The sequence below is a fragment of the Lynx canadensis genome, chromosome C2 (assembly GCF_007474595.2).
Source record: "Lynx canadensis isolate LIC74 chromosome C2, mLynCan4.pri.v2, whole genome shotgun sequence".
NCBI classification, from domain to species: Eukaryota; Metazoa; Chordata; class Mammalia; order Carnivora; family Felidae; genus Lynx; species Lynx canadensis.
The window spans coordinates 145929918-146218275 of NC_044311.2; the positions used below are offsets into that span (position 1 = coordinate 145929918).

At 46.3% G+C, this 288358-nt stretch overlaps 1 protein-coding gene across 1 annotated transcript; it reads left to right on the forward strand.

Moving 5' to 3' along the window:
- Positions 1-120082: 120082 nt before the first annotated feature.
- HUNK (hormonally up-regulated Neu-associated kinase) lies at positions 120083-238455 on the forward strand. Its single transcript, XM_030330060.1, has 11 exons — positions 120083-120343; positions 166284-166576; positions 180168-180223; positions 186485-186620; positions 199597-199724; positions 206561-206696; positions 212120-212282; positions 216265-216348; positions 221449-221496; positions 232200-232380; positions 235176-238455. Exons 1-11 carry the CDS (start codon positions 120083-120085, stop codon positions 235832-235834), a joined length of 2145 nt encoding a protein of 714 aa, XP_030185920.1. The 3' UTR covers positions 235835-238455.
- The last annotated feature ends 49903 nt before the right edge of the window (positions 238456-288358 follow it).

Consider the following 288358-nt stretch of genomic DNA (forward strand, 5'->3'; position numbering starts at 1 on the left):
CTCTCCTCCACTCATGCTCTGTCTTGTTCTCTCAAAAATAAATAAATGTGAAAAAAATTTTAAAAAAGGAAATATAGGTAAGTGTGCAGCAAACTATAATATTTTGGATTAGTGAGCATATGAGTAATGTATTAATTAGTCAGGGTTCTCCAGAGAAACAGAACTACTAGAATACACACACGCACACACACATACATGTATTCTAATATATCTAATATAATTTTAACAATTTATAATTGTTTCATATATATAATTAAATATAATATAATTGTTATATACTTAATAATATATAACTATAGGGGTGCCTGGGTGGCTCAGTCAGTTAAGCAGTGGACTCTTGATTTCAGCATAGGTCATGATCTCGTGGTCGTGGGCACGGAGCCCACTTGGGATTCTCTTTCTCCTTCTCTCTCTGTCCCTCCCCTGCTCATGCTTTCTCACTCTTTCTCTTTCTCTCTCTCTCTCCAGAGATAAATAAACTTAAAAAAAAAAAGGAAATATAGATAAGTGTGCAGCAAACCTATAATGTTTTGGATTGATAATCTTACTATGATAGTAAGCGTATGAGTGAGCATATGCGTAATGTATTAATTAGTCAGGGTTTTTTCTCTCCAGAGAAACAGAATTATTAGAATACACACACACACACACACACAAACATACATGTATTCTAATATATCTAATATAATTTTAACATAATTTATAATTGTTATTATATAGTTAAATATAATATGTTATATGTTTAATAATATATAACTATAAGGGTGCCTGCGTGGCTCAGTCAGTTAAGCAACAGACTTGATTTCAGCGTAGGTCATGATCTCACAGTCATGGGCATGGAGCCCACTTGGGATTCTTTTCCTTTCTCTCTCTCTCTGGCCCTTCCTCTCTCTCAAAATAAATGAATAAGCATTAATATGTATATATATATAACTATAATGGTATATAATTACATATGATTTATAATAATATATTCTAATTCTCATATTTTAATATATATTCCCTCTCTGTCTACATATATATGTATATGTATATGTCTATCTATCTATCTATCTATACACCATTAGTGTGTGTGTGCGTGTATCTGTTTATAGGATCTGCCATCTGCAAGCTGGAGAATCAAGAAATCTAGCAGTCAGACCAAAGGCCCAAAAACCAGGAAAGCCAGTGGTATAAATTCCAGTCCAAGGGCAGGAGGAAATGAAAGATGTCCCAGTTCCAGCACTAAGGCAGGAAAAAAGGAGCAAATTCTTCCTTTTGTACCTTCTGCTCTATTCATGCCCTTAGCAGATTGGATGAAGCCTACCCCCATGGGAGAGGGCAATCCACCTGACTGATACCATCAATTCAAATGCTAATCTCATCCAGAAACACCTTCACAGGCACACCCACATATAATATTTAACTTGGGCATTCGTGGCCCAGTCAAGTTGACACAGAAAATTAACCATCATAAGAATCTGATAAAGCAAGACAGTTTCTTTGGGCAATTTCTTGTTTGACTTAAGATTGGGATTTAAGATACTTTTTCCAAAATTGAAAGTTATTAAATCCAGTCCTGACTGTAGTGAAATGTTACCTTCTAGGGCTGAACCACCCCAATCTGATATTTGCCCTTACATTCATTCATTCATTCAGTCACAAAATAAATATGACAGCCCCTTTGGATGGGTACTGTGGTAGCTGTTTAGGATGCTATGGTAAAAAACATAGAAGTTCCTTTCTCCTGGAACTACTCCTCCAGAGTCTAGCACCTGGCCCTGATGTTGAGCATTTTTTTTTTCATATGCACATTGGTCATTTGTTCATGATCATGTCTTGTGAAAATGAAGAGAGTTTATTTCTTTTCTTAACCACCTTGTATGTCTTTTATGTGTTTTTCTTGCCTGCACTGACTAGTTCTCCAGCACAATTTTGAATAAAAGTATAAAATTAGTGAGAGTACCTTGTGTCTGATCTCAGGGGCAAATATTCTCTCACCATTATGTAGATTGTTGTCTTTTGTTTTTCCATAGATGCCCTATAACAGGTAGAGGAAGCTCCCTTCTGTTAGTTTCTTGAGAGGTGTTTTTGTTTTGTTTTGTTTATAAATCATGGGTGGGTGTTGAATTTTGTCAGATGCTGTTTCCACGTCTACTGAGAAAGTCATATGTTTTTTCTATTTTATTGTTAATATGAATTCTATTGAACGGTTTTTTGAATGTTAAACCAACTTGGCATTCTTAAATAAACCCCACTGGTCATGGAGTATTACCCTTTTTATATTTTGCTGAATTCAATTTGTAAAGATTGAGTCAAGAATATTTCCTTCTGTTTATGAATGATACTGGTCTGTAGTTTTCTTTCTTGTACTGGTTTTGGTGTCTAAGCAGCCCGTTTTCATCAAATGAGTTGAGAGGAATGTCCTTCCCACTCTGTTTTCTGAAGGAATTTGTGTAGAATCAGTATTATTTCTTCATTAAGATTTTGTTAGAATTCACCAGTGAAGCCATCTGGGCCTAAAGCTTTCTTTATGAGAAGGCTTTATATTAAAGATTCAATTTTAAAAATTGATACAGGGCTCTTTAAATGTTCTATTTCGTGGGTGTATTTGGATAATTGGTATCTTTTGAGAAATTTGTGTATTTAAGTTTGACAACTTATCACCACACAAGTTTTCTATAACAGTCTCTTATTGCCCTTTTAATGCCTATAGTCATATCTCCTCTTTCATTCCTGGTGTTGGTAATTTGTATGTTCTTTTTAAAATTTTCTCATTCAGTGTAGTTAGAGGTTTGTGTATTTTGTTGGTATATTCAGAGAAACAGCTTTTGATATTATTAATTAATCCTATTGTCTGCATGCTCTCTGGTTCATCAATCTTCACTATTCCTTTTATTTATATTTTTCTTTCTGCTTGCTTTGTATTTAACTTGCTCTTCCTTTTCTAGTTTCTTAAAGTGGAAGCTGAGATCATTGATTTGAGGCATTTTTTCCTTTTGGAATGGAAGTATTTAAAGTTTTAAATTTGCCTCTCAAAATTTTGACATGTTGTACTTCCATTTCCATTCACTTCAGAATATCTTGTTATATCCCTTTATGTTTTCTTCTTTTATCCATGGTTTATTTAGAAATGTTTAAATTCCAAATATTTGGGAACTAAAAAAAATATGTTTCTGTTACTGGTCTATAATTTAATTTCATTGTGGTCAGAGATCAGACTTTGATTACAATGCTTTTGAATTTATTGAGGCTTGTTTTATGCCTCAGCCTGTGGTCTATCTGGATGATGGTTCCATGTGCCCTTGAAAATAATGCTTATTCTGTTATTGTTGGATGGAATGTTCTATTCATGTCATTTAGGTCAGGATGGTTGATAGTGTTAAGTATTTATGTCTTCGTTTTCTGTCTACTTATTCTCAGTTACTAAGAGGAGGAGATTGATATCTTTGGCTGTGCTTATGGATTTGTCTATTTCTCTTTCCAATTCTGTCCGTAGCTGCTTCATGTATTTTAGATCTTTGTTATCAGGTGTGTACAAATTTATGATTATTATTTTTCCTTGATCAATTGACCCTTTTTACATAAGGAAAAATTCCTTTTTTATCTGGCAATAGTCCTTACCCTGAAATCTATTTTGCCTGACATTGACATAACTACTCTGGCCTTATGATTTGTATTTGTATGACAAGCGTTTTCTTTTAACCTGTGTCCTCTCCAATCCTTGTGTTTATTGTTGTTGTGCATTTTACTTCTACATATGTTTTATAAGGCCACAATATATTAGTATTGCTATTGTTTTTGTTTTGTTCTCTGTGTGTTTTTTAGTTTTCTGGTTTTTTTTTTGTTGGTTTTATTAGAAATATGGAAACATAATTGTTTTATGTGGAAGGGTGATTCTGGACCTTGTTACTTCCTCATGATTAGAAGTAGAAGTTTCCAGGAAGTTTTCTTTTTAATTAATTATTTATTTTTTTGTTTAAGTAGACTCTACGCCCAATGTGGGGCTTGAACTCATGATCCCAAGATCAATAGTTTGAACATACTCTACCCACTGAGCCAGCCAGGCACTCAAACACTATTCGTGGCAGTATTCTTTTTTTTTTTTTTAATTAGCTTTTAATTATTATGGAGTAACATTTGTTAATTTTTTCTTTTATAGTTCTTTGTATTATGTTTAAAAATTCTTTGCCTGCCTTGAAATCCTGAAGATACCCTTCATGTTTCCTTTTGGAAGCTTTATAGTTTTAGTGCTCGTATTGGGTGTATGGTCCATCTCAAATTAATTTTTGTATAGATGTGAGATCGAGTTCAAGTTTCATTTTTTTTAAAAAAGTTGTTCTGTCCCCATTTATTGAAAAGCTTTCTTTGCCCTGTTGAATTGCATTAGCACCTTTGTCAAAAATGAAATGGCTGCGTATGTAGAGGTGTATTTCTGAAGTCATTATTCCCTTCTTTAATCACATTTGATTACTTGATTACTATAGCTTTATTGTTAGAGTTTTGAAATCCAGAAACGTAAATCCTCCAATTTTATTGTTCTTCAGGATTATCTTGGCTGTTTTAGTTCCTTTGCCTTTCCATATATATTTTAGCTTAAACTTGTCAATTTTGGAGAAAAAAATGAATCTATTGGTGTTTTGATTGAGACATCTGATTCTCAGTTAATATTCATGAATCTCAAGTGGGCCCGTTGTGAAATCCAGCAATCACATTACATTTCCTTATGTAAAGAAAGGAAACTATTCCAGAAACTTCTTGCACACAGTTCTCCTTACTTCTTATTGACCAGAACTGAGCCACATACTCATTCCTAAACAAACACAAAGAAGAATGGAATTTTCTGTTAAAAAACCAAACCAGGATTTGTTGGCTAAAATATGGGTGTCTTTCCTTCAGACCAAGAACTGTTTGCCTACATGCAAACAAGTAAATTCTGCTAGCCAGGTAGGAGGAAGGAGGAGGGAGCAAAAATATGACTGTTGAGTGGGCAAGATTGATAGCCATACAAAGACATCCTATGGGTGTGACCGTGTATTTATGATTGTATAAGCATGAAGAAAATACAAAAGGATATATACCCAGTTTGAGCACATGCTACATCACAGTGAGGAAAGGGACACTCTCATGTGGGTGAAAACAGGAGGGGAGTCAAGCAAAAATGAAAAAAAGTAACTTAAAAAGATATAGGGGCCTCTGGGTGGCCCAGTTGGTTAAGTGTCCAACTTCGGCTCAGGTCATGATCTCACCTTTCCCAAGTTCGAGCCTTGAGTCGGGCTGTGTGCTAACAGCTCAGAGCCTGGAGCCTGCTTCAGATTCTGTGTCTCCCTCTCTCTCTGCCCCTCCCCTGCTTGCACTCTGTCTCTCTCAAAGATAAACAAACATTAAAAAAAAAAAGAGATATAGATGAGGGGCACCTGGGTGGCTCAGTTGGTTAAGTTTCTGACTCTTGATTTTGGCTCAGGTCATGATCTCAGGGTTGTGAGGTCGAGCCTGGCATCAATCTCTGCACTGAGCATGGAGCCTGCTTGGGAGTCTCTCTCGCTCTGCCCCTCCCCCGCCTGTGCACGCACATACTCTCTCTCTCTCTCTCTCTTTCTCAAAAAATAAATAAATAAACCCCACATACATCACATGTCTATATTTATATAAAATTCTGTACATACGTGAATACATATATCAAGTAGAATATTAAAAAGGGGGTCCCATCCCTTTCCAAAACCAAGGTCATTTGGGGGGCAACATATTAGTAACATGGCTGAGTACCTGAATTCAAGCAAAAAAATAAATGAATCATGAGGGAATGAACAAATAAATAAGTCTGTAAAAAGCCATAATTGATGTTCCATCTAAACAAATATATGAAAACAAGTACGTAAAGATGCAAAATAGATGTCTCATTGTCCGTCTATTAAGATCATACATGCCACCCACTGAACACTCAGCACTCACTCCTGGAATGATTATCTAACAATTCTAACCCCTCAAGTCTTTGATTTTTAAGTACAAGCACATTAAAAGTAGCAAAATAGGGAAGGAGGCTGCTGGAGATAAGCAAACTGGCAGCAACAAGAAATGGCTGTTGACAGGGCTGACAGTGAGAGAGGGGACAGAAAAATCCAAAGACAGCAGACGCGAGAGCTCACAAAGGCAAAGCCGTCAGGTCCGCTGGGTTTAAGGGAAACTAGTTCTAGGAACCTCCATAGCCCTTGGTGGCACCTGTTTTATAGCAAGTCACAGCAAAGCTGCTTGTAATGTCAGATCCCAGTTAACAAAGAAATTGAGGGTATGCACCGCATTCTCTGTTTCCGAGAGTGAGGCAGCATATGATAGAATGCAGGGAGATGGCTCTGCCCTTTTCGAGAAAGGAACTACGCTCAGGTCATCCTTGTGACTTTTAAGGCATCGATTCCAGCTGTCTACTGGATGCCCCAGCGCCTGGGTCCACAGCTACCTCGAGCCCAACACGGTTGAAATTCTACCCGCCTCATTTTCAATTCAGGTGCCAGTTTGTTATCAGTTACAAAAGTGATTATGAGGGAAATCCATATACGAAGATTGTCGAGGGAGATGTCTGAAGAAGTGTTTCACGCCTCTTAAACACCCTCCCCCACTTTGAGACCATAAAGATGGTCAGAACACAGAGAGAGAAAAATTGGTATGAGGGTCTCAGGCTTCCAGCCCTCCCCTCTCTGGGAAGTGAAATGAGGCGGTGGAGGAACCCTACCTCTAACCCAGGGGTCGGCAAACTTTTGGACTGCAGGCCAAATCTGGTCACTGCCTATCTTCATAAAGTTTTATTGAGACACAGTCATGCTGAGTAGTTTATGTGTTGTCTATGGCTGCTTTCAAGCTCCAAAGCAGAGTTGAGTAGTTATGACAGAAACAGCCCACAAAGACTAAAATATTTACAACCTGGCTGTCTTCAGAGAAAGTTTTCCGACTCCTATTCTAACTCATGACTCATGAGGCAGACTTCAGGTGTCACTAGGAGGGTTTTGAAATGGGTTCTTTGTGGTGAGAGACAGAGAGAGGGCTGAAGACTAAAACCAGGTCTAAGACAGCTAAGGCTGGGGTCTGACTCTGAGGAAACCCAGAGGGGAGCAGTGGGCTGAATACCTACTTTCATGGCAGATGCTGGGACACTGGGATTCAGGATAAGTAGGAGAAGTGACTGAGGGTTTCCTGAGGTCCACTCAGGATTCAGTGGGAGACAAAGAGCAGGGATATGGTTCATTTTGGGTTTTATTGGATAGACCACCTGGAGAGCTCAGTAGGAAGAGGCTGGAGCTGCCCGGGGTTGCATGTCCAGGGATTAAAGAAAGAATTGCAAGAGACCACACAGAATCAGTGTGCCCTTTGTGGTCAAAGGGAGTGGGGGAGAAAAGGATCCAGAAAAAAAAAAAAACAAAAAACCCAAGAGCCCACCAAAGCGTCTGTGAGAGAGTGCCATCTGCCAGCCCCAGGACTCAGCATGAAGTCACTAGCCAAGTTAGAGCTGGCCTCGACCCTTCCATCTCCCTCTTCCCCACTCATGCTTCACCCTGGCGGGGTTGCACCAACAACTGGCAAGTGGAGGAGAATGTGAGCACGGGGAGAGAAGGGGCAGAGGGCCACCCCTCTCCCCTCCTGCAAGCTCCCAGCCAAGGAGTCAGGAAAGGAAGTTTAACACTGTCAAGTTCAGTGTTTTGAAACTCTAATGACCAAATCAAAGTTGTCTGTGACTTGATATGACTCATTTATTACCCAGGGATGAGTTCAAAAGCTATGGGACCTGCTAGAACTTCATCCAGGCTCACAAAAAGACTGCTACCTCTGCCGGAGAAAGTTTGAAGGGTTAGCAGAAAAACACTGAACTGAGGCTTGTTTGGGGCATGATTCCTGCTTGTTTGACACACTGGGTACAATAACTAATATTTATTGAGCACTCACATGTGCCGGACCCCACGCCAAGCACTTTTCGTGCATTAGCATGTTTCACCCTCCCATTAAGTCTCTAGTATTAAGCCAGTTTTACAGGTGGGGAGTCAAGATAAAGGAAAGATGAGCTATGATCCACAGCCTCACAGCCAGTAAGGAGCAGAGAAGAGATTCAAACTCGGGCAATTCAGAGCCAGCCAGGCTCTCAGTCGCCATGTCAGGTTGCTTAGCCCAGCAACCCAAGAACTGGTTCTCTAAAGCTTTGCCATTTGCTGAGGGGTCTTGACTTTCCCTGGAACCGTACGGTCTTCTATTTGGTTGCTCAGCACCTGCCACAGGCTGTATTACATCCCAGGGGGCCAGAGACACTCAGACCTTATTGGATGGGCTGAATCACAAATGTTAAATGGTAGAGTTGCTTGCCCTACAAGCCTGGACCAGCTCTGGACCTTCTTGTTCTCAAAGCCGAGCATGAGTTGAGTCCCCCATGGAGTGAGACGGCACACCCAGATGTATCATGCAGGTCTAAAGTCCCGGAGATGGGAATGCAAGCTGGTGCAGCCACTCTGGAAAACAGTGTGGAGGTTCCTCAAAAAACTAAAAATAGAACTACCCTACGACCCAGCAATTATACTACTAGGCATTTATCCAAGGGATACAGGTGTGCTGTTTTGAAGGGACACATGCACCCCCGTGTTTATAGCAGCAGTATCAACAATAGCCAAAGTGTGGAAAGTGCTCGAATGTCCATCGATGGATGAATGGATAAAGAAGAAATGGTATATATATATACAATGGAGTATTACTTGGCAATCAAAAAGGATGAAATCTTGCCATTTGCAACTACGTGGATGGAACTGGAGGGGATTATGCTAAGTGAAATTAGTCAGAGAAAGACAAAAATCATATGACTTCACTCATATGAGGACTTTAAGAGATAAAACAGATGAACATAAGGGGAGGGAAACAAAAAGAATATAAAAACAGGGAGGGGGACAAAACAGAAGAGACTCATAAATATGGAGAACAAACTGAGGGTTATGGAAGGGGTTGTGGGAGGGGGGATGGGCTAAATGGGTAAGGGGCACTAAGGAATCTACTCCTGATCATTGTTGCACTATATGCTAATTAATTTGGATGTAAATTTAAAAAAATAAAAAAATAAAACAAGTTAAAGTCCCATAGAGCTCCGCAAACTTTGCACCTGATTCCTAATGAGAGGACTTGCAAGGTATAGCAGCTTACTGTTAATTTTGGAGAAAGAGCGAGCCCTACATGCCCTGGGTTATTGGAAACCTTCCCCTATTTCTGCCCCAATTCCACTGCCTCAGATCTGCCGTAGCTTTGTGAGACTTCTTTTCCACCCTTTGATGGGGGTTCTCTTTTCCAGGCATCCTGGGTATCTGCTATTAAGGCTCCTTGGATTCTGTCAGCTCGATGTCCTGGGAGATGACTGAGGTTCCCACAGACCAAAATGTGGCACAGCACCAGACAGGTAACAATACTGAGGTAAGACAATAAAGGCATAGTATTGTCCTTGCCAAGTAAAACAAACAAACAGATAAACAAACAAACACTTGCTTTTGGTGTTTTCGTGGGGGGACAGAAAGAACATGCCTTTGGCAAATCCATGGATGCATACCAAGCGCCAAGGTCTTTGTATATTTGTGTTTGTGCCGTGAAGCCAGCTAGAACAGCAGATGTAACTGACTCAGTTTATGATAATCCATTGTCATTCTCCAAGGCTGATCTGGTTTTCCTCACTGGCTAAACTGGAGAGTTAAGTGGGAATGTGACAGCAGTCGTCACCTCCGGATCGTTCAGGTCTTTTAACGTTTGGAATTCTACTAGGGATGTGATATCAGCGTGATATGCTGTTTTACATAAAGAGAGCTCCATGCGTTTACATGTGGCCATTCCTATTATAATGACCCGTATTCCATGGGGTAGAGAGCCAACGTGGGGATTTGCTGTTGGTTCTGTGTATCGCTTCTACTTATACTTTCACGAACTGGGGAAATAAACACAGATTTGGGGGCTCTTTAAGCCCAGTGAAGACAAACTGAAGTCAAAACTCAATTTACTACCTTACTCCCCATAAATCTCCTCTCTGACTGGTGGACAAAAGTGACATTCTGTAAATCCTCCAAAGATCTAGGTATTTCCTTTTCCATAGCACACATTAATCCCGATTAATGATGGTATCTGTTTTGGTGGAAGATCAGGATGAAGATTTACAAGATGTATGTGTGATCTTACTGTAGTGCTCTTAAGCAAGAGTTTCTGGCCTTTCCTTCGTTCTAGAGGCTCTGGGTCTGTGAACTAATTCAAGCCTAGGATCTGAGAATCTCTATTGCAGTGCTCAGATTGCGCCTCTCTTTATCAGACCTGAGTGAGCTCCTTATGATTTTGGTCTGAGAGAGTCTATGGTCAGTTAGCCATGGTGAAAGATCCCTGTGAGGCAGACCATTCTGATTCTATTCTGGCCCTACTTCTTTCAGTTACTTGCTCCTTGCACCTGATTGTCTATCTAAGGGTGGCTTTGGGTCAGGGGATGCATTAAGTTGGCCAAGCCTGGGTCACTTGCCCACACCCCAGCTGCAAAAACAACTGGGGCATCGCAAATCTGTTTTTCAGGGTCAATTGTGGGAAGTAGAGTCTACTTTCCACCAGGATTTATAATCTGGGGAAATAAACCCAGATTTTTATCCCAAACATAAGAAGGAGGTTCAGAGGTTTGCTCAGCCAAAAACAACGACAAATGCATTCCCTAATTTATTTCCCCCCTCTATTGTTTAACAACAATGAGGCTTAGAGGATTAATCCCAGCTCCAAATGTAGCCCGTGCTTTACTCAAGCCAAGTTTAATAACGTAATCTTCCTTGCTGGTGACTTGTTCAGAAACTCAGACCTAAGCCAGATAGCACAGGGCATTCCTCTGACCTCAAAGTTTGGTTTATGTATAGGCATTTGACACATCTTGATCTAATTAGATAGAAACTGAACTGGGTCTACTAAACCGAACCAACCCTGGAGCCTGCGCTGCTCCTGATCTTGGGGTTATGAAAGCCAATACATGTCCTTTTTGTTTACGCCAGTTTGAGTTGGGTTTTCTGCTCTTGGTGATTGCAAATATCCAAACTGATTTAATATAGAGACTTCTGAGTTTATATCTCCTAATGGCATGCTCCAGAATTGGTGTTCTCTTATAATAATCACTACTGTCCTGCAAGATGGCATGGCTGGAATCTGGACTGAGAGGGCAATATAACAAATGTGAATATTGATAAGAGAGGAAGTAGATATTGATTGAAGAAAGGTTCAGATGTATAGTTTTTATAATGAAAGAGATAGGCTTTAGTTACCAAAAATTTGAAGCGTATTGACAATTCAATTCCAAGTAATATAAATAAATGAAGCATTATTAAGCAGCCAGAAAACACTAATGAAAGTCAAATAAGGGACCTACTTCAGCTTCGCCATACCTTTTCTCTCCCTCTAAGCTATTTTATTATTAAGAGTCGTTGTAAAGGGTCCAGGAAACTGGTTTGTAATATGACCTTAGGCAGGTGAATTTCATTCTTTGAATCTTAGATTTCTAGTCTGCAAAACAATGGTTGGTATCAAATTAATTTATATATGTGAAAATATAGAGCCCAGGGCGGTGAAAAGGTCAGTCTAGACCCTGGAGGGTTGATACGGTTGCACTGATCATTCATGAATATTTGTTCTAGAATACATGTTTCATTTCCTACTTTGGTTGCTGATTTTTGTATTTGAAAACGAAAGCAAATCTATTGGTGTGTGTCTTTATAGCCCAGTGCTTCAGAATTGATATTCTCTCTATATTTTTGTTAGATGACTGAGGGTGGATAATAACTAACATTTTCTGAGGGTAAACAGAAGGAATGAAGTACTTTCAAATGCATCATCATATTTGAGAGATGCAGTTAACTCTGTGCAGGTGGGAGGGAGGGCAGTATTATGATCAAAACTTTCTGAGGACAAAACTGGTACTTCAAGAAGTGTGCAGACCAGTTTGGCCAGTTATTGGTGAAAGGAGGATTTTAATCGTGTCTTCGGATGCTATTTCTATGATGATTAGCTTTGTGACCTTAGGCAAGTGACTTAGCCTCTTCATGCCTTAGTTTCCTTATCTGGAACAGGCCCACTGCAGGTTTTTATAAACAAAGTTTTATTGGAACACAACTAGGCCAATTCATTTGCATATCACCTATGGCAGCTTTTAAGCTACAGGGCCAGAGTTGTGTACTTACAGCAGAGACAGCATGGCTCAGAAAGCCTAAAATATTTATTATCTGACCCTTTCCCTAAAACATTTGCGGACCCCTGTTTCAGAAACGTATTTTTTAGAAACACACTTGAAACGTTCAAGTCTTGGAGAGAGGACATCTCACACATTTAAAAAAAAAATTTTAAATGTTTGTTTATTTTTGAGAGAGAGAGAGCAGGGAAGGGGCAGAGAGAGAGAGGGAGACACAGAATCCGAAGCAGGCTCCAGGCTCTGAGCTGTCAGCACAGAGCCCGACGCGGGGCTCAAACTCACGAACTGAGATCACGACCTGAGCTGAAGTCGGACACTTAACCGACTGAGCCACCCAGGCTCCCCATCTCACACATTTTAAATTCAGAAAAAGTAAATATTTCCTTTTTGTTCCTCTTGCACTACAAACATAAACAATTCCCACAAAACTTCACCCACCTTTCCTATATCACAGATAAGGGACAGTTATTTTTACCATCATCAATCTGTTATTATATCAAGTACAGACTGCCGTTGCCTAGCCCATGCCTGCCAAGAAGCTTCTGGGTTCAGCTCTTCTGTGTTGAGGAGGCTCATTTCCCTCCTTAGACATGTCTTATGATCAGAGGCTCTCCCTTGAGATCAAAGGAGTGATTCATCTCCCCCTGAGATCAGATCAAAGCCAGAGCGGGGGCCTAGGTCTTGTGCCCTCCCCACCCCTTACCTCACTGATACTTCCCGGAGCAAAGCAGTTCCCAAGTTTGATCCTACATTATACCAGGTAGCTTTCCACTCTCTCATGATTGCATTATCACCCCCTTCCTCTTGGGTATTGGTCTTCTAAATCTGTGCTTATGAGAGATTCAAGAAGAATTGGGATGGATCAGGCGAAATCCCTTCCTATTTTTTTCCCTGGGGAAAATAGTTTGGGGCACATGATACACGTCTCCTGCATAGACGACCCGCTTTTAAGTGTCTGGCATGCGGCTATATCATTGTGTATTTTTAATGTTCTAATGTTTCATGTTTTAAAATGATCGATCAGAAAAAAAATAAAAGATCTATTAGACAGAGGCTGCGGGAGTTGTCCCACACTAGTTCTTTTAGTTGAATTGCTTTTCACAGATCATTTTCAGCAATTTGTCTTTAAAGCTTCTTAAAATTATCTTGGTGTTCTGCTGAACCTACGACTCTGAGAATCTGTCTCCCCTAGACATAATTCCTATCGTTCTGTAGTGCATTGACATCACTTCATCCATCTTTAATGTATGTTACTATTCAGATTGACAGATTTTGTACTTATTATCTGTGACATTTTCATTGACTTCTTTTGCAAAGTGACGTTATTGCCATCCCAGCCTGGGTAAGATTTAATACCTGATCTTTCTGCCATCCATCTATCAGAATCATTCGTAACTCTCTCTTTTTCCCCCTCCCCCTATGCAAAGTATAAATTCAAAGATTTTTCTTCTTAACCCATTTCCTTGGATATTTTTCTCTAATCACTACTTTTTGGTAAAGAAATATTATTACCTCAAGGACAACAGCTGTCCCAATTCCTGTATTGCCTTGTGATTTATTGAGATAGTTTATGGGCTTTTAGACCAAACTCTTAAGGAAGTGTCCAAATATATTGCTAATGATAAAGGACCATTGTTTTATTTCCTTATAAACATTATTTATAGTGTCCCTATTAGAAGCATTATGAATTGTTTCCAAAGTGCCTCTATCTGAAGTTTAATATTTATGGGAACTTAAAACTTCAAAGCCTATTTATAAAAAAGACTATAATGTATTTTTAATATCTTGAAAGCATTGATCTTCAATTTCCATGACAAATTGTTAAACTTGAAATACTAATTTATTTCTTAATCCAAAGGCAATGGAGGTCCAGACCTGAAAAGAGAAGAGTCCCTACCCTCATGGAGTTTGCAATTTCACGTGAGAGTCTGACAAGTTAATTTAAAAAAAAATTTTTTAAATGTTTATTTATTTTTGAGAGAGACAGAGCATTAGTGGGGAGGGGCAAAGAAAGGGGGACAGAAGATCCGAAGCAGGCTCTGTGCTAACAGCAGCAGGCCCGATGAGGAGCTTGAACTCACGAACCTGTGAGATCATGACTTGAGCCAAAGACCAATGCTCAACCAACTGAGCCACCCAGGTGGCTTGAGAGTCTGACAAGTTTTAAAAAAAATTGCAAGATGGGAAGTGCTAAAGAAGCTACTATTCTGGGGTGCCTGCGTGGCTCAGTCGGTTAAGCATCCGACTCTTGGTTTCTGCTCAGGTCATGATCTTATGGTTTGTGAGTTTGAGCCCTTCCACACTGACAGTGTGGAACCTGCTTGGGATTCTCTGTCTCCCTCTCTCTCTGCCCCTCCTTCATTGGGCTTTCTCTGTCTCTCTCTAAATAAATAAATAGACCAAAAAAAAGCACACTACTCTTCCAAGTGAGTTCTATGGGTTTTACTGGAGCACGAGTGCTGACATCATCAGGGAGGGCTTGGAAGAGGTGAACTAGGTCCTAAAGGAAGAATAGGATGTTGCTGGGTTGGGACACATATTCCACGATGAAAAAACACGTTGTGCAAAGTATGTCTGTTTGAGTAATCTGAGTAACCAGTAGGTACACGGGGACATAGACTTTAGACTATCTAACTCTACACTCATGAATGGCTCTGCTTCAGGAAAAGCTGGCCCAAACCAAGTGTTAACAGACTTCCCTGGGAGTGCGTCTTAATGTCTAGAACAGGTTGCAGGGCCAAGAAGAACAAGGGTCTCTGAGTATAGCTGCAAATGAAAGAAGTTTAGGGCAATGAAAAAGAATTATGTCAGTGATTCTTTAGAATAACACTTCTTTCTGGTTCTTATCTAGGTTCTTAACTGGGCAATCATCATTTTTTTTTTTTTTCTGATTTTCTTTCATGGTTCTATTGAGTAGGACTCTTAGCATACAGGTCTACAGACTGAAGGAAATAAGCCAAGAAGAACATTCCTTCCTTTCTTTTTTGGGTTAAGTCTAATTTTAGGAAGCAGCCAAACAGATAATAAAAATGGATGTTTCTAAGCAGATTGTGTGTGTGTGTGTGTGTGTGTGTGTGTGTGTGTGTGTGCATGTCTCCTCCTGGTCTCATGCAACATCAAAACAATTGAATGAGCAAATTGAGGCTTTTTTCTTTTAGTGATACTGTTTTTATATCTAAAACACACCAGTGAAGTGTTGGTTTCTACTCTCACTCCCAGAACCAGGGAACTGGCTTCAAGACACTGTAAGGTAGTGATTCTAAGCAAAGACTCTGGAGCCATCCGGCCTGGATTCAAGTCCTGGCACTACCACTTATTAAATCTACAAACTGGGATGCATTACTCAGTTTTGTCATCTGTGAAATGAGGGTAATAGTAACAGTGCCAACCTCATGAGAGGCTTTATGAGGATTAAATGAGTTGATGTAGACAGATATTCAGAAGTGTCCCAGGAGCCTCATAGGGACAACCGGAGTGTCGGCCAGCCCCATCTGTCAAATGGCATCCAGGGACATATGCCCTGGCATCAAGAAGTTTGTCCTCAGTGCTCTGTCTCTTCCTTTTGTCTTACTCACTGTGCCAAGTCCCCCCATCCTTACCCCAGTTAGCTCCTGGGGCTCTAACTTAGCTTGCTCAGAGAGACAGTGACCCGGCCAGGGTCAGTCACAGGTAGCAATGAGATATAGAGTTGACCCTTGAACAACGTAGATGTTAGGGGGACTGACCCCCACACAGTCAAAAATCCACCTAAAACTTTTGACTCCCCCCAAAGTTAACTACTAATAGCCTACTGTTGATCGGAAGCCTTACCAATAACATAAACAGGGGAGTAACACATGTTTTGTATGTTATATCTATTATGTACTGCATCCTTACAATAAAGTAAGCTGGAGAAAATCCTAAGAAAAATACCTGTCAGGTACTGTACTATATTAACCGGAAAAAAAAAACCATCTGTGTATAAGTAGACCTGTGTGGTTTGAACCCATGTTGTTCTTTGAACCCATGTTGTTCAAGGGTCAACTATATTCTTTTTAAAGTTTGATTACTTATTCTTAATCAAGCTTGATTAAGAATAAGAAAACATGGGGTCTATTCCCCATCACTGCTTACCAGCTATGTGTCTTTAGAGAAATCTAAAAATTCTATGATGCTTGGGTTTCTCATTCTCAAAGTTGGGATGACAATACTTGACCTGATCTCATTGACTGACTCATTGACTGATCTCAATACTTGACCTTGACCCTGGTCACTGTGAGGGTCACAGGAGATAGGACTTGTGGAAGAATTTTGTAAACTGTAAAGTGAAAACAGTATTGTTTTCATTAATCCAAAGAAAAGAAAAAAGGTGAATAGTATTAGCTTTTCCTGCCCTTAATGTATTATCTAGTAACTGTAGCACAATGCTGAATAGGAATCTCATCTTATCTCCAACTTTTATGGGAGAGATTATTATAGTTGACACATAAAATGGTGCTTCCTTAGGTTACTAACATACTTTATCAGGTTTAAGATGTTTCTTTCCCTGGGCTGCTATCCTGGTTGAATTTCAGCAAATGCCTTTAAAATATCCATTAATACGGAGCACCTGGGTGGCTCAGTCCATTGAGTGTTGGACTCTTGATTTTGTCTCAGGTCATGATCTCACAGTTCATGGGATGGAGCCTCGCATAGGACTCTGAGCTGACAGTGTGGAGCCTGCTTGAGATATTCTCTCTCTCTCTCTCTCTCTCTCTCTCTCTCTCTGCTCCTCCCCTGCTCACACTGTCTCTGTCTCAAAATAAATAAATAAATAATAAATAAATAAATAGATAAATAAATAAATAAAACATCTGTTAATACAATCATACTGTTTTTCTACTTTCATCTCTTCAATAGAGTCTTACTACTGAAACATCTTTACATTCCTAGAATGACCTTTTGTGTTATTCCTTTAATACACTGCTGGATATAGAATTTTGCATCTTTGTTGTTATGCGGTATATACATATATGTGTTTGGATAGAGAGATAGAGATATATATCAGGTATCTGTATTATATCGAAACTATAAAGTTATTTAGGTGGGCTTCCTGTTTTTTCCTAAGCTCTGAGACAGTTTATACAGAATTAGTTCTTCCCAAAAAGTCTGGTAGATTCTACCTTCTGAAAGGCCCTCTGGACTTGATGCTTATTTCAGAGGTGGATCTTTGAGTATCTGTTCAATTTCTCCCATTCTATGCAAGTTTCCTCCTTTTCCTTGAATGAATCTTTATAACGAATATTTTCCTAGGAAATTAGTGACTTTATCTAGTGATTTTCAAAATGCTTGCCAATGCTTCCAAGTTTCATAATTTTTACAATTCTATATTTTACATTCTTACGATGTTTGACTTATGATTTTGTCCCTTTTCTTTCTTTTGACAGGCCTAACAAAGATTTGTCTTTCTATCAGTTCTTTCTTTTTAAAAATTTCTTTTGGGGTGCCTGGGTGGCTCAGTCGGTTAAGCGTCCAACTTCAGCTCAGGTCATGATCTCACAGCTTGTGAGTTCAAGCCCTGCATCGGGCTCTGTGCTGACAGCTCAGAGCCTGGAGCCTGCTTCAATTCTGTGTCTCCCTCTCTCTGCCCCTACCCTGCTTGTACTCTCTGTCTCTCATAATGAATAAATGTTTATTTATTTTTGAGAGAGAGGGACAGAATGCAAGTGGGGGAGGGCAGAGAGAGAGAGGGAGACACAGATCCAGAACCAAAGAACCAAAGAACCAGTTTAATTCGTCAAATTCTATTGTCTTTTTGTGTTCTATTTTTGTTAATTTCTACTTTTATCTTCCTTGATTTTTCTCTTCAACTTCCTTTAGGTTTATTTTCTTTCTCTCTCCCCCCCTATTTGTTCCAAGCTTCTTGAATTGAAAGCTTGGTTGATTCATTTATTTTCAAGCCTTCTGCTTTTCTCCCCTAAGCATTTAAGATTCTGTGTTTTTCTTCTGAATGCTGCCTTAGCATAGCCCATGGGCTTTGATACGTAGGCAGTGCTGTTACTGTGATTCTAAATAGCTTGCCATTTCCAGTTTTATTTTCTTTCAAGCCTATAGCTTATGAGTAATGTAAATACTCATGAGAATAGATTTTTGTTGGTTACCCTTCTGTTATTAATTTCTAATTTTAGTCCATTATAGTTCATGAGTATGAGCCAGAGTTTCCCTTCTGGGGATTTGTTGTGAGTGCCTTTGTGACCTAATACACCAGGAGAATGTCCTATGAGAGTTTGAAAAGAATGTATAATCTCTGTTGGGGAAAAAGTTATTTCTCTCTATATCTTTTAGGTCATATTGTTCATTTTATTAGCCAGGACTTCTCGAGCCTTATTCCTTTCTGTAATAGTTGATCAGCCAATTCCTGAGAGACATATTTAAAGTCAACACTTGGGGCGCCTGGGTGGCGCAGTCGGTTAAGCGTCCGACTTCAGCCAGATCACGATCTCGCGGTCCGTGAGTTCGAGCCCCGTGTCGGGCTCTGGGCTGATGGCTCAGAGCCTGGAGCCTGTTTCCGATTCTGTGTCTCCCTCTCTCTCTGACCCTTCCCCGTTCATGCTCTGTCTCTCTCTGTCCCAAAAATAAATAAACGTTGAAAAAAAAAATTAAAAAATAAAAAAAATAAAAAAAATAAAGTCAACACTTATCATGACTTATTTCACTTAGCATTATACTCTCTAGCTCCATCCATGTCATTGAAAATGGCAAGATTTCAGTGGAATAACATTCCATTGTATGTATATACCCATCTTTTTTATCCATTCATCTATCGATGGACACTTGGGCTGCTTCAACAGTTTGGCTATTATAAATAATGTTGCTGTAAACACAGGGGTGTATATATCCTTTCAAATTAGTGTTTTCATATTCTTTAGGTAAATACCCAGTAGTGTAGCTTTTTGAGGAATCTCCATACTGTGGGTTTTTTTTTAATTTTTAATTAAAAAATTTATTTATTTTTTGTAGTTTCAAGTTTTTATTTAAATTCCAGTTAGTTAACATCTAGTGTAATATTAGTTTCTCTCCATATTGTTTTCCACAGTGACTACGAAATAAGTCAGTCGGAGAAAGACAAATACCTTATGATTTCATTCATATGTGGAATTTAAGAAACAAAACAAATGAGCAAAGGTAAAAAAAAAGAGAGAGCAAGAGAAAGAGAGAGAGAGAGAGAGAGAGAGAGAGAGAGAGAGAGGCAAACCAAGAAACAGACTCTTAATTATAGAGAAAAAACTGATGGTTACCAGAGGGGAGGTGGGTGTGTGGATGGGTGAAATAGGTGATGGGATTTACGAGTGCACTTGTCATCGTGAGCACTGGGTGATATATGGAAGTGTTGATTCACTATATCTGTGCACCTGACACTCATATAACACTGGATGTTAACTACACTGGAATTAAAATAAAATCTTAATGGAAAAAATGAATTCACCTTTATGAGACCTTGTTGGTGTCTGCTTGCATTTCTATCAGGGTTTGTTTTATATATTTTGAGGCTAAGATGTTAGGTGCATAAAGGTTTGTGACATATTTGGTAGGTTGTACTTTTATACTTATGAAATATTTCTTTTAGTGCTTTTCATTTTGGATTTTACTTTGTGTGAAATGAATGTTGTTACTATGTATCTGGCATACCTTTTTCAATCTCTTTTCAAGTCTTTATATTTGACTTTCCTGTGTTATTTTCATTAGGTATTATGATTACTAGTACGTTCAGCCTTCTTTCTGGCTGCAGCAAAAGTGGCCAATTGACCACCAAAAATTCATGCTCCTCCCCTCTGGACAACATCCAAGGTATAGTCATGTGATTAGTTCTCTGCAATGGAATGTGAGCAGCAGAGATGGGAATCACCAAGGATTATTATTTTCTCTGCTTCAGTTGCATGCTTACTTAATGGGAGATGATTTTTTCCATAAGTGGAGGAAACAGAGGGCAGGAAGATGCCTCTGTTTGTTCACTAATTCTGAATCCTCAAAGAGCCAGGGGAGACCAGATGTATCTAAGTCATGGCTATAGTCTGAATGGTGTGTCCCCTAAAATTCATATGTTGAAGTCGGAATTCTCAAGGTGATGGTATTAGGAAATGGGGCTGCTGGGTGGAGATTAGATCATGGAATTACTGCCCTTATTAAAGAGGCCTCAGAGAGCTCCCTTGCCCTTTCCACTGTGTGAGGACACAGCAAGAAGACAGCTGTCTATGAACCAGGAAGCGGGTTTTCACCAGACACTGAATCAGCCAACACCTTGATCTTGGACCACCCAGCCTCTACAACTGTAAAAAACAAACTTCTATTGTTTATGAGACACTCAGTCTATTGTATTTTGTTATAGAAGCTTATACAGACTAAGACAGCCACATTGGTGAGGCAAATGACCTGCTTTGATATTTGTCATCTCTATAATTAACTTCCCTGTAGCCCAGGGCTACCCCCCACCTAGTTATACCAGGGTCTCCCTCAAGCTCAGTGTTGGTGAACACTTCTTTAACATGAATGGTGTATGAATGAATGGAGTTCTGGCCATCTTCTTCTGCACATTTGCTTTCCAGTGATCCCTTCGACCGATTCTTTTGATACATGAATCTCTGCTTCAACTAGGCCAACATCTTTCTCAATAAGCAACCAAGCCAATGAATGAAGGAGTGATACCACAGGAAAGGAGTTTCCCCTCTGTGTCTGTAATCCAGCTAGTAGCTGGAAGATCTACCAAATGAGATTATTAAAAAGAATAAAAATTAGAAGTTGTATATATTAACAACAGCAAGGACCTACATCATATCAGGCACTGAGCTGTATACTTCTGACACGTTCTCATTTAAACACAATAGCTGTCATGTAGGTGTTAGTCTCCCTATTTTACAGATGAGTCAACCGAGGCTTGGTGTGGTAAGTATGCAGCAAAGTCAGAATTCCAATCCTTGGTTTCCTAATTTCCACCCTCCCTCCCTCCCTCCCCCTCCATCCTTCCCTCCTATCTTCGTTCGTCCCTTTCTTCCTTCCTGCCTTCCTGCCTTCCTGCCTTCCTGCCTTCCTGCCTTCCTTCCTTCTACTATACCTCATAGAAAGAATTCAGCAGCCTGAGGTTCAAGGCTCTTTTGCTTGATTTTGGGAAGTGATTTAATTTTACTGAGCCTCAGCCTCCTCTTTTGTAGCATGGGGATAATGAAGATACTGATTTTCAGCTCCTCTCAGGGTGATTGTGAAGCAAATGAGAGGATGATGATGATGATGATGATGATGATGATGATAGCATTCTGTAAACTATTGAACTCTACAAATATTGGTGATTTTATGGTAAATCAGAGAAGTTTGCAGCAGACTTTGAACTTTCTCGTTTAGAGGATAACACTTCTCACAGGCACCCTGTCATTTATTCAGAGTCGAAATATGCTCTCAGTCACATGAGAGGCTAGTTTCTTCTTGTATTTCCTTCTATTTTAAGCATTCAACTTTTCTCTTCAGCATTGTTTGTAGGTGGGCAAATCTTAACTGAGTTTCTGTTCCTCAAATCGATGTCTTCATTTGCATTAGGGGGCAGGGTTGCACAAGCTTATTTTATTATCGTCCAGCCTTTCATAAATCTTTGCCGAGAGACAACGGGGTTGTTGAGAGAAGTCTTGGTTGGTTGTTCGGAGCCCGGGTTGGAGCTGAGCCCTGATGCTTGGCAGCCATGTGACCTTGGGTGAGTTTTTCATGTGACCTTGGGTGAGTTTTTCACCTCCCCGCTTCTCAAGGTGCCCATTGACAAAGCGATGGGTGGGGCTCTTAACCTAAGGCTCCCTTTGCTGTATGGCTTAAAGAGGATTGCAAAGGGTCTTAAGCAAAAGTAAATGCCTGCTGTAAATGTCTGCACCTCAGCAACATGGCTGGCGGTAGAATCTATATTTGGTCGTGGTTGGATAATTTCCCCTTCTCTTTTCGCTTGAGAGCTTCCTACTCCAATTATTTGTTTATTACATCTACCCCCCCTTTTTGCTCTATTGATGCGGGTGAGATGCAAATGCGCCTTTTGTGACTTTTGCTGTGTCTCCTGGGCCCAACATTGACAGACAGGAGACAGAGCAGTTGTAGAAGCTGGAGATGGCAGGGTTTGGGGGCAGGAAGTGTGTGTCAACACAGGAGAAAACCAGGGCAAACAGCTGGAAAGCAGGAGTAAAAAGCTGGAGTTTAGGAGGAGGACAATGAAATGGGTTACTTTCAGAGATTTCTGGCTTTGAGACTCAAGAGTAAAGAGAACTGACCTGAGTGTGGCAGGCTAGCAGTACATTTAAAAAGAAAAATCAGATCGTGTCACTCCCCTGCTTAAAACTGTTCAATGAGGGGGGCGCCTGGATGGCTCAGTCTGTTGGGCGTCCAACTTTGACTCAGGTCATGATCTCACCATTCGTGGGTTCAAGCCCTGCATCGTGCTCTGTGCTGACAGCTCAGAGCCTGGAGCCGGCTTCTGATTCCATCTCTCCCTCTCTCTCTGCCCCTCCCCCACTTGCAGTCTGCCTCTCTCTCTCTCTCTAAATTAAATAAACATTAAAAAAAAATAATGAACCCCCCCCCCCCCAAAAAACCCCTGTTCAATGGATTACCATCTTGCTTAAAAACAAAAGAATCTGAAAGTCCTTTCTTTGGCTGATAAAGGCTCTGTGGTCTAAGCTTTGCTCTTTCTTCTGTTTCTGCCACTCATTTCCTTACTCCCTGTGGACCATAACACTAGTTTCTTAGCCTCCATTAGCAGAGTCCTGCCTCAGAGTCTTTGCACTTGCTGTTTCCTCTGCCGGGAACACCCTCTCCCTTTATCCAAGCAGCCATATCACCTTCTCAGAGGCCTTTTCTAACCACCCAAACTGAAGGAGCCAGCCTCACTCCAGGCTTTCTTTGTCCCATAGTCCCCCCAGCGCATAGTTGTGGTTTTTTTTTTAAGTTTATTTATTTTGAGAGAGAGAGAACAAGCAGGGGAGGATCAGAGAGAGAGAGAGGGAGAGACAGAGAATCCCAAGCAGACTCCCAACCACCAGCGCAGAGCCTGATGCAGGGCTCAAAGTCATGAACCATGAGATCATGACAGGAGCCGAAATCGAGAGTCAGACACGTAACTGACTGAGCCACTTGGGTGCCCCCCCCCCCGCCCCTAGCACAGAGTTTGGCGCCTAACATAATTGTAGAAAAAGTGAATGCATGAGGGAATGAGTGAATGAATGGAGAGATGGATGCGTGACCATCCATCTGGGACCTGCTCCTAGTTCTTCAGACTTCCCTTCTGTCATCCTGGTCCTTGCCTCCCTGTTTCCACACATTGCTAAGTTCTACTCTCTTGTGTGTTTGGCTTACCCACAGTTTCAGTGACACATGTCCCCACTCTATCCTGATTCCATGGCCCCTGGCTGGTCAGGCAGAGGCCTTGAGGGTGTGTAGGAAGAGCAGTGTAGGAAGAGACAGAAGCTCAGGACCCAGGGGCAGAATTTCTTCCAGCAGAGAAGATGCTGTAGCAAAAGCAAGCCGCCTGCAGGAGAGCACCCAGTCACCAGCGGGTGCTGCAGGGGCCTAGGTGGCATGATTCTGCACATCAGAGGCTGTGCACTAACTGACAGACTCTTCAACAATCCAACCGCCCCAGGACTGGGTTGAGGCCACGCCCATAGCGGAACAGGCACCTGGGACCAGTGGAAAGGAGATGGTGCCAGAGCTAAGAGGCAGCAGGGTGGGTGCTGGCCCTCACCTTTTACTACAAAGCTTAAAAAGGTGTAACCCTCAGGGCACCTGGAAGGCTCAGTTGGCTAAGCATCTGACTTCAGCTCAGGTCATGACCTCGCGGTTTGTGTGTTCGAGCCCCGCATCAGGCTCTGCACTGACAGCTCAGAGCCTGGAGCCTGCTTTGGATTCTGTGTCTCCCTCTCTCTCTGCCCCTCCCCTCCCCTCTGTCTCTCTCTCAAAAATATATAAACATGAAGAAACATTAAAAAAAGGTGTCACCCTTATGGATCAGCTGCAATACACTGTTGTCTTCTGACAAGGCCATCGAAACAACCCCACCATAGTTTCAAGAGAACTCACATTTGTTTCCATCTATTTCTTGAACACCTGGAAATCCGTAATCACCTAACGGGAGCTCTTGAAATCCCGTTTTCCTCTCTCCCATTCTCTTTGAATCGTACACCACAGGCGCTGTTCTCAAAAGACCTCACCCAAAAGGCCTCCCCGCCCACCCCTGCCTCTCCCCTGCCCACCTCTCATTTTTCTTCTCCTCTCCCTACATTCTCCTAATTCTCTATCCCAAAAGATTGTCTTTGCAGGCAGGAGGAAGGAAAGAGATGGAAGTTTTTTTTTTAGTGATTACAGGCATGGGGTAGACTCAAAGCCCTGCTTCCCTTACCTGCCAAGTAGGAGTCTTAGCAAAGCCCACCTCCCAAAGTGTGGAAGCGTCAACCCAGCTAATGCACAGGGAGCGGGGGGTTCTATCAGAGCAGAGAAACCATTGGTTTTCTGTGCATTTTCCTTCTTCTCTGCTGAGGGTGTCTCCAGGTCACCTGGGAGCACAAACAGACTCATGGATATCACTGACCTTGATGAAAGAAAGATCTGGGTGCTTATTCCCAGAGATAGACTCTGCTCCATTGAAGAGATACAGCTGGGGACTGGGAAGGAGCACCGGGCAGGAAGAGGATGTGAGGGATAGGTGTGGAGGGAGCCGAGTCCTTAGAACAGAGGGGGGCTCCCTGGGATCTACCTGTGGGCTCCCCAAAGTCTAATAATGGTAGACAGCTGTGGACACTCGAGCTCCTTCTATGTGAAGAGGTGGGCGAAGCAGAAAGAAAACCATGCTCTTGAGCAAGGCCAAGCTGAACTGAGGGATTGGTCTCTGAGCTGGGATGACTAGACACAGCCACAGTGACCCTCACGTGTGATGCAAAGGCTGTGATTTACCCTTGGCCTGATGATCAATGCTTGTTGTTTTCTTTTCTGTTGGTAAACTTCAGCTTTATTGTTGTACATGTTTCCAGGAAGGGGCATGCATTGGCCTACAAGACCCTTCTGTCACTTTCCTGAGAGGTCACCCCTGGGCTGACATCACAGGTGTTTCTGACTCAAGGTTGTTGTCCATGGCCTCGAAGAGGGAGAGGGGAACAGCATGGCTTTCAGCCTGATGGGAGAATCCTTGTCAGCATCTGCAGAAATGGGGTGGGAGCTGCATTAAAGCATCCCACCTGGATACAGGGTGCAGGGAACAGATTCATCTCCCTTCACAGGGCAGGGGAGGATGAGAGGGACTCCTCCTGGATTAGTCCAGAGCCCTGCCAACCAAATAAAGGCAACTCTTATTCGGGTCTCTCCTTTTCCTGCCCTCTTCTCTTACCATCAGGATGGATAATGGCTAACCATAGTTTTTTGCGTCACCCCCCTTTTTTGATACAAGAAACAAAACATTGCAGATAGAAAGGAAGTCCCATAGTGCTACAAGCTCCAGGATGGATAAACAATTGCCTACACTTATAGTAATCTGAATATCGAAGATCAGTCTTTCCTTGAGGCAAATTAAATACGCTCATGGAGTTGTTCCTATGGAAACGGGATGACCAAAGGAAGATTTGAGGATTGAGGACCAAAAACTAGTTCAAATGCTTAATTATTCAAAGCAACACTATCACAAGATCCAAATAAATATGGAAGAGGGAGGAAAGCTATAATTAAATTAAGTGACCCGATACTTCAGGGACTTTTTGGATGTCTACAATGTATCTTTACTTCCCATGGTGTGACCTCCTCCCTAGGAGGCATTGCATTTGGCATATTAATGCTTATTGGTCTAATATTCTTTTTGTATGTCACTTGTAGAAGCCATTGCATATGCCAGAAAAATAAGAAAATTTTGCTAGCCCAGATGTTCCAAATACCCTTCCATTATTTTGGACCTCTGGATTGACCTCTGAACCTGCTCTCACAGCTGTACCACTGTCATCGCCCCCTTTCAGCAGGAAGCAGTTAAGATCGGTCGTCGTACCAATTCCTAATGACAGTTAGGAGTCATGTGTTCAAAGGGGTAAATATGATAGGAAAAGATGGGATTTAGTAGGCAGAGAGGGAAAGGTTAGGATCTGAAATCCCTGGGTGGGAAAAAAACTAAAACAAACAAACAAAACCCCCGAGAACACACACATATTTTGGAACAATGTTGGGAGCATCTGACCACAGCAAACCCCCTTGGGCATAAGATTCCTGTTAAGAAACAAATGTCTGTGCTTTGTGCCCAAAATAACTTATAAATGAAAATGGAATCAACTCAGAAAAGAAGAGGAGGGATTGTGAGAAGTGAGATGATTCATTTTTAGAAATACCAAAATAAAAGCAGTGCTGTCTAGTTAACAATAGGTTTACAACTTATTGAAAATATATATGAACCACCACCCATCCCCCCTCACACAGTGGAGTCCCAAACCCTTAGACACTTCACTTCCTGGTTCTTTTCCCCACTCCATTTCACGGGCTTATTTTCCGTGGCTTTGCAATGAGCATGTGCCAAAGATCTGAAGTCTGTGCGTCGTCTCAAGGAATGTACTTTTTTGCCTTATATGGGCATAGGTGTCCTCCAGGTAAGGCTGTAACCTCTGTAGTGCTCAGCCAATGAGGAACCAGGGGAGGGACTTGCATGCTAGGAGATAAATTGTCTGCTGTAACTGCCCCATCAGACACCAGCTTTTGCAAGAACACTGTTAAAGCCTTGCTTCACTGTGGAAAAAAAAGGAAAACAAAAAACAAAAAAAGGAAGTCCCATTTGTCCTTCTTCAGTCTCTATATCCTCTCCTTCTTTTAAGACAATCTCTGCTATAGATTGTTGAGTATTCTCTGGCCCATTAAAATATATATATTACACTCTTTAAGTGTATCTAACTTCATGTATATTTTCCACGAACAAAATATAACATTAGCTTATGTGTTTATAAAATAGATGATACTATACTAAAAATTCATTTAGAAATTTACTTTTTTCATTCATTTTATATTTTTGAGAGCTGACACCCCCCCCATCCCCAATCCAATTAATGTCCTTCTATTGCTGTAGGGAATTCTGTCCTATGGATAGATCACATTTTATTTATCTATTCCTCTACTGATGTTTTGATTGGTCCTGGGTGTTTTTGGATATACAGACACTGCTCCAGTGAACCTCTTGGTCTATCCCTCCTCATGCTTGTGGGCAAGAGGGTCCTGCAATCACACCCCTCTGTCTCATTTTTGCCCCACTGTTATTCACAAATGAGAGGCTCACTGCTGCTCCCAGAGCATCTATTAGGCTGTGTGAGAACACCTGCTTGCGTCATCCCAATGATGAAGATGAGGCCATGGCCTTTGAGTGGGTGAGCTGGCCAGGCTTGAACTGAGACGTGTGACCTCTCAGGAAACCTTCCTCCCTCTCCAGGACTGTCCTGTTTGATGGTGCAGGAGGCAAAGGAAATCAATGCTTTTGGAAAAGTCCTGTTGGTACAAAACTAACCAGTTGAAAATTTGGTGAGATTCAAGCTGTAGCTGGGATGTATCATTTGAGCCAATCATGTTCAACCTGCTTCCACCCAAATGTGTGCATAGCCTGTTCTTGCTTCAGAGCACTACTAAACATTTACATCTGGTTTTATAGGTGCCAAGGGCCCTTTACAATTAATTAATTATGTCACATAATAATTCCATTGTGCAGATAATGATGCCTGATTTATAATTGAGGAGGAGGAGGTTTGAAGATGCACAGGACTTTGCCTTGGGCCGGATTCTTTTATCAGAGCCAGGGACATATGTTGGAATTCCCAGTTTTTAACTCTGTATTTGATTTTCTGTAAGCCATGCAGATTTCTAGGTCCATTTTAAGCGTCATGAACTTATTGGTGAATACCAACCCATATGTAAAAGAGAAACTATGGGAGTTCTGCCCCCAAAGAAGCCTGTTCCTTGTTAGGTCCACAGGCATGTCTTTGCAGGGATGTGTCTGTTGATGTCCTCTGCTCTCTTATCTGACACGGGGTTTCTCTGTCACTGGCAAACAGATCTTCCTTAATATATAGCCTTTACCTGGTGAGTACTTTCCACTCAAAAGTTTCCAGGGTAAGTGATGTGAAGAAAGGAACTTGAATATGTAATTGGGGGGACAGTGAATTTCATCATTTCAGAAAACAGTTTGGGAGGACCTAGAAAAGCTGGAGGTATGCTGCCATCTAGAATCTCTTGCATGGGTGCGACAAAAAACATGCCTTTGGCAGCATTTTTGTTAGAGAAAAAAAAAATGGGAATCACTCCAAATGTTCACTAGCCAGAGAATGGATGGAAAAGTATGGGATGTGTTGAAGGGACTACGGCGTAGAGATCAGTGAAGATGAATGAACTAGAGCAGTGAATCACCATGGGGAATCTCTGGAACATGAAGTTCAACCAAAAAAGAAAGTCACGGAACAATGTGTGTCACATAAGCACAGTATGATTGCATTTATGTAATGTTCAGAAAGCAACAAACGGAATTGTATATGTTGGGGGAACATACAAATCCACAAATGAAGTTAAACTATGAAGATAAATGAGGGAAACAGAAGTGTCCAAATCAGACCCATAGTTCCCTCTGATGGGGAGGGAAGAAGAGAGCCTGGGAGGGGTCATTGAGGGTTTGTACTATATTGGTGATGTTCAATTTCTTAGGCTGGGTAATGAGTCCATTAGGTGGAATCTACTACTATGCACACATACACACACCTGTATATATACATATATTCTTTATTTTGTATGAAATATTTAGCAGTAGAAAACATACAGTCAACCCTTGAACAATGCTGGGGTTAGGGGTCCCTATCCCCCTGCACAGTTGAAATCCGGTATAACTTTGACTCCCTGAAACATAACTACTAATAGCCTGTGGTGATCAGAAGACTCATCAATAACATAAACAGTTGATTAATACATACTTGGTGTGTTATATGTATTATATACTGTTTTCCTCCAATAAAGCAGGACAGAGAGAAGAAATTGTCATTAAGAAAATCATAAGGAAAACACATTTACCGTTCTTCTTTGTGTTTATTGAAACAGAAAGTCTACGTGTAAGTGGACCCATGCGGTTCAAACCTGCGTTGTTCAAGGGTCAGCTGTACAAATAAAACACTTCTATGTGACTCTGCCTTTCATAAAGCACCTACATTGCTCTGTCCAACTTAAGTTGGAAGGGTCTTTAAAGACCCTTCACCATCTGGCCTCCAGCTCTGTAGTATTAGCTGACAATAACATCCCCTTCTGCCAGGGACTGCCCTAAGTGGTTTATACTGTATTACTATACCTGATCCTAACCACAACTTATCACATATATGTGTGAACAGACAGGTCCTGCTCAAGTTCATGGGCTAGTAGATGGCAGAGGCACTACTTGAACCTAAATGCTCTGATATTATTTATTCCCTGCCTCGCTTTCTCTTCCCCTCTGGCTGTGTCTTCATCTCTCAGTTTCATGCACGTTCCCACCTTTTATGCACTTGCCTTCCCTTGTCTGGTACTCTGATTACAATGGTCTTTCCCAAGTGTATGCCGTACAACCCCAGGACCATGAGATCTGCAGTTAAAAAACAAATGTGCCATGGTCAAGTAAACCAAGCAAATTTTTTAGAGTAAAGCCACGCTCAGAATTGCAATGATTATCAGATATTAGACAATCTAAGATGTCCTGGAGTAAAGAAACCCAATTAATTCTGCTCAGCCCAGCAAATCCCAAACTTATTTGATGGCAAAACCCTTCCTCCCCACCCCCCAGTAACAATATTTACTGTTTCAATGAACCAGTGCTGCAAGGAACCCACTTTGGGAGTTATCGATGATTTATCTATTCTTCCCCCCTTTTTTCCCATCTTCATTTATTCCTTTCTCTGGAACTCCATAGTCCTTCTAGTTTATATGGAACCACTTAGTTCTGATTTAAATGCTGATATACATAAGTCCAATCCGGTTTAAGGATTTCTTCTTGTGGGCTAGCCTTGTATTCCTCAGTGGAGTGTTAAAATTCCTTGCAGGCAGGGATGAAATCTTGGGTTCTTTCTCTGCCTGTCTTGGCCACAGCGGTGACTACAGTGCTGGGCACTTGGTACATTCTCAAAACATGGTGACAGGAGGCAGTGATCTGAGCATCTAGGCAAGAATACCAAAGGCTTTACTACAGGAAGTGGGCACTCGAAGGCCTGTGTTCAGGGGTCTCTGGATACATCCAGTCTTGTGGAGATGGCATAAAGAACACAGCCAGAAGCCTGTTTATCCAACTGGGACCTGGGGGCAGATTGCAGCGATGTCCCTCGATGATGGACCCTACCACATCACAGGTGGTTCAATTCTGCACTGTGTGGGACTTGCCTGAATATGCAGGAACTTAGTATCCCTGGTTCCTGCCCCTAAATGTCAGTACCCGCCCTCAGTCGTTGTACCAGTCCAAAAGGCTCTCATGCATTTTCAAATATCCCCCTGGAGTGTGGTAATGTTCTCAGTTGCTACTCAGATATCACCCTTCTAAGGTTATCCTGGAAGCTCATATCTTAAGCTCATATCCTGCTATGAGCCTGCAGCTATAAGCCAGTCAGTGCAGGGTTAAGAAGATGGAGTGTCGAGTACAAAATTTTTACTGTTTTGTTATTGACAAACATGGAATTTATTTTCGGGGCACCTGGGTGGCTCAGTTTGTTGGGCGGCTGACTTCGACTTAGGTCATGATCTCACAGCTCTAGAGTAGGAGCCCCACATGGGGCTCCGTGCTAACAGCTCAGAGCCTGGATTCTGTGTCTCCCTCTCTCTCTGCCCCTCCCCTGCTCACACTCTGTCTCTGAAAAATAAATAAACATTAAAAAAAATTTTTTTTAAGTGGAACTTATTTTCCAAGGCTTCTGTGTAATAGTTATACAGTGGCTCCTCCCTTCTCCCAGACATCTTTTTTTCCCTCCTTCACCTCAATTTTATTCTGTTTTCTCTTTTCCCTTACCACCACCCTAGGACCTGGTGACTTTCATGATGGTGTAAGATCTGCCTAGATGACCATCTCCGTCCTACCCCTTCCTTCCCCTGACCACCCTACACATACCTTCCAAAGCCTCCTTTAAATCTCAGACCTGCTCATGTAGGTCACTGGCCGGTCAATGAGCCTCCTGGGGTCCTCACTGAAGGCCAAAGTTGGCAGATCCTGAAGACTGTCGACCAACCCTACTGAGATATTCCTCCAGCATCATGTCCCAGTTCTAGAGTCTGGGATTCTCCTGGTTTCGGGGTATTTTCTGTCTGGCACACTCTTCACACTTGTTTCTGCACGTCTCATCATCGAGGACCAATTCATTCCCTTCCCTTTTATGAATCTACATCCCTTCGGGATCTGTTCAGATGCTAGTCTCCCCGCAAATGGGCATGGCACGCTGGTAAATATGACAGTTTCCCAACAATTTCTTGAAATATCCAGTTATTGAAGATTGGTCTCAAACAAGAAAGTACTTTGTCTCTCATCGAATGTTGCTTTCTCGAGCAATAAACTATCGGCTTCTCTAATAAGGAGCTATTGTCAGTTATGGCAAATTAAGCCATTCTAAAAATTGCTGATCATCATCAAGTGGGATTTCTATCCCAAGAGCATTTTACAAAAATTACAGAGAACTCTGATTCAGTACTTTTATACAGCTCAGCTGAAAAATTTCGGTTAATGGATAAACCCCAGTCTGAACAGCAGAGGGCTCTTATGTACATCACAAAAATTTTAACTGCTTTGAAAGAGTGTAATAAGCCCAGGTGTGCAAACCATGTCGTCAGCTGTGTGCCTCCGCAGGTATACGTTTCAACAGGTGTAATTACTGTGCTCGTGGCCACCATCCCCAGGACTTTCTGTCCCTAGTGTTGTTGAAAGGAGCAAAATGGGACAGAGACCACCTGTGCGGAATATTGTAGCAACTCTAAAGCGAGATACACATGCAAAATAATCTTATTAATCAGTCAAACAGGAGTAATAACTACCTCACCAGATTGCTGGGAGGTTGAGGAGTTAGGACACACAGAAGGTGTCCGGTGAGCTGTAAGATGCTACATTCCTTGCATGGGGCGCTTGGCACTTTCTCCACGCCTGGCCTCTGTCTAAAATTTCAGCAGGTCTGCAACTCCAACGTCCTTCTTGGAATTCATCCCCAACGTGGAACGGCCATTCATAATGAATGGGGCTGAAGCAGAATGCTTGATCTGCTCCCTACCCCCCTTCCAGCAAAACAAACGAAAACAAAAGTCAGTCACTCCGGCCCTGGTCTTCCTTACTTTCGTAAGTGGCACCAGTATTCACCCAGCTGCTCAGACCAGAAATCAAGCCCTTGATTCTGCTTTTTCCTAGTCCTCTGATACAGAGAAGGTCCTGCCTACTCTCCTTCTGCGACTCCAGCCTTCTCCCTCCGCCCTCTCTGCTTCGAGTCTAGTAGGAGCCACCAGGCTCGTTGGCTTGGGCTTCTTTCTTCCAGGAGCCTCCTTCATGGTCCCCCTGCTCCCTGTCTTGTCCTTTTCAATGGATTCCTCAAACACAGCCAGTGTTCTTTAAAACAAATCACATCGTGCCTCTCCCTTGCTTAATCCCCTACTTTCCCTGCAGGCTTCTCCACTAAACTTAACACAAAAGCCAAGACCCTTCCCTGGCTTTTTAAGCCCCACCTGGTCGCACCCTTCCTGTGGCTGCAGACTCCTCCTTCCCACACCCCATGCCTCTGCCTTCCTTCTGTGCTGTGGATACTGCACACGTGGGCTTCTTATCTTCTCAGGGCTGGCTCCTTCGATGCATCAGCTTAAATGCCGTCTTCTCCAGGAAGTCCTCCCTGATCCTCCAATCAAAAGTAGTGAGCCAATCCCTCTTTTTCGCCCACCCTACCTCAACTCTGTGAAATACTCACCACTAGCTTGATATTACCTACAAAACAGTACATCCTTAATAAAGCATTTCTATACAAATCCCACCTACTGACATCATTCTATTAACCGTATCAGAGCAAAAGCATATGTTGTTTTGTAATGGAGGTATCATCCACAGCCCCTTAGTATTTCCACCCTACTCAGAGATGCAGTGACTTCAGAATCTGGGGGGAAATCCGTGCAAAATATGACTACAAACGACTTACTTAGGGAACTAACAGTGATGTCACCAATGTTGAATAGACGTCCTTCTTTAGCAATAGCCCTGGGATTGTTCATGTATTCATCCCTTTAGTTATTTAGCAGCAAACACTTATTGAGCATCTAAGCTATGCCAAATGTCGAGGAAGTCATGATAGGTAAAGTTAGGGCCAGTCTCCCTGCATCGGCTCCTCTCTCCTCCCAACCCTGCCTCCTCTTCTTTTGTTAAAACTCAGGACGTGAAAACATAAATCCTCTAAGCCTGTTCCTAAACGCATGATTTGGTTTTTTGGGGAGGCTGCTGCAATTACTAGGCAACTGAAATGAACATGGAAATGATCCCCAGTGACAACTTTAACCAATACATGGTCATTGGGAAGTGCTATAACCAGCATGTAAGGAGTGAATCCAAGATAGTCTGAGAAAAATTAACCACAGCCATATATACCACTGACGGTGTCTTGGAAAATTCACAGGCAGATGAGCCTCAAGCCTGCAACCCCCTCACCTTCAGACATCCTATTCCTGACTCAAGCGTTTCTACCTTCTGGCTGCTGGAGACAAGCCTCCCCAACTACAGCACCCCTTTCCCCCAAACCTCTTCTCCAATGCCACCCCTCTCTTCCCAGCTTTGATGAAAACTCCCAAGTATTTTGAGTAATGTTTGACTCATATGTGTGAATGACCGATAGCCTCCACTTACCAGGTTATATTTTCCTCTGAGAGAGAACTTTAATGAAACTCTAAACAGAACTCTTAAAAAAAATTTTTTTTAATGTTTATTTATTTTTGAGAGAGACAGAGGCAGAGCATGAGGTGGGGAGGGGCAGAGAGAGAGGGAGACACAGAATCCGAAGCAGGCTCCAGGCTCCGAGCTGTCAGCACAGAGCCCGACGTGGGGCTCAAACTCTCGGACCGCAAGATCACGACCTGAGCTGAAGTCGGACAGCCAACTGACTGAGCCACCCAAGCGCCCCTAAATAGAACTCTTGTTCCTATTTGGGAAACTTTGTTTAATCAATACTTTTGAACAGGGTGTCAGCAGCCTCTCGATTTCTCTCTTGGCTGTGTTACTTTGGACAAGTGACACAACCTCTCTGTTCTTCAGTTTCCTCACATTTAAATGGGGATCATAAATGTACCTGCCCCTTGAATTATTCTGAGGATGAAATTAATAAATGCATAAAGCATTTTCAGTAGAGCCAGGTATAGAGAAATACTACATACGTATTAGATATTACTGCCACCACCACCACCACCACCATCATCATCAATATCAGCCACAGCATTGTTGTTTTTCCTCCATTGTCGGAAGATCTCAGGGCAGCAACCTGAAGCTTCTCTCATTTTCCCTCAGCAAATTCAATCTCAGATGAGGTTGCTGCTTTTAATGTCACCAGGGGGCAGACTATGGAAGGAAAATGTGGCCAAAGTTAATAAATGTAAGAATTGTATTTAATTCTTGAATTTGGGAGCTGCCTGTGTGTAAATTCCTCCAGACTGCTCCTTAAACCATGCGTTAAGTATCTCCTAAGTAGTTCTATTTTTTCCTATTTCTTTGTCACAGTGAGTTTCTCTTGTTCAGGGAAGTACATATGTCTTTGAATATTTGAACCCAATGTTTTCCTCTTTGCTCTAAAATCCAAAACGTTTTGTGAAATGTGGGAAAATAGAGCTTGGTATATCAGTTGCAGGTTTTTTTTTTTTTTTTACTGCTAAAATGCTATTTTGATTTTAGGCTTCAGTCCCAGGCGAAGGGCGTCTAGAATAAGGTTTACATTTCTAGGGCTGCACATGTGTTGCCCATGGACCGTCCTTCCGTTATCTTTCGCCTGTGGAAAGTGCCGCTGATGAATTGTCCTTCCTGCAGTCAATGGCACTTGAGACAAAACCAATGTGGCATCCCTGAGATGTTCTATTTCACACTTCTTCCATCACTCCCCATTCTAAGTACAGGGTTGGGGCTTTCTATTTTAAGAAACATATTTATGCAGTGACGCTTAATCGGGCAGTTCCACTGGAGTGTTTTGGAAATCTGTGAAGCACGTTTTCTTGGTGTTGTTTATTTTTTTCTGTTATCAACCTCTCCAGGTTTGTGTGTGTGTATGTGTGTGTGTTAAAATATACACAACATACAATGTACTACTTTCACCATTTTTAAGTGGATATTTCAGTGGCATTCTCATTGTTGAACTTTTCTCAGAACTGTTTCATCATTTCACACTGAACCTCTATGTCCATTAAACGCTAACTCCCCAGTCTACATTCACAGCCCTTGGTAATCACGTTCTGCTGTACGTTTCAACGAATTTGACTACTTTGGCTAGCTCATATAAATGGAATCATGCAGTCGACGCCATTTTGTGAATGGCTTATTTCCCTTAGCATGATCTCTTTAAAGCTCATCCATGCTGCGGCATGTAGCAGAATTTCCTTCTTTGTTAAGCCTGATTAATACTCCGTCGTATGGATGTGCCATATTTTGTTTTTCCCTTCATCTGTTGGTGGACACTTGGATGGTTTCTGCTTTTTCATTATTATTAATGATGCTGCTATAAACAAGGTTGTACAGGGGTCTGTTTGAGACTCTCCTTGCAATTCTTTTGGGTATATACTCAGAATTAGAGTTGCCGGAAATACGGGAATTCTGTGTTTACTTTTTTTAAGGAATCGCCTCACTGCTTTCCATAACGGCTGTACTGTTCTACATTCCCACCTGTAGTGCCCAAGCGTTCCAGTTTCTCTAAATCTTTGTGGGACAGTTTTCGTACTCACAATAAATGGGGACACTCCAAGTGTCCCAAGAAGGGTGGGGCCTGGATTGGTAGCCATCCTACAGTGTGTGGAGTTTACTTCCACAAGGAAGAATTGTCCCCCAGCCTGCATTAACTTTTTGAATGTCTTGTTAGGATTTCATGGAAGTGAAAAATTTGTCGATGGTGATGTAATAATCCTAGAGTTGAATTCTGCTCTATATTTTATTGTTTTCATGCATCTTCTAAAAATGTTTATTTATTTTGAGAGAGCTGGAGAGGGAGAGAGAGAGAGAGGCAGACAGAGAATCCCAAGCAGGCTTCATGCTGTCAATGCGGATCCCGAAGCAGACTTGAACTCAAGAACAATGTGATCATGAACTGAGCCAAAAACCAAGAGTCAGATGCGTAACCAACTAAGTCACCCGGGTGCCCCTGTTTTTATACAATGAACCCAGTTGGGTAATAACCATATGCATTGACATAACGTTGTATTCTGTTTTGTGAGAACGTTGCTAATGGCAACAGTCCTCATGGGATTTGAGTCGCTGGTGCAGCCCACCTGTTTCAGCCTGCAGTGGTAATGGTCCTGTTCTCAGAGTTTTACAGGGAAGGCAAGTGCCTGCATACCTACCGATGTCTTCTATTGTACTTGAGCATGAGTATTTACATAGATGTGGGGTGGCCCTGCTTTCGATGGATTTCATTTCAGAACAGTAAAATAGATGATTCAAGTATTTGCTATAAAGAGAGTCCACTGCTGTAGACAAAGGATTGCTTTTCTTACCTCTGTTGAAGAGGGACGCGGGGGGCTGCCATAGACTGAATGTTTGCATTCTCCCAAAATTCATACGCTGAGACCTGACTCCCACGTGGTCACATGAGGATGTGGGGCCTTTGGGAGGTGATGAGGTCACAAGCATGGAGCCCGGATGAGTGGGGTTCGTGCCCTTATAAAAGAGAGCTCTCTCCCTCTTTCAGCCATGGGAGGCTATAACAAAAAGACAGCTGTCTAGTAAGCAGACACCAAATTGGCTTGCGTTTTCATCTTGGACTTCCACCCTCCAGAACTGTGAGAAAGAAATTTCTGCTGTTTACAAGCCACCCTGTTTATGGTATTTTGTTACAGCAGTCTGAATGGGCTGAGACAGAAGCATGCCGTGGTCTGTGTGTAAAAAGTTGAGCTGAGGTACGGTGTGTAGGTGCGAGTGTATGTGTTTAGTGTTTAGTTTTTTATCTAACAGTGACAACTGACTCAGTCTGACCCACTTCCACTCTTTGCAAGTGCACACATTGCCCCAAGCACAGATTTTTGAGAACAACGTCACCTGGAAGAGGCATTGCTCTGGTTCAGGTGCCAGGTAGGTGACGCACGTGCACCCATCAGTGGGCCCTCATGTTTACCATTATCAGGCTAACCGAGATTTTAGGTCTTCAAATCACTTTTTTAAAAAGTTTATTTATTTATCTTGAGAGAGAGAGAGAGAGAGAGAGAGCACAGGGGAGGGGCAGAGAGAGAGGGAGAGAGAGAATCCAAGCAGGCTCCATGCTGTCAACGCGGAGCCTGATGCGGGGCTCAAACTCACGAACTGTGAAAGCTCGACCTGAGCTGAAATCAAGAGTCTGATGCTTAACCGACTGAGCTACCCAGACACCCCTCTTCAAATCATTTTTAATCTTACGGCATCTAAAAATAGAAATCACATGTCATGAGTACATCTATCTCATCTGGCAATATTGATTAATTCAACAAATATCAATTGGCCTGTATTTTGTGTTGTGCCTTGTTTGAGGTATGAGGGATGTGGTGGAGAACAAAATGAGTCCCTTAAAAAAGGTATTTAAACTCCATTTTTTTTTTTTTTTTTGAGAGAGGGAGAGAGAGAATCTTAAGCAGGCTCTAGCCCATTACAGGGCCACTGCGAGGCCAGATCTCACGACCTTGAGATCATGACCTGAGCCAAAATCAAGAGTCAGATGCTTGGGGTACCTTGGTGGCTCAGTCGTTTGAGCATCCGACTTCAGCTCAGGTCATGATCTCACAGTCTGTGAGTTCAAGCCCCGCGTTGGGCTCTGTGCTGACAGCTCAGAGCCTGGAGCCTGCTTCAGATTCTGTGTCTCCCTCTCCCTCTGCCCCTCCCCTGCTCAGGCTCTGTCTCTGTCTCTCTCTCTCAAAAATAAATAAACATTAAAAAAATAAATTAAAAGAAAAGAGTCGGATGCTTCACCCACTGAGCCACCCAAGTACCCCTTAAAGTGCATTCATTGTCAATACAGCAATCTCCTAGTTACTTACCATAAGGAAGTTACTGGGCAAATGGGCAAAGATGGATGAACAAGTGTGCCTTGTTTATCAGATGAAAGTAAAAACCAGAAAAAAGTCTAGCTGTTCAACAACAGAGGACCAATGAAGTAAGCTTTATACGTGTACATAATGGAGAACTAGTTAGCCATTCAAATTAAATTTGTATTGGGGCACCCGGGTGGCTCAGTAGGTTAAGCATCCGACTTCAGCTCAGGTCATGATCTCACATCTCGTGAGTTCAAGCCCCGCATCGGGCTCTGTGCTGACAGCTCGGAGCCTGGAGCCTGCTTCGGATTCTGTGTCTCCTTCTCTCTCTGCCCCTCCCCAACTTGTGCTCTGTTTCTCTATGTGTCTCAAAAAATAAATGAGTGTAAAACAATTTTTTTAATTAAATTTGTATTTATTAAAATGGAAGAACAAAACTGACATATATTTAGTAAAAAAGCTGATCATAGACTGTAAATGTATTATGTAATTCAAAACTTTAATCTATTTATATGCATATATTTTTGTTAGGAAAAAGTTTGGGAAGGATATGTATCAGCGGTGAAGGAAGGGGAAATTTTAATTTCATCAAGTTTTTTCCTTTCTGTTTTCAAAAAAATTTTTTACAACAATTGTGCATTAAGTATGTATCCGAAATAAATGTGCTTTCCACAGACATCTAGAATAGACCAAACGAGTCTATATACTTGCTGTGTGAGTTTGCAACAGCTGCCGTAAAAATGTAGCACGGACTGGACAGCTCAAGCAATAGACATTTATTTTCTCACAGTCCTAGAGGCTAGAAGTCCAAAGTCAAGGTATCAAGGAAATTACAGGGGCGCCTAAGTGGCTCGGTCGGTTAAACATACAGCTTCGGCTCAGGTTATGATCTTAAGGTTTGTGGGTTCGAGCCCCACGTCAGGATCTGTGCTGACGTGTGGCGCCTGCTTCGGATTCTCTCTCTCTCTGTCTCTCTCTCCCTCTCTCTGCTCCTCCCCAATGCATGTGTGCGTGCTTTCTCTCTCTCTCTCTCCCAAAATAAATAAACTTAAAAAACCTATAATTACAGCATGAAGATAAGATGATGCCAAGAATCATCTTATAGCATGCCAGAAGTTATTTTATAAATTTAGACCCAGATTCCCCAAAGGTCACTGGTGATAGGCAGAAGACCCGAACGCAGGCCTGTGTAGTAGTTTCCCTTCCCCAGTTGTTCACGACCTGAAGCGTTTTTTGAACTGAATCATGCTTTCTTCATTTGAGGCCAGCGAACCCACATTTACTGGATGCCCACAGGGCATGGCACATTTTACTAGGTGTGGAGGTGAATTAAAAATAAATAGAGGCTCAACTCATGCCTTGAAGGAGCTTTTCATTTCTGGGGGACACTGAACATTCCCTATGAATGAAAACACACCAATGGTGAGGAAGCATTTCATGTGGGGTTTCGAGGCCAGCAGCCTAACTTACTTTGTGGAGAGTGACATATTTTGTAATTAAGTGACCACAAAATAACAGGATAAGCCAAGACTTGCCCCTAAGCCTCTTGACTGCCTGCCCAGTACTTTTCCCATCAGATCAGCCACCACTGACCCGAACGAGTGCCACCACCTGGAGTACAAGACTGTACCCTCAGTGCTGAGAGGAGTTTTAGGCCAAGAAGACAAAGTCAGGTCTTGGTATCAGGAAGAGCATCCCTAATGTGTCTTGGGGAGGAGAGAGGCACTGACTCAAAGGAAACGAACATGGAGAGTGGTTTTACGGCTGGGTTATCCTCATGGTCTGAGTTCTCTATGTCCAGTGGGAGGGAGGTTGGCAAGGCCTGGGGAGGAGACATTCTCCCATCGGAGAGGCCAGGACCATGTGGTGTCACCCCAGGACTGCGGGCGGGGAGGCTGTGGGTGAGCTTGGCTGAAGTCGGGGTTGTCAGAACCCCCCTTCACATTCCATAGCTCGTTTTGTTGCGAATCGTTTCTTGGTACGGTTAGAAGCGGGTTAAAGTTTTCCCTGGGGAACACTGAAAAGTCCATAGATGTTATTCCTTAAAACCCAGGACGGTTGAGTGGATTAGTTCTTAAAGGCATGTGACTATGTGTGTAGGTCTGAGTGAGTGTGTGTATGTGAGAGAGCACGCGAGTGTGTATTTGGGGGATGAGTGTGCATGTGAGTATGTGAACACGTGAGACAGGGTGGGTTAGTGTATGTGAACGCGTGTGAGTGCACCGAGTGTGTGTTTGGGGGGAGTGTGCGTATCTGGGCAGTGAGTGTGCTTGTGTGTACGTGACTGTGTGACGACGCGTGTCAGTGTGCATCCACGAGTGTGCGTGGGAGAGAGCGCGGGTGAGTGGGAATACGTGTGGGAGTGTGGCCACATGAGGATGCGAGGATGTGTGTGAGAGAGTGTGTTTGCATGCGAGAGCAAGTGTACGTGTTCCACATTAGCCCCAGAGGTCACTGTATTTGTTTCCTGTTGCAGGTGTAGCAAAATTCCACACGTCTAGTGGCTTGAAACAATGCAAATTATCACATTTTTGGAGGTCAGAGGTTCAAAATGGGTCTCGTTGGGTTAAAATCATGGGGTCAACAGGGCTGTATTCCTTCTGGAGGCTCCAGGGGAGATTCCGTTCCTTGCCTTTTCCAGTTTCTCGAGGCTGCCCGTGGAGTCCTCACGTGAAATACTCTGACCTACTCTTCTGCTACCCCCTTCCGCTTTTTAAAAATTTTTTTAAGGTTTATTTCTTTTTGGGAGAGAGAGAGAGAGAGAAGGAGAGCGTGCAGGCAGGGGAGGGGCAAAGAGAGAGGGAGACACAGAATCGGAAGCAGGCTCCAGGCTCTGAGCTGTCAGCAACAGAGTCCAACACGGGGCCGGGCCGGAACTCACAAACCACGAGATCATGACCTGATTTGAGGTCGGCCGCTTAACCGACTGAGCCACCCAGGCCCCCGCTCCCCTTCCACTTTTAAGAATCCCTGTGGTTACATTGTATTATTCACCTGATAATCCAGTATCATTTATCTTAAGGTCAACTGATTAGCAATCTTAATTCTAAATACAACCTCAATTCCTCTTTTCCCTGTAACCTAACATATTCACGGGCTCCAGGGATTAGAAGGGGAACGTTTTTCTGCCTATCATAGTCACTAGAAGAGCTTTCATAAAGCAGAAAACGCCTCTTTCCCCTTGCTCCAAGTGTCCGCATACCCTGGAGGGTCAGCAGGTGGCCAGCTGGAGAAGCAGGTGTACATTGTGAAAGTGCAGCAGGTGATTCGGATCCAGCCCCACCCCCATGGAGAGCCACTGGGCGAGGCATTATCCTGAAGCAATATTGATCTTTCCATAAATAACAATGATGGAAAGGACTTTTGTGATGACCTGTCCATTTTTATCATGAGGAAATGGAGAGCCAGCTGGCTGGTGGAATGACTTCTCCAAAGTCATTGGATAAGATGCTTCCATGGTTTTGCTGCATTTGCTGCCTGGGGCACATAATGAGCCGAGGAGGTGAAAGCCTACATAAATGTGCCTGGCATTCAATCCGAGTGCCATGGTATGAAGAAGAGGCAGATAAATTGGCAGAGGTTCAGAAGAGATCAGCTAAAATGATGAAAAGGGGGAAGATTGCAGCAGCTAAGCGAGGAATGCTTCACTAAGTAGTCAGTCGGCTGGAAGAAAGCAGGCTCCAGGACTTCTGTGAATATTTTCAAGCTCTGACAAAGAGGGAACATAATTACCTTAGCATTTGGGCAAGTCTGAAAAGATGCCCCGTGTGTGGATACAAAGAAAGAAAACTACTTCGTGCCAACATTAAGGGCGTCAATTCATTTTGCCGTAACCTGTGGTCGACCTCAGCTTGTAGAACATTCTTTATTTCACTTTGGAGGACTGCTAGGGTGACCAGCAGTGGCCCTGGTTTTCCTGAGACTAAGATTTTCCTGGGATGCTGGGCTGTCAGTGCAAAATCCAGAACAGTCCCAGGTGCTTCCAACAGGACAAGCGGGCTCCCTACTGACCATACTGATGGTCTTACTGCATGGGAGAGGCATAATCTAGGCTCACCTGTCTGCCTTCCTGACACTGGGGTTCCAGAAGGTTACCAGAAATCCTGTTTGCATGAGGACCCCAAGGCTCCTTGGAGAGACGGGAAGGAGATCCCTGGGACTCATGGTTGAGCCTCAGAATACCTAATTGAGTGAATCAGAGAGGCTAAGCCTGACCACCTTGGCTGCAGTCAAGGGGCAGTTGGGTGTTTCAGGAAGGTAGGGAACATGGCCTGAGTGAGGTTGCCTAGCTGGTCCTGGGGTTCCTGTTCAGGTGCAGCGAGAGATGTGTTTGAGGTAGTACTAGCTGGTGTCCCTCAAATAAACTGTGGACTAGTCAGAAAGACTGAGGCTACCTTTTGGGGGCCTGGAAATGTAGAACCACCGAGGGAGGACAGTGCCAGTGTCAAGGGCCCTGCGGTAGCTGTAATGGAAAGTGTTTGGGTGCCAGCGTTGGTAGTAGGAGGGTGGCTAATCACCTTTCAGTGGCAAAAACTGTAGGCCGTTAGATAATGGGGGAAAAAAGAAAGAAAACAAGAACAAAAACATCAGATGCAAAAAAACACGAGGGTCCTCCCGAAAGGGGAGACATTTGGCGGAAACTTAGAAGCATGGTAGCAAGACTTTGTGAGGCTTTGTTCAAACCGAGTACAATCTCTATTTTTACCCAAGTTGTCAGAGTCTAAAAGTCCTGTTCTTCCAGGTGCCCTGGTGCCCTGGAGTTGGATGAGTCCCTAGAAGGATTAGGTACAGGTGGGTTTCAGAGGCAAGGGTCAGGATCGAGACAGGTTGCTGTGAAATGTGAAGACAGAAAGAAGGGAGAATGATTAATTCCAGGCCATCAGGTCATGGGAGTCGGGGCTGAGACGTGGGTCAGGTTATAGAATGAGTTTTTAATTACCAGTCTCACTCATGCTGAATCAGTCAGTATTCTTAGTCGCATGCAAGATAAAATGACTGGTTGATTTAAGCAGGAAAGGAATGTGCTGCAAGTATGGCAGTTGTCTATCTCATGGAAACTTCTGAAGGGCTGAGGAACCAGGCTTGGAGCCAGAGAGCAAGGGGGAAATGCCTGAAACGACACCACACAGGGAGGAATGTGATGCCACAGCCCGCCTGGATGCGTGGCCTCCATTGCTGACCCAAGACCTCAGGGCCTTCAGTCACCACTCTCCTGGCATTTCCACTGCTGCTGCTGTCCCCACCTCAATCTTCCTTCCCCCGGGCGACACACACATAGAGAATTTGCTGCCGTTCTGGCTTCATGGCAGCACTTATTCCTCATTTGAAGTCCAGGTGGATGTGTCTGATCAAAGATACCTAGGTCCGAGTAGGCTGGGGAGGAAGATGTCTGCCATTTCCGGCCTCTATCAGGGGTGGTTGTCTTTGCATCCCTGGGGACTCGGAGTGTGGGTGAAATGAGAGGCTGGACAGACAGGAAGATGGATAGTTGTCCTTTAGTGCACACCGCTGGCGGCCTAATATCAACAAATACTCTTATTCCTGTATTTACCCTTTGCATTTAACATAACAGCCATCGGGGCACCTGGGTGGCCCAGTCAGCTGAGCATCTGACTTCGGCTCAGGTCATGATCTTGCACTCTGTGAGTTTGAGTCCCGCCTTGGGCTCTGTGCTGACAGTTCAGAGCCTGGAGCCTGCTTCCGATTCTGTGTCTCCCTCTCTCCCTGCCCTTCCCCAACTCGTGCTCTGTATCTCTCTCTCTCTCTCTCTCTCTCTCTCTCTCCCTCTCTCTGTCAAAAATAAATAAACATTAAAAATTTTTTTTTTTAACATGACAACCATCATTCATACCATTGAATGAAAATATGTTTTTCCCTCCTTGAAGGCTTGGCGTTTCAGGATCTCTGGGTCTTGACCATTTCTCATCTATTTCATAATGATCTTGATATTTTGTAACCTCTGGGAAAATTTGTAGGGGTAACTGATGAGGGACCATAAGGCAAACTGAGGGCCAAGCACAAGCTAGCACAACCCCCCTCACCCCCAAGTGGGATATGTGTGATATTCCTCAGGCACTTCTGGCTGCCCAAGAACAAAGGAAAGGACAGAAAACAAACAGTTAAACTGATGGTCTCCATCAGTTTACAAATGTCTTATCAATAGCCTAATCTCAAGGAACTCACTACTATCTTTTAAAAATATTATTTTATTAAAATTTTTTAAAAATTTGTTTTAGGGAGAGAGACAGAGACAGAGTACTACTTGGGGAGGAACACACAGAGAGAGAGACACAGAATCTGAAGGTCCCAGGCTCTGAGCTGTCAGCACAGAGCCCGATGTGGGGCTCTAACTCGTGCATTGCGAGATCATGACCTGAGCCAAAGTCAGATGCTCGATGGACTGAGCCACCCAGGGCCCCAGGAACTCCCTACGATCTTAATGTAATGTTTTGCTAGAGGGAAAAACAACCTTAGCTTGACAATTGCTAGGCCTCCAGTAATCTGTAAATCCTCTTTAGTAAATGGAAATCCCTTTAAGAAACTTTCTCTTGACTTTACCTCCCCCAACTCCACAATAGATAAGCAGTCGCTGGGCACAAGCCCCGTGCAGCTCTTTCTGCCCATGGGTCCTGTCCCCGTGCTTTTATAAAATCACCTTTTTTGCACCAAAGACATCTTCAAGAATTCTTTCTTGGCTGTCATCACTGAACCCCCACCAAGACCCCAAAGCCGCATCAGTAACCACCACCACCCTATTTGAAATAGTGGGACAAAAGGAGAAGAAAATTAGTTAAAATACCAACATATATCCTTTAGTGGGAAGCAAATAGTGCTGCTCATTTCTGTATGTGGTCAAGTTGGTAGATCTGTCTTCCCTCCTCTAGCACCAGATTTCTTTTGAAGTCAGCTAGCACCTCACCTGGTCAGGGTTCTGCACCTGAGGACATGATACACACCTTCATTCTCAAGACTTCTGAGATCTTGGTGGTCATGCCTGAAGAGGGTTTCTTTAGCCCTTGATTGATTTTTACCATTAGACACAGCGGTTTCAGGAGATAGCCCAGGGATCCATGGGTTCATCTACCTTCAGGTTGCTTTCAGTTTGTAGCAGAAGCTCTATTTTCCCTTGAGAGTCAGGAGAAATCAATCCCAACCAACATCACTTTTTTTTTTTTTTTTTGGTTTGTGTGTTTGTGTGTTTGCAAATTTATTTCTGAGTGAAAATGTATAATGTAAGATCAGCGAAATACACATGCAGCAGCCCATTGTCTTATTTCTTTTCTGTAATGTGTGTTCCTTGGACAGAAGCAATACGTACGGTGGATGGCAATGCTGACCAAAGAATGGCAGGTAACAAGGCAAGTTCAAATCCAGAAAGAATGTTTATATCAGTGAGGACAAATGCTGATGCCCCATGATAGAAGGGGTCACATAAGTCAATCTGTCCTCAGGGGGCAGGCTGGTCCCTCCAGGAAAGACAGTATTAGGAGATAAAGGATGGCTCATACTTGTTTTAAGTTGGGTCTCAGCACTGGAAGCAGCCAGACTAGCCTTGTCTTTAAGTTCATCAATAGGCTCCCTTCCCACCTCCATGGCCACTTTGCTCATGAACTCATTGAACAGTCACTGACTGGGGTGGCTGGGGAGGAGGTTGACCGATAGCAACAGGGATGGGTATTTGTCCACTGGTTTATTCAGCACCTTTGCCACTGCAAGAGAGAGTCTTTTGGCGAGTATGCACTTAGGGCACTTTCCTAGAAGGCCATCCACATACCTCCTCGATTAGTAACCTCCTTCTTACTAATTATCCAAGCTTATTCCTTCCAAGTTCATGACTAGCCATCCAAACATTAGCCAAAGCCCACAGGCCAAGAATCATATAACACTTTACCTTATGCCATCCTACAAGAACATGTATTTCATGAGGTCGAGGATATCATCTGTTTTATTAGCCAATGGCTTCTCCTTAATACATGAATGCCTTTGATTGCCTTTAAATCTTAAATTAATATTGAAATCATTTACCATTATCAATACAATTTTTTAATGCAATCAGTTTTAATGGCAAGGTAAGTTTTCATTCAATGAATGTAATACCACATTTCTAGTGAGTGGGGGTCAGAGAGAGAGAGAGAGAGCCTATTGGACAATGAGACAGCCGCATGTCACTCCTTGACTCTACTGCAGCCTTTCCAAATCTATCGGAAACTCCACTATTCTCTACTTGCCTCTTGCCTTATATAAGTCTTGATTGTCTCCAGAAATCAATGTGGTCTGAAGAAGCAAAAGTTAATCACATGCAATGGATCAGGGCCCTGAACACTAATTCTTCTGTGGTAGGAACAGAACTTCAATCAACCAATTTTTTTCTGTTTGTTTGCTTATTTGTTTTTGACACTCACTAAGTCCTGGTAAAGAAGCACAGATAAAACATGATAACAACGTGTTGAGTTTTAAGTGCTTCACGTGTTACCTCACTGAGTTTCTACAATAACCCTATGGAGTCATCGCTAAGGCAGAGAGAAGGTAAAGAACTTGTCCAAAGTTTCACATTGCTGACATAACACCAGGATCTGCACAAGGCAGTCTGACTCTGTGACACCATTCTAGATGTGGTATCAAGTCATTTTATTCAAATGCCTTCATGGCAAAGAAGGGCATGAATAAAGAACATTAAGAAGCAGGTTGATAGTTTGCTTTTAAAATGGTGGTAAGATGTCTACTCCCAGTTGGGAACCACAGCAGCCCCTAGTTATTTAGAACAGGTTGAAAGATGTCGTATGATTTTTTTGGAGGGAGAAGAGTTTCTTGACAACCAAAAATGACTCCTTCCTTTGACTCTCTCAGCCCTCAGTTGACCGAGGCTTCTTATTTTACTTACCAGGAGAGCGAAGAGTCTCATTACAAATGTTCGCGTAATGGACTCCCCAGTTTAATGGTCACTCCCCATCACCTCCAAAACACACACTAATCAATGCCCATGGCATGTTGTATGCTCATAGTTAGTTGACCACTCTCTCACCCACCTGCTGATTTATCTGCTGTGCTTACTGAGTCCATTGTGTTAGCACCTAAACATTTTTATGCTGGTTGTACTATTACAGTAAATAATTAATTTAATTAAATATGATGGGAACCATCTTTTTAGAAACAAATCGAACACCTACAATGTGCCAGGCTCTGTTCTTCATGCTCGGAATCAGCTGGTGAACAAAGCAACAAAGATTTCTTTTTCTCATGTAATGTATGCTTTTTTTTTCTTTATTTTTTAATTTTTTTATTTTTTGAGAAAGAGAGAGTGTGAGCAGAGGAGGGGCAGAGAGAGAGGGACAATCTCAAATGGGCTCTGCACCGTCAGCGCAGAGCCCGATGTGGGGCTCGAACTCACGAAACTGTGAGATCATGACGAGAGCTGAAATAGAGTCAGACGCTTAACAGATTGAGCTGCCCAGGCGCCCCCCCCCCCCCAACTTATGTTCTACGCAAAAGGATATAACCTACCTTACAGAGTGTGTCTCTGAGTTGCCTGCTTCCACGAGACTCAACAAATGTGAGTTGCTCAAAAGTTTTGCTTAATTTGGTATGGTTGCAACAACTGTAAAAAGATTTGAAAAAACATTGCAAGGATCTGGAAGGAGGCCACACTCAGAACACTTCACAAGTATTTTTAAATTCTTGTTCTATTTTAAAGAAGTCAAAATTAGAAATATATGGATGCGACTTATAGAAGAAAAATAATGAAGCCATCCAATCAGCAAACCCATACCCAAGAAAGGCTTTGGGCATTTATCAGAAAATAGGTGAAGATTCCTTACTTTACATATTTTAAGTTAAACTGAAGTGGTTAAGGCAAGTATGCATCTTTTCTATTTTTAATATGGATTTGCACTGTAAGTGGTCTTTTTTTTCCTTAAGTTTTTAAAATTTATTTTAGAGAGAGAGACAGAGTGCATGCCCACGTGTGCAAGGGGCAGAGAGAGAGAATCCCAAGCAGGCTCCATGCTGTCAGCATTGAGCCTGATGCGGGCCTCGATCACACAACCAAGAGATCATGACCTGAGCCAAAGTCAAGAGTCAGTTGCTGTCAGCTGAGCCACCCGGGTGCCCCTGTACATGGCCTTTGTTGATTGGCAACCAACAGCTAGTCCCACCTGGGTTAAAGAGTTTCTGCTCTGTTTTTCAAGGACCGGTGGAATCAAAAACCACCAGGGGAACTGCAGTCCTGAATCCAAAGTTCTGGGAATGAGCCCTCGGAGCCTGTATTTAAATAAAACTTCTAGGAACTGGCTGAGAAAGGCTGGCCACGAGGGCTCTTCTGCTGATCAGGGCAAAACCCCTAGGTCCTTCTTGGTCTGGACCTTCAACCTTGAAGATCAGGACTCAAGACACCATTTCATGGGAAAGCTCCATCCTGTCTTTAGAGGACAAAACCTTTTAGAGGTCTCATTTTGAACTGTGTCAAAGCAGAGACCTGGTGTTAAAATAAATGGAAGTCAACTTGCAATTCTTAGGCACACCAAGGAGATTAATAAAAGCTCCTTGACTCCAGCAGTTTATGATCTTGGGACAAACTCCGCCTGTGTCAGTAGGTTATGTTGCTAGACAGTATACAGTCTAATTAATAGCAGAATCACATGCTACCGATCCTGCAGGGCTGCGAGAGACTCAGGATGACCAATGGTCCCCATCTGCCCAGGATTAGGAGGTGTCCTCAGATATGGGAGTTTCAGCGCCAAAATGGAGACAGTCTGGAGCCAACTGGGAGAGTTGGTCACTACAGAGAAGGATGGCTTTGCTGGCAAGCACGGTGGGGAAGGCATTGCAGAGGAGGAAGAGAAGCTGAGTGGTGTGGGAATCTAGAAGAATGTACAGCGACCCAGAGCTTGGCGGGGAGAGAGAGAATGCTAATACAAATACACGGGTGGCCTCCGGGATCCCCAGCCCCGGTAGTTTCAATCCGGGTATTTTAGACAGAGCGTGCGCTTATGGATTGCTTGGCACGTTGCTGCAAAAAGCGAGACAGAGTAAGTGGTTTTGCAGGCTCAACTGCTGACAGGGCCTGTGTGCACCTACCTCTGAGTTCAGGATAATTAGCTCGTGTCTGCAGCAGCTTCGAGCGTGTGCAGCCCGCCCCGAAACCCAGATGTTATTAGTCAATCAGCACCACCTTAAAAAAACCACAATTCAGCGGTCCCATCATCCCTTATTTCTTCCCCATTCCTTTGAGGTAGCCGGATGCCTGCAGGTTTCAGGGCAAGCTGGGCGTCTCGCGGGAACAGTAGAGGCTACGGTGTCTGACGCCACCCGTGGGAATGAGCTTCAAACCGGTTCCGGGCCCGGTGGTCAGCCTGGGGGGCCAGTTTCTGAAGTAGGCCATCGACCTCCTATTAGGGGCTTTGCATTCTTCGTCCCGCCTCCTCTCTGGTTGCTGGCGTGTTTACAGATCTCCTTCCTAGATGTATCATAACCTTGTATCAACCATCCCTGTGACATCACAGGCCAGATGCTATTTCAATAGACATCATAGCTTTTAAAAAATATTTATTTTGAGAGAGAGTGTGCAAGCAGGGGAAGGGGGAGGGAGGGGGAGAGCGAGAGAGAGAGCGCGAGCGAGAGAATTCCCTGTGCTATCAGCACAGAGCTGCATGTGGGGCTCGAACCACACAAACGTGAGATCATGACCTGAGCTGAAATCAAGAGTCAGGCGCTTAACTGAGCCACCCAGGCGCCCCCGAGGTCATATATCTTTTAATGAGAGAGCTGCTAATGTGGCAATGCAGCTGAAAGCACTGAAGGACAGCCCCCTCTCCACCCTGAGCTCAGGCCAACTGTCTGAGGGTCCGGGTCAAAGGGCTCTGATGAGGGCTGAGCTCTCAAAGCATGAGTGTACATATATGTACATACATATATGTATGTATGAGAGTGTGTATGTTGCATGTGGTACATGTGTAGGGCGAGTGGGTGTATATGTGTGTGTGTGTGTGTGTGTATGTGTGTGAGTGGGTGTACCTGTGTATGGGTGTATCTGTGCGCATGTGTGGGAATGGTGTATGTTGTATGTGTGAGTATGTGTGTGTGTAGGTTGTGTGTATATGTGGCGTGTGCGTGTGTATGTCCACGTGTGTGTATGCGCACATGGGTATGCACACAGCCTTCTTGAGGGATCCCGGAGAGTTGGTGGTTATGCTCTGGGCCCCAGCTGGTGAATAGGCTTGCCAGCCCCTGGATGTGGGTGCCGAGACATCCTCCCTGTTCCTCGTTCTGGTGAGAGGGTGAGTGACAGTGCCGGGGACGTGGGAGGGGGAAGTCAACCGATGTCAGAACCCAGGCTGGGCTCTCGTCCTGTCATCGTCCCTCGCCCGGTCGGAGTTCACGGCAGAGGGAATCACAGGAGGGTTTCACCACAAACCATAACCAGCCTCAGACACCGGGCCAATCTGCCCATCTACTGGGAGCAGTTTGCCAGGCCATCGTTGCTAAGCAGTAGATACGAATCCTTCATGTGAGCCCTCCAGCTTCCAGATTTATTTGGAGGATCCCACCCCTGGGCCAGCCCGCCTCACAGGGTGGACGGAGTGAGGAGTCAGCAAAGCTGACTCACTTCAGGACGTTTTGTAAAGCCCAGAAGTCGAGGCTATTCCCGCAGGATGGCTGTTAAGAGGTCTTGAAAAATCTACGTGGTAGATGGAATACACTGGCCACTTCCTACGTGACCGTGGAGGAAGAGGTGAACTCTTACTAAGCAGATCAACAGTTTAAAAACCCAGAGAGACAGACTGGGAAGCAGAGAAGCCAAGAACATGAGTGTCCATTCGCTGTCATGAGCCCCGAAATCCGAATGCCAAGGATTCCTTGGGATTAGACTCTTTGGCTTTCTTTTCTGACGGGCTTAGGCAAGTGCCGTCAGTTCCCTGGCACATGAGTGTGTTTTCCCCCCGGCAACGGCGCCCACGTTAAGTTATTGCACACTCAGTCATCCGACATGGCCTTAAGAAAAGGGAGTGCTGTGTGAATAGGGGTTAGGAGCTGCTTTTAAAGGTGACAGCATACTCCTCTTTCATATTAAGTCTTTTAAATTGCCACATTCAAATACCTGAATGACCCATGACCCTTGTCTGCATGATCACACAGAGACATTTGCAGCCACTTTTGTTGGAAAGGAAAGTGCGTGCCACCTCCTGACCAGACTTCAGACGAGCTGGCCTCTGGCCCCTGGTTTTCTTTTGCTCTAAAAACGATGGGTTCTCTTGATCTGCAGTGAGACGCCTTTGTACCGATAACCATCTGACTGCTCTTCCTTTCTTCTCTCTGCCTTTCATTCTTTTCTTTCACTTGTGTTGACAGAGAACCTATGAGTGATGAAAAAGAAATCATGTTTCTGGCAGTCACTGAAGTTCACTCCATATTTTCCCCACACTCATTTCAGCTGTCGGAACTTCACATTTTGGGATTTCATGTAAACGTTACTTACAGGGACACCTGGGTGACTCAGTCGGTTAAGCATCCGCCTCCTGACTGCAGCTCAGATCGTGATCTCACGGTTCACAGGTTTGAGCCCCGCATCGGGCTCAGCACTGACAGCGAGGAGCCTGCCTGGCATTCTCTCTCTCTCCTGTCTCTCTGCTCTTCCCCCATGCTTGTGTGCTCTCTCTCTCTCTCTCTCTCTCAAAATAAGTGAATAGACTTAAGAAAAAACCCTTTACTTATAATATACATCAGAGCTACCCAAAAGAACTTTCTGCAATGATGGAAATCGTCTATATCCACGCTGTCCAGTACAGTAGCCACTACAGGTGGCCCTTGAGCACCTCAAATGTGACTCACGTGACAAAGGAACCACATTTAAAACTTTTAAATTTAAATAGCTGCATGTGGCTGCAGGCTATCCTAGGGAACAGTGCTATTACAGAGCATATATGTGTCTCCAAGGCTTTCCTCCTCCCCTGCTCCCTCCAAATCCAAGTTCGCTTTTTTTTTTTTTTTAAACTATAAGTGACCCTGGCACGCTTCAGCATCCCTCTCTAGGCTCCTTAACATGAGAGGAAGTAAGCAAACACTCAGCTTGTTGCCCTACAATTTCTGCAGCTCTCCGACTCCTTCATGTGGAGGCTGGGAGGGGGGTGGGAGAGGCTTACTGAAATGTCAGTAACATGGTGAGAAAACATCCGTTCTCCACCAGGCATTTCCTTTGTTGACACGACAGGTTTTCTCTGTGTCCATGTGAGGAGAGCAATGGCTCACCCCAAAATGGAATGCCCGGCGTCTCAGGTGGGTGATGTTTCTATTTCAGTTTAATGTGTGTTTAAACTCATATAAGTTCCTTGAGTTATGTATGCTTGAAGGTACGACATTATAAATGTTTTAGGAGAAAGCCTGTGGAAATTGCATTGCGATTACATAACCAGAGAAGAATTTGACGAGTCCTGGGTTTGCACGAAGGAAAGCAGCTCAGGAGGGAGCTGAACCTCCAACCAAAGCCCCACTTCCCCAGGACAGAATCATCGGAGTGTGACCCGGGTGATACTGGCAAAGTGCCCGGCGAGGGGAGATGGTTGGAAAGGTGGATTTACTCAAACGGGCTCCTGGGGAAAAGAAAGGAGCAAGGAGTTTCCAGGGTGGAAAAAATAAATTTCCTACTTTTAGCGAAGGTTGAAGGCACTTATTGAGCCCTGAAAGGAGAAAGTGGGTGGAAAGAGAATATAGCACAGATAATGTGTACCTGGAAAAGGTCTGGGGCCTGAAGACAGCTCATGGGTGTCAGAAGAACAGGACAGATGGGGTCTGCCCGTGATTGGGTGTCACACAGACACCACGTTAAGGGGATGATGACCAGGTCTGGGGAAGAGTCCTTGTTTAAAATGGGAGAAAGTGTCTCCTTCACTTATTCAGCCATCCGGCTGTTTAGGTCTGCTCAGGCTGCTGTAACAAGATACTATAGACTAGGTGGCTTACACACCAGCAATTTATTTTTCTCACAGTTCTGGAGGCTGGGAGGCGGCTGATTTGGTTACTAGTGACAGATCTCTTCTGGCTTGTACCTTCTTGCTGTGTCCTCACATGGCAAGGTGGGGTAAGGGAAGGAGGGGGAGGGAGAGAGAGAGAGAGATGGAGTGGGAGAGGGGGAGGGGAGAAGGGAGGGGAAAAGGAGGGGAAGGAGGGAGGGAGGGAGGAAGAGAGCTGCCTGTCATCTCTTCCTATAAGGGCCCTAATCCCATCAGACCATAGTCCCACCCTCATGAGCACATCTAACCCTCATTGCCTCCCAAAGGCCCCATCTCCTAATACCATCACACTGGGAATTAGCACTTCAGTGTGTGAATTTGGAGGGGAAGACAAATTATAAGTATATAGCATCAGCCATTCAACAAATATTTATTGAGCACTAGTTACTAAGTGCTACAGTTATATTGAGTAAAACACCATCTCAGTCTCAAGGAACTCAATGCAAACAATCGCAGCCCAAAGACCTAAGTGCACTAATAGAGAAAGTGCTGGAAGGTGCACAGAGGATGAGGGACCGGCTCTGCTTGGGGGTTTTAGGATTAGGGTTTGATGGGCAATTGAGTGACACCATTCCCTTACAACATTCCCTGTTTCCATTCACTGTCACTTCCCGTTCCCTTCCCTTCTCCTTCCTTCTACCCTACCGTCATGCTGCCATCCCTCAGGCCTTTCCTTCCGTTACTACTCCGTCCTTCATCCTTCCTTACTTCACCTTCTTTCCATTACATCATTTCATTCAATACAAAAAGTTTATCAAGTGTCTACGTAAGTACAAAGTCCTATTCTAATGCCCAAGGTTTATGGCGCTCAATGAGTCAGACAAAAATACTTGACCTTTGGAGATTATATTCTAGAGGAATAAGATAATAAATAATAAGCGACTAGGTAAACTATTACACAGTATTCATATTATTATTTCTTTGCCTCAGGTTTATTTTTTAAATCTTTATTATTGAAGTATACTTAACACATGATGTTCAGGCGTACAACATAGTAATTCAATGATTGTATATATTACAAGCATCTCTCGAAGAACTAGGGAGGTACAGAGAGGGTGATTCCCAGACAGAGGTGACAGTATGTGCCAAGTCAGGAAGGTGGTCGAGGCACAGTGTGTTCTGACATTTGGCATGATCTGTTGTGTCATGGGATTATGAATGATGGCATGGGCTAGGATAGGTCAGCAGGAGATGACATTAGAGAGACAGGTTGGACTTGGAGGAAGATCCAGATATGCCATGCTAAGGACTTTGAACCTGCTCTCAAAGGAAATGGGGAGTCTGAGAACTAGAACAGAGTTTTAAACAGGAGAATGTGCAGACCTACGTGTAGGAAGCTAGTGGGCATTGCATTAATGTGCTGGGGCTGCCATCACAAAGTACTACGGACTGGATGGCTGAAACAACAGAAATTTATTTTCTTACAGTCCCGGAGACTGGAAGTGCAAGATCGAGGTGCTGGAAGGTTCAGTCTCTTCTGAAGCCTCTCTTCTTAATTTGTAGATGGCCGTCTTTTCCCTGTGTCTTCACATGGTCTTCCCTCTATGGTGTGTGCCTGTCTGTGTCCGAATTTCCTCTTTTTGTGAGGACACAAGTCCTATCGGATTAGGGCTTACCCTGATGACCTCGTTTTAGCTTGCAACCTCTTGAAAAGGCCCCATCTCTAAATATAGTTACATTCTGAGGTACTGGAGGTTAGGGCTTTAACACACGAGTATGGACGGGGGCTGGGGAGGTGAGGGCACAATTCAGCCCATCACAGGCATCCATACTGAAGGTAGGCTGGATAACAAAGGCTGGTAGGTGATGAACTACTTTAAAGCTCTTTGGTACAAATTCACTTGTTGAGTAATGGTGAAGACCTGATTGGGGGCTGTGGTGGGGACAGAGAGGAGCTGGTAGTTTGGGGCGGCATTGGGAGGCTAATGGCTGAAACTAAGTCAAGGAATTTACTAGAAGGGAGAAGTTTGTACCCCTTAACTCAGAATTCCTACCTAATGTCAACAAATATTTGACACACAAACGGGTGCAGATGAAAGCCCGTGAGTTCAGGATATAACAGATACCCTGACTGCAAGGTGATGAGATCCAGCCTCAGTGTCACACCCAGGATCACTGCTGAGGTAGAAGTGTGACACTTTTTATAATAATTTCTTATCCGAGAGCTCTTCATCCTGCTAATAAATTCTTTTTTTTAATATGAAATTTATTGTCAAATTGGTTTCCATACAACACCCAGTGCTCATCCCAACAGGTGCCCTCCTCAATACCCATCACCCACCCTCCCCTCCCTCCCACCCCCCATCAACCCTCAGTTTATTCTCAGTTTTTAAAATCTCTTGTGGTTTGGCTCCCTCCTTCTCTAACTTTTTTTTTTCCTTCCCCTCCCCCATGGTCTTCTGTTAAGTTTCTCAGGATCCACATAAGCGTGAAAACATATAGTATCTGTCTTTCTCTGTATGACTTATTTCACTCAGCATAATACTCTCCAGTTCCATCTACGTTGCTACAAAAGGCCATATTTCATTCTTTCTCATTGCCAAGTAGTATTCCATGGTGTATATAAACCACAATTTTTTTATCCATTCATCAGTTGATGGAAATTTAGGCTCTTTCCATAATTTAGCTATGGTTGAAAGCCTGCTAATAAATTCTGCTTCTCTATGTACACAAGAGCTTGAGCATACACCTTCATCAGGTCTAAACAAAGGGACTAGTATATTTCCTAATGTTCTGAAGAAGTGGTTGGTGACATATCTGATTTAGGGGAGCAGAGTTATCTAGAAAAATCATTGGAGGGACTCAGGTACAGTGAAAGTGATCCTTTGCTCCCTATTAAACCTCATCGTGCCTATGTTGTACGTTCTCAGCATTACCGAGACTATTGCTTTATCACATTACTTACGTCATATACTTGTTTTTGACTCAATGCCAGAAGCACCTGGACCAGAGAGGTCCCTGATTTCACTGAAAAACAGCTTCTAAGTTTCAGCAACTTTTAAAAATGGAATTTCTAAAGTCTTCCCTTTGACTAGAACAAGCAATCCTAAAATTTGTATGGAACCACAGAAGACCCCAAATAGCCAGAGTAAAATTGACAGAGAAAACCAAAGCAGGAGGCATCACAATCCCAGACTTTAGCCTCTACCACAAAGCTGTAATCATCAAGACAGTATGGTATTGGCACAAAAACAGACACATAGATCAATGGAATAGAACAGAGAACCCAGAATTGGACCCACAAATGTATGGCCAACTAACCTTTGACAAAGCAGAAAAGAGCATCCAATGGAAAAAAGACAGTCTCTTTAACAAATGGTACTGGGAGAACTGGACAGCAACATGCAGAAGAATGAAACTAGACCACTTTTAAACATTAAAAAAAAAAAAAGGGGGTGCCTGGGTGGCTCAGTCGGTTAAGCGGCTGACTTCGGCTCAGGTCACGATCTCGCGGTCTGTGAGTTCGAGCCCCGCGTCAGGCTCTGTGCTGACAGGTCAGAGCCTGGAGCCTGTTTCAGATTCTGTGTCTCCCTCTCTCTGACCCTCTCCTGTTCATGCTCTGTCTCTCCCTGTCTCAAAAATAAATAAAAAACGTTAAAAAAAAAAAAAGAAAGAAACTAGACCACTTTCTTACACCATACACAAAATAAACTCAAAATGAATGAAAGACCTAAATGTGAGACCAGAAACCATCAAAACCCTAGAGGAGAAACCAGGCAAGAACCTCTTTGACCTCAGCCTCAGCAATTTCTTGCTCGACACATCTCCGAAGGCAAGGGAATTAAAAGCAAAAATGAACTACTGGGACCTCACCAAGAGAAAAAGCTTCTGCACAGCAAAGGAAACAATTGACAAGACTGAAAGGCAACCGATGGAATGGTAAAAGACCTTTGCAAATTACATATCGAATAAAGGGTTAGTATCCAAAATCTATAAAGAATTTACCAAACTCAACACCCAAAAAACAAATAATCCAGTGACAAAATGGGCAGAAGACATGAATATACACTTTTCCAAAGAAGACATCCAGATGGCCAACAGACACGTGAAAAGATTCTCAATGTCACTCATCATCAGGGAAATACAAATTAAAACCACACTGAGATACCACCTCACACCGGTCAGAGTGGCTAAAATTAACAACTCAAGGAACAGATGCTGGCGAGGATGTGGAGAAATGGGAACCCTCTTGCACTGTTGGTGGGAATGCAAACTGGTGCAGAGGCTCTGGAAAACAGTGTGGAGGTTCCTCAAAAAATTAAAAAGAGAACTACCCTATGACCCAGCAATAGCATTACTGGGAATTTACCCAAGGGATACAGGAGTGCTGATTCATAGGGGCACATGTACCCCAGTGTTTATAGTAGCACTATCAACAATAGCCAAATTATGGAAAGAGGCCAAATGTCCATCAACTGATGGGTAAAGAAGATGTGGTATATATATATATATATATATATATATATATATATATACATACAATGGAATAGTACTTGGCAATGAAAAAGAATGAAATCTTGCCATTTGCAACAACGTGGATATAACTGGAGGGTATTATGCTAAGTGAAATAAGTCAGTGAGACAAAGACAGATATCATATGTTTTCACTCCTATGTGGAAGTTGAGAAACTTAACAGAAGACCATGGGAGAGGGAATGAAAAAAATATGTATTGTTACAAACAGAGGGAGGCAAACCATAAGAGACTTTTGAATACAGAGAACAAACTGAGGGTGGAAGGGAGTGGAGGGGTGTGTGTGTCGGGGGGGGGAATTGGTGATGGGCATTGAGGAGGGCACTAGTTGGGATGAGCACTGGGTGTTGTATGTAAGTGATGAACCATGGGAATCTACCTCCAAAACCAAGAGCTCACTGTATACACTCTATGTTAGCCAATTTGACAATAAATTATATTAAAAAAAAAAACAAACAAAGGTTAGATGTAATGCTATTAAAAGACATCAAAAAAAAAAAAAATAAAGTCTTCCTTTGAGTCATTGCCCCAGAACTGAACTCTCCTGCTTTTTCCTCTTCAGAACTCCTTCATGCTGCTGGGTCACTGCCACTTCTGTCTTCCTCCAAAATACCACGTACCTAGAGCACGGCACCACTAAGTACGGATAAGAGGGGAGAAGGCAGTGAAGGTGTGTATGGCACAGTTCCTGCTTCCAGGAGCACACAGTCTCCTGAAAGAAAAGAGAAGTGCAGGATGTTGAAATGGGACTCTTGTCTCTCTTTTTGGCTGAGGCACCAAGTCAATAGATACAACAGCAATGACATTGCAAAGCGAGGCATGTGGTTTCCCAGGCAGGACTGCAAAGGAGGTCACTGGGAAGCCAGCTTTGAGGCCCCAGCTGACCACCAGCTGCAGCCTATACAAAACACTGGAGAGGCCAAGAGAGAGGCTGGAGGTTAGACAGAGGACTCCTTTGAAGAGAAATGGGCAGTGTGCACTGAGTTTTATCCCTCCATGGAGGGGGAGGTGGTGCTGCTACCTTCTTTCCTCGGTCTGTGAGGGTGACTTCAAAAACACCTTTGGACAGCTTGTCAGGTATTCCAAGGAAAATGGGTAACTCAGGGGACCAGAGTCTGGGTATGTGGATTCTCACGAGTGAGAGGTTGGCTGAGGCCACAGAGAAAAGGTCTGTGTGCCCGCACTTGAACTGACCGCAGGCCAAAGATGCATGTTCACTGTGGACCAGAGGTGAGTGTGTGTGTGTGAGAGAGAGAGAGCCCTGGGGGATTATCATAGAGAAGGCCCAGAGCAGAAAGAAGCTAGAGGAATTGCTATGTAACCATGGGCCAAAGGAGGGCTTTTAAGTGACCAGCTAGATGGGACTCTTCTGCCTGAGTCACAGGCATGATAGGTGGGAAATAGCCCCAGTTTTGGGGGGCAGGAAGGAGGCTCAGAGAAAGAATTGGCTTCACACAGGAGTCATGTGACCAAAGGCTGCTTCCTCTGCCCCTTCCCTGATTCTAACCTTGGCAAGGACAGAGGTACAGCCAGCAAGGTGAGTGAAAGAGAGAAGAAACCAACCACATGGTTCCAAGGGCCCACCAGAAGGAGGCCCAAACCGATAGGGAGGGACTTTAACGTGAAATGGAAATTTGACCATTATGTGGGCTGGATATTGTGAACGTATTATCTGAGAGAAGCAAGAAGCCGCGAGGCCTGCCTGAGATTTCATATGGTGGCAGAGAAAGAGCCAGCCCCTCCAGTGGGTTGAACCCACTCTTTTAGGGTAAGGAAACACTGTGTTCTGATTGTACTTGGTGATTTTCCCTCTTTCCAGTACTGGTTCTATGCACACATAATGATGATCTCAGGCAGAATAACGTACCCGTCTCTTGTTGCCTCAGCGCACACCCATTGGACTCCTCCTCTGTGCCAGACCCAGCCGACTCTGGGGAACAACAGGGAACAAAACCAGGCAAGGCCTTGACCCTTCAGAGAACTGACAGTCCAGCTGGGGAGACTCTAGACCCTATGAAACAAACTCACGTGCAGCATGTTTTGAGAAATGTGATGAGGGAAGAATCACACAGGAGTGGAGTAGAAAAGAGGAAAGGCTTCCTGGAAGAGAGAGGACGGAGTTGGGTCCTGCAGAAGTGGCCAGCCCTGGGTGGGAAGCAATGGCCAAGAAGGCTCTCCAGACAGAGTGACCAGTGTTCAGGCACATCATGGGAGAGGAGTGGTCCAATGTCGTGTCAGCACAGAGTGTGCAAAAGGCCAAATGAGTATGAGTCTATTATAGGAAATAGAATACAGTAGGCAAATCTACAGAGATGGGAAGCATATTGGTGATTGCCTAGGGTTGAGGGGGTTGCTAATGAGCACAGGGGCTCTTGTTGGGAAAAGGAAGTTTCCGAAAATTTGATTGAGATGATGGTTACCTTAAATACATTAAATATACTGAAACCATTGAATTAGACACTTCAAATGAGTGAATTTCATGGTATATGAATTATATCTCAAAAAAGCTGCTAAAAAAAGAATCCAGTCACAGCACAATAAATATAGATGATACAATCCGTAGAGAATTCAGAATCTGGCAACACTAGACAACATGTCATTTAAGAATAGGTGGCAAAACTATAAAGAAATCAGGGGAATACAGTCAATAATATTGTAATAACTTTGTACAGTGACAGATGATAACTAGACTTACTGTGGGGATATTATAGGGTATTGTATGTCAGTTATACTTCAGTAATAATAATAAAAAAAAAGAAATAAAGGGAATGATCCTGCAAATGTCAGGGCAAAATTTGTTCTTGGAGGCAGGAGGGAAACAGGTAAATGGGGGAGTACAGAAGTCAGTGACCATCTAACAAAGCCGACATAGCTGAGTCTTACTGTGACTGGTGGTTTCACAGGCATGATCTTTATAAAAATAATTGTACATCCCTTAGGAACAATCTTTTGAATGTATGACATGTTTCAAAATAAATAAAGACAAAAGGGGAGGAGGCCAAATGAGAGACAGGACCAAAAGTCCCCTGGCACTCATGGGGAAGAGTCCAGAGCACGAGGTGAGACCTAACGAGGGAGACGATGGGGAGCCATTGAACGTACTTGAGGAGACAGTAAGGGGGTGAGAGAGGTAGTTTAGGAAGGTAACCAGGCTCTGTGAGCAAGATGGATGGGAGCAGGGAGTGGCCCTGGGTGGGGAGAAGTTCCGGGGGAGAGAGAACAGGGTCTGAGCATGTGCAGTGGGCCAGTCGGGGAGGGGGTGCCATGGGAATGGCGTGAGGACCACCGTGCAGAAATCAGTGATGTAAGAGTAAGGGATGAAGGATGCCTGGGAGAATGAATGACAGCATGGTGGGCAGAGATAGGAAGTCAGGGAGGAGGGGCTGGAGGGAAGCAGAGATGAATAGTTTAGCCTTGGCTACGTATGGAGTATAAGAAACTACTATATTATAAAGTGAGGGATCTCAGGAGCTTGCAACTATAACTCTTGGCAAATTGTAGGTTCCCACATAATTATGGGATCTTTCCAAGTTCTATTTGGGCCAGGTTCTTTGAGGAACCTGCCTGTCTTTTGTAGTCCCAACCCTCTCTGTATCTCAGCCTGATCTGCAGTCCCCGCCTCCCACCACTTTCCAAGATGTAGAACCAGATGAGTCCCGTTGGTTTAGCCCGGGGCCTTGGCAGTGCCGATTTGAGAAGAGGCTTTTTGGCTTCCCAGCTCTGAAAACTCTCCTTGAATAAATTGTTCTTGGCTACCCCAGGTTCCTGCTGCTCTGGGAACCTTATCTGGCATAGCTTGTGAGAGGAGCAGAAATGAAGGTCCCCAGGAGGTAAAGACTCCTAAGGCTAGGACCTGAAGGAAGAACAAGCTCATCCAGTTCCAGGTGGGAGGAGCAGGCGGGCAGGTGCCAGCGAGAGACAGTGTGAGTGGAGCTGACAGGGAGGGGCCCGAGAGCAAGCCAAGGGCCAAACTGTGCAAGCAGTTAGACTGGACTGACTATTTACCCTAAGGGTAACTGAAGCTATTGAAGGTTTTGAAGTAGGGAAATGATATGATCGGTTTCTACTTGTGGCTAACGAACATTTACTGTGTGCCAGGAATCCTTCAATCTTTTCATCTACACTATCTTATTTAATCCTTTTAGTGGCTCTATGGGACTGGATATGATCCATCCATCCATCCATCCATCCACCCATCCACCCACTCAACTATCCATCCTTCCATCCATCCATCCCTCCATCCCTCCATTCCCTCCATCAATCTAATCATCCCATCCATCCATCCATCCATCCATCCATTCATCCATCCACCCAACTAACAATTTTTTAAAAATTGAAGACAGCTTTGTGCCAGTCACTGTACTCATGTTCTTTGGACAGATGAGGAAATTGGAGGGTCCTCACTCCTAGAAGTTCAAATCAATTCTTTAAAAAAAATTTGTTTTTTAGTTTATTTATTTTTGAGAGAGAGAGAGAGAGAGACAGAGTGCGAGCAGGGAAGGGGAGGAGAGAGTGGGAAGCACAGAATCTGAAGCAGGCTCCAGGCTCTGAGCTGTCAGAACAGAACGGAGCCCGATGCGGGGCTCAAACTCACAATCTGCGAGATCATAGATCATGACCTAAGCCAAAGTCGGCACTTAACTGACTGAGCTGCCTGGCACTTAACTGACCTACAGCCTAAGTCAAATCAAGGCTGTAACTAGAAAGAGGCTTGGCCAGAATTCAAATCCAGGAAAGCAGACTCCAGCGCCTGGGTTTTCCACTGGATCAGAGGCATTGCTCAGGTCTCTTTTCAGGGTAGGACTGCAGGTCCTGGGTGAGTCCTAAAGGCAAGGTCACCTGGGATCCTGAAGTATGAATTGGTCTTCAGTAAAATGAGGGGGTTGCTGAGGCCACTATATATGAGATGAATAGAATAAAAAGCACATGTGTGAATGAGTTTGGCAGACCTGGTTACCTGCCATTTCTCTGCCTTCTTTCTTGCTAACAGAACTCTGATTTGGGGGGTGGGGCATGCTGGGAAAAGCAAAGTGTGGGGGAACCACAGTGTATCTAGTTTCTATAGAGACTTGTGATTGGTTTGAAACCAATCATGGCTAAGCTAATACTGTTTGTTAGGTACTCACCTTTTCTGCCCCCTTTGCAGCTAGTGGGGGGCCAGCCATGTGACCAAGTTTTGGCCAATGAAACAACGGGGAAGTCTGTTGAGGGCTTTTAAAAAAATGGTTTTGATTGCCCTGATGGAAAGCAAGAAAATCAGCCCTGTCTATCTGGCTGCCTTACTGCATCCTGACTTTGAATGCAGCCATGATTCCTGGAGCTGTGGTAGCCATCTTGTGACCATGAGGCAACAGACACAAAGACAAAAAGCCAGTAAACGAGGTGGCAGGATAGAAAGAGCTGGGTTCTTCATGTACTTGAGCAGCTAACAAATGGCAGCAAGGGCTTCCCTCCAGACTGCTAATATGTGAAAAAAGTAAATCCCTAGGAGTTAACATTTTTTCCATTACCTCTAGTTGACCATGTGCTAACTGATATAATAAGCATGGTGAGGAGAAGGCAGGAAGGAGAGAACTTATTTGGAGTTTAGGGTGATGTGAAGGCACCAATGGGAATGTGGCTTTGTTTTCTCATTACTTTATGTGTTGTAAATCTTGAAGACAGGGTCACTTTTTCTTTTCTGTTTTTATCTTTTCCCTTCTGTACTCGCCTAACTTCCCCCTTCCCTTTCACCCACATCAAGCCCCCATGCACCATGACTTGGTTTGGAATGAAGAAATTTCCCCTTTGTTGATTCTCACTCTACCTTTGTCAAGTTATCAAAAATTTTCCAGATAGGGCAGACACCTAAACTCTTTCACTGTACTCATGAAAACTTTTACAGATGCTTCGCTTATTATTTTCTTTAATGCCCAGAAGGGAAGCTGGTAATTTAGAAACTTACATGGTCCTTTGAGAAGAGGAAAGGCCTCAAGCCAAAAATGTCATAAAAGAATTTGGAGGGGAGGGAAGGGCAGTTGTAAAAATAAAATGACAGAGACAATGGAAGAAAAGGAAAGAAAAGATACAAGGGAGTCTTTTGAATCACTGGCATTTTCATGCTCTCACAAGTTATCGTCAGCAAAACCTACATGACCCCCTACCCCCACCCACCACACACTTTCTGCTTAAATCCCAGCAGTGGACTGATGTCTCTTCTATCAGTGGAGACATATTTCTGAGATATCTAATTCTAATAGCCTTGCACGACAGCACTGTTAGTTACTTTGCATACAGCTGTTACCCCAACTTCCCTTATTCCAAGTGAACAGCGTCCCATTTTTAATTACCCTCCAAAGTGTGTCAGTGCTATTCAGATTAGGATGGCCTTGCAGTGGCTTCAGACCTAGGGTAGGGAGTTGTTTTCCCTTCCCAGGGATTGGTTTATGAATGGCCCTGTGACACAGTTTTGGCCATTGAGACGAGAGGGGAAAGCTGGTAGGGATTTTACGGGGAAGTTTCCTTTGTTTTTAGAAGAGGTGGGCATGTTTGTTGTTGTTGTTTTTTCAGATTCTGGTGTGGATGTGTAAAGAGGTGATGCCTGGAACGATGACAGCCTTTTGTGGACCATTAGAGGAGCTCTCCAAAGGATAAGCCAGCATACTAAGAATGGTAAAAAGGAAAAGAGTCTGTGTTTTTGGTTTTGTTTCACCTCCATATTAACTGACTCTGGAAATAGTCCCCTTTCGAACTTAATGTTTTATTATTAGACTGATCAGAAAGAAGACTGGGTAAAGGTGAATCTTCAGATTCTTGCAGTGCCAGAGAATAAGGAAGTGCTAAACTGCCACCCCCAAGGGGCTATGTCAAAGGGACACAGCTGAAAGACCTTCCAATGGCCAAAACTGGGACCATTTGAGCCATAAAATAATTGAGAGGTGCTGGATTATAACCTGAAGTATAAAATAAATATCCACAAGTCCATACTAATATAAAAAAGTGAACAAGTACATGAAGAAGAATGGAGGAATCTCCTGGGCAGAAAAATTCCAAATAATTCATGTAGATATTATGTCCTCAAAGAAGTGGAGCCTGACTGCCCACTCCCTAAGTGTGGAATTCCTTTAGAAGGAACCGCTTCCTTCTAAAGAGTAAACTATAGGGGCGCCTGGGTGGCGCAGTCGGTTAAGCGTCCGACTTCAGCCAGGTCACGATCTCCCGGTCCGTGAGTTTGAGCCCCGCGTCGGGCTCTGGGCTGATGGCTCAGAGCCTGGAGCCTGTTTCCGATTCTGTGTCTCCTTCTCTCTCTCTGCTCCTCCCCCGTTCATGCTCTGTCTCTCTCTGTCCCAAATAAATAAATAAACGTTGAAAAAAAAAATTAAAAAAAAAAAAAAAAAGAGTAAACTATGGAAACTGGGGAGAAAAGGGTTACTTCCACAGCAGAGAATCTTGACACATATGACCTCAGCTGGTGATCAAGGTCAACATCAACAGGGGTTAAGTCATATTGATAGAATGTACCTCTGATATCATGTGGTAAGAATGGCACTTTATCTCTCTGGTTTTCCTTCCCCAGACCCATAATCCCTTTCTAATCATGCGACTAACATCAGACAAACCTAAATTTAGGTATGATCTAAAAAATTCTTACTTGGTACTCCGCAAAGCTATCGAAATCATCAAAAACAAAGACAATCTGAGGAACTGTCATAGCAAGAGAAGCTCAAGGAGACTTGGTGATTAACCAGAATGTGAGATCCTGAAAGGGATCCTGGATATGAGGTAAAAACAAAGGAAATTTGAGTAAAGTATGGAGTTTAGTTAATAATAATGTATCAACGTTGGTTTATAAATTTTTTTAAGTTTATTTATTTTGAGAGAGAGAGAGAGAGAGAGAGCACATGTGTGTGTGAGTGGGGGAGGGGGAGAGAGAGGGAGACGGAATGAATCACAGATCCCGATGTGGGGCTCAAACTCGCGAACCGTGAGATCATGGCCTGAGCCGAAGTCAGATGCTTAACCCACTGAGCCACCCAGGTGCCCTGGTTCACAAATTGTGACAAATTTACCATACTAACATGAGATGTTAATAATAGGGGAAAGCAGGTGGAGGTAGATAGGAGTTCTCAGCGCTATCTTCACAAAGTTTCTATAAACCCAAAACTATTTTAAAATTCAAAGTTGATTTTAAAAAAGAGAGCTACCTGGGGCGCCTGGGTGGCTCAGTCGGTTGAGCGGCCGACTTCAGCTCAGGTCATGATCTCGCGGCCCGTGAGTTCGAGCCCCGCGTCGGGCTTTGTGCTGACAGCTCAGAGCCTGGAGCCTGTTTCAGATTCTGTGTCTCCCTCTCTCTGACCCTCCCCCGTTCATGCTCTGTCTCTCTCTGTCCCAAAAATAAATAAACGTTGAAAAAAAAAATTTCTAAAAGAGAGCTACCAATATTAAGAATGAGAAAGATTCTAGTCACTACAGGATATTAAAAGGATAAAAGGATAATATTATGAACAACTTTATGCGAATTTATTTGGTAAGTTAGACGAAAAGGACACAATTGCTAAAGACCCAAGCTACTAAAGTCACCCAGGAAGAGACTTAATATAGTGTAGATAACTTAAATAGCCCATGGCTAAGGAAATTTAATATCTAGTTTAAAACTTTTCCACAGAGAAAACTTCCAGCTCCGTTAGTTTCACTGAGAAATTCTATCAAACATTTAAGGTAAAACCATGGCCAGTCTCACACTTCTAGCCTTCATTCCAGAAGGCTAGCGTTACCCTGATATCAAAACCAGCATAAGACATTATGAGAAAACTATACCCCACTATACTTCATGCAAAAATGCTGAGCAAAATTTTAGCAAACTGAATTCAACAATATGTAAAAGGGATAATACATCACGAGTAAATGAGGTTTATCCCAGGAAGGAAAGCTTGATTTAACATTTGAATGTCAATCAATGTAATCTGTATTAACAAAATAACAATAAACAGAAGAAAGTGAGCACTAATACACATTAACAGAACAAAAAAGGAAAAACCATATGATCATCTCAATGCAGAAAAAGCTTTTGACAAAATTCAACATCTATTCCTGATAAAACTCCAGCAACTAGAAACAAAAGGGAATTTTCTTCAACCTGATAAAGACATCTATGAAAACCCACAGCTAGTATAATATTTGCTGGGAAAGAGAATGCTTCACTCCTAAGATCAGGAGTGAGACAAAGATGCTTACCATGATAAGCAAGGTTGTACTGCAAGGTTGTGCCAAGGTTGTACTGCAGTTTCTATACACTGCAATAAAGCAAGAAAAAGAGATAAACATTTATATTTTGAGAAAGAAGTCAACCTGGCTTTATTTACAGATGACATGGTCATCTCTGTGTAAAGTTGTATGAAATCAGAACTAATAAGTGAGTTTAGCAAGATTGCAGAATCAATATACAAGATGAATATACAAAATCAATAGTATTTCTGTACATTAGCGATAAGAAAATCAGAAACTGAAAACTTTGAAATATGCCATTGACAAAATCATAACAGATATGAAATACTTGGAAGTCTAAAGATGTGAGGGGCGCCTGGGTGGCTCAGTCAATTAAGTGTCCGACGTTGGGTCAGGTCATGATCTCAGGGTTTGTGAGTTCAAGCCCCGTATTGGGCTCTGTGCTGACAGCTCGGAGCCTGGAGCCTGCTTCAGATTCTGTGTATCCCTCTCTCTCTGCCCCTCCTCCACTTGCTCACATTCTCTCTCTCTCAAAAAAAAAAAAAAAATAATAATAATAAAATAAAGTTAAAAAAAATTTTAAAAATTAAAAAAAAGAGAGATGTGAAAGACCTGTCACTGAAAACTCTGTAACATTGTTGCAATAAATGAAAGAAGACCTAAATAGATGGGAAATATACATGTTGATGAATTGGGAGACTCAGTATTGTTACAATGTTAATGATCTCCAATGTAATCTAAAAATTCAATGCAATACAATCAAAATCTCAGAAGCCTATTTGGGGAGTAGAGATTTATTAAACTATTTCTAAAAATCCACATGGAAATACAAAAAGCCCAAAATAACAGCTTTAAAAAATATACGCAAAGTTGGGGGGACTTAATACTACCTGCATTCAAACTAGTTATAAAGTGTCAGTAACCAAGATGCAGTGTGTTATTTGCTAAAAGATAGACAAATATAGACAGAGAATAGACTGGAAAGTTCATAAATAGGGCATTTATATATGCTCTCTCTAGACATAGACAACTTATTTGGGACAAACCTACAAAGGCAATTTAGTGAAGCTTTCTAGTCTCTGCAACAGGTGGTGCTGGGATAATTATACATCCAGATGCAAAAAAAAAAAAAAATTGGGGCGCCTGGGTGGCGCAGTCGGTTAAGCGTCCGACTTCAGCCAGGTCACGATCTCGCGGTCCGGGAGTTCGAGCCCCGCATCAGGCTCTGGGCTGATGGCTCAGAGCCTGGAGCCTGTTTCCGATTCTGTGTCTCCCTCTCTCTCTGCCCCTCCCCCGTTCATGCTCTGTCTCTGTCTGTCCCAAAAATAAATAAACGTTGAAAAAAAATTAAAAAAAAAAAAATTAACGTCAGTACCTCATACTATGTACAAAAACAACCCCAAGTAGGTCATAGACCCAAATGTGAAAGTAAAATTAGAAAACTTTTGGAATAAAATATAAAAAAAAAATCTTTGTGACCCTGAGTTAGACGACAATTTGTTAGATACACCACAAAAAGCATGACCCATAAAAGAAAAAATTGTTAAGTTGCACTTCATCAGAATTAAGCACTTTTTAGTGTCTTCAATGAATGGTATTGGGAAAACTGGATATCCAGGAGCAAATGTAAGAAACTGAACTCTTACATCACACACAAAAATCAACTCAAAAGGGGTTGAGGAATTAACAGTAAGATCCAAAACTGTAAAACTCACAGATGAAAACATAGGGGAGAATCTTCAGGACCTAGGTCTTGACATTGATTGTATGGATATGACACCAAAAGCACAGGCAATAAAAACAAAAATAAGGGAGACTACATCAAACTAAAGAGTTTCTGTACATTAAAATGAACAATCGACAGAATGAAAAGGCAAACTATGGAGTAGGAGCAAATATTTGTAAACCATGTATCTGATAAGTGGTCTCCCAAATGTTTACGGAGCTCCTAGAACTCAACAGTAAAACAACTAATAACTTGATTGAAAAAAATGGGCTGGGGACTTGAGTAGATGATTCTCCAAAACAACATACCAATGTCCAACAGGTGTATGAAAAAAATACTCAATGTCAAAAAAAAAAAGCAACAAAAACAAAACCCCAAACAACTCAATGTCATTAATCATTAGGGAAAAATAAATCAAAACTGCAGGGGCTATCACCTCATACCTGTTGGTGTATAACAGGGTGGCCATTATATTAAAAATAAACAGGGGCACCTGGGTGGCTCAGTCGGTTAAGTGTCTGACTTCAGCTCAGGTCATGATCTTGCAGCTCGTGGGTTTGAGCCCCGCATCAGGCTCTGTGCTGACAGCTCAGAGCCTGGAGCCTGCTTTGGATTCTGTGACTCCCTCTCTCTCTGCCCCACCCCCTGCTTACACTCTGTCTCCCTCTCTCAAAAATAAATAAAACGTTAAAAAAAAATAAACAAACAAAACCTGAAAGATAACAAGAGCTGTCAGGAAAGTGGAGAAATTAGAATCCTTGCACACTGCCAAGGCAATGCAAAATAGGGCAACGATTATTGAAAACAGTATGGAGGTTCCTCAAAAAATTAAAAATAGAAGTACTTTATAATCCAACAATCCCACTTCTGGGTTTTTTCCTAAAAGAATTGAGATAGGATCTTAAAGAGATATTAGCACTCTTTTGTCCTCTGCAGCACTATTCACAATAGTCAAGATGTGGGAACTACCGAAAAGTTCACCAACAGATGAATGAATGGAGAAAATGTGACGTATACATACAATGGGATATTACTCAGCCTTCACGGACATTCTGCAAGATGTGACAATCCCGGGTGAAACTTGAGGACATCATACTAAGTGAAAGAAGCCAGAAAAAACAGAAAGGTAAATAATGCGTGAGGTATCTAAAATAGTCAAACTCATAAAATCAAAGAGTAGAATGGTGGTTACCAGGGCCTGGGGGAAAGGGGAAATAGGGAGTTATTAATCAATGGGCAGAAAGTTTCAGCCGAGCAAGATGAGTAATTTCGAGAGATCTGCTGTATCACCTTGTACTTACGGTCAACAATAACGAATTATGCACTTAAAATTTTTTTGAGAGGGTAGGTCTCATGTTAGGTGTTCTTACCACATTAATTAAAAAATATATAAACCTTTGCTCTTATAAGCCCCTAGAAGAGAATGAAAAGACAAGCCACAGACAGGGATACAATATTTTCAAGTCTTATATCAAATAAAGGTCTTATATACAGACTATATACCAAATATCAAAATTCAATAATTATAACCTAATTGTTTGAATGGGTGAAAAATGTGAACAGATACTTTACCCCCAAAGATATAGGGATGGCAAATAAACACATTAAAAGATGCTCAATATCATTCGTCGTTAGGGAAATCCAAACTAAAACCACCCTGAGATACCACTACATATTCATCCCAATGCCAACACAGGTGAATCACTGAATGATAGGAGCCAGCCCCAAAAGTTCATACTATAGGATTCTAAGTTTTATAAAATCCTAGAAAAGCAAATTTATCTGTAGTGACAAGAAACTGTCTACTTGGTTGAGTAGGGTGGGGAGAAGTGACAGGGAGGAATATAAAGATTTGGAGGCGAGGGATATGTTCATTATCCATTGCTGCTCATGGTGGCGTATATGTTCGTATATGCATCATTCATGTATACATGTGTCAACACTAACCAAGTTGCACACTTTATACAAAGCTTACTATACCACAATTATAACTCAGTAAATTCTATCTTTAGGAAATAATCACAGATATTTAGGAAATCATCTTTAAAAAATAATCACCATAAAAATGTATTTATAAGGATATTCATTGCAGAAATATTTACAGTAGCATAGAAACTCAGAGGTAGATTCAAAGCCCAGTGATAGAAAGATGTAAATTGTTCTTTTACATTATAAAAATAAGTATTATACATTTATATAATGTGAGATTTGTGATGGAATTTTACTCACATGAGGAAAGGCATGCAGTATGTTACTGAAGAAAAGCAGGATACAAAATCTTGAAATATAATCACAATTTAACTACCGTCTCCCCCTCACACCCACTAGGAGATAACATTCCTGAAGGAGATGCACTAAAATTATCTGAGTGGTGGTATTATGGACTTTTTTTCCCTTTTATTTTTTAATTTTTTTACTTATTTTACTTAATAAGGTAAAAATTATTTTACCTCCATATTTTCCAAACTTTTTATAATAACCACAATCAACTTTTTTACCCAGAAAATAACATCTTTTAAAAAATGTAATTTATGGTCAAGTTAGCTAATATACAGAGTATACCGTGTGCTCTTGGCTTCAGATTTCCTTGATTCGTCACTTACACAAAACATCCAGTGCTCATCCTAACAAGGGCCCTCTTCAATGCCCATCACCCATTTTCCTTGCCCCCCACACCCCCCACTCCTTTCCACCCTCAGTTTGTTCTCTGTATTCAAAAGTCTCCTATGGTTTGCCTCCCTCTCTGTTTGTAACAATATATATATTTTTCATTCCCTCTCCCATGGTCTTCTGTTAAGTTTCTCAGGATCCACATATGAGTGAAAACATATGGTATCTGTCTTTCTCTGCCTGGCTTATTTCACTTAGCATAATACCCTTTAGTTCCATCCATGTTGTTGCAAATGGTGAGATTTCATTCTTTTTTGTTGCCGAGTACTATTCCAGTGTGTGTGTGTATCACATCTTCTTTATCCATCAGTTGATGGACATTGGGATATTTCCATAATTTGGCTATTGTTGATAGCGCTTCTATAAGCATTGGGGTACGTGTGCCCCTATGAATCCATACTCCCGTATTCTTTGGACAAATTCCTAGTAGTGCTATTGCTGGGTTGTAGGGTAATTCAATCTTTAATATTTTTAATATTTATTTATTTTTGTGAGAGAGACAGAGAGAGACAGAGCACGAGCAGGGGAGGGACAGAGAGAGAAGGAGACACAGAATCTGAAGCAGGCTCCAGGCTCTGAGCCGTCAGCACAGAGCCCGATGCGGGGCTTGAACTCACAAACCGTGAGATCATGACCTGAGCCGAGGTCGGGTGCTCAACTGACTAAGCCACCCAGGTGCCCCAAAACCACAATTTCCTTACCCATTCATCAGTTGATGGACATTTAGGCTCTTTCCATCATTTGGCTTTGTTGAAAATGCTGCTATGAACATTGGGGTACAAGTGCCCCTATGCATCAGCACTCCTGTATCCCTTGGGTAAATTCCTAGCAATGCTATTGCTGGGTCATAGGGTAGATCTAGTTTTAATTTGTTTGAGGAACCTCCACACTGTTTTCCAGAGCGGCTGCACCAGTTTGCATTCCCACCAACAGTGCAAGAGGGTTCCCGTTTCTCCACATCCTCTCCAGCATCTATAGTCTCCTGAGTTGTTCAGTTTAGCCACTCTGACCGGCATGAGGTGGTATCTCAGTGCGGTTTTGATTTGTATTTCCCTGATGAGGAGCAACGTTGAGCATCTTTTCATGTGCCTGTTGGCCATCTGGGTGTCTTCTTTAGAGAAGTGTCTATTCATGTTTTTTGCCCATTTCTTCACTGGATTATTTGTTTTTCGGGTGTGGAGTTTGGTGAACTCTTTATAGATTTTGGATACTAGCCCTTTGTCCAATATGTCATTTGCAAATATCTTTTCCCATTCCGTTGGTTGCCTTTTAGTTTTGTTGAGTGTTTCCTTTGTAGTGCAGAAGCTTTTTATCTTCACGAGGTCCCGATAGTTCATTTTTGCTTTTAATTCCCTTGCCTTTGGGGATGTGTCAAGTAAGAAATTGCTGCGGCTGAGATCTGAGAGGTTTTTTCCTGCTTTCTCCTCTAGGGTTTTGATGGTTTCCTGTCTCACATTCAGGTCCTTCATCCATTTTGAGTTTATTTTTGTGAATGGTGTAAGAAAGTGGTCTAGTTTCATTCTTCTGCATGTTGCTGCCCAGATCTCCCAGCACCATTTGCTAAAGAGACTGTCTTTTTTCCATGGGATATTCTTTCCTGCTTTGTCAAAGGTTAGTTGGCCATACGTTTGTGGGTCCAGTTCTGGAGTCTCTATTCTATTCCATTGGTCTATGCGTCTGTTTTCGTGCCAATACCATACTGTCTTGATGATTACAGCTTTGTGGTAGAGGCTAAAGTCTGGGATTGTGATGCCTCCTGCTCTGGTTTTCTTCTTCAATATTACTTTGGCTATTCAGGGTCTTTTGTGGTTCCATACAAATTTTAGGATTGCTTGTTCTAGCTTCTAGAAGAATGCTGGTGCAATTTTGATTGCATTGAATGTGTAGATAGCTTATGGTAGTATTGACATTTTAATAATATTTATTCTTGCAATCCATGAGCATGGAATGTTTTTCCATTTCTTTGTATCTTCTTCAATTTCCTTCGTAAGCTTTCTATAGTTTTCAGCATACAGATCTTTTACATCTTCGGTTAGGTTTATTCCGAGGTATTTTATGATTCTTGATGCAATTGTGAATGGGATCAGTTTCTTTATTTGTCTTTCTGTTGCTTCATTATTGGTGTATAAAAATGCAACTGACTTCTGTACATTAATTTTGTATCCTGCGACTTTGCTGAATTCATGTATCAGTTCTAGTAGACTTTTGGTGGAGTCTGTCGGGTTTTCCATGTAGAGTATCATGTCATCTGCAAAAAGTGAAAGCTTGACTTCATCTTTGCCAATTTTGATGCCTTTGATTTCCTTTTGTTGTCTGATTGCTGATGCTAGAACTTCCAACACTATGTTAAACAACAGCAGTGAGAGTGGACATCCCTGTCGTGTTCCTGATCTCAGGGAAAAAGCCCTCAGTTTTTCCCCATTGAGGATGATATTAGCTGTGGGCTTTTCATAAATGGCTTTTATGATGTTTAAGTATGTTCCTTCTATCCCGACTTTCTTGAGGGTTTTTATTAAGAAAGGATGCTTTATTTTGTCAAATGCTTTTTCTGCATCGATTGACAGGATCATATGGTTCGTTTCTTTTCCTTTATTAATGTGATGTATCACATGGATTGATTTGCGAATGTTGAACCAGCCCTGCAGTCCAGGAATGAATCTCACTTGATCATGGTGAATAATTCTTTTTTATATGCTGTTGAATTCGATTTGCTAGTATCTTGTTGAGAATTTTTGCATCCATATTCATCAGGGGTATTGGCCTGTAGTTCTCTTTTTTTTTCTGGGTCTCTGTCTGGTTTGGGAAGCAAAGTAATGCTGGCTTCATAGAATGAGTCTGGAAGTTTTCCTTCCCTTTCTATTTTTTGGAACAGCTTGAGAAGGATAGGTATTATCTGTGCTTTAAATGTCTGGTAGAATTCCCCAGGGAAGCCATCTGGTCCTGGACTCTTATTTGTTAGGAGATTTTTGATAACTGATTCAATTTCTTCACTGGTAATGGGTCTGTTCAAGTTTTCTATTTCTTCCTGTTTGAGTTTTGGAAGTGTGTGGGTGCTTAGGAATTTGTCCATTTCTTCCAGGTTGTCCAGTTTGTTGGCATATAATTTTTCATAACATTCCCTCATAATTGGTTGTATTTCTGAGGGATTGGTTGTAATAATTCCATTTTCTCTCATGATTTTATCTATTTAAGTCATTTCCCTTTTCTTTTTGAGAAGCCTGGCTAGAGTTTTATCAATTTTGTTTATTTTTTCAAAAAACCAACTCTTGGTTTCATTGATCTGCTCTACAGGTTTTTTTAGATTCTATATTGTTTATTTCTGCTCTGATCTTTATTATTTCTCTTCTTCTGCTGGGTTTGGGCTCTTTGCTGTTCTGATTTTAGTTCCTTTAGGTGTGCTGTTCGATTTTGTATTTGGGATTTTTCTTATTTCTTGAGATAGGCCTGGATGGCAATGTATTTTCCTCTCAGGACAGCCTTCGCTGCATCCCAAAGTGTTTGGATTGTTGTATTTTCATTTTCATTTGTTTCCATATATTTGAAAATTTCTTCTCTAATTGCCTGGTTGACCCATTCATTCGTTAGTAGGATGTTCTTTAATCTCCGTGCTTTTGGAGGTTTTCCAGACTTTTTCCTGTGGTTGATTTCAAGTTTCATAGTATTGTGATCTGAAAGTGTGCATGGTATGATCTCAATTCTTTTATACTTATAAAGGGCTGTTTTGTGACCCAGTAAGTGATCTATCTTGGAGAATGTTCCATGTGCACTTGAGAAGAAAGTATATTCCGTTGCTTTTGGATGCAGCGTTCTAAATATATCTGTTAAGTCTATCTGATCCCATGTATCATTCAGGGCCCTTGTTTCTTTATTTATTCTGTGTCTAGATGTTCTATCCATTGTTGTAAGTGGAATATTAAAGTCCCCTGCAATTACTACATTCTTATCAATAAGGTTGCTTATGTTTATGTGTTTATGATTAATTGTTTTATATATTTGGGTGTTTCCGAATTCGGTGTATAGACATTTTATAATTGTTAGCACTTCCTGATGGATAGACCCTGTAATTATTATATAATGCCCTTCTTCATCTCTTGTTACAGTCTTTAATTTAAAGTCTAGTTTGTCTGATATAAGTATGGCTACTCCAGCTTTCTTTTGACTTTCACTAGCATGATAGATAGTTCTCCATCCCCTCACTTTCAATCTGAAGGTGTCCTCAGGTCTAAAATGAGTCTTTTGTAGACAGCAAATAGATGGGTCTTGGTGTTTTTTTTTATCCATTTGGATACCTATGTCTTTCGGTTGGAGCATTTAGTCCATTTACATTCAGTGTTATTATTGAAAGATATGGGTTTAGAGTCATTGTGTTGTCTGTAGGTTTCATGCTTGTAGAGATGTCTCTGGTCCTTTGTGGTCCTTGCAACATTTCACTCACAGAGTCCCCCTTAGGATCTCTTGTAGGGCTGGTTTAGTAGTGATGAATTCCTTCAGTTTTTGTTTGTTTGGGAAAACCTTTATCTCTCCTTCTATCCTGAATGACAGACTTGCTGGGTAAAGGATTCTTGGCTGCATGTTTTTCTCTGTTCATCACATTGAAGATTTCCTGCCTTTCCTTTCTGGCCTGCCAAGTTTCAGTAGATAGGTCTGCTATTACCCTTATGTGTCTACCTTTGTATGTTAAGACCCATTTATTCCTAGCTGCTTTCAGAATTCTATCTTTATCCTTGTATTTTGCCAGTTTCACTATGATATGTTGTGCAGATCGATTCAAGTTACATCTGAAGGGAGTTCTCTGTGCCTCTTGGATTTCAATGCCTGTTTCCTCCTCCAGATCAGGGAAATTCTCAGCTATGATTTGTTCAAGTACACGTTCAACCCCTTTCTCTCTCTCTTCTTTTTCTTCTGGAATTCCTATGATATGCATATTGTTCCGTTTGATTGCATCACTTAGTTCTCTAATTCTCCTCTCATACTCCTGGATTTTTTTTATCTCTCTTTTTCTCAGCTTCCTCTTTTTCCATAATTTTATCTTCTAATTCACCTATTCTCCCCTCTGCCTCTTCAATCCATGCTGTGGCTGCCTCCATTTTATTTTGTACCTCATTGATAGCATTTTTAATTCACCATGACTATTTTTTAGTCCCTTGATCTCTGTAGCAATAAATTCTCGGCAGTCCTCTATGCTTTTTTCAAGCCCAGCAATTAATTTTATGACTATTACTCTAAATTCTTGTTCTGTTATATTGCTTAAATCGGTTTTGATCAATTTATTAGCTGTCGCCACTTCCTGGAATTTCTTTTGAGGAGAATTCTTCCATTTTGTCATTTTGGCTAGTTTTCTGTCCTTTACACATTTTAAAAGCTTGTTGTGTGCTCTGCACCTGTGAGCACTGCTATATTAAAGGAGGGTCATACACTGTCCTGGGCCTGGCCCTTCAGGAGGTGTTTTCTCGGGGATTGTTACTTGCTCTCTGTTGTTGTGACTTTGGTTATTTTATTACCCTACTCGTAGTGATATTTTGGACCCTCCACCAGATGTGCTTTGATTTGTTCCTTGGAGTATCCCTGTAAAGGAAAACAGATAAACAGGAGACAAAAACATGCAAACACACAAACAAATTACACAAACAAACAAATAAACAAAAACAAAAACCTAAAGACTAAAAACAAAAAACCCCCAAACACCGACTACAAGTAAAGAAGAGGGTGGAGGCGGTGCTGATGGAAGAGAACATACAAAGAGAGAAATGACAGGAGCGGGGGAGAAAAGAAAAAATAAACATTGACTAGGCAGAGAGACTAAAAGGCTTGATCCAGAGAGAGAAAGGAAAATAAAGAAGGAGGCGGGGAAAACGAAACGAAGATACAGTTACCCAGACAGAGAAACTCTACGGCTTGATTAGTCCAGAGAGAAAGGCGCGTAAAGAAGGAGGTGTAGAACATGTGTCAAGACGACGGATTAAATATGTCTGTTTGGACAGACCAATAACCTGAGTAACCAGCCTAGGGGAGGGAAGAGATAAGGAGGAGAAATGGGCGGGTGGGTGGGGGAGAATACAGCTGTATATCCAGAATTGACCTAGAGTTAATCCAGGCAATGCTGCGTGGCTGGTCTGGTAGGGAGGAGCTGTCCGCAGGGTCGGTGCCCCTGGGGTGGGTAAGCAGTTACCCAGTGCAAGGGGGTGTGGTTTGGTGTATTCTGAACCCACCTCTACTGTGGGCCTGGGAGTGATCCCTGAGGTCCTGCCTTGGTCGTGGTGGGGGGTGGGGGTGGGGGTGGGGAATGGAATGGTGATCCCCAGTCTCTTCTCCATGGAGCCCACCCGGTGGACTCCGTTTGAGTCGTCCTCACTGTGCGGCGGGCACAGACGGGGAGGTCCTTCTTGCTTGGCCAACTCCCCTGACCCCGCACTTGGCTAGGATTCAAAGTCCCGCTCCCTGCGCTCTGGCCCTGGGAAAGCGCCTCTCGGTGCGGCGATGTGTGGCCCCGGCTGGCTTTGTCTGTGCCGCCACACTTCTGGGAGGACCGACTTCTCCTACTGCGGACTCAGAGCCGCTGCCCCCACGAGCCCCCAGGGTGGCAGACGCAGGCAGTTCTGTGCTATCGTGCAGCCCTCCAGGGAGGGAACCGCTTTCTCCAGCTGTGGACCGAGCCCCTGACCTACCACCGCACCCAGGCCCAGCTCCCCTCCTCCCCAGGGGCGTGAACAGGGAGCCGGCCCCAGTCCGAAGAAAGCCCCCCCCCGTTAGAGATGGGATCCCTCTCAGCCTCAGTCCGAGGTCTCTCTCCTGGCCAGATAGGGTCCTGCACTTTCCCAGCCACTGTTTCTCTTCCCTTTGTCTCTCTGCAAAGGGGGTCCCTCCACTCCGTGCCCATGCAGCCTTTTTTATCTCCCCCAGTTCGCAGTTACCCACCTAAACTTTTTTCCAGCTTCCCCATTTTGTTCCTAGTAGATTCAGTCTCTTTTCCTCCCAGGCTCTGGTGTTCAGAGTCCTTTGGCTTCCGCTCTTTGTTTGAGAGATACAGGAAGTTTGGATCCCCCTACTTCTCTGCCATGTTGGTCCCTCCCTCTTTTCGCCAGCAATCTCAATTTTAAGGTTTTTAATGTTTATTTATTTTTTGAGAGAGAGAGAGAGCATGAGCAGGGGTGGAGCAGAGAGACAGGGAGACAGAATCCAAAGCAGCTCCAAGCTCTGAGCTGTCAGCACAGAGCCCCACGCGGGGCTTGAACCCACAAACTGTGAGATCATGACCTGAGCTGAAGTCAGACGCTTAAGCAACTGAGCCACCCAGGTGCCCCTAAAAATAACATCTTTTTAAAGACAAAGTATTACCCAGATTGCTGAAAAGATAGATGCATTAATCATCAGCTACTGGACGTCTGCTCCTGTGTGTTGCCCATCTCCTGCTTATGCCCACATATTTATTTGTTGTAGGTTTATTTTTGGTTACAACTATTTATTCCCTTCCTATAGGTGGAGTATATTGACAGACTCAGTCATGCCATTTGCTTTGGGCAATGGAATGTGAGTGAGCATAATTGAGGGCATGTCAGAGCAGGAGTTTAAATTTTTTTTAATGTTTATTTATTTATTTTTGAGAGAGAGAGAGAGAGAGAGAGAGAGAGAGAGAGAGAGAACACAAGCAGGAGAGGGACAGAGAGAGAAAGAGGGATACAGAGAATCCAAAGCAGGCTCTGCGCCCTCAGCAGAGAGCCTGACGTGGGCTTGAACTCATGAACAGTGAGATCGTGACCCGAGACAAAGTTGGATGCTTAACTGGCTGAGCTACCCAGGCATCCCCAGAGCAGAAGCTTTAAGTGCTACTCTGTGGTTTGCCTTGGCTACTTGTGCTCTTGCTTTCTGGCAGAGAACAGCATGATGCGTAGGGGCTGTTCCTTCATCCTGGGTTCCAGAGTGGAGGGTTCCAAGGGGAGCAGAACTGAAGTCATCCTGTCACCTGGAGCAAAGCCGCAGTTGACCTGCAGCCCATATATAACAGGAGAAAAAAAAAATTAAGCTTTGATGCTGGAAGCCTCTGAGCTTTGGGGATCGTTTGTTACCCAGCAAAAGCTGACCAGTACCTATTGTCTATTGTGGATATAAGTGCTCAGCTGGCAAGGACCAAAGAACAGCATAGCACAGTAATATGTGCACCACAAAGTCTAGAATCGAGGGCAATAACCTTTTATGCCCTAGATTCCACCTTGTCGGCTGGAGGTGTATGGAAGGGGGCAGAGACTTAGGCATGGTGTTGGGACATGCCTGATGATGCCTCTAAAGGGGGAGAAGGAAAAACAAAAGAGAGAAGTAAAAAGAGAACTTTGGAAATGGGGTGGTGGGATGGGAGAACAGAGCGAGATTACAGAGGCGGAAAGAAGTGAGTGAGAAAGACGGAGAGGAAGGCATACGTGTGATCAGGGAGTGGTGGAGATGATGTTGTAACAGCGCTGTTGGGGGGGGGGGGTGTTGTGGGCAGACGGTAGCCAGGCTTGTGGTGAACACCTAATGAATCACCACGTACACCTGAAACTAATGCAACCCTGGGTCAATTCTACTCCCCCCTCCCCCGCCAAAAAAAAAAAAAAAAGTGGTAGAGAAATGCATTTCATCTCAGTCGCCACAGGAAAACAGAGAGTCGCCTTTCTGTTCTTAAAAATGGTGCTGGCCCGATTTCTTCCTCAAATACACCTTTCACCTCATTTCCTTAGCCAGAAAGTGGAAACTGCCCCAATGTCCGTTCTGATAAGAGTGCCTGCCGTCCTAGGCGCTCAGGGTACCACCCGATCCATGTTCCTTTTCTACCCAAAGGAGGGCATCCTTTTAGGTTTTCTTGTGTACTTAACTTTTCCTGGGCACTTGCCTCTGAATTTTCCTTTTTTTCTTAACCGTCAGGTCTCCAACCAGCAGATCTATTCTTTCTCCTTCTGGGTACTTAATTTCTCCGAGGCAATGTACTAGCATCAGCTTTGGACTTTCTTCCTGCGTTGGAGAAGAGTAACATTTGATGCCTTTGGCCCAAGAAACTTCACTGAACATTGAGATGTAGGAGGAGAGCATTGAAATTCATATTTAATAACCAGCTTGCCTTTTTTATACTTAAAGGCTTTTTTTTTTTCAAAAGAAAAAATCTAATTATGCATAAGAGAAATTCACTTAGAATTAATTCACTAGGAATTAACTTGAAAAAAAGGTAAGGATGTTAACAATCTTTTTAAAAAAATAATTCAAATTAGAAACACTAATTATAGGAACTCCTTTATATAACATGAAACACAGTTCTCTGAGACATGGGGGAGAGGGCTGGCTTGTAAAGCCGACTTTCAGAGAACAGCGTCTGATTTATGGGGGAATTTGTGTGAGTGAGGCATAAAATTTCCCTTGAGAAAGGACTGCCCAGTTCTTCTGATAAACTGTGTGATCGTTTCTGGGGAGACCAAAGGACATAACATGACCAACATTTAATTTTGGGATCAGGACCTAAGGGTTTAACATCTTGGACTTATAAAGTCAGGAAGGAAAGGAGCCAGAATGCTTGACTGGCCCCTCTGATCTGGGCCTCCTCAGATCAGAAACACACAGTGAGTGAGTGATAAAGCTGGGATTTCTATCTGGGTGTGTCCTATATAGTGTTTTGCTCTCTTCGCTTCACCAGGAAGCCCTGAGGACAGGCAGGGATCTCAACAGGATCTCAATAGGAAAGCACAAAGGTGCTTTCTGATACCTTATCAAGGTTATCTTGGCCAATCACCAGATAGAAGGGTAAAGACAAGGTACTACACGTGGTTTGTCAAACCAGGGTGGTGTCCCGTTCTCAGACCGTGAAATCAAATTTTAGAGTATCTCAATATGAATTTTTTTTTTTCAATATGAATTTTTAAAACACAGAGCAATGTGGATGGAACTGGAGGGTATTATGCTAAGTGAAACAAGTCAGTCTGAGAAAGACAGATATCATATGATTTCACTCACATGCGGAAGTTGAGAAACTCAACAGATGAACATAGGGGCAGGGAAGGAAAAATAAGATAAAAACAGAGAGGGAGGCAAACCATAAGAGACTCTTAAATACACAGAACAAACAGGGTTGCTAGAGGGGAGGTGGGTGGGGGATGGGTTAAATGGGTGATGGGCATTAAGGAGGCCACTTGCTGGGATGAGCCCTGGGTGTCATATGTAAGAGATGAATCACTGGGTTCTCTTCCTGAAGCCAAGACTACACCATATGTTATCTAACTTGAATGTAAATAAACAACAACGACAACAACATAGAACAGAATAGAAAATACCAGACTGCACTGGATGCATGAAGGGAGTGTTATGAGCTGACTTATATGCCCCCCTCATATTTGGAGATCGGGTCTTGAAAGGTGTAATTAAGGTCATGTGTCGTCATTGGAGTGGGCTCTAGTCCAGGATGACTGATGTCCCTATAAGGAGGGATTAGGACACAGACATACACAGAAGGAAGACCGTGTGAGGACGCAGGAAAAGAGAGCTGTTCTACCCACCACGAAGTGAGGCTTCAGAAGAAACCAAACTTGCTTATACCTTGATCTGAACTTGTAGCCTCTAGAACTATGAGAAAATAGATTTCTGTTGTTTAAACTGCCCAGTCTGGGGAACTTTGTTATGGCACCTCTAGCAAATTAATACAAGGGGTAAGTATTATGCTGTGGACTTTTGGTTTCAATTACACACACACGCAGACACACACGTACACACATATTCTTACGCTAGATTTATAGCCTAAAATTATTGAAGAACTCTGGGTTAGAATGAGGCCCCAACATTTCCATATTCAGGAAGTGAGCCTGGGACACCATTTGGAGCCATCCAGGTGAGACAGTGGTGACAGGACATTAACCTTCTCAACCAGAGCAAGCAAAGGCTCCCTGTGGCTTCCTTAGTGGCAAGACAGAGAAGGGAAATCTCCTATTCTGTATGTGAAACCTAGTGTTTCTCTTTTATCGGGGCAAAAGAATGTGTCAGAACAAAGCAACATGCTCTAAGTGCAAATTATTTATGTTGGTTTTTATTTATTTATTTATTTTTAAGAGCAAACAACTTATTACCCAGTGAGCTCAGTCATTTGGAATTCACCCAGGAGCATAGAAGAAAGCCAGAAAGTTTACAAGTCAATAAGCCTCAATGTCATAAAACCCATGACCTGAAGTTTACCAGCTGTATTCACAGGAAAGCTTCTCTGGCCCTCATACAATTTCTTTATTCTCATTTTAGACCTTAATAGTTTAAAAAGAAGTATTACTTCAACTTTATTTTTTTATTTCTTTAAATGTTTATTTATTTTTGAGAGAGAGAGAGGGAGAGCAGGGGAGGGGCAGAGAGAGGGGGGTGGGACAGAGATCTGAAGCAGGCTCCACACTGACAGCAGAGAGCTCTATGTGGGGCTCGATCTCACTAATCACGAGATCACGACCTCAGCCAGAATGGGACACATAGTGACCGGGCCACCCAGGTGCCCCCGTATTACTTTAACTTTAAAGCATTTTACATGAGACCGTATTTGTTGGTCAAACTCAGGAGTGGATTCTCTCGTTTGGTCAACTCTAATTCTTGGTGATGAAGGAAATGTTTCAGGACATCTAGAAACCTAGAATTCTCAGAGTCATTTTGCCTTCTCCTTATTTTCTGTCCAAAAAATGTAATACCTTTTTTTAGATATAATCATGCAGATTTCTGTTCTGTTGGTGAGATGATTTACTTCTGCGTGTGTCTGAGCAGACCAAGCTGCCAATTTGTAAGGAGCCTGCAGTTAGGGTCTGCTCAGAAGGAGGACAAAGGTGCTTGACCTTTCCAGACCTGCATCTTGGGGGAAATTTGTCTGCCGGCAACAGGGTCCAGTCACATTCCCATTACCTGTTTGGGACAGGCTTAAGAGGCCCACTCCTTTCTGGTTTTGGAACAGAGTTCTCCTGAGGGCATTGCAAGCATGCATGTGTTAAATTTATTGCCATGCTGTGAAATTTACATTTCTGAAGAAAGTATACCTAGCTTTCATTTCTTGCGTACATCACTTACTGGTATTAATTTAATTAGTTTCCCACCCCCATCTCACCATCTACCCCAAGGAGAGAGAAAAATTAGAAATGGTGAGGACGGTTAAAGCCAGGTCTTTAAAGGGGAATTCAACCAAGGGTCTCCCAAGAATGATCAACCAGCACTCTAGCATCCTACTTAATACCTTTCTAATTAACCAAGCAGTCTGATTCCTAGTTCATAGCAAACCGGAGACAGTAAATTGGAAAGACAAGTGGGCTGACAAGAGCAAAGATGACAGCAAACAGAATAATAAGAATAACGACGGCCAAAACGTTAGAGCCAGATTTGGGAATTTGGGAAGCCAGCTCCTGGAGACATTTGGTGGAGAGGAACAACCCAATCAGCATACCTCAGTAACCCCTGAGGGCATGGCTGCTTCAGACCAGGGTGCCGCCATTGAGTAATCAAGAAGACAAACTCTGATACCATTGGTTAGTGACAAAGAATCTCTCTCTGACCAAACTTTATCCACGTTCCTCTGAACCTCCTTCTTGACAAGGCCTCCACATCAGCCCGTCCTTGCCAGGTCTGCATAATCTAGTTGGGGCAAGAATCCTGCTAGGTTGGTTTAGAGATATCTGGTCTCTTGATATCTGGTCATCCTCAATATCTGATCAGATTCCTTACCCCTCACCCTTAGTATGTGACCACTCTGGACTGCCCTCAGGGAGAATCCTCCTACCCTTGATATCTCCTCTTGATAATTTTCCACCCATTGGCCCTTCAGTCAGCTCCTTGGCTGTGAATTCCAACCTGTACTTGTATAGGAGTTGAGCCCAATCTCTCTCCCCTATTGGGATGGTCTTGATGCCTATTGCAATAGTCCTAAATAAAGTCTTCCTCACCATTTTAACAAGTGTCAGAATACTTTCTTCTTTAATTGAGAAGACAAACCTGTCTTAGAGGCTTGAATGTAGATACTTCAGCTGTTCTCCATGCTAATTCCAGGAAGTTTAGGTACTAGCTCCTAACCCACTTCTGGGTAGCACAAATCTGAGAGAGGGAGCTAAGGTGATTATTATTTTGAGTTGGTTTATACCAAAGGCAGGGATGTATAAGTTGTTTATTGGCAAGAGTTCCCAGTTGAACCCCAGCCCATGTCTACTTGGCAAGTGTCTCGCCATGGAGTGGGGCTGTGTTTCCAGAGTAAAGGATGCCTTTTTCTAATTTTTTTTTTTTACAGAAGCTCCATAAGTTCACTAAATTGTATACCTATGGGGCACATCCTCCTGAAGAGTCACATTTAAATACCTATCAAAGGTGCGGTTTGGAAAAGTCTGAACAAAGATGTGGGATGGAGAACAGGGCAAAAGGTAAATTTGACCAAACACATTCAGCAACAAATCAGCTGTAACAGAAAGAAAATAAATATCTGCATGTTGAGTCACCTCCTTGTAACACCAGTGGTTCTCAAACCTTGGTGTGCTCCAGAATCATTTGGGGGAGCAGATTCCCAGGCTACCCCCCACTAGCAGTTGGACTCATTAGTGCTGGGACCTGGGTATCTGTGTTTTAAATAAGTGCTTATCTGATTCAGGTGCTTGAGGATCTTCTTGGCCCACACACACTTTGGGAATCATCATTTAGGAAGCCTGCAGAATCTGCTTAAGGAAGGAACTGAGTTTTGGTTTATAGAAGCACCTTACTAGGCAGATTTTGGTTTCTCAAAGGCAAAGTGTTTGAATTGAGTCTAGAAGAAGAGATGTGAGCAAAGACAGTGCAGTGCTTATCATCATGCATAGTCAAGTAACAGGAATCTAGAAATTATTGGAAGCCTGTGAAGGAGGAGACGCTAGGAAGATGAAGCGAGGTGCCCAGCAACTTGGTAGGAGGTCAGGGCTTGGGTAGAAGATTGGTTGAACAAAGTTCCCAGGGGTGGGAATAAACAAGGAACTTTCTAGAACAGTAATGTTGACTATTTGCAGTTGCTTACTATTATGGGTTATAATCTCTTTTTGTTACCCTGGAACCCTCTGTAAGTCTGTCTCACAAACCCGTCTTGTGCCATTAGTCATTTGTGGAGAAAGGAGAGGCTCACCCTAGGAGCCAACATGGAAAGGGAACTGAGGGCTTCAGTAAGGAGGAAGGAACCAACAGAGAAGCTGGCCATAGTAAGCCCCAATTGAGAAGGGGTGAGCCATGAATCCTCCCTCTCCCTGAAGGTCCTAAAGCAGTGGTATCCTACCTTTTATGATTAAATAACTCTATCAGTAAAGAAAAATTTTTGGCACAGAGCCCTCCCCCCATATATATGCATATGCATTTATTTTTGTCTATTATATACCACTCTACTATTGACATTATAAAACACATGTAAAAATTGAGGTAAAAAAAAAGAGAGATGGGAAATCAGCATGAGAGTTCTAACAATTTATGCTTGTGTTTCAGGGGATTGGGTTGCGTCGCTACTGGAGCACATGGGTTCCATGTTGGAAAGCCTGACCAAAAGGAAGGTGACCCTTTAAGTAGGGAAGGACGACCTTGCTGCACTGTGGATAGGGCCTGTTTAGTTAGCAGACACTTGGATTACTCAGTAACCCAAATTATAGAAGAAGAGTATGGAAAGAAATAAGGTCTATGCTCAGGCCAAAGGATTGTGCTATATATGTTGCTCATACTTGGTTCCGTGAGAAGAAAACCCATGGGAAGAATACTTCAATTATAACCACTGGTGACCACTAATTAAAAGGGAGGAAGAGGGGCGCCTGGGTGGCTCATTCGGTTAAGCGGCCGACTTCGGCTCAGGTCATGATCTCGTGGTCCATGAGTTCTAGCCCCGCGTCGGGCTCTGTGCTGACAGCTCAGAGCCTGGAGCCTGCTTCAGATTCCGTGTCTCCCTCTCTCTGACCCTCCCCTGTTCATGCTCTGTCTCTCCCTGTCTCAAAAATAAATAAATGTTAAAAAAAAAAAGTTTAAAATAAAAGGGAGGAAGAAAACCCAACTTCCTCAACGCAGCACCCTTAAGACATTCAATTCTTGGTTGCTGAGCATGTGTTTTGGGGCTCTGGGTCAGAGATCTTTGGGCTCTCACATGGGCAACAGCAGGTTGGCTATAAGCCCCTTCACCAGGGCTCTGGGCCCCAGCTCTTGCTTTTTTTCATTTTAATTTTTTTTTACTGTGATAAAATACACATAACACAAAATGTGCCATTTTAACCACTTTAAAGTGGCATTAAGCACATTCACCACGTTGTGGGAACCATCGTTACTATCTGGCTCCAAAGCTTTCATCACCCCAAACAGAAACTTCATACCTATCAAGCAATAAGTCCTCATTCTCTCCTTCCTCCAGCCATTAGTAACCTCGAATCTACTTTCTGTTTTTATGAAGTTGCCTATTCCAGGTGCCTCATGCAAGTGGAATCATACAGTATTTGTCCTGCTGTGTCTGGCCTATTTCACTAAGAATGAGGTTGTCATGGTTCAAGTATGTTGTAGCATGTTTGAGAATTTCGCTCCTTTTCATGGCTCAGTAATATCCCATTGTGCAGATAGACCATATTTTGCCCATCCATTCATTCATCGATGAACACTTACTTGGGTTATTCCCACCTTTTGGCTATTTTGAATAATGCTGTAATGAATATGACTGTATGCATATCTGTTTGAATACCTGCTTTAAATTCTTTTACGTAAAAGAGTAGGATGGCTAGGTTATATGGCGATTCCATGTTTTGCTTTTTGAGGAACTACTGAACTGCTTTCCACAATGGCCACACCATTGTACATTCCCAACAGCAAAGTGTGAGGCTTGCAATTTCTCCACATCTTTGTCCACATGCTTGTTAATTTCCATTAAAAAATATTATAGCCATTCTATTTAGTGTAACGTGGAGTCTCATTGTGATTTTAATTTGCATTTCTCTAATGACTAATGACATTGAGCATTTTTTCATGGCTATTTGGCCATGTGTATATCTTCTTTAGAGAAATGTCTATTAAAGTCCTTTGCCCATTTTTTAATTGGGTTGTTGGTTGAGGATTTCTTTATATATTCAACCTTTATTAGATATACAATTTGCAAATATTTTCTCCCATTCTGTAGGTTGTCTTTTTGTCCTTTGATGGATAAAACTTTTTCATTTTAATCAAGCCCGGTTTTTCTATGTTTTCTTTAAGGACTCGTGCTTTGGTGTCATCACTAAGAATCCATTGCGAATCCAAGATCATGAAGATTTGGCCCTATGTTTCCTTCCAATAATTTTGTGGTTTTAGATCTCATGTTTAGGTCATTGATTCATTTTGAGTTATTTTTGTATATGGTGTGAGGTAAGGATCCAACTTTATTCTTTTGCATATGGAAATCCAGTAGTCCCAGCACCATCTGTTGAAGAGACTGTTCTTTTTCCATTGAATAGTCTTGGAGTCTTTGTTAAAAATCAATGGCTCACATTTTGTGGGTTTTTTCCTGGACTCTCAATTCTATTCCATTGGTGTCTATGTCTACCATTATGCCAATCCTACACTGTTGGATTTTTTTGCTTTGTAGTTGAAGTTTTAGAACTGGGAAGCATGAGTCCTCTGACTTTGTTGTTTTACAAGATTATTTGGCTACTCAGAGCCCCTGGTAATCCATATAAATTTGGGAATTGATTTTTCCACATTTAAAAAAAAATGTTGTTGGAATTTTGATGGGATTGTGTTGAATTTGTAGATCACTGTGGGTCTAGCTCTTGTTTTTTTCCTGGACTATTAGGATGATCAAGAAGCCTTCTCACCTCATTCCAGAGGGACTAACCTTTGAAACTTCTTAACCAGAAGGTTTAACAACTGCCCAGCACTCTGTGCATGAGGAATTTGAAAGAGTAAGCCAGTCAGAACGTTCAGTGCCTATCTTTTCTCCAAGTACTGGCTGAGTGCATCATTCAAAACACCAACACATCTCTCTTTTGCATTTGTTCCAGCCTGGAGATTACACTTTAGAACCCACTGTCTTAGTGGTGCTTGATGAATCAGCACCCAATTGAGGAACTGAAATTGAACCAGCTGGATATTTTAAGGCTAATTGGGAAGCATTGAACTAACTCTTAGCTTTCCAGTAACTATTCCCCTTTTGTGAATGTATTTTAATCCTTTTGTAGTTAAATATATTTTGCAATTCATATATGTATTGGCTAGGGATGCATTCAATTGCATGGAACAGAAGATGTATTTTTCTCATATAATAAGTCCAAAGGTAGGTGTTTCCTGGCATTAGTTCAGGCACTCAAAGATTTCAGGGCTAGCATCTTTACAGTTCTTTTTGCCTTTCACTCATTATCTCAAGATGGCTTCACGACTCCAAGTATCATGCCCACATTCATAACAGGAAAGGGCGGGAAGGGCACCCCAGAGCTTATATTAAAGAGATAGAAACTTTCCTAGAAGCTCACAGAAATCTCCCCATTATATTTTGTTAGTTAGATTTGTGTCCCATGGTTGGACAACCCTGTAGTTTCAAAAGAGCTGAGAATTTAGGGAACAGGATTGTCATGATTACCTTCAACCAATCCTAATCCATTGCTTGGAGCTAGGCACATTACTTTCCTAAACAAAATTGGGTTTCCTGAACAAAATTGGGATTCTGTGGGCAAGGAATAAGAAGAAATAGGGAATCAGTGTACTAGCAGATGTATATTATTTTATTATATGTTTCCTTAACACTTTCTACCTCTTGTGGGCTTGTTCTCATCCTTGATATTCTAAGAATACCAGAAGTCATCTTGATCATATTGTCTTTATTTCCTTATTGGGCCTACAGAGTGGTTTGGACACACAGTGAATACCCAATGAACATGGGGTGATCTCACCAATAGACAAACCAGAAAGTTGCCATCTTCAGGAGAATATGTGTAGGAGAGGGCTGGAAGGTGGTGTTCCTCTTCTGTTGATAAAAGCCTGGTTAGGTTAGTGTAGAGACAGTAGGGCATGGCCATCCTGTTGGGCTGTAAGCAAAGGGGGGAACAGTGTTGCAGGCTCCATGTCTTTAAAGTCTTAGCTCACAATACCCATGATACTTCCTAACTGTATCCTTTAAGTGTTAAAACATTCTCTTTTCTTGCCCTTTAGGAAAAAATGCCACGTTTGAAAATGCATCTCATCAGTGATTCAATCAAAGAAATATCTTAATGAGAACATGAATAGGAAAAAATTCCCCAACATTGTATCTGGGTAGACTTCAATAGCTAATTTATATTTCCAAATATGAATATAAATCAAAAGGCTAAATACTGGAAAGTCAAAAATATTCCATATTTGGCATTAAAGTCAGGGAATTGATCACATTTGCTGAGTGTAGCTTATAAAAAGTGCTAATTTATGGCTAAGTAATTAAACTGGGAGACAGATGGAGAATCAAATGAGTTTTCCCCACATCCAAATTTGCATACAGTTTCTGATGGTGCATTCTCTTGTTGCTCTATACGGTGGGCTCCAGTTTTGGAAGAACATGAAGAGCTATTTATGTCAGTTTTGCTCAAGCATCTCCAAAGAAAGAAAAGGGGGATGATACAGAATCACAAACTGAGATAAAATACAGAGCTCAGTTAGAAGTTCTGTCCTGCTCCTCATTCATTCATTCCTTTTGCTTCCATTCCATGATGGGAATAGCAGGCAACTGTGGAATTATGCAATTCTCTCCATTCTCCATTGTGTAATGGGAAGTGCACTGGTCCAGGAATCAGAAGGTAATTTAATTTCAGTTTTCTCTGTAACTAGCTATGCGACATTGGGCGACTCTCTTCTCTCTGGTCCTTAGTTGCCTCATTAGACATTGAGTTTAGCGTTGACTAGACTATCTCTAGGCAGTATTGTATGGTGGAAAAAGCAAGGGCCCTTTTGATCTTCGACCAACCACATACGAGCTGAGGAATATTTGACAAATTACTTTAACCACCACTTGTGCTCCAGTCTCTTATCTGAATAGATTATCTCTAGGCAGTATAAGTATGTTAGAGAAAGCAAGGGTTCTTTTGATCTTGGATTAACCACATACTACTTGAGGGATCTTCAACAAATTGCTTTAACCACCACTGTGTGCTGCAGTTTGTTATCAGCAAAATGGGGCTGTTGGGTGATTTCATGCAAAACTCTTAGACAGTGCTTGACATATAATAAGTACCTCTCAAATGTTGGGTGCTGAGTATCTCTAAGACTGTCTCCTGCCCTGAGACTTTGTGAGTCTATGTGTCTGTCTATTCTCTGAGTCTGTGAAGGAAGGTAACTTAATGATAGTCAATCTAGCCTACTCCCACCCTGCATCAGGCTTGCAATTTCTGGAAATCGTTAGCAGGGATTATTTAACTGTCTGGGCCTTATTTTCATTGCCCTTGACGGCACAGTGCCACCAGACATAAAGAGTTCAATACCTCCCAGGCCAGGCCAGTGCTTACACCCACCAGGGCACATGATTCATCAATTAGTATTGTCTCAGAGTTATGCTGAGTTGCCAGTGAAACTCGTAGAAGAAAGCCTTACTTCTCTTCTCCATCTTCCATGCCTTCAATCCCAACATTTGGGAGAGAGGATCTGGGTGTCTCTGCCCCTGGGATGACATGAAGCGCAGCTCTGTGATCTAGACTCGGGCTGTCAGACCCCTGTCCTCAATCCACACATACACCAACACAGTGGGTGCCAAGGAGGGAAGCAGCTTCTTCGTCATGGTTTGCAGAGACCACTTTGCAGACGGTCATGGTCAGGGCAACCGGGTGCCACTTGGTTTTACAATCCCTTTCATTTTCATTTTTGTGTTGTAGTCAGTTGTTAGGGATGACAAAAGTATGGAAGTGTTTAAAACAGTTTGAAAAGATGCCCATGGCGGGCATCACTGTGTGGCAACCAGTCTGCTTTCCTAAAATTATCTTCACTTACTTCTTGATGTCTTACTGTGATAGCCAATCAAGATGCTCTGCCCTTCCCTGCCCAGGAGGTAAGAAGTGGGTCCAATCCAGGCAACTTGGCTTCTCCTCTGACTTGAAATCTTAGGCAAAATGGCTAAGAACGGGTGCCGGGCATTCTCCATTCATCATCTCTTTGGTTCCACTCTCTGGCCACCCACCCTGGTCAGTGTCTTAGGAAGTTGATATTTACAGCCTACCTCAGCGGACTTCCTTGACCTCTAGATTCCATTTGTGTTTGGCCAGTGGAAAGCACTGGTGGGAGACCAGCGGATAGAAGAAGAGTGAACTTGGTTTTCTTTTTCACCTTCCTCCCTCCCTGCCAGGCAGTGTGGTTTGGCTCTTTCCCTCTACTAATGCCTCAGCTCTGGATAGGAGCTCCAAAGATGAGTAATTTCTTTCCAGTTTAGTACCATAACAGAAGGCCAGTCCTGATGATCACTCTTTAAAAATCAGTATCAATGTGAGTTGAAAACTGTCTGGAAGCTCTGAAAGGATTGTTGTTTTGTTTTTCAAATATCAGAATTAACTTATAACCTCTTTCTTTTTTGTGTGTTATAATCAAAGCATGATTGTATTTAGGGTTGTCTATTTCCCCATATATATACTTTAAAAGTCTTTTAAAATATTGGGATAATTTACCATCATAAAATTCACCCTTTTAAATTCTTTTTTAATGTTTATTTATTTTTGAGAGAGAGAGAGAGAGAGGCAGAGAGAGAGGGAGACACAGAATCTGAAGTAGGCCCCCAGGCTCTGAGCCTGATGCAGGCTCGAACTCACAAACCACAAGATCATGACCTGAGCCGAAGCTGGATAAAATTCACCCTTTTAAAGTACACAATTCGGTGGATTTCGGCATATTTCTAGAACTGTACAGTCACCTCCTCTATCTAATTTCAAAACATTTTGTCATCCCAACAAAGAAACCTTATACCCACTAAGCAGTCCCTCTCCATTCCTCCCTTCCCCTCAGCCACTGACAACCATGAATTATTTTCTGTCTCTATAATTTTTCCTCTTTTGGACATTTCATGTAAACTGAATCATACAATACATAGTGTTTTATGACTGGTTTCTTTCACGTAGCATAATATCTTCAGTGTTCATCTATGTTGTAGCATGTATAAGTATTTCTTTCCTTCTTACGGCCAAATAATATTCCATTGTAGGGATATACTACGGTTTGTTTATCCATTCATTGGTTGATGGACATTTTGTTTCTACTTTTGATTATTATGAATAAATGGTGCTATGGGTACTCATGCACTAATTTTTTTCTAAACATCTGTTTTCAGTTATTTTGGGTGTATACTTTGGAATGTATACTAGATCATATGTTAATTCTATGTTTGACTTTTTGAGGAATCATGAAACTGTTTTCCAGAATGTTATTGTCTATCTTTTGATTAGAGTCACCTTAGTAAGTGTATCTCATTATGGTTTTGATTTGCATTTTTCTTTTTTTAATGTTTATTTATCTTTGAGAGAGAGAGAGAGAGAGAGAGAGAGAGAGAGCAAGCTGGGGAAGGGCAGAGAGAGAGGGAGACACAGAATCCAAAGCAGGCTCCAGGATCTGAGCTGTCAGCATAGAGCCTGACACAGGGCAAGAAACCCATGAACCGTGAGATCATGTCCTGAGCTGAAGTCGGATGCCCAACTGACTGAGCCACCCAGGTATCCCTGATATGCATTTTTCTGATGACAAATGCTGTTGAACATCTTTTCATGTGCTTATCAGTCATTTTTATGTCTAAGTTTATGTTTTTATTTGGAGAAACAGCTAATCAAATCATTTGCTCATATTTTAACTGGGTTGTTTTTTATTGTTGAGTTCTAAGAGCTTTTTATATTGTAGGTGCAAGTCCTTTATCAGATACATGAATTGAAAACATTTTCTCCTATTCTGCAGGTTGTCTTTTCACTTTCTTTGTGGTGTTCTTTGAGCACAAAAGTTTTTAATTTTGATGAATTCCAATTTATCTATTTCTCTTGGGTTGCTTGTGTTTTTAGTGGCATGTTTAAGATACAAAGATCCTAGGAAATTCTTACCCACTTTGTATTCCAATATTTCCATGTCCCATGAAATTCTTACTATCTATGTTAGATATTCTGACGTTATCCTCCACATCCCTTAACCACCCTTCCACCTGTTTTTCTTTCTGTATTACATTCTGAATAATTCCTTCACATCTATCTTCTACTTTGCCAATTCCTTTTTCAACAGTGTCTAATCTGCCACTTTTCTATTGATTTAATGTCATTGGATATATTTTACACCTGTAGAATTTCTGTTTGGCTTCTTCTCAAACCTACTTGTTCTCTTCTACAGTTATTTAGTTGTTTATTTGCTTCTTAGGGTTTCTTAAATATCTCCTATTTAATCCTTTACTTGTTTTTAGCATATTTAATTTGTGTTATTTTCCAGATTGTTGATTTTTTTAATCTTAAAGTCTTAGGGTCTCTAATCCTTTTGTTTCTTTTGTCTTATGATACCTGTGGATTGTACGTGCGTATGCATGCATGTGTGCAAAGTATATATTTGTAAGTTCATCTTTAGTCAGGCTTCTTCTGTTTTGTGGAAATCTACAGCGGTTTCCTTGCAGAGAATCTGAGAGAGCATGTTGCATTTTCTTCTTCTGTGTTTTTTTTTTTCTGCCTAGAACTAATTTTTATATTAATTTCCAGTATTGATTTTTCCTGGCCTCTACAATTATTATAAATTAAAATCTCAGATGCATGAAGTGATGGCCTAAGGTTTTATTTAAAAAAATTTTTTTTTACCCAGGGCCAAAGAAGAAAACAGATGAGTTTTCTCTCTTAACTACTGGCTATACTGACAGATGAAGTTTTTCTGGTCCACCCTTCTGCTGAGATTACAGCTATTTGACAATCCAGCTCCAAACCGGGGTTTTGGCTCACCACTCTTCATCTTGCCCTGGGCCTCAACACCTATCCCCACATGAACACTGAAATCCAAGTCCCTTGGTCATTTGAACCAACAACTACCTCCCGTCAGTCACATCCTGCAGTGTTAGCTCACATGGCAGTTTTCAGTTCTGTCTTCTATGTGGCCCACTGGGATTTCTATTTTCTTGTGAGCTCAACTATGACTTTTTTTTTAAATGAGTTTTTAAGAACTATGTTTCAAAAAGGCAATGGATCTAGGATTTTATTGAGGGAGGTTTGTGTTATTTTAGCTTGCCATCTTGCCCCTCCCCATCATTGTTTTTAATAAAGTTCTGCCAACAGGTCACTGTTACGGGAACAATATGAGCTTTAGGCTCAGTATGTCTAGCAGCCTTCACTTACGGGAGATTTAGTAAGGAGGAAAATTCTCGTTACATTGAAGGTATACTTTTGAGCTTGTTCAGTAGGGCTTATTGTTTTTCACGTCGTCACTAACATACAGGCTGAAATGGGGTTGAATTATTGTGTTAGGACTAATTACTTGATGTGTGAATGATTAGTTATTTTGTCTTCATTCCTCTCTATTTGTTAGTGTCTCTACTGTTGGCTGGACCATGGAAAATGTGTCATAGGAAACACTTAACAAAACTGTTTAATAACAATCCTTAACATTTAAATTTTTTTTAAATTTTATTTTGACTCCAATGTAGTTGACATACAGCATTATATTAGTTTCAGGCCAATCATTAAGATCTTTGATGGGACTGTAATTGGAAAGATACAGGAATGGTGGGCTACAACAGGGTCTGAATCTTCGCCATCTCTGCTCTTGTCCTCTTATTCTACATAGATGTGAATCCGATCACTGAACCTGAACCCCGCTACTGGACTATACTGTTACTATGCAAATGTTCAACTCTGCTCTATAGAACTATACAGCTCTCCAGAGAGTCCTCTTTAAGGACTCTTTATATCCTGTAGGAAATAACCTATCTGTTTATTTATTCAACAGATATTCACTGAGTGCTGGCCAGATGTCTGGCACTGGGTTGAGTGTGGTCATTGGGGAGATAGAACAACCAAGTTTCTGGCCCTCACTCTTTCAACCAGAGCAGCCCTGTTGGTATCTGTTTTCTAGTTGGCATTCTGCGTAAGGGGGTTCTGCTGTGTAAAGAAAGTTTGAAATCCTCTCTCTGTGACCTAGTGCCCTTGTTTTAAAAGAAGTTTCTATTAAGCAAAGCTATTTGGGGACCATGGCTTAATAGCTGTATGTATAAATAAATTGTACACCCAGCACAATGATGAACACCTAGTGGGTATGTGTGTTATTCAGGGTGGCTATCGTTAGCTGCTATAAAAAAGTGGCCCCAAACATATAAGATTTATTTCATGTTCATATTATATGTCCATTGCACATCTGTGGCTGTGTTTCACATGTCATCCTACTTTGGGACGTACGCTGACAGAGCATCCTCTATCCTCTTTCCTGGCCCATGGCGGGGGTGAAAGAACTTGCCAGAACCTATATTGGCTCTTACAACTTCTGCCTGGAAATCACACATGCCACTGCTATGGACTTTTCACTGGCTAAAGCCAGTTATATGACTTTGCCGGATGTCATTGGCACAAGGAAATATACTCTTCCCATAGGGAGGGGCCGCAAATATTTGCAAATGATAATGCACAGTGCCGTAGCACTCAGCAAATATTTGTTGATTAAACAACTCTATCCAATACATAATCATGTATCAATGCATTCTCAAATCCCAGCCAGAGGAGTCAGTCTCTTTGAGTAGAAATGCACAGTTGTGTGCTTTTGTGAATTGTGAGAAGAGCTGAAATCAGGTTAAGATAATCTCAACATTTTTATTACCACAACACAGTAACAACTACTCTTCAACATCAGGTAAAGAAACCATAACATCCATCCCCCCAACCCCACATCCCTTCTGCCTTTTCAAAATGAGTTCTAAATATTAGAAGGAAAAAGGTCTGGGACTTCTAAGGATTAAGAAGAAATTTGCATCAGCAGAAAGTCAGGCTGTAAACCCCAGGGAGTTGAAGAGCTTAGTTCCAGAGCCAGATTGTATAAAACAGGGCTTAAAAAGTAATCTGGAGCCATCCTATGTAAAACAAATGGTCCGCCAACAGGAAGCCTCAAAGGGTTGCAAAGTATGAAGGAATGAAATGATTTCCAGACTACCAAGAGGATTTTCTTGATTGAACCAAGACCAACTTATGGAGTCATGTTCTCTGTGAATCTATGATTTTCCCCTTTTGTGCAAAAGCACGAAGGAAAGCATACAGAAATTTTTGCTGTAGCTGGACTACACAGAGGGAACATGTATCTCGGTGCAAAGAGAAAGCTATGACTGGACTCATAGCGCAAGTGATTGAAATTTGACTCAAGTCATCTTCAGCCAAAGGGACTAATACTGGTTCTCAAAGCTGAAAAGTCCAGGGGTGGATTTGGTCTCAGGTATGGCTGGGTGCAGGAGCTCACGCAATAATGTGTGGCCTTTGTCTCTGTCTCCCCGTCTCTCCTTATTTCTGTTTGGCTTTATTCTGCAGGCTGGGTTGTATCCATCTGGGTCTTGGATTTTGCATAACATACCTGCCTCAGCTGAGCATTCAAACATCTCTGCAGAATTAGGTCTTAGCCTGCTGCGGGCCTGTGTCCGTCCTTCCTTTGTAGCTGATAGGAGCCTCTCTGTGAATGCCCACCAAAGCCCTCTGGCTCCTGCCACCTGCCATTTGCTGCTGGTGACCAGCTATCCATTTCCTTCTGCGGGGCGCCAGCATGACTTAGAGTCACTTAGCCAACGCTGCTCTCTCTGTAGGTTTTGCCCCCCAGATTTTTAAAAATGCCCACATCATTGCACCTGTTACAGAAGCTTCTTCCACTGGGACATTTTTCCAGGCTACCACTGGTGAAATCTAGCAAGCGGGTTGCTACCTTGAGGCAGGACTGTCCTTCCCCCACCTACCAACCCAGAGGGCATCCTCTCCGCCCACCAGGTGGCAGGTGGGGGAGTCACAGATTCCCACTTTCTGTCTGTGCTGTCTGACCTCTTCTGGCCACCCGCGAAGCTAGCCTGGGTCCTCCAAGAAGCAGACATTGAAAGGGGCGTAAGCGTGCAAGGATTTTATTAGGGCAAATGACTGTGAGAAAATGGGGAGAGAGACCAGCCAAAATTTGGGAGAGCTTGCAGACCTTGAGAGAAGGGAGGAAAGGTTGGGTGGGAGTGTCCCAGACCGATTTGCAGCTTATGAAGGCTCTGCAAGGATGCCAAGTAGTCCTCAAGCCCATTTGGGGGGGGGGGGTCACCTGTCTGCCAGGCAGGACCAGCTACATGATTTGTGGGGCCCAGGCTGAAACGAATATGCAGGGGCCCTTGTTAAAAAGTGGTTAACCACCGATCACTAAACCAAGCACGGATCTTTCTGAGTGCGGGGTCCCATGAAGCCAGCCCTGCTCCCAGGAATTGGCTGCCTTAGTGTCCCCACTGTGCTCAGTCACTGCCCGAGAACAGGCCTCGGGAAGGGTGGCCTCAGCTCCATGTGTGATGGGTTGCAGAGCTTAGCAAGCAGGGCCCTGGGTCATTCATGCTTCCCCATAACTGGACGTCTGTGAGACACATTCTCACAAGCTCCACAGATGGGGTCACATTTATCTTTTTTTTTTTTTTTTTGGTGGTGATTTTTGCTTTTTGTCTCTTAAGAATGCTGAAGATGAACATATTATCCTCCATTTACAGCTAACACTTTAAAAATAGGGTTTTACTCCTGACGCAATTTATTTAAGTGGGGATTTAGTTTAGTTTTTTTTCCCCCCCTTCAAGTGATAACCATATGTCCTATCCCCATTTCTTAAATGGCCAGCCCTTTCCCTCCTGATTTAAACACCCACTGTGTCAAATGTTAAATTCCAGGGGCGCCTGGGGGGCTCAGTCGGTTAAGTGTCTGACTTCCGCTCATGTCATGATCTCACAGTTCGTGGGTTCGAACCCCATGTCGGGCTCTGTGCTGACAGCTCAAAGCCTGGACCCTGCTTTGGATTCTGTGTCTCCCCTTCTCTCTGCCCCTCCCCTGCTCATGCTCTGTTTCTGTCTCCATCTCTCAAAAAAAAATAAACGTTGAAAAAAAAAAAAAGAATTCCACCTATACATAGGTGACAGGAGGTGATAATGCAACAATTTTGTCTTATTTTAGCTGGCTTCTGAAGAGAGCAGTTTCCACATCTCAGGTACCGCGTGGGAATGCCACAAAGGGGTGGCAGAAGGGTGACTCAAGCTAGGTTTTGTGACCCCGAGCGTCTCAAAAATATCGGGTCTGTAAAGAAGTAAGATTGCAGCAGCAGGAGGATTTTCCTAGAGAAGGTCGGTGAATTTGGAATCTCTCCCCGCTTTAAGGGTGATGGGAGGCGCACTCCTCTAGGGGCTCCCGTGGGACCACTCAGCTTGCTCTGTATATCCCACAGATGGAGGGACCCGGCAGGCGGGTGTTTGACTTGAGCCAGGAAAACCTCAAGCTCAAGAGTGCCGTGGCGAGCTAGCTGCTCTCTGGGGCAAGTGGAGGTGGCTACCCTGTGTGGTTCCCTTCCCTTCCCCACCAGGGCTGCCCTCAGCATTCTCCACTCTCCTTGGGGCTTCTCGAAGGACACCGCCCGGCTCCTTGCCCTGTGGATTCCCATTGGGTTTGGGCATCAGGAGGCCCCAGGGGCCACGGAGAGAGAGGAGGGGAGACTTTGCCCCCCAGCTGCCTCCCTGGTGGGTGCTGTTGATGAAAGGGCTGCAGTTGTCCGCCTCAGGCCACGGCTTGATGACATCCGTCCGTGTTCTTGTTCCTCCAAGTCCCAGGCTGAGAACTGTCCCCTCTTTCCCCAGCCCCAGTGGGCTTCCCTTCCCTTCCTGGGACTTTCCCTCAGCTCTGCCCACCCTTTAATTGACGATCCTCCCTTCATGGATTTATCTTCCATTTTCCCTTCCCGGTGTGCCAACTGTTTCTAATGGCAAGGAACTTCAATGTGACGCACTTTTATATTTTAGACGATGATATTTATCCCCCCCCCCCCCCCCCCCCAGTTTACATCATCTTCCAGGTCTTCTCTTCTGAGCTCTGGGTTTGCATGTCCAAAAGCCTACTTACATCCCCCTGGTGTCTGATGGAGCTCCTGATCTCTGTGCCCGACTGTGCGTGCTACCCTCCACCAGACACCGTGCTCCTCACCAGGCTGGCCGGTGGTGGTCAGGCACCCCCCACCCCTGCCCGGCTGCCAGAGCCCCACACTCAGGGCCACTGCTGACTATTTTCCGTTTCTCCGCCTCTCCCCTCTCCCGTTGTCTTGCCCACACCGCATCTCTCATGAAGTCCCGTCAGCCCGATTCCCAAAGTAGATGTCAAATCTCTTCCCCTCCCGCCACTCTGTGTCCATGCCACTCCCCCCCAGGGGCCTTTGTCACTCACTCATCTGCACAGGAGCCTTTTTAGGGCCTTCCCGCTTCTGCCCATTTCCGAAAAGCCAGACTCGCATTGTCAAAGTGTGGGTCAAAACTCGTCACTCCCGTTGGTCCTAAGAACAAAGTCCAGGCTCCTTATGATGAGCTATGAGCAAAGCCATGGGGTACAGTTGGGCAGTGAGGGTCCTGCTTGGGATGCGTGGCCGACGTGGTCCGGGGGCTGACATCCCACCTGACCTGTTTTGTGTCCTGCCCGCTGGGTGAACCTCCACTCCCAGCGGAAGGTGCCTTTCTCGAACTTGTGCAAAGCTGCCTTGGCTGCAAGGCTCTAATGGCCGCCTTCTGCTCTCTCTCCGTCACCATCTCTCATTGCCCTTGTTCCCAGGGCTCCAGCCACAGGGAGCACCTTCCTTCTGTGAATGTGCTCGCTCCCACCTCTGTGCTGTGGCAGTCGTGGGTCTCTTTGTCTTCAAGGCTCTTCACGTGACTTACTCCTTCTCAGTCTTTGGGTCTTGGTCCAGATAAATTGCCTCCTCTGAGAGGTCTCCCCTCCGCACCCCAATAAAGTGGCTGCCCTAGTCGATTCACACGCTTACTTCGTGATTCCACAAATATCCAATAAGTGTCCACGATGTGCCAGGCATGTTCTATGTGTCGGAACAGTGGATCCAACAGATAAGAATAGCTGCCCACAGGGATGTTACTTTTCTAGGGGTGAGGGTCAAACAACAGATGTGATTGTTAATTTTTTTTTAATTATTATTTTAGAGAGAGAGAGAGAGAGAGAGCAGGCAGGGGTGAGGGGCAGAGGAAGAGAGAGAATCCTAAGCATGAGGGGCTTGATCCCACACCCCTGAGATCATGACCTGAGCTGAAATCAAGTGTCAGATGCTCAACCCAGTGAGACACTCACGCACCCCTGTGATGGTCAATTTTGTGTGCCAACTTGGTTAGGCCATGGTGCCCAGATTTTTGGATCCAACACCAGTCTAGATGTTGCCGTGAAAGTATTTTTCAGGTGTGATTAACAAGTAGATCCGTAGGCTTTGAGTAATGCAGATTATCCCCCACCGTGCCAGTGGGCCTCACCCAATCAGTTGAAGAGATTGAAGAGAAGAGACTGACCACGGCCACAGAAGAAAGAAGTCTACCTCCAGCCTGCTGCAGATGTTGGGGTTGCCAATGCTTCCATAATCATGTGAGCCAATTCCTTAAAATACACCTCTCTCTTTCTGTGCGCACACACACACAAACACCACACCCTATTTGTTCTGTTTCTCTGCAGAATTTTGATGAATAAATAGACCAGATAAATAGGCAAAATAAATTATACAGTACAGCAGATAGTGAGAAATGCAATGGAGAAAACCCATAGCCTTCTATTTTCTCCATCACTGTGATCATCTGTAACTGTCTCGCTTGGTTTGCACGCAGCTGAGACTTTGCCAGCAGCACCTAGGCATGGCCTCCCATGGGACCTGGGTGTCTCATAGGGTGTCTGACAGGATGGGTTCATAAAGGAAGTTTTCGAGGGCTGTTTTTGGACAGTGAGGCTTCAGAGAGAGCCAGGCAGGAGTGGCTTGGCCTGTTATGACCTAATTTCAAAAGCGTATCACCTCTGTCCTACTCCAGTGGCGGCAACCATCTTGGACTCAGATTCAAGAGGAGAGAGCACAGATCTCTCAATCAGAGAAGATTTTAAAAAATTGATGAAAAAAATATGTGGCACATACACTAGAATATTATTCAGCCATAAAAAAGAAGGAAATTCTGCCATTTGGGGACAACATGATGGGCTGCATGAGCACTATGCTAAGTGAAATAAGTCATACGGAGAAAGAAAATGCTGTATCTCACTTATTGTGGAATCAGAAAAAATCCCAAAGCGTTGAAACGTAGAGTACATCGGTGGTTCCAGGGGTTGAGGGTTGGGAGAAGTGGGTGGTGATGGTCAAAGCATGCAAACTTCCAGTTATAAGAGAACAAGTTCTGGGGACCTAATGCACAGCGTGGTGACTCTAATTAACAATATACTGTATTGTATACTTGAAATTTGCTAAAAGAATCCATCTTAAGTGTCCTTGCCCCACCTCCCCCCCCCACCCAGAGTAACTGTGTGAAATAATAGTTGCGTTAACTAGCCTTATTGTGTTAATTATTTCACTATTATATATATACCAAATCACCACGTTGTACTTTAAACTTGCACAAAGGTCTATTTCCAGTGTGTTTCAACAACACTGGAAAAAAAATTTCAGGTGATAATGTTCACACTATCTCACGTGCTCGGCACCTAACATGGTTCCTAGTGCATAGAAGATACTCAAGAAATGTTTGTTGATTGCATGCACAGAAAAGCCTAAGGCAAACAAAATAAATATTACTTATTCTACTCCCTAGAGATAATTGCTATTAAAATATTTTCTCGGGGCGCCTGGGTGGCGCAGTCGGTTAAGCGTCCGACTTCAGCCAGGTCACGATCCCGCGGTCCGTGAGTTTGAGCCCCGCGTCAGGCTCTGGGCTGATGGCTCGGAGCCTGGAGCCTGTTTCCGATTCTGTGTCTCCCTCTCTCTCTGCCCCTCCCCCGTTCATGCTCTGTCTCTCTCTGTCCCAAAAATAAATAAACGTTGAAAAAAAAATTAAAAAAATTTTTTTTTCTCAACACATGGACTGTCTATATTCTTTTTGCTCAACGATTACTTCTGTAAGTGCCATTAGCATTATAATATTTTCCACTTAACATTATGACTTTCCCACGTCCCCAGGTTTTCTTCCAGTCCAAAATAGGGCTCTGTAGTTGCACGTTTTTGGAAGCACCCTATTTTATTTATTTGATCTGCTGGTGTTAGGCAATTGGATTTTCCCCAGTACTTTGCGATAAAGTAAATACTGCAATAAACATATTTGTGTGCATGTCTTTGAACTCTTTTCTAGAAATTCTTTCAAAGACAAATTCCTAGAAGTAAAATTTCTGGGTCAAAAGGGATGTGTGTTTCCAAGATCTCGGAGATATATTCAAACACTATGATTTTCTCGCTTTTGAGGAATCAAAACTGAACATTCAACAAAAGTCTTATAGCGAGTTTTGACATGCATTTATTTTCTTTAAAACAATAAAGCATAAATGTATTTTCTTCTGTTTTTAAATGTTTATGTTTAGGGCTTTTTTTTTTATAGTTGATATTGCAATAAAATCAGAAGTGCTTCTGAAAAGAAACACCAGGAGGTTGTCTAAAACTATCACATCTTTGCAAAAATGTTCAGATTTAAAATGGAGTGTGTCCCCAGTAATTGAATCCCACTGCAAACCAATTCATCTCAGTTCTAAGGAGCAAAGAAAATTGCACGGTGAGAGGCGTGACTGTTACACATTACCCATGACTTGTAAACTTGTTTGAACAAGACCCCAGAGTCTAGATGTACACTAAGAGAAAATTCAAGTTTTTAGTTTCATGACAGTGGTCTTGACACTTTATTCCTTACAACACGAGAGTAGTCTGTGAGTTTTAATCTTGTTGGGGATCATCCAGTTTCTTTCATTTTTGCACACCCTTAGTTATATTAATGGTGGGTGTTATACTGATACATAATCTAGTTTTTATAGTCTCACTAAAGTTTCAGAGTAAAGAAGTATGTTGTCACGTATTGTATCATATCATCGTATCATATCATATCTCATATATCTTAGGTGGCTATAGCTGCAGTTACAATTTATGATCTATATGTAATCAAGCTCTCCCTAAAGTGGTTTTTTAAGTTCTACATGCTTAAAATTTGCACATTCTATGAATCGGTTGGTTTCATAGCTTAGCCAGTGTGATGTCTAACTTCTTTAACGTATCGGGAAGATGGCCTCTAAAACACACATCTATCTGTTTGCATGTCTCTCTATCTTCCTTAGAGCAAATGAGATTGGTGGCATAAAATACTAAAGGCTCCAAGTCTTTATATTAAATATAAAATGATTTATAGTAATTTTCTTTTTGCCCAGTTCTATTGAAATGTAATTGACATATAACATTGTCTCAGTTTAAGGTATACAATATAACGATTTGACATATGTAGGTATTGTGAAATGGTTACCACAACAAGTTTAGTTAATATCCACTACTTCATATACAGGTAGTGACTTTTTTTCTAGTAATGAGAATTTTTTTTTTAGTTTTTTAAATTCTTTTTAATTTAATTTTTTATTTTTAAAAATTTACATCCAAATTAGTTAGCATATAGGGCAACAATGATTTCAGGAGTAGATTCCTTAGTGCCCTTCCTCATTTAGCCCCTCCCCCCTCCCACAACCCCTCCAGTAACCCTCAGTTTGTTCTCCATATTTATGAGTCTCTTGTGTTTTGCCCCCTCCCTGTTTTTATATTCTTTTTGTTTCCCTTCCCTTATGTTCATCTGTTTTGTCTCTTAAAGTCCTCATATGAGTGAAGTCATAGGATTTTTGTCTTTCTCTGACTGACTAATTTCACTAAGCATAATCCCCTCCAGTTCCATCCACGTAGTTGCAAATGGCAAGATTTCATCCTTTTAGATTGCTGAGTAATACTCCATTGTATATATGTATATATATACCACATCTTCTTTATCCATTCATTCATCGATGGACATTCGGGCTCTTTCCATACTTTGGCTATTGTCAATAGTGCTGCTATAAACATGGGGGTGCACGTGTCCCTTCGAAACAGCACACCTGTATCCCTTGGATCAATGCCTAGTAGTGCAATTGCTGGGTCGTAGGGTAGTTCTATTTTTAGTTTTTTGAGGAACCTCCATACTGTTTCCCAGAGTGGCTGCACCAGCTTGCATTGCCACCAACAATGCAAAAGAGATCCTCTTTCTCCGCATCCTCGCAACATGTGTTGTTGCCCGAGTTGTTCATGTAAGCCATTCTGACAGGCATGAGGTGGTATCTCAGTGTGGTTTTGATTTGTATTTCCCTGATGATGAGTGATGTTGAGCATTTTTTCATGTGTCGGTTGGCCATCTGGATGTCTTCTTTGGAGAAGTGTCTATTCATGTCTTGTGCCCATTTCTTCACTGGATTATTTGCTTTTTGGGCGTTGAGTTTGGTAAATTCTTTATAGATTTTGGATACTAACCCTTTATCTGATATGTCATTTGCAAATATTTTCTCCCATTCTGTTGGTTGCCTTTTAGTTTTTCTGATTGTTATGAGAATTTTTTTTTAAGTTTATTTATATTGAGGGAGAAAGAGAGAGTGAGAGTGTGTGGGAGGGGCAAAGAGAGAAGGGGACAGAGACAGAATCTGAAGCTGAACACAGGGCTTGATCTAATGAACCGTGAGATCATGACCTGAGCTGAAATCAAGAGTCAGACACTTAACTGACTGAGACACCCAGGCCCCCATCATTGTATAAAATGATACATATAATATATAATCTCATTTTTATTCATTCATCTGTGGATGGACACTTAGGTTGTTTCTATGTCTTAGGTATTGTAAGTGATGCTGCAATGAACATGAGAGTACAGATATCTCTTAAGATAATTATTTCATTTCCTTCAGATATAACATCAGAGGTGGATTTGCTGGGTCATAAGGTAGTTCTAGTTTTAATTTTTTGAGGAGGCTCCATACTATTTTTCACAGTGGCTGTGCCAATTAACAGCTCCATCAACAGTGTACAAGGTCCTTTTTCTCCAAATCTTTGCCAACATTTGTTATCCCGTGACTTTTTGATGATAACCATTTCTTTTTTTTAAAGTTTGTTTATTTATTTTGAGAGAGAGAGAGAGAGAGAGAGAGAATGTGCATGAGTGGAGCGAGGAAGAGAGAGAGAGGAAGAGAGAGAATCCCCAGCAAGCTCTGCACTGTCAGAGCAGAGCGTCACGTGGGCTTGAACTCACGAACCATGAGATCATGACATGAGCTGAAACCAAGAGTCAGATGCCCAACTGACTGAACCACCCAAGATCCCTGATGATAACCATTTCTAACAGGTGTGAGTTGATATCTCATTGTAGTTTTGATTTGCGTTTCCTGATGATTAGTGATGTTGAGCATCTTTTTATGTACCTGCTGGCCATTTGTATATTTCTTTCAAAAAACATTCGTTCAGTTCCTCTGCTCATTTTAAAGTCAGCCGTGTTTTTTGTTTTGTTTTGTTATTCAGTTGCACATGTTTTTTATATACTTTGGATATTAGCCCCTTATCTATTATATTGTTGGCAAATATTTTTCCCATTCTTTAGGTTGTCTTTTTATTTTTATTGATGGTTTCCTTTGCTGTATAAAATCTTTTTTTAGTTTGATGTAGTCCTAATTATCTATTTTTGCTTTCATTGCTTTTGTTCTTAGTATCACATCCAAAAAATCGTTGTCAAGATGTTGTTATCCAGGACCTCACTGCCTATCTTTTCTTCCAGGACTTTTGTGGTTTCTTATCTTCAAGACTTAATTCCATTTTGAGTTGATTTTTGCGTATGGTGTAAGATTGTGGTCCAGTTGCATTCTTGGTGTGTAGACACAATCTGTGCAGATTTCCCAACACCATTTATTGAAGAGACTATCCTTTCCCCATTTTATATTCTTGCCACCTTTGTCATAAATTAATTGATCATAAATGTGTGGGTTTATGTCTGGGCCCTCAGTTTTGTTCCACTGACAGATGTGTCTGTTTTTATGCCAATACCATACTGTTTTGATTACCAGAGCTTTGTAATATACTTTGAATACAGAGAGCATGATTCTTTCAGCTCTACTTCTCTTTGTCAAGATTACTTGAGCTATTTATGGTCTTCTGTGGTTCCATACAAATTTTAGAATTTTTTTCTTTTTCTGTGAAAAATACCATTGGAATTTCAATAGGGCTTGTGTTGAATCTGTATATTGTGTGGGGAGTATGGGCATTTTAACAATATTAATTCTTCCAGTCCATGAGCATGAAATATCTTTTCATTTATTTATGTCTTCTTCAATTTCTTCCATCAATACCTTAAAGTTTCCAGTGTACAAATATTTCACCTCTGGTTAAGTTTATTCCTAGGGTTTTTTTTTGTTTTTTTGTTTTTTGATGCAATCGTAAATGGGATTGTTTTCTTAATTTCTCTTTCTGACAGTTTGCTGTTAGTGTATAAAAACAACTGATTTTTATACATTGATTTTGCATCCTATGACTATTGAATTTTTTATTAGTTCTAACAGTTTTCGGTGGAGACTTTAGGGTTTTCTATACATAGTATGCCATCTTTATATAGTCATCTGCAAATAGAGGCAGTTTTACTTCTTACTTTCTGGTTTGGATCTCTCTCTCTCTCTCCCTCCCCCTTCCTTCCTTCCTTCCTTCCTTCCTTCCTTCCTTCCTTCCTTCCTTTCTTTTTTCTTTCTTTCTTTCTTTCTTTCTTTCTTTCTTTCTTCTCTCTCTCTCTCTTTCTTTCTTCTTCTCTCTCTGTCTTTCTTTCTTTCTTCTCTCTCTCTCTTTCTTTCTTCTTCTCTCTCTGTCTTTCTTTCTTTCTTCCTCTCTTTCTTATTACTCTTTCTAGTAAGTACCATGCTGAAAGTGGAGACTTTCGTCCTGTTCCTGATCTTAAAGGAAAAGGCTTCAGTTTCTCTTTGTTGAGTATGATGTCAGCTGTGGGCTTATTATACATGGCATTTCTTATGGTGAGGTATGCTACCTCTAGACCCAGTTTATTGGAACCTTTTGTCATGAATTTTGTCAAATGCTTTTTTTTTTTTTTTTTTTTTTTTTTGCATCCATTGAGATGATCTGTATTCTTTCTCTTTGGCAGTATTATAAGAGCAGCAGATGACTACTCTGTAGCAGGGTTTCAAATTTTCAATGATCTTGTCACTATTCTCGATGCCAGCCTCTAATGAACAGTATTGAGATCTTTGTTCAGCTGGGGTTTCCTACTATGTCTTTCTAAATTCTTGCCCTTCTAGCGTGTCCTCTTTTGTGTTAGTTACGTGATTTTTGATATCATGAGGAATCCTTTGGTGTAGTTGGAATCTTGGTTCAGCCACAGTTTTCTATGAGTGAGTTTGTGACTATGAGCTCACATCTTGCTTTCTCATTTTCCTGACCGGTACCTTAGAGGAATTGGCACTTTCTCCCAGTTACTTCTCTGATTCTGGAAAGAAGGTGAAAATTTGTGCATTAAGGGGTATACATTGAGTTTAAAAAGGTAAAATAACTAATGATTGAAGATCTTTAAAAAAATTTTTTTTAATCTTTATTTATTATTGAGAAACAGAGAGACAGAGCACGAGCGGGGGAGGGGCAGAGAGAGAGGGAGACACAGAATCCAAAGCAGGCTCTAGGCTCTCAGCTGTCAGCACAGACCCCGACGTGGGGCTTGAACTCATAAACCGCGAGATCATGAACTAAGCTGAAGTCAGACGCTTAGCCGACTGAGCCACACAGGGGCCCCGAAGATCTTTTTTTTTAAATATTTTTTTTTCTCAAATTAGTTCAAATTAGTTCATGTAAATTCATTCAACTGATTGAGGCAATTTTTTTTTTTTTTTTTTTTTTTTTTAGTCAGACCAACCAAATTTCTGTTATACCGAAGCATTTGTGCTTTGTATCAGCTAGGACTTTGGGACTAGAATAATTTAAGGAGTATGCATTTGTAACAAGGTGTCCTAGCTGGGTGAGGTCAACAGGGATTCTGGGATGTTTGGGCTCTGAAGGATAACCATGGATACTTAGGAGTGTTTGTACTATTTCCTGTCATTTTTATAGGATCCAGAAGTCCCTTGGCAAAGAAGTTCACTCACCCTCATAATGATGATGGTTTATATCCATAACTCAGATGCCATGAAACATGGCAACTCAAGTGTCTCTCCTGCTGCCTGTGAGAAGTTCCACACGTTTCCATAGTCCCCACACCAAGTTTCAGGTCCACATGATAGTTGTCTGATCCTGTTTAGAGTTTGCAAAAATTATGAAAAATATTTCTAAAATATCTCCATTCTTTAAAAAAAATTTAAAAAAATATTTATTTATTTTAGAGAGAGAGCATGAGACAGAGTGCAAGCAGGGGAAGAAGTAAGAGAGAGGGAGACACAGAATCCGAAACAGGCTCCAGGCTCTAAGCTGTCAGCACAGAGCCTGACGCGGGGCTCAAACTCACTAACCGCGAGATCATGACCTGGGCCGAAGTCAGATGCTTAACTGACTGAGCCACTCAGGCACCCCTAAAATATCTTTATTCTTAATTAAAATTCCAGGAAGCCCAGGAACTCATGGACGGCATAAATCAATTGAAATAGAACTACTCCACTCTCTCAGCTCATGAATGACAGCTCCTTCTCACATTTCTTTTTCCTGAGGATTAAATGGGGCACCGGGCGGGGGGGGGGGGGGGGGGGGGCGGGGCGGGAAGGAACGCCCAGTATCTCCTCTCAGAGTATTTCCATTGAGTTTTTGTTTTTACCTTGGTGCCTGGATTTTTCTTCCTCAGTAGTCTTCAACATTCTCTTAAGGGCAGACGCAGACCATTGGCCAGTCACCATTATTTTCTTTTGTACTATGTAGTGTTATCACTGAAAAGCTATGCTTCAGGCTGTAAATAAGGTAGACCTCATTGAAATCTTTAATACATGTTTTGCTGCAAGTCTGGACTCTGAATTTGCTGTTGTGCATTTAGATTTGTTTGTGCAAGTGTCGATGCACCTATTTTTTATTGTTTCTCTTTTGAGATTAGTCGTTGCTTTGAATTTTATGCTTTTGATCTAAAGAGAGCACTTAGTGTTCGCATTTCTTGGGCACCAGAGAACTCATAGTCTCATCTCCCTGCCTAGGGCTAGGACAGCCCCCTTGCTGGAGGATGATGCAAAGCCTAATCCAATCTCCCTTCCTGGCCAAGAGGCCAGCCGCTAGGGTTAAGTCACAACCTAACACAGCCGGTGAAGGGCTGGTCTGAATAAGGGAGCAATGTGACCATATGTTGAAGAAGCTGTAGGACTCAGCCAACATGTGTTGGCTGAAGCCAAAAACAGAACGGAAGGAACTGGATTCGCAGGTTCTGGATCAGGGAGAGTGGAACATAAAGTTGGATAAGGAAGAGCTTATCAACTTGGGAGCACTCTCTTGGGATATTGGGCCTAACAAGCTGGGCAGTCATTATTATTATTTGGGGTGGGGGGATCTGACATCAAAGGCATAAGCAACCAAAGCAAAAATAGGCAAATGGGACCACACCAAACTAAAAAGCTTCTGCCCAGCAAAAGAAACAATCAACAAAATGAAAAGGCAATCTACGGAATGGGAGAAAATATGGTTTATGTACCTGAGAAGGGATGAGTCTTCAAAATGTACCAGAACTCATGCAACCCAATAGCAAAGGAACAGACAACCTGATTTACAAATGAGCAAAGGACCTGATTAGACATTTCTCAAAATAAATCACACAATGGCCAACAGGTACGTGAAAAGGTGCTCAGCCTCACTCATCATCAAGGAACTGCAACTTGAAGCCACAATAAGATACCACCTCCTACCTGGTAGAATGGCTAGTTTCAGAAAGACAAAAGATAACCAAAGTTGGAAAGGAGGCAGAGAAAAGGGAAACTCATCTCTGCACTTCTGTGTTCATTTCAACAGGACTCACAAGAGCCAAGATATGGAAACAACCTAAATGTCCACAGATGAATAAAAAAAAAAAAAAAAAAAGGAAGTGTATATATGCAATGGAATGTTATTCAGCCATTAAAAAAAGAAAGAAAGAAAGAAAAAAGAAATCCTGCCATTTGCAACCACATAGGTGGGCCTGGAAGACATTATGCGAAGTAAAATCAGGTCGATGCAGAAAGACAGATTTTCCATGCTGTCATTTACATGTGGAATCTAAAATTGCCAATCTTCGGGCACCCGGGTGGCTCAGTCAGTTAAGTATCCGACTTCAGCTCAGGTCATGAACTTGTGGTCTGTGAGTTTGACCCAGGTCGAGATCTGTGCTGACAGCTCAGAGCCTGGAGCCTGCTTCAGGTTCTGTGTCTCCCTCTCTCTCAGCCCCTCCCCCACGCATGCTCTGTCTCTCTGTCTGTCTCTCAAAAATAAATAAACATTAAAAATAAAATAAAATAAAATAGCCATTCTCAAAGAAACCGAGTAAAATGGTAGTTACCAGGGGTTGGGGGAAAGGGAATATGGGGAGAAGTTGGTCAAGGGCTATAAAGTTTCAGTTATTTAAGATAAGGAAGTTCTGGAGATCTAATGTACTACAATGTGACTATAGTTAACAATGTTGTATCATAGACTTGAAAGTTGCTACATGGGAAGATCATAAGCGTTCTCAACCACAGGCACAAAGAAGGCAAGTAGGTGTGGTGATGGATATGTTCATTGACTTGATTGTGGTGAATATGTCAGTGTTTAATATATAAAACCATCAAGTTGTATTCCTTAAATACATGTAATTTTAAACTGTCAACTAAAACAATAAAAGAGGGAAGATGATATTGAGGCTTCTACCTTGTCCTTTCTTTAAAAAGACATTTCTTTAAATGTTTATTTATTTCTGAGAGAAAGAGAGGCAGCACAAGCAGGGGAGGGGCAGAGAGAGAGGGAGACACAGAATCCGAAGCAGGCTCCAGGCTCTGAGCTGTCAGCATAGAGGCTCGAACTCACAAACCGTGAGATCATGACCTGAGCCAAAGTCAGACGCTTAATTGACTGAGCCACCCAGGAGCCCCTCCACCTTGCCCTTTCTTAAATATCATTGCATATGCGGGAAGCCAACTGCTTTGTCATGAGGATATTCAAACTACCCTTTGGAGAGGTCCTATGTGACAAGGACCTGAAACTACCTGCTACAGCTGGCATGAACTTCCCAGCCATGCATCCTGGAATAGGATCTTCCAGCCCCAGTCAAGCCTTCAGATGACTGTAGCCCCAGCCCATATCTTGACTGCAACCTAATGAGAAACCCTGAGCCAGAATCTCCCAGGTAAGTGACTCCCAAGTTCCTTATCCATGGAAACTCTGTAAGATAATGAATATTTATTGCTGTTTTAAGCCCCTACACTGTAGGAATCCAGTGGTCTGAGGCCGGCTGGAGTGTGCCCTCCATAATAAAGGACGCGTGATTGCACCTCACACCTCCCACGACAAAGAAGGAAGCACAATGCTTGTAGGTCCTATAATTCCTGGAGGTGGCATATTCCATACCCGGGAATATTCTTCTGACCCACAGACTGGGTTACACAGAAGGCTGCCAGCTGCTAGGCCCAGAGGGAGGGCTCTGGAGGAGATCCAGGCTGCAGTGCAAGTGTCCCTGCTTGCATAGACCATACGAGCCAGCAGACCCCCAAGTTACTAGAGACATCAGTGGTGAGAAAAGACCACTACGTGCAGTTGACAATAAGTCCCAATGGGAGAATCATAAAGCAGACGTCTCGGATTCTGGAGCGAGGCCATGCAGTTGCCGTGGGGGAATTTCACATTCTTCAAAAAGGGGCTCCTGGTGCATCATCACTACTGGACCCTGAGAGAGATAGAGCATCTGTATATGGGACACCAAGTGACCATACCTCCAGAACTGCTATTCATAGGCTGGATTCTATCAGAGTCATGAGGTTATAAGACCCCCTGGGCTCAGCAGCCTCCACTGCAAGATAGAAGTTCTGCCTCCAGAACTGAACGTGTGGGGGGGGGGGTCCAAGCAAGCTGTATAAGCAGGCAGCTTAGACCTCCATAACCTGTGCCATTGTTTGCACAACCCGCTGTCCACACCTACGGCTACATTGGGAAGGGAAATCCCCTATGACACATTGTTGGAGGAGGAAGAAGCAGGAGCTTGGCTCTTGGATGGTGTGTGTGGGTAGAAGCCAAAAAACAGACAGTGACTACACTGTGGCTGCCCGCAGCTTGGCCTTAAAGACAGCAGCGCAGTGAATTCCTTCTAGTGGGTGGAGTTTCTGTGGTACACTTGCTTATACCTGGTCTAGATGGGGAATATCTCTCACCCATCCACCTATCTTTCTATACACAGAGACCCATGGGCAGCAACAAATGGGTTGGCCAGTTGATCAGAAGCCTGGAAAGAGAAAAATTGGAAGATCGGGGTTAAGGAGGTCTGAGGTAGGGGCATGTGGTTGGACCTAAGACAGTGGGCACAAAGTATAAAAATAGTTATAGCCATGCCAGGGACCACCAGAAAACCTCCCCCTTGAAAGGAAGGGGTGCTAAACAGCCACGTCTTGTCAACTCTTCACTTTATTTATTTGTTTGTTTAGTTCGTTACTGATTTTCAAACTTATTGTTTTCTAATCTATGTCCCAGACACCTTTCCATTTTGACGTAAGACAACAATAACCAAGATAGTCTCTGTTTTTGTGGCGCATTCACCTGTGTTTGCCTTATTTTATCCCTGCAAGTGTCCTGGGGGCTAGGAAGGACAGACAGGAGCTATTAGATGGAGAAAAACTGACGATCACAGGTGGGAAGCGCCCTGCTCAGGGTCACAGAGCCAGCTGGTGAGGGAGGTTCCGGTTTCCACACTGGTGTTCTGTCCGTGGTTCCTTTGGGCTTCCTCTCGGTCCGTGGAGCGAAAGCAGAGCCGAGTCAACCGGCAGGGGGCGCCTGCCTCTCCTCAGCTGCGTCTGGCCACCTGACTGCCCAGAGCAGGCTTCTGCCATCAGTCTGCCCCAATGCCCCTCTTGTGACTGGTGACTATTCTCAGTTCCAGAGGGCTCTTCCTCTCACCCCTTCCCCACCCCCTGGATACATTTTAGAGTTGCCCCATTGCGTGTGCTCCTTCTCTGGGTCCCACTGGAGATGCTTAATGCTGCCTGGTTCTGCCTAGTCGCCAGCAAGAAATGGACAGGCAGCAGCACCCATAAATGGAGGCCATAAGTTTCAAGACTTTAGCGCTAATAATAGCCTTTCCCTTCCTGCCATAATACAAATGTGGAGCTTGGTATGGAGGTTTATCTTTGTGGCATGAATATTGATTTTTTTTAAATGTGTCTTTATGACGCATGCTTTCTCCAGCGGAACTCGGTTTTGTCGTGTTTCTTTTTTTCTACTTTCTCGTGTATTACAGTCTTCTCCTCTGCAGCGGGAGACCCTGTGAATTACAAATTCATTCAACCACAGCAAATCTGTACTGAGTACTTCCTAAGTGCATACAGCACTTAACAAAAATCCCAGCCCTCATGGAACCTCCATCCTAGGAAGGAAGACAGATCGTCAGCAAAATAAGCAAGGGAAAACACAGCTTTTGTCACATGGTGTTAAGGACTGTGAAGAAAAAAAAAAGCAGAGAAGGGAAAATAGGGAGTCGGGGGGGAATTTGCATGGTAAATGAAGAGGTCAGGCACAGGTTTGCAGAGTAGGGACGCTTGAGTGAAGATGCAAAGGTGGTAAGGGAGCCCGGTCTTCAGATATCTGCAGGAACAATATTCCAGGGGACTGATGACCATGTAAAGGGTCCACTGCGGTAACCCGTGGGGAGCAGCGTGCTGGCCAGTGTGGCCGGGCAGCTTGAACAGGGAAAGTGAGGTCAGAGAAGTGAAAAGACAAGGAGCTTGGGTCCCTCATAGGGCAGGACGCTTCATAGGTCACAGGAGTGATGCTGGTAGTGACTTTATAGAAGATAAGAAATTCAAGCAAGGAGAAACGGTCCAGGGGATTGCGTGTGAGGCCCTCTTCCTGTAGAATATTCTAACCTTCATTCCTTCTTAATAGCCTCTGTCTGGAATTTGGAAGATGCAGGCAAACCTCAAGCTGTAGAGTCCTAAAGCCTTGGGTCCCCTATGGCTGGGAGGTGGGAGACACCTTTTTCTTACTGAAATAGCCGTGACCTTTGGCTCTTCAGGACTGATGGAAACCAATCGTGGTGACAGGCTGGCTCTCTTAGGGGTGGCCATCAGCACTTGTTCAAAGAATGGGCCCTCCTTGTCCTGAACATCAGCTCAGTGCTGCTGAGAAGCAGCCATAGGAGGGCAGACTTGGAGCCATCCATGCTCCATCACGCTCCAGGCGCCATGCCACCCAAAGTCCAGGGGCTCTCTCCTCTCTCCCAGGGCGGATCAGGAGTTAGATGACATTACACATCATCGGGTGTTGAGCACCCGCAACATGCCAGGTGTGCACGCGGGTTGGGATTCAGAGAGGTCCTGGATTCGTGGACCTTAAGTTCCGCAGGGAGTGAGAGGCAGTAAACATATAAGCTCATGTGCGCTCTTCTGTAGCTCCTGATGAATGGCTCAAGGAAGCATTGCACAGGGTGTGGGGGAAGAGGACGGCTCTCAGATCAAGACAGCAGAGCCGTGAGTGAAGGGAGGGACAGACCACTCAAAGTTCTAGAAGAAACGTGTTGCTGGCAGAGGGAGCGGCAAGGACAAAGGATCTGAAGTGGAAAAGAGCTTGGTGGCTTGAAGGAAGAGGGAGAGGGATGTGCAGCTGGTCTTGGGAGGCCAGGCACTGAAGGGGGAGGCAGGGTCCTCCCCAGAATAAGCCCTTCAGGGGATCTTTTTGTGGTGGGGGCCCATTAAAGGATTTGGGCTGGGGAGCTGGTGTGAGCTGATTCCCATTTTTAAGAGATGGCTTTGGCTTTGGTGTGGGAGCACGGCATGGCAGTCAGGGGAGGAGAGAGAATGGCGGCTTGAAGGGGGTGCCAGAGGTGAGGGTAGTGCGAAGAGGTCAGGTGCGGGGGTATCATGAAGGCAGAGCCCGTAGGATTTGCTGAGGGTCGGGAAGGACAGGAAGCAAAGGCTGAACCTTAGATTCAGGGAGCAATTGGGGTGAAGCCCTAGGAAAGGAGCAGTGTGTGTGTGGGGGGGGTGGGGAGGTGAGCCCAGGTTCAGTCTGAGATCCCAGCAGCCTTGTGAGATGAAGAAGACTGGCTACACAAGTCTGGATTCAGGGAAGAAGTCCAACCTGGAGAAAATGCTTTGAGTTCCTCAGCAACAGAGACAACTGTGTTGGTGGAATTCTGGGGCATTCTCGCATGACTTCTCTCAGTGTTGAGATGTATTAATGTAGTATTAATTAATTATTAAGTAATTAATCACTAATCATTAATATTTTAAATATGTATTAATATTAATATTATATAAATATTATATATAATATATTATATTTATATAATATATCACATATAATAAAATATATAATATATTTATTAATATTTTAAAATAATTATTAATTAATTAATTAGTATTAATTAATTGTTAATGTACTATTAATAAAGGTATCAAAAGGAGTATTGACAATGGTCACTAGATGCTTATAAGTGCCAGGCACCAGGCTGAAGGCCTTGGGTGCACAATCTCACTCAATCCTCGTGCTTCCTTAATATCGCAGCTTTACAGATGAAGGAAACCGAGGCACAGAGAGGGGGTGAGTCACGATTCATTTCCAGAGAAGGGCTTCATTGTGGGGTGTGGCAGGCAGCTTGCTCTCCAGCACGACACTAGGCCGCTTCCACACACGCCTTTATTTCTGAGGAATCCTTCCTTCCTCAGCCCTGCACGGGGCGCATTCAGCAGCCGGATGTTGCGACAGAACAATGGCGGACATGAACTCTGGGGACATGGGTGCAAATCCTGCCTCTAGAATTTATTGGCAGCTTCGTTGGGGGAGGATTAACGAGTAGAGCTTACAAAGTGTCTTCCAGGCAGAGTTTATTCGTGCCTGCTGTCTTTGCTTCACTCTCGGTTCCTTCTCCAGTCACCAGCCAGCTTCTGCCAGCCTAACCCCCTCTAGCCAACTTTCATTTCCCGGCTGTGCCAGCCTGATTACTTCTAATTGTCTTTGACTGCTTCCAGCTGGGTCTCCTAGCTGGTGTTCTGTGGGAGCACACAGACAGTCGCCAGCCATATGGAGGGAGGGGATGGGAAGGAAGGAAGCGGCTGGTACGAGTCCATGGGACAAAGCTTTTTGTGGCTTTCCAGGCCACCGTAATCGGTCATGTTTCTTACAGGGGTCACTCACCCAAGTTACTCACTGGCTCATCTTTGGCAAGACAAATGGTTTCAGTCGACCCCTCAACGGCAACCAACAATCTAACTGCAAATGGTTTTAGAACTTACTAGAAATGTTCCTCCCCGGGACAGATGGAGTTTTGCTGTCGGGAGCCACGAAACTCTACTCACTGGAGAATTAGTGAATGGTTACTTTCATTCATTTATTCAACAAATATTTATTGAATAAGGACTGTGTCTTGGGCACTGTGTTAGGTTGCCCTGGGGCAAATAAAATATAAATTAAGGCACAGCTCCTGTTCTCAGTGAGCCTAAGAGGGGAGAAAGACACTCGTGGTAAGTAATGCAGTAAACACAAGTATGAAGTGAGTGATATACAGTAAAAGAGGTTGGAGCAGTGATGAGCCCCTGGTAGGGTATCATGGGACAGGGAACGTCTGTGCTGGGTAGAAATGGGTTGGCAGCAGACTGGTGCGGTGGGTTTGGCATAAGGAGAGGTGCAGAGGCGAGGAAGCCCTATTCTGGATGAAGATCACTGAAATGCAGTGCCCAGGGAGATCCCTCAGGAGGATGAGAAATCTAGTTGAGGATAATTCATAGAGAATCTTCAATGCTGCACGGTTGCTTTTCAACCGCGTGTTTTCTGCACATCTATGAGAGCAATAGATTGTTTGGGGTGCTAATTTGTTTTACATAAAGGAATTTCTGGGGTGTTTCCTTTTTAACCAAGACCACTTCAGAGAATAGGACCTATAGTTCAAATGCCAGTTCCTGAGCTCAGGCAGGGGTAGGATTTGGACTTCTCTTTGGCATTCATCCCAGCTGATGGAATTAGCAGTGAACTTGAATCAAACCCAGGCATCAGGCTTGAAAAAGATTTAATGGGCCTGGATTTTCTCTCTTCTTCTTCTTATTTCTTTTTACATTTATTTATTTTTGAGAGACAGAGAGAGACAGAGCATGAGCAGGGGAGGGGCAGAGAGAGAGGGAGACACAGAATCAGAAGCAGGCTCCAGGCTCTGAGCTGTCAGCACAGAGCCCGATGCAGGGCTCAAACTCACAAACCATGAGATCATGACCTGGGCTCGAACTCACGAACTGTGAGATCATAGCCTGAGTGGAAGTCGGATGCTTACCCAACTGAGTCGCCCAGGTGCTCCTGGATTTTCTCTCTTCTTCACCCCTTTTCTGACCTCTACCCTAAGAGCATAATTAAAAGGAAAGAAAATCTCTACTGTAAACATCTTCAACCATTTTTGTGCCTGAGGCTAACTTTTTTTTAAGGCCAAGAAGATAACTTTGTCTCTGAAATTTGCCTTATACCATAATAAAGGAACCTCCAAATTTTCATATACAATGTCCTAAAATTAAAAAAAAATCATACTTTATTAATAAACAACATTGGGGGAAACTCCAAAACGTGATTCAGAATGGTTATGACCCCAAAGGGAGCTCTATATTCTTCATTCACTAGACATTTGTTGGCCATTTTACTTTGCATGCACTAGCACGGGTCATACAGCGCCCCCCCCCCGCCCTCCTCCCCCCATGTAACTGTCCTCAAATTTGTTGAGTCAAGAGGCATTAAAGCGATTGGACTGGTTTTGCAGAAATTGTGGGGGGTAGGGTGGTGGCACAGCCTCGTAAGCATAGCAAGAAAAAACATTCGAAAAACATGTAATATTGGAAAACGGGGACAATGAGAAGCCGGACAGAAAACACAAGCTCGGTCATTAACGAGGCTGGTGACTCGTAACTTGTGAGTAGATGACTACAGCGTGTTCCACATTAGATCTATTTAAAATAGGCGTTTCTCTGCGTTGCCTTTCAGATGGGTCAGAGGACCCCCCCAAGTGAATCAATGACAGCTGTGCCCCACCCGCCCCAAATCAGAGCACTGACGGGGATCGTGCCACACTCATTCACCGAGGAGTCAATTAAGGAACTTGATTAGGACCGAATCCTCCTTTCAACTCTGATGCGATGCCAGGGGTTAAGTATGCATTAAACGCCGGCGCCTTTTATCTGGCTGCTCAACAGGTAGTATTTTGTAAACGCTTCCCTTCACGTACCTCCCCCTCCCCCAGGCTTCTCCCTCCCGAGATTCTTCATGTTTGGTTCGGGAAGGCGTTGGGGGTGCTGGAGAAAATGAGTCGTCTGGGCAGCTGCACTTGTTTATGAGAGATGAGCACAGTCACGGCGCGCACAGAACAAAAGCCTTCAGGAGCAGGGGGCGCGGATCCACCTCCTCCTGCAATCACCGGCTTCGTTTCGATGGAAAGCAAAGGTGTAAACGCACAAGCAGAGGCAGCAAACGCCCAGGTTCCTACGTTGCAGCCGCCACTATTATTGTTGCGGCTGCTCCTCCTCCAACCCAGCGATCGGGTCTGCGCGCGAGCCCGGACAGACCCATCTATCCAGGGTCCACAGGGCCCTACTGTGTGCCAGGCCCCGGACTGGACACCCAGCACCTAACCCCAGTCCACTGGCTTCGAGAGCCCTCCCTCGGCCCTCCCTTCCTCCTGCCCCGGGTGGGTGCGGCTGGGGGTGGGGGTTGGATTTCATCGCCGAAAGGTCCAGAAAGCCCAAGCCCAGAATCCGGGCGAGAGGCGCAGCCGGAGGAGCCCGACTCCGGCGGCCCGGGAGCGCGCGTCTGCGAGGCCGCGCGGGGTCCCCCTGTCTGGCGCTCAGGTGCCTCCGCCGCCCACTCCGCCGCTCCCCTCCCCGCGCCCTCCCCTCTCCAGCGAGGGTCGAGTTTGGCTGTTGCGCGCGGGGGAAGGAGGGGCTACGAGGGATTTGAAAGTGCACAGGCTGCGGAGCGGAGCTCGCATCTGTTCCCGCCGCCCGCGACCGGATTGAATTTCTGCAAATTCAAACTGAATGGGGCTTTCTTCTGCTGCCTTCCAGAGGGCGCCTGCAGCCCGCCGCGCGCTGCTCTCGGGCGGGAGCGCTCCCCCGGCGCGCAGCTAGGACGAGCGAGCCGGCCCCGAGCCCGCGCGGGCCAGCCGGCGGCGGCAGGGCGGAGGCTGCGGAGGCGCCCGGGCTCCGGGACCCGGTACCCGACCGCGCCCCCCGCCAGCCCGGCTCCTCGCGCGCGCGCGAGCGGGGCGACTGTCATCAGCCGCCGCACGGGACCCGGGCGGGGGCCCGGGCGACCCTCCGAAGAAGAACTTCTTGGGGGCGGGTCCCCGACACCCCGTCGCCGGCTATTGTCTGCGCGCGGCGCGCGGCGGCGGCCCGGGGCGCGGGAGACGCGGGCCGGGCGGGGCCGGGCCCAGGGCGGAGGCGGGAGGAGCCCGGGCGGCCGGAGGAGGCGGCGGCGCCGGCGGCGCCGGCGGCGGCGGCGGCGGCGGCGGCGGCGGCGGCGGCGGCGGCGGCGGCGGCGGAGGAGGAGCCGCGAGCGCGGGAGCCGAGCGGAGCCGGCGGGCCGCGGGCGAGCGCGATGCCGGCGGCGGCGGGGGACGGGCTGCTGGGCGAGCCTGCGGCGCCCGGGGGCGGCGGCGGTGCCGAGGACGCGGCCAGGCCGGCGGCGGCCTGCGAGGGAAGTTTCCTGCCCGCCTGGGTGAGCGGCGTGCCCCGCGAGCGGCTCCGCGACTTCCAGCACCACAAGCGCGTGGGCAACTACCTCATCGGCAGCAGGAAGCTGGGCGAGGGCTCCTTCGCCAAGGTGCGCGAGGGGCTGCACGTGCTGACCGGAGAGAAGGTGAGCCGCCCGGGGCGCGGGCCCCGGGGCGGGGTGGGGGGGGGTGGCGGCGGGGACCCTGCCGGGAGCACTGCGCGGGGAGTCCAGTCCCGTAGTCCCGGCGCCTCCCCTCATCCCGTTTTTTCCTCGCGGGTGGAAAGAGGGGACGAGCCAAACGCGCGCGCGGGCCCCCGCGGCCGGACTGCCGGCCTTTCCCGGGGCGGGGGGCGGTCTGGGGTCGGCTTCCCCGGTGGGGGCGGCTCGTTGACCCGCGAAGCCGCCTGCTGCCTTTTTGCTCCTCGAAGGGCGCCGCCTGGTGGGCACCAGCGCGTGGGGGGGTCGTGGAGGGGTTCTGCCCTTGGCGTCCGCAGGGGCCCCCGATCTGCGGAGCGACAGGAGCCAGGCCATTACGTTGCGCGCGCGGGCCACTATGTTGAGGGTGGGAGAGCCGCTTGGGGAGCTGCGAGTCCGATTTTCCCTCCTGGGCTTAGGAGCTGGGAGAAGGCTGAGACCCCAGGGGCCTTTTCCACCTGCGGGCTGGGGGCAGCTAGGGAAGTTTTTCGTGCTCAGACGAGGGTTTTCACATGGCCCCCCTTCACCCACCCGTTCCCTCCCACTCCTGCTTTCGGGTATCTCCCACCCCTCCACCCTCAGCCATTCCCATCTCCTTCCCTCTATCCCTCCCCCGTTCTCCTCAGCCCCTGGGTGGGAGCTTCAGTAAGGACCCCGCTCCTGCAGGGAGCACACTGATACCCCCAGATTTCAGGGCTTGGGAGTCGCCTTCATATCTTTGGAGAAGGGAAAGCAAAGGAGGAGACCCAGAGACCTAGAGGGGCACCCTCTCCGGACTTGTGAGAAGTTAGACGGTTGTGAACCCTTGCTAGGTGCTGCCGAGGTAGATCTCAGTTGTGACTTGGAACTGCGAGAACCCCGAGATACGATGACTTACTTTGGAGGTGAGAGGCACGGGGTCACCCCAAGCGGTGAGGCTGCCCCAGCCTGGGAGTTGCCCAAGTTTTGGGGCAAGCTCATGGTCGTCTCAGCCTCAAGACTCCCCTGCTCTCCTCTGAGGCTTGGAGTGGCTCATTGATCAGGGAAGCATCAGCCCTGTGGGGGGGGGGGGGGATCGGGAAGCTATAGACTTCCTACCTACCCTTCCGCCCACTGACCTGGGGTCGTCAGCCCAGCCTGGGTGTCCCTGGGAATGCCATACACTGGACCCCTGATGCCAGAGCCAGCTGGCCTGCCCGTCTGTCCCTAGCCTCACCAGCTTCGGTTTCCCTCCTCCTTTCTCCACTGTGCCCTGAAGCCCCTCGCATTTGAGTGCAGGTCTCTATCACCCTTGTCACTGGCCATCTATTCCTACCTGCTGCTCCAAGTGGGGTACCTTTGTTTTGGGTAGGTGGGGTTAGAGTGGGTAGTTTAAAAAGTGCCTCTTGCTTGAATTTCCATGTAAAACAGGAGTGTGCGGAATGAACTCACCAAATTGAGTAATTCTTCAAAGAAGAAGAAAAAACACTCCTAACCTCATTCTAGTCCGAAGGGAGCACCGCATACTTCACTCCTTTGGCTCCAGGAGGACTGGCCAACTTGTGCATCCGGCACAGGCCGGCCCCCCCCTCCCCCCCTGCTTGCTAACTACAGTATGCTCACTTCCCCCATCCCTGGGCAAATCCCTGCCAGCATGGGTGGTAGAACTTGATTTTCCTTTGAGACATTTCGGAATTCAGTCTGGTTGTGCATGTTCCCGCTTGAACCTTAGCAGAAAGGGACGAGACTTTATATCGACGGCATATGGGCAGCGTTACGAGCACATTCATCTCGCCTGCCCTACCGCTCAGCCTCTCCTGGCTTCTCTCCACTTTCCCATGCCGCGTCGTGCCTCCAGCTCCTCACCGGTGCATTTTTGCTCCGTAACATAAGGCTGTTAGCCTTGGCCGAACTGGGCGAGGGTGCACTCACGGCTCAGCCCCGGTCCGGAGCTTCTGGAGCTCTGTGCTGGGCCCCCAGGACAGCCTGGATGCAGGGAGCTCTTGCCCAAATGGGGTCCTGATGAGGAGCTTTCTTCACCCTTAGGTGTTCATGCCCTTTCTCTGCCGTCCCATCTTTCATAAATGAATTCCACCTCATCTCAGCAGGGGGTGTGTGGCACTAATTGGATATAAAATTGTCATTCTCAGGCTGTTGGATTGGCTCTAGTTACTGAGGGTGGTTCCTAGGGTGGGGGAGGATGTTGGGGAGATTATTCTGATGTGTTGTTCTCCAGCCAGGAGAATCCGTGCTTCAGGGGGTACAAGCATCGTGAGAAATCTGGATTTTAGTTCGCTTAATTGCCTGCTTTAAGGAAACAATGGGTGTCATTCATAGCTTTTATCTCCCAAATCCAACACCTTTGATGCTTAACTAATAGATTAGGGTTTGGCAGATCGTAGAGATTAAAATTGTGTGTGTGTGTGTGTGTGTGTGTGTGTGTGTGTGTGTGTGTATGCACGACTTTGGGAAGGATTGCTGAGTTTGTGAGTCCCCATCCACACGCGCTCTGGATATTGTCTTACGAAAGCCAAACGAAGGTGAAGTCAACCTCCTACTCTGTGCAGCCTTGCCCTCTTTTTACAAGGTGAGCTAGGAAGAGGCTTTTCAGGCTGGAGACGGGGTACTCATGGGAGCCTAGCAAGGGGAGACCTTGAAGTGACAGTACTCTGGGGGAAGGGAAATGAGGTGTCCCTCACAGTGTGATGTCAACGGCCCTGGAAAGCCTCTCATCCCAATACTGCCCCCCTTTATGGAGTGCATACTTTGGATAGAGCACGCCACTTTTGTCCTTTCCTTCCTGTTTTAAAGGACATAGATCACAGTGGGAGGGGAATGAAGTCACGAACACTGTAGTAAGAAATGGATGCACGCCCTGGTGCCATCCCCTCAGTGGCAGGATCCAAGACAGCTTGTGGGGAATCAGCCCTTGAAAAAGTTGAAAGCCGGGGTGGAGAAAGGGAAGTACACGGGGTACCCATGTTTGGCCTTGGACTTCACAGGTGCAGTCTCAAACTATGTGCTGTGTTTTGGGTGATTCATACCAAAATCCAGGGTACTGCTGGTTTGGGACACTTGGGGTGCGTGAGTGTGTGTGCGTGTGTGTGTTGCATTTCGACTTGGTGCACGTTTCCAAAACGATTTGGGCAGGAACCTCCCTGTGCCTTGCTGGATGTTACTGCCCAGTCCAGATGACCGAAAACCACCCTTACCTGACTTTCAATTCTGTCTCATCAAGAGGCTTCCTTTCCCGCCACTGTCTCCCGGACTGCAAGTTGCCAGCCTTTCCCCTGAAGTGGTTTGTTTGAGAGTCATTTGAATCTAGATGGCCTTGTTACTGCTTGAAAAGAAAGAATGGGTTTGGGTGACACCCACTTTTGCCTGCCTCCGGCTCTGAGTGGACGTCCTCTCTGTTAATACGGCTTTGAAAATAAATAATTCACTTGGGCATGTGAGGCTCTTAACTGGTCTGCTCTGAGGACAGTGTCTGTGACTAAAGGAGCCTGATGATAGGAGGAGGAGGAAAACTGACCACAAAATCAGATTTTGAAAAGTGTTTTGTGTGGCGTTGAGACCAAGAGCAAAGTTGTTGAACGGGGGTTGGGGGGGGGTGGTACTGAGTGATGACTTTGAAAGACCCAGAGAGGTTGGGCTTGCTGTCACTGAGATTGTTCCCTGATACCTATGAAATACATCATTTGGGCACATAATAGGTTATTGTTACATTTTTTAAAAACTTGGTAAAATAAAGGAAAGGCTTACAGAGAAAAAGCAAGGTAGATCTCAGGTAGAGAGCTGGTTTTATAGGCAGAACCGCACGAAGGGGAAAATGGTGGAGGCCACAGTTATCTCCTTTTGTGATTAAGTCTTTATTTTTTTTTTTTAATTTTTTTTGACATTTATTTATTTTTGAGACAGAGAGAGAGAGAGCATGAACAGGGGAGGGTCAGAGACAGAGGGAGACACAGAATCTGAAACAGGCTCCAGGCTCTGAGCCTGTCAGCACAGAGCCCGACACGGGGCTCGAACTCACAGACCGCGAGATCATGACCTGAGCCGAAGTCGGACGCTTATCTGACTGAGCCACCCAGGCGCCCCTGTGATTAAGTCTTTCTAAGGTACAAGGGTGGGCACAGAAATGATTGGCTAAGATGTCTCAATATCTTGTCCTACCCTTTGCTTAAAAAAAAGGAAAATAAGGCAGAGCTATTTTGGGGCTTAAAATAAGGGTTGCCTGCTTCGTAAGTTGCTGGTAATGATGCTTTGAGCACGACAGTGCCAGATACCTGGAGTGAAGGAGTTACTAAAAATAGAAATTACTATGTGTTGCAGAACAGGAAATAGGACTAATTTTAGAGATGGCCTTTTGGCAGATCTGTTTTTAGCAAGTATTTCTGAAACAAACAGGTGCTAAATCCTGTGGGTTTTTTTTTTTTTTTCTTTTTTGAAGTGCTAGAAATTTAGGGGTAATAGCTCTGAGGAACAAGAAATGCTTCGAGAACTGGAAATTCCTATTAATCCTCAGCAGGGATCTCTTGGCAAGAAGGAGGCGTTTGGCAAAAACACCTGCTCTGTGTGTCGCGTGTGACAAGGCAGCGCCTATAATTTCCGAGATTGCACGCTGCAGTGGCGGGCGCATTCTTTCTGAACTTCCTGCCCTGTCTCATCTTTTTCAAGTACGTGTGAGTGATGGAAATTGGCACGTAGGGCTCAGTTCTTCGTGCTCATTGATGCTCGGGTCCCGTGGACTTCAAAGGGAGCCTTGCGTTGGCACAGCAGTGCTGAGCGGTGCCCAGGAAGAGCCGTGCAACCCTGAATTTCGTCCGTGGGTGTGGAGTCACCGTACAGGCTGAGTTCGACGACAGCGTTCTGTTCTGGCTGTTCCAGGGCAGGATGGCCGCCTCCCCATCGGGGTGGTTGTCCCCCCTGAAGGCATGGGGAGCGGCAGCTGTGTCTGCCCCAGAGGGATGGGCAGGCTGGGTGTTCTCTGTGACCAGGTGATTTGGGCACGAAGTATCATTTACCTCCTCGGGATCTACACCCCCCTCTGGATTATTCATGGTAACCAAGTGACCTGCTCCCTTGGCTAATTGAAACCCATAGATAACCCCCCAAGCCTTATTTTTAGCAAACTGGTGAAACCTCTTCCTCTGCTCAGCCCCGGGGCCCTGGCCGCTTTGAGTGCTGACCTGAATTGAATTTCACGCTCTCTGATGGGGGGCTTGCTGGCTGGTAAGATGACCAGGAGGAAGGAGGTGAACCTGGGGGCCTCCAGCCCCGGAGGAGGCTGATAACCTCTACAGAGGTGGGCAGAGCCACTGCATCTCCTGTATCACGAGTGCCACCTCTCCGTGGTGTGGCGCGTTTTGGGGCTTATTTGGGGGTCTTCTGGGCATTTTCTCGCTATATACTTGCGGTGCCCCTGAGCAGACAGGAACCAACTTGCTGGTGTTCATACCTCTGTTGATGAAGCAGAGGAAAGCCCTGAGTAGGATTTCCCTCTGGCCTTCACATCTGTGCTCTTAGGGCTTTGGAACAAATAGCCATACACTAGGGGGCTTAATTTTATCCCATCACAGTTCTGAAGGCCAGAAGGCGGGGGGCCCGGTGTCCACTGCTTCCTGGGGAAGACAGGGCCAGGGCCCCGGGTGGGAGGGAGTCTGAATCTGAGACCTGGCTGTTTCCATAAAGAAAGTGGACAGCTTTCCCGCCCTACCTTGCTGACCGGTTGTGATCCCTCTCAACCTGAAACGAGGGAGCATCCACAGGGTCTCCACTCCAAACCCTCTCAGTGTCTTGGGAAATGTTCTGGCTGTAGGTTTCTCTTCGGTTGGAATTCTTGGGGGCTCTGTTGTGTGTGGGTGTGCGGGGGGGTGCTTTTAGGATACTTTTACGTGTTCTCTGTGTTTTCTCTGGAGAACGTTGTGTCAACGGAGTTTGGCTAACTTGTCGACCAGTGTGTCTAGTTCAGAGACAGTGGGAGAGACCCCCCCCCCCCGCCCCCAATCCATTCTGGGCTTTGGGAGAAGTTGTTGTGGGAAACTGTTGTCAGAGTTAATGATTTGGGACATTCGGGGGGACCAAAGACTACTTGGGTCAGAGCCATTTCTTAATGTCCACTTACCCCCTCACAATGCTGGCCCTTCCCTACTTAGCTAGGCACTTCCTCGTTAGTGCGTTCTTTTTGGCTTTTAGTCGTTTTTGTGTGTTATTGTAAATGTATAGAAAGGTATACTTTTTTACACCGTAAATGCTGTTCAGTGTCTTGCCTTTTTCGCTTAGTAATACGTGTTGAACATCCTTCCCCCAAACGACTATGGGATCGCCTCATTATAATTTTTTTGTTTATTTATTTATTTTGAGGGAGACAGCACAAGTGGGGGAGGGGCAGAGAGAGAGGGAGAGAGAGGATCCCAGGCAGGCTCCACATTGTCAGCACAGAGCCCGACGCGGGGCTTGAACCCATGAAACCGTGACATCATGACCTGAACCGAAACCAAGAGTCAGACACTTAAGTGACTGAGCCATCCAGGTGCCCCCTCATTATTTTTAATTGCTGCATTTTATTCATGGTACGGAGCTAACGTATTTACTGTATTATTCCCTGTTGGTGAAGTCCATGGACGTTACTTAAAGAATTAAAGGCAATTAAAGAATGGACATTTAGGTTGTATCCAATTTTTTGTTATTCTCAAACCCTGCTGCAGTAAACATCTGTGCTCATTATTTTGTAAACGTTTCAAGTATAGCTGAGGGATAAGTTCCCAGTCTTTGGTGAAAGGGTATGACTGTTTTTAACTATTAATAAATATTGTCAAATTGCCTTCCATAGGGTTTGGCCAGTTTCTGCACATGTCAGCCTAACATGGTGGGGTGGGGTGTGTGTGTGTGTGTGGAGGGTATCTTTCCATATCTTTGTCAATACAAGGCACTCTTTAAACTTTTTGATCTTTGCTAATCTAGTAGATTAAACAAGGTATCCAGTTTTCCTTACAGTTTTTCTCTCTTTTTTTAAAAAATTTTTAACGTTTATTTATTTATTTATTTATTTTTTTTTTTAATTTTTTTTTCAACGTTTTTTATTTATTTTTGGGACAGAGAGACACAGAGCATGAACGGGGGAGGGGCAGAGAGAGAGGGAGACACAGAATCGGAAACAGGCTCCAGGCTCCGAGCCATCAGCCCAGAGCCTGACGCGGGGCTCGAACTCACGGACCGCGAGATCGTGACCTGGCTGAAGTCGGACGCTTAACCGACTGCGCCACCCAGGCGCCCCAACGTTTATTTATTTTTGAGAGAGAGGGAGACAGAGTGTGAGCAGGCGAGGGGCAGAGAGAGAGGGAGACACAGAATCTGAAGCAGGCTCCAGGCTCTGAGCCATCAGCACAGAGCTCGATGCAGGGCTCGAACCCATGAACCATGAGATCATGACCTGAGCCGAAGTCAGATGCTCAACCGACTGAGCCACCCAGGTGCCCCTCTTTACAGTTTCTCTTATTTACAAGGACACTGAGCATATTTTCATGTTTAACAACAATTTGCATGTCATTGCTGTTCGTTGTTCCTGTCCACCATTTGCGTCTGGGTTTTTGGTCTTTTTCTTCTCGGTTTATAGACACCCTTTGTATGTTAAGGACAGTGACAGATTTTGCAGCTATCTTCTCCTGCTGCCTGCTTAATCTTTGTCCTTGTTTCCTGGTGATTCTTGCCATCACAGAGGTTATATCCCTGGCCCCCACAAACTAGAGAGGGAACGTAGGTGAGCTTTGCAGGTCTATGAACCCCTGTAAATTGTTTGTGGATAATTATATTTCCGGGGAGAGCGTCCATGACTTCCATTGGATTCTAAAAGGTGTTATTTACCCACAGAATATTAAGAGCCAATGCTTCGTTGCCCACCTCTGTCGACTCTGCTGACTGAATGGAGGTTTGTGCATTGTTGGAATGAAGATTTGAGTCACCTTGGTTTGCTAGCTCCTGTGCTGATTGGGCTGAAATTGCAGATAACACTCAGACCAGGCAGGCTGGTTCTACAACTATGACCTTGGACTAGGCATGTGATTCTGACCCCCTGCTCCCACTATGCCTGGGTCATGGGCATAGGGCATGATAGAGTGTAGACACATCTTTGGAAAACCTTGACTTTTGCTGGGACAACTCTGAATCCTGGTCCCATGATCTCTTCAGGAGAAAGTCAATAGAAAGAATTTTTTGGTGGGTGGTTGATAAGAAAGAAAAAGAGGAATATGGAGGGAAATGAAAACTTTTGCCACTTAACTTGGACATAAAGTGCGCTAAGTCAAGAGTAGGCACGGGTAAAAATATGCCTTGGGACCCTGTGGGATCTTTCGTCTACCCATAAGCCCTCTGGAGAGTGGTGCTCGTGGGCTGAACACGTGGGCCCTGGTGTTTGGAATCCTAGAGGTCAGCATGACCTTGTTCTGATGACGCTTGTCGCTTTCTGCCCCTTCTTTACCCTGCTTTGTCTTTCCTCAAAGTGCTTCTCATCCCCTCTATTAGTTTGCTGGGGGCTGCTGTGCCACACACTGGGTGGCTCAAACTTAAACTTATTGTCACACAGTTCTTTTTTTTTTTTAATTTTTTAATGTTTATTTTATTTCTGAGGGAGAGAGAGAAAGAGAGGGAGAACATGAGTGGGGGAGGGGCAGAGAGAGAGGGAAACACAGAATCCGAAGCAGGCTCCAGGCTCCAAGCCATCAGCACAGAGCCCCACATGGGGCTCGAACTCACAAACCATGAGATTGTGACCTGAGCTGAAGTCAGACGCTTAATCGACTGAGCCACGCAGGTACCCCCCCCCCCGCCCTTTTTCCTAAGTTTATTTTTTATTTTGAGAGGGAGAGAGAAAGCGCGCGCGAGAGAATGGGAGGGGCAGAGACAGAGGGAGAAAGAATACCAAGCAGGCTCTATACCATCAGCATGGAGCCTGACATGGGGCTCGAGCCCACGAACTGTGAGATCATGACCTGAGCCGAAACCAAGAGTTGGACACTGAACCGACTGAGCCACCCAGGTGCCACATTGCCACACAGCTCTGGAGACTAAAAGTCCAAAATCAAGGTGCCAGTAGGGCTGGTTCTTTCTGAGGGCTATAAAGGGGAATCTGTTCCAGGCCTCTCTCGTTGGCTTGCAGATGACTGTGTTTTCCCTGGGACTCTTCCGTCATCTTCCTTGTGCGTGTGTCTGTCTCTGTATCCTCATTTCCCCTTTTTAGAAGGACGCCAGCTATATTAAATTAGAGCCCATCCTAATGATCTTACTTTAACTTGATTACCTCTGTAAAGGCTGTATGTCCAGGGGGCACCTGGGGGGCTCAGTCGGTTGAGGATCTGACTCTTTGGCTGAGGTCATGATCCTAGGGTCATCGAATTGAGCCCTGAGTTGGGCTGAGTGTGGAGCCTGCTTAAGATTCTCCCTCTCTTTACCTCTGTCCCTCTCCCCCACTTGTGTTCTCTCTCTAAAATAAAAAAAAAAAAAATTAAGAAAGACTGTATGTCCAAATCAGGTCACAGTCTGAGGTACTGGGAGTTAGGACTTGCTATCGTCTGAATGGTTATGTCCCCCTAGAATTCATATGTTGGAGCTCAAGCTCCAGTGATGGTGGGATCTTTAGGAAGGCATGAGGGCAGAGCCTCCATGAATAAAACTGTAGAAGAGACCCCAGAAATCTCCCTTGACCCCCCGCAAGAATACAGCAAGATGACTGTCTGTGAACCAGAAAGAGAACTCGCACCAGACGCCCAATCTGTAAGCTCCTTGATCGTGACCTTGAAGCCTCCAAAACCATGAGAAATAAATTTCTGTTGTTTCTAAGCCACCCCATCTGTGGTATTTTGCTATAGCAGCTCGGACAGATTAAGACAAGACTTAAAGACAGGAATTTGGGGAGGACAAAATTCAACCCATGACGTCATCTGACCCCCTGGTAAATATTTATGTGTTGATGTGTTTGTTGTTTGTCTCCCCACTGGACCGTAGGCCCCGTGAGGAAGGGATCGCTGCTCTCTCCCTGGTGTCTGGAATAGTACCTGGAACAGACAAGGTGCATCGTGAATATTTTCTGGATGCATCAGAGAATGCTTTGATGTTCCCAGGACCCGAAGGTGGTCTGTGGATAACCTGAGCTGGCGGGGACTGGTTCCTCAGGTGCTGTCTCTCCAGTCCTTGCAGTGCGTGGGTACGCATGTGTGAGGGATGAGGTGATTGGACAGGTTGTCCAGCCGGCGTTCTTTGGGAGAAAACCCCAGCCCCGGAACAGCTGTGCCTTTTGCAGGGATTTGTTAAGGAAGGCGCCTAGGTAGCAGAGTGACAGGTGACCAGCCAGAAGCAGAAGCATATCTTGCCGTGTCATGGGGCTGTTGATGGACCCTCAGCTCTTCCCAGAGAGCTCTTCCCAGAGAAAATATGCCGACACGGCGACAGATGGGCAGAGTTGCTATTTGCAAACATGCATTTTTTTTGGATGTTGCCCATGGAGATATATGGAGGTTTGGATCTGTCTCTTGGACTATAATTTTTAAATAAGTGGATCGGTCTCCTAAACCAAATCGCTGCCAAAACATTTTGCCACCCTGCTTGCTTCTCCTGCCCGTTCTCTGAGCCATTCGATTGCTTTTCGTCTCCCTCTTTGCGTTACTTCTGCCATTTTCATCCCGTATTGAGTTCTTGTGCGGTTACATCCCATCCCGTGGCTTTCCGGGAAGGCATCTGGCTTTCGTTCTGCCTCTGTTGAGCCACTCTTGTTTCACGAAGGCGCTCTCTCGGTCGCTTCCTGCTGTTTGCCGAGCTCTGCGAATGGAACACGGGAGAGTGGACGGCAGTGATGGGCACCCACTGAGCACAGAGCGGGGTGCTGAGGGCAGAGGAAGCAAGGGCATGTCGTGCCCTCCAGGAGTCTTAACTATTTCTGGGTAGGGATGGTCGGATGCAGTCAGATCCCAGCGAATCCTTCGTGTGTGTGGAGCAACCCAGGGATTTCGTGACCTTCCGAATCACCGAAAACCTGCAGCAAAGCGATGAGTGCTTGCTCTTTGCTTTCAGCACGTGGATGTAATACTGATAACAATAATAATCATAAACACTTACGGATCTTGTACCATCTGCTGGGCTATGTCCTAGATGCTTCGCTGCATGATATAATTTTTTCCTTACAGTGGACTTTTATGGTAGGTACTGTTGTACTGATTTTGCAGAGTGACTGGCCATCCCGTGGGGCCCAGGACTCTCAAGTTTAGCAGGATTCGTGACTCTGGGTCCCACGTGGGGTGAGCACAAGCCCTGCTTCTCTCTCTCTCCCTCTCTCTCTCTCCCTCTCCTTTCATTCTCTCTGCCCCTCATGGGATTCTCTTTCTCTCTCTCTCTCACCACCCCTGCTCACTTGCACCCTCTCTCACTCAATAAAAACAAGTCTTTTAAAGCATTAAAAATTATTTTTATTTTTATTATTAATTTTTTTTTTTAAAAAGAGAGAGAGCATGAGCAGGGGAGAAGAGCAGAGGGAATCTTTTTTTTTTTTTTTAATTTTTTAATGTTTATTTTTGAGAGAGACAGACAGAGTGTGAGCAGAGGGGAGGGTCAGGGAGAGGGGGAGACACAGAATCCGAAGCAGGCTCCAGGTTCTGAGCTGTCAACGCAGAGCCCCACGCGGGGCTTGAATCCACAAGTTGTGAGATCCTGACCTGAGCCGAAGTCAGATGCCTAACCAACTGAGCCACCCAGGTGCCCCAGGAATCTTTTTCTTTAAATTTTTTTTTTTTTTTTCTGAAAGAGAGAGAGAGAGTGAGAGAGAGCATGCACAAGATTGGGGAGGGGGCAGAGAGAAGGGGATGAAGGAGCTGACGCACACTTTTTGCTGATAGCAGAGAGCCTAATGCAGGGCTCAAACCCATGAACTTCGAGATCACGACCTGAACCAAAGTCAGATGGTTAACTGACTAAACCACCCAGGTGTCCCGAGAGAGAGAGGGAGAGAGGGAAAGAGAGAGGGAGAGGGGGAGAGAGAGAAAATGAGAATGAGAATGAATCTTTTTTTTTTTTTAATTTTTTTTTCAACGTTTATTTATTTTTGGGACAGAGAGAGACAGAGCATGAACGGGGGAGGGGCAGAGAGAGAGGGAGACACAGAATCGGAAACAGGCTCCAGGCTCTGAGCCATCAGCCCAGAGCCCGACGCGGGGCTCGAACTCACGGACCGCGAGATCGTGACCTGGCTGAAGTCGGACGCTTAACCGACTGCGCCACCCAGGCGCCCCGAGAATGAGAATGAATCTTAAGAAGGCTCCACACTCAGCACAGATCAGCGCAGGGCTCGATCCCACGATCCTGGGATCATGACCCGAGCTGAAATCAAGAGTCAGATGCTTAACCAACTAAGCCACCCAGGCATTTCTCAAATAAAAGTTTCAATGAACAGCTAATTAGGTCATGAATCAGCAATGAATAAACCAAAGCCCAAAGTCCTAGACCTAACTGGGGTGCTTGTTGTAGATGACAGCCTCTGCGTGTGGTCCCGGGGGGTGAAGCGTGCTTTTCCTGTGGCTCTACTGTGCCAGCTTCACAGCGCACTGTGAGTCTCAAAGTGTGGGCAGTGGTTCTGGTCTGGTTTTACAGGTTCACTGTTAATTGAAAAGCTTGAGCCTCGCGTATGTGTTTATGTGTAAATCATACACACGTAAATGTATGTATGTGTATACATATACACAAACGTGTGTGTGTGTATACATATTAAATAGAAGTCATAGAATACTATGCTAAATAGAAATATAAATGCATAAGTCTGGCAGCAGATTTTCTTAATGAAGGAAATAGGGGCACTGGTAGCTGCGTTGAGTAGCTCTGGTTAGCCTTCAGTCTTAGCTTTTGTGCTGGAGGGGGAAAAATATGAGGGGAGAGAGGAGTTTGAATCGTGGTCAGCTGCAGGTGCCTGTCCTGTGTAGCCCACCAAACAGCCCCTAGGAGTCTTCTTGTTAAACCCCCCTCCTACAAGAACGAACGCAGATTACTTATGAAAGACAAAGCAAAACACGGTGCTTTCACTTTACATGCTATGCGGATGATCTGGACCTCGACCCGCTTTTCCAAGCTCCCTTTGGGTCGAGAAGGGGCATCGGAGGCAAATGGAATGAGGAAGTGCCCCGGTGAAAAAGAGGCCACAGGGAAAGTTGGCCGTGGAGTCTGGGGTCAGGCTCTTCTAGCATTTTATCTGAACTCTACTTGGGTGAAACCCAACGGATAAAGATAAGTGTTATCACTTCTGTAATCTGGTCTTTAGTTAGCATTACTGCTGCTCTGATGTAGAAGTCTAGCTTTCTAAGTGCATTCTTTCTTCCAGGGTAAAACTTTAATTAGAGATACTGGTCTATGACTCAGTTCTCAGTTGAACATTTATATTTAGTAATACTAATAAAAAAAAAAACAACCCAGATTTGTTTTGAAAACACTTCTCCAGGTTTGTGAAGTGTCATTCCCACGGGATGACATTGTATTCTATTAAACACTAGCATTGTGAGCAGTAGTTGTAATTTCAAGTCCAGTTTGACGTAATGAAATTTGAATTTCCCTCTGGAGGGATTGGCTATATGACTGTGGTGCTGTCGCCGAATTCATTACTCCGAGATGCTTTTTTCCTAGATCCAGAATGATTTTTTTTTTCCTTTTTATCTTAGAAGGCCGTTAAATTAAAGCACCTGAGAGTGTGTGAAATAACAAATGTTCCTGTCCAGTAATCAGACTTAGACTGTCTTCCAGATTGCAATGGGGCATATGTATTTAAAAATAAATACTAATCACCTAATATGAAACAGTTGTTTTTCATACAATCAACTATAAATATTTTTTAAATAATTTGTAAAAGGATTTTTGACCAAGTATTTTGTGTCTTAAAATTCTTTAAACTGGGCCGGTCACAGGTACCTTCTAGAGTATTTGAGGTTATTAATCAATCAGAATAAATCCTGGGCTAGTATTTATTCATCGCTATGTCTTTTTTCTTGCGTAGCTACCTACATACACCCTCTTTATTAATAATGCTGCCACACTTTACTAATCACATTTCATTTTCTACTCCCCTTTTGTTTGAAATACCTTAACAATTGTTCCCTTTTTTTTAAAAAAATAATTAAACGTTTTTGTCTCTGGTTACTTGTGGAAAATAAACAGAAGCACAAAGAAGAAAATAAAAATCACCTGTCATCATACAACCCAGCAATAATCACTGTGAATATTTTTAGGTGTTTGGGCTGGGCACGTGCGATACGGAGATATGTACACATATACATATATACATAGAGGTGATTTTTTTTCTGCCTTGAACCCGTATGTTACAAAATTGAGATTCCAATGTTCATGTTGCAATTGTACTTTTTTTCCCGTCTTAATATGTAGAGAACATTTTCTCATGTTATTAAATATTCTTTTAAAAATTTTTTTTTATTTTAGAGAGAGAGAGAACACGAGTGGGGGAGAGAAGGAGAGGGAGAGGGAGAGGGAGAGGGAGAGAGAGAGAGAGAGAGAGAGAGAGAGAGAGAATATCCCAAGGAGGCTCCACTCTCAGCACGGACCCTGACACAGGGCTCAGTCCCATGACCCTGGGATCATGACCTGAGCTGAAATCAAGAGTTGGCTGTTCAACCCACAGAGCCACCCAGGCCCCCCTAAATATTCTTTTAAGATTTGATTTTTGGTGATAAATAACATTGCATTATTTAGGGTTACTGTAATTGTACAAACTAGTTCCCAACTGCCGTGTATTGAGGTTATTTTTAACATTTTCCTACATAAATGATACTGCTATTACCATCGTTATATGTACATCAGTAAGCCATTCCTTAGGATAAATACTCAGAAGGCTTTTGACGTGTTGCAAATTGCACTTCAGAAAGATTATGCCAAATGACACAATGTATGGGAGTGACTTTTAAAAAGTGCATTTTGGTAACTATTAGGGGTAGTCATAATTTGTATACTTGATTGAAACTTTGTGTTTCTTCTATTAACTACCATTAATGATTTTCCCCATTTTTCTCCTGTTTCTCTTATTGATTTATGCAAACTTTTAACATATTAAGGATATTAGCTATTTATTTTTGGTATGTTGCAAGTATTTTCTCCCAATTGGTCATTTGCCTTTCATTTCATTTTATGTCTCCTTTTTGTTGTTGTTGTTTTGAAAGGGAGCATATACAGATTTTAATTTTGTTTAGTTAAACCAATTAGTCTTTTTCAATTTTTTTTAGTATTTTCTTATTTTTTATGCTTAAATAAACTAGAGGGTTTGTTATTAGTTTTGCTTAATGAATTTATTACTGCTGACTAAAGTATGAGTCTTGTCAATGTTTCATTGTTGTCTGCAGAAGATCCTTTGTGTTGTGGGATGGGGATTTTTGACTGTATTTTCTAACCTGTTGCAGTTGAACCTAATGGTATCAATAGCACAGGCTTTAGGGGCCAACAAACAGCCTTGGTTCCTACCGCCCCTCTGCTTTTTTTTTTTTTTTAAATGTTTATTTATTTTTTTTATTTTTAAAAAAAAATTTTTTTTTTCAATGTTTATTTATTTTTGGGACAGAGAGAGACAGAGCATGAACGGGGGAGGGGCAGAGAGAGAGGGAGACACAGAATCGGAAACAGGCTCCAGACTCCGAGCCATCAGCCCGGAGCCTGATGCGGGGCTCGAACCCACGGACCGCGAGATCGTGACCTGGCTGAAGTCGGACGCTTAACCGACTGCGCCACCCAGGCGCCCCTAAATGTTTATTTATTTTTGAGACAATGAGAGTGACAGAGTGCAAGCAGGGGAGGGGCAAACAGAGGGAGACACAGAATCTGAAGCAGGCTCCAGGCTCTGAGCTGTCAGCCCAGAGCCCAATGCGGGGCTTGAACTCACGAACCATGAGAGCTGAAGTTGGATGCTTAACCGACTGAGCCACTCAGGTGCCCCGCTTTCTTCTTTTTAGTAGCTGTGTGATCTTGGGGAAGGTATTCAAACCTTCCAAACTTTAGTTTCTGTGTTTGTAAAATGATAATACCTCATTGGCATTCAATGGGCATTTTATTTTATACACACACACACACACACACACACACACACACACATACAGATGCCTGTGCATAAAAATATACATATAAAGTACATACATATTCATGTATATAATATACATGTATATAATATATGTATAATATACGTACATACAATGTACATACACATAGTTTTTTTTATTCTTTTAATAATTTTTTAATGCTTGTTTATTTTTGAGATAGAGAGACACAGAATGTGAGAGGGAGAGGGGCAGAGAGAGAGGGAGACACAGAATCCAAAGCAGGCTCCAGGCTCTGAGCTGTCAGTACAGAATGACACGGGGCTCGAACCCACAAACCGTGAGATCATGACCTGAGCCAAAGTCAGCCGCCTGACTGACGGAGCCACCCAGGCGCCCCCACATAGATTTTTCTTTCTATGTATCTATGTAAAGCACATATTTATCGTGAAAATGTATTCAATGTTAGTGTGTTAGTGAATACACCACAGTTGGTTATTCTCTTCTCTTCGACTTTCGTGTTTATGGTTAACTCTTAAAGGCGTGTGAATGAGGGCTTTTCATAGTGAGAAATAGATCCTCGCTGAGTTTATCGTGGGTGATGAAGTTTTATTTCAGAGATAACGGGAGGTGAGGAAGAAAATGGGGCTGAGGCCCACAGTCAACACCTCCCTGAGGACCTGCCTGCCACTCAGGGCTCCAGGGGGCCTGGATACCTGCATTCCATAAATTCCACTTCCCTCCTATGCCTCTGCCTGGGGCTTCCAGCAATTTCCATGGCTGGAATATTATTTCCATGGCTTACAGAATATTCCTCTGTCTGCCCTCCCTTCTGCCTCACAGCTGCTTACTATCAGTGGTTTCTCTGCTGACTGGTTTGTACTTTCAGCTCTCTCTCTCTCTCTTTTTTTTAATTTTTAATCTTTATTTATTTTTGAGAGGTGGGGAAGGGAAGAGACAGAGAGAGAGAGAGGGAAACACGGAATCCAAAGCAGGCTCCAGGCTCTGAGCTGTCAGCACAGAGCCCCACGCGTGGCTCGAACTCACAAACCGCGAGACCATGACCTGAGCCAAAGTCACATGCTTAACCGACTGAGCCACCCTGGGACCCCATTTTCAGCTCTAAGTATTAATTTTTTTCTCTTACATTTCTTTGGTCGGTGACAGAGTGCTAGGAAGGTATGATCATTGATTCCTTACTGGCCTTACCTTCTTGTCACCGTCTCGGCACAAAGCGTCCTTCAACGGTATAAAGTTATTTTAACAGTGGAAAAAAGAGTAAACCTATAGATAGATAATTCTCCACAAGTTCCCAGATGGGCATGGTGTGGAAAAATTTATTGGACAACGTAATTCCCCGTGTTTGGGTTTGGTAGCCAAATCTTTATTCAGCACTCAACAAAATATTTTACTGTTACGATTTCTTCTGTGTTTGTGTTTGTGGTTTTGGAGATAATGATGCTACATTTGTTAACCGACCCTTTGCTAGAAGTCCCCAGTATTTCCATGGTGATCTAAGGCTAAATTCCAAGACTGAGTTGAGAATTTTGTCTTGGATTATTATTCCCAAAATTTCTGTGTTTCTAGTTCCTATGGTGTCCCCCAAAGCTCCCCCCACCCAAAGGCTACTTTGTTCATGTACCTTTTTCAGCTACATTTGGCTCCCAGTTTTGTCCCAGGATGGGAGAATAGACTTTTGATTGTTTCCTGCTGCCTCTGGGACAGGAATACTTCTTGAATTAGGGCTAATTTTGGAGTTTTAAGTGTTAAATGTCAAATATTGAAGAAAGCACGTCTATGATCTCTTTGTTGTGGAAGGGAAGGTCATCTAAGGCTTAGGGGAAGGGAAAGGAAGAAAGAAAAGGGAAAACAGAAAATAGCTGATGATTTCTTGCTTTGTCAGATCATTCCCTCTACACCCCTTGAAAACCCTTCCTGTTTTCAGAACCTCCTTTTTAAGATTGATTTCACATCCTTTTTAAGATTGATTTCCTAACCTAAAGTCATTTGCTAGGTGTACCATAAGGTCAGAATGGTCACTGCTGGAGAAATTTCCCACTTGTAACCAGTTTTTCAAAAAAGCGTTCTCTTTACTTGGCCATTGGAGATGATCGTGTGTTTTTGCATTCAAACACTATTGATTGCCTTCTTCATGCAGACCTGCTGCTAACCTGTATGGGCTTTTGTACAAATTAGAAAAAGATATGACTAGGCAGACCATTTAGAAAAAGGCATCCCCTCTGGGTAGACCAGTTAGAAAAAGGTGCTCTCTCTGAGTGGCTTCAGTGCCAAGGGGCATGGATTGGTGAGCAGACAGCATTTCAGGGGCACCTGGGTGGCTCGGTTACTCAGCCTCCGACCCTTCATTCCGGCTCAGGTCATGATCCTAGGGTCGTGGGATTGAGCCCTGCATCGGACTCTGTGCAGAGTGTGGAGCCTGTTTAAGATTCTCTCTCTCCCGCTCTGCCCCCCTCCTCTGCTCACTCACATTCTCTCTTGCTCTCTGAAATAAAAAATTAAGAGAAAAAAAAATTCTTAAAAAAAAAACAAACAAACATTTCCTCCAGGGTACACAGGGTGGCAAGCCAAGTGAGGCCTGGGTTTCTGTCCCAAACGGCCCCCTCCAAAGGATGTGTTTGTGTAAGGCACCAAATGTGAGTGGGCACTAGAGTCAGATCTTCCCTCCAAGAGTCCTGGGTCCCGGAGTCCGAATCGAGCCGTGAACCACAGACAGAACGTATCGTGGTAACGGTGACAGTTTTTCCCTAACAAGTGACAGATGGAGTATCCTAGGCTTTTAGGGCATCTCCAGTAAAACTCTGCAGGCTCAGCCCTGGTGCCTCTCTGGGAAAGTCCACTTTGTTGCTTTGCTGGAGAGAGAAAGATAAGCCTGATGAGAAATCAATTCAGGTCTGTTTGTGTCACTCACTGCCCAGGAGACACAAGACATATTCCGGCACACGTAACCAGGGAGATCTTGGGGGGAAGTGCCCTTCACTGGAGCCACGAGACCTGTGACCCCCTGTCTCCTGAGTCATCATTCAACCTGACGGAGGGGCCCCGGGCTGAGACTTCCTGTGTGTTAAGAGCTATCACAGCTGTTCAGCTGGGGTCTGAGAGACCCCTCTCTGTGAGCTCAGAGAGAAAACTCCCCCCAACATGCTGACTGCCCATCAGCCCCTGTGCACCATTCCTTCCTTGGATGGGCGGATAGTGTGACCGTTTAATAAGGGGTCAGTGCCCACCCCTTGCAAGTGGGGAGAAGGAAAGCGAGGGTCTTTGAACGTAGGTCCCCCACCCCCTACCCCACTCCTGGGGAAAGGAACGTGATGGTTTTGGGTTTCTCTGTGTGTAATCTGAGAGGCTCATCCGTCTCCGTGTGACAGAGGAGAATTTCAGCTTCAGGAAAGTCACTTCTGATCCAGCACAAACAGCTGGGTGGCCCGTGCCTCATTGGTGCACACCACACACAATCTCTTGAATATCGTGGCTCGGCGTGACTTCTGCCCCCGAGAGGGCTTGTGAGCTGCCGTCTGGTTCTAAGGTGGTTGTCAGGCCGCTGTCGCCTTGACCAACCTCATGTGGAGGCCCCCCTCTTGGATCTCTTGAGGTGTTTGTTTGGGCCGAATTGTGTGCCCCTCCCCCGCAAATTCCTATGTTGGCGTCCTAACCCCCCTGTCGCTCACGAGGTGACTGTATTTGGAGGTGGGGCCTTTAAAGAGGTAATTATGGCAAAATGAGGTCGTGGGGGCGGGCCTCGTCCCATCTGACGGTGTCTTTATAAGAAAGGGAGAATAGGACACAGACACACACAGAGGGAAGACCACGTGAGGACACAGGGAGCAGAGGGCCACCTGCAACCCAAGGAGAGAGGCCCTCCGAGGAAACCGGCCCTGCAGGCGTCTTGATCCTGGACTTCCAGCCTGCACAACTGTGAGAACGTGAATCCTGTCGCTGAAGCCTCCTGGTCTGTGGCCCGGCAACCACACACGGTGTTTATACATCCAGATTCGCAAGGTGTCCTGAGAGCTAAGACCAGCCTCAGGACCACGTGGGGCAACTTCACTGTAGTGAATTGCATTATATCCGGATAGTATAATACCTGGAAACAATGCCCTCCGCTCAGTAAGGAGACTGATCTTGCTGACTGAACTCCTGATTCGTTGTTGTTGTGTGGTGTTGCCTGCCGTCTTGTTCCACGTAGGAGTCGTGTCATCAACCCACCAGCCAGCTAACCGACCCTCTGAAAATACTCAGGGCCGACATTACTTCTGTTTGCCTGGTATATTTATTTCGACAGCCTTCAGAAGAATACAGTGTTTCACGTTTCTACTAGGATTTCCTAAGGGACACATTTAAGTATACGGAATTATGAAGACGGCCCATAGAGGTACTTAGATTTTGTTTGTTTATGAGATGTTGACAACGTGGCTTATAAATAATTCACGTATGATTTGTGTGAACCGACAAGGCTATTCTGTGTACCTCTTGCAACGTTTACGTTGAACATACTGTCGTTGCTCATAGTATTCTGTCACGTGTGTTAGTTTGCCAAGGCCGCCATAACAGAATACCACAGACTGGGTGGATCAGACAACAGAAATTTATCATCTGGAACCAAACCAAGCTTATTTGGTTCTGGAGGCTGGAAGTCTAAAATTGAGATGGAGCAGGGGTGGTTCCCTCTGAGGGCTGTGGGGGGGGGCAATCTGTTCCAGGTCTTTCTCCTAGCTTCTGGTAGCCTCGGGTATTCGTTGGCTTGTAGATGGCATTTTCCCTGCATCTTCCCTCTCTGTGCGTATGTGCCACCGTCTGCGTCCAAAGTTCCCCTTCTTATAAGGACACAGTCATGTTGGATTAGGGCCCACCCTAATGACCTCCTCTCCATCATCTGCAAAGACCCTATTTCCAAATAAGGTCGTGTCCACAGGTACTGGGGGGTGAGGACTTCAGCATCTTTTGGGGAGACACAACCCACTCCATAACATCATGCTAGGATTTTTTTTCCTTGTCCTGTCTCATTCACTCACTAGCCCAGAATGGCCTTTGGACCCTCAAAGCAAAGAGCAAGAGACAGGCAAGGTCAAGGGGACGGTGAAGAAGATGGAGTGGTCAGGACCAAAAGATACACTGCCTGGGCATTGGTGTTCCTTGGGCTCTGGGTGGAGAGCACTGCCTAGACCTTCCACGGTGTTTCATCACCTCTGACCCCTGTGTTCTAGCTTTCTGGGACACTGAACTTACTCTATCCCTTCTGGGATGCTGGCCACTGTTAAGGGTGCTTGGGGCTCACTGTGGAGTGACAGTTGACTTGGGGGAGAGAAAGCTGGGAGACCAGGTGGAATAGAGAGGTGCTGTAGAAATGCAGATGGTTATGCTGACGTTCCCGTCGAGGATGCACCAGACCCTGGACACAGGGCTCTGAGTCCCCTAGGTGGGCTGGCTTCCATAGAAAGGCAAGGAAGTGAGCAACACAGGGCAGTATTTTGCAACCTTATTGTTACCCATATGGCTATGGGGAATCTGTACCTGGCACGACTGTTTTACGTTTTGTGGTTATTATCAAGACAAGCTTTGTATTTTGTGGTTTTATTGGGGCAAAGGTAGGAGTGTTGAACATGCATTTTGTGAGCTCTCTTTTCTTCTACACGCTGGAGGCCCGTTCTTTGTCTCTTGGTCACCCTCGTGGAGAGGTCCAGCATTGAACTTTGCTGTGGGGTGGGACAGGGCGGGTGGGGGTAGGAGAGAGGCTTCCGGAAGCGTGAAGAGAGGCTGATTGTTAGACTAGCTTTGTGTGAAGCAATGAATTTGGGAAGTTTGAGAGAAAGGGCAGTGTCTGCCCATCCTGAAAAAGGCTGGTTTGAAAGCAGAGCCTTTAATCCCCACAAAGCGTCCGATCCGTGTGCCTTGAAGACATTGGCAGGGGTCTCTTGAGGAACACCCTTCGTGAACTTACTCTCTTTGACGGCTTAATGTTACACACATTTATAATGTATGTTGTAGTGGAGACAGTCTTAATGATTGCAAGTTGCTCTGAAGTTATCACCCCCTTCCACTGCTCTCTGTAGGCAGATGAGCGTAAGGAGAGAAGCTTTTGCTGCCCTTGATGCTGTGGCGGAAGTGATTTTGAAGCTGGCAGCAATTTCCTGCTGAAATGACCTCCCTTAGATCTGTTCTTACATTATTCTGTGTTACTTTCCTGGGCCTGCTGTGACAGAGCGCCGCAAACCAGGCAGCTTGGAACAACAGAAACGGTCTCGGAGCTCTGGAGACTAGAATGGTCCGTGTGTCCACCGAAACGTGGGGAAATCTTCCTTGCCCCTCGCCCAGCCTCTAGTGCTTTACCAGCAACCTTCACTCTTCCTTTGCTTGCAAATTCATGGCTCAGGCTCTGTGTATCTTCACAAGACCTGCTCCGTGTGTCCGTTCTCTTCTTCTAAGGACACTGGCCATATTGGCTGAGGGACCCTTCCTACTCCTGTCTGATCGCATCTCACTCTAATTACACCTGCAATGACCCTGTTTCCAAGTAAGGCCCCATTCAGAGGTACGGAGAGTTAGGACGTTAACCTATCTGTTTGGAGGGACATGGTTCAACCCCTAATTGTCTGCTGCCACTGACCACGGTGCCTCGTGAGTCCCCTCTCTGTCCTTCCCTGCTGCTTCCGTTTGGTCTTCGCATCTCCTGTGAGTTCTAGCTCTGTGTTGCTTTAAAAAAATTTTTTTTTTTTTAAATGTTTACTTATTTTGAGAGAGAGTGAGCAGGGGAGGGACAGAGAGGGGGACAGAGGCTCCAAAGTGGGCTCTGCACTGACAGCAGAAAGCCTGATGTGGGGCTTGAACTCATGCACCGTGAGATCGCAACCTGAGCCACAGTTAACCGACTGAGCCCCCCGGGCTCCCCTTTGCTCCGTGTTGCTTTTTGATTTCACTCCTGCCAACCGGTCCCTGTGCCCCATTCAGATTTAGTCCTTGTTAATCCTCTGTGTCTCCTTGTTCACGGCCATAACCCATCTTCACCACTTAGAAAGGAACTTTACTCATGCCATAGGCCTGCTAAAAGAAAAAAAGCCCTCGATTAGTTGGCTCCCTTCTTACCTACAGAGTGGATTCCACATTCCGTCCCCTGCATTCAGGGCTCTGTGTGCTCAGGGCTGTGTCCTCGCTTCTGTCCCAACACCGTTTGTGCGGGTCCAGGCAAGGTGGGTTCTCTGTCCTCTGAGTGTCCTTCGTGGGGGCCTGCTGGTGCACCTCTGCTCCCCGCTCGCCCCTCCTGCCCACCCTCCCTTCTAAGCCCCCCCGAAATGCCCCATTCTTCCACGGGGCCTGCCTGCCCCGCTTGGCCCCCAGCCTGAAGCCTTTTCTAACCTACCGCAATGTCACCTTTTACATTGCACATGGCATTTCGGACTTTGCTTCCTCACGAATTTGTAGGATTAATTAGGTAGAACCAGGTGTTGGGCACGAAAGAAGAAATTCTCATCTGTGCCTGGCCTGATGTTTCCCAAATGGTGGTACTTGGACCGCTCAGTAGAACGGAGGTCTTCCGTGGAGGCTCTGGCTGCATTTCGAAGGGTTTGTCACAGGCCAAAGGTTTCCTCTGGACAACATCCCTCCATCGAGCCCCGTGTGATACCTCAGTTCATCAGTACTCTGGAAACAAGCCTTTGTCCAAAATCAGCCACCGGTTTATTGTGGTTTATTTTTAACTTCCTGATGGATTTGGATGCAGAGTGGCTGGAAAGAATTTCCCAGGTTTTGGAACGGACGGGATCCTGGTAACCTCAGAGTGCTGTGTTCGTTTCCCGGGGCTGCCGTAACCAAGTACCGCAGCCAGGATTGCTTAGAACCACAGAAGTTTATTCTCTCGCAGTCCTGGAGGCCAGAAGCCTGAGATGAAGGTCTTGACAGGGGCTCGCTCTCTCCGTAGGCTCCAGGAAGGATCTGTTCCAGGCCTCTCTCCCAGCTTCCAGCAGTTCCTTGGCTGGTGGCCGCCTCACCGTGACCTTCGTCTTCATCTGTGACCCGTGTGTGTGTCTCCATGTCCGAATTTCCCCCTTTTTGTAAGGACACCAATCGGATTGGATTGGGACTCACCCTAGTGACCTCATCTTACCTAATTACATCTGTTTCCAAAGAAGGTCATATTCTGAGGTCCTGGGGGGCTAGGGCTCCAATGTGGAATTCTTTTTGGGGGGGAGACACAGTTCAAGCCATAACAAGTACTAAGCTCCAGCCCTCCCTGGAGGGGAGCGTCCGCTGGATCGACTTAGGTGAGGCACTGAAGCTCGCCAGATTAGGCGGGGGGCAGGGGGGGTGCCTTCAGAGAAGATGGAGGTGAGGAGAACGGGGTGACCATTCTGTCCTCACTGTTCCCCTCCGTCCCTGGGGAAAACCGGCCTGGCTCTGCTGTTGATGTGGTGACAGCCATTGTCCTGCATGGAGGCCTCAGGCTGCTGGCAAGAGTGACCAGCCTGGCCTGGGGGGACAGGCGGTGGTCGGCCCTGCCTGTGTGGTCGGCAGGGCTCGTTGGGCCCTTGGGATGTCAGAGGTGAGGACCTGACATCAGTCACCCTGGTGTTTAGCCCCCGTTTGAACTTGTAACTCGCTCTTTTCTGTTCACACTGAGCCACGGGTGCCGTTGCTTCCTCTGCTCCCCAAGTTCCGGTAACAGGTGTGATCGAACTACTTCCTCGAGGCTAAGCATGTCTCATGAGCCAGTGGGGTGATGTCGCGGTTTGGGAATTATGTTTTTATTTTTATGTATTTGCTTATTAAAGTTTATTTATTTATTTTGAGAGAGACAGAGACAGCGTGAGGGGGGAGAGGCAATCCCAAGCAGGCCGCGTGCTGCCAGGCAGAGCCCCATGCGGGGCTCGAACTCACAAACCGTGAGATCATGACTTGAGCAGAAACCACGAGTGGGATGCTCGATCGATTGACCCAGCCAGGTGCCCCCGGGGATTATACTTTTAAAGTGACCGCTGTGGGTAGTAAGATAAGTTTTTGTGTTTCTTGCTTACATTGACTTTCCTGATTTAGCTATTTACAATAATCGAATAACCCACTAGGTAACCGGCTTGGGCCCCCAACGCAGATCGCATAGCTCTTCTAAATGGCAAGAAGCAGCTTTGCTGTGGGTTGGGAGTCAAATTCAGGTTGCCCCATGTCCCGTCTGGGTGACCTATGTGCAGATTTCTTAATCTGTGTAAACCAAGAGTTTTCCCTCCTACAAAAAGGGAAAATAATAGGGTTTTCTTCATAGGGTTGTGGGAGTCTCAGGGGACAATGTGCAGTAATATGTCCTGTGGAGTCTGGTTTGTCAAGTGCTTGCTGAATGGGACTAGTCCCAAGTTGAGATTTATATGGCTTGGTGACTGTGGTCTACACGTGTGCCTTTTTATTTGTTTTCACACTCTGCAGTTGACAAATGGCAATTGTCCAAATAGCTCATTAATTTTATGCTTATAGATAACTAAACTATGTAAGTTAGATCACTAAATGGATCCCCAGTTGGCTCGATTATTTATAGAGCTTGAGTTATTCAGATAGTCGCCTACATTGATTGATTGATTGATCTGGACCATGGAGACCCATGCCTAATTACAGCATGCATTTTTAATACTATTTATGCGATTAGTTAATATTTTCTTTACGTAATGAGAAAAATGTGTTCAATCTAATGACATTATCACTATTGATCTACTTTAAATAGCTATGGTAATGATCAAAGTGTCTAGCTTTTTGTTTGTTTGTTTTGTTTTTTGATGGAGGGGGAGAGGTGAGGTTTGCAACCAGTATGTCTTGTCTCCTATAAAAGACACTATTAACATCTTTCCAGCCTGATTTTGACATTACAAAGCTCCATTAATTTTGATGGAAGAAATAGATAATTGGCACTTGACCCAAATTCACAGTAGGGACCCAGTAGCACAGGAAATCACAAACTAAGAACAATACCCCCAATCACAGGAACCCCTCTGTGAAAAATAAAAAAAGATAGCTCAGAATTTAAAACGTATTTTCAGAGTTAGTGATCACATACTTTTAAGTGGGAAACAAACTTTTGAAGTCTGTGATAGCTCTCTTGAAATGATTCTTTTATTGGACTTGACTATATAAATATTCATGTTGTTGTATGTGTATATCTTATATTGTTTCATTAGTTACTTTTTTTGCCATTGGAGTAGTAAAAAAAAAATGTTTGCTAGGTACTGAAAATAGTATTGAGGTGAAGATTATTTTAATTATTGGCCAGATTAACTTATTCTTGCCAAAAAAATAACCACCTTTACAAGGAGGCAGTTGACTGAATAATGGGTAAAAACGTCTACACTTTTTACAAGAGTTCTGAACATCGATGGCCTGGATAGAATCAGAATAATTGTGTTCCAGTCTGGGAATTGCCACATTGTGTCACCCTGGGCAAGTCCCCACACCTCTATTAAATACGGTTTACCCCTCTCACTAACAGAAACAAAACTGAACTCCCAATCCTTTCTTAAACAGTCACATTTTTCAGAGGGATCGGCTAAGAGAAATGCACTTTCACAAATGAGAGAGGATTTAGAGAAAATACGAGAAAGGTTTTAGGGAAACTCTAAAACACACTCAGATTGTATCTAATGGGATGAACACTATTCAGTCATGACACCATTTAAGAACACGAGACAATAGCAACAGAAAATACAGCCCCTTTGGGGATGGGTGTGACTTTCTCATCTAATAGTTGCAGTTACTGCCAGAGGTTTAAAGACCTCTTGAAGGAGCCAATTCTGTTTCTTCCTAAATGGTCTTGAGCACCCCCGCCCCGTGCCTGGAAGCTAAGCAATTAGTCTTAGTCTAGTGTTCAAGTCATGACTGTTCACTGCAAAGGGCTTGTTTTTTTTTTTTTTAATGTTCAAATATTGAAATTCAGATTTTTGACATGGATTTGCTTCAGGAGATCTTTTTGGTTCTACTTTTGCAGCCCCTTTCTGTCTCTGCTTTTTTTTTTTTTTTGCTAAACTTTAAATGGACCAGTGGTAAAGAGTGCGAAGTATATTTATCTGATGTTTCCTAAACTTTTTGCATTACTAAAAGCAGCCAGAAAAGAAAAGACAAGAAAAAGAAGAAAAGACCGCTGTGACAAATGCAGATGAAAAGATGGCGGCCTCCTTAAGAGCCTAAATGTCCATCAACTGATGAATGGATAAAGAAATTGTGGTTTATATACACAACGGAATACTACGTGGCAATGAGAAAGAATGAAATATGGCCCTTTGCGGCAACGTGGATGGAACTGGAGAGTGTGGTGCTAAGTGAAATAAGCCATACAGAGAAAGACAGATACCATATGGTTTCACTCTTATGTGGATCCTGAGAAACTTAACAGAAACCCATGGGGGAGGGGAAGAAAAAAAAAAAAAAGAGGTTAGTGGAAGAGAGCCAAAGCATAAGAGACTCAAAAACTGAGAACAAACTGAGGGTTGATGGGGGGTGGGAGGGAGGGGAGGGTGGGTGATGGGTATTGAGGAGGGCACCTGTTGGGATGAGCACTGGGTGTTGTATGGAAACCAATTTGACAATAAATTTCATATATTGAAAAAAAAAAGATGAAAAAAAAAGAAGATGGCGGCCTCCTTTTCCAAAGATAAGCAGGAAGTGGATATGCAAAGGCAAAGTTAAGATGTACAAGATATGCCTGTTTGTAGTAAAGTTAATGACTTAAGGTAATCAGTGTATTGAAACTCATTAGCGGGGAAAACAGGTGACAGAGATAGAAAGAAGCTGCAAGCACTGTGATTGTTGGACTCGAGTTTACTCAAATCGCATTGCCTCCACTTGGGAGTGGGGGTGTCTCCTTTAGATTCGTGACTGCCTTTCTTATTGCTAAAATTTGTGAGAAGTTTGGCTGGGAGTTGTCTCCCCCTAAAATTCATGTTGGAGTCTTAACCACCAGCAACTCAGAAAGTGACTATGTTTGGATATGGGATCTTTAAAAAAAAAGTTTATTTTTGAGAGGGAGAGGGGGAGAAAGGGAGAACGAGTGGAGGAGGGGCAGAGAGAGAGGGAGACACAGAATCTAAAGCAGGCTCCGGGCTCTGAGCTGTCAGCACAGAGCCTGACGCAGGGCTTGAACTCATGAACCTCGAGATCATGACCTGAGCTGAAGTCGGACGCTTAACTGACTGAGCCACCCAGGCGCCCCTGAACATGGGATCTTTAAAGAGGTAATTACTTTTAAATGAGGCCTTTAGGGTGGGCCCTAATGCGGTCAGACTGGTGTCCTTATAGGAGGAAATTGGGACGCACACAGGCACCGAGGGAAGACCAAGTGCGGACTCAGGTGTAGGGCAGCCATCTACAAGCCAAGGAACGAGGCCACAGAGGAAACCTGTTGATACTTTTCATCTCAGACTTCTGGCCTCTGGGACTGTGAGAAAATAAATTTCTGTTGTTTAAGCAGTTACGTTATGGCAGCCTTCGCAAACGAAGACACTGGGACGTGTTTATTAAAATGACGGAAAGCACAGTCTGTGTTTGAAGAAAGAAAAGAGAATCGAGCGCTTGAGCGTTCTGGTTTCACCCAGGCCCTCTCCCTGCAGCCCTCACCCCCCCTGTGCACACGTGCATGCTAACATGCACACGCCTCCCACCGAGTTCCCTCGTTATCTGCTTGTGAATTCCTCGCCCTTCCCGAGAGGCATGATCTGCCTGTCAGTGGACGCAGAGCATTCAGTATTCCCAGTGAGTAGAAGGGAGGCCAGGAGGATTTATGGTGTCATTGCAGGAACACAAATTCTGCTTTCATACAGACTGACACCGTAAATGCACATGTATAAATCAGAGCAGAGTGGGGAAGAAAAGCCCTAGCTTTCCCTTTCTGATGAACACAGGCACTGGGGCCAGCCCTGACATGCAGCGTGTGATTTCAGTGGCGGGGAAGGAAGCCTTGTGAGCACGTGGCGTGGGGAAACCATCTGCAGATGGTTATTGAAGACCTCGTACGAAAGGGCTCGCTCCGGTCCCAGGCGCAGGAGATGGGAGGGCCGATAAGGATTCCTGTGCTCAGTTCATGCATAGCTGTCATTTCGGCTCCCCTTTCCTGGAACCACCACATCTGTCCCTCCCCCGGACCTTTGCCCTCCCCCACTTTGTAGGGGGCGGGGTGCTGCTGAAAGTCTTTTCCATCTGGAGCAGCCCATCCCTCCAGGTTTCCGTGAGATAGCCCTCTGTCGCCGAGCGGTACTGGCTTTCTTTTCTTGCCCCGTTAGCACTCTCTGCAGAGAGCAGTGATATCCCGCCCCGCTGTGTAGTCCGCTGTGTTTGCTCAGTTTTAACTACAGCTCGTGAATGGTTACCGTGTACCGAGCACATGACTGTGACAGAAGTTGGTGGCCGTTATTACCCCCAGTTTACTGATGAACAGTCTGAGGTCTATTGACGTTAGGTTTGTTTTTTGTTTTGCTTTGTCCGGGATTTCTCAGTTCTGGGCTGCTGCCTTGGTTTTGTTCCGAGAGGCACAGTTTCATCCTCACTGCAAATTTGTGTGACTGGTAATCTCCTACACAGTTGGTAGAGGAGACGGTGGAGCATTTCTTCACACATTCATTCATTCACCAGATTTTTGTTGTTCTTGTTGCGTGCTGTGTCTCAGGCAGGCAGTGTGCTGCTTCTGGAGCTCAGGGGGTTAAATGACTTTGCCAGAGCCATGGGGTCAGGACAGCACTGGCCACTGGCCACATGTAGCTGCTGAACACTGGAAATGTACCTGATCTAAACTGAGATGTGCTCTACGTGTAAAACACACGTCAGATTTTGCAAAGACAGCGTAAATATCTCATTATTAACAATTACTTACAGTAGCCACGATCAGTTTGTTCTCTGCAGTTAAGAGTCTGTTTTCTGGTTTGTTGTTTTTTTTCTTTGTCTGTCTTGTTTCTTAAATTCCACATATGAGATCATGTGGTATTTGTCTCTGACTGACTTATTTCACTTAGCATTGTACCCTCTACATCTATCCATACTGGTGCAAATGGCAAGATTGCATTTTTTTATGGCTGAATAATATTCCATTGTCTGTATATACACCACATCTTTATCCATTCGTGTATCGATAGACACTTGGGTTGCCCCTATAATTGGGCTATTGTAAGTAATGCTGCTGAAAACCTAGGGGTGCATATATCTTTTTGAACTAGTGTTTTTGCATTCTTTGGGTAAATACCCAGTAGTAGAATTACTGGATCGTATGGTAGCTCTATTTTTAACTTTTTGGCGAACCTTCATACTGTTTTCCGTAGTGGCTATACCAGTTTTTCATTCCCACCAACAGAGCACAAGAGTTCCTTCTTCTCCACATCCTCACCAACACTTGTTGTTTCTTGTGTTTTTCATTTTAGCCATTCTGACAGATGTGAGGTAATATCTCGTTGTAGTTTTGATTTGTGTTTCCCTGATGATCAGTGATGTTGTGCATCTTTTGATGTGTCTGCTGGCCATCTGGATGTCTTCTTTGGAGAAACATCTGTTCGTGTCTTCTGCCGTCCATGTTTTCATTGGATTGTTTGTTTTTGCTGGTGTTGAGTTGTGTAAGTTTGTTATGTATTTTGGATACGAACCCTTTATCGGATATGTCACTTGCATAGTGTTGTTGATTGTTTCCTTCATTGTGCAGGATGTTGTCCTAATAGTTTATTTTTGCTTTTGTTCCCCTTGCCTTAGGAAGCACATCTAGAAAAATGTTGCGATAGCCGATGTCAGAGAAATTACTGCCTGCCCTCTCTTCTAAGGACTTTTATGGTTTCAGGTCTCGCATTTGGGTCCTCGATCCGTTTTGAGTTTATTTTCGCGTGTGGTGTAAGAAAGTGGTTCCATTTCATTTTTCTGCACGTAGCTGTTCGGTTTTCCCAGCACCACTTTTTGAAGAGACTGGCAGTTTCAGTTTCGCAAGATGAAAAGTGTTCTGGAGATGGATGATGGTGATGTCTGCACAACAAATATGAGCATACTTAATGCCACTGAACTACATACTTAATAATGGCTTATTCTCTGGTAGGCATCTTATCAAAATAAATAATAGAAGAGAACAACCAAGACCTTAAGGACTCACTGTGGTCTCACTGTGTCTCACTGTGACTATTATGTGAAAATATTGGACTGAAAGTGGCTGGGTCAGTGAAAGTTGGTAGGGTGGTTGGAATAAAATGTTCAAAAAAAAAAAAAGAGGAGAAAGTAAGGAGGGGCTGGTGCCAGATCAAGAAGGATTTTTCAATTTCTCGTTAAGGAATCAAGTTTATTTTAAAGGTCTCTGAACACAGCAGATGATCATAACCATTCTTAGAAAGAAAACTCTAATGCCTCAATGTAGAGAAGGGGGCAGCCCAGAAAGAGTGTGTGGAAGCCCTTAGAAGGCTGGCCAGACCAGTAGACATGGCAGGGAAGGAACCTTCTGGAAGACTTGGTGACTGGTTGCTGGGAGAGGAGGCAGGGGAAGAGTCAACTGCTCAGGCAACAAATGAGGATGATGATGGCCTCCGTGACAGGAGCACAGAGAACAGTGACAAGTGTGATTTTGGAGAGGCTGGTCGAGGGGGGCTGGGGGGCAGGCTGTCCACACAGGCAGTAGGAAGGACGCTCTTCTCGGCACATTGACAGTGATCGTTGGCCAGGGATAGTCATGCCAAACCAACCCCGTTATCTTTTGGATTCATGTATCTATTTGCTTTTAGATGATGTAATTTGAGGCTTTCTCTCCACTGTCACCAACTTATATTCTGGGTAATTAAAAACGGGGCCAAACTGGAAGAGAAATGCAGCAGAAAGGGGATGCTGGGGGATCAGAGTCGAAGGGTATTTGAGACAATTGGGTATTTTTAGTTTTTTAACCTAGGTATTTATCGATTCAATACATTTGGCCTTTCAGGAGCCAGGCATGCTGGGGAATGCCAAGATGAATTATATGCGGTGTCAAAAAACTTATAATCTGTTCCTGAGCTGGGCCTTTTGACCATTTTCCAAAACCAAGGAGAAATGATTTTAACACGACCTGTTTTTGTTTTTGTTTTAATGTTCATTTATTTTTGAGAGAGAGACAGAGTGTAAACGGGGGGAGGGGCAGAGAGAGAGAGGGAGACACAGAATCCAAAGCAGGCTCAAGGCTCTGAGCTGTCAGCACAGAGGCCAACGTGGGCCTCGAACCCATGAACCGCAAGATCATGAGCCAAAGTTGGACGCTTGACCGACTGAGCCACGCGGGTGCCCCCCAGCACTACCTGTTTTAATTCCTACTTCATCTCCCTTTAAGATTCCTGAGTTGTGGGGAACTCTGGCCATGGAATTCGGGGTCACTTATCCTGTGGATGATAAATCTGTTTTGATGACAAAGAAGCATGTGCATTCTGTCTACATAGATGGGCTTTTGATAAGAGTTCCAGTTGTGCAGCTCCTGCTCACATGGGTACGCAGCTTCCCAGTGCACCTTGCCGTCTGAAAATTCTCCAGTTTGCCGTTTTCCTTCCTTGCAGGAACCCAGTTTCTTGTTTTCCCACCAGGAGGATGTTTCTAGGGCGTCGGGACGTGATTTGCTTTCCGAACTGGAGCTGGAGCCTGGGCACAGAGAATCCCAGTGATAGTGGCTTCAGAGCCCCGCGGGGTAGGCGTGCCTGGCGAGCTGACTTTGTTTTTTGTCTTCAGCCAGAGTTCAGCTCTTTACCCGCACCCGGCGCCGGGTTCTGTTAGGGTTGCCAAATCAGTCCTAATGAGCTCTGTTGTTTAAATTGGGGACGGAAACTTTTTCCCCCTCATTTACAAGAAGACAGATTTTAGTGCACAGCAGCGGGAGGGTGGCGGGTGGGGAGCCAGGGGTCAGGAGCTGTCGCGCTCCACTGCATAAAGAGCAGCAATTAATGGGCCCCTATAAAAGACAGCGATGTGTGTTTGCTGTCTAGCACCGTCTCTCTGTGAATTGGAGCAACCCTGAAATTAATTATAAAGCCGGCAAAGGATATTTTCTGCTTTCTGTTAAATAAGTATCCTCCACACAGGCGCACGTTCCACTCGGATGCATTTACGCGTATCGTTTTCCTGGGAAGAAGGCGTGAAACCAGTTTATTTTCAGAATTTCCCACTGGGTCATGCTAATCACCACAGTTTTCAGCCTTTTTACATCCACTCAGGCTTGGGCTGGAGCCTGGAGCCTCAGAGCCCTCTGTCCCTTGTCATTTTTTTCATGGCTTTCGAGGCAGCCCCTCCAGCTGCCCGATTTGCTTCGTCCAGCAGCGCCACCCAGACTTGACTGTCCTAATGCGATTTACAAAGTAAGCCGCTCTGTTATTACTAATCACTTTCGTGAAGGTTCTGTATTACTCTGCTAGAGCCGCTGTAACAAAATGCCACAGGCAGGGGCCTTAAACAGCAGACACTTATTCCCTCCCAGTTCTGGAGGCTGGAAGTCCAAGATCAAGGTGCTGGCAGGTTTGGTTTCACCCTAGGCCTGTTTGGCTTGCAGACATCTGCCGTCTCTCTGTGCCCTCACCTGGCCTTTTTTCTCTGTGCTCGTGAACCCCTGGTGTCTCTCCTCCTCCTCCCCCCTCCCCCCCTCCCCCTCCCCCTCCTCCTCCTCTCCCCCTCCTCCTCCTCTCCTCCTCCTCCCCCCTCTTCCTCCTCCCCTCCTCCTCCTCCCCCTCCCCTCCTCCTCCTCCCCCTCCCCCTTCCTCCCCCTCCTCCCCCCTCCTCCCCCCTCCTCTTCCCCCTCCTCCTCCTCCCCCTCCTCCCTCTCCTCCCCCCTCCTCTTCCCCCTCCTCCTCCTCCCCCTCCTCCCTCCTCCTCCCCTCCTCCCTTCTCCTCCCCCTCCTCCCTCCTCCCTTCTCCCCCTCCTCCCTCCTCCTCCCTCCTCCCCCTCCTCCCTCCTCCTCCCTTCTCCTCCCCCTCCTCCCTCCTCCTCCCCCTCCTCCCTCCTCCTCCTCCTTTTTTTTTTGAGAGAGAGAGGGCACAAGTGAGTGAGGGGCAGAGAGAGAGAGAGAAGCAGGGCTTGTGTTCATCCAATGCAGGGCTCAAACACACGAACCGTGAGGTCATGACCAGAGCCAAAGTCAGATGCTTAATGACTGAGCCTCCCGGGCAGCCTCTTCCTCTTCTTATAAGGACACCAGTCCTGTTGGATTAGGGCTCCACTCCTATTTTCTCGTTCACTTATCATTACCTCTGTAAAGGCCCTGTCCCTTTAGAGTCACATGAGGGGTTAGGCCTTCAACAAATGAATTTGGCAGGGAGACACGATTCAGTCTGTAACAGATTCTGGTAGTTTTAATAGAATCTTTTTCTTCCAACTACACCTTGTCATCGTTCATTCATTCAATCATTCATTCAAGAAATGCTGGAGTGCCGTCTATGTGCCAGAGACTATTCTGGATGCTGAGAGCATGTCCGTGAAGGAGACAGAGGACGTGCCTTCCTTTCTGGAGCTTTCAAGGGCCAGGCAGATTCCACATGCTGTCAGTGAGCTGGGTAGGGTTTAAGGGGTGACCAGCGCTGAGGGGGGAGAATGGGCCGGAGGAAGGGGATTGTCAGTGGCAGCTGGCTGTGGCTGTAAACAGGTGAATCAGGGAAGCGTCTCTGGGAGGGGACATTTCAGCAAAGTCGTGGAGGCGAGGCGGTCAGCATCTGGCCCCAGCTGGGAATACACCTGTCGCATCTGAAGAGCTAGGAGGCGGTGGGTGAGCTGAGGGGAACAGGAGGGAGGCCGGGGGGAGGCGAGGTCAGAGAGCGAGCTGGCTGCCTGATGGGGACCCGCGGGCATCCTTGGCTCTTTGGCTCCTTCCTCTAGGAGAAGCGGGGGTCGGTCCTGGATTTGGGGGAGCTTTCCTGTTCCCCCAGACTAGTTGCTCTCGAGAAGGTGACAGATGGGAGACAAGTTTGGGGGGGGTAGAGAGGCTAGCAGGCAGGTGCACAGGCCAGAATTAGGTGTTGGGCTGACGTCGTAGGGTGGCACAGGGGGGTGGCTGGCGAAAGTGACGGCTCTTCTGGGCTGGAATGCCACGCTTTAACGCTGGTTGTGGCGCCTCTCCAGGGTTCTCCCTGGTGACTTCTCCATACTCAGCCAGACGCTGAGGAAGCCAGAAAGGGCTTTATGCAGTAGGGTGGTGGGACGGTTCCAGTCCACGCTGGAGCAGGGGATGTCAGTCCACTGCCTTTAGCTTGGCAGCCCGGGCTTTCATTTTCTCTCTCTGACTCACGCAGAAAGGGCCACTAGGGACACTCTGTTCAGCGTCCTCTGATCTGCTTTCGTTGCCATTTAATCTAAGTCATATGGCTTCTGTCCTGGCTGCAGTGGCATCCACAAGTCACACAGGTAATGGCGGCAGCCGTCTGTCCTCCTTCCCTCCCTCCCTCCCTCCTTCTTCCCTTAACCTGCACACTCATCGGCCGTGTCGTTACTCTGGTCCATGTTTATTGAGCTCCTGTGTTCCTGACGCTGTGGGCCTGCAAGGGCAAGCCACCGTTTGAGGTGACTGTGGGGCTGGGGCCAAGAAGGAGGTTCTAGAAGAGGGCTCCAAGAACAGGATGAGGCTTGGAAAAAGGTGCAAGGGGTCCAGCAGGGCCGATCCCAGAGTCTGGGAAGGGGGCCTGGAGGGGGGAGAATGTTGTGCTGCAAAGGAGCGACGGCCTGTGAAGAGACAGAGGAAGGGGACTGTGACTGCCCGGTGGGGGCAGAGTGCGGGGGCCCGGCCGGAATCAGGCAGGTCTGGGAAGCCTCTCAGAGAAGGTGACATTTCTCCAAGGTGGGGAGTCTGTGTCTCTGCATCAGTCACACAGAAGCTGAAACATGCCCATAGGTGGCATCACGTCTTATCATTTTAATGGTTGAAGGGAAGGATTTTGGTCTGCCCGTATCCTAGTTGAGGGCGGGGAGGACTGGCGAGGTTACACCTACCTAAGGCGGGAGTAGAGGTGACCAAGAGGTCACCATACTGACTACCTGTTGCAGACTGGTGGGACCTTCCTTCCTTCCTTCCTTCCCTCCTTTCCTTCCTTCCTTCCTTCCTTCCTTCCTTCCTTCCTTCCTTCCCTCCTTCCCTCCCTCCCTCCCTCCCTCCCTCCCTCCTTTCCTTCCTTCCTTCCTTCCTTCCTTCCTTCCTTCCTTCCTTCCTCCCTGCCTCCCTCCCTCCCTCCCTCCCTGCCTCCCTCCCTCCCTCCCTTCCTCCCTCCCTCCCTTCCTTCCTCCCTCCTTTCCTTCCTTCCTTCCTTCCCTCCCTTCCTTCCTTCCCTCCTTCCTTCCTTCCCTCCCTCCCTCCCTCCCTTCCTTCCTTCCCTCCTTACTTCCTTCCCTCCCTTCCTTCCTTCCTTCCTTCCTTCCTTCCTTCCTTCCTTCCCTCCTTCCTTCCTTCCTCCTTCCTTCCTCCCTTCCTTTCCTCCCTCCCCTCCTTCCTTCCTTCCGTCCTTCCTTCCTTCCTTCCTTCCTCCCTCCCTCCCTCCTCCCTTCCTTTCCTCCCTCCCCTCTTTCCTTCCTTCCTTCCTTCCTTCCTTCCTTCCTTCTTCCTTCCCTCCCTCCCTTCCTTCCTTCCTTCCTTCCTTCCTTCCTCCTTCCTTCCCTCCTTCCTTCCTTCCTCCTTCCCTCCTTCCCTCCCTCCCTCCCTCCCTCCTTTCCCTTCCCTCCTCCCTCCTCCCTCCCTTCCCTTCCTCCCTTCCTTCCTTCCTCCCTTCCTTCCTTCCTTCCTTCTTCCTTCCTTCCTTCCTTCCTTCCCTCCTTCCTTCCCTCCTTCCTTCCCTCCTTCCTTCCTTCCCTCCTTCCTCCCTTCCTTCCTTCCTTCCTTCCTTCCTTCCTTCCTTCCTTCCCTCCCTCCCTCCCTCCTTTCCTTCCTTCCTTCCTTCCTTCCTTCCTTCCTTCCTTCCTCCCTGCCTCCCTCCCTCCCTCCCTCCCTGCCTCCCTCCCTCCCTCCCTTCCTCCCTCCCTCCCTTCCTTCCTTCCCTCCTTTCCTTCCTTCCTTCCTTCCCTCCTTCCTTCCTTCCCTCCTTCCTTCCTTCCCTCCCTCCCTCCCTCCCTTCCTTCCTTCCCTCCTTACTTCCTTCCTTCCTTCCTTCCTTCCTTCCTTCCTTCTTCCTTCCGCCTTCTTCCCTCCTTCCTTCCTTCCCTCCTTCCCTTCCTTCCCTCCCCTTCCTTCCTTCCTTCCTTCCTCCCTCCCTTCCTTCCTTCCCTCCTTTCCTTCCTTCCTTCCTTCCCTCCCTCCCTCCCTTCCTTCCCTCCTTCCTTCCCTCCCTCCCTCCCTCCTTCCCCCTCCTTCCTTCCTTCCTGCCTATGCTCTTACTTCCTTCCTCCTTCCTCCTCTTCCCGTCCTTCCCATTCCTTCCTTCCTTCCCTCCTATCCCTCCCCTTCCTTCCTTCCTTCCCATTCCTTCCTTCCTTCCTTCCTTACTCCTCCTTCCCTTCTTCCTTCCTTCCGTTCCTTCTTCCTTCTTCCTTCCTTCCTTCCTTCCTTCCTTCCCTTCCCTCCCCTTCTTCCTTCCTCCTTCCTTCCTCTCTCCCTCCTTTCCTCCCCACCTTCCTTCTTTCCTTCCTTCTCTCCCTCCCTTTTTCTCCCTCAAGAGCTCCCCATGAGCCATGCGCTGACCTAGAAGCTGGGAACACAAAAGTGAGGAGACCAGATACAACTGCTGCCTTCTGGGAGATTCCAGTGAAGGTGTCCCAAACCGTTAAGTGTGTGTGATGAGCATGACAGCTGGGGAAGCACCCAGTGACCTGAGCCAGTCTGGGGTGGAGAAGGAGGGAGCGGGTCCTGGCCAGGGAAGAGTGCTGTGTGGGAGGGAATTCCAGGCAGGGGTGGGGGGAGGCGACCCAGAAGGGGCGGTGGAGGTGCCCATAGGCAGTCAGCGCTTGGGAAAGAGGCGAGCAGGGCATAGGTGTTGGGGGGTGTGAATACACAGCGTGTGGAAGTGGAGGGGCTGGAAGTAGAGGTGGGTGGATGGCATGTTGGGAGGGAGGGAGGAGGCTGGGGGCAGGAGGCTGGGAAGGAGTGAGGAGGGCGGGGGCGGGAGGCTGGGAAGGAGGGAGGAGGCGGGGGGTGGGGGGAGTCTGGGAAGGCTGAGCCATGGGGAGAAGCAGGAGGCACTGCTCTGACCTCCTGACTGGTGGTCTGAGGGCCCCAGACCTGTGGTGAGGACCAGGGAGCCGTGGGGCTGGGTGCCTCTGCGTCTTCTTCCTCCTCGTCTCGCACAAAAATGCAGCTCCTAACAGCGATCGCTTCCCGAGGGCTTTCCTGAGCGCGGCTGGTGCTCAACACCCTGGGTGGCCTCGCTCATTTCTCCAGCATCCCTGTGAGGTGTGCGTTAGTGGCCCTCCCTGCATCGTTTTAAAAAGTGAGGACGCTAAGGCTTCGAGAGGTTCAAGCTACCAAGTGGCAGAGACTGGCTTTGGAGTCCAGGCTCCCGGCCCCCGAGCCCGCAGGCCCGGCTGCCAGGCTGCGCCACCCTGTCACCCGCCGCGGTGTGGAAAGCCGCGGAGATCATGCCAGGAACTGTGAGGTCTGGCTCCAGCCCTCGGGGAAGGGACAGGAGCCCTTGGCTCTACCTTTTTATTCTCCTGCAGGATGAGGGAACCCCGTGGTAGTACGTGATGCTTGGATGGTCAGGTGGTCCTCTTGGCTGCCGTAACCAGACCCCACACACTGGGGGCTTAAACAACACACACTTATAGTCTCTCAGCCCCGGAGTCTGGACGTGCAGGATCACGTGCCAGTAGGGTTGGTTTCTGGTGAGACCTCCTCCTTTGTAGATGGCCGTCCTCCTGCTGTGTCCTCATGTGACCTTTCCCCTGTGCATGTGCAGAGAGAGAGATTTCTCTGGTATCTCTTCCTCCTTTTTTTTTTAATGCTAATTTATTTTTGAGACACACACACACACACAGAATCCGAAGCAGGCTCCAGGCTCTGAGCTGTCAGCACAGAGCCCAACACGGGGCTCAAACCCATGAACTGTGAGATCATGACCTGAGCTGAAGTCAGACGCTTAACCGACTGAGACACCCAGGGACCCCTCTCTTCCCCTCCTTTTCTCTCTTTTTAAAAAAAAGTTTATTTATTTATTTTGAGAGAGACTGTGCATACACAGCAGGGTAGAGAGAGGGAGAGAGAGAATCCCAGGCAGGCTCTGCACTAGCACCATAGAGCCTGATGCAGGGCTGAAATCCATGAACTGTGAGACTGTGACTTGAGCCGAAATCAAGAGTCGGACGCTTACCCGACTGAACCACTCAGGCGCCCCTCTTCATTTTCTTATATGGGTACCAGTCCTGTTGGATTAAGGCCTTACCCTTATCATCTCATTTAGCCTTAATTACCTCCCTTTTCCCAAATATAGTCACCTTGGGGGTTAGGGCCTCAACATACAAATTTTGCAGCGGGGGAGCACAATTCAGTCTGTAACAGACGGTGATCTTGAACCACTCCAAAGGATCTGAGTTATCCCCGTGAAAGAGCCCGAAGACCCGTGTCCCTTCCTTAGTGTGCACTTGGCACATGGAACAGTGTCAGATACATTTTAGGTGCTTGATAAATATTTGCTGAAGAAGGAAAGAGTCTTTTGAGTTTAATGTAAATTATTCATTAAGAGACCAAAGCAGGGCATCTGGGTGGCTCAGTCAGTTAAGCATCCGACTTTGGCTCAGGTCATCATCTTATGGTTTGTGAGTTAGGGCCCTGTGTCGGGCTCTGTGCGGACAGCTCAGAGACTGGAGCCTGCTTTGTATTCTGTGTCTCCCTCTCTCTCCCCTGCCCGACTCACACTCTCTCTCTCTCTCTCTCTCTCTCTCTCAAAAATAAAAACATTAAAAAAATTTTTTTTTTAAATTAAAACATAAAAAAAGGAAACGAAAGCATTCTGGAAGAAAGCTCCTTTTTTTTTTTTTTTGGCTAATTTCCATGTAATAAGAAAATTCAGTTGGTCATGGCCTCTTACTCCCTGTGCCTTCTGATTATCTAAAACATTATGGTATAATAGCACTGTGATTAAAGAAAGGCTGAACTTTCAAAAACACAGCACACACCGCAGAACGGATAAGACGTGGGGGACATACATGTGTGTTTTTGTGGTATTAAAGAGGGGGTCTGTGGTCAGCATTCTTTTTCTTACTCATATGGAAGATCCATTTTATATCTGTCTTTTCATTTTAGAGATTAGACACATGTATGATTCTTGATGTGTTTGAGAGTCATGAATTTTAAAGGCAGTGGAGGGTGATCAGGGATGAAGGGATGAATTTTAAATCCTGTTAACGCTGATCCTATGTAGACAGTCTCAACTAAGTCAATATTTAAAGAAGATGAGAGGAGTAGGCTGATATTAAACCACTGCCTCGGGATTTAAAAGCAGCTCTATTCCAGAGAGTTCGGGACACTGAAATGGGGTTCAGGCTTCTTTTTTAATCTGCCGGGGAGGGAAATGCACATTTTTTTTTTTTTTTTCTGAGCTGAACCAAACTGGAGTGCTTTTCCACCCTCTCTCTACAGGCTGCTTCCGTGAATGTAGAATGGTAACACCAGTAAGAGTGCCAATTTAAGGAGCACTTACTATGTGTCAGACATCGTACTGAGCGCTTTCTGCACATTATCTTAGGTCCCAGCGTGTGCCACGGCGGGGTCAGATGCCTTTGTGCGTCCCTCATTCTGAGTAAAATTCAGTGTTGGATTTTTTTTCTCCTACTACATGCCATTAAGCACGAACTCCTTTCTGTACCTGTCTTCCTCCTGATGGATTGGGATCCCAGTGCTTGTGCTCCTCCCCCTTTTCTGTGTTGGAGGGCAAGCAGGCTCTGTGCTATCAGCACAGAACCCCACTCAGGGCTTGAACTCACGAACGGTGAGATCGTGCTCTGATCTGAAATCAACAGTCTAACACTTAACCAACTGAGCCACCCGAGCGCCTCAGGAGCTTAGCCATTTAAATTTGCTGATCTTACCCATCACTGATAGGCATTTTTTTTTTTCTTTTTGGTGGGAGCAGGGTGGGGTGGGGAAGAGGGTGGGAGTTGCCATGTTGTGAGAAATGCGATTTCTTAATTAATGAGAGAAGTTGGTGAATAATCTGTTTTCAACTGTGGCTCACGGGAGCCGTGTTAGTCTCGCTCTGATGTTTGCACCACCGCGAGACTCGGCTGCGCGTCTTAGAAACATGGCGGCAATCTTTGAAAACGGAGGCCTTTGTAAATTTTGAGAAGCTTTGCATCTTGAGTCTGTTGACGATCTGGAGCTGTTTGATTTACCTTTCACAGCAGAATTGTTTCTCTTGATGTGCTCACGGTGACATCCAGGCTGCCACGCTCCCTTGACATCACTCCCTGCCCCCCCCCCCCCCAGCCCCCTTCCCCAAACACACCCTTCCAGTTGGGGTCCTTGGACTTGGTCCTGAGTGAGTCTGCACACATTTAATTTTTACTTTTTAAAACTCGCCTGACTAAAGCAGTTCATCCTTTCGGCTAGAGACCCATCACCATGCCAAGCTTCAACCTTGTAGAATCAGCATTAGATCTACTCTGCAAATGTCCGATTACCGTCAAATTAAATTAGATGCCTTCCTTTGCTGATCGTTGACTGCCTTTTCCTTAATTTCCCGTTCAGCGTTTCCCATGTTAGTTGTTACAGATGAAGCTGGTTAGACATTCCATTTTCAGTATTATCGAGGCGGGGTTGGTAAGTTTAGGGGGTGGATTAAAAAGCCCAGGGATGAGGTGGTGTGTGGAAATGGAGAGGGGCATTAATGAGGTGGCTTTCGGGCTCAGGGGTCTTCACCGAGGGGCTCTCAGAAGCCACAGAACATGGAAACCAAGATACCAAATGACAGTGGGACACATGTGGCGTGCTGGCTTCCTGGGGCCGCTGTCACAAAGCATCACAAACTCGGGGGCTTAAAACAACAGAAATTGATTCTCTCACAGTTCTGGAGCCTGGAAGTCCCAAATCTGTTTCACTGGACCAAAAAAGCAAGGTGTTGAGGGGGCCGTGCTCCGTCCGATGACTCTGGTGGCTGCGGCATTCTTTGGCTTGTGGGCCATCCTCCTCCTTCACGCAGACTTCTCCTCTGTGCGTTCGTGTGAACCCCCCTCCCACCCCTCCTATTTTATAAGGACACTTGTGCTGCCATGTAGGGCCCGCTCAGATGGTCCAGGTTAATCTCATCTCAAAATCCTTCACTTTTTCCAAATAAGGCCATATTCACATGTTCTGGGGATTAGGATTTAAAGTCTTTGGGTGGCCGTTACATAATCGACTACAGGCAATTAAAGAGCTAAGTAAATTATCCTAATAACCATTGTGTGCTCTGTTGAAAAAGGCAGATTGTATTACCGCCGGGCTTTCAGACTATTGTTCATTCATAGTACTTTTAAGAATTTCATTGCCAAAGGGTGTCATTTTTAAACCATTGCAAGCAAAGCCACAAGCAAAGACAGAGTCTAATTGTACTTTTCAGCATCGCTCTTTCTCTCCACCCCCACAAGACAGTGGCTATATTACATGTACGTATGCGCACACATACACGCGTGTATATGTGGTTGTGTATGTCTATGCATATGTACGTGTGTGCACATGCATGGATGTGCGTATATATGTGTATAGATACTTTTTTCTTTATCTTTTGGTCACGGGTGAGTACAGTTTTTACAGCTTTCAGTCTAGCATTTACTTGTGGGGGCCAAACTACAGCCTGAGTGTAACTTTAACTTCTGTGGGAGGATTGCATCCCTATTGGCTGATTGTCTTTCTTAGTTATATCTTTGGATTAAAGACCTGAAAACCCCCATCAAAATGGGTGAAGGCACAAACTTCCAGTTATAAGATAAATAAGGCTAGGGATGTCACATATGGCATGGTGGCTATCGTTAACGATACCGTATCGTATATCTGCATGTTGCTGGCACAGAGCATCTTAAAAGTTTATATCACAGGGGCGCCTGGGTGGCTCAGTTGGCTGAGCCTCCCGCTTTGGCTCAGATCATGAGCTCATGGTTCATGAGTTTGTGAGTTCGAGCCCCGCATCAGGCTCTCTGCTGTCAGCACGGAGCCTGCTTTGGATCCTCTGTCTCCCTCTTTTTCTGTCCCTCCCTCACTTGCTCTCATTCCCAAACATAAATGTTAAAAAAAGTTCGTATCGCACTCACACACACATACACAAGTTGTAACTGTGTGTAGTGATGGATGTTAACTAAATTTTTCGTGGTAATCATTTTGCGGTACATACGCCATATCAAATCAGTGTATGTTGTATACCTGAAACTACTGTGATGTTGCATGTCAATTTAAAAATTTTACTAAAATACAAATGACTGTCCAGAAGAGATAATAGATATAGAAATACTCTGCTGTCCAGAAGAGATAATAGATTAAGGTCTTGGCAGCTATTTTTGCTTCCGTGGTTAAAAACAAAAAAAGGTTCAGTGATTTGCTCCGGCTGGTCCCGCACTGTTTATGCAGTGTTATGCATGATGGGAGGAACGTGGTTCCTGCTTCAAGGGCCGCGTGCTTTGAATGGGGCCTCAGATGGTGGCTATGGTGGGCACAAGAGAAAGAGAGCTGAAGCACCCCCTGGGAGGGAGGTGGGATTTGAGTTAGTGGCTCAAGGACTGGGGCGTCCAATTGGGTGAGGGGGTGGCCTGGGCTCAAGCTCGGAGAGTAACCCAGTGTGTGTTCAGGAGAGTGAGGAGACTGGCCCCCAGGCCATCCCCTGATGCTATGTTATCTATCTATTTATTTATTTATTTACTTATTTAAATAATTTTTTAATGCCTATTTATTTTTGAGAGAGAGGGAGAGCGAGCGGGTGCATGAGTGGGGAAAGGGCAGAGAGAGAGAGGAAGACACAGAATCAGAATCCGAAGCAGGCTCCAGGCTCCGAGCTGTCAGCACAGAGCCCAGTGTGGGGCTCGAACTCACGAACCGTGAGATCATGACCTGAGCCGAAGTCAGACACTTAGACTCAGCCACCCAGGCGCCCCTGATGCCATTTTAGATAAGGTGTTTCTCCTGGTACAGGGAAGTAGCACTTTCTTAGGGTTCTTGTGAATAGCTAGGGAATAACCTTTGCTTGCAGTGTCTGACAAGACGGAGAAGCCTGAGTGCTGGGCCAGGGAGTGTGGACCTTGCCCTGCAGACAGCAGTGAGCCCCCAAGAGCTTTAAGCAAGAAATCAGAGTTCCAGACCCATGGATTTTGAGGCAGAGCATAGAGTGACTTTAGGGGGTCAGGAAAAGAGGTAGGACATTGATGTCATAGTCCAGGTGACTGGACTTTGTTTTAGTTTAGTTTTTTAGGTTTTTTTTTTTTTTTTTGATGTTTGTTTTGTTTTGTTTTGAGAGAGGAGAGGGAGACAGAGCGCGGATGAGCAGGGGAGGGGCAGAGAGGGCGAGAATCCCAAGCAGGCTCCATGCTGTCAGTGCAGATCCCCACATGGGTTTTGATCCCACGAACTGTGAGATCATGGCCTGAGCTGAAATCAAGAGTCGGACGCTTAATCAGCTGAGCTGCCCAGGCGCCCCTCATTTAGTTTTTAATCACAAACCTGAGTCAAGAAGTAACATTTGAGCAGCTCGCTATAAATATTATCTATCAATCATCTATCAGTCAAGCATTCATTTATTTATTATTTCTTTATTTTGAGAGAGAAAGCAAGCAAGCGCAGGGGAGGGGTGGAGAGAAGGAGAGAGAGAATCCCACGCAGGCCCCTCACTGTCAGGGCGGAGCTGGATACGACATCCCCCTCAACTGTGAAATCATGACCTGAGCCCAGATTGAGAGTCGGATGTTTATCCTACTGGGCCACCCAGGCGCCCCTCAATCATTTATGTTTTTTATCTGTGTCATAAGTTGGTACTAACATATGGGGTATATTATGAAAGTGACAAAGTACAATCACAAAAAAAGGAAATAAATAGAAGTGGAAAACCCACTCTTTTTTGTCCTGTGGGGCCCCTGGCTTGAGAGCCTTGCACGGGAATGTCCCTTGCTTTGGGAATGTCCCAGACAACTTTGAGTCACAGAGATGGTCCGTCTGGGGGATAGGAGGCACAGTCCTAAATGAGCCCGGCCGGTGGCATGGGAACAGAGGAAGGACAGGTGAGGAGGCATCAGCAGGAGGAAGCGACATGATGTCAGCGACTGGTCTCCTAGCGAGAGGAGTGAAGACGGGAGAGGGCAAAAACGGGGGTGTTTTAGGGCCCGGTGAGCTGGTGAGCAGAGAGGTGAAGCCCGCCAAAGGGAAGGGGTGCAGATTTGGCTGGGAAAGACCATCTCCACCCCCGTCCCTCTTTCCCTGCCTTTGCAGGAGGCTGGAGGGTCTGTGCCTGTGACACGTTGCTTGTGAGGGCAGTGACCCAGGAGCGGTGTCCTGTGGGCAGCTGAGACACAATTGCCGGCCACCAACTGGCTGCACCCTGACATAGGGGCCAAGAGCTAACGTGAGCCATGGCTCGCCAAGGGAAAGAAAAGGATGCTCTTTCGTGGCGGGAGGAAGGAGAGGGCATTGCGTCCTCCACCCGGAACAAAAGATGAGGGCAGATTTGACTCTGTCAGAAGTGGAGGCCTGGGGGAACCCAGCCCCCGGATGGATGACGGCTCAGCCTGAGAAGGAGCCAGGAGAGGCCCTTGGCTGGGCTGGAACTTGGCATTTCACGCCGGGGATAACCAAGTTTGACACTGACTCTTCACTGAGCCTTCCAGACCGTCCAAGTTGGCCTAAGTGAATTTCACTCTGTTCCTCAATAATCGGGTCTGGTTCCTGATGTTACATTTTTGGGTTTTTTTTTTTTCCCCTGGTACAGAGGAGTAGCTATGTATTTTCCTAGGGTTCTTGTGCCTAGTTAGGGAATAACCTTTGCAGCGTCTGACAACAGCCATGTTCTCGGTGTCTCCTCAGGTGGCCATAAAGGTCATTGACAAGAAGAGAGCCAAAAAGGACACTTACGTCACCAAAAACCTTCGGCGAGAGGGGCAGATTCAGCAGATGATCCGCCACCCCAACATCACCCAGCTCCTTGATATCTTGGAGACGGAAAATAGCTACTACCTGGTCATGGAGCTGTGCCCTGGAGGCAACCTGATGCACAAGATCTATGAGAAGAAGCGGCTAGAGGAGTCTGAAGCCCGCAGATACATCCGGCAGCTCATCTCTGCCGTGGAGCACCTGCACCGGGCTGGGGTGGTCCACAGGTAAGGGCCGTGCCACGCTCACGATCACTGACTCTGTGCTGAGCGGACGGCACAGCGGGTCAGTGCGCTCTCGGCAAGGCTGAATTGTTGCAGCACGCTGTGCACCGTCTCCGGATTTTTGTGTCGGGGGATTGTTTTGTGAGCTGGGTTGGTGCCATCGTGGGGTGGAAAGAGTGACCTCTGAAACCAGGGTGCCGGGGTTTGCATCCTGGCTCTACCCCTCCACAGTTGTGTGACCCTGGGCAAGTTACTTCACCACTCTGAACTTCAGTCTCTTCTTCTGTAAAATGGGAAGAGGAATGATGCCTTGTCTCATGGTTGTTGTAAGGGTCCGTGTAGAGAATGCAATGAGTTAATCTATGAAAAGTGCTGAGAACAGTGCTGGGTCCATACATGTAAGTGTTGGCTGCTCGAATCAATGTTAAGGTGGCATGGGATGGTTTTTCAGCTGGTGCTGCAGATGATGCTTTCGTTGTATTTGCTTTACATATGGTAGTAGCTGTTTTATTCAACAGAACTGAATCACCATTTTTTTTTTTTTTTTTTTTTTTTTTCATAGAGCATGAGCAAGGGAGGGGCAGGGAGGGAGAGGGAGCCACAGAATCTGAAGCAGGCTCCAGGCTCCCGAGCTGTCAGCATAGAGCCCGACGCGGGGCTCGAACTCACGAGCCCGTTAGGTCATGACCTGAGTTGAAGTCTGATGCTCAACCGACTGAGCCACCCAGGCGCCCCTTGAATCACCGTTTAAATTGTGAATTTGCTCTTGAAAGTAAGGGGTGTGTCTCATGAGCCAGACTAACCTTGCAAATGATTATGAAAGTCAAACTTTTTTTTTTTTTTTTTTTTAACAGTCTGTTCCCTCCTGAGGGGGAGCTCCACAAGGAAAAGTGAATGGAAATAGCATGCCTAGCAATGTTGCCGTGGGTGGTGGGGGCCTATTTTTAGTGCTGTATTAAAATACAATGAAAGCAAAAAAAAGAAAAATATTTAAAAAGTGCCCTTTTTTACCCCCAAGAAAATGTTGACTTTACCAATAAATTCATACTTCTTCCTTCTTGCAATTATAATCAGTAATTACTCTGGGCTGTTGAGAAAACTTAGGGTCACATTTAATTGATTATCATTTTATTTATTTATTTATTTATAAAAGTTTATTTATTTTGAGAGAGACAGAGACAGTGTGAGCACAGGAGGGGCAGAGAGAGCGGGAGAGATAGAGAGAGAGAGAGAGAGAGAGAGAGAGAGAGAGAGAGAGAGAATCCCAAGCAGGCTCCACGCTGCCCGGGCAGAAGATCGACTTGGGGTTCAGCCTCACAAAACTGTCAGATCATGACCTGAGCCGAAACCAAGAGTCAGACACTTAATCAGCTGAACCACCCAGGTGCCCCATGTTTAAAAATTGTTTTGTATCGAGGTACAATTCACATACCATGAAAGTCACTATTTTAACGCGTACGGTTCAGGCATTTTTAGCATCGTAACAGAATTGTGCAACTATTGCCACTAATTTTAGAATATTTTCATCACTCCAAAAAAGAAACCCTGTACCCATCAACAGCCACTCTCCATTCCCGCCTCCTGCCAGCCCCTGGCAACCACTAATCTACTTTCTGTCTGTGGATTTGCCTGCTCTGGACATTTCTTATAAAAGGAAACAAACAGCTGTGGGGTTGTTTGTACCTTTGTCTATTATGAACGATGCTGCTATGAACACTCATGTGCAAGTTACAGCATGAACATGTGTTTTCACTTCTTTTGAAGAATTCTGCTTTTAGCAGAGGAGCTGCTAGGTTATATGTTAACTCTGCATTTGACCTTTTGAGTAAACACATGTGTGTGTGTGTGTGTGTGTGTGTGTGTATTTGTTTTAAGTTTACTTATTTATTTTGAGAGAGAGAGAGTGTGTGAGCGTGTGCAAGCAGGAGAAGGGCAGAGATGGGGGGGAGAGAGAGAGAGCGAGCGAGCGAGAGAGAGAGAGAGAGAGAGAGAGAGAGAGAATCCCCAGCAGGCTCCACACTGTCAGCACAGAGCCCGGCAGGGGGTTCAGGCTTAGGAACCTCAAGATCATGTCCTGAGCTGAGAGAGATTAAGAGTCAGACGCTTAACCGACAGAGCCAGCCGGGGGGCCCCAGTAGACACATATTTTTAAAAATTCACCTTCTAACAGTGCGTTTTATGTGTTTGAAAGCCATTCATATCCTGATCAGTGAAGAAAGCAGCTCTAGGCCTTTAATTAACGGAGCTTGTAGGCTTTCAAGGTGAAGAGGGCCTTTCCTTACTAATGGGATTGGATGCTCTACCCCGTGGTGCTTAAGCCTGTGGACGCGGTGGGGGAGGTCCCCTGGCTCAGAGCGATTCCAGGGCCTTGGCCAGGCATCATTCAGGCAGATCGGTTCCTCACTGAGGTGACAGTCTCTCCGTGTACATGTTTTCTTGGTCACACATGTTGTCGTGAAATCACGCCTCATTGGAACTCTTTGAGTTCCGGTCAGCAGGGAAGGGAATGTTCGGAAATTTTAAGGGAATAACGCTATTTGTGGCTCTTTCCATCAATACCCTGGTGCGGCCTGCCGTGTCACAGCTCTGCCCTTGCAGGAGAACAATGGCCGTGAGTGTGCCTGGTTCTAGCTTTGTTTATTAAGGAGACAAAGGCAGGGGCGCCTGGGTGGCACAGTCGGTTAGGCGTCCGACTTCAGCCAGGTCACGATCTTGCGGTCCGTGAGTTCGAGCCCCGCGTCGGGCTCTGGGCTGATGGCTCAGAGCCTGGAGCCTGTTTCCGATTCTGTGTCTCCCTCTCTCTCTGCCCCTCCCCCGTTCATGCTCTGTCTCTCTCTGTCCCCAAAATAAATAAACGTTGAAAAAAAAAAAAAAAAAAAAAAAGGAGACAAAGGCAGAGACCTCACCAACGAATCAGCTTGGATTACTGACTCTGCTGGTCAGAGTGGCAAATAGAAGGGGGGTCCAAGCTTTCTGCAGGTCTCGGGGTGTCATTGCAAGGGTTTTGAGCTGTCAAAAACCAGCTGAGCGCCCAGCTTCACAGGATCCTGAGGACAACAAAGGGAAATCCAGTGCATGCTCACCGCTTCTCCCACAGGAAATTCTCAACAACGCTTTTAAAGTCATTTGAACAGATTCCCATCCCTCTCGGCACAATTACTGTCAGGACGTCAAAGGAATGAATTTAATCGTGTTTTGATAGCAAAGACGGTGTGCTTTTCTTCCTCTGATCTCTGACATTCTCCTTCTTTCTCTGTCCTTGGAAAGGTGTTCATAAGCCGGCGATGGTAGAGGCTCAGATCTTTCAAAGTTAGGGGAATTTGGAAACATAGGTGTCGTTGAGGGAGGAGTCCTTTGTTTTTCTCTCTGGCGATCATGTTAATGAGCGCCAGTGCGCACGGACGTGGGTGGTTAGGTGGTGGAGACATCACAGGAACATGATCGTGCAGGCGAGACTCGTGGGCGGACTCTAGCTGAATGTCTTGACTTTCCCAAATTCTTTACCACTAACAGCATACATGACCCAGTCACCGCTGGTATAGCCTTTACTGTAGCCCTTTCCCATGGTGGCAGTTTCTCTCCTGTAGGCTGCAAAGAAGAAATGGATTTCTTTTTCTTTCTTTCTTTCTTTTTTGTATTTACCAGATTTTTAAATTATTTTTTTAATGTAATGTATTGTCACGTTGGCTAATGCATAGCGTATATAGTGTGCTCTTGGTTGTGGGGGTAGATTCCCGTGATTCCCAGTGCTCATCCCAACAAGTGCTCTCCTCAATGCCCATCACCCATTTCCCGCCCCCCCATCAACCCTCAGTTTGTTGCCTCCCTCTCTGTTTGAAAGTGTTGTTTCATAAATTATTTTGAAGTTAGATTCTTCAAATGAATAAAAGAGTATGGTATTTCAGAGATGCCCTGGGAGTCCCTCGTGGGAAGATTTCTGAGCAAATAGACTGGATCATCCCAAAAGGATTTAGGGTGAGTTTTGGTGACTGTGCCTGTCCAGTGATTTAAAGGGCTTTTGGTTAGTGTGTTAGAGGATGCTCTAACAGCACAGTTCCTGATTAGGCTGATACTATATCCTTGTATTCTCATCAGCTTAATGCTTGGCAAAGCCCTTGTTTCCTGTGATATGAAATCTAAATATTTAATTGTCTACTTGGAACTACTGAAATATCCTTTACAGGAAGGAAATCTTTAAAAATCATGTAAATATTGTAAGCAGCAAAAGAGAAAAGGAAACTAAAGCTGTATATAGCAAGATTCCCTTAGCAGCTGGCAGAGAAATTCATTTTACACTGGGCTCCTTTGTCTTTTGCTATCGTATGGCTGTGGCCGACTTCTACAAAAGTAGAGTATGGTCTGATTTCTTCATTACTCCGTGTTAGGATGGCCTGAGAAAACTCCACGTTTAAAATATACCGATTTTTTTTTCTCTCTCTCAAACGTGCTCGCCCAGCGTGGTGCCCAAACCTGATGATCTGCCTGTTGTATATAGAGCGTTGACTCTTAACGTCAGTCAATGAAAAGTGTGATTCCGCGGACAGGCTAATTTGAGATTCATCAGTTCATTCAAAATAACAAAGTCCAATCAAACTGTACAGACAAAACGTAACAGTGTAACACAATACCACCATCCCTGAGCAGGAAGAGAGGAGCCGAGGGGGCCCGGGGGCCCGCAGGACCAGGGCTGAGAGACACATGATCAAAGGGAGTGCGAGCCTGTGTTTGGATGTACATCAACACTGCCACTCCCAGGGCCGTGACCTTCCTCATTCATCAATATCGGGAAAGGGCCCTCTCTGCTCAAGAGGAATGTGGTGGAAGAGAAGGGACACTCCTTTGTTCTCTTGGGCCTGACAAGAAGCAGGCACACCACGCAGTGGTGGGGCATTGAGTTCTTTTAACTTGCAGGTTTTCTTGGAGAGGGGAGGGCAGGAAAGGTGGACGAGGAGGGGGTGAATTCTGCTTACATTCAGCAACTGTTTGGGATCCCTGGGCCTTCTGCTGAGAGACCGCACATATCTGGAGACGCTGGTCACATTTAGCAAAGGTTTTGTGTTGAGCTGGGTTTAAAAAATCAGATCGGAAGTAGGAGATTTCACAAAGCTCTAACGCAGCAACTTTATGGAGCGGGTTGCAGGGTGATCAGTGGCGTTGATTCCGAAGCCAGACCGCCTGCACCCACGTGCTGGTTCTGCCACTTAAAAGCTGCCCTGGGCAAATCGCTCAGGCTTATGTGCCTTTCTACACAATAGGGATAATGGGTCATCCACTTCACGTGGTTGTCATGAGGATTCAATTAGTCCATTCACGTTAAGTGTCCAAACTGATGCAGTAAGTATGGAGTACCTCATCCTGCCCTGCTCATTCTTCAGGTCCTTGTTCTAAGATCACCTCCTCCAGGAGGCTCTCCAGGCTAGGTCCCTGGTCCTAGACCCACACTGCATTTCTACTTTGCTTTCCAAACTTTTCAAACGGTAGCTTTCTTGTTTGGTATCTGTTTTCTGCACAGGCCACAGGTAGCCCAGCATGCAGCAAGGAAGCATACAGCAAGACTTTGTGGAATGAATGAAGGCCAGTTGAATGACTACAGCTAGTGTCAGAGTTAGCACTGGGATGGAAGCTTTTTGGCAGCCAGTTCATTCTGGCATATTCCATATCGTCCCTAGAAAATCAAAGGAGTTTCCAGGCGCCTGGGTGGCTCAGTCGGTTAAATGTCCCAACTCTTGGGTGTCGGTTCAATGCAGAGCCTGCTGGGGACTCTCTCCCTCTCTCTTGGGCCCTCCCCTGCTTGTTCTCTCCCCCTCTCTCTCAAAAATAAATAAACTTAAAAAAAAAAAAAAGGCAAAAAAAAAAGGGGGGGGGGCGTTTCTTCATTGACTTAGTACCAGTTTGTTTATTTTTAGGTCCCAATTTGTAGAGTCTCGTCTTTTTAGTGAGTGAGTAGCTCTTTCACTTTATAAACAGTTCATATCTGGAGCATTGGAGGAATTCAATAAAGGTTTCATTTTGAATAAATAAATCAGGTACGTGCTTCACAAATTATTCTTGTGTTTTATCAGAATGCCCATATTGTAAGTAAATCAGTGATTAAGAAATCATTTGCTTTTAATACAGTGCTTTTGAAGATAAACCTAACCCCCCAAAAACTCGTTTCCTGCAAAATGCCTATGGCCTTGGGGAGTTAGGTGCTTTTCTTGGATGCTTTATTCTTTTTTTTTTTTTTTTTTTAATTTTTTTTTAACGTTTATTTTTGAGACAGTGAGAGACAGAGCATGAACGGGGGAAGGTCAGAGAGAGGGAGACACAGAATCTGAAACAGGCTCCAGGCTCTGAGCTGTCAGCACAGAGCCCGACGCGGGGCTCGAACTCACGGACCGCGAGATTGTGACCTGAGCCGAAGTCGGCCGCTCAACCGACCGAGCCACCCAGGCGCCCCTTGGATGCTTTCTTCTTAGCTTATTGCTAAAATCAATCTCCACAGGCACCAATGTCTCCTCCAGACCTGATCCTGTATGAGCTTGCTCTGGCCACCCCCTGGGCTCTTTTCTCTCTGACCTTTCCGTGGAGGGCTAATGGCCCCCAGTGCTGTTTGCTTATCACCCAATTAATCACCTTTTTAAGTCTTTTCTGGGCTCTCCTCCAGAGGAGGGCACTTGGTCTTAGCACCTTTATTATCCTCATCTCTGCCAATGGTATGTAGCCTGGGAGTGGCCACAAGACACTGGGGCTCAGTTTCCCTCCTGCTAAGGGCCCTGCCAGGTAGCCACTCTTGGGACGCCGTTTTTCAAAGCAGAATTAGATGCTCGGAGTTTAAACTACTTGCCCAGGGCCACGGGACAGTCAGTTAGAGAGCCTGTCGGTCCTTGTCTCCATCTGCCAGGTCTGGGGCAGAGACTGTGAGGCGCCTTGTGCTCATGTCTTCACTTCCATCTTATGTCACCACCCGAGTGGCACCTGGGGTCTCTGTGACTTGGCCTGAGGTTTGTTAGGGGCCTGACCTTTGACCGTACCGGCTGGAAAGGGCCTTGGGGAGGTCGGCGGAGAGCCCCTTCCTTCACTTCCTCCCCAGTGTTCTGGGTGTATGTGCGTGCACACAAGTGCGCTCACGTGTGCACGCGTGTACACGCTCACCTACGTACACATAAGCATGCACACACGAGCACGCACACATGCACATATGCATGCAACACCACACGCACGCCCTCACGCCCGCTCACGTGCACACACACATGCCTACACACACACACACACACACACACATGCATGCCCACATACACAATGATCATCCATGCACACACATACGCGCACGCAGACATGGCCACCCACAGGCACACCTGTGCAGGCACACACGCCCACTCTCCACCTCCCTAGTACTCTCCTGGCCGCCTTCCCTGAAGGGTCCCAGCGGCTGCTTCTCCTCTCCTCACACACTGAGCGCCAGGACCCCTTATGTTTGTTATGGCAACAGAGCCCTCCCCAAAGCACACCCCTCTGTCTGGGAGGGCTGTGGCTGGAGTTCTTGGCGGCTGGCCTCCAAACCTTGGAAGGTTTGGAGGTTACCATCGTTCAAGAAATGCAAGGAGAGTTTGGGTGAGTGGGTGGGTGCAGGGGGAAGGAAGGCGAGGGGCACACTTGGTAGCCTGTGGGTGGACCTTTAATTGCTAGTCACGGCCTGTTGGAGCTTGTGCTTTTGAAATAAACTAGAACAAAGGGCTGGTGATTAGGGCTCTCCCCTCTGGCCCTCTCAGTCTCTGGAGAAACACCCATCAACCCCTCTCAGTCTCCCCCTTCCCCAAGCTTAGTAGAGACTGAGACCCGGTGTCAGGTCTCCAGAGCTCTGTGATGATGAGGCCCTTGGGCATTGCTCCTGGAACAGCCTGGTGTCCAGAGAAGGCTCTGTGCCTGGGCCCCTGGTGGCCTTTTCTGGGCCAAGCTCCCTCCTTTGTTCCCAAGACACACAGTAATTGCTTTTGGTAAATTCTCAAGACTCAGGCGCCCGCCCCAACACTGTCCAGGTAACCTGATCCTCTGGTGCCCCCTTGTATTAGGCCACGCCCCATCCCCTCTCTGTCTCCTCTCTGAAGCCCCTTTGGCCAAGAAAAAGCTGTCTTCACCACCCCCTGCCCGCTCCCGCCGTCCAGGGACCACTTTCTTTCCTTCTCTTCTCTTTCCTTCTCTTCTCTTCCGAGGCTTAAGTTCACTCCGAACTTGCAGTTTGCCAGCCACAGGGAAGACCCGCTCACACTGCAAGACTGTGGGAGGAGCCTCCTACTTCTGTCTCCCCTCCATAAAGTGATGAATCTGATCGAGGGACACTGCTGTGAAATTGAGGATTGCCTCCCTCATCAAGTGCGAACCAGTCCGCTGTCAGAACGTTCCTTCCCAAATGGCAAATCTCACGCTTACCAGAACCAAATATCTTGTTCTCGGGGATGGGGCTAGTGTAAGTAGTATCTTTTCACAGGGAGGTTTTCTGGATAACAGAGGCCTGCCAGTATTTTTGTTTGTTTTTAAAAAGATGCAGTGAAATATGCTACCGCTAAAACCTCATGGATAGATTCATCCCTCTTATTATTCAAGAAGATGTCTCTCAATTTTGTGGTCTCCTGGGAATATTTGTGGTCTCTGGGGTCAGTTGTTGAAGAGCTGGGCAGAGGGTCTGAGTGGTCCACTGTGCCGAATGGGGCTCGTAATTAATTTCAGGTGGTAAGGGTTCCCCGAAGTGAACATCCTGAGTGAGGCACTTGCTTGTAGCGGTAACATTCCTAGTACTGATCTCCTAGGAGGGGAGAAAACTATCCAAAAGCTACTTTTAAAGAGTTAATAGATTTTATTTTTTTTTTAGAGCAGTTTTAGGGTTACAGAAAAATGGTGCTGAAACTGTAGAGTTCCCACATGCCTTCCCACCCCCCTTCTGCATGGTTTTCCCGGTTAATATCTTGTGATAGCGTAGTACATTTGTTAGAATTGATGGACCAATGTTGATGCATTATTATTAGCTAACGCCCATAGTTTGCATTAGGGTTCTCTCCGCCCTGTGCAGTTCTGTGGCTTTTGACAAATGCCCGATGTCAGCATCGTAATAACTTCGCCACCTATGAAAATTATGGGCCACCTCTTCTTCTCCTCCTCCTTCAGGCAACCACGGATCTTTTTACTGCCTCCATGTTTTTGCCTTTTCCAGGTCATATGGTTGGAATCACACAGTAGGTAGCCCTTTTCAGATTGGCATCTTTCACTCAATCATATGCATTTAGGTTCCTCCGTGTCTTCATGACTTGGTAGCTCATTTCTTCTTATTGCTGAATTAACTTTCCCTTGTCTGGGTGGACCACCCAGTTTGTTTACCCATTCATCTCCTTGTGGACAGCTTGGTTGCTTCCAGGGTTTGGTAATTATGAATAAAGCTCCTATGAACATTCCTGTCCACAAGTTTCGGAATCTTGGGGCACCTGGCTGGCACCGTCGGTTGAGCATCCCAACTCCCGACTTCAGCTCAAGTCATGATCCCAGGTTTGTGGGATCAAGTGCCACATAGGCCTCTGTATTGAGCGTGGAGCCTGCTTAAGATTCTCTCTTTCCCTCTCCTGTAAAATAAAATAAAATAAATAAGTTTTTGACTCTTTTGGGTAAATACCGATGCAAAAGCTACTTTTAAAAACATGATGTTAAAGCCTTTCTTCCTGAAGAGAAGGAAAATATTCTCCCCCTCCTTCTAGATGTATTTCAAGACAAGGCAGAAGGTAGCAATAGATAAAGCCAGAAGTTGTGGAATGTTCCTTTCATTTGGGTAGATGAGGTACACTCCTTTCCTGAACAGAGACTAATGTAGCTCACCTTTAGTGCTGGAAGGTTTAGGCAGTCCGAAACATTTAGAAACATTGGCAGAAGGGTAATAAATAGGTAAACAACTGAGTAACAGGTTTGTTCTGAGCGTTTGTCCTAAGGGTAGGTACTATCGGATGCGGTGGGTGGAAATGAAAACTGATTATATTTTTCTCACTTTGCCCAACAATTACATTTTATACTTACTCCCCTGGTTTTATGACATTTCCCCAACTTCAAAAGTGGGCATTTTTTTCCCTCTTTTGCATTTTTTCTTATTTTTAGCCTTCCATTTATATCATTCTTCTCATCATTGTGGTTGTTCACTAGGCTTTTGTGGGCCCAGAATTATCCAGCTTAGCTTTGTAATTCTTGGCAGTTGCTTTCTTATACCTCACCTCTCTCAATTGTTTTTCTCCATAGTGTATGTTCTGAACCAAATTTCTCCTTTAATGCCTTAGTGTGGCTTCCATTCTTTCCAGGGAAAGAGGTTTAATTTCGCTGGAAACAAACTGTGGCCTTCCTTTAGATTTAAATAGCACAGCTGCTTTATAATCAGTTTGCACAGGATCACAGTTTGGGCTATTGCTGGCCCAGTGTTTTGTGTGTACGTGCAGTTTTTTTTGGAATTACCGTAAATGCTTGAATAGAAGGTCAAATTAGATCATGTCCTACTTCTCTTCAGAAAAGAGGAAGTGTCTAATTTTCAACAACAAAGTACTAGCTGGAAAAGACCCATTAACCTTGACTCACTTAGGACTTTGGGAGCTTTAGAAGTCACCCGAGGAAACGAATAGAAAGGCAGGCCAGGACGTTTTACACGGCTTTAATAATAACTTTCAGGGTCATAACCTCACAGTTGTGAGGGTCTGCAACTGCTCTAAAAACAATTCATCGAGTTGTTGATTTGCAGAGATTTTAAATGGGTGCTTATTATTCAAATGGCTTGTGCTGAGACTACCCGCCAGTATTCACAAAGTGTGTTATCACAAACATCCAGTCCACCGCAAGGTGATGTGACCCTGGTAACACCAAAGGAAGGCTCTGTCATCCCTGTCCTGACTGTGACAAGTTTCAGTAAAATTGTTTCATGAAATGTGAGGGTGTAGGAACAATATTTCTACAGTTAACATTATGTTATATGCTCTTAAAGATAAATAGAATGATCATTTGGTAAATCCATTGCGTTTTTAAAAATTACAGATGTGTCCCAAAACCCTTTTTCTGAGGAACAGGGTCTTCCCATTGGAAAAATGAGGGGGAGATTACCTTATATTTGGGGTCACCCTGTATTTGGACATACGTGATACATTTTATTTGTTTAATGTTGTTAAAAAAAATCTCTTTACTGTATTTGTTTTTGAGAGAGAGACAGAGAGCAAGTGGGGGAGGGGCAGAGACAGAAAAGAGGGAGACACAGAGTCCGAAGCAGGCTCCAGGCTCGGAGCTGTCAGCACAGAGCCTGACGTGGGGCTTGAACCCATGAACTGTGAGATCATGACCTGAGCCAAAGTCAGACGCTTTACCGACTGAGCCGCCCTGGCGCCCCTCCATGATCCCTTTTAAAGGCTGACATAGGTTTTATATACTCTGTGCATTGTTTCCACTGGATTGAAACGAAGGGACACAGTTCTTCCCCCCGTTGGTGGGTGCATGTGGGTGGGGGGATATTCATATGCCCTAGCTGCAGGTTTCAAAGCAGACCTCCCCTTTCTCACCCAAGTATGCAGCCCTAAAACTACCAGCCACCTCCCAATTTTGAAAGACGTTGGATGTTTTATAGAGCTCACCTTTTTTTCTCCCTTGACTCCTTTTCTTCTCCCAACTTGAAATGCTTCCCTTTATTGTTCCTGTGACAACTGTGTCCCGGGCTTTCCCTCCCCCCCTCCCTTCACCAGCATGTTGTCCTCGGTTCTTCTCCCCAACCCCCATCCCCCAATCTCCAACCCCCCTGCCCTTCATCCTCTCCCTGGGCAATCTCCTGTCCTTTCAAGGCTCAGCTCCCCAACTGAGGTTGAAAATTGGTAGTTTGCCGGAGGTATCTTGCCTGCAAGTTTGGCCTATGCAATGTGGCTGTTACTGTTTTAAATGTGAATTTGTTGCCAACATTTAAAAATTGGGATAAAGTCCAGATTGCTAGATTCTCTTGGAGAAAACGATGAGCTGGCGGTGTTGGGACTGAGCTGTGAGCAAGTGTCCCTGTTAAATGGGACACTGCTTTCCCGTTTACCAAAAGCCCTAGCAAAAGCTCCCTTTTGTCTCATGACTTTGACGTAGTATTATCGGTTGCCATTTTTACTTATCATGATTCTGGTATTCTATTCCTTTGGTAGAGATATGAGGAAGAAGGATTTCTTTTGCCTGTGCCTCTGTTCAAAAGTGGGAAAAATAAACTAGACCAAGAATGCTGTGGGTTTCAAAACAGTGGAATAGAGCATGTGTGTGTGTGTGTGTGTGTGTGTGTGTGTGTGTGTGTGTAAAAGAATATTCTTACATATCTAATACTCAAGGTGTGCCTGAGTGGACAGGCTACAACTTAAAGATGCTTGGACTGTAATCATCGGCCTCAATGGTTTTGATGACCCCATGTATACTTTTGCTCCATTTTCTTCTTCCAAAATCCAAAACGATCTCTTTGGTAATGTAGATTCATTCGTACTTACTGAGTACCTGGGATGTACAAAGGCACTGGGGTACAGTGGTAAGCGGGGCAGACATGTTCCCTGCCCTCTGGGAGCTTACAGTCAGCTAACACAGATACCGCAGGCACCTCTCACTCAGCATGACCCTGAGTACATTTCTCCCTTCCCCCTCTTCAAGCCACCTTAGTGTCAATGATCACAGTCACCCACCGGTCCGTTAAACAATCTTCATTCCATTTGCAGACTTAATTCCCTTTGGGCATGTAACAGTTAACATTTACTCAAGCATAGTATAAGGGATTAGGACCCTGACATCTTTGGAGTCCATTTTTCTGCCCACCGCAATACCTACCTGCTTAAATAGATTATTCTTACCTGCCAATTTGTGGATGACACTGGGGCTCCAAGCATGGAGTTTGTAGGACTGATAAATGATGTCAGCTTTCAACATTTAAAAAAAATTATTTTTAATGTTTATTTATTATTGAGAGACAGAGAGACACTGAGCATGAGCAGGGAAGGGGCAGAGAGAGGGAGACACAGAATCCGAAGCGGGCTCCAGGCTCTGAGCTGTCAGCACAGAGCCCGACGCGGGGCTCGAACTCACAAACCGCGAGATCACGACCTGAGCTGAAGTCAGGTGCTCAACCAACTGAGCCACTCAGGTGCCCCACAGTATTTATTTATTTATTTATTTATTTAGCACCTTCCCCAAATCTGTTCCTTCCCCGGGCTGGTGTTACTCACTGTCTCACAAACATGTGGCCACGTGTGTATTTCTGCTCAGGCAGTGCCTGTCTTGAATGATGCCTTCCACTCTCTTCCAACCCCATCTATTTAAATTCCAAGTTTCAGCTTTGATCCCACTTCTTCCGGAAACTTCTCATGATGTGTTCTGCCCTCAGTGCTCTCTGCTTTTCTGAAACCCTTTGGCTTCTTCGGCCTGCGGCAATTAATTATATCATGTTTATAAATATTTACTTACCGCTTGTGTGAGTTTTGGCAGAGAGCGTTTTGGGTTGGTTCAGAGCAGCTCTAAACGGTTTGTTTGCCTTCAGAAGCAAAATGTTATTCCACTATTTCAAATGTCTATCTGAAATATGCTGTGGTTTTGTTTATTTCAGGGACTTGAAGATAGAAAATTTGCTACTGGATGAAGACAATAACATCAAGCTGATTGGTATGACTTTAAAAAAATCTTTTTTTCAGTTTATTTATTTATTTTTAGAGAGAGAGAGAGAGAGAGAGAGAGCGAGCGAGCATGAGTGGGGTAGGGGCAGAGAGAGAGGGAGAGAGAATTCTAAGCAGGCTCTGTGCTGACACAGCACAGAGTTCGACACAGGGCTTGAACCCCACGAACCATGAGATAATGACCTGAGCTGAAATTAAGAGTCGGATGCTCGGCCGACTGAGCCACCCAGTCCAGTCATCCATGTACAAATTTTTTTTTTTTTAAGGCAAGACTATTTTTTTTTTTTTAACATTTATTTTTTTTTGAGACAGAGAGAGAGCATGAACAGGGGAGGGGCAGAGAGAGAGGGAGACACAGAATCGGAAGCAGGCTCCAGGCTCTGAGCTGTCAGCACAGAGCCCGATGCGGGGCTTGAACCCACGGACCACGAGATCATGACCTGAGCCAAAGTCGGACGCTTAACCAACTGAGCCCCATGGCAAAACTATTCTTTAAGTGTTGTGTTGTCAATTCTCATTTATTGCTGGATTATTGACTTTGAAAAGTATCCATAGGGGCGCCTGGGTGGCTCAGTCGGTTAAGCGTCCGACTTCGGCTCAGGTCACAATCTCACTGTTCGTGAGTTCGAGCCCCGCGTCGGGCTCTGTGCTTACTGCTCAGAACCTGGAGCCTGTTTCAGATTCTGTGTCTCCCTCTCTCTCTGACCCTCCCCTGTTCATGCTCTGTCTCTCCCTGTCTCAAAAATAAATAAAATGTTAAAAAAAAAAAAAAGTATCCATAGTTTATTTCTAAATTTTTTTTTTTTTCAACGTTTATTTATTTTTGGGACAGAGAGAGACAGAGCATGAATGGGCGAGGGGCAGAGAGAGAGGGAGACACAGAATCGGAAACAGGCTCCAGGCTCTGAGCCATCAGCCCAGAGCCTGACGCGGGGCTCAAACTCGCGGACCGCGAGATCGTGACCTGGCTGAAGTCGGACGCTTAACCGACTGCGCCACCCAGGCGCCCCTCCATAGTTTATTTCTAATCCCAGATAATACTCTCGATCATCTCCTTTACCTCCAATATTCAATAATGGTTTTGAAAATGAAAATTGCTTTTAATAATGAACGTAATTAGGAAGGTAGGTATACTGTAATGTGACCATAAGATGAATTTCACAGCTACAAGTAAGTATTTGTTGGTTATGTGTTCTTGGGATTATTCAGACATCAGCTTTGCATAACTTCAGATAGATCTGAACTTTTAGAGGGGCTATTTTTGTTTGGATTAACCATAAAACTTCTTTAAAACAGTGAAAAATGCTATTTCAGAAGTACTCCTCCTAGCTTAGCCATGACTTAATTCACTTTTCAGTGAATACTGGGGTGCTGAAATCAAAGGGAACCCCAACTAACCTTCCCTTTTTATTATAATCTTTATTGAAGCCCCATTGTACATTGGTGGTTGTGCAGAGAGAAGTCCCCATAGAGGGATAATTTAGAAGGAAGGTAATCATAAGGAAGTTCCAGGATAGAGTGAGTCATAATTGGTTCATAATTCAGGGTCCATAAGTGAGTTCACTCCATGACTCATTTGTTAGAAGAATTCCGTTTTTGTTTGCCTGTATGATTGCTCTTGGCAAAAGTCTCATGGCATCATTTTTACACCCAGATGTTAGCGCCATCATCTGTTCCGCTCTTTCTTTCCTTTCCCACCTCAAGTGCAAGTAATTTCTTCCATCTCAATAGCCTGAAAAAGGCTTTATATTAGGAGGAAAGAGAAGGATCAATAGAATGTTGTGAATTTAACTTTTGTACCCAAGAAGGAATTTTGTTTGGCAAATACTGAAATCCATTTCTAGACTCTCCGAAACGTTATCATTCAAATAACCAGTTAGATTCTTTGGACTCACAATTGGCTCCCAAAACCCAGTAAAGAGGCAAGGGGCTGCTGGGACTCCAGACCCCTTGGCTGGGTAATTAAGCACCACTGATAGGTGTTAACGAACAAATATACCGATTGTTAGAAAATTAACAAGGGGATACCAGGTTTTTTTATTCCCCCAAAAGATTTTAAAGATGATATTCTTTAAAACGGACAATTCAAAGAATTATTTTCTTATCGTTTCGCTCTTACATTTTAGTCGTCCTGAGGGCCAAATATGGAAGCATTCAACAGGACAGCCGTTGACATGTCTGTAGGATGTCTTTCTGGTCCTTGTTTCTGGGATCTGTGGCATTAAGCAAAGGCCCGTCCTGGTGGGGGGGTGGTGGGGAATGGAGGAAAGAGGATCGTTTAGGTTCTCTGGCAGGCTGACCTGTAACTTGCCTTCAGAAAATGTGGAGGTGTCAGATGGAGTTGCCCTCACAGCAGCAGATTGTAAGGAAACAGGCCACGTGAAAGCCGGATGTACATTATATAGTAAAAGCTAAAATCACTCCCTTGCACTGCGCATCGTCCAGACTGAGGCTGGTAGTTCTAGCACGATGCCTTTCACCAGGGGGTGATGCTGTTTGCCACCTACAGCTTCTTTCCTTCCCTCTTGCCTCCCTCCCCTTCTGGGCTTGCTCTCTCTTTCTCCCCAAGCGATAGCCCTAGCTCATCATGTCTAAAACTAGAAATGTACTGTGGAATGAACAGTGTTGGAAAGCGCAGAAATTTTAATTGGGTGGAAGTTTGCTCAGAAGATTCTGGAAGAACCAATCTCTGTACCCAGTGGGATAGGTTTATAAGTAGTTCACAGATTGGCCCGGTTACAAACCCCTCTTAGAGTGGACCTGTAGAAGTAAGAGGAACATGATGTACCTAAATGAGAGCCCACGGTTCCCCTTGAGGAGAGTGGGCTGGTGGCTCTTTAGGTTCCAGGGACCCTTTTGTTCAAATGCCTCCAAGTCCTCACCGCTCAGCTTGGCAGCTGATTCAGCACCCAAGCCAGGACTGAAGTGGGTTCTGTCAGAAACTGGGAGTCAGAAACCACAGTTTTCCAAAACTGCTGGAAAGGAGGCTCTGATCACTGGATTTCCCATTATCTGCACTTTTATGTGGCTCCTGGCTCTGCAGCGAGCAGCAGCGTAAACCAAAAGCCTTATCTCACATTTGTAATCAAAACAGACATTATAGTACCCTCCCCCACCGCCCCCAAGGGCAACTGGGCATTGCCTTGTGTTTACCAATATCTACATTTTCTCCTTTTTTCCCTATGGGTCAGTCACAAAGGCAATAACTGGGGGTGGGGGGTGCTGGAGGGAAGGAAGGCCCAGTGTCTCATACGTTTTCTTGCCTCCCCCAATCCCCTTCCCCCCCCCCCCCCCCCCCCCCCAGCTTGGGCCATTTGGATCAAATGTTTCTGTAACTGTCGCTTTGCAAGTTGAAAGCTCTTGAACCTTTTCTTCAAAGGAATTACCTGGTTGTTTTTCAAAGATGGATTACAGTTATTTCCATTTCCCCCTTAATAGTTTCCTTTCTTTGAAATAATTTGGTTTAAATAAATGTACTTAAAGCTGCGTCAGCTGCGTTTCAAATGAACTGGAGCTAACTGGGAGAAAGATCTGATTTCATCAAGATTTTTTTTTTTCTTTCCACAAAAACAGTCTGATGTCTGATGGTTTAGGTGATAATGGGAGAGCCCCAGCTGAGAACAGTTTTGCACCGCAGCGTTCACTTGGGCGTTTTGTGAGACTCATTTTGGAGCCTTCAGAAAACTGAAGATGTTTCGCTTATGTATGTTTGTGAGATCTAACTTGAGGCAGACCCATGTGACATACTGCAAGGCGGACTTCTCTCTAGTTTCTCGATTCTGATTCTAGGCATATGCGTAAAATTTTAATAATTAGCCTTATGAGTGTGAAAAGGGCCGGTTATTTCTCTGCAATGTATTTTAAATGAAACCCTTCTGGCTAGGTCAACACTAAGTCATTTAAAAATGCAGATTTTATCTCCTCCACTCACCAGATCCTCTGCTAATTTATCTTCTTGAAACATTCCTTCAGACCCGGCAAGACACTGTGTTCTCGAGCTTGCCTGGGAGCAAAGGGTGGGGGTGGGGGGGGTGGGTGGTGACCTGCTCTCTATCTTCGCCCTGCCCTCTTGGGATCAAGCAATTCTTTACAGACCGCAGTGGAGGCTTCAGTGACCTGAATGAGGCAGGTCCTTTGCTGTTAGCGGAACCCCATTGAGATTAGACACGGAGTCTTTTGATTTCATGTCAGAAATCTAGAGATAGATTTTATGGGACTCCTAGGAGATTGGGCCTTCTCACATGACTGTTTATGAAACGTCCCTTAAAATGTTGCCCTGAACAATACAATCTTTATTCCATGGTGCTCTTTACGCATTTGTTGTTTTATTAAAATTCCTTTAGGTTGATTTGCAAACCCAGAGCATTTAAGCCACCGTCCAATTTCAAGCACGCTATGATTTTTCCTCTTACAACCCCCCCCCTTTTTTTCCCGTGTCGGTGATACTACAGGGTGAGGTCTGAGAATAGGGGCTCTCAGATCCTCTTGTACAGAGGTCTCCTATGCTGGGAAGCCAAGAGTCCTGTGGCTCTGGAAGGGGCCTTCTTGGGCAGGTTATGGGGGGACCTACTGGTGTGGGCTGGGCTGGGCGGGGGGAAGGAAATGGGGGCCGGGCGGAGGTAGGTAGCAAAGGGAAGTTATGAGACAAAAAGATGGAATCATAAAACACACAAACAAAGGAAGAGTTAAAGGTGTCCACATCCATCCCTGGGTACATTCTGGGTCTTCATCTTCAAGCCCAGGGCCTTCAAGAGTTTTCTGAGCTCTGCCTGTGGTGGCGGGGGGACGGGGTTCTCTTTGGGAACGCTCTGTCATTATACAGCCTAAGCCAGTGACTGTTGGGAGAGTTTCTGGTGGTGCACTTTGACCCATGGTGTGAGTCACTTCATGACCTCACAGTTACTTCACACCACGTCCCGTGTTCCTCTTTTCCTGAGCTATTACAGCGGTCATGTGCTTTGCAGGTGGAGACACGTTGGTCAAGGAGAAAACACAGTAGTGAAATCAGATAGAAGTTCTGCCAGTTGAGAAAGTACAGGGTTTTGTTCGAGACGTGGAGACAGTCCTGGCCACTGAGCCCTGTGGACAGAATCTCCTGTTTGGGGAACTAGAACCATAATATTTACATGGAAGTTCAAAGAGAAGCCATGATTTTTTTTTTTTTTTTTTTTTTTTAGTAAGTTTATTTTCAGAGAAAGAGTGAATGCGAGTAGGGGGGAGGGGCAGAGAGAGGAAGTGAGAGAATCTCAGGCAGGCTCCGTGCTGTCAGCACAGAGCCCAATGGGGGGCTCAAACCATAAACCGTGAGACCTGAGCTGAAATCGAGAGTCAGATCCCCAACCGACAGAACCACCCAGGGGCCCCTAAGTCATCATCTTAATTCTGGGATCAGCAAAGATTGAGGGAAGGTATCAGATGAGGACCGAGACAGCTCTGATTACCTGTCAGTTGCCATATTCTTAGGCTCAAAAAAGTAAACACGAAACAAAAGGCTTTGGACGCAGCATAGCTTTGGACGCAGCGGGCTCTTCTGTTTTTTTCCCGTTTGCCGTAATCATCCGGGAACAAGGCAGTGCTATGAGGTCGCTTAGTTCAGTTCTCATTGCTGTCTTCCTGGCGTTAGTTTTCCAGCCAACACTTAGCGTTTTCTAAATCATTGGGTGTGTATTTTTTTCCCTCTTTAAATCCCCATACATTGCCACATGCACAGGGAGCATTTTTAAGGGACTTGCATGAAACGAAAACTGAACCGAACAAGTCAACTCTAAATGGTGGGATCGCAGGTCACTTGGGGTGACTCTGACCCCAGCCAGGGAAAATGGATCTTTCTTCAGCTTTTTTCCCCACGTGGCCACTGGGAAGCCAGATTGCTGCCTCCAAGGCCTCTGCTCGTTCTCTCTTCCCGCCCCAGTCCTAGAAAGCGAAGCCTTTCTTTTTCCTGGATGACTCATTTCCAAGGTTTGATGAAAATATGTTTTGGTTCAACATACTTTCAGCTCTAGCTGGATTTTATAGTGAGGCCTGATAGAAACGGTTTCCAGTCTTGAGACCCATATCCGGCGATGAGGGTCTGCCCCTGCTGGTTTTCCTTCGGGGATGCTAAATGATGTGTTAGCCTGAGAGAATATTTCCTTTCCTGCTGCCCCCTGGTTTTTTTGTTGGTTTTTTGGGTTTGGTTTTTTTTTTTTTTTTTTTCTTCTTTTTCACGGTTTTCTCATTCGGAGCTGGTTTTGTCTTCCTCTCTTTGCAGACTTTGGTTTGAGCAACTGTGCTGGGATCCTGGGCCACTCGGACCCGTTCAGCACGCAGTGTGGCAGTCCAGCCTATGCCGCCCCTGAACTTCTTGCCAGGAAGAAATATGGCCCCAAAATCGATGTCTGGTCCATGTGAGTTATGGTGCTTATAAAAGGGGATGCTCTCTTTGGTCGTCTTTACTCTCCCTTTCTTATAAAATAACCTTTGCGTATTTGATGAGGACGTGTTCTATTCCAGGCTCTCAGATAGATACTTGGTGATTTTTGGGGCGGGGCCAGCTTTCCCGCTCTGGTTCCTTCTGGTCTGTTCTCCATAGACCACCAGAGAGGCTTTTACCAAAATTCGTTCCGTTGCTGGGGAGACAAGAAAACCAAGTCCTGAACTCACAGAACTCACGATCTGGTTTTATGAGTCACTCGCATCCTTCCCCTGCTTAAAATCGCCCCTTAGCTTTCCATCAGCACCAGAAGAAAACAGCCCCTGCCTGGCCCATGCTCCTGCCTCTCCACCTCCTACCCTACCCTCTGCTCACGGTTCTTGAGGGATGCTGGCCTCTGTTTCATCTTTCCCACCTCTGGGCTTTGCACTTGCCATTTCCTTTGCCTGGAATATCATTTCCCAGCTCTTCAAATGGCCCGTCTGTTCCCATGTGACCGTTTTGATCCAGTGCCACCACTGCAGAGACCATCTCGGGTTCCCTGTCGGGAGGCCCCCCACGACTCTGTCTCCTCGCCCTTTCAAGTCCCAAATCCCTCTCACCCATCACAGCCTATCATTTTATTGTCTGTCTCCCCGATCGGGAAGGACACTGAACGGAGATGGGGACCTTATTGGTCGGCTTCCCCAGCGTCTCACCCGGTGTGGGCCACCGAGGCAAAGTCAGTCAACCTTGAAGGGACAAATTGCTACAGGGGCTCTGGTTTCTGAATCCAGGTGTCTTGGCGTCCTCATGCCAAGCAAGCCTCTCGTCATCATGCATGAATGGTACAGGGAACCGTGCCGGGTGCTGGAGTCTGCGGTGGGGACTAAATTCCTTATCAAGAGGAGCTGGGCTGTAAACACAGTGGGCTCCCAAGTAAGAGGGAAGCTGGAGGTGAGAGGGGCTAATCGAAGCAAGGGTGTGTTGATCCAGTACATTTCTGGACACCTCCTACTTCTCTCCACCCTCACTACACTTCCCTTGTCCAGATTGGAAACGAGCTAACGTTTGCTACATGCCTGGCACACGGCAGGCACCGTGCCATTTCATTTTCATGCTAACCCAGTGAAACTGTTACTCTCTCTTATCCCCATTTTACGGAAGAGGAAGCTTATCACAAGAGAGATTAATAACATTTCTTAGGGTCATAGGGTTACTAAGTAGTGGAGCTGAGATTTGAACCAAGGACTTTAGGGTCTCAAAGTACTGAATCCTGAACATGGCCCCATTGCCTCATTGGAAGCTGTACTCTCTCTCTCTCTGTCTCTCTCTCTTTCCCCGCCCCCCCCCCCCCCCCCCCCCCCCCCCGCCATCCATTGTCTAGCTGTTTCCTGTCCCTTGTGTGCACTGTTCTTTTAGCCAGGAATTCTTTCTGGTCCTGTCCTCGTTTTCTTTCCCTCTCCTTTTCTGGGATGCCACTTCCCCTGGGCAGACCCCCCCCCCGCCTCTTGCAGGCTGGCCTTGAGCCTCTGGTGTCTCGTCGGTTTCCTGCTCCCTGCTTCCCTGGTGCTCGCCCTGCAGTCACAGCTCACCTCCCAGGACCCCCTGCACTGTAGGCCGATGGCACGGAGCCCGGCCAGAGAAAGGAAGGAAAGGAAGGCGGCGGGTAAGGGAGGGAGGGATAGGCATTTCATCCTGGAGAACAGAAGCTATGGGGTCAGGGGCTATAGTTGGCAGAGGAAGCAAACAGAGGAATGTGACCCAGTACAAGGTTCTGGAAGTCAAGGGAGGTCAGGAGGCTCCAGTTGGAGGTGAGGGGAACCAGAGCCCAGCATGAGATTCTGAGGACCACGGGATCCCCTGGGCTCTGGGCACAGCTGGCCACAAGGCACTGGGGAGTCCGCTTCCATTCCTGGGCAGGCCAAGTGCTCAGAGGTCATTTGACCCAGATGGGAGAGAGGCCTGGCGGTGCATGTGTAAGTGGTGGGATGGACTTTGCACTCGGGGCTCCTTGCACAGAAGCCTGAGCCCCTGGTTACTTTCCTGACCTCTCAAGAGGAGGTGTGGGCAGGGCTGTAGACGGAGAGCATGCTCTGTGTGTGCTGATGACCCCCTGCAGGGGGCCGGGCAGGGGCTGTCAGGGGGATGGGAATGGTGGCAGGAAACCCTGGCAGAGAAGCTTTCTCTTCGAGGTCGTTTGGCCGGCCGGGTCGTTTGGCCGGCATCGCAAATTCACAGACTCTTTATTCTGTGCCCAGAATAAAGGGCCTCAGAATCCTTCTCGACACGGCTGTCAGGACGCACTGCCAATGAATCAGAGTCCACACTCAAGATGGAATCCGTGCTTGGTCCTTTTCAATGCTTAAGAATTTTCACACATGTCTGGCACATAATCTGCCCTCGGTAAATATTTATTAGTGGATGAATATACGTGTGTGAGTCTATAATCACCTTCTCTCCTCAATAGGTAGGGAACTCACTTTTGCTAAACGGAGAGCTACGCAAGGGATGGTTTGTGTACCCGCACCTTTAGGCTGTGCGGAATAGGGAGCCTGAAAGACCAGGAGGTTCTGAGGCGTCATGTAACTGGAGGGGGTGGGAGGCATCATGACCACAGGGGAAGAGAAGTCGGCGGTTGGAGAGCAGGTGACAGTTTACAGCCTGGTGTCCTGCTCTCCCGGGGACTGAAGGAGAAGCGTCATCACGAGTTGTCATGGCGACGAGGCTCAGCCTACAAAGGGGGACCTTTCCACTCCGTGACTGGCGAAGCCGGTGGCTCCTCACGGTCTAGAAGTGTTGGTAGAAGGAGGGAGCCTGGTGGGCCGTCAGAGCTGGAGGGGAGCTCCTGGGCCTGCATCACCTGCACGGGACCGCTCGTCCCCTCGTGCGGACCATAGGTTGGGAGTAAATCATTTCTCCCGTCTGGGGAAATCCAAGGGAGACTGAAAAGCACGGCGGCAAAAGGCAGCACCATGTGAGGTCAGGTGTAAGCTCAGACCCTGTGCCCGCCCCACCTGCCAAGTCCCTTGACTTGGGAAAGGAGTCCGCATGTAATGGTCACGGGTGCTCTGTTTCTCAGTCTCGGGGCCCCATGATTGGAGTCAAGGGACCTGGTCTGCTGCCACCTGTTTTGTGTCTCTCTTGACCCAAAACACTCCCTTCCCTCCTCTACCCTGGCTTCTGGGGGGGCTGTCTGGAGCAGCTGGACATTTCTTTGCTAACCTCTGCTTAGTTACCTCCCCCCGCCGCAAGAAGGTGATGTGTAGCTTAAGGTCTCCTGAAAAGCTCTGATCAGGCCTCATTCTTAGTCCTGGTGCCACAGAGTGACATATGGGAAAGTCTTTGATAACTAGGAACACTCCCCGCAGAGATGTTGGTCTTTCAGTGGGTTGTGGCATAGCTCTGGAGCCTGACGTGGGGTCCCTACATAGACTAGCAGCTGCGAGCTCACGAGTCCGTGTTCCGGTGCCCCGCGGTGGGGAGCTGGGGTGGAGATTCTCACCCTTGTTTAGCCATGAAGGGCCTTGTTTTATTCTTATCAACCAGGTTTCCCCAGAGCAAGTCTGGGCTAGCCGACCTGGGACATTCTCTAGGGGATGAGGCCACATGACGCAAGTCTGGTTCACAGGGATGGCGTAAATTAGGCCCCTTTAGAAGCTGCTGATAAAGCTTAGAAAACAAAAAAGTCACGTGAGCAACACAGAGCTTACCAGAAATGTGTTCGTTTGGCAAATATTTGTTGAGGCAGGCACTGTGCCGGATTCTGAGTGCACAGGGGTGAGTCGAAGGGCCTTGGTCGGTCCCTGTTCCTGCAAAGATTATTATTCATGCTCGCGTACCTCCAGTTGAGTGACAGGCAGTGTTCTAAGGGCCTCACAAGTATTAACTCGTCTCACATGCCTAACAACCCTCTGAGGGAATGTTCTGTTATCCCACTTTATGGATGAGGAAACTGAAGCACTAAGAGTCTTAGGCACTTGCCCAGGTAGCACTGCCACTAGGTGTAGAGCCAGGATTTGATCAAGGTGGTTTGACTCTAGAGTTTGCCTTAAATTACCACCCGACTCCTGCTTTTGCTTCTATTTTGTTGTGCTGCTTATTGTGGGGTTTACATTCTAGTGGGGCAGACAGTTTTTATAAAAGCTATAAGCTGGGTGTGGTGACTGCTGTGGAGAGGTGGGTGGGAGGTATCGAATGGGATGGGGGCGGCCTCTAGCCGAGAAAACCTCAAAGCCAAATCCTCAGGATGAGAACGGCTGAACTCTGGGAAGAAGGAGTGTTAAGGGAGGAAGGCCCTGGACACAGGGAACAGGATGTGAGAAGGTTGTGGGGTGGGGAAGTGTGGGAAAGAGTTTGGGTTTTTCCGTAAAGGTGGTGAGAGACCGCTGGAAAATTGTAAGCGGGTGGGTAACCAAATGCCACGGATTGAATTGTGTTCCCTTCCCAAAAGATAATGCTGGAGTCCTAACCCCAGTGTCTCAGAATGTGACGTTATTTGGAGAGAAGGTCTTTATGGAGGTAATCAAGTGAAAACGGGGTCATAAAATTCAGTATGACAGACATATTTATAATGGGGGGGGGGGTGGGATTTGCAGACAGAGACACAGGGAGAGCGCCGTGTGAGGCTGAAGGCAGAGATCATAGTGATGCATCTACGGGCCGAGGAACGCCGGATTGCCGAGGGAAGCTCTTGGAAGCAGCATGGAGTGGGTCTGCCCTCACGGCCCTCAGAAAGAACCAACCTTGCTGACACTCTCCTCTTGGACTTCGAGCTTCCAGAACTGTGAGAAAATCAATTTCTGTTGCTTAAGCTCTGAAATCTCAGGCAAGCTCCAAGGTAAACTGAAGAGTACAAAACTCACCGCTCCAGATCCCAAGAGCCATTCTCCTTCCCACTAAGTGTGAAAGAATCTCTTTTCTGAATCAGGTTTGCCAACAGACGCCTCAGGTCGACTAACCGCATTCTCGGTCATCCCTTGCCCCACAGAGTGTCAGCCCCCATCAGCCACCCGGCAGAGAGCACCGCATGGTTTGATTGTAAATCCAAATTCTCAATCACTGCTGTTACTTGTAGGTAATATGTTCCTGGCTGCATGAAGACCAGAAACAAAGAACACCACAAAGAGACGCAGAATGTTGCACCCTCGATGGTGGAAGGAGTCCCCAGGAGTAAGAGAGGCAAGCCCTCGTGCGTAAGCACTTTTCAAGAAGCCTCTGTGTCACATTTACTAACCTTTCAGTGGGCAAAGCTGGCTGCGTGGCCAACCCAGAAGCAGGAGGAGAAAGAGAAGGTTCCACCCTGTGATGGGGGAGTGGCAAGGAATTCGTGGGCTTTGGTTTTTTGGTTTTTTTGTTGTGTTTTGTTTTGTTTTTTGCAATTCAACACACTTAGCTACTGCTACGGACTGGAGTGTATCCCCCCCCCCCCAATTCCATATGTTGAAGCCCTAATTCCCCAGTGTGGTGGAAGTGGAAGTGGAGCGGTCACGAGGGTAGCGTCCCCATAACGGGCTAAGTGTCCTCATAAGGAGAGACTCCAGAGAGCTTGCTTGCTCTCGGACAGTGAGGACAAAACAAGAAAACCTGGGAAGAGAGCACCCCACACCCCGGACGTGCCGGCACCCTGGTCTCAGACTCCAGGCTCTAGAACTGCGAGAAGATGAATGTCTGTTGGCTGAGCCACCTCGTCTGTGGTATTTTGTCACGGCGGCCTGAGCTGACTGAGACACCGACTTACCTGTAAACAAATACGACGTGTCAGGAGGCACAGCGCAGAGAACAAATAGGGCTGCAGAGCTGGGTCGGTTCAAGAAGGCATCCGAGGAGGGTTGGATCTGCTTCTGAGACATGAGGCGGAGTTTGCCAGGTGGAGGAGAGGAGAGGAAGCTTTCCAGGCAGAGGGAATAGTATGTGCAGAGGCTGGAAGGTGTGAAAACCTGATTGCTGTCATTCTTGATCTTGGAGAAAGTGAAAAGCTTCAGAGCCTTCCTTAAGAGAGAAATTCTCCACTGCTTTGGGGTGTTGTGTCTGAGATACTAGTTAGGTTTCTGTTCGGTGCTCAGTGACTTCGCTGGCAGAATTGGAAACGGAAAACCCAAAGAGAATTTAAAAGGCTGTTTAAGAAAGAGTGAAGATGGGACCAATTTTCTTTCTGGGTCAGACGCTGTTATTGTAGAACATCCCTTTTTTATCGCTGTGAAACAACAGAATGAAAAGCTCGCTTCCAAAATCAAAAACAAACTTTTCTCTCTCTAGAGGTTTGGACCTTGACAGATGGATGAGGCCGTTCTCCAAGACTTCTGGGACTGTCTTGGGAAGAAAACCAACTTGTGACTCAAGGAAACCGGGGGGAAGGAAAGCTCTTCTGACAAATGGGGCCCCCAGGACCCTCCTCCTCTAGTGAATCAGAAACTAACAGTGTCAGTGCAAAACGGTGCACCCTGTCTTAGGGCCCTTCCATTATTTTCGATGGTCTTCATTTTCGTACGTGAATATCTTTCAAATCGTCTGCTTCTTACCTTTAACCGAGATGACAGGAATATCTCGATCTCCAAGTGAACTTTGAGATTTCAGACGCAAAACCAAAAATGTGCGTTCTGTGGTAGTGAACCTTTCATGGTTAACTGACTTGTCCTCAGAGTGACATATGGGCCAGTTAAAAAAAAAAAAAGCAAAACTAACGCAGATGTACTTTTTAAATAAAAAGATTAAAAGTTGACTTTATTTTCAGAATATGCCAGTGCTCTTTGGAGAACTTTGGTGAATCTCTAAGAGTAAGGAAAGTGAAAACTGAGAGTCCGATCCCCAAAGCATTGGAGATGCCAGATTGTTTCAACCAAAGCTCCTCTTTCCTCTCCCGGGGGTGTCTGGGGCGGATGAAGCATTTGTGTGAAGTCCTGGTGTCTTGTGGAGGTCGTGCACAGCACACCCAGAACCACTGTCCCGGTCTCACCGAATCTCTTTTCACTTAGTGGGAAAAAAAATCTCTCCCACATGCTGTCCCTTTGGGTAGACAAGTTGGCTGAGAGCAGCCATCTTGTTTTGAGCCCTACTATCCCCATATAGACCTAGGCAATCAGCCCTTCGACTCTATTTTGTAAATAGAGTAAACCAGATTCCACCAGCTACAGCCCCAGTGGTCAAATACGGAAGTTAGCGTTTTCTCTCCATGTATACCCCCTCAAAATGGCAGGAGAAGGATTTGGAAACAGGAGACCTATGGCTTCTTTTAGGTAGCTTAGGGCTTTTGACTTAACGGAGAACTCTCCTTTAGCCTTTGAGATTTTTCAGTTGTAAACTCAGTTGTAAAATATATATATTTGGTAGCTAGTCTGTGCATTTAAAGTAGAAGAGGGGAGGGGCGCCTGGGTGGCTTAGTCACGTGGGCATCAGCTTCAGTTCATGTCGTGATATTGACGTTCATGAGTTCAAACCCCATGTTGGGCTCACTGCTGTCAGCACAGAGCCTGCTTCAGAACCTCTGTCTTCCTGTCTCTGCCCCTCCCGCACTTGCCTCTGTCAAAAATAAAATCAAAAACATTAAAAAAAAGGTTTATAAAATAGAAGAGAGGAAAGAGGAAAGGAAAAAGAAGCAAAAGTCTTAACATCCACAAGAAGGTAATTTCTTGTAGAACACAGACCATTTAATGGAGCAGGCACGACGTTTGACATTTTCCAACGGACAGATCTGTTCCCACTCTATTTTTAAGACTTTAAATTGGAAGTTGTATTGAAAGTTGATACTGGAAGAATGGGAAGATGTTGCTTTTAGGCAGAGAGTCATTCTTTTTTAAAGCTAAACAACATTTTTTTAAAGTTTATTTCCCTACTTAGAAGGAGAGAGAGAGCGTGCACATGAGCAGGGGAGAGGCAGAGAGAGAGGGAGAGAGAACTCTAAGCAGGTTCCGCTGACACCTGTGGAGCCCGATGTGGGCTCCATCCCATGACCTTTGAGATCATGACCTGAGCGGAAATCAAGAGCCGGATGCTTAGCTGACCGAGCCACCCAGGTGCCCCTGGCCAGAGAGTTATTTTTAATTTTTCGGAGGCAGCTCCTTTTCTGAAGAACCACACAGAAGCAAGGCGTGTCAGCTGAAGATTCTCTCGGCTTCACTCCGCCCTACCCTGGGCAGTTCCCGAGGGTCCTGCCCAGCAGCCCTGCATGAACAGCAGCCAGACCCCCCACGGGCCAGCCCAGCTCTGTCAATTGCTTTGTCCCTTGTGTCTTGTTAAAGGTGCCGACCGACTTCTCCAGGAAGGTGTGACTCTGTCTTTCCTCCCTTGGATGACAGGTGACAATCCAGCTTTTCCTCCAGGGAGTGTTTCATTATCCGACTGAATATGAGGACCACCATTGGGCTCCTGACTTAATCCCCCAAATTCCCCATGTGTATTTCATGGGGTCCTATCTCCTCATCTTCTAGTTGTTCTTCATTCACTTTATTTTGCTCTTTTGACTCCACACTGGCCAGTACCTTTGGGTTTTCTGTCACCCAGTGATGACTCAGCCTTGCTTCATTCTGTTTGGAAAAACCCAGAGTGTGTCTGTCTGTTGCGTCCTTCATTCCAGTCCGTCATCCTTCTCTTTCTTTAAAACCATTTGTGATGCTTGGGGGCTCCGAGTGTACCATGGAGAGGCTAGAAAGCCCTGGACCATATTTCAAAAGACACGTCAGGAAATTCTGAACATGTCTGAAGACTCCTACTAATTCTACGGGATTACAGAGGTTTATAAACTGCATTCCACATTTTTCCCTTGGTATTCTCACATACTTCCGAAATGTCAAAGGGATGAGATTTCTCTTTATCCCGATATTAAACATGTATGAAAACTCTGGGGGAGAGGAATGAAAATGCTCAATCTGGTTTCCTTTACCAAATCTCCTGGGACTGGATGCCTCTTAATGTAGATTTCCATCATTATTTGGCAACGGGACGCAAATATAATTGTAGCTCCGTATGTGTTATTTTTAAAAGTTTTGTGATGAAACAACAGATCACATTTATCAGGTACTGAATCTGCCCGGTCCAGCATCCAGTACTTTCTGTGGCTTCGTTCATTTGCCCCTCATACAACCTGAGAGGTAGGTACTGTTGTCACCCACGTTTTGTAGACGAGAGACCCTGGATGAGAGGGCGGGGTCCTCTTTAAGGACTTGTGACTGTTTTTGTTGATGAGAACCTTCGCCAAGCAAAATGAAATCCTGCAGCCAGTTTCGTAACCTAGTCAGTTATTATCAAAACCACTTGCTCGGTTCTGGTGGGACTACTCTGAGCAGGTGCACCAGCACTGTCTTTAAAACAAGCGCTTACCTTTATCCGTGGTCCCGGCCAGATACTGGAGAAAGGCAGTGCCCGGGATGTCGTCTTTTGAAGCCTGTTGGTGGCAAGGAGAGGTCTCAAAGACTCCTCGAAGAAACTTTCATAAAGGTTTTAGAGTTGCTTCTCTGGCTTCATACTGCTTACTACATTCACCCAACTCCTTCAGTTGGATTCCCCTCCATTACCATAGTGTCTTCCTGTGATAGGAAACTCTGTGTCCCCTAAAGATAAAGGGAAATAACAAAAGATCATAGGGCAGTGGTCTTTACACTTGAGTGTTATATACTCTTCTTTTCAAGGAAGGACATTCTTGGTAACCCCCGGTGGTGTTGACTCAAGTTGTTTTTATTTAAATTGTGCTTGGGGGCGCCTGGGTGGCGCAGTCGGTTAAGCGTCCGACTTCAGCCAGGTCACGATCTCGCGGTCTGTGAGTTCGAGCCCCGCGTCAGGCTCTGGGCTGATGGCTCAGAGCCTGGAGCCTGTTTCCCATTCTGTGTCTCCCTCTCTCTCTGCCCCTCCCCCGTTCATGCTCTGTTTCTCTCTGTCCCAAAAATAAATAAACGTTGAAAAAAAAAAAATTAAAAAAAAAAAATAAATTGTGCTTAATGTACATGAATGTGAAATTAAATTCTTTTCATTTATGGCTGTGTACAAATAAGACCCGAAAACTGATTTACAAAGTTAAGTATAACCAAGGCTAAAAGAATCGCAAAATATTAAAGCCAGCAGCATTAGTTAGCTGCTGTGGCTGCTGCTTTGTGGGGACTGAACTGCTGGACGCGTTCTGGGTGTAATTCTTGCCGGGCACAGGCTCTGAGCTGGTCAGCGCATGGTCGTGTGATCACCCAATTCTCCCACCATTTTCACCTTCCAGGGGCTTTCAGACCTGACGGCGCATCCAAAGCACCTGGCAGGCTTGGGAAAACCCACATTGCGGAGTCCCCCCCCCCCCCCCCCCCCGCCACGCAAAGTTTCTGATCCCATGAGTCTGCGGTGGAGCCCAAGAATTTGCAGATCTAATATTTCCAGGTCACGCTGCTGCCCTACCGAGCACCACACTTTGGGAATCACCCCGAAGCCCACTTAATGTTCTCTTCTCGTTAGCCTGTGACAATGAAAGTGATATATTTTGGCACAGATGGTGTGTTGGTAAACACGAATGCAAAAGCAAGCACTGAAATCCAGTGCATAGTTGGTTGTAAGATTGAAATCCAGTGTGTACTTAGTTATATGGTGGCCGTCCGATGGCCCGGGTTGAGATTTGCAGGATGTTCTAGTATATCACCAAAAGAAAATAAAAAACGGAGCTGCTGACCCCCTGAGGACGTGTCCTGCGTACCTCAGTCTGAGAAAAGAAAACATTTACCTGTGGGGAAAAATGATATTGTGTAAGTACCAGGCTCTTCAGCTTTAGGTATGAACGTTGGCCCGAGACAAAGGTGCACAGAAGCGAGCAGGGACAGAGAGGACTGGGCTTGTCCCTTAACCTCAGCGTAGAAAAGAGGGACCGCAGCTTTGTAGTGAGAAGCCTTCCTTGTGCCCAGAGCTGCCCTCAATGGAATGAGCTGCACTGGGGAGGTTGGAAACCCTTGCCTTGAAGGTTGCTGAGGGGCCTCCAACAACAACTTTGTGGATGTTTTGGTGGGGGGAGGGCGCTCTTATTTACAAAAGCCACGTGTCCAAGACCCTTTTGGATGCAGACGTTCTACAGTTGGTGGGGGGGGATTTTAGTTTTCTCTCTTATTGGTCTCCAAGAATCCCTTAAGCTGGGACGTTTAGCTGTATCTCAAACATATCCACGGTGCAGCATTGCGTGGTAGGTCCCCAAACGTGTCACCGGCCCCGGTACTCCGTCCCTTCCCCTCTCCTCAGTTTCCTCAGTCCTGACACTGTTCCCACCATTCTTCTCGCTTCCCAGGTTTGCAACTTGGCACATCGCCTTCAGATACCTAGTGCTTATTAGCCTTTCTCTCTGTGGCCCGCTCCCCCTCCCATTCAGACTTCGCCAGCAGCGTGCCCACTCACTGCCCCTGGCTTCTGCTCCCCATCCCGAGCCCCTGATATCTACTTAATACCAGCTGACTGCTTCCCCCGTCATCTGGCTGTGGCACTTTTATTCACCTGACATCTGTTCTTATCCTGGGGAACGTGTTCCCCCAAATACATAGGGAAACGCTCTAGAAGGCTCTGTGTATGCCTGGTTCGTTCTTGTCTCCGTTTCTTGTCCGCCCAGTGTATTGCCCGTATCCAAAAGACACAGAAGCTCACACGCGTATACTCGCCCCTCCCCCCGCGGGCCACCTGTCTTCAAGTACTTACGTAGACTTCTTCCTCCCCTAATTGAACCCTCTGTGGTCAGAAGCAGCAGCGTTCATTTCTTAACTCGCCCGCATTCGTTGCTCCTTGAAAGGATTGTGCTTAGTTATTTGGTTACTTGTTGACCGTCTCTCCCCTACAGGCCAAGATGGCAGGGCTTTGTCTGGTTCAGCCCTACCCAGCGCCCGTAGCACTGCCTGGGGGGCGGGGAGAGCCAGCCAGCAAATGTTTGTGGACAGAATGTGTACGAATCTGTGTAACTCTACCGTGAGTTACACCGTCTTAGCCGAGGCTTCGCGTTCCGTCTGCGATATGAGAGTGATTTCTGGCTGGAGCCCGCGGGCTCTGTACCTGTCATGATCTGGGGCCCTGTAATTCAGGGGCGCCTCAGTGGAACGGACCCCCAAGGGCTTTAATTTCCATCAGTCTCATTGGATTTGTTTTGACTGGAAATCCTATTGCCTGTTTTTAAAACATATTCCCTTGGGCACTTTCGAACACTTGAGACCTCTTGGCAGGCAGGCATTTCATCCCCATCAGGAAATCTCATCAAAATGATATTAGGTTTGCACATCAGGAAAATGCAAGTCCTCCAAGAAGATGTCGCTAGGTTGGCTGTGGATGTAAGCAGTTAAGCCCATTTAGAAGGTATTTCGACCACATCTGACGTTTTGGGCCCGGGCCGGGTGGCAGAATCTCACAATGAACAATGATATAAAAAATGAGAGTGGGAAGGAGACACCTCCCCCTCCCCCACCCCCCCGAGGGAATTCTCTAGTTACAAAAGCCCAAACGGCATTCAAGGGAAGAGCAACCGGCCAGTTTTGGGTATGAGATTTTTGTTTCAAAGGGCTGAAAGGTAACCAGGCCTGCTGGCTAGGCTGTGGCTTGCCTTCCGTGGCAGGGTCTCGCCCTATATTTTTTTGTCTGGCTGCCTCCAGGCTGCATCTTGTAAGCCACACTTGGAAAACCACGTAACGGCAAGACGACTTTTATTCAAGGGTCCTAGCATGCTCCTGGTATTTTTCGCATAATTTCGTCTGGACTTCCTTCCAGAAGGAAGGACCTGGTTTCCCTTCCGTAGGGGGTAGCTCTTGAAGTTTCTTAGACTCCTTTGATCTCCATAGTCCATTGTCCAAGTCTACAAGGAAGCTTTTACCCGTGCCTTTCACTTTTGCTGCTTCAGTGTGGTGCTGAGTTTTCTAGAAAAAAGGCCCCTTGAGGTCAGCATGAAAGGGACAGGGCTGAAGCTTTGCCAAGCCTGTGCCCTATGTGTCTTCCCTTCCTGGGGGCCTCAGTCTGGTCTCATGCTTTGGTGTCTCTCTTTTCAGAGGCGTGAACATGTATGCCATGTTGACTGGGACCCTGCCTTTCACAGTGGAGCCTTTTAGCCTGAGGGCTTTGTACCAGAAGATGGTGGACAAGGAAATGAACCCCCTCCCCACCCAGCTCTCCACAGGTAATGTGCCGGCTACTCTTGGGTTCCTGGTTTCAGGACTTGGGCGCCTACCAGGTTTGGTCCATCTGTGAAGTAGTATTTGTTTTGCAGAAATGATATTAGGCCTTTTCCTAGGATTAAACCGTGACTCAAGAGTGGTTGAGTTTCCCATCGCTGAGCAACCCTTCATCTCACCTTGGCCCTTTTCTTCTCCATTGTAATTCTGAACCCCTGACTTCCTTCTTCCTCCTTCTGCACAAAACCGATATTTCAAAAGGATCTTGGAAAAAGAAATGCAGTCTTGATTGCTTTAAAACTCACCATATTGTGAGTTTTAAAAACAAAAAAAATTGTGTTTTGCTTAGTCAATTCACTGTAAAGAAATACTAGATTCATTCAAGTTTGGTCTGTGATTTGTCTTGCTATTGGAGGTTTTGAGCCTGTTCAAAATCTTTGAAATATATATAGTTTCAGTAACTCGATTAGACTAAATCATCAGGTGTGTTTGGAAAGTATTCTCACACTTTACGTGGTTCACATTTCAGTAAACAGGTTGTATTAAGGTTTGGTTTCAGATCCTGTAAATTAGCACAATTCATTCTTTTGTTTTGGTCACAATTCACTTCAAGTTCCTGGCCTCAGGTTGGTTCTGGTGATCATTTAATTGGCTCCTTAGAATAAACTCAGCTTCACTGAGATAAGGCATGTGACCAAAAAAAAAAAAAAAAAAGTAATTGTTTAATTTCAACTTATGATACATGGTTAAAATACAACATTTTTATTTTACTACTGTTACGCATTTTTCTCTTGAGTTTATAAAGCATCCATGAAGCCGACCTTGAATTTATGTTTGCCAAATGGAATCCAAGCTGAAATGCATTCTTTTTCTAAAAAAAAAAAAATGTTTATTTATTTATTTGAGAGAGAGAGAGAGAGAGAACATGAGCAGGAGAGGGGCAGAGAGAGGGAGAGAGAGATTCCTAAGCAGGCTCCATGCTGTCAGCACAGAGCCTCATGTGGGGCTTAAACCCATGAACTGTGAGATCATGACTTGAACCAAAATCAAGAGTCGGATGCTTAACTGGCTGAGCCACCCAGGTGTCCCATGAAATGCCTTCTTGTATGTAATGATCTGATTAGGTCTGTACTTCCCCTTTGCTAGGGAGGATAGAATCTCTTGTACCCTCATGCCTGGAAAAGGCAGACAGGGCTCACTTTGAATCCCAGTGAGATCCTGAGGAACTGGAGAACTGCTTCTCATTGGTTTAGTCAGGATGGGCCAGGTTAATGCACAGTAACAAGTAGCTCCCAAATCTCAGTGGCTTAAGACAACAATGACTTCTTTCTCATTCATACCACGTATCTGTGGAGAGTTGACGCAAGAGTTGAAGGATTCTGCCCATCCTAGTCAGTCAGGGTCCCCGACTGATGGAGCAGCCACCATTTCAAACATATCTGGTCCATGCGGAGGAAAAGAAAAGTCTAGAACCACCTCTCATCAGCAATTAAGTCTCCCACCAGCGTTTCGCTCACAACTCCCAGCTTTCTGAAGCATGTCACCTGGCTTCACCTAACTAAAGCAGATGGGGAAATACAACCCTACTGTGTGTCTAGAAGGCAGAAAGCCAGAAGTATCTGTTGAACATCATGAGTGTGAGTCACAGGCTGTGGGAGGAGGAGCAGATGGTCCGGCCTGTGATACTCCCCGGGGTGGGCTGCACGGCAGGGCAAGGCAGGTAGATGAGCAGCCCAGGAACTCATTCTTAACTGCGTCAGAACCGACATTGTTTTAACCCTAGTAATATTACCTGGACTTAGCAGGCTGGGCTCTAAGTGTTTTCTGATGGGGAACTTTAACTTTACCTTAAAGAAGTAAAAGCCGTGGGGCGCCTGGGTGGCGCAGTCGGTTAAGCGTCCGACTTCAGCCAGGTCACGATCTCGCGGTCCGTGAGTTCGAGCCCCGCGTCGGGCTCTGGGCTGATGGCTCAGAGCCTGGAGCCTGTTTCCGATTCTGTGTCTCCCTCTCTCTCTGCCCCTCCCCCGTTCATGCTCTGTCTCTCTCTGTCCCAAAAATAAATAAACGTTGAAAAAAAAAAAATTAAAAAAAAAAAAAAAAAAAAAAAAAGAAGTAAAAGCCGCACCCCTGAAGGTATTTAAAACATAGTCCAGAGGAACTTCCAAAGAAGATGCGTTAGAAATGTTCGGAGTGATTTTAGCCTCCCTGGAGTTGGCTCATAAGTGTGTCTCCTCGACTAGGGCTTTACCGCTCCGTGCTAGGTACCAAGCATAGTGTTTACACAGAGTAGATGCTCAGGGAATCTAGGTTGCTTACTCTGCTGGCAAAGTGTGTGGCCTAGGAAGGCACAGATCCGCCCAGCTGCTCAGGGATGGGACTTGACCTGATACGCTGGGGCCCAGAGCTGTATGCTGGCTGCCGGGGCAGTGCAAAGGATGTTGGCTTGTTTACGCAGTGAATGACTTCAGTTTTGGGGATCACTCCCATGCCTTCTGACAGCCCCCGCTTTCTCCAACCCTTTGCCCTTTATGCCCTGCCAGCTTTACCTCTTCTCCTTCCCGACTAGCCTGGCCCCCCCGTCATTTGTGATACTGTGTGGCACCATATTGTTTACATCCCCAAATACTCACTCACCAGTAACAAGAGCAGCTGAATGGCCAGGTAGAAGTGCTTTGTACATTACCATTTACTCTCGTAACAACCCTGCAAGGTAAGTACTCTCATTCCCAATTTATCAGGGAGGGGGAAACAGAGTCTCAATGAGCTTATGTGACTTCTCTGTTTCTGATTTTATGTCTGCTTCACCCCCAAACCTGGATTTGCCTAATATATCAGGCTGCTTCTCTCCCTTTCCTTATTTTATTTGCTATAAGATGCTTCCCCTTCCTCCAGATTTGGGGGGAATTATCTGTCGTTTTTACGTTTTGAGTAATGTCAAAATTGAGATGCCCAAATTGAAAATACGCCAATTTCATTAAATGTCTTGCCAACACATCTTTAATTTAATGATTCTATCATTCATATTTGTAATGATCTCTACATGTGTACCGTATAATAGTACAATTAGATTCAGTTGGGAGAATTTTGGCCGAGTTAAAAAAAAAAACAAAACAACCTCAGTGTTATTGCCCTTGTGAGTCTACTATGCATGCTTTCGAAGAATTGCCCCTCATCTCTACCATGTAGTTTGAGAACTTAAGCTTTTGGGATCTTTGCTGCAATTCTTGCTTCTAGACAGTCTCTTTCCGCTTGTTGTTGGCACTTGCCTATCACAGGGTCGGGAATGCCTTTCATGGCTTACGCGTTTTTCAGGCAATTTACCTTTACATCACTACATCTCAGTGATGGTACTTACACATTCCAAACAATCACTTCAGATCAAGAGGGTTTTGCACCATGAAATCACGGAAGTGAAGCTGAAGGTGAATTGTTCGCGTTTTGTAAGGATTGAGCCAATGCCAGTTGAGATTTTTGAGAAGGTTCAACCGTCAAATTCTTGTTCTTGATGCTTTTGCCTAGGAAATGATAGGGAAGGAGACTTGCGTGGGGATGGGACTCCACTTGCAAGTGATGGGCTTACCACTGCAAAAAGTCCGATGGCTCTGTCTGTGTCCTATAGCCCTTTCCCTGGGCACAGTGTCATGGCACTCACACAAACCAGTCCAGACTCTGGAAAGTAGGAGGAAAGTAGGTTTTGCACCAGAAGTGTATAATGCATATGATGTGGAGCACGGAGAGGGAGCTCTTTGTGTGGGTCAGCCCTACCCTTGGGCCTGAATGGAGACCCCAATTCCTAGCTTAGAAGAGTGGGGGGCAGGGGTGCCTGGGTGGCTCAGTTGGTTAAGCATCCGACTTCAGCTCAGGTCATGATCCTACGGTTTGTGAGTTTGAGCCCCGCATCAGGCTCTGTGCTGACAGCTCGGAGCCCGGAGCCTCCTTCGGATTCTGTGTCTCCCTCTCTCTCTCCCCTCCCCCACTCACGCTCTGTCTCTCTCTGTCAAGGGGGCAAGGAGTGGCCATGCCTGCCATGGCTTTCCAGGAAAATGGAGAATTTTAATCCCTTTGGGGTCATGAAACAGGGATTTTCAAGGCCCTGACACAAACTTTTTCAAAGAACTCTGACGATATTTTCAAAGTCCTTTTGGGATAGTAATGCCACGTTTGTGATGTCCAAAGAAATAAAATTCATCAGTAGAGATCAGAACTAAAATTACTTGTGCTCATCAGCAGTTTGTGAAGGTGCAGAGTGCGTGGTTCTGAAAATAGAACAAAAACGCACATCCAGTCTGTTCTTAGCTCTTCTGGTTAATCATACCCTGAAAAAGCCTGGCAGTAGCCTGGCTTGTACGGGTCCTTTGAGGGTAAGCGACAGAGATGTCGCAGAAACATCCGGAACTCACAGCCTCCGCATTTCAATTCATTGAGGCCGCATCTTTTTTATTTGATCAGTAGATGTCCCTGATTAGGCATCCAGATGACTTGCAATGTACGGGAGTCGAGAGAAGAGGGATAAAGGTTCCAAAAAGAGAAGCGTCTTTTTTCTTTCTTAACTTTTTTTTTGTTTGTTTGTTTGACATCTGTTTGCTTTTCAGACCATTGAACAACATTTTAGGAAAGTTTTATATGGAGACTCAGCTATAAACCTCAGAGTATTAAATGTCCCTCATAACTGTGTCTACACATGTACTTTTTACCCACTACATTCTTAAAGAGAAATAACCTGATGACCACACCAACTGTATGGAAACCCACTGGAGGAGTTACTTGGTGGTAAAAATTGTTTCTTTTGGGTTGATTCTGGCATCACCATCAGCCCCTCTTTTGATGGCTTGATTTCTGCCCTACAGAAGACAATGACAGAAAACACCCACCATTCTCTAAGAACGGTATCGAAATGACAGCCAAAGCCTATGAGGATGTGGGAATTCTTACTTTTCTTTGAAAGGTTAGATTATGTTAGAAAACTGAAAGATAGCTTTGGGGAGAAGGATAGAAAAGTTTGGGAACCAAGCAAATCGGGATTATTTTCTGGAATCTATTACTTGGTATGTTGGAAATTGGATATCATGTGCAAGGCTACATAAGAGAATATTATTAGAAACTTATTTGTAATGTTTTTCTTTTTGAGAGAGAGAGAGAGACAGAGCATGAGCTGGAGAGGGGCAGAGAGAGAGGGAGACACAGAATTGGAAGCAGGCTGCAGGCTCCAAGCTGTCAGCACAGAGCCCGACATGGGGCTTGAACCCACGAGCCATGAGCTCATGACCTGAGCCGAAGTCAGATGCTTAACCTACTGAGCCACCCAGGCGCCCCAAGGATATTTTTTAAAGTGCCAAGATGATACGACAGTAAGATAAGGAGTACAGAATAAAAACGAAATCACAGTCCCACAACTCAAGCAAGACAGGCCATCTCCATTTGGAAGTAATCAGTCCCTGGCATTCTTTGTCTATATGTGCTCATGCCTATTGTCACGCTAGCGGCTTTGGAGCCTGTGACCTTCCTGTGCATTATTCAAATATTTTTTCCACGTCGTGTAGTTATCTCCATTGTTATACTCGTAAAGGATGGAAATGTCTCCTTAGAGATGAACCAGCTTCCTATCCCTAGTGCCTGGCTGGACAGCAGGTGCTTTGTAAATGTTCATTTAATAAAGGACACCCAGGACATTTGAAAAAATCACTGTGGCTTTTGCCTGGGACGGAGGGGAAGGGGGTAGTAGGGATCTTCTGGCTTCTCAGTTGCCTCTCATACTCTTTCCTTACATACCATGCTCAGCCTAACTAACGTGACCACAGCCACGTTCAGTAGGCTGCCAGATAAGGACAGACTTTTTTGGCAACACAGTCTGCCCAAGCTGCCCCTTCATTTTGAGGGAATGCACAAAAGGAAAGGGCCCCTCAAGTAGATGTGGTTTTATAGTGTGGTGCTTTCTGCAACATTGTACACAAACTAAGGAATTTAAAATTTGAGTTACAGGGGCGCCTGGGTGGCTCCTTCGGTTAAGCGTCTGACTTCTGCTCAGGTCATGATCTCGTGGCTCATGGGTTTGAGCCCTGCATCGGGCTCTGTGTTGACAGCTCAGAGCCTGGAACCTGCTTCGGATTCTGGGTCTCTCTCTCTCTCCCTCTCTGACCCTCCACTTGTCACTCTCTTTCTCTCACTCCTTCAAAAATAAATAGACATTAAACATTTTTTTTTAAAAAAATCGAGTCACAGGGTTTACTTACACCGTAACCCAGACTGGCCCTCTGATTGGCCTGGCTACACAGGCGTGGGCTATAGCTCATCTGGGTGCTGTGTCATCAGTCCAGAGTCCAGGGACTAAGTAGATGGCCATGCAAAATGGCTTTAAAAGAAAGGACCAGAAAGAGAGCACGACCTCCCTGGGTCTCAGGAGGCTCTGTGTGTCGCATGGTGAGGGTCAAGTTAGAGGGTAGAATTTTGAATGCCTTCATTCTCTGGTTCCTTTCTGAGTACTCAAAAACCCACCTTGAGGCCAAGTGTTTTCTCTTTACTTCCTTTCATCCCTGTATTACCAGCCTGTACGTCGCACATCCCTCTGGCTCACCTTTAGAGATGGACCCGCCAAGCTAAGACCGCAGTATTGGGAAGTGCAGGGCACGGGGAGAGACCTGAATCGGCTCTTACTTTACCGTGTACCAGTTGTATTCCTGGGACAGATACCTTAAACTCGTCGGACTCGAGGCACCCGGAGATCCAGGGAATAGGTCAATGCTGGCAATGACTCCGGAGAGGTGGTCGGGCACCTGCCTTGAGTCTCGGTGGCCTCTGCATTCAGCCTGTGACGCGGATGTCTGTTTGCCGAATGTCTCCACAGGGGCCATCAACTTCCTGCGCTCTCTCCTGGAACCGGATCCTGTGAAGAGGCCCAATATCCAGCAAGCCCTGGCAAATCGCTGGCTTAATGAGAATTACACAGGCAAAGTGCCGTGTAACGTCACCTATCCCAACAGGTAATCGAGTGTATGCAGAGGGGGCCCTTCTCTCGGGCCACACGAGGCCGTCTTCTGAGCCCTCACCACTTCTGGGCAGGAAGCTGTGCGTGATTCGAGGAGAAGCTGCATTTCCCCTTGGCCGCCCCCTCCCCTCCGGGCCCCTACAGCCACCGACTAGCCCACCTCCGCGCACGAGAGGAAGTGTAGACGGGGCCGTCCTGTGCAGCTGTGCAGAGCGCACCCTGCACAGGGCACCCAGCAGAGGGTGGGTGGAGGCTGCCCTCCACACCCCATTCCCCTTGTCAGACGTGCCCCGGGGGCCTACGTCTTCTATCTTCACAGAGTGGCACCTCTTTCTAATTCACGCAAAGGGACCATTTAGGCTTGCTGTGGCCCGAGCGAGCGGGCGCGTGTCTGTGCCGAGCGTGTCTGTGGCCGTATCTGGTTGCGTGTGTGTGTGTGTGCGTGTCTGTGTCTGTGAGTGTACATAGTTGTGTTTGAGTGTGTGAGATCCATCCGTGGGCTCTCCTGCCAGCCTCAGGCAGAGTCCAGCGGGATTGCCCCTCTCCCCTTTCAGACCACCCCTTGGGCTCCTCTTCTGACACTTGTTTGCTCTGATGTTTATTTTAGCACCGAGTCCCTTGCCTTAGAATGTTGGGGTCAGGAGGAAAAGGCAGTAGGAGGGGTCAGCCGCTTCGGGCCGTGTTTCCCTGTGGCCTTCCTGCGAAGGCTTCACTTTAGCAGCTTCCATGAGGAGAATGCTTTAAGGCAGGCTTGAAGGCAGGGGTCCGTGGCATGGAAATGCTGAGGGGCACCTCATGATGGCCCACACGTCACTGTCACTGCTGTAGTGACTACACATTGGAAAACAAGTATAAGAAAACATTAGCTTGTACTTCCTTCCTACTCATCGGACGTATTGTTAACCAACCCGAGTGAAGGCATGAGGACCCTCACCTTGGTTCCCTTAGAGCAAACATGAACACCACGAAGGTCAAATACCTTCCAGGACTGGGACCCACACGCCGGGTCCCGGGCCTGCTCACTCTAGTCTGAAGCTCAGATGAGGACAAAAGGACCACTGATGAAGGGGGGACAGAGATTTTCAAGATGTCCAGGAAGGTCTGGAAACATCCATCAAGACTTAGGAAAGCTGTCACCCTGAGTTCTTCAAATAGGATGGGCAGGCAGGGCTCTGTCTTGGGGAGAAAGTTCTAGAAGAACTTAAGAGGCCGTGGGTGGAGTCCGTATCCATGCCACCGAGCCAGATTTACACTCACCAGGGCTGAGGTGGTTTCACTCACCGCCATCTAGAATTCTAGCATTTGACTCATGAGAAGTAATTTAAACAAAGTCTAGTTACTTAGGTTACCAAGGGAACCTGGAAATAGACTGCTCGTTTCCAGCACTGGCGCCCCTCGGCCCGTACCTGAAACAGACACCAGAAAGATTACCTCAACGTGAGCTGGAAAGCCAAGCCGAGGAGCCATGCCTCATTACCAGGGCTCACGAAAGATGGCAGCACACAGGTATGCTGTCTGCTAAAGGAGGGGGCAACTGGTGACAGCCACAGGAGTCATTAAGCGAATGTGATCGCTGCCTAAATGAGTATAATCAATCCACTCAACATGGCAGCCGTTGGAAGGAAGCGGCTCTGGTAGTAGAAACACAGCCTGCCCCTCCCTGATGGCCGCATCTTCATTCGCAAGGAGTCATTCCGGGGTGCGTCATTCCGTAGCTTTTCCACAGGTCGCAGATAGGCGTTTGTGGATTACAACTTCAACCCAGGTATTGTCTGCTGGTTTTGCCAGATCAGTGATTTTTGCATTTGGATTTGGTCAAAAGCATAAAGGCTGCACGTGAACTAGTTGGGTTGGGACCACCGTTAAGATCCTGTATATCAAAGAAAACAGCAGCTCGCTGCCTTCCGTTTTCGTGTGGCCCGTCGCTCATTTTGTACCAGAGGCAGATAAATGTTGTTTTTTTTTTTAATTTTATTTTTTTAGTGTTTTTATTTATTTTTGAGACAGAGAGAGACAGAGCATGAATGGGGAGGGGCAGAGAGAGAGGGAGACACAGAATGTGAAGCAGGCTCCAGGCTCCGAGCTGTCAGCACAGAGCCCAACGTGGGGCTTGAACTCACAGACTGTGAGATCATGACCTGAGCTAAAGTCGGACGCTCAACCGACTGAGCCACCCAGGCGCCCAATGTCGGGTTTTAAAGTGCTGGAACCAGAAATCGAAACTCTTGGGGGAGGCAGATGTTGTTTACAGTCTTTATTTTGAAAAACGTGTAAGGCAAAAAATGTGCTTTTGATAGTTCTTTTTTTCTTTTTAAGGTTTTATTTTTTTAATTATTTTTGAGAGAGCGCAAGCAGGGGAGGGGCAGAGAGGGGGACAGAGGATCCGAAGTGGGCCCCACGCTGACAGCAGTGAGCCTGAGGCGGGGCTTGAACTCCCCAACAATGCAATCACGACCTGAGCCGAAGTCGGACGCTCAACTGACTGAGCCGCCCAGGTGCCCCTGGTAGTTATTTTTCTGGTTTGACCAGTACACAGATTAATGGAGTAAGAACATGTGATCAGGGAAAGGAATATAGGCTTTATTATAAAGTATATCTTACAGCTTCTCAACATACCTAGCCTCAGATTTTATTATTTTAGATGTTGTTAAAAGTGTTTTACTTGTGGGGCGCCTGGGTGGCTCAGTCAGGCGAGGATCCGACTTCGGCTCAGATCATGATCTCACAGTCCGAGAGTTTGGGCCCCACGTCAGGCTCTGTGCTGACAGCTCGGAGTCTGGAGCCTGCTTCGGATTCTGTATCTTGCTCTCTCTCTCCCCCTCCCCTGCTCATGCTCTGTCTCTCTCTCTCTCTCAGAAATTAAAAAAAAAAAAAGGGTTTTACTTCTGGGAAATGGATAAAATAAAGGGCTTATGTTTTATATCACTCTTCTGTAAAGCCTTTTGTTATGTCATTTGGGCTTCCAAGTTGATCTCCAAAAGGCAAGAGGAAAATATCTTTAAATTGTATATTTACAATTTAAATGTATAAAAGTACACTTTCAAGCCAGTCCGTCAACAGTTTTGCCATGTGCCAGGCTAGCCTCCCTGTTCTGGGAGCAGATATTTTTATGGAGGTGACCTTGGCTGCCTTCCTCCATCTTCCTTCTGGGTCCTGGACAGTCTCCCACCCCTCCAGTTAGCTCTGCAGATGGGTGGGAAGGGAAGGAGGTCATGGGTAACACAGGAAGGAATTGGGCCAAAGCGGTCTAACACGGGATTTAATGCAGATTTACTTAGAATTGCACCTAGTGTTGCAGAACGTTTGACTAGTGACTGTATTGCCCAAAAAGGAGGAGATGATACAAATTAAATAACTGATGCTGCAGAATACCAAATATACATGCCACTAATTGAACATGTTTTTTTTTAATTTTTTTTTAACATTTTTATTTATTTTTGCGACAGAGAGAGACAGAACATGAGCAGGGGAGGGGCAGAGAGAGAGGGAGACACAGAATCGGAAGCAGGCTCCAGGCTCCGAGCTGTCAGCACAGAGCCCGATGGGGGGCTTGTACCCACAGACTGCGACATCATGACCTGAGCCGGACGCTCAACCGACTGAGCCACCCAGGCGCCCCAGAACATGTTTAAAATAGGGGCACCTGGGTGGCTCGGTCGGTTGAGCATCTGACTCTTGATTTCGGCTCGGGTCATGATCCCAGGGTTGTGAGATAGAGCCTCATCTGGGGCTCCATGCATGCACACGCTCTCTCTCTCCCTCTCAAATGAAAAAAAAAAAAAATAGTACTTTCAATCAAGAGAGTCAGCAGTGCCTTTTGGCAGAGCTCTCCTATTTCTGAAGACAGTGGACATGAAGGGCAGAGTTGGAGTGCCTGCCCACGTTTACTGCCCTCTTTTCACCTCCACCCTTCTCCTAGAGAGCTCTCCCTTCCCCTGCTTGCTCCTGGTGGAGAACAGGCTTCCAGGGTGTTGCTGGGTCGATTGGCCAGGGGCACCTTGCGTGGCCCTGATCTGATTGGCCAGGGGCAAGGCCATGAGGCTGTGGTCTGATTGGCCAAGGACAAGGCACACGGCAGTGATCTGATTGGCCAGGAACAGGGTCACTCCCGTGCAGACATTACTGGGGAGTTGCCAACAATGGAGTTTTCAGCGTTAGTAAGTGCTTTGGCAAACTTCAAAAGTATTATTTTTTTAACAAAAGTTATTTTTTACCAGTAGTCATTCTACTCCCCGCTCTCCACCCCACCACTGTGGTCTAGAATTTGTGATTTTATGGCCAACAGGGCGAGGAAGGCGGATTTCATGGTTCCTTGGGCCCATTTTCTTTGGATGGCACTTACTCATATCTAGCGAGGAAGTGCTGTCATAGGTTACATGGATGGGTGGTGGAAGATGGTCAGCAGACCTAGGTCTGCCCTTGCTGCCCTATTCAGCTGGCTTGTGAATTTGGCAAGTCAGGTTCCTCTTCTGTATCCCAGTGTGGAGTTGTCCTGTGCGGTTTCTCAGGGTGTTACGGTCTGAAGTCCCATAAAAAAATGTCTTCAGACCCTTGGGGGTGAGGGGTGGGTTACAGAGCTCTTGGGCCAGATGTGCCTTCCTTCTGCTCAGAGTGCCCCATCTGTATCTCTCTTAAGGGATTTAGAAAGTTCTATTTGATGATGTACCTGTTACCAACACACATACACTCTGTGTTCCTCAGCCTGCTTTCGTGTTCTCCACAGCCATTTGACACATCTGTTTACTTGAGAGCTGGTGAGTGTAGAGGTTTAGCATCTAGAGTCTGAGCTAGGCTGTCAGGGTTTGTATTGTGGGGCTGCAACTTCCTGCCTATGTGACCTGGGGCAAGTTACTTCATAGCTGTGGGCCTCAGTTTCTTCCATTGGTAAAATGGGGAAAATAACAGTACCCTACAGCCACGCCCCAGACTCTTATTTGTGAATGTGGGAGCTCTTGGTGCTTCTTTAAACACAGTCTGTATTGGCTTCTGAATGCACTCCTTTCCTAACCCACCTTACACCCAACTCAAATGTAGGCTCCACCCGTGTCCAAGAAGTACATTTTTAGAAAGCAACGCCAAAGTGTAAACAAATTTGGGGACAGTTGGGGAAATTTGAATATAATCCAGATATTAGAGAACACCAAGAAATTATTAAAATTTTGTTGGGTGTGTGGACAGTATTGTGATTCTGCAGGAGATGCCCTTGGATCTTAAAGGTGCACACTGGGGTGTTTAGGAATGAAATGTCATGATGTGTGTGTGAGTTAATGAATGAATGAACGGGTCTGATTGTCTCCAAGGGCCTGGGATGGGGAGGGGGACTGTGCTTTGTGCCGCCATGTTTGTGACCCCACTAAGGAGGATCCAGAACCTCTCGGTGGCCGTGGAGAAGTGACTGGTTCTCTCTCTACTGTGCAGGATTTCCCTGGAGGACCTGAGCCCGAGTGTGGTGCTTCACATGACGGAGAAGCTGGGTTACAAGAACAGCGACGTGATCAACACTGTGCTCTCCAACCGCGCCTGCCACATCCTCGCCATCTACTTCCTCTTAAACAAGAAACTCGAGCGCTATTTGTCAGGGGTGAGTGGGGCCCTGATGGCTGTTTTCTCTGCTCTCTGTGGAAAAAGGAGCTCTTCTTATACCTCGAGTGTTTCTCAGTTGCTGACACTTGATCTAAGCTGTTAATTTGAACTAATGGAAGGCTGAGTTTCTGAATGTGGGATAAAATAGTAGCTAAACTTGCTTCTCAGGTAGCTCGAGCTTTTTATCTGAGGTATTTTTCAAATATCCTCCCTCGGAGTTAAGCCCTGGGCAGCACTGTGAGAGAGTCAAGCCTCTTTTCCCTTCAGTTTCTCCGTTGCCTTCTCTGCCTACCTCTTAGCTCCTTGGGTTCCCATGTTAAAGGCATTGGGGATTTCTGTGGTCATAAAAGTTGGGGAGCAGAGCCTCTCAGACATTGATCTCGAAAGCATGATTTAATGAGGAAGGCATTACTTATTGGTACTTCTCCAGAAGGTGAAAATGAAATTGAGCTTTACTGGCTTGACCCCGGTGCCTTCAGTCTTGGTGACAGAGCACAGGTGTCCTGTGTCCCACGGGAGGAAGCGTGGGAGTCTTGCAGCCTAGGATGGGGTGGACGGTGGTACCCTCGTGCGTCGGCCGCCTTTGGTCTTCCGCCACAAGCAGTTCATGTGCGCCTGGGGAAGGAATTGACATGCTTCAGTGTCTACTTCTGACTAAATCCTCTCTCCACTTAAAAAGAATTCTGCAAACCACTCCTGTTTCTCCTACTCCGAATAGAGGAGATTGACCAGTTCTGACGGGAGGTCAGCCTGCTAGAGAGATTGAGAATTGTCAGGAAGCCTGTCGGAAATTTGATTTCAGATCCACGGTCACGAAGGGTGACCATCACCCTGTGTATGTGGTGCCCTGAGATCTGATGGTATGGGGCTGTCAGTGTTAGGAACACATGTAGAAAACAGAACATGAAGAACTTCTAGTGCATTTTCAGTGCTATTTAAAGTCATGTGAGAGTCAACCCAGTATCTCGCAAAAGGCTTAGAAACCTTTTGTGAGGTTTCTAGATTAGAGCTAAAATGAAAATCCACCTACAGTTGGGGAAATGATATTCTCCCTGTCTGGCAGAAATGACCACACAATAAGGCCCAGAAGGCGAGATGGTCAGAGTGTGTCTCTTTAGCAAATGGATTTGGGAGATGTCTACAAAACATTGCTGAATAGACACAGAGGCTCTTTGGGAGGTTTGTTGAACAGTTGGATGAGAGTGCAGGTGTTTCTAAGCTGAGTCAGCTTAGGGAATTTGCTAGATTTTGCTCCAGTGGGAAATTATCCACAGAAGTACTTTTTGGGTGAACCACCAGAGGAAAAATTGTACTTGAGAAGAAACATTCTCAACAAATAAGAGGCTTTTGAAAATAACAATGGTGTTTTGTTGGGGGGTGGGATGGCAAATACATGTCCCATGTAAGCCCTGCTGGGATGACACTTCTGATGGGGACAAATCTGCAGCTTTGAGACTGGATGTGTGGGATGGTGTCACGGTCACAGGAGAGGTCTCCCTGTGGGAGACCCTCCCACAGGTCTCCCTCGCGGGAGAGGAATTTGAGGCCAGAAAGACAGGACCTTTGACACAGTATATTTTTTATATCATTTTATTATAAGGAATGATTAGGAGCATCTCTTGTACTGTGCCCAGGTTCTCTGTCCCCCCATGATGATGAACTTAAAGATAATTGGACTTGAAGCTACTTCTCATTTCCCTTTTATAAGAAGACCACATGCCCCCTGTTACTTTCCTATCTTTTTATAATTTTTTTAAAATGTTTATTTATTTTTGAGACAGAGACAGAGAGTGAACAGGGGAGGGGCAGAGAGAGAGGGAGACACAGAATCTGAAACAGGCTCCAGGCTCTGAGCTGTCAGCACAGAGCCCGACGTGGGGCTCGAACCCACGAACCGTGAGATCATGACCTGAGCCAAAGTCGGACGCCCAACCGACTGAGCCACCCAGGCGCCCCAATTTCTTATCTTTTTAAATCCCTATTTGGTTATATGTTTTATGATGTACATGATATGTTAGTACAGAGGTGCATGCTTATAATTTATAAAAAATATGCATATATTATAGGTCCCTTCCTATACCTTTTCCACTCATACGGTTCAAGGTCACACCATTTGGGGACGACTGTGGTAGAAAACAGTAGTTAAGAATTTATTTTTTTATTTTTATTTTAAAATTTTTTTTTTAATGTTTATTTTTGAAGGACAGAGAGACAGAGTGTGAGCAGGGGAGGGACAGAGAGAGAGGGAGACACAGGATCTGAAGCAGGCTCCAGGCTCTGAGCCGTCAGCACAGAGCCCGATGCAGGGCTCGAACCCACGGACTGTGAGATCGTGACCTGAACTGAAGTCGGATGCATAACCGACTGAGCCATCCAGGTGCCCCAAGAATTTAAATAGCTGTCAACTAAAAGGAAGGAAAGAGGATCAACGCACTGATTTTTTTCTCAAATGATGACTGTTACTCAAAAATTAGTTTTTAAAAAGTGCCTCCGCTGAAACTGACTATAAAATTCACAATTTCATGTTTAAAGGAAAAATTACTACTTTCCTAAGCAAACATTCTTTTGGCAGAACTTCTTTGGATGCCGATCAATAATGTGCGGGGACTTTAGGGTTTTTTTGTTTTGTTTTTTAAAGATTTTGTTTTTAAGTAATCACTGCACCCAACGCGGGGCTCGAACTCACAACTGCGAGATCAGGAGCCACACATTCCACCAACTGAACCAGCCAGGTGCCCCAAGGAACTTTAGTTTTTCAAATACTTTCCTTCCTCTGTTCTGCCTCCACAGCTACAGATACGAACTTTGGTTACTCACGCTCTTCCTGAGCAATCCCTGAAGCTCTCAGGCTGTGTCTTAATTTGTCTTTGTTTCTTCCCATCTGCTGGTTTCGGTACCTCCTCTCTGCCCGGCCTGAGCATCGGCATAAAGGTTGCGTGCAAGTCTTGCAAAGCTGAGCATGGCTTTGTCTGCTGAGAACGTTCCCTGGAAACTCAGCTAATGTAGTTCCAGCTGGAGAAGGTTATTTTATTGTGTCTGTTTCACACTTAACCCTTAAAGCCTAGGACGTTACCTGGTCTTGAGAACTAGGGTCTGGGCGAGTGGCTGCTTTTAACTAGGGTGAATTAATCCCCACAGACAGCTACAGCCGGTCCGCTCAGTAATTTCCACACATGGCTAATTTAACTGCCCTGTGTGCACTGTCCCAGCTATTAATCTCATCAACCAATTACTGACAACCCACGTATAATTTTAAGACCGAAACTCGTGAACTGACAAGTAAAATACCTATCTTATCTGTCATTTCTCCCTTTCTCTCTTCGTTCTTGTTTTCTGTTTCTAAAACCAAGAAGCGTGGATTCTGTGTTGGAGAGCCTGGAAGGCCGTTCCGTGACTCTTTCTTAGTTGGTAGATGCATCAGTCATTTAATTCACCTTTCTCCACACAGGCCGGCACCTCAGTCGTGCACCTAGATCATCCTAGATACGGTTTTCTGTCATCTGTAAGCTGTGTTATGAATTGCTGTGGCTCACTGGGCAGGGGAGGGCAGGGACGCGGGCTGTTTTTCACTAAGGAAATAAGCAAGATCTGTATCTTGTTAGGTAGGTCAATAAAATGAGTTATTCTTTCGAGCTCACGTATCTGGTTTCTGCTTTCACATCTCAGAGTAGTCTTCATCGTACAGATGAAAGAACTGAGGCCAGCAAGGAGCAGTGATGTGCCCAGGGTCACCTGGCCCTGTCCTGGCAGAGCCATAACAGAAGTAGGTTGCCCGACTCTGGGTCCGGGGCTGTCCCCTCGCTGCATCATGCCTGCAGGCCACCCTCCAACGAGGCTTTGCATTGCGATTACCTGGCTTGCCAACCACTTTCGGCACTTTCTCAGCCAAGTGCTGGTTTCAAAATTAATGACTGCTTAATGGACACTTCTATTTCCTGTGAGTTAAGCCATGCTTTTTCCCCTCCTTTCTCCTCGGATAGAAATCTGACATCCAGGACAGCGTTTGCTACAAGACCCAGCTCTACCAGATAGAGAAGTGCAGGCCCAGCAAGGAGGCCTATGAGGTGAGTGACCCCCCCCAAAATAAAATCCAGGATCGCTTAGAAAGAGCGGGTTTCCATTTTGAGAGCAAAGTGGAAAGGAAACCGGTTACTGTGGGACAGAAAAGCAGCAAGAGACAAATAGTCACTTAACTGGGTCCCCGAAACAATGGCGTACGGCCGAGCCACTGTCTCTCAGTTGTTAGACTGTGGATCTTAGCTGTGGCTACACGGTCGAGTCGCCGGGGGAGGGGCGCCTGGGTGGCTCAGCCTGTTAAGCGTCTGACTTGGCTTGGGTCGTGATCTCATGGTTCGTGGGTTCGAGCCCCGAGTCAGGCTCTGGGTGGACAGCTCGGAGCCCGGAGCCTGCTTCGGATTCTGTGTCTCCCTCTCTCTCTGCCCCTCCCCCGCTCACTCTCTGTCTCTGTCTCTCTCAAAAATAAACAAACATTAAAAAATATATATACATACATAAAAATGTAAACATCTGGATGCCCAGATTGCACCTCACATAATTCTCCTGAAACTCATGGGGCAGGAATGGGAAAGTGGGCGCGCGTTAGTAGTTTTTAAAGCTCCCTGGCAGATTCCGTGGAGTGGCCAAGGTTGGAAACCACTGCCAGTCCTTTGAAAGGTAAAAATGAGATGCTCAAAACTGTACATGAGTGTAACGCTTGGCATCAGAAGGAGGCAGTAAAATGAGGGACAGGAAAAAGTTTTGGATGAAAACAAGTATTTCTAGGCATCCTAGGACAACTTGATGCTAGATACATACTTCAAATACCAAGATCCTTTGATTTCAGAGTACAGAGTAGTATCATGGGGCGCCTGGGTGGCTCAGTCGGTCAAGCGTCTGACTTTGGCTCAGGTCATGATCTCGCAGTCTGTGAGTTCGAGCCCCGTGTCGGGCTCTGTGCTGACAGCTCAGAACGTGGAGCCTGCTTCAGATTCTGTGTCTCCCTCTGTCTCCCCCCCTCCCTCGCTCATGCTCTGTCTGTCTGTCTGTCTGTCTCTCTCTCTCTCTCTCTCTCTGTCTCTCTGTGTCAAAAATAAATAAACATTAAAAAATTTTTTTTAAAAAATAAGCAGTATCATTTGGCAAGTTGTACCAAATTTGGAACCCAAATATGTGCTTGGGAAGAGACTGTGCCTGGGAATCTCGATCCAGGGCCAGGGGCACAGGATGAGGGTGTCCCCCCACCCCCAACGCCCAGGACTCTTCATGCGATGCTTTGTCAAATGCGACCCCTCGGCCTTCTCCGTGATCTTCCTGGGAACCCACTTGATTTCCCCTTCGCAACCTCTGCCGTGTGCCCCAACAGTTTTTTCATTTGAGAAGAAATCAAAAGGGAGCTTTCCTCCATGCCCTACATGAGGCTGATGGGCCTGCCCACTTCTCTCTTCCCTTTTCTGTGGTCAAAGTGGTCAGTGGTGGTGGCCGAGCAGTTAGTTGTCCTGGGCCCTTACAGAGACCAGCTGGGCAGAAGTGGGAAAGGCAGAGAGAGACGGCCTGGGTTCCGGAAGAGGAGGAGGAGGGGAAGTGAAGACCGTGAGCGTAGACCTCTCTGTGGGTGACGTTGGCCCCCCGCCTGAAAGATGCTGGGGTTGGGGAGGAGTGAGGGTGGGGGAAGTTGGGCGGAAATCCAGGGATGGCTGGGGTGGGGCTTAGCCTTGACCCCGGCCTGGAGGCCTCCTGCCTCTGAGACAGGCTCCGGCACCTGCATGATGAGGATGCAGAGGAGTCTTTGGGGGGTGGGTCATGCTTGGCTTTCAGGCCGAGGGCAGGAGGTGGTGTCGGGGCCACATTGCTTCCTCAGCTTCCTCTTGCGTGAGGGAAGGTGTCTCCAATCCATCGTGCCTGGAGCCCCCAGTGTCTGTCTCCAAATGGCAGCCCCACCCTCGGTACGGGGCAGGAACTCAGGAGGTACTTGTTCTCACCCCCAGAGCCAGGCCGTCCCCAAGTTCTGCCAGTGTGGCTCCTCAACTTCTCAGATCCCCTCCGCCGCCTTGGTCTCTCTCCTCCCTCCCCATCCCAGCCACTGTCACCTCTGCCTCTTGTGGGGATGTCTGCCACAGCCCTGACTGGTCTAGCCCCTTCTCCGTGAACGCCTGGCTCTCACTTCTCCGCACGCCAGCCAGAGCTGAGCCGTCCGCGCTCAGACGGAATCGCGTCCCTTCCCTGCTCCAGTTAGCACATGTTTACTGAGCACCTCGTGCACGCCAGGCATGCCTTCTTAAGCTGGAAGGCACGGTTGGTGACATGGCCACCACGTCACAGATTAGACCGTGGTCTGCTGGCCTCTCGAGCCTCGGCCCCCCCGGCCCACACGCGCAGCCCTGCTTCTTGCTCTGTGCTCGCTCCTGCAGGCCTTAAGACTTCTGTGCTCTCTTGGCTCCCAGCACCATGCACACCCTGCCCCTTCTTCCAGAATGTTCCCCTCAGCTCTCTTTGCTGATTACTATTTTATGTCTTCAGATTCCAAGGCAGGGTCATTTCATCCCGGACCCCTGCCATTCTCTGACCTTTGCCATCGGATCACATCTCTCCAGCACAGACTCACCCCCGCCCGCATCCTGCATCCCGGGGTTTGTCCCATGCGCATGTTTTGTTTGCTCAGGGAGTGTTGGATTCACGTCTTTCTCCCACTCTGGACTGTGAGTTCCATGAGAGCGGGGACTGTGTCCCTTTTGCTCCTTACAGTATCCCTAGAGTCTACACAATGCCTGGCATTTGCTAAACGAACAAAGGAAGGAATCAAGTGGGCCTTGACCGGGGTCTCCGGTAAAATTGGATTCCCAAGGGGAGAAGGTGGAATGATCCAGGAAGGACAGCTAGCTTGACTAAAGCAGGGGAACGCCTGGAGCATAGCGTGCAAGTCGTGTTATCCTTACAGATGACCATGCCCCGAAGCAGGGAGGGCCGTCTCACGGTCACGGGCTCTGAGGGCTTATCACCTCGGCTGGCGTGCAGAGAGTGCAGAATTCACAGCTAGGCTCCCTTGCCTCTGGATCTGCATTTGACTCTTTAGGGCCTCAAGGAGCAATGTGAACAGATGCACCCAGCGTCCCATCTGTGTGCCCTACGTGGCCTCCACTCCACTTTGCTGACGCCCATGTCCTCGGTTGCCCTCGAACCTGACCCCTGCGCTTGTTTGTTTCGAAAGCGTCTATGATGGGAAAGGGGCCTTTTCTTTCACCCAGATTATTTTCCTTGGATGATTATCTCATTTGGCCTGAAAACACATGGAGAGCATTTTAAACATTTGTTGAAATATTTAACGGTTAGGGTTTAAATAGGAACACTAATGGGAAAAGAGCATTTCACTTCTCTGTGATCCATTTGTTTTCTCCAAACGGCAGTGATACTTGTGCTAATTAAATTACGGGCTATTACCGGATCATCCAGCCCGCCTCTGCTGGAACCTAGAGAGTGGAATGGGACCAGCTCGGAAGAGTGTTAAGAAGATCTGGAAGGGCCCAGGTTTTCTAGGTAAAGCCCACTCAGAGCCTCCGTGGGCTTCTTTCCAGTTGCCGTCGGCGGGTCCTGGAGAAGCCGCCGAGAGGCGGATGGGTTTCAGGTCGTGCGCAGGCTGGCTGGGGAGTGAGCGAGGCCTCTGCGTTGTTCTGAGTCCCAGTTCTTTCTCTCCTCTGAGACAAAGCAGCTGAATTAAGTTGCAAAAACGTCCCCCTTGGGATTACAATGCTGTTATTGTACGACTTTACCACGTTCTCCACCTCCTCTGCCTTTAAAGGGTAGTAGATATGTCTGTGAAAGTGGGACACGTGTCTCATCCAAGAACACCTCGAGCATGGGCCCCGGAGACTCTTCTTCCTAAAAAAAAAAAAAAAAAAAAAAGGCCCTCAAGGACCGTGGAGATCGAGGCAGGGGGGCCAGTCATCATTTTTAAGCTGGCTTATTAAAGCCACATAGAGCCAGAGGCCATTTGTGTTACAGTCTTTCCCCAAAAATGTTAATTTGTAGAGCAGTGGAAAATAGAGCGGGGAGGGCTTCTGGGTAGCACAGGGTAACCTGGCAGGCTTGGAAGAGAGCTGTGTGGAGGGTGGCAGAGGGACGGCATCAGCGTGACCAGCCGCTGGAGCAAAGTGCCACACACCGGGGGTGGGGTGGGGTGGGACTGACTCTCAGTTCTGGAGGCCGGAAGTCTGAGATCAAGGTTGGTTCCCTGCACGGGCTGTGGAGGAGAACCTGTCCCCTGCCTCCTGGCTGCTGCTGGTTGCTGACATCTTTGGGCTTCGTTCCTTGGCTTATAGAAAGAAGCACCACCCGATCTCTGCCTGTACCTTCCCTTGGCCTTCTCTGTGTGTGCACCTCTGTGTCCAGTTTCTCCCTTTTATGAGAATACCAGACCCATTGCAGGAGGGCTGGGTTACCTCTGTAAAGGCAACACCAACAGGCCCCCTCCCCAAAGGCAAAAGAGAGTGAGCTTTCCATGTGCTCCTCCCCCCTTCCAAAGCATCAAAGGGGACACAATAGGCCTGTCCTGACCCTGTTTTCAAAGAAGGTCACGTGCTGAGCTCCTGGGGGTTAGGACTCTTGGGTACCAGTTTGGGGGGGAATACGATTCCACCCATAAGAGGGGGCAGTAAGCTAGAAGGTAAAATATTAAAATGTTCACTTTGTATCTTATTTCACATCTGTGCAGCTTGTAAAAATAGTTTGAAATCAGATTAGACAATCAGTGCTGTTGGAAATGAGAAGGGTAGTTCCCTTTGGGGACTGGGAGAGGGCAGGGATGGGGGGGAGGGGGTTCCGGGGGGGGGCGGTTGGGCTCCATATCTTAATCCGGGTGGAGCTCTCACGCACGTTTTTTGCTCTTGGAGAGAATGCGTTGACTGAGCAGCTCAGTCGCCTTGAGAGCACTCCTCCGTTATATGTCTTAGACTTGAATAAAATAGATTTTCTCACCTAGAAAATCTATTCGGTGCCTGAATTAGGACATCTGCTGCCCGCTTGCATGATGGTTTAGGAGTCTCGTTTCTGGTCTCTAAACATTGAAAGGAATAATTCTCAAACCCAGAGTTGCAAGTGGTAGGGGAGAGAGAGTTTAGGGAATAAACAGCAGGTACAGCTACTCAAATTGTTGAAAATGTTGCTTTTCACAGGCCTCCCTGGACACCTGGACAAGAGACCTTGAATTCCATGCTGTGCAGGTAAGAACATGGGAGTTATGATGGGTTAGTCTGAGTTCTCTAGAGAGAACCAACAGTGTGTATGTGTGTGTATGTGTGTGTGTGTCTGTCTCATGCTTGGATACCCAGGGAATAGTGGATGTTTCAGCTCAAAATCCAAGGCCTTCTGGAAGCAGAATTCCTTCTCTCTCAGGACACTTCAGACTTTTTCTCTTACAGCCTTCACCTGACTGCACGAGGCCCACCCACCTTGTGGAGGGTCATCTGCTTTACTCAAAGCCTACTAATTTATTTTTTTATTTTTATTTTTTTTTTTTATGAAATTTATTGACAAATTGGTTTCCATACAACACCCAGTGCTCATCCCAAAAGGTGCCCTCCTCAATACCCATCACCCACCCTCCCCTCCCTCCCACCCCCCATCAACCCTCAGTTTGTTCTCAGTTTTTAACAGTCTCTTATGCTTTGGCTCTCTCCCACTCTAACCTCTTTTTTTTTTTTTTTTCCTTCCCCTCCCCCATGGGTTCCTGTTAAGTTTCTCAGGATCCACATAAGAGTGAAACCATATGGTATCTGTCTTTCTCTGTATGGCTTATTTCACTTAGCATTACACTCTCCAGATCCATCCACGTTGCTACAAAGGGCCATATTTCATTTTTTCTCATTGCCACATAGTACTCCATTGTGTATATATACCACAATTTCTTTATCCATTCATCAGTTGATGGACATTTAGGCTCTTTCCATACTTTGGCTATTGTTGAGAGTGCTGCTATGAACATTGGGGTACAAGTGCCCCTATGCATCAGTACTCCTGTATCCCTTGGATAAATTCCTAGCAGTGCTATTGCTGGGTCATAGGGTAGGTCTATTGTTAATTTTCTGAGGAACCGCCACACTGCTTTCCAGAGCGGCTGCACCAATTTGCATTCCCACCAACAGTGCAAGAGGATTCCCGTTTCTCCACATCCTCTCCAGCATCTATAGTCTCCTGATTTGTTCATTTTGGCCACTCTGACTGGCGTGAGGTGATACCTGAGTGTGGTTTTGATTTGTATTTCCCTGATAAGGAGCGACGCTGAACATCTTTTCATGTGCCTGTTGGCCATCTGGATGTCTTCTTTAGAGAAGTGTCTATTCATGTTTTCTGCCCATTTCTTCACTGGGTTATTTGTTTTTCGGGTGTGGAGTTTGGTGAGCTCTTTATAGATTTTAAATACTAGCCCTTTGTCCGATATGTCATTTGCAAATATCTTTTCCCATTCCGTTGGTTGCCTTTTAGTTTTGTTGGTTGTTTCCTTTGCTGTGCAGAAGCTTTTTATCTTCATAAGGTCCCAGTAATTCACTTTTGCTTTTAATTCCCTTGCCTTTGGGGATGTGTCGAGTAAGAGATTGCTACGGCTGAGGTCAGAGAGATCTTTTCCTGCTTTCTCCTCTAAGGTTTTGATGGTTTCCTGTCTCACATTTAGGTCCTTTATCCATTTTGAGTTTATTTTTGTAAATGGTGTGAGATAGTGGTCTAGTTTCAACCTTCTGCATGTTGCTGTCCAGTTCTCCCAGCACCATTTGTTAAAGAGGCTGTCTTTTTTCCATTGGATGTTCTTTCCTGCTTTGTCAAAGATGAGTTGGCCATACGTTTGTGGGTCTAGTTCTGGGGTTTCTATTCTATTCCATTGGTCTGTGTGTCTGTTTTTGTGCCAATACCATGCTGTCTTGATGATGACAGCTTTGTAGTAGAGGCTAAAGTCTGGGATTGTGATGCCTCCTGCTTTGGTCTTCTTCTTCAAAATTCCTTTGGCTATTCGGGGCCTTTTGTGGTTCCATATGAATTTTAGGATTGCTTGTTCTAATCTCGAGAAGAATGCTGGTGCAATTTTGATTGGGATTGCATTGAATGTGTAGATAGCTTTGGGTAGTATTGACATTTTGACAATATTTATTTTTCCAATCCATGAGCAGGGAATGTCTTTCCATTTCTTTAAGTCTTCTTCAATTACCTTCATAAGCTTTCTATAGTTTTCAGCATACAGATCCTTTACATCTTTGGTTAGATTTATTCCTAGGTATTTTATGCTTCTTGGTGCAATTGTGAATGGGATCATTTTCTTTATTTGTCTTTCTGTTGCTTCATTGTTAGTGTATAAGAATGCAACTGATTTCTGGACATTGATTTTGTATCCTGCAACTTTGCTGAATTCATGTATCAGTTCTAGCAGACTTTTGGTGGAGTCTATCGGATTTTCCATGTATAATATCATGTCATCTGCAAAAAGCGAAAGCTTGACTTCATCTTTGCCAATTTTGATGCCTTTGATTTCCTTTTGTTGTCTGATTGCTGATGCTAGAACTTCCAGCACTATGTTAAACAACAGCGGTGAGAGTGGGCATCCCTGTCGTGTTCCTGATCTCAGGGAAAAAGCTCTCAGTTTTTCCCCGTTGAGGATGATGTTAGCTGTGGGCTTTTCATAAATGGCTTTTATGATCTTTAAGTATGTTCCTTCTATCCCGACTTTCTCAAGGGTTTTTATTAAGAAAGGGTGCTGGATTTTGTCAAAGGCCTTTTCTGCATCGATTGACAGGATCATATGGTTCTTCTCTTTTTTTTTGTTAATGTGATGGATCACGTTGATTGATTTGCGAATGTTGAACCAGCCCTGCATCCCAGGAATGAATCCCACTTGATCATGGTGAATAATTCTTTTTATATGCTGTTGAATTCGATTTGCTAGTATCTTATTGAGAATTTTTGCATCCATATTCATCAGGGATATTGGCCTGTAGTTCTCTTTTTTTCCTGGGTCTCTGTCTGGTTTAGGAATCAAAGTAATACTGGCTTCATAGAATGAGTCTGGAAGTTTTCCTTCCCTTTCTATTTCTTGGAATAGCTTGAGAAGGATAGGTATTATCTCTGCTTTAAATGTCTGGTAGAACTCCCCTGGGAAGCCATCTGGTCCTGGACTCTTATTTGTTGGGAGATTTTTGATAACCGATTCAATTTCTTCGCTGGTTATGGGTCTGTTCAAGCTTTCTATTTCCTCCTGATTGAGTTTTGGAAGAGTGTGGGTGTTCAGGAATGTGTCCATTTCTTCCAGGTTGTCCAATTTGTTGGCATATAATTTTTCATAGTATTCCCTGATAATTGTTTGTATCTCTGAGGGATTGGTTGTAATAATTCCATTTTCATTCATGATTTTATCTATTTGGGTCATCTCCCTTTTCTTTTTGAGAAGCCTGGCTAGAGGTTTGTCAATTTTGTTTATTTTTTCAAAAAACCAACTCTTGGTTTCGTTGATCTGCTCTACAGTTTTTTTAGATTCTATATTGTTTATTTCTGCTCTGATCTTTATTATTTCTCTTCTTCTGCTGGGTTTAGGCTGCCTTTGCTGTTCTGCTTCTATTTCCTTTAGGTGTGCTGTTAGATTTTGTATTTGGGATTTTTCTTGTTTCTTGAGATAGGCCTGGATTGCAATGTATTTTCCTCTCAGGACTGCCTTCGCTGCGTCCCAAAGCGTTTGGATTGTTGTATTTTCATTTTCGTTTGTTTCCATATATTTTTTGATTTCTTCCCTAATTGCCTGGTTGACCCACTCATTCGTTAGTAGGGTGTTCTTTAACCTCCACGCTTTTGGAGGTTTTCCAGACTTTTTTCTGTGGTTGATTTCAAGCTTCATAGCATTGTGGTCTGAAAGTATGCATGGTATAATTTCAATTCTTGTAAACTTATGAAGGGCTGTTTTGTGACCCAGTATATGATCTATCTTGGAGAATGTCCCATGTGCACTCGAGAAGAAAGTATATTCTGTTGCTTTGGGATGCAGAGTTCTAAATATATCTGTCAAGTCCATCTGATCCAATGTCTCATTCAGGGCCCTTGTGTCTTTATTGACTGTGTGTCTAGATGATCTATCCATTTCTGTAAGTGGGGTGTTAAAGTCCCCTGCAATTACCACATTCTTATCAATAAGGTTGCTTCTGTTTATGAGTAATTGTTTTATATACTTGGGGGCTCCGGTATTCGGCGCATAGACATTTATAATTGTTAGCTCTTCCTGATGGATAGACCCTGTAACTATTATATAATGTCCTTCTTCATCTCTTGTTACAGCCTTTAATTTAAAGTCTAGTTTGTCTGATATAAGTATGGCTACTCCAGCTTTCTTTTGGCTTCCAGTAGCATGATAAATAGTTCTCCATCCCCTCACTCTGAATCTAAAGGTGTCCTCAGGTCTAAAATGAGTCTCTTGTAGACAGCAAATAGATGGGTCTTGTTTTTTTATCCATTCTGATACCCTATGTCTTTTGGTTGGCGCATTTAATCCGTTTACATTCAGTGTTATTATAGAAAGATACGGGTTTAGAGTCATTGTGATGTCTGTATGTTTTATGCTTGTAGTGATGTCTCTGGTACTTTGTCTCACAGGGTCCCCCTTAGGATCTCTTGTAGGGCTGGTTTAGTGGTGACAAATTCCTTCAGTTTTTGTTTGTTTGGGAAGACCTTTATCTCTCCTTCTATTCTAAATGACAGACTTGCTGGATAAAGGATTCTCGGCTGCATATTTTTGCTGTCTAGCACCCTGAAAATCTCGTGCCAATTCTTTCTGGCCTGCCAAGTTTCAAAAGAGAGATCAGTCACGAGTCTTATAGGTCTCCCTTTATATGTGAGGGCACGTTTACCCCTTGCTGCTTTCAGAATTTTCTCTTTATCCTTGTATTTTGCCAGTTTCACTATGATATGTCGTGCAGAAGATCGATTCAAGTTACGTCTGAAGGGAGTTCTCTGTGCCTCTTGGATTTCAATGCCTTTTTCCTTCCCCAGTTCAGGGAAGTTCTCAGCTATGATTTCTTCAAGTACCCCTTCAGCACCTTTCCCTCTCTCTTCCTCCTCTGGAATACCAATTATGCGTATATTATTTCTTTTTAGTGTATCACTTAGTTCTCTAATTTTCCCCTCATACTCCTGGATTTTTTTATCTCTCTTTTTCTCAGCTTCCTCTTTTTCCATAACTTTATCTTCTAGTTCACCTATTCTCTCCTCTGCCTCTTCCATCCGAGCTGTGGTGGTTTGCATTTTGCTTTGCATTTCCTTTAAAGCGTTTTTCAGCTCCTCGTGACTGTTCCTTAGTCCCTTGATCTCTGTAGCAAGAGATTCTCTGCTGTCCTGTATACTGTTTTCCAGCCCAGCGATTAATTTTATGACTATTATTCTAAATTCACTTTCTGTTATATTATTTAAATCCTTTTTGATCAGCTCATTAGCTGTTGTTATTTCCTGGAGATTCTTCTGAGGGGAATTCTTCCGCTTGGTCATTTTGGATAGTCCCTGGTGTGGTGAGGACCTGCAGGGCACTTCCCCTGTGCTGTGGTGTATAACTGGAGTTGGTGGGCGGGGGCCGCAGTCAGTCCTGATGTCTGCCCCCAGCCCACCGCTGGGGCCACAGTCAGACTGGTGTGTGCCTTCTCTTCCCCTCTCCTAGGGGCGGGATTCACTGTGGGGTGGCGTGGCCCGTCTGGGCTACTTGCACACTGCCAGGCTTGTGATGCTGGGGATCTGGCGTATTAGCTGGGGTGGGAAGGCAAGGTGCACGGCGGGAGGGGGGGCAGGCTTAGCTCGCTTCTCCTTAGGTGATCCACTTCAGGAGGGGCCCTGTGGCAGCCGGAGGGAGTCAGATCCGCTGCCGGAGGTTTGGCTCCGCAGAAGCACAGAGTTGGGTGTTTGCGCGGAGCGAGCAATTTCCCTGGCCGGAACCGGTTCCCTTTGGGATTTTGGCTGGGGGATGGGCGGGGGAGATGGCGCTGGCGAGCGCCTTTGTTCCCCGCCAAACTGAGCTCTGTCGTCCGGGGGCTCCGCAGCTCACCCTCCCTTTGTCCTCCAGCCTTCCCGCTTTCCGAGCAGAGCTGTTAACTTATGACCTCCCAGACGCTAAGTCGCGCTTGCTGTTGGAACACAGTCCGTCAGGCCCCTCCGCTTTTGCAAGCCGGACTCGAGGGCTCTGCTTGGCTGGCGAGCCGCCCCTCCGCCCCGGCTCCCTCCCGCCAGTCCGTGGAGCGCGCACCGCCTCGCCGCCCTTCCTACCCTCTTCCGTGGGCCTCTTGTCTGCACTTGGGTCCGGTGACTCCGTTCTGCTAATCCTCTGGCGGTTTTCTGGGTTATTTAGGCAGGTGTAGGTGGAATCTAAGTGATCAGCAGGACGCGCGGTGAGCCCAGCGTCCTCCTACGCCGCCATCTTCCTGCGCCTCTCCCACTAAACTCCTTAGGAGCCGTTGGCCTCTGCAAACACTTCAGGGATAATAAAGCCTACTAATTTAATCCCATGTGGAAAATACCTTCACAGCAACATCTAGATTGCTGTTTGACCGAAAACTGGGTACTGTGGCCTGGTCAAGTTGACACTTGAAATGAACCATCACATGTGACCCTGAGGGCTGGTGGATCTCTGCTTAGGGCTGTGGATTCTACATACCTCCTTCCTTGTCCTGAATTAAAACGCAGAGTCCGATGGTGAGTGGGTTTATCAGAATCCCTTCAGATCAGACTGGTGCTTTCTTTGTTGACCATTTTTAATTGTCTTGCTGTCACTGCACACTGGGCTGTGCATTCATGTTTTTACCTATATGAGAAGTGGGGTTTGCAACAGTCCAGAGCTTCCCAGCTCAGTGGCCTAATTTATGAACAAAGTCCTCTTTTTCTCAGCTGCGTTGTGTTTTTCCCGTGGCAAAATCAGGTCTCTGTGGCTTTTCCAAAGCAACCGGCAGGCAATGCCTGGGCACCTGGGCCGCCCCAGGTATTGACGATCCACACCTGATTCTGACGTTCCAAACAGTCACATGAGGTTAGCTCGTCAGCAAGGGGACAGCAGGCTCCAGAGGAGCCCGTGCTGAGCTAGACTATCATCCAAAGAAAACAGCTTCAGCTCACCTGCAGACCCCAGGCTCTTGGCTGCGGCATCACGCCATCCGTGGTCAGTTTCCACCGCGTGAGGGTGCAAGGCAGCTCTTATGCAGCCCGGGGTGGGGAGGAGGTGTGGCCGCCCCTGTCCCTGTTAAATGGCTGCGTTGGCCTTTCAGACTGTGACGCAGATGAGATGTGAGGTTCATGTTTATGCCTGAAGAGCTGACTTTCGGTTGCAGGTGGGGAAACACTTCTCTCACGGGGCCGTGTGCTGCTGATGTGTACCCTGCTGTATCTATAGGAGCAGAGCTGGGGAGGAAGGGGGAGGGCTCTCGCTCTTTGGAACGCAGGAGGCTGGAGTCACAGGGACGAGCCCAAAGGGACCGGCTCTGGAGCTCAGATGTCAGAGGCCAAGAACCTACTTTTCTCCAGAAAGCCCCATGCACCACCACTCCCTGGCTTCTTCCTCTCTTCTATCAAACAGTTGTGACACTGTAAGAGTCTTGAGTAGACAAACCTTTGTGAGGCCACATTTTTTTTGTTTTTTTAATGTTTATTTATTTTTGAGAGAGCGAGAGACAGAGACAGAGACAGCACAAGTAGGGGAGGGGCAGAGAGAGAGGGAGACCCAGAATCTGAAGCAGGCTCCAGGCTCTGAGCTGTCAGCACAGAACCCGATGCCAGGCTCGAACTCACAAACCGCGAGATCATGGCCTGAGCCGAAGTCGGATGCTTAACCTGAGCCACCTGGGTGCCCTGAGGCCACATTTTCAAAGTGTCCGGTTTAGTAAATGTCCGTGCACATGTGCAGTGGGTAGAAAGTGGTTTAAAGAAAACCGGAAGCTGTTTTGTGTGGGGCTGGCTTCTGGGGCCTCATGTGGCCCCCTCTCCGATCTGCGTTGGAGAGTTTGGGAGGCGGGGTGGGTGTGGGGAGCACATGAGACTCAGAAGAAAGCCAAAGAGACCGTGCAGGCAGCCGGATTGCTGGGAGGGGAGCACGGGAGTGGGTGTAGGCACATCGAAGGGGGAATAGAATGAGTCCCTCTGAAGATCTGTTTCTGTTACATAAGGTGCTTTAGCATCCTGCTCCCTGGAAGATCTCTTGTGGAGAAAATAGGATATGCAAATGAAAAGGTATAATGGGATGATGGGTTGCATTTGGTCACCTGTGCCTGGAGGGCGCTGAGATTGGCTGGTTGTACAAACACGTGTCTTGTGTGGGCTGGTGACCCATCCACACGGACTGATCCAGCCGTGTGTCCCCGGCAGGGATCTCTTGGGTGGTGGATTCTTGGCATGCCCGTAAGAAACTGGTAACCATGAAATCACCCATTCTTTGGGCTGGACAAGGGTGTTCTGGGAGCTTTTGGAGAAAACACCCGGGTGCAGGATCCTGGGATGAAGTTCAACAGGGTGGCTCCAGCAGGGTTCCTGAGGTCATTTCCCCATCCCTCTGCCCCCATAGCAGGCTTTCTGTTTGGTGCTATCCCTTTGTCAGTTCCCAGAGAGGTTTTTTAGAGCCAACCTTGGGGTCTACAGGGAATTCATGTCCTGTACACCTCTCAGTGCTGATGAACTCCAGCTGGGTGGTGATGCTGGCCCCCCAGAAACTTTGCATCTTGATCCTTTGGCTTTGGAGAACCCAAAGAGAGTTGGGGAGGGGTCAAGATGAAGCCATGAAGCCAAAGGCAGAGCAGCTTCCTCTAAAGTGTAGGGATCACGGAGCAGCCCAAAGGAAGCTGTACTCATCATTCTTTTTCTTTTTTAAATGTTTATTTGAGAGAGGAAGAGAGCGAGAGACGGAATGTGAGTGGGGAAGGGGCAGAGGGCAGGGGGGACACAGAATCGGAAGCAGGCTCCAGGCTCTGAGCTGTCAACACAGGGACCAACACGGGGCTTGAACTCACGAACCCCGAGATCACGGCCTGAGCCGAAGTCAGACGCTCAACTGACTGAGCCACCCAGGTGCCCCTGTACTCACTATTCTAGAAAACAATCCTGAAAAGGGCGGGGGGTGGGGGGAATCTGCAATTTTGTCTTTTCTTCCAAACAGTTTTACGTGGTTTCGTAGAAGTGCATTCAGTTTCTTTTTTACCATTTAAAGTGTAAACAGGTGGAACTGGTGATTTTTCTCATTAGAACAGAGACAGGAAGAATAGCACAAGAGGAAGAGATTTTGCCAGACTTTTCAGGACAAGCCTGTCACGTCCCTTCGATGCTTGGGGCACAAGGGGAGTGTGACAGCTCGTTCCCCTTTGCCTTAGAGAAGGGGGCTGCTGGGGGGTCACAGAAACCAGGAGAGGGATGCGGCCTTGACCCAGATGGTCTGGAGCAGGTGGCCCCCTTTCCTGTTCGTAGCATTCTGCCTAATGACCTGGGGCTCAAGCCTCCTCCCAAGAATCCCGGATGCCCACCTGGAACCCTGGGACTACAGCCTGGTCCCTGTCCCTCACCGGCCCGTGTGTCTGCCTTTCTCTCTGCCCCAGACTCATCCTGCCCCAGGCTTCCAGAGGGCGTGAGTTTTCACTCGGCTCCCAGATGAATTATTCAACCCGCTTCTGGCTGTTTGCTGGTCCGTGATGGGGTGACAGCTGTGCTTTGTCCCAGGTCATGCTCTCAGTGCAGCACCTGGCACTCGACGTCCCGTAAAAGGCTCTTCGGATGCTGGCGAGGGAGTTTGCGAAGCTTCACCCCTCCTCTCTTCCCTCCTCAGCCCTCCACTGGGGATGGCCACGGCAGCCCAGGCTTGGGGCCCTAAGGCACTGGGGCCCTCACGGTGACCCTCAGGGTTGGCGTGGCACCCCCACTTCCCATTCCTCCCCTGCCGTTTTCTCCCACCCGCCGATTGGGCATCAGGAACCCCCATCTGGACAGGCTTTGAAAATCCCCATTGGAAGGGGCTGTGCGAGCCCAAGGAGAAGCTTCCTGGAGAAGCTTTTCAACAACATCAATGAGGAGCTGATGAGCTCTCTTGAATTGTAAATATTCTTCACCTTTAAGGCAAAAACCGTGAATCTGGTGGTGAGGTCAGGGATGCGGTTGAATCTGTTGAACAGTAAACATCAAAGTCTTTATGGCTGGAGAAGAAACTTCTGAGTGGTACCGCCCTTCCCAGAAGCTGGAACGCAATTTTAATTCAGTTTGGTTTCTACTGGCTTTTTTTTTTTTTTTTTACATTTCAATAACTATTAAGTCTTCTCTATGTGCTTGGCTTTACGCCAGAGGCTGTGGGGTTGAAGATACATAAAATAGTAAAATTCACTCCAGTCAGAGGGACACAAGTGACACATAGTGACGCAAGCAAGGGCTTGCATGACCGAGGGCGGAAAAGGGTCAGAAACTCACCCAGGATGGCACACGGCTCCTGGGGTTGCCGTCCACCTCCTTGGCCTGACTGAACACACAAGAGATAGAAATGGTTATGTTTCATTTGTGAAGTTACCTTTGCAAAACCACTGCTGTGAGCAGAATCCTAGAGCCCTATCCTGAGTAAGACCGCAGACTTCCAGAAATCCTCATGTGTTTTGCCTCAGTTCTTTGATCTTGTTCTAGAACAATTGACCTCCTAGGGACAAACTTGCCCTTGCTGGAACACCTTGAAATAGGGCCGTGCGGGGAGCTGGGGATGACAGAAGCCTGCTTGTGGCCCAGGGAGAGGGAGGTGGGTTCCCTGGGGCATCTGCTGGGCCTCTGCTCCTCCCTTGTTCAACGTGCAGCTGAGAACGGAGTTTTGAGAGGCTGGGGTTTCTCAAATCCACTTGGATAACTCTTCAAAGGGGAGTCACATTGTATATGTCTGTGTGTCTGAGTACATGTGTTTACTTCTGACTTGAAGGATGAAAAACCCAAAGAACAAGAAAAGAGAGGGGATTTTCTTCATCGGCCGTTTTCCAAGAAGCTGGACAGGAACCTCCCCTCCCACAAACAGCCCTCGGCCTCACTCATCACGCACATTCAGAACACCAAAGCCCTGCTGAAGGACCGGAAGGCCCCCAAGTCCGGCTTCCCCGACAAAGGTGGGTCAGCTCCGGGTACAGTCTAGACCACTCGTGTTGAGCTGCATGGCCATGCGTACCCCTCCCGGGTGGCTGTGCGGACCCCCTGGGACATACACGATTCCTGTGCCCTGGGAAAGCAGTGAACACACCCAAGGCAACCCAAGAACACTGGAGGTCCAGACGGGGTGGTATTGGCCACCCGTGCAGGCAGGGTTTGAGAAAGCAGAGGTGGGGTGCATTGCATTGTGGGAGCAGAGATCAGGGTATAAGGTATTTCAGGAGTAGAGATTGGGGTGCACAGTGTTATGGAACGAGGGACAGGTGTTCATTGTTGGAGGGACAGAAATTGGGGATTGGCGGCATGGTGTGGCGAGAGCCTGCCCAGAATAGCAAACACCTACAGACACTGAAGCATGGTTGATGGAGTCTGGGCTCTGGGGTGGGGCTGGGGGGGGGCTCAGAGCCAGCTCTGTGGCTTATTGTGGGTTAAGCTCCTTACCCTTAGAGGACCAAAATTGGTTCCCTTACTGGCAAAAGGAAGCCCACCCGTTGGAGCTACTGGGTGGATTAAATGAGATACATAGGTTGGCTTGTCCGCCTCTTTCAGAGTGTGGGACATCAGGTAACTGATAAATGCGAGGCTCCCTCCTCCGGGACAGCACTGAGGGATGTGGAAAGGACGTGGGGGAGGCAGGAAAGTGTTGGGGAGGTTCCAACAGCTCCGAGCACTAGAGGTGTTACCCTAAGAGAGACCTGGTTCTCGGCCAGAGAGGAAAATTCCATTTGATTCCGTTTCCTTCCTGAGGTTTCAGAAAGGCAGGGGCTCTCACAGGATGACTCTGCTTGTCCCTCCTGAGTGATTCTCCTTTCTGGCTTTGTAACCAGCAGCAAATTCAGGCCCTTGACGGAGACATCCCATGGATGTCCCCAACAAAGTCTAGGTCAGTGCTGATGCGTTGGATAACTTTGCCACCCCAGAGCTGGATTCCATTCCTGGCAGTTTCCTGGGCCAAGTATCATTTGTTTCTTCGAGTTTTTCCTTCTGAGAGCATGTTAGCTTAGAAGCGTGGACGCCCTATGTAATTGCTAAGACCGAGCTCTCGCCATGGGGCAAGCACTGTGTCAAGCTCTCAGCTCACCCCAGTGAGGTTATTCTCACCTCCGTTACTAAAGCAGAGGAAATAGGCAGAGAGAACTGGCCAAAGTCAGAGAGCTCGTAAGTGGCAGAGTCCAGATTTCCAACCCGGCCGCCTGGCTCTAGAGCTTTCTCTCCTGACTGGTGCAGGCCTCTGCGTCCTGATAGGGATGGAAGGCGAGGAGCCGGCCGGTGCGCTCACAGGGTGGGGCTGGTGACCAGGTCCTTCCTGCCCAGGGTGATGGAGTGTGCCGGCCAGGGCCCTGGGGGGGGGGGGGCTGACTCTAGATGGAGATTAGTAGGGCGAATGTGGGAGGCTTCCTCTCAGGATCTACATCACCCGGAGAAGGGAAGGACGCAGGACTGGGCAGAGGGGGACCCTGGGCCACAAATTTGGAGGACACGGCCATCGCAGGAAGGGGAGGGGACGAGATGCTGCGGTGCCCGGCTGTCACACGGGATTCATCTGCCGTCAGCCGCCGATGAAATTTGGCTTCTCTCTGCTGGTGACTCTCAGGCACCTGTGGTGGCCTGAGGAGGCGATTTATTTTGGGATCTGTGTATTTATTTACACGAGGCCACGAGGATGCCCTACGCCCTCGGCTGCTCCTGAATCACTCTGCTTCTTCCTGTAGCTGAGCCTCGACGGGGGCCTAGAACACGCGATGGTAGAACAGCCAAGCTAAGAGCTCGTTCTGCAGGAACTTGGCTCTACTTCCCTCAGCTTCAGATCTGTGGGGTTTCCCCTCTCTTTTCTGGCACAGTCCGCAACCCTGGATTCCGGTCTGTGCCAATTTGAGATGGAAGCCAGGGGGATTGGCTCATCGCCCTCAAGATATAGATGAGGACTGTTTCACCCCTTCAGAACCGGATGAGGCCCCGGTAAGATCAGGAGTCAGGAGGGAACCTTATAAAGGAAGTGGATTCGGACACTCGGTACATACGGATGAGCCAGGAGGACATTCAGCTGAGGGACACGAGCCAGTCACAGAGGACAGATGCCGTAGACTCCGCTTATATGGAGCACCCAGCGACTTCAGATGCATCGACAGAAAGTCCAATGGAGGTTGCCAGGGGCTGGGAATGGGTGTTACTGCCAAGTGGGTATGGAGTTTTTAGATTCCCAACACGAAGAGTTTTGTTTCACGACAGTGTGAACGTGCTTAACACTACTGAACCATCCACTTAAAAATGGTTAAGATGAGAAATTTATGTTACGTATTTTTTTTTTTTTACCACAATTTAAAAAAAAAAAAGGAAGCACGAGGGAAACCCTCCTTCCAGTGTTGGCTATCTGAGGACCAAGTTCACGGGTCCTGGGCTGGATGTGCTCCTAGCAGTTTGGTGGCGTTCTTCTGAGTCGGGTACCTTTTTGATTCAAAGACTCGTTGGCAGGGTCCCGCATGTTAGGCAGCCAGGAGGAGGGCGGATGTTAAGGTGGTGCCGTGGGCACGTCAGAACTCGGGAGGCCTCCTGTCTCCGGCCTTCTGTCCCCTCCATTCTAGAAAGAGCAGCTGGTCCCCTGTGGGGAGCGCTGGACACGGGGGGCCCTTTGCTTCTTGCTTCCTTCTGGCCTCCCCAGGAACGGTCTGTCTCGGTGAAGCAGGAGGCCCCGGCAGGCAGGAGAGGGCCCTCCTCACCGCCGTCCTCATGGTCTCCTCTGCTTTCTCGCGTGCAGATTCCTTCGGCCGCCGCAATATCTTCCGCAAGACCTCAGACTCCAATTGTGTGACTTCTTCTTCCATGGAGTTCATCCCCGTCCCACCCCCCAGGACCCCCAGGATCGTCAAGAGACCGGAGCCCCCTCCGCAGGGCCCTGGGGGCCCTGGCATCCCCCCCAAGGAAGACCCCCCGGTGCTGGATATGGTGCGCTCCTTCGAGTCCGTGGACCGCGAGGACCACTCTGAACCACTGTCCCCGTCTCATCACTATCGGATTCTAAGCTCACCTGGGGGCTTGGCCCGCGGGAATCCCGGTGAGCGGACGCTCTCCCCGGCCCTGCTGCCCGGAAGCCTGTCCCCTCTGCAGACTCCTTTGCATCCCACTCTGGTCTCCTTTGCTCACGAAGAGAAGAGCAGCCCCCCGAAGGAGGAGGGCGTGTGCTCCCCACCTCCGGCTCCCAGTAACGGTGCCACGCAGCCGCTGGGGAGCCCGAATTGCGTAAAGAGCCGCGGCAGGTTCCCCATGATGGGCATCGGACAGATGTTGAGGAAGCGACAGCAGAGCCTGCAGACCCCTGCAGACCGGCCCCTGGAGGCCAGCATGCCCCCCCTGCAGCCCATGGCCCCCGTGAGCCTCTCCTTCGACATGCCTGATGGGGTCAAAGGCCAGTGCTAACCCGGGCCAGTGGCGGGATTCTGGGTGTTTCTAAGGACAGCGGTGGAACAGAGCTCCTCACATCTGTCAGGGTGTGAAGATTGAAAGGCCTCATGGGAGCCTCCTTCAGGGTCTCACCGCCCCCTGCCACGGAATGTCCCCACTGTGAACCGCTAAAACCCACAGACCCAAAGCCTGCACTCCCCAGGTTCGCATAGGGACCCTGGAGTCGCTGGGATTTACGAGGAGGGGTGGTTATAGGTGCGGTTTCAACCAGTTGTGTCCTCCTTCTGCCCACCCACCCACGACCCTCTGCCCACCTCCCACTGCTGGGCTGCTGGGTGAAAACCCCACACTGGCCGCTGGGCTCTCGGATCACAGACTGTTATGAGATCTTTCCTCACTTTGTGATCTTCTCAGCAGTCAGCCAGTCACCCTGGGACTGAAGGCGGCATCGCAGAGTGGCTCGTCCAGGCCACCGCTCCCCTTCCTCTCGCAGACCGTGGTCGCTGGTGAGCCCGCTGCCTGAGGAAGACAGGAAGCAGCACCACCCCCTCTGAGTGGAAGGGGGCATCGGGGCAAAGACCGATCCAAATGGTGGGGACCCTGGTGAAAGGAAGGGCCCAAAGGGACACGCCTTTGCCATCTTTTTTGGTTGACCTTGCTAATGGTTCAATGATCTTTTCCCAAGATGGTGTTTCTTTATGTGATGTCAAATTGAAGTAACATAATAAAAAAAACAACCCGGCTGGAGAGACCATGAGAAGCGATTCTACCAAATTCACGTTTTCACGCAAGGATAAGCGTGGAGGGCACAAAAGCTCTCCCACGTGATGTTTTCAGTGGCCGGTGGCCTCCCGTGGCCTGCAAGAGGGCTTCATCGCAGCTGGCCCCGTGTCCCTCCTGTTGTGTCAACATGACCTGATCCTTCTGGAAGGCATAGGACATGGCCACGGCTGGTTATTTAGGAAGAGAAAAGGTTGAGGTTGAATTTGGATGCGTTTGGAAGGCACTGTTACCTCTGTGCTGTGCGGCTTTCAAGCTGCCAAGATAACAAGGGTGGCTTAGAGCTGAGTTCATTTGCTGTGAGCTGTGAGAGGGCTTGCCTGGCGGGGATCATGTTCAAAAACTCAGCACCGTATCCTCTTGGAGGAAAGCAGCATTCCTCAAACACGCTTAGAGTCCGCGCTGTTTTCACGCCTTTCGTCAAGGATCGAACCAAAGATGTGTCTCCGGTTCTGTGTCCATGCCATCCCCGTGTGCGCCTTTTGTGGACCTCAGTGTTGTCTGACCGTGTCTAGCAGGAGCTTGCTGGGGTCCGTCTCCTCTCAGGGCCCCGGGCCCTGGCGCTTGGTGGCAACCACCCGGTCATGAGCAAAATTGGAGAAAGGAGGAATTGGCACAGGCCGGATAGCGGTTAGCTCGGGAGACAGGTGACACCGTGGCTTGAGGTCTTCAGCTGTTGACTGGCGCAGGCGTGAGCAGACCCACAGCTGTGGTCACCCCGGGGCTTGCCCGCTGGTTCGGAAACAGGCCGCGGCCCTTGAGAACAACAACGCCTGCCTTTGTTTCCCCTGGCAGCCAGCCCGTGCCAGAGAGCCCCGGGGTGCTTCCTCAGCTTTTCTCCTTTAGCAGCGGTGACCTCCTCCTGCCCCACACGTTTCTGGCTGAGCAAGGAAAAGCATGGATATTTGGCTGACCCTAGAAGCCACTGAGATGCCCGGGCTCGGCTGACTTCACAAGACCTGGAGCTGCTGTGTCCCACCTCGATGGGATCATCCCGGCCCTGGGGCTTGCTAGGAGGGAGCCAGGCTCCTGGCTGTGGTGTCGTTCTTCTGTGTGGCTCCAGACTGGGTTCCAGAACTTTCCATTGGAAGTGGCGCTTGTTAAGCAGAGAGAAGAAAAGCATCTGAAAGCGGCCTCTCTCCACTTGACATGAAGCGTGTCTGGTTTCTGACCAGCGAAGGAACCCTTTTCGAACACGGTTGCTGGCTTCAAGTGTCGTGCTCTGCCGATTCGCCGACTCGCCGACTCGCGGGCTGTGTCCCTGTGCCTTGTGAACTTCTCTCCCCTTATGTCTCTTCCTTGTATTGTACTTTCCTTGAGAACATGAGTGTTTTTTCCGTATCGCTGTCAAATAAGCTCATTGGGACATGCTTTCTGTTCCTCGATTCAGGAACAGCCGCAGACTGTCGTACGACTCACGGACCGTGTCACCATTGGTAGCTTGAACTGTGAACTCAGGTTTATTCCAGACCCAGTGAGAGGTGAGAGTGAGGAAGGGGGGAGGGGTCAACTGTATTTTTTTGTATGTGAGCACCTGACAAATCTATGAAACCGAATGAAAGAGGAAATGTTAAATTCTTTATTATTTTATTATATTTATATGGGAAACTGGACCTTTGGTAAGTACAAAGTGTGTTGTCTGTTTGACCCATGACTGTCTCTCATTAGTGTGTGCCCATGACCTCAGTCAGCCTGTAGTCACTGACGGAAATGACTGAACTGTCACCGTGTGAAGTCCAGGAGGAAAAGTCCACTTTAATTGTATGATTTGGTCGTAAGTAAGGACTGTATTTATGTCACCATTAAGTATATGTACTTTTATAATGACTGTGAAATACACTATTCCCTCACCATGACTGCTTCATTCACTTGCATTTGACACATCTCCAAACACTGAGTATGTTGCAATCGCTGAGCTGTCTTCTCCGTAAAGTCCTTGGCCTTGCAACTGACAGGATACGGTGGGAATCGCGCTGTGGGGTGTTTGAGGGCATCTTCTGCCCCCACATCACTGCTTCATTTCAGCTGCAGCACGTGTGATCTAAGAAGTCTCCTTCGACCGGCACACAGCCAATGGCAGAGCAAGAGAAATCAGCATGTTTTTTTTTTCTTTTTTAGCAGGTTCAGGGTCTCTCTTGGAGATTCTGAAAATGGCACATGAAAAGTGACATCTGTGAGCATTATCTCTAGCTTCTGTCCTTGCCTTAGGGATTGGTGAGGGACGGGAAAGAAGGGTGATGAGGTAGAGTAGGAGGGTTGGATTGTCCTAGCTCTGACTTTATTCATTACCGTTCGCAAAAGGTTTTCATACATAACCACCTTGCTGGAACCCTGGGGTCCCCCTGGGCGGTGTGGCTCAGAGGCTGGCATGGAGGAAGTGGAGTTTCTCTGAAGTTTGATGGGTTTGGGAAGCAACAATGAGTATCTAGTTGTGGTGATGCCATTTTCTTTTAGGGGGCAGAACATTTTAGAACAGAAAGAGACCTGAGATCAGGTGCTTCAACCCCAACTTTTTTTTTTAATTAAAAAAAATTTTTTTTAATGTCTATTTATTTTTGAGAGAGAGAGCGAGAGCAGGGGAGAGGCCGAGAGAGAGGGAGACACAGAATCCAAAGCAGGTTCCAGGCTCTGAGCTGTCAGCACAGAGCCCAACATGAGGCTCGAACCCACGAACCACGAGATCATGACCTGAGCTGAATTCAGACACTTAACTGATTGAGCCACCCAGGCGCCCCCCCCAGGTCTAGGCATTTTTAAGTCATTATCAGAATTGTACAGCTCCTTAAGATTCTGTGTATCCCGCTCTTTTCCACCATCCACCACCGACTCTGGAAGACAGAGAAAGACTTTTTCTTTCTCAGCAGATCTTCCAAGTAAGCAACCCCTGGATACTTTGTTATCTGCTTTGCTGTTAAAAGGCTGTTGGGTTTTACTAGATTCAATCAACAAAACATTTTTTAAATAGCCATGTCATGAAATGAAACAAATTCAGAAAGAGTACAAGACTGATATTTTTAAGGGGGGTCCGGAAGCCTCTTAGTTATTGTATTTGTTTTCTTTGTAGGACCCTCTATGTGCTACAGGCGCAGTACGAATAATTCAGAGCAGTACTGGGAACTGGTTCAATGTAATGTCATCACTTTTCAATGAAAGGAGCGTATTTCCTGAGTAGTAAATGAGTGTATTATTTGTGGCAGCTTTTTCATCGAGGGAGCTTTTCAGACATCTGGTTCCAAAGACAAATGGGATACATATTTGAACTTCTTTTCTGTGGGTCTGTTTTCGCGACACACGGTTATCTCCGAGATCTGATGTTTGTGGCACCAAGGGACTGGGGTGGGGGAAGTGTGGGGAGCGTTTCAGCCTTGGCAATCCCCTTCCACGGGGAGATCTACGTCGGAGCTGACGTGTGGATAAGGAGGCTTTTTGGGGAGCCAGCTCTGTCATTGTAGAGTAGCTTGATGTGGAGCAAACCCAGGGGTCAGCTGAAGCGTAGTGACATGAAACCGAACCATGGCACGGGGCAGAGAGGATGGCGTCAGGAGGCTGCATTATTCACAGGTGGGCGAAAAAGATAGGTCTGAGCTGTTTACACAACATACGCCCTGCTCAGACGACCCATTAGCTATTTTGCAAGGAAAGCCCTTGGCCGGCATTATAAACCCTTGGGAATAACACAAATATATCTGTTCAGGCCTCGTGACAAGAGCCAGCTGAAAAGAGTGCGAGCCTGTGACAGGAACGAGGCTTCTCGTCCAAAGTTAGGCGGTGAACTCGTGGCAGGTCTGAGAGGAGAATGCCTTCCGTGACCCCTTCACCCGTGTTCACGTCTTCTCTGGCAACCCAGCCTGTGGGATAGGTGAGGCTTTGCTATGATAACGACGTAAACCCCCAATGTCTGTGACTTGCCCAATGAAGGGTTATTTCCCACACACGCTTTGATGCCATTTGGCATCCGTCTCCGTGTGGTGACTCGGGGGTCCAGGCTGCTTCCTACCTATGGCTCCATCCACTCACCATGATTCTCTGGCTGCGAGCTAGAGGGTTCTCTGCTGCCCTCGAGTGTGCCGTGAGGGCTGAAACTAGTCCTATGGCCCTCCTAGGAGCCAGAGGCTGAGAAATGTGGGGGCGCATGTGGACATTTGGGGTACAGCTACTGTTTCTGCCACAGGGAAGGTAAAGATGCTTACCACTTAAAGGCCCTCTAAGACTGGACTGGTCTTTCCCATAGTTACACGTATAACGCTTCTTCGTGTTGTATGGATTATTTGTTTTAATTAAAGGGATAAGCCTTGTTAATTATTAACGTTTCATTTAATTTAAGGGAGGGGGTGTTATGGGCTGAATTGTATCTCCCCCAAATTCATATATTAAAGCCTTAACTCCCAAGTACCTCAGTATGTGGTTGTCTTTGGAGACGGGGCCTTTAAGGAGATAAGTTAAAATAAGGCCACCGTTAGGGTAAGACCTCATCCAATCTGACTGCTGTTCTTATAATTAGGGGGCGCCTGGGTGGCTCAGTCAGTTAAGCGTCCGACTTCAGCTCAGGTCATGATCTCACAGCCCGTGAGTTCGAGCCCCACGTCAGGCTCTGTGCTGACAGCTCAGAGCCTGGAGCCTGTTTCAGATTCTGTGTCTCCCTCTCTCTCTGCCCCTCCCTGGCTCACACACACTCTCTCTCTTCCAAAAATAAATAAACACTAACAAAAAGAAGAAGGAGGAGGAGGAGGAGAACAAAGGAGAACGAAGGAGAAGGAGAAATGTGGACACAGAGAGGGACACCAGACAGAGGAAAGACCATGTGAGACACAAAGAGAAGGCAGCCGTCTGCAAGCTAAGGAGAGAGGCCTCGGGACAAACCAAACCTCCCAACACCTTCCTCCTGGGCATCCAGCCTCTAGCACTAAAGATAAACCAATTTCTTTCTGTTGAGGCTGTGGCACTTTGTCACGGCAGCCGTGGAAGACTAATGCGGCAGGGAAGCCACTTAGAAACACTTATTAGGCCACAAATCACATGCTCCATCCCATTGACCGTCTTCTGACAACTAAACTACTCTCAGGAGGTCCTTTTCTTTTTTTGCAGTGAAATTCCACCTTCCCAGATGTCCCCGGTGCTCTAAGCCCTGGTGCCATTTATTTTCAAGCATATTTCTTCCTTTAACCCAGAGATCCACAGACTTTTTCTGTAAAGGGCCAGGTAGTAAATATATTTTGTATTTAGTGGACGGTCATGCAGCCTGTTGTGTATTCTTTTTCTTGTTTTCAGTTTGTGTTTGTTTTTATAACTCTTTAAACAATGTGAAAATAATTCTTACCTGGTGGGCACATAAAAACAGGCCACAGCAGACTTTGACCCTTCAGCTTCCTGCTGTCCCCTTCTCCAGAACCCGGGAACGTGGTCGTGTTGTCTCCTGCCTGTAAGTTTAGGTAGTTTGCCTGGTCCGCACAACCAGGACTGGAGTCGTATGCTACAGGTGTTCGTTTTAGGAACTCACCACCCACAAGAAAGAGAAGAGCTTTTTTTGTGGTATCTGGGCCAGTAGGTGCTTGGAAGGAGGCGTCATTCATAGTAATGAACCGGAGAAGGGTGTCGGGAAGGGACTGGACCTAAGGGGATTGGGAGGTGAGGAGAGAACCTGGCCTTCCTCTTTGCTGCCCCTTCCTGTATTGCCTTCAGTGGATTTCCAAGGCTGGTTGCCATCCGCAGACGTGGCGATGCTTCAGGAGAGCTGTCCTGGTCAGGAATCTGCCCCTGCCACTTAGTCCTCACCCTCAGATTCATCCCTGCCTTCATCTGCACAGAACGGAGCATCGCTCTGGTACACAAATCATTTTCCATTCAAGCCGTGTTCCTTTTCTCTTTGTGAATGGACTCTCGAAAATGGGTTCTTATTGCTTATAAAGAAAGAGCTTCCCGAAAGTCATAGGGAACAAGTCTAAATCTAGAAGAAACATGAAGCTGAATGATGCCTCATAGGGGAATCATCACCATTACTCACACCTGAATGATGCGGTGTCACCACAGGTTGGACAAGTGTCCCCTGTACTAAAAGACGGATCGTGTCATCTGAATCAGCGCCAAAGAGCCCATTCAGAGTCCTTCCCACTTATGACCGCTTCGATTACATGAGCCATTCCCACTTTCGGAACATTCAGGCCCAAGCCGCAGAATCGCAGGGACCTTGGGGGTCACCCAGCCCTAGGCTCAGTCCTCTGGAATTTGGGGCAGTCCTCTAAAGGCACCAGGAAATGTGGGTTGTTAGAATAAGCACAGAGCAATTCCTTGGAGCAGAGTTTTTATAACTTCCTGCTAATTTTTTTTTTCTTACTTAGGACTAATGTGTCATGTATTCAGATACAAAGTCAGTGTGAGTCTTGTGACTCCAACCCTCCTTGGCCTCTAGTGGATGGATGGGTGGGTGGTGAACAGATAGACTGTGGAGGGTAGGTGGAGAGCTGGTGGATGGATGGGTGGTTGGATGGATGGATGGGTGGGTGGATGGAATGAGGAATGAATAGGATTGAAAATAAATGTTGAGAGGATATAAATGATTTAGATTAGTGAATGGTTGAAAGGCACTTAAGGGAGAGGGAAATACTCCCCGAATTCAGGGTACTAGCCCTCAAAATACTTAATAAACATAGAAATGATGGGCCCGGAAAATAAAGAGGGCACTAACTTTGAGTACCAATGTCCTTCACAGAGGGCAGCCAGAGAAATGCCCCCTCCTACCGTAAGTCCATTTGCCACCTGGAAACAAGTAATCCTAGACCTTGGCTGTGTGGCAAAGCCTTTGTCCTCATCTGCCAAATGCCTGTACGTTCACTTGACGGTTTAAGTTTGGTGACCTTATAGAGATTTGGCAAGAAGATGAGGAAACTATAAGAGAGGCTGGGACAGCTCCCTGGCCTCCCTCCTCCACTCACACAGTGTTTACTGGCCAGTGCACTGAGGCCCAGACTCTTCCTAATGCTGACCTTGAAATACTGATAACCTCATTCTCCCATCTCGTCACCCCAAGTTTCCGGCTCTATTGCGCACAAAGCATCTAAAAACTGCAAACAGATAATGCGCTTTTACGAGGCTGGTGTGTGGCTGATGGAGGCGGCATTCTCTGTCTCACTCCAGCTGACCTTCTTCCACCCATGTGGGCCGCGTTGTGTTCTCCCAAAGTTCATCTCTTGAAGCCTAGCCCCCAGTATGGCAGGATACGAGTGTGTTTGGAGACAGGGTCTTTGAAAAGGTGATTAAGTTAAAAACGAGCAGCTGTTAGGGTGGGCCCGAATCCAGTTGGACGGTATCCTTCTAAGAAGGGGAGATTTGATTACACAAACACCAGGGGTGCGAGAACAAGAGGAAAGACTGTGTGAGGACAGCGAGAAGGCTGCCATCTGCAAGACCAAGAGAGAGTCCTCCGATCTGCCGGCACTTTGATCGTGGACGCCCAGCCTCCAGAGCTGTGAGAAAATAAATTGCTGTTGTGTATGCTTTCAAGTCTGCGGTATTTTGTTACGGTAGCCATAGCAAACCAACACACCCACAAATCGCAGGTGTGGAAATAAGGGAGACCGTCCAACGAGAACAAACAGAGGCCATTTATCAGAGCTTTGCTGTAGCGAAGGGGACAGGGCTGTCACTTGTGTCTGACAGAGACTCCGCGGCAGGCAGGGGAGTGGGAAAGCTTCACAGTGGGATAAAGGGAAGGTTTCAGGCGTGCCCTGATTGGTTGTCATGGGGAAGCCGGAAGCAGGCTAACTACAAGGGGGGCGTCCCTTGTGATTGGTTAGGGGAGGACATCTGGCTTTTTCTGGTTGGCTCTGAGGTGGAAGCAGGGGCAGTCACTGACCAAGGCCTAATTGGGCTGATTGTTGCGGAGGGGTTGGGCTTCATAGGCTGGTTACTGCCGCGGTCGAGGGTCAGGGTTCTGTCCTATTTGATCTGGCCATCGTCCATCTGTGCATTCTGTATGTCACAGGGTGGTAGGATGTCTTCTCATCCCATTTATCGGGCCGCGTTAGTTTCTTAGGACTGCTCTAAGAGATCACAAACTTGGTGCCTTCCAACAGCGGAAATTAATTCCCTCACGGTTCTGGAGAAGGGAAGTTTGGAATCGAGGTGGAGCAGGGCCAGAGTCTCTCTCTGAAGGTTCTGAGGGAGGATCCTTCGTTGCCTCTTCCAGCTTCTGGTGGTTCTAGGCAAACCTTGGTGTTCTTTGACTCCAGGGTCTAATTTTTCAATGTTTGTTCCATCTTTACGTGGCATTCCCCATGAATGTAGAATGTGTGTCTTCGCGTGACTTCGAAAGATACCGGCCTCTGAATTTAGAGCCATCTTAAATGACCTCATCTTCATTAATCACATCTGCAAATCAGATCACATTCTGGGGTGCCAGGTGGTCATGAATTTTGGAGGAGACACCCTACGACACACTCTACCGGTTAAGGGTCCTATTCTGCTGTCACCAGGGCCGGAAGCCTGGCAGATCTGCACTTGACATGGGCCCTTGGGCACAACAAGGGGAGCCAACTCTGCAAAGTCTTGAGATGTCCAGAATAGGGTATGTCAGCAAGTGACATTTTAGGTGGAAACTTGGGGATGCTTAGAGGTGGAGAAGAGAGGAATCCATATCTGACCACATGAAGTGACTGGCGTGCCCATCCCAAGGAAGGCAGACATTGAAGCAGGTCGACGTTCTGGTCACCTCCTGACACAGACTTTCGCAAAGGACCCCGAGAGAGGGACAACTAGGGGGTGGGGTGCTGAATTTGGGAATGCTGTGCCCAGGGGTTTATGGAATCTTGACGTGACCTGTGATCCCCCACAAAATCCAGTTCAAATCTATCAACTCATCAACTCTATCTTTGGAACAGAATATTCTCTGGAGCTTCAGGCATGTTTATCAAGCTCCAGAGAAGGTTCACATTAACTCAGTATATTCAAACTAAATGATCTCATGCCCCACACCAGCTTCTCCTGTGCTCCCTCCCGTGGTAAAGGGCATCCCAGACTCTACCTTGATGCCCCAACCTGGGCATCATCCTGCACCACACTCTCCCCTCACCTCCCACATGTGGCCCATTCACAAAGCCTGTCAGTTCCATCCTCCAAAGATGAGGGGCTAGCAAGGGCCATTGGTACAAACTCCACACGAGAGGCACGAAACCCACTCTTTTTTTCACTCTTGCCGTTTAGCATGATGCATCAGTGGACGCCTCATCAAACCCAGAACCATCTGCAAAATAAGAATTTGAGGTAATAGGGTAAATGAGATTCTTTCGTTAATATATACAAGACACCCAGTACATTCTGGTGCAAAGTGTGTGATGTAGAAGCAGTAACTATTAACTATTGCCTGTGGTTTATGCATAAAAAAAAAAAAATGTGGTCCACTCTGTTTTGTGAGTGTGGACAATGTCACGGACGTTAAAGAAACAAATGAGCACTGTCTTCACTTTCGCTCTTGAAATGGGTATTTCTTCGCAGTCTTAGGGATGTGGAAGCTTTCTCCCACTAACATTGATGCTTTGCTTCTGGATCATAATAGAAACACCACGTTCGGTGATCGAAAAAGAGCACTCAAAAATGTGTGCTTTTTTTTATTTTATTTTTTTTCATTGTTTCAACCCCCCCCCGGCCCCCCCCCCCCCCCCCCCCCCCCCCCCCGCCGAACAATCCGAGCAAATGCCAAGGCTTTTTGCTTTTAAGTTCATCATTCAGAATCCTTGGCAAGTTTTCACAGAAATTCCCCCGGTGGTCAAGTTCTCTTCCATGTGAACATACGCGTCAGCCAGCATGTGCACGATTCATTGTCCCCCGTGCTGACCTTTCAGTATTTCCATCGCTCTTGTGAGTGACAAGGCCATTCCTTTGTGCTCCATTGCTGAACCGTCTCCTGCCTTCCTTAAACCTCCCGTGACAAGGAAGGGACAAAACCTCTCGTCTTTGCACTCTGTTCTTGGCTTTTTCTCCAAATACTTCTTTTTAATGCCATCAAATGTCTAGCACGCCCATCGTTTTGCTTTATACAAACTTTGAGATCCTTTGCTCTTAAAACCTCCAGTCATTTTCACTCAGGCACAGACAGGTTGGAGCAAGTTCCTTTTAAGATTAGTCATTGACTTTCATCAGCCTCATAGGCCACCTCTTTGGACACACAGAAATCTTCATGGTGCAGAGTTCAAATGTTAATCCTGTCTGTGATGGTCAATTTCCCCCGTCAACTTGACTAACCTTGGAGTGCTAGTCAGATTAAACGGTGCATCTGGGTGTCTGGGAGCATGTTTTCACATGAGATTAGCATTACCGAATTGGAGGACACAGTAAAGTAGATTACTCTCTCCAGTGTAGACAGCCATCTACCCAATTCCTTGAGAGCCTGCACAGAACACAATGCAGGAAGGAGAAATTCTCCCCTCTTTTCCTGCCTCACTGATTGAACTGGGACATCTAGTCTCATCTTCTCTGGCCCTTGAACTGGGATTCGCACCAGGTGCTCCCCTGGTTTCTCCTGTCTTTGAAGTCAGACTAAATTGTAACACCAGGCTTTCCTGGGCCTCCAGCTTGTGGAGGGCAGATTGTGGGACTTTTCAGCCTCCACGATCACATGAGCTGATTCCTCATAATAAATCTCTCTGTCTCATATACATGCATATGTATTACATGTGCACACACACATATGTAATATGTATACATATTCTACTGGTTCTGTTTCTCTGGAGGAGAACTGCTAACACGCTGACCTTAGAAGGGCCACGTGTCATTTGGCCAGGAGGCACCCCCCCCAAACTCCCCACAAAGCTTTATTCCGTAGAGCCCCATAGACGACAATGAGCCACGAGAGCCACCCTATCTCGACCCAACAACAATTCCAACTTGAATCTGTTTTCTCTTTCCCCTTCTCACCCCAGCGAGTGTCCTCACATCTTCCCGTTTCTCCACGTGGGGCCATTCACTTTACAGTTGGTTTCCAGCATCATTAGGACTTTCCTCATTGCCAGATATATTGGCCATTTTCCTTCTTTTCTTTTCTTTCTCCCCTGCGTCCCCAGGACCTGAAGCCGAGAGCCACGAGTCAGTCAGTCACGTGCCGCTGGGGCTGCCGCAGCCCCGGCATGGAACCCCTTAGCCACGACTAACAAGCCACGAACGAGACCTGATAGTGGACAGTTTCCATTTATTTCGCTGGACTATCTCTAGTTATTTGTGGACTGAGTTCTTCACCCCCCACTCTTACCCCAATTCATATGTTACAACCCTAACCCCAGTGTGATTGTGTTTGGAGACAGGGCCTGTAAGGAGGTCCTAAGGGTGGTCCCTAATGGGATTGAACTGGTGGCCCTATAAGAAGAAGAGGGCACAACCAGGGATGCTGAGGCACAGAAAAAAGGCCACGTGAGGGTACAGTGAGAAGACGGCCATCTACCAGCGAAAGAGAGAGGCCTAAAGAGAAACCAACCCTGCCGACCACACCCTGATCTGGAACTTCCAGCCTCCAGAACTGGGAGAAAAGAAATATTTGTTGTTTAAATTTTTTTGATGTTTATTTATTTTTGAGAGAGAGGGAGAGATGCAGAGTATGAGTGGGGGAGGGGCAGAGAGAGAGAGACACACACACACAGAACCGGAAGCAGGCTCCAGGCTCTGAGCTGTCAGCACAGAGCCTGACGCGGGGATTGAACTCACGGACTGGGAGATCATGACCTGAGCCAAAGTCGGGTGCTTAACCAACTGAGCCACCCAGGCACCCCAAGAAATGTTTGTTGTTTAAACCAGCCTGTGGTGGGTCTTTAAGCTAAGACATGTTCCTTCCAGAAACTTTCCTACCCTAGTTCTGTGACTCTCCTCTTCTCTGTCTGCCTGTTCCTTCCTGGTCTCCCTCTAGATTTTCTCTTCCCTCACCTGCTTTCCAAAGGGCGGTGTCCCCATCTCCCGTCCCCAGGCATCGCATCCCCTCCCATGGTCTCAGTGGATAAGATCACCATCTATAGCTCCCTGAACATCAATGTGGGTGCCCTTTCTGGTGGGAAGTCTGTCAGGTACTTCATAGGCGCCTCAAAGTCAACACATACAAAGCCAGACTTACCAGTGCCCCCCTCACGATCTGCTCTCCTTCCTCCTGCTCTGTTTTCAGTGGCCCTGAGGCCCCCAGGCCAAAATGCTGGCTGTCATGCTTGATTCATGTTCTTCGGCTCCCACATCCAACCAACTTCAACATTTTGCTTTTTTCCATCCCTGCATCGAGGCCACTTCCTTCAGTAACCCATACACCCACCCTTGTTGTCTCTGGTTAAGGCCATTGCGACAAGCATCTAACGAACTGGTCTCCTGAAATCCGTCCTGCGTCCACCTGGTTATCACTCTAATATTAAACTCTGACCACGTCACTCCCCTGCTTAAGGCCCTTCTCCAGCTTCCTGACGGCCACCGGCTAACATCCCCACTCCGTAGCCAGAAGGCAGGGCTCTGCACAGTCTAACCACCCCCCACCCCACCCCAGACTCTGTTCTCATTGCTTCTCTGCCTACAACTTTGTGTTTTGGCCGTCCGCGCTCGACGGCTCATACTTTCTCCTGTACATTTGCCACCTTCTCTGCCCCCTTTCCTGCCTGTGTGTGAGATGCTCGCTGTCAGGTGCTCTCTCACCGGGAGAAACCGTTATCCCCCCTAATCCCCCCTGGGTTGCCACATGCCTGTATTAGCTTCCTAGGGTGGCTGTAACGAATTATCACAAACTTAACGGCTTAACGACACAAATTTATCCTCTCACGTCTCTGGAGGTCAGAGTCTGAAATGGATCTCGTGGGGCTAAAATCAAGACATTGCCAGGGCCAGCCTTTTCTGGATGCTCTGAAGGGCAAATATGTCTCCCTGCCTCTTCAGCTTCTAGAGGCTGCCTGTATTCCTGGGCGTGTGGCCCCTTTAAAACCCATCACTCTCATTTTTGCCTCCTTCATCACACCTCTTTTTTCTGACTCGGACCCTCATCACTTCCTCTTATAAGGCCCTTTGTGATTAGATGGAGCCCATCTGGATAATTCAGGATAATCTTTTCCATAGCAAGACCCTTAATCGAATCATCTCTATGATCAAAAGTTCCTTTTAAAAATTTTTTAAAGTTTATTTATTTTGAGAGAGGGCGGTGGGGGAGAGAGAGAGAATGTGGGCAGGGGACGGGCAGAGAGAGGGAGAGTTTGTGGGGCTCGAACTCAAGAACCGTGAGATAATGACCTCAGCCGAGATCAAGAGTCCGACGCTTAACTGACTGCACTACCCAGGTGCCCCAAAAATTCCTTTTCCCATAAAGAAATAACACAGGTCCTGGGGATTAGGATGTGGATATCTTTTGCAGGGACATTTCTCAGTCAACCACATGCCCCTTTCTGATTCTCCCATAATTGGTTATATATATTCTGAACTTACTGCGTTTGTGGATGGTTGTCTGTTTCTGCATCTGTCTCTCCCCTTCTACTCCAACTGCATACTCTTCTAGCATAGGAACCTTACCTTTCTCATCTCGTATTCCCAGTACCGGCTGTGCCTGGAGCATAGGAGGTGCTCAGCAAACATTTGTCGAGGGATGAAATAGAGACCTCATTTTGGTTTTTGGATCTAACTTTCAGCTGGACTTGATGTGTGCTGAGATCACCCAAGAATGCAGCTAGTTCAGAGAAGAAAGTGCACAGCAAGTTGCTGGCTCCCTTTGTATCTCTGCCCCCCCTTTCTAAGCCCAGAGAAGCAACATCCACCATTTTGCAAGGAGCTGCAGGTCAGGGGTGCACAGGCAGGGAGGTCCTGCAGAACTGGGGTGAGGAAGGCGCTCTGAGGGCCCCTCCTCCCCTCGCAGAGGAGGTTTGAGGTTTGAAGATGTTAGTATCGCCAGTTTTTCTTGTTGCCAAACCACACAGTTGGAGCCCGTGGATTCCATTTTGACCTACCAACCCCCCTCCCCTCTGTGGCATTGGACTGTGCGTTTCCTTCATTCTGGGCCAAGCCACAAGCTGTGGGTTTGGGGCCACTATCCACTCCTTGCAGGGTGGGAAGCACACTCTGATCTGGGACTGTGCCCACTCACTTTGTTGACCTAGGAAACGAAAGGCAGCAAAACTGGCTGTTTGGAACCCATTGTCCTTCTGCCCATCAGGCTCCCGGTGTGGCTGCCATCTTGGGTCCCAAAGATCATTAGGTCCTCCATCCCTGTTCCAGGCTGTGGTGAGGTAGAACTGAGGGCAGGGGTCTTCAGGATGGGTTAGGAGTCAGTTTGTCGAGTCCTGGACCGGCTTGAAAATAACAGGGCAAAAGATGACAAGCTCGGAACTTTCAGGTACAGATGGGAAAGCAGTCACTTCAGACGCGAGTCTGGAAAGGAGGGCTTGAACCAACAATGACTGAATCCAAAGGCAGAGCCTACCTTTCAGTGGCCTGAGCATGGGTTTGTCAGGGAAGCAGCAGGCTTGGAAGTGCAGCGAAGGCCAGCGTATTATTAGTTTGCCAGAGCCGCCGTAACAAAGTCACAGGCAAGAGGCTTGAACATCAGAAACATGGCCTTACGGTTCTGGAGGCTCGAAGTCCAAGATCAAGGTTTTGGCAGGTTTGGTGCCTTCTGAGAGCTGCAAAGGAGACTCTGTCCCAGGTCTATCTACTAGTCTCTGGTAACCTCACTTGTCCTCGGCTTCTAGACACATTTTCCTCCCGCTGTGCGTGTCCGTCTCTGTGTTTCCCCTTTTTTCTAAGGACATCGGCTATGCTGATTTAGGGCCACCCTAATGACCTCACCTTGACTTCATTATCTCTACAGAGACGTTGTCTCCGAATAAGGTCACATTCTAGGTACCGTTGGTTCGGATTCCAACATATCTGTTGCACAGACAGGCGGGAGGGACGCACAATTTAACCTGTAACCGCCTATCAGCTCGGAGGTAAGAATTTGTGCTCAAATTTTCCCAAAGTGACTTCTCCTCTCAAGAAAACTTTTCCCTGGACTTTGTGTGGTGAGTTGCAATGGAGGAAGGGGAGGGAAGGGGCAGAGGAGCCTGAGAAAAGACACGGGATGTCAAGCCACGTCATGATTGAGCTTCAGAGAAAAGCTTCCTGATTGCCACTGACAAGGCCACGAGTCTGTTGGTGGCAATGACATTCTTTCCCATTCAGAATATAACATCCCGCCATTAGCCTTGGCCGTGACTGATGCCTGTTTCCTTTTTAGCAGCTGGTCTGCCTTGGTTTCATCTCTCTGCTGATTAGAGGGATGGTGGTCATAATCCCTTCAGTGAAAATGCACTTTCCTCTATAAATATAGACTTACAAATCTATAAATATTTGTTTATAAATAAATTTTGTGAGTGGCTGGAGATCTTAAAATAAGACTCTGTTTTAGCCCTTGGATGTCAAAAGAGACTCACATTTTTATGTTTGGCAAGAAAAGTATCAGAGGACTTTTTTTTTTTAAGTTTTTAAAAATGCTTATTTATTTATTTTGAGAGAGAGAGAAAGAGAGCGACAGAGTGAGCGGGGAACGGGCAGAGAGAGAGGGAGAGAGGGAGAGGGAGAATCACAAGCAGGCTCCACACTGAGAGTGAAGCCTGATGCAAGGCTCGATCTCACAGCCGTGAGATCCTGACCTGAGCTGAAATCAAGAGTCCAAGGTTCAACCGACTGAGCCACAGGCGCCCCGACAGAGAACTTTTTAAAAGGTCCACCCCCACCCCGAATTATAATAATACAGTTGCATTTTAGCAAGTCTAAAAGATTTAAAAAAGGAAAAAAAATGTTTCCCCAAATCCCCACAACCTAAGACCAACATTTGGTATAGTCTCAGAATCTTTTTCCTGTGCATTTATAAAGGCATTTTAACCCTTTAAATTGTTTATTATTATTTTTTAACTTTTTATTTTGAAGTAGTTTAAGGCTCGTACAGGTTGCAAAACTAACACAGAGAGTTCCATGTACTCTTCCCCTGGTTTCCCCCAGAGATATTATCTTTTTCATTTTTGAAAACTGTGGAAAAATACACATCAGGTAAAATTTACCATTTCACCCATTTTTAAGGATACGGTTCAGCAGCATACGCGCATTCACATTGTGGTGCCCCCATCACCACCATCCCCCTCCAGAACTTTTTCCATTTTGCAAAACGAAAGCTTTGTCCCCATGAAACACGAGCACCCCCCGCCCCCACGTTCCCTCCTGCAGCCCCAAAAACCCACCACTCTGCCTTCTGTGTCTGAAATGGACTCCTCTAAGGACCTCCTGTACGTGGACCCATACAGTACTTGTCCTTTTGTGCCCAGCTCGTTTCACTCAGCATAATGCCCTGAAGGTTCTTCCACATCATAGCACGAGTCAGAATTTCCTTCCTTTTTAAGGCCGAACAATCGTTCTTTATGTGAATGGACCACATTTTCTTCACCCATTCGTTTGTCGATGGACGCTCGGGTTTCTTCCGTCTCCTGGCTATTGCGAAGGAAGCTACTGTGAGCCTAGTTGTACAAGCATCTGCTCAAGATCCTACGGTCCCTTCTTTTGGATATATACCCCAAAGTGCAGTTGCTGGATCATAGGGTAGTTTTATGGTCACTTTTTTGAGGACTCTCCATGCTGTGTCCCAGGGTGGCTGCCCCATTTTACCTTCCCGCCAGCCCTGCACCAGGGTTCCGATCCCTCCGCATCCTTGCCAACACTCGCTGTTTTGTTGTTTTGATGATAGCCATCCTCACGACGGAGGTTATATCCGGTGATGAGATCTTATGTAACCACAGCACCATTATCAAGAATATATGAGTTTTTTAGCCTTTTTTCCCTTTTAAATTGCACATGCGATCTTTGTGGCCACCAGTTTTATTTGCTTAACAAAATACCAATACTTAACAAAAGCATGTGGTCCTGTAACTAAAACCTCTCCATAAATATCGTTTCATTTGGCAGCTTCCTAGTCTGCCCAAGGCCCATGGCTTCCCTGCCACGAGCGGACTCACAGGGAGGAGGGAGGAGCGCTCGAGTAGCCTGGTAGCGCTCCCTGCTCCCATGCTGCGAGGCCAGCAGGTCACTGGGTCTCTTATGTCCCGGGTGACCTCCTGAGCCCGCCGACCTGCAGTGGGGGTGCCGAGGGGGAGAACAGAGACTTCCTGGTGTGCACTTGGCTCCTTTTCAACCTTGCGGTGCAATAAGCCACCAGTCTTGGAAATATCACGGTAGGAGGTCCGTAGAGAACGCTGATTTCTAACACGTGTTCTTGAGGCTCAGCAAAGAAAACAGCAGTTTGGGGTTTGCTTAGGTTCGCGTGAGATTCAAGCTGACAATGGCTGATTGCGGGGACACAGTGGCCCCAGCAGTGACTGGCCTGGCTATCACGGAAGTTGGGGCAATTGGACCTCAGACCCTCAGTCGCTGCCCTTGCTGTCCGCACTCACTAAAACACCCCTCACCTGCCCAGGGTCCTTGCAACCATGCCCCCGAAGCCATGATCACAGATTCTACCCCCCACCCCCCATCCCCTGCCCCCGGCTCAGTTTTCTGTAGCTCCAGTTTCCTGCAACTGCCATGAGAATGTACCACAAACCGGGGCGCCCGGGTGGCTCAGGCAGTTAAGTGTCCAACTCTTGGTTTCGGCTCAGGTCACGATCTCATGGTTTATGAGTTTGAGCCCCACGTCTGGCTCCACGCTGACAGTGCAGAGCCTGCTTGGGATTCTCTCTCCCTCTCTCTCTGCTCCTCCTCCCCCCAAAATAAATAAACTTAAAAAAAAAAAAGTTACCGCAAACTGAGTGGCTTAGAAACATTTAGAAACAAACATTTATTCTCCTAAGTTCCGGAGGCCAGAAGTCTAAAATCAAGGTGTCCAAAACCAAAGCTCTTGAGTCTTGGACAAATTACTTGATCTCCGTCTACCTCACTTTTCTTATGTACAAAATGGGATGTGCTTTCGTTTAACTTTATTTACCTGTATATAAATACAGTCATATTGGGGGTTGGGGGCTTCAACATAAGAATTTTAAAAGTAAGGTTCCCCCCCCCCCCGAATTATGATAATACAGTTGCATTACAAGGATCCGTAACGTCCCCCACAGAGGCTGGTCACAGGTACAATAGCAAAACACACCAGCCTAAAAGATAGCCTTCCTGGGCAATAATCTTGCCTCTGGCCTCCAGACGATGCCTCTGTGCTTGCGTGGATGATGTGAGACCCTTGCCCTGGCTTTCACAGATGCACCTGGCATGCTTGCAGAGAGGGTGGGGGTTTCCAGGCCCCCCACCCCATTCCTCTCCTCCAGCTTGATCTCTCCAACTGCAGCTGCGCTGATTCTGAGCCAGGGGAGCGAGTGGCAGGGGCGACCTGGGCATTGCCCCCCTTCCGCCTGACTGGAGGGGAGGTTCCCCGCGGGGAGTGCACGTTGGCAGAGGGCAGGTAAATTGTGAGCGAAGTAGCCTCTCAGACACCCTAATCTGGTGCTGGAACAGGCATGCCACTCTGGCGCCCAGCCTGCCCCCAGCCATGTGCTGCCAAGCAGCTCCTGGACAGACACAAGTGGGAATTAAAAAAAAAAAAAAAAGGGAATTTCAAAGCCTGTGTCTGTGGTCCTCCCTGCTGCCCGCTTGTTAGTTTCAAAGGCTTGAGGCAAAACGCGCCGCTACTGTGAGTTAGAAGAGTTTGTAAAAGAAGCCCCCAAATAGGAGGTTTTGCCAGCATTTCTGTTTCACGCAGTCCTGCTATTTGATTTAAACGTTTTGGTGTACTTTCCCAGTGGTCACGACAGTGGTGGTCCGTGAAATCCTGCTAGATCTGCCTGTGTTAATCCTGGGAAATGGTTCCAAAATCCTTAACGGTCACAACCCTAGAATTTCCCCCTCTTCACCTCGTTGGGAACGTTGCAGAACTTTCCAAGGCATCTGCCAGATTCCCCGCGGAAGGTGGCCCTCACATCTGCCTCCCTGACATTTTGTAGAGCTGTCACGTTTGGAGGTGGGACGTGGATGGACCAAAGCCCAAGGGAAATGCTCTATGGCATTTCTGCAGTGCTGGAAGCTTCCGGTTTGTTTCTTAACTGATAACTTCTCTCCTAGTGGATAGCAAGAGACAGAGGGAAGAGAGGAGGAAATTCCTTCTGGCCTATGGAATAAAAATCTGTCCTTCAACAAGTGAAGGGTGAGGGAAAACATGTGGACATTCCATCTTGTATATTTCTGTTCATAGAGGATGCTAAGAAGTTTCAGCTTTATTTCAGAGGGGACCCAGCCAGAAAGCTCTTAGCTGAACCTCCAAACCTCAGTTTTCTCTGGACAGGGAAGGAGGAGGAGCTACTGACAAAGAAGGCAACTGGGTCTCGATAGCTTATTAGTTCTACTGCCCAGGCTCCAGTGGACATGTGAAGGGGCAGGACAGAGTGAGGGTGGGGCAACAGTCCAAGGGAGAAAGAAAGAGAAGGCCTGGGCGTCATGGAGATGGGACAATTTCCTCTCGCGAAACTCAAGGCTGGTTGTCGGATCTGATTTCTCCAAATGAAATCTCCACATGAACAACGGCAAAGAAAAAAAAGACTGTCATCTCGCAAGACCGCCTTCAGTTACGATTCCAATAAATCCAGGACACCACGCTTTTATTAAATCCCCAAATACCTGCAGCTTTTGTTGGTATAATAGTATTGTGTCACTATCGTGAAAAAGGAGATAAAGCCTCTGAAATCAGAATCATTTACATCTTGAGGCACACCCAGGGAGTTATTAAAGGTCTCCTGACTTGGAAAGAGTGGAGACCATCTCCTTCAGGTGTTTCAAACCCTCCGAAGGAATCGTATTGTTTGCAATTCCTATTGCTGGAGTTACCAGTGATGTGGAGCATTTCACGTTTATTAGTCACTTACGTTTCTCCCAGAGACTTCGGCCACATCTCTTGCCCTAACTCCCTCCTAGGACAATTTTAGAATTATTGAGGATTATTAAGGAAAAGATGAGAAGAGTATGGTGGGGGATAGTGTGGGGAGGATGAGAGGACAGGAGGAAGGTTCTGGAACCCAATCCCCAGCCCTGGCAACCAACTTTTCCCCAGGGTTAGATTCCCTCCACTTCATTCCCACTGTTTCCCCCAAGGCCAAGTGAAGTCTCTTTAGGGGAGCTCTCTCTTCCCCTAAGATCATTTTCCCCAGGTTCTTTTTCTTAGTCACTTCACCCGGACAGAGAAGAACTTTAGTCCTGGATCCTGAGCCTCTCTCCAGTGGAACTCCTCTGAGGACAAGTCACAGATGTTCATGGTGACCCTATCTCATTTTAGAAAGTAAAACGTTCGCAGGGCACCTGGGTGGCTCAATAGATTAAGCGTCTGACTCTTGATCTCAGCTCAAGTCATGATCTCACAGTTGGTGGGATTGAGCCCCATGTTGGCCTCTGCACGAGGGATCCTCTCTCTCCCTCTCTCTCTGCCCCTCCCCTCCTTATTTGTGCTCTCCCTCTCAAAATAAATAAACTTTATTTGTAAAAGGTAAAATACTCATGTTTTAATTGGTATGAAGCAAAATATATACCCAAATCCTGGCTTGGTGATTTGTCCCTCCCATGCGAGAATCACTAAGGCAGAGAGCTGCCTGATTCAACATTCACGTGACTATCCAGCCTCCTCCCCTGGGCTGTGAGGGAGCAGTTGCTGCCACCAGAGCCTGAAGAGCCCTGCCCACGTGTTCTTCGTTCCTTCCTTAAAGGTCAGTGAAATGCTGGGTGGTCTGGCCCTGAGCGATATGCCCAGTTTTCTTTTGTAGCAATTTGTCACATTTAATCCTTGCTGTCATGTAGGGAAATCACCTTGGTCTAGTGGACACTACCCTGAAAACAATTCCAATGGTCCCCAAACAGACAATGCACAGATCAAATTAAGATGCTGGCCTCCCGTGGTTTGCTAAATCAACCTAAAACTCACAGCAAGAAGCAGGGAGAAAGGGGGGGCGGGCAGTTACGACGGTCAGGATAGTGTACCAGTGAGTGGAAAGGCCACCCACCTGAATCCCGGCTACGTGGCGTGTACATGTCCTGTCTCTTGCAGCCTGCGTCAGCCTTCCACCATGATGGTTCGGTGCCCAGGTTGAACGGGGGCTCAGCAGGAGGAAGGTGTCTGGAGTCCACCTACGCTTGTTCGACTGGCGAGATGCAGGGACAACTGCGCCTGGCCATGCCTGTAATTTGCCAGGTAGCTTGCTCGACCGCTATGGGTTTTATCTGCATTTCTTGGAAAGAACACAAAGGATTCAGGCTAGGACACACTGAGTGTCACAGATGGGTCGCCCATACAGGGATGACAAAACCATCAACTCAGAGGTGACATGACCCATGCCCATGGCTTGGTCTTTTCATCCTTTTCTATCTACAAGCAGCACTCTTGTAGGCCATCCTCCTCCTCCTCCTCAATCACATAACATCTCATACAGGATACTAACTTATTATCTACACCCAACATTTCTTATGGATTCTGCTTACGTCTCACAAGCTGCTTGCTTACTCATTCTCTGTATTTCACTTTAATTTCACGCACTCCATTTGTTTTCCTGTCCTCTATAATAGAGTATAATATCCTCAAATAATGTTACAAGTTCCTGTTACATCTGCTCATGACCTAACTTTGGATGACAAATTCCCAAGACAATAATAAAAAAAAAAGTGAATCAGATTTGTCGTATACTTAAGGCATCTAGATATCATCCACATGGGAGTCTTCAGAGGGGTACACAACACTCCTATTCTCACCAGCCCCCGCCTGCATCGCTGGTGGACCCCAGGGATTCAGGACTTACTTAGACTAGTGTGTGGGAGTGGCATCTGATCCAGAAAAGACAACTGGGCTGGGAATTGAGTGAGTCCAGACTGATTGAGGCCCAGTGCTGAGAAGTGGATGGGATGTGTGGTGTGGTTCCCTTGAGAGGAGAGAGAAACCTCATCTTCTGTATGGAGAAGAATTCAACTTTGCCCCAAGAGAGGTCTGACTTTTGTCCTCAGCTTCGGGAGGAATCTCTGAGCTCTTCAGATGTCGTGCCTGGCAGGAGAGTGTTTGTTTGTCTGGAGATTTTGAGCTACAACAATATGATTTGGGGAGAGAGGGACTCTGGGTCACTCGGTATCAGCTGCCCTCCAGAGGGGCTGGAGACTGAGGTCAATCACGTGGGTGGCCAACGAGGGTCAAGCAAAGGAGCCCTGATAAAGACCCTGGACTCCAGGGTTTAGAGAGCTTTCCTGGTTGGCAGTACTCTTTGGTGGCAGATTGTCACACGTCTCTGCTGGGAGACCGCGTCTCTCCTGACTCCACCAGGGGAGGGCAATTGTAAGCTCTTCGGGTGGAACTTTCCTGAACTCCACCCCGTGCTCCTCTTCCCATGGCTGGTTTTAATCCATACCTTTTCCCTGCAATAAACTGTAACCCTAAGTATAAAGCTTTCCGTGAGTTCTGAGTCGTTCTAGTGAATTACTGAACCTCAGGTTGGGGACTGTGCCCCACCCACCCCCAGACTTTGCAGTGCTGTTGAAACCCAAAACACTGCATAACTCAAAGTGTTTATTTGCCAAGCCGAGGGATAGACAGGGTGGCTGTGGGTCACCCTGGCTTGGGTTTCCAGGATCCCATAAAACATGGTCTGGAAACTTGTTCACATAAAATGAAAGATTTATAGATGCCGAAGGGGCCTCTTTTTCTGATTTAGAATTTCTTGACGTAGTTTGGTGTGTGCGTGTGTGTGTGCATGTGTGTGCGCACACACACACATGCACTCGGGAACCCCCCACTCTAATCCTGCAGGAACACGGAGGTCATAAAGCCGCATACATGTAGTAGCAGCACTGGACTTAGGTATGTCATATTCAAACTGCAGGAAATCAAAGACATGGAGAAAATCTTGAAAGGATTTCGGGGGGCGGGTACCCCTTACCCATAGAGGAAAAAGCATAAAAATGACATTGGCTTTCTGTTCAGAAACCATGCAAGGGGCGCCTGGGTGGCGCAGTCGGTTAAGCGTCCGACTTCAGCCAGGTCACGATCTCGCAAAATATTTTTATTTTTCTTATTCTTGATTGATCTAATGGATAACAGTGTGCACCGAATAATCATAGCAACAATGTATTGTGATAATAGCTTATGGATAAGTGATATGACACTACAGTGTGAAGAGAGGGGAAGTGTTGCTGTGAGGGATTCATACTGCCCATCACGTGGTGGAAGGTTGCTGGAAGGATCTGGATCAGCGGTGAATGTATATTGCAAACTCAAGGGCAACTACTAAAAAAAAAATTTTGAAGGTGTGTAAGTGATATGCTAAGAGAGGAGACAAAATGGAACCATATAAAATGTTCAACTGAAACCAGAGAAGGCAAAAAAGAGTGGAAGGCAAAAAAAGAAACAAAAGACAATGAACAGAAAACAGTTATAGACGTGAGAGATGTATCGGTTCAAACATATCACTTAGCACTTTAAACATCAATGGTGCGTGAATTCAAAGATGGAGACTGTTGGAGTGGATCAAAACACAGCACCCAACTATTTGTTGTCTACAACAAACCTACTTTTAAACACATAGTTGGATGAAAAGTGAAGGGATGGAGAGACCTATGTCATGCTAACACTAATTGAAAGAAAGCGCGAGTAGCTATATTCATTATCAAGGCAGACTTCAGAATGAGAAAAATCACCAGTGGTTTCCAGCAGTTTCAGAGAGAGGGAGGTGGGTCTGTAGTGGCCGAGCTTCAGGCTGGGATCAGCCCTTCCCACTCCCGCAGTGCCTGTGGAAGTGAGATCACCGTCTACTTCAGAGCCAAGTTAAGAGAGAACCGAAGTTTTCCAGAACCCGGCTGGCCTCCCCTCCCCCAGCGCAACTGATCTGCCCCGGTTGCCGGGCACCTGTTTACCTTACGGATGGAACTCCCCGCAGCGTTCTGAGCGGTCAGCCGTGGCCCGTGGGACGCTGGCACTCAGAGGCAGAGCCGTGGAGCCCCACGCGGCCCTGGAGGGCCGGATGCCCACCACCGGACCCACTTTCCAGCTAATCCTAGAGCAGCCGTGGGTGCGCTGCTGGGGATTTCTGGGAGCTTGAGACACCCCGTGTTTCCCCGGGCGACCCCGGTACGAACTGCGGTGCCGGCTTTGGTCGCCAAGAGACGACACACGACAGGAAGCGTGAAGGCACTAGGCCAAAGGTGTCCCGCCCACGGTGGGGTCTGTGGAGAAGGCAGGGAGAACCTTGGACCGATGACACAGGCCGATGACGCGCTCAGGCTGCGCGGGGTGGAGGCCTGTCCCCCCACGTTACAGATCTGGTGCTTGTCGGCAACGGATACAAACCTGAGCAGGTCGTCCCTTCGGGACACTGTCAAGTTCCTGAAACAGGCCCAGAAGAGCCAGCCTCCTCAACGTTTCCAAGTCACGGGGGGGGGGGGGGGGAGCCCCATCCTAAGAGCATCGGAGAAGGGTGGAGGGCAAGTTAGGAAGAAAATAACTGACGATCTTCTTGATGACACTCATTTTCCACAAAGCCCAGAGCTACTCGACCAGGACATTCCAAGAGAGAAGCAGAGAGGACAAGAGGAGGGGGGAAGAAAGCCTGGAGCAGGCCAGCCCTTTGCCCCCTCTCCTCCGAGATTACCCGAGAAATGGCGGGAACTGGGAGGAGGCTGAAGCGAGGAGGGAGCAGGAAAGGGCGATCACCCCGTCCATCCGTCCATCCATCCCAAGTGACCTGAAGGCTGTCGCTGGTGATTTTGGCCTCAACGCGCCCCTTCAGAGTTCCGACCGGGAACATCAAGAAGTCGCCAGACAAGTGTGGGAAGAAAAGCAAACGAACGAAGAGCTTACGAGGTAAATAACGAGTCTCCAAATAGAGGAGGCATCTTTGCGGCGTGAAAACTCACAGCTCGAAAGGGAGATTCAGCGGCTGAAGCGAAAGCTTCAAGTTTTGCATGAGTTATATCAAGAACACATCCTGCCGCCTCCGAGAACGCTGTTTGGGGAGGAGACGCACGGCGTGGCAATCGAGAAGAAACTGTCCAGCCTGCGCAGAATGGGCGCGCCTCGTGGCAGATTCGCGGCCTCTGTGAGAAGATGGCCAAAGACGTCTGCAAAGAGTTGGAGAGAAACACCTGCTGCCGCGTCCAGGGCATCCTCTTCCGTGAGAAGAGAGCTCGGGAAGGCGGGGTGGCACTGTGCTGACCAAGAGAAAGCTGGAGGAGCTAAGGAAATACGGTGATTGCAACAGGCACCTGCTGGCCAACATCAGGTCCAACTGCCAGCCTTTCCCAAGTGGCCCTTCTGTTCCTGCTGCTCCCTCTGCCGCCCATAGAGCCCGGAAGTGTCAGGGGGCCCCCTGGGTCGTCGGGCCCCCCAGGAACGAGGAAGATCACACCGTGAGGACTCGGGGATCCAAGGTCTCCTGCAGGTTTGACTCAGCTCACAGCACAGGGGGCTTCGAGAATTAGATCATATATAACGATTGCATTTTGACTTAAATAAAAGGGCCACTATTACTGTAACCGTCACTGAAATCTGGCCTGGATGCAGACAGTTGCAGTAAAAAAGGCCATTTCTGTACGGCATGAGAATTTTTGTGTGCCATTTTGAAACGTGTATTAAAGCAGGTATTGAAAGTCTGTAGAAGTAACTTAATATTTACCTGGATAAATTTTGACTATTTTTTTAAAAAACATTAAAAAAAAAAAACCCTAAACAACACCCCATGCAAACTTCATCATATTTTTAGTAGATTAGCCCGAAATTCATAGATGAGTTTAGGAAAGTTTAAATTTGGCAGCCAATTTTTAGATTTTGGGTTTTTTAAAAAACTTTTTTGTTTCAAAATATTGTTTGCTGTTTAGATGTTTCCAAATTTTATGCAGTTAAAGTTTTCCCTTGATGGCAAACACACACACACACACACACACACACACACACACACACACACGATAAAGCAGTACAAGGCTCTCTTAGTTGGTGTGTAACAGAGGACAGTATAAAAATAAAGCTGCAAATTCATTACTTTTTTTAATTTAAAGAAAGAAAACTCATGCTCACACAATTTGTACATACACAGAAGCTGCCTAACTCAGACACACAAAAGGAGAAGTGGCTGATACATGGGACAAGATTCCAACAAGGAATTGTCATCCCCAATGGCATGGAGGACGAGCGTGCTGAAGGCTGGGTTCTAGAGCTACGGGCAGGGTTGGCGGAAGGAGACCGCCTGGGGAGACCCCCCAGCCCAGCCGCTAGCGACCGGGGAAGCTGCTCCCAACCCTGGGCCTGGAGACAGGAGGGCAAGTGGTGTCATCCGGGCCCAGGGAGCAGCTGTCATCACGGAGGCAAAACTGAGGGGAACCGGAACCGGAACCGGAAGCCGGCCCCACCCCTCCCCTCCTGTGCTCCCATTTCCGGCAGCCACAGGATGAACCCGGAAGTAGGGCCGGGGGGGGGGGGGGCCCGAGGGGCACACGCAGGCCAGAAAAGGGCGCGGTGTGAATGCGGAGGAAGACCCGCACACTTGGGTCTGTTCAGTGGACCCAGAGGTCGCACCCCGGCCTGCGGCAGGTCCAGGAGGAAAAAGGAAGCAGAAGGCAGCGATGGCAGAATCGGAGCCGGAGGGAGAGGACCAGGTGACGGCCAAGATCTCAAGGCTTGAAGCGGTGGCTGGGCAGGCTCCTACCTCGACGGAGACCTTCTGGCTGTGGCCTGAGCCGGGCCTGACCCATGACACAGCGTCCAGGGCGGCAGCTTCAGAGCCCAGCGCGCAGCCCGGCGGCCCTGGGGCCGAGGTCCCTGAAATCGTCGAGTCCCAGACCGGGACTGAGAAGCTGCCCTCGGTCAGCCGGCGGGGCTGCCGGAGTGGGAGCTTCGCCTGTGAAGCCTCTGGCCTTTCTGCTGTGTATGATCACTCCCACCCCGGGGCTTGTTTTGTGGCTGGACCTGCGTCCTCAGGTTAGGCACAGCCTGGCGGGTGGGTGTCCGACTCCCCGCACCACCGCGTGCTAGCTGTGTGCCCTCGGCCAGGTCACCGAACCTCTCTGTGCCTCTGTTTCTCATCTGTGAAATTCGATTGCTAGTCCATAGTACCTGCCATACGCCGTTGGCGGGAAGCCATGCCACGACAGCGGTGAAGTGCTCGGGACAGTGTCTGCGCAGAGGGGACCCCGTGAGCACGCTTGCCAGCAGCAGCAATTTTCCTCTTGACCAGATGGAGCTCCCGGGTGGTGAGATGAGCCATCCACAGTGAGGCAGGCGTGTGGCGATCCAGCCTGCTGGTCGGGGTGCGGGAGGTGCAGCGGGCCTGGTGCCGGTGGGTTGAGAGGGGTGTGATGGCAGTGCGCGGGCTGGGTACTCAGGGAGCCGGGACGGGTCGCCGCAAGAGGTAATGGCAGACACAGGGAAGCTGGTGTGGGTCCCCAGGTCACCATGACTCCCTGAGCTGTGGGACCCAGGCTTCTCCAGTTTCCCTCCCCCAGGCACTCAAGAGTGGAGTGGCGGAGCCTGCAGTGTTGACAGCTTTTAGGGGGCGGAGCTGGGCCGGGCATCGGGTCGGTCACCTGTAGACGCAGACAGAGACCATCAGCCCAGGTGGGAATATGAGTGAAACCAGTTCTCTAATGACCTCCAAGCTGGGGCACAGGTGGGGTGGACCCTTGGCGTTGCTGGGAAACTGTGGGTTCTAGTTTCTGGGCTTGAATATCCCTTTTCGTATGTCCTTCTGTGCCTGGAACTTCCCTGCTGCCCCTGGGGTGGCCTGTAACAACTACGGTTGAAGCCTGACCTTTCCCTACCGGGCTGATTTAAAAATAGCACGTTCTGTTCCTTCCACTCAAATGGCCCCATTCCTGAATACTCATCAGGGCAGTGGGCATGGGAGGAAGATAAATGGATCCATACTATACTGTGAGTGGCCATCAACCCTCAAGAACATTTATATTTTTCAAAATGCTGGAATTTGGAAAGGTTGCAAGCAGTGTTTTTTCTGTTTCCAATACCTCTCGTTCATCTTCTCTCCCCATCTACCTCTCTGCCCCTCTCCCACCCTCTGCTGTCTCCCTTTTAGAGAAATTTCTGCTCCCCAAAGTTATGCAGCAAGAGGAAGAAAGGGGAGAAAAAGGTGTAATTAGAATTTCTTTTAAAAAAATGTACTGCCCTTTAATTTCTGCCTCCTCAGAAATTACTCTTTTTTGACCTTTGAGATTTGGTGGGGGTGGGTGGGTTATGGGAGGTTGTCTGAGCTTCCCTAAAGTTTAAAAAAATTTTTTTCTTAATGTTTATTTATTTTTGAGACAGAGAGAGACAGAGCATGAGTGGGGAGGGAGACACAAAATCTGTGTGGAGACACATAATCTGAAGCAGGCTCCAGGCTCTGAGCTGTCAGCACAGAGCCCGACGGGGGGGTTCGAACTCAGAAACCGTGAGATCATGACCTGAGCCGAAGTCGGTCGCTCCTCCTACTGAGCCACCCACGTGCCCCTTCCCTAAACTTTCTTTGAAGAAAATTTTAATTGACATCTAACATACATACAAGACAGTTTAAAATCACACAAACATCATAAACTTACAATTCAGTGAATCATCACAAATGAACACACTAATGTAACTACAACCCTGGTCAGGAAAGGGAAATTTATCAGGCTTTTAGGCTTCCTCCTAATTGCTGCGACCTTTCTTTTACCCTGAAATCTAACCTGGTAGGTTACTGTTGAAACAGATTTGTCTTATCTTGAGGCTGTCTTCTGTCCCTTACATTGTGTTTCTGCATCGCTTTCTGTACTCATTCTCTTGTTAATGGATGCTTGGGCTGTCTCCCTTCTGAGCTGTTACCAATAATGCAGCTGCAAGCATTCTCGTTCATGTCTTTGGATAAAGACATGGGGTACCTTCTACTAGCAGGGTATCAAGAGTTCCAGTGGTTCCACATCTGCCCCTAAATGGTATTGTCAGTCTTCTTCACTGTAATTTTTCTGATGGGTGTGTTTGGTTTTCCTTACGGCTTTAATTTGCATTTCTCCGATGACTAATGAGACTGCACACCTTTTTATTTATTTTCACTGACTTTATTTTTGGATATAATGAAAACTCTTTGCGCTGTGGCCTCAGCAAGTCCTGATCCATAGCAGATCCATGATTTAGAAAAATGTAAGATCTAAATTCACTTCCAAAAATGTTCCAGGGATATGTATTATTTGCCATATGGGATTATCACAAACTTTTATCTATCTAGATATCTATTAAATTTTTTTAATGCTTATTTATTTTTAAGAGAGAGAGAGAGAGGGGCAGAGCATGAGTAGGGGAGTTGGCAGAGAGAGAGAGAGAGAGAGACGCAGAATCGGAAGCAGGCTCCAGGCAGGCTCTGAGCTGTCAGCGCAGAGCCCGACACGGGGCTCAAACTCACAAACCTCGAGATCATGACCTGAGCCAAAGTCGGTTGCTTAACCGACTGAGCCACCCAGGTGCCCCTCTATTTAAACTGCTCATTAGGAGATCCTCTTTTATGTGGTGTTCAAACTTCTTGACCATGATTTTCCTTTGGATCGTCTTGCTGTTGTTTCATTAGAGAATTTCTTTATATAGTCTGGTTATATGTCTTTTGTCAGGTGGGGAGAATGCAGATGTCTTACCCCTTTCTGTGGCTTGCCATTCTACTCTTAGTAATAGTGTCTTCTGATGAATACAAGTTCTCAATTTGGGTGAAATACGGTAAATCAATATTTTCCACTATAGTAATTGTTTTATGTGTCTTTAAGAAATCTTGGCTTATGCCCCTGCCATTAAGATGTTCCTCTCTTGTATTTCTAGAATTGTTCTTGTTTGGCTGTTTACATTTTGAGCTACGGTTGATCTAGAATTGATTTCTATGTATGATGTGAGGTGGCTGGCAAGAGAAATCCTTTTCCTTATAGTCATTTGGCTTAGAACCATTTACCAAAAAGCTCCTATGTCCCTACAGCACGAATCTTTCATTGTGTAACAAAAGCAAAGGTGTTCATGTACTTGTGGTTCTGTTCCTGAATGCCCTATTCTGTTCCATTGGTCTATTTGTCTTGTCTTTTTGCCAGTAACATGCTCCCTTAATGACTGTAGCTTTATAATAAATCTTGATTTCCAGGTACATTAAGTGTTCCATCTGTGTTGTTCTTCAGGGTTGTCTTGGCCATTCTTGAACTTTTGAACTTCTATACTCATTTTAGAATCAGCTTATCAATTTTCATGTACATACACAGATTTTGATTATGGTTACACTTAATGTACACTGTAATTATATCAGTCCATTTGGGAGAGAACTGGTATCTTTACATTATTGAACCTTCTAATCCATAAGCATAATATATGCCTTCATTTATTTAAACCTTCTTTAGTTTTTTTAATATTTTGTGTTTAATATATGTTTGTGTATAAGTCCTCCATATCTTTTGCTATATTCATCCCTAGGTATTTAACATATTTGACCCTGTTATAAGTGGGATAACTTAAATTTTTTATTTTCTAATTATGTATTATGGGTATATAGAAATACTATTGATTTCTGGGTTTTTTATATTGATCCCGTATGCAATAAAATCTAAATTCATTTCCAAAAATACTCCTATCAGTTAGCCTCTGTATTAGTTTCCTGTGGCTGCCATAGCAAATTACCACAAACTAGGAAGGTTGAAACAACACAGATTTATTGATTTATTGTCTCATGGTTCTGGAGGCCAGAAGTCCAAACTCGAGGTGTCAGCAGGGCCGTGCTCCCTCTGAAGGCTCTAGGGAGGAGTCCTTCCTCGCTTCTTTCGGCCTCTGGTAGCCCCAGGTGTTCTTTGGCTTGTGGAAGCTTAATTCCAACCTCTGCCTCATTTCCATGTGGCCTTCTTTCTGTAAATCAAATACCGTCTTCTTTCTCTCGCCTTATACTTGGATTTAAGGCCCCCCTAAATCCAGGACGGTCTCATCTCAAGATCCTCAGCTTGTTTACATCTGCAAAGACCCTATTTCCAAATGAGGTCTCAGCCATCAGCACTGAACCTTAGGACTTGAGCGGATCTTTCTGGGGGACACAGTTCAAGCCATTAGGGCTTCCAAGCAAATACATCTCTTTTGTCCCTTCCTCACCCCGGTGAAGTTCTGCGCCTTGCTCTTTTTCACTTTGCGATGTATCATGAAGATTGTTCCGTATTAGCCCCTCAGAAGCGCCCTTGCTATTTTGAAGGCTGCATAGCTCTCTGTCGGGGAAATACCACCACTTATGGGACTCATCCTCTTCTGCTGGACATTTGAAGAGACCAGGGCTTTTAGAGCCCATCCCCTGTCCTTGTAGCAAGTGGCCCTCCCGGGGCAGGTGGTTTCAGTCCGTGGCCTCAGGCTCCTCTGTAAGATGGGCAGTTGGAGCGATGGTCACAGCCTGCCTTCCAGCTGCCACGCATCAGGGTCTGTGACTCCCTAGTCCCTCCCGCCGTGTGCTCTCAAGTGGAGGTCCCGGGTGGGGGGGTGGGGGGAGAGAAGAGGGTGGTCTTACATCTCCTGCTTCCTGCCCCGGCACAGAGTGATGGTGGTTTGCACGTGTGGGAGGGAAGTGTGGGAGGAGAAGGATCCTGACTCAGGCGGAGGAAACTTCCCGAATGAAATCCAGATGGCCGAACATTCATGCCCCATCCACCACGTCAAAACCAGGGGCTCGAACTGTTGGGTGGAGGGAGGCTGCCAGCACCAGACGGCCTCTGCTGGTGGCACTGCCTCGTCTCCCGAGCACCCGCAGGACTGTCTCAGCCTCCAGAAGTGCAGGCCATTTTTCAACGGCTTGCCTTTGTTTCATCATCCTTTTGGCGACCTCTGCGACTTATGAAGGTCTGGGTCTCTAAAACAAAAAACAGGTGCTTGACGTCTCACGCCCGTGAATGCTTTTCTAGAACTCCCTCCGAGCCAATCGTCTCAGACAGCACCCGGCTGCTGCGAGCAGTGGGGCGCTGGTGGCTCCGAGGGGCTCAGAAGCCCTGCTGCAAAAATCATGTGTCATAATATTATTCTTCAGCAGAGATTAATTATAGTAATTTTTCTCAGCTCACAGCAGCTACAGAATTCTCTGTGACACACAAGGATCCAGGTTGCTGGGGTCCCGGTGCATCTTGTGTTTACTGCCTTCCCACTTACCTTGGATTACCTGGCCTCTGGTGAGAGGCCGCTGTCCTCATTCCTTTAGGTCACCTTGGTCTGGGTTTTGCAGAGGCCTGTTGCCACGCCATAAGCCCAGCTGCCCTCGCCCATGGCAGAGCTAGTGAATCCCAGAGCTTTAATAGGGGATCTGCGGGCATAGGATGTGGCAACCTATGTCCAAAATGTCTTCTTCAACTTGTCCAACTCACCTGGACACTATTCCTGTTTATTTGCAAGAGCAAAGGTTTCAGGTGCCGGAAAGGCTTGGGGGTCTTCATGGCAGAGTGGAGGTGGAGGGCTTAGGATTAGGTGAGGCTGATCTTCTGGCTCTGCTGTACACGTTCTTGATCTTGGGCTCTACCTTCACAGACACTGAGCCTCAGTTTACCCATTGATGTGCTCAACCAGGTGCCGGGGTGACAGAGGAATCAGGCCCAATCCAAGCTCTCAAGGAGCTTATAATTCAAGATGGGAGACAAACATGAAAACAAGGGTTTAAAGGTACCTTAGGGGCTTTGGCCAAAGTCAGTAGGGGTGATCGTGGGGACACAGGGGAGGAAGAGCTGACATGTCCCCATGGGGGAGAGATGCACAAGACAGGCTGCACTGAGTACTACAAGGTAAGTGGGTGTTTGCCCAGAAGGCAGGAGAGAAGGGGCTTCCTGGTGGGAACAGAGATGGGAAACACTTGGCAAACTTGGGACACCAAAAGTGGCTTAGCGTGGCAACAGCATGGCAAACACAAGGTACTACGGGGAAGAGGGAGGGCTGAGTCAGGCAGGACCCTGTGTGCTCTTCCAGGGAAATTGTGCTTTCCTCCCAGATCACTAGATCTCAACCAGGGGCAATTTTGCAACATCGGAACACAGTTTGGATTGTCACCCCAGGGAGACAGGGATGCTACTGGCATTTAATAGGCAGGGGCCAGGGATGCTGCTGAACGTCCTGAATGTACAGGATAGCCCCCCCTGCGCCAGAGAATTATCCAGCCTCAAATGTCAATAGTCCAAGGTTGAGCAATCCTACTCCCATGGTAGATGGAGCTGTTGGAGGGTTTTAAGCTGGAGAGTGGTGCCCACAGCTTCTTTCTTAGGAAGATCACTGTACAAGCCCCATAGCGGGCAGATCTAAGTGGGGGAATATGAGGAAGGAAGATTGTTTCGGGCAAGAGATGTGATGTCCTAAAGCCAGGAATTGACAAACCATGGCCCACGGTCCACATGTGGCTTGCTATCTGTTTTGGTAAGGCCCAAAAGCTAAGCATGGATTTTATATCTTTAAATGGTTGGAAAAAAATACATAACATGACATGTAAAAATTATATAAAATTCAAATTTCAGAGGCCACGAATAGTGCATGGAAACAGAGCCACATTTATTTATTTGTTTGTTTGTTTGTTTGTTTATTTATGTATTATGTAGACTTTGCACTACAATGACGGAGTTGACTGGTCATGACAGAGACCACATGGCCCACAAAGCCTCAAATGTTTGCTGTTTGGTCTTTTATAAAAAAAAGTTTGTCGACTCCTGACTTGAACAAGACTATAAGGTGCAGGTGGTAGAAAGATATGGGCCCAGGAGTAATGGGGAAGTTTGCAGTTAATGGGGTTAGCTACCAGTTGAGTATATGGGATGAGGAGAAGAGACCATTTTCTAGCTTAGGAGCTTTGGTAAGAGAGGAAAAGGATCCAAAAACAGACAGTGAAGTAACTGTGAGACATCATGGTTGAACACACAGCACTGGGGCTTAAGAAAAATGTAGGGCTGGCGATGAATCCTCACAGATCTTCAGCCTGTGGAGCACTGATGAAACCAGGACAGCAGGTGAAATGGCCTAGGGCAATGGCCATAGAATCTACTGAAATCTTTGGCCCTCTTACCAGAAAAAAATAATAACATTCAAAAAATCTTCATATGGGTCCTGGTTCCAGAATCCTGGATATCATAAACTTCCGGACTCCGATTAAGAACCTCTGGCCTGCGCTTGAGAGCAAAAGAGGGTCAAGCCTCACCCTGTGGGAGTAAATCAACATTCAAGGTGAGGGCACTCACAAAGGAGCCCGCTAAGGAGGCCAGTCAGAGCAATGGGAAGAGAACTAAGATGCTTGAGAATTAAGCCAAGGTGGAGAATGTCCCAGGACGAATGATCGAAGGATCAAAGCATTCTGTGCTTATAGAGAAGTTTGGGGACATGATTGAAAGGCATCTACCATGGGTTTGGCAGTGATGGTCATGGGTGAGCTCAAAGTGGAGATGGGCGCAGGGCTGGAGCACGAGGAAGAGCAGACAGTGAATGCAGGCCTTCCCGAAGGGGGCTTGGGTGAGAAAAGAGGAAAGTTCATGTGTGGTGCTCAGACAGACTTAAGTTTTATATTTTGGCAATGAACCAGCAGATAAGTGGTGGAGAACACCCAAGAGAGCAGAGACAACTGAGGAGCAAGATTCTGGTCCTGTGGGAGGTGGTGCAGGTGGGGGTGGGTAGGGAGGGGTCAGGAGAGCTCACTGCTGACCCTCCAGGTTCCCACACTGCCCTCTACCCACCGGGCAACACCTCACCCACCCGCCACAGTCAGAGTGACTTGGGCCGAAAGTCTGTGTCCTCCCCAGGTCCTTCCCGCCAACCTGTGATAAATTCTGATTTGGTTGGGAAAGTTTTTGGAACTTATGTCCACGATAGGTAGCCTACCTTAAATCTCACTAAAGAAGTCTGGATATTTGAGTTTATGGGTGCCATTAGCAGCTTTTTAGGGAACAATAAGTAGATGTTGATATCTTAATGACAGTCATCTTATTGAGTGGCCTGTGTAAAAATAGTCGTTCTAAGATGTTTAAACTGATCAAACACACACTGTATCAAATGAGAAGCGTAAATGAGTAGTAAGATATATAACGAACCATCTTTTCACAGGTATTGTTGAGTTTAAGAATTCCTGTCTAGGGAAATCGAAATTCTATTAGTAATCTCTTGGTGTACATTCCCAGAAAATTTTGTTAAAATATTTGTATAAGTGCTCAGTGTGGGAGACTGTTCCTTTGGTGGCCCCCAAAGAATCTGGCCTGGCCCGGGCCTGCTTTAACAAATAACATATGGGAGAAGTGACTTTGTGCTAGTTAAGGACTAGTTCTTAAAAAGACCCAACAGCTTCTGCTGTTGTACTCTGGGAAAGCTCCCCGCCACGTCAGAAGTCTGCCGCCCTGAGATGAGCATGCCTGGAGGAGACCCAAGCTGACTGTGTGAAGAAGTCACATGGAGGAAAATTGGGGAGCCCCCTCCCTCCCTTAATAATAACGGCTGAGGCCTCGGACATATGAGCCAACTTGACTCCTTTCAGCCAGCCCTAGCTGGTCAAGCTACCCAGTGGGCACCATGTGGAACAGAGACAAGCCCTTCCCCACCAAACTCCATCCAAATTGCAACACCTTGAGCAAATAACAAGATGGCGGCCATTTTAAGCCACTAAATTTGGGGTACGTTGTTTTGCAGCCGTAGATAGCAGAGACACAGTGCATTTAAAACATACACAATGGGAGAAAGTCATGCATATTAATAAGCATTTGCAAAGGATCAATCAATACAGCCAGATCAGCTGGTTAGCCTTGGGTGGGGAGGAGAGGGATAAAGTTAGATCCTTCACTTCAAACTAGATGACGATTAATCCCAGACAATATTTGTACAACACTCTGCAAGGTGTTCTGAGACACGTCAGTACGATTGTATATTCATCAGCTTTTGCTCTCCTTTGTCAGGGTGTAGGGGTGGGAAGGGGACAGAAGCATAAACAATGTATGTTCCTTATATAAAAATCCTGAAGTCCAGATAAGCAAAGAGGAAGAAAATGAAAATTATCCACCACCCCATCCTGGAGATAACCACTGTTGGCATTTTTGTTCATATTCCCCTGGGGGTCTTCTCATGCGTGCTAATGATCACAAAAAGTAGGCTCATACTGTGCAATTGTTACAGATCTTGTTTTACTCTACACTGTATGTGAACGCCTTTTCCTGTCGGTCAATAATGTACGCATTAGGGCCTGGTAATACTGCATCAGGTGGGTGTTCCATAATTTGTTTAGCAAACGTCTGATTGCTGGACATTTGAGGCTGCTTCAACGAATGCTTCGGGGAACATCTGAGTAACTGTGTCTTTGTGCACGTATATACGTATTCCCTTAGGATAAATGCCGAAAAGTAGAATTACTAAGTCAACAAGTTTGCATATAGTGAAGGCTTTTCGATATACAATTTCAAATTATGGTGAAGACAGAGACCAAAAGTGTCCACCTGTCCTGTGGCATCAGAGAAGAAGTCTCCCCGCATATATGCTCTCCCAAACTAGAGGTGATCTCACTCTGTTTTAGTTTTCAAGAAGGCGCTACTCTTTGAAAACTGTTACTAACATTCGCCTGAAGGGCACATATATTCCAATTCCAAATAGCCAAACACCAAGTTGGGGGTGGGAGTGGACAGGACCAGCTGGTAAATATTTTAGGCTTTGTGGCCCAAGAAGTAAAATAGAGGATATTGTGTAGGTACTTATATAAACATTTAAGATATAAGAACTAGGAGCGCCTGGGTGGCTCAGTCGGTTAAGCGTCCAACTTCGGCTCAGGTCACAATCTCGTGGTTTGTGAGTTCAAGCCCAGCGTCGGGCTCTGTGCCGACAGCTCGGAGCCTGGAGCCTGCTTCGGATTCTGTGTCTCCCTCTGTCTCTGCCCCTCCTTTGCTCACGCTCTGTCTCTCTCTCTCAAAAATAAATAAGCATTGAAAATTAAAAAAATAAAATATAAGAACTGTTCTTAGCTTATCATAGATGCACCAAAACAGGTGGTGGGTTGGACTTGGCCTGTGGGTCATAGTTGCCTGGGGCTCCCGCTGCCTGTGGGCACTCCATCCGACCATTTCTCAGCAGCCAGGGTGGGAGGTCACATGGGGTTACTCTCAGGGTGGAACTTGGCACAAAGGTCCCCTGTGGAAGAATTTACTAGAATCCTAGGTTGTCACCATTTTGTGTGGTCTGTTAAAATGCCCAGCCCCTGGGTGGGCCGTGGCTGTGTGAGTGTGTCGTCGGGTTTACAGGGCGGCCAGCTAGTGGAACCTGGGCAGTCAGTCACCTGGGGGCCATGACACAGGCTTCCTTCTCACTGCGTACTTTATAACACGAAGGTGGGGTTTGTTTCTGGTCATAGAAGTATTACATCCTTGTAGAAAAGTACAAAAAATTATTAATTATTATACCCATCTTTCAGAGATGGCCTTTATTAACATTTTGGTTAATTTCCTTGTAGTTTTGTGTGTGTGTGTGTGTGTGTGTGTGTGAGAGAGAGAGAGAGAGAGAGAGAGAGAGAGAGAGAGAGAGAGAGAGAGAGACAGACAGGGGAAAGAGAAAGAAAACGAGAGAGAGATAGAAATAGGGAGAGAGATGGAGAGGGAGAAAGAGAAAGAGAGAGATATTCCAAAACCGGATTGATTTGAATATCAAATGGCATTGTTTTATTCACCAAGCGCTGAGTTGCGATTCTCTCTGGTTGGTCGATACCACCTGACATGGACGTGCCTTTTCCTAATGAGTTCCCACCTAGTGGACATCTGGGCCTCTCCAGCTTCCCAGTGCTGGAGGTCATGCTACAGCGAGCATCTTCAAATGTAAATCTTCCTCCATGTCTTCTTGGCTTGTACTAGTTCCTTAAAAGAGAGCCCCACAATAGGACCTGCCCCTCAAAAAGCAGGCGTGGAGTTGGTACCCTTTATACAGAGTGCCGCTTTGCTTTTCCAGAAAATTTGCACCAACTTACGACAGTGCACTTGTGTGATCATAATCACATCCCCAGAACGCTGTAGTGTATGTTGCCCCTGTCTTCTGATTGGCTCTTTAATTTTCTTTAGGTATCTTTTTTGATGTGGACAAGTTTGTGTTTTTGTGTTTCCAAATCTGGCCAGCCTTTTCTTTGTGACTCCTTCCCTGGCTTTCATGTTTGGGAGGCTCATCTCTGGGCTCATCTAACCCACAGCACCTTTGAAGTTTCTTTTCTAATGGCTCCATGTTTTATATTTAATTCTTTAAGCCATCTGGAATTAATTTTAGTCTAGGTTGAAATGAAGGATCTAACTTCATCCCCCTTTCCCCCCTCCCCAAAGCTAACCATCTGATCTGGCTTTACGCATTAATCCTTTCCAAACATTTATCATGCATGACTTTCTCCCACTCTGCGGTGTGGGGGGGTGAGGGGTCGGGAGGGCGGAGGGAGAGAGGGGCAGAGATTCTCTGAGCCACACTCCAAAGCTGCTGGTAAGTCCTGGGGGGCCTCGTGTCCCCAGCGGCCTGTGATCCTCTGCGATGCACTGAAAATCCCCGTGCGCAGAACTGTCGTTCTCAGCGAGGGTCAACAAACCATTGACAGAGGCCTCTGACACCCCCCAGCTTACCCTGAATTATCAGCCTGAGTGGGTGGGGTGGGGGCAGGCGTCTCCAAGTCGGGCATTCACATGGGTGCCGCTGTGCTTTGTTCAGGAACTGCACGGACTGTCCGGGGGAAGATTCCCCCTCTGGACCCCTCTCCTATATGTGTAGTCAGGTACCTCATTACCCAGGAATTTTCAGAGATTCGTCACTGTCTCCTGGAGACCAGGCCCTGCGCCACGCCATGGGCTAGTTGTGAGCTCCCCTTGCTGGTTTCCACTCTGCCCCATTATCTGTGTAAATATTTACCATGTGGATAATGTGGGATCTCAGCCAGGACATCCACCACCCCTCCCTGCCCTCTAGGAACTCACAGTCTAAACAGCATGTGGCCGACAGATGCTGCCCTACTACCTGGGCCAGGGGAGGACCCTCAGGGTCTCTGCTGGGGACTGCGACCCTGCACCCGCCTACCCGCATTTCCTCGCCAGCCTTTTCCAAAGGGCCTACAAATGTGTCTGGACAGGCTTTGGAGACAGGACCCCTGACATTTTAAATATATATTTATATTCATATATGTGTAAATATTATTATAATTATAAACATCTTCCTCAATTATTAGGAGGTCTTTCCCGGCTGGGTTTCCGCTGCCATTGCCAGGTTAGGGAAGCACTTGGCTCAAGGTCACCGGCAGGAAATAGCAGCGCTGGGAGTCAACCCTGAGGCAACCTGTTCTCACCTTTGCCTGTTCCCCTCGCAGGCAGGTTCGTGGCCCCTGATCACGATGGGTCGGTGCATCATGACTCATCGTTTTCCCCCTTCTGCCCCATCCTCAAACATATCCACCCCCCATGCACCATACATCAGCCCTGCCTCGTCCCATCAGGGCTTCTCTTTCCTTTCTGTTCTCTTGCTTCTTGCTTGCATCCACCAACACGTCTGTCTGCCTATCCCGCCCCCCACCCCATCCCTAGGTAGCTCCTACGCATTACACATCTCCGTTGGCAAAACGATGACTTTGGTATAAGACGCTTTCGGCCCTCAGCCCAGAGGGGTGCAACCATATTACATATATAATCGGGTGTGGAGGTGATTTGTCCTCAGGCTCCATCAGCATACCAGGCTGCCGGGCTGGAGAGTCATTCCTGCAAAGATTTGCACATTAGGATTAGAATAAGCCCGAAGGGACTTTGCTTTTATTTCTCCCTGATTTTCCTCCCTCAGTATAATTACTGTTAATGTTTCCAGTGAATGATTTTTTTTTTTTTTTTCACCAAAGACCCTTCCTTGTCCTTTGCAGACAGTTTTTCTGCAAGGATGCCTGGGGAGAGTTTTGGTGTTTTATAGCTCAGTGTGGTACGGCTGCATTTCCAAGGTCATGTGGAAGGTCACTTGTGGAATGTTCCTGTCCCTAAAGTGTGTGCAGAGGGAAACACATGTGAGCTCCTTTTTTCTTAAGTTTATTTATTAATTCTGAGAGAGAGAGAGAGAGAGAGAGAGAGAGAAAACAAGCACGTGTGCAGCGAGTGGGAGGAGGGGCAGAGAGAGAATTCCAAGCAGGCTCCACACCATCAGCAAGGAGCCCGATGTGGGGCTCAAACTCACATTATAAGATCATGACCTGAGGGGCGCCTGGGTGGCGCAGTCGGTTAAGCGTCCGACTTCAGCCAGGTCACGATCTCGCGGTCCGTGAGCCCCGCGTCGGGCTCTGGGCTGATGGCTCAGAGCCTGGAGCCCGTTTCCGATTCTGTGTCTCCCTCTCTCTCTGCCCCTCCCCTGTTCATGCTCTGTCTCTCTCTGTCCCAAAAATAAATAAACGTTGAAAAAAAAAAAAAAAAAAAAAGATCATGACCTGAGCCTAAGACGGACGCTCAACTGACTGAGCCACCCAGGCACTCCCACGAGCTCATTTTGGAAGCCTTTTCCTTCCCGTTGAGCCCAGACACCCTTGTTGGGGGGGGGGGGGGAGTGTGCCTACCTCTCTGCTCCTCTTCCTCCCCTGACTCCGCCCTGTGAGCACAGCCCTGAGCGCCCACCTTAAAGGAAGAATAATAACAGTAACACTGTGACATCAGCCGCCGCTCAGGTCCCCAGGGTGCCCGGACTCTGCTTGGTGCTTTATGCGGATCTTCTCATTTAAACCTCACAGCAGCTGCCTGAGGCAGGAACTCCTCTTGTCCTACCCATTTTACAGGCTGGGAAAATTGAGAATCAGGGAAATTAATAACTCAGTCGAGCTGAGGTTTGCACCAGGCTTTCTGCTCCAAGTCCCCACCCTGGGCCGTGGAGCTCTTCAGCCTCTAACACTGAGGCTTGGTGTACAAGGCCAGTGTAGGGGGTGTAGGGGGTCCAGCAGCCTGCCTTCCACCTGTGAGGTGCCCCAAGCTGGGGTCGTGATGGTCGTTAGTGCCAGGATTTGTGTCTTCTTATTGTACGGTGGCCCCCGGCCCTCTGTGACCCCCCCCAACACACACAGTTGGAGCCACTTGGATGTCCACCTGCGGACGTGGACCCTGTTTCCACAGTGATGCTGAGCTGAGGGCAGTCCTTTCGGAGGGAGGAAGACCTCGCTTCTTCACCTTTGAGTTAATCCACTTCTGACATGGCCGGGCTCTCACTCCATCTTCTACTTTTTTTTTTTTTTTTAATTAAAAAATTTTTAAGAATGTTTATTTTTGAGAGAGAGAGACAGAGCACGAGCAGGGGAGGGGCAGAGAGCAAGGAAGACACAGAATAGGAAGCAGGCTCCAGGCTCTGAGCTGTCAGCACAGAGCCCCACTCGGGGCACGAACTCACAAACCTCGAGATCATGACCCGAGCCCAAGTCGGACGCTTAACCGACTGAGCCACCCAGGGGCCCCAACAATGGTGTGGTTACATGTGCCTGCAAATGTAATTTCCAGGAGACCTTGTTAAAAATGCAGATTCCTGGGCCTGCCCACATACCCACGCCCCCAGTTGATCAGATCCAACGTGGATGCTGTGCCAAGAGCTGCTCTAAGCACTTTATGTGTGCAAACTCACATAGACCTCACAGCCCAATGAGGCAAGTGCTACTATTGTTGTCATCTTACATATGGGGAAATGGCAGAGAGAAGGTGGGCAACTTGCCCAGGTCACACAGCTCATTAAGTGGCAAAGCTGGGATCTGAGCCTAGGTTGCACAGCTCCGGGACCCTCTGCCCAGACAGTCTGAGAATCCCCGTCTTAGAGAAGCTTGCTCATTCTCAGGAATGGACCATCTACTTTCAATCTACAGGGCTAATTAGTGCTCAATCGCAAGTCAAAGCTTAAAGAAAATCTCACTAATCTATAATATTCATATTGATTCAACAGTCATGCTCCTTGATATTTACCCAAAGGAATTGAAAACTTGTGTCCACACAAAAATATGCACATGCATGTTTACGGCTGCTTTATGCATAATTGCCCAAACTGGGAAGCAGCCAAGGTATCCTTCAGCAGGTGAATGGATAAATACACTGTGGTCCATCCAGACAATGGAATATCTCTCAGCGCTAAAAAGGACTGAGCTATCAAGCCATGAAAACACACGGAGAGAACTTAAATGCATATTACTAAGTGAGAGAAGCCAATCTGAAAAGGCTACATACTGTCTGATTCCTACTATATGACCTTCTGGAACAGGCAAATCTATGGAGACTCGAAAAAGATCACATGGTTGCCGGAGGTTAGAAGGAAGACAGGGATGAATATGTGAAGCACGGAAGAGTTTCAGGGCAGTGAAACCCCTCTGTATGATACTGTCATGGGGGATGCGCGTCATTACACATTTGTCCAAATCCACAGAATGTAAACACCAGGAGTGAACCCTAAGGTGTACCGGAGACTTTGGGTGATTAGGATGCGTCAGTCCAGCTTTATGGATTATAACAAACGTACCTTCCTCTTTTTTTTTTTTTAATGGTTATCTAGTTTTTAGTGGGGGAGGTGCAGAGAAAGAGGGGGACAGAGTGGGGGAGGTGCAGAGAAAGAGGGGGACAGAGGATCCGAAGCAGGCTCCACACTGACAGCGGAGAGCCCGATGCGGGGCTCAAACCCATGAACTGTGAGATCATGACTTGAGCCAAAAGTCAGACGCTCAACCAACTAAGCCACCCAGGTGCCCCACAAACGTACCCTTCTATGGGGGGTGCTGATAATGGAGGCGACTGGGGAGGAGGAGGGCAGAGGGTGTATAAAAAAATCTCTGTACCTTCCACTCATTTTTGCTGCAAACCTAAATCTGTTCTTAGAAGTAAAGTTGTTTTTGTTTTTTTTTTTTTTTAATCACATTTTAGTGGTTGGTGATTGATCAGCCACTTTGCTGTTCCCTAAATGAGGTAGTAGTACCTTCCCAAACTCTGTAAGGAGGTTCTTAACCTACTGGGGAGTCACTTACCTCTTTGAGAATCTGATTAAAGCGTGGACTGTCTTCACATAAAAAACGGCACTCACACGCAAACTCACACACACGGTTTGTGTGTGATGGTGGGGATTCCCAAGAAACTTATGGACCCATGTGGAGAATCACAGCCTAGATGAACACATTAACCTTCTCTCAACCACACCCTACCTCTGTTTAAAAATTCATGATAAGTAAGAAAGAATACATGGGAAAATTATTTGGTGGGAGACAAAGCAAATAAGACACAATTTTACTTCTCCTTGTTACTTATAAACACTCACCTTAACTAAAGTGCTCATTTTGAGACCAGAAGGCTGCCAGGAGGCCGGATGAGAGGGAAAACCCCTTGGGTTTGCGAAAGGCCCCTGTTTGCTGGACGTGGGATTCTTATTAGTGAAGTGACCTTCTGCCTTGACTAGCTCAAACAGATTCTATCTGGCAGCAGATGTGGGCGTCTCGGTTTTTTTCTTTGAAGTCAGCTCTTGCCATAAACTATAGAGTTATGTTAGTGTGTGTTACTTTACAAGGGTTCTTTCCCTACAATCCTACATTGGTGAAGTAGGTTAAACCAACTGAGACACATCCTCTGAAGTTAGTGTTATGTGTCAGCTTGGCTAGGCTACGGTGCCCAGTTATTTACTCAAACACTCGTCTAGGGGTTGCTGTGATGCCATTTTGTAGGAGTGGTTAACATCTGAACATCTACAATCAGTTGATTTCGAGTAAAGGAGATTATCCTTGATAAAGTGGATGGGCCCCATTCAACAAGCTGGAACGCCTTTAGGAGAAAAGAACTGAAGTTTCCCAGAGAAGAAGAAATTCTGCCTCAAGACTATTGCAACAACTTCTGCCTGAATATCCAGTCGTTCAGCCTAGTCTATAAATTTTGGACTTGACGGCCCCTGTAATTGTATGAGTGTGTTCCTTTAAATAAATCTCTTCAGATAGATAGCATCTATGTTACCTATGTATCTATCTATATCTATCTACTTATCTATCATCTATCTATTTTCCTAAGATCGATGGATCTATCTATCTATCTATCTATCTATCTATCATCTATCTAATCTATCTATTTCCTAAGGAGATCGATCTATCTATCTACCTACCTATCTGATCTATCTGTCATCTATCTATTTCCTAAGGATACCTGTCTATCTATCTGTCTATCTATCTATCTATCTATCATCTATCTATCCATCCATCCATCCATCCATCCATCTGTATGTATGTATACCCTATTGGTTCTACTTCCTTGAAGAACCCTGACTGATGCACATCCCAAAGAACCCAGCAATCCATATAGATAACAACTTCTCTGTAACACACGAGTGATCTGTATGCTGTCAGATGTCACCTGTGTATCCCCACTCCCCTGCTCGGCACCCCTGGCCCCTGGGAGGAGAGCTGTGGAGTCAGAACTGTGAGCTGGGGATAGGCAGTCACCTGGGTGCTTCTCCAGCTTTGCTATGCAGCGGTGTCACTGGCCAGTGTGGGAGGCATCGGGGAGGGAGAGTTTGTTAAAAACGCGGGTTCTCAAGAGCCCCACCTCCCCAAATTCTGAGTCGATGTGTCTGGGTCCAGAGCTCAGCGTTTTCACCATCCCACACAGCGATTCTGCTGCAGGGGACCCTGTGAGAAATAGAGTTTGCCAGGCTGGCCTCCAAGCCTCCAGATCAGACCAAAGTCTTTTTTCCACCCTCAGGACTTTTATCATCTGTCCCTCAAGTTCTGCATCTGGGAGCAGGGCATCCAGTTTTAACCCTCTGGGTCTCTTGATGAGATTAGTGGCCTGGATGAGCCATGCCTGTTGAAGTGCCAGTGCTTAATATCAAGAAAGGAACACATGAGTCCTTATGGCTTCCACGGTGTGGTAGTTAAGGTCATGGACTCTTAGACCAACCTGTCCAGGTTTCGAATCCCAACTCAGTCTTCTACTGATTGCTCTTTTTTCCCTTTCACTGACTTATAACTGCATATCACACAATTTCTTTTCTCCTGCAAATATGGTACTGACGTATAGAGGACCTGCTTGACTTGCCAGTCCCAACAGTGGTTTGGGTCCTCCCCCCAAATGTCCCAAAATTCAAAGTGTAAGCTGCAAAATATGAATGTCTTGGTCTTAATATTCTGGGGGTCTCACAGTTTGATACTGATCTGCAGACTCATTTTATGAAGCAAAATACAAGTAAGATAGAAAAGAAACCAAGACCTTCCCCCAAGCACTGGCCCTACAATCACCAGTAGCTTTGGAGGCCCCCCCTAACCAGCCTCACCAGGCTTCGTTTGCCTGCATTTCAGAATGATGAATGGGGCTGACCTAACACTTCATTGTGGCTTTATTAAAGTCTTTCCCGGGAAGAAAACGGTCAGGATACTGGGCAGGTTACTGGGGGTGGAGGGAGGAGGAGAGAGGGGAGATGATGGTGGTCATAAAACATGAAGATAAGGAGGGACAGGCCCCTTCCTGCAGTGTCTGTTCAGTTGATGCAGATCTCTCCACCGCCTCCCCCCCTCCCCGGATGGCATTCTGGTCCCCACTTTTTCCTTAACCTTCCAGCCCCCTTCTCACTTGCCCTCACTCCTTACCTCCAGCCTCTCCTAGAAATGGGCCTGGAAAACATCTGGAAAACCAGGACGGGGCTGCCGTGGCCAGCAAAAGGGTCTCATAGAGTCTGCTTAGCTTCTAAGCTCTGATTTTATCTTGTTGATAAAACCCATATGGAGAGAGAAGGGAGAGGAGAGTAAGGGCTGGGGGGCACAAAACTGGGGCTGCTACTCCAGTAGGTCTGTTTCTGGTACCTGTGACATCTCTCTCAGGGCTGGCGCCTTGCCTTGCCCTTGTGTTACTCACAGGGTCTTGCCAGGGCAGCCTGTCTGCTTATTTGAGAGCAACTCGTAGAAACGTTTAGTAGAGGAGGGGAAGACTCAAGGTTTCAGCTCCAGTATCAGGATGACTACCAATGTCATCATCCAAGCTTGTCCAGTCCCATCAACTGGAGACACCATGGATGTATGGTCCGCGAAGGCCTGGTCCAGATCTCTGCCACCAGCTAGTGTGGCCTTGGGTGAATTCATGAACCTCTCTATGACTCAGTTTTCTCACCCAGGAAGTAGAGCCAACATCTCATGGATTGCTTCTAAGGACCTGGCACCTAGCAAGGGCTCAAAAGATGTTAGCTGTTCGGTGGTGTTCCATGACCCTGAACAAGTGCCACATTTCCTTTCCTGGTACCGCCCTCCCCCACCTTATAGGGTTGTTGGAGAATTGATTGAGGCAGAATTTGTGGAGACACCTTGCAAACACAATTTGAACTCCACGCTAAGGCAGGGGTCATGCTCATTACCTGCCAAAGCCACATCACACTATTGCTCATGTTTACCTGTCTGTCTGGAATGTGCTCCCTCTCCACCACTTTCTGCCTCACCAGTTCTTCCTCAACTAAACATCATTGCCTCCAAGAAACTCTCTCCAGTCCTGGCCCTCAGCTCTTTGGTTATTTCCCTCACTGAATAGAGGGAATTATAGTTACAGGTTTCCAACCTGACTCTACCACTAGAATCCAAGCTCTTTTAAGGACAGGAACTGCATCTTGTTCTTTTGTAAATCCAAAGGTCTAGCAGAATATTTTGCACAAAGTAAGGACACAGTAAATTAATGGATGGATGGATGGATGGATGGATGGATGGATGGGCTAATAGATGAATTGATGGACAGATGGATGGGTGGATGGATGGATGTACAGATGAATGAACAGATTTTGTAGACATGTCTCAAGAATGACCAACAGTTGGGGTGCCTGTGTGGCTCAGTCAGTTGAGCGTTCGACTTCAGCTCAGGTCATGATCTCACAGTTCGTGAGTTTGAGCCCCGCGTTGGGCTCTGTGCTGACAGCTCAGAGCCTGGAGCCTGCCTCAGATTCTGTGTCTCCCTCTCTCTCTGCCCCTTCCCCGCTCATACTCTGTCTCTGTCTCTCAAAAATGAATAAATGTCAAAAAAAAAATAAAAAAAAAAAAGAATGACCAACAGTTGATATCTGTTCTCTGAGCTATCTCTGAATATGGTACTAAAATGATCCCCTTGCCTTCAGCTGACATTAGTCAGTGATGGGTACAATAAACACAGGAGGACTGATGGACTTTCAGCAAAAGGTTAGCTCACTCAGCTCCGCATCTAGAATATGGTCTTGGGTGATTTCAGCCTACATTTGGTCTTCCTCAAGGGACACTGCCTACAACAGGCTGGATGCTTGTCCCAATTGAGAGTCACAGTATCTATCCTGCCTTTCCAACGTCCATGGAAGACCTGCCATTGCAAACCCAACCAAGTGCATCACAGCCTCATGACCAGAATGGGTTTCTCGGCATCCTTTATGAATGTCTCAGGCTGTAGGAGAAAACCATTCCTTCTTGTTAAGACAGAACGTGGTATTTAACAAAGATAGCTGGATGAGAAACCAGGACAGCTGCTCTTGGCCTGGTTAGCCACTAATTTGCTCTGGGATTTGGGGCCGGTCACGTCATCTCACTAGACCTCAGCCTGTTTTTGAGAAAAATGGGGACTGTATGAATCTCAAGCTCCATAGGGTGTGAGTTTATGTTCTGCAGGGCCAGTGGCCTCCGGAGGGATACAAAGTGCCCACACTGAGCCCTCAACCTTGCTCCTTGCAACGTCAGGGGCCCTCCCACTCCTCCCTGCCCACCATCTGCCTAAGGACTGCCACAGTGCGGGGAGCATAGCCGAGGTGGAAGCCACTCAGCACAGTGGCTTGGCTCCACCCTCTATCAGCTCAGTGACTGTGGGCAAGTTCTTCCACCTTCTGCACCCCAGTGTTCTCATGTGGAAGATGGAACAATGAAAGGACCCACCTCCAGAGCAGTTAGAGGATGAAAAAGGGCATAACACACACTTCGAGGTGCCTGATGCAGAGCAAGTGCTGGAAAGACACTGGTTTTTATTAAGGCATCTGTGAGAGACAGATTGGCAGGTTCTGGTTTTGAAAGGTGCCTTCAGCCCTCACACTGTTGGCATGAGCCTGGGCCAAGGAGGGGAGCCCTAGTGGCTTGAATTAAGCCAGTGTCTAGAGAAGGGGAGCCCAGTCCCGAAAGCAGGTCTTTAGGAGTCTGGCAGAGCAAAGGCCTATCATGGCTTTCCAGCCTTTCTGGACGTCTCTTTCTCTATTTCCTCCCTTTGTCCTTGTGGCCCTGCAGGTGCTTTTACCTGAATAGAAGGGCTCTGACCCCTGCCTGGGAGAGGGATGCCATCCTCCCACGTGGCAGTAATTGAAACCCGAGGCACAGCTGTAGGGCTTCCTGGGCCCAGGAGGGCTGCCTCACTCAAGGGGGCTCAGAGCTGGTGGCTATTCCATGTCTGAGCATTCTGAGAAGGGCTTTATCTCCAACGAGCATCCCTTTGGCTGCCAGACTCCTGCATGTATTCATGGCATAAGGTGCAAAATAGGCCACTGCCCAGAGAGAAGAGAGAAAGGGTGGCTGTCCCTCTGGCAGCGAGGAGAGGAGCTCTGGGTTGACACTGCAGAGGGCTCAGGCCGCCATAACAAAGTACCGCGCACCGGGGAGCTTGAACAGCAGAGACCGATTGTCGTATAGTCTTGGAGGTTGGACATCTGAGACCCGGGGATCAGTAGGGCTGCTTCCTCCTGCGGGCTGTGGGGGAGAGTCTGTTCCCAGCCGCTCTTCTAGATTCTGGTGGTTTCCTGGCACGCTTGCGTGTTTCTTGGCTTGTGGACGTGTCAGCCCTATCTCGGCCTTCACCTTGACACAGTGCTCCCCCTGTGTGTGCGTCTTTGTCCTGACTCCCCCCTTTAATGAAAACACCAGTCACGCTGGATTAGGGGCCACCTTCCTCCAGTGTGACCTCATCTTAACTAATTGCATCTGCAGTGACCCAATTTCCAAATGTGGTCACACTCCAAGGTCCTGGGGGTTAGAGCTTCCGCATAAGCGTCCAACTTACCACAGTTGGTTGTTGCATGGGGAGGGGGGCAGTACTGTGCCTTCCTATGCCTGCGCATCAAAGCTCAGGGGAGCCCCCCCCCCCCCCCGAGTGTTTGCTAAGTTTCGGCTTCCACACGAAGGAGCTTGGAGGTCAAGGAGATCTATCCTTTGTTGGTTGGTCGCCTCTCTGGCACCTCTGCTTGCACCTGTCCATCCCGAGTGTGAACTCCTCTAGCAAGAGGAACTGAGCGCTATCTTTCCCCTCTTTGGGAAGCTCTTTAACAAAGTAGGAGTCTTTCCCAGTAGCTCCATCCACGATATCCTCTTTCTTCCCTTTGGATCAAAGAGCAAATCAGGTGTCTTTATCTTTGGTCTTCTTCAATACTGTAGCTGGCATTTACTGAGTCCTCACTATGTGCTTGAAACTGTCCTAAGCATTTCACACCTATCCTTACAACCATCTAGTGAAACTGGCACTATTATTGTGCCCACTCTACAGATATGGAAGGTGAGGCACAGAGAGGTCCAGTACTCTGCTCACAGTAACAGGAGGCTTGTGAGGTGGGCTTGGAGCCCTAGGCAGGGACTTCCAGGACAGGTAATACTGTCCCCAGGAGGTGGCAGGGACCCTGGGATAAAATGGTTGCTTCTAAGTGTCTATCTGCCCTTTACTGAGAGGAGTGGACCAGCCTGACCGCCCCTTGTCCTTGGCTGCTGCAAGTATTTACGGGTGGTCTCCTTTGTGAGAAAAAACAAACTGTTAACCATCAACCCTGTTCTCTCCTCTGCTTGAAGGATGTGATTACTTTGACATCTTTCTCGAGAAGATACTAGAGAAATCCACAGAATTACCCAAAGTGTCCAGGGGTCTCCATCTTCCCCTCCACACCCATTAGGACGACCCTGGAGGGGTTGATCTCAGTTTTCCAGCTGCTTCTGGAACTTCTGGGAGGTCCTTCAACCTGAGCATCCCCAGAGGCCCATATGGGAGGTGGAGAGGTCCCCACAAGTCTTGTCATTAAAACTCGGACCAGGCTGGGTACATATGAGGCCCCGTGGGCTGTGACAGGTGCCCTGGGCTGGTGTTGGAAGATCTCAATGGTATTCTGTCCAAGAACTTGAGGGCTCTCTTTGGACTGGTCATCTGGCCTGGACAAAATGGGATGTTTTAAGCAGTCATGTGAGTGAACAGGCAGTGGTGGGCTCTCAGAGGAATGAGGTGAGCTGGGCAGAGCCAGGGAGGCCGGGTGACCACAGACAGGTGACTCACCTGCTTGGGGCTCCCCCGTCCTGGGTGTGGGCATCACGGTACTTGCGGAGGTGGGGGCGGGGGGTAGAGGATAAAGCACGGTGTGGAACACGTTTCTGGTAGCCAGTCTGGCAATGTGGACAGCAAGCAGAGGCACGCGTTGGTTTCCTCTCCCAGATGCCATGCACCCCGACCTGGGGGGCAAGGCAGAGGCACCTGTTGTGTTCCTCCACCTCAAAGAGAAGTTCAGGAAAGTAGGGTCTGAAGGGAAGAAACACTTGGAACGTGATATGAAAACTAGGCAATTCTAACCAAACTTCACCATTTCATTGGATTCCACTTCTTACTGGATGAACGTCCTTCACCGCGTGCATTCTGGGTTGGTTCCTCACCCACATTGTGAACCCTCTAAAGAACGGGGAACGGGCAGGCCAAGGTCAAAGTCAGAGGGAAGGAAGGCAAATCCCTCGTGTTCTGCCCTCCCCACCCTGACGTCTAGGATGAGCCTTTTCACTCAGGTCACTGGTTTTGCCATGCTTTGTCCTCTATCTCCGAGCCCCCCAAATCCAGAGACCCTCGGGCTCCAGAGACCCTCTGACCAAAGGTTGCTTCCCCACCCCCGGACACGGGAAGTTTTAGCTGAGGCCAAGGAGCAAAACAAACAAGGCAATATCGGCTTTGTAGCCATCTGATGGCACCAAATTTGTGTCAGATGAAGATTTTACATCATTTATAAGGGCCCTGCAGAAATGTACTCTTTGTTCCTCCATGGGAGGCAAGCAGTTTGATTTTTTCTTTTAAAGCAAGGATAAAAGAACAATATAATATGTCAGAATACAAGGCTAAAACATGTATTCTTCCAGAAAAACAATAATAACCTATTTATGGTGCATTGCTAATGGCTATCAAAAAAGTCTTTCCAGGAAAATTACTGCCGATGTGAAGAGCTGTAGTTGAACATCTTTATACAGAGGGTGGTTGACGTTACTGAAACAATGAAAGTATCGTGGTTTCTCCCACCGGTTCCCTTGTCAAGTTCAAATTAGGATATAAAAGTAATGGGACGCCTGGGTAGCTCAGTTGGTTGAGCTTTGGACTCTTGAATTCCGCTCAGGTCATGAACCCAGGGCCATGGGATCAAACTCCACATCACGCACTTAGCTTGGAGCCTGCTTAAGACTCTCTGTCTCTCTCTCTGTCTCTGTCTCTCTCTCTCTTCCTCTGCTCCTCTCCTCTCTCTCTCTCTTTCAAAAAAAAAAACATATAAAAACAATAGTAAAGCATAAAGGAGGTTCAACAAGATTCTGGTTTGTCTATGATGACTACTCTAGTATTTTTTTGAAATGTCAAACATGTAATTCTTTAACCTTTTTAAAATGTTTTTATTTATTTTTGAAGGAGAGAGAAAGACAGAGCATGGGCGGGGGAGGAGCAGAGACAGGGGAGACACAGAATCCAAAGCAGGCTCCAGGCTCTGAGCTGTCAGCACAGAGCCCAACGCGGGGCTCGAACTCACAGACCGCGAGATCATGACCTGAGCCAAAGTCCGGACACTCAACCGACTGAGCCACCCAGGCGCCCCACCAAGCATGTAATTCTTTAAAGACACAAAGATTTCCTTGTTTTGCTAACATC

Coding starts and splice junctions, on each gene's coding strand:
- HUNK (XM_030330060.1), top strand. CDS start 120,083: ATGCCGGCGGCGGCGGGGGACGGGCTGCTGGGCGAGCCTGCGGCGCCC. Junction 199,725..206,560: donor CCCCACCCAGCTCTCCACAG/GTAATGTGCCGG, acceptor ATGTCTCCACAG/GGGCCATCAACTTCCTGCGC. Junction 206,697..212,119: donor AACGTCACCTATCCCAACAG/GTAATCGAGTGT, acceptor TCTACTGTGCAG/GATTTCCCTGGAGGACCTGA.